This window comes from Podarcis erhardii (genome assembly GCF_964252035.2).
Source record: "Podarcis erhardii genome assembly, chromosome: Z".
NCBI classification, from domain to species: Eukaryota; Metazoa; Chordata; class Lepidosauria; order Squamata; family Lacertidae; genus Podarcis; species Podarcis erhardii.
The window spans coordinates 30,292,275-30,580,632 of record NC_138504.1 but is presented as its reverse complement, the minus strand read 5'-3'; the positions used below and the strand labels follow the sequence as shown (position 1 = coordinate 30,580,632).

Below are 288,358 nucleotides of genomic sequence, written 5' to 3'. Positions count from 1 at the left end.
GTAACTTTTCTGGTTACATAAATTGGTTACGTAAACTTTGGGATGCGCGTGCGACATACCTCAAAGTATTTTGCCAGGTTTCGCCGCGCTTGCATGTGCAGAAGCGGTCCTCAGGTTGCGGAAACCTCGGGATCTGACTGGACCTCCAGAATGGATTCTGTCTGCAACCAGAGGTACCACTGTATTTGCCCCAAACTTGGATCTTGGCATCCAGGAATTCTCCGTTTATAACTATTTTTCATTGCACTAACACTTTTTCCTTCTCACTGCAAGCAAGCACTTAGAGGGAAAAGTATACCTTTGGGTGCTTTGTATTCCACCCCCTCTTCCCCTTCCTCTGTTTGGCTGCGGTCAGGGAACATCAACAGAGTAGAGTACAGTAATCACAGCCGATTATCCTCTGTTTGTTGACTCTCATTCAGTTCCAGCACCCTTCTGTTTGTTCTAGATTATGGCATAATCAAGAATGAATGATAATGTGGTAAAAGGACAATGCCCTGCCCTGCAGCACTCAGAAAAGCAATAAGAAACCCAGACATCTGCCAAGATTCCCAAAGGAGCCTGTTTGAGCTGCGTATAGCAGTGTGACACTTTTTCATTTCATACCTTCGTACAAAGTATTTTGCCAGCTTCATCAGGTTCACTAACTATGGCTGTTCCTTTTCTAAGTGCTTAAAGATTTATAGACAGAAGCTCTGAGATTTACAACAGCAAGCTCCTTTAATACCCTTTGGTACAGCTCATCAGGCCCTGGAGAGTGGAAGTCATTTAAAGTTGCTAGGTGTTTCCTTACCATCTCTTTTCCTATCTTGGGCTGCAGCTCCCTCCTGGCATTGTTATGACCAGGTTGCACAGTGCTTTCCTTTTGGGTGAAGACAGGGGTGAAGTATTCTGCTCATCTACAACAGTAATAAAGTGTTGTTGTTGGGGTAAAATAGGTGTGCAGTAGTTCTGCCTTCTTTCTGTCATGCAGTGCTATTTTTCTAGAAAAAGAGGTGCCGGAACTCACCATGAACACCTCAGTTGCCAGAACTGAATTCCAGCAAGTTCCAGCTGAAAAAAAGCCCTGTTGCCACCCAATAGCATTTCTCCATCTTCTCCACACATAGGATATACTACTTGCTTGTTCTTCCTCTTGCTTTGAATGTAGCTAAAGAAACCTTTATTGTTATTTTTAACTGCCTCTGTAAGCCTGAGCTCCTTATGAGCTTTGGCCCTGCAACTGTTGGCAACTCGCATATATTCTGCCTTATTGATTTCCCCTTTCTTCCATTTCTTATACATGCCCTTCTTAAATCTCAGCTCATCTGTAAGCTTCTTATGACTTATGCAGCCACACTAGTTTCTTTAGATGCCTCCCATCTAAAGCGGGCAGACTTGGGTAAATTGCCTGTAAAATGGGAACAAATACATTGGGAACAGGGCGCTTGACTGGCTTGAAACATACTCCAGGCTTACACCTATAGGACTGCTCTGCTTTACCACTTCTTCCCTTCACCCTGCACTCTTGGGTCTACAGTGGTACCTCGGGTTACCGATGCTTCAGGTTACAGACTCTGCTAACCCAGAAATAGCACCTCAGGTTAAGAACTTTGCTTCAGGATGAGAACAGAAATCACACAGTGGCGGTGCGGCAGCAGCAGGAAGCCCCATTAGCTAAAGTGGTGCTTCAGGTTAAGAACAGTTTCAGGTTAAGTACAGACCTCCAGAATGAATTAAGTACTTAACCCGAGGTACCACTGTATTTTGAAGAGGAATGAAATAAAGATGACAAAAGCACTCTGCACCATTGAAGGTTTATTAGAAATGATAGATCATAATAAAAGGCGAAACTTGCTACCCCTCCCTTTAGTTCACCCTGGATTATTTCCAATCCTCTTTCTTGACTAAAGCAAATTAGTGCTAGCAGTAATCCATTTACCAAAAATTTCATAATGGAAATGATTGAAATCTGCCAGTTAGTTCCATTATGCAATTGGAACTGATTGGTGCTGAGCCACTGGCAAGATGGCATCTTAATCAGTAACTTTAGCTTGGCTGAATGAACATGGAAATAACTGTTGAGATTTGCAGATGCTTGAGGTTTGGACTTCATTAAAAAAAAAAAAAGTTCTCCAAAAGTCTTTCTGCCTATGGCTGAAAGTAGCTGGCTACTCCCAAGTTATTTTTAACTGTTCTAAAAATAGAAGCTGAAGTCTCCGTTGAAATGAACAAATTTTCGGATTGTAAGAAGCAGGAAATGATGATGTGTGTCTGTAGGTAACAGTTAGTGACAGCAATATCAAGTCACTGCAAATCTAACCACTTTGGGACAAAGTCTACTTTTATTTTTATTTTATTGTCTTTGGACCTTAAAATCCAGAGTGGTTCAATAGCTGTGCTGAATCTCAGTGCAATCTTCTACCACATTTGTGCTACAGCTAGCCTGTTCTTATTGTTAGAAAGGTTTCCCTAAAGATTGACCTAAACCTGGAAACAGAAAATAAACATACTTAAAAATAACATAAAGGACTTAGGTAGTATCAATAGAGTGTTTGAAATGCATAGAGAAGATCCAAATCCCTGCCAAGACACAAAGCTCACTGGGTGATCTTGGGACAGACATTATCTTATTCTGCCCAACCTACACCACAGGGGTTGGTGTGAGGATAATTTGGCAGGGCAGAGAACCATTGCATGCCTTCCTGAATTATTTGGAGTGAAGGCGGGGTAGGAATGGAATGAAGGGTCCATGTGAACATTGGTTGTAACATTGCCTTAGGGTTGTTCTCACGTTCCAGTGCCATAGCTAGTTGGGGAGGGGGCTAGCTGGTTTTTTGCCCCAGGTAAAACTTCCAGAGGTGCCATTGAGGTTCCCAAGCCTGTGTGTGTGTGTGTGTGTGTGTGTGTGTGTGTGTGTATGCAAATGCATTGGGGGTGGGGGTGGTGCCAAACTGGGTCTTTGACCCAGGTGTAATAAAGCTCAGTTTCACCCCTGTCCCTTTCTTTTCCAACCCAGCTACTGTGCCTTTTAGTAGTTGAATGCCAGCCAGAAGACATCAGGTGATGCTTCTTTCCCCAACAGGAGAAAATTAATTCCTGCCAGTTCAAGGAGCAGGAGCCAAGGGAGGTTCTACTCTCCCCACTCCTGTTCTCAAGTGTTTGTTTGTTTGTTTGTTTGTTTGTTTGTTTGTTTGTTAAGCTTCAGCTGCAACATGAGAAAGCATTTCCAAAGCTTACAAGTTCTAGAATTAAGCTATCAAACTTTTTATAGTTAAAGGTGAATTGGTGTCCTCCAGTCATCTCTGGAGGGGCCCCAATGAAATATAAATTAATCTATTTTCAAAGACCTATGCCTTTAAAGGCCAATTGTTTGGGTTCCCAGGCAGCGTTATTTAATCTGTATTGCTTGCTTCAGAGATGTCACTCAAAGGGGGCCTCAGCAGGCCAACAGCATTCCCGGTAAAAAGAAGCTCAGTTTTTTATTTTGCAGTTTGTAGGTAACTTGGTAGGACCTAGCCGACTGGCTCCTTTGGAACCCACCCAAATAAATGCTTGATATCACAGGGGGCTGTGCAGAAAGAGGAGCTCCCCACCCAGCAGAGCTGGCCTCATGGGAGTTCCTTCTTTGTTCATCAAGAGCTGAAGAGGGTGGAGCAGAACTGGGAAGTTTTGCTGCTAGAAATGCCTATGTTTTCAGTTGTGACCCAAAGGGCACAAGCAGAGAATAGGATGTAAGAGACTGGTTCAAACACAAAGTTATTATGATATAAATTTTAATCTGGTGCATGATGCATTATCCCCAGTTAGTGAATGGGTGCAGAGGCAGGGGGGAATGTGGAGGGCAGAGGGAAGTGGATTACAACAAACAGAGGCCATGGCAATTTTGTTTAAGCTGTATATGAGGTTGAACATACATAAATGGGAATAAATATAAATACATTCAGGAATGTCAAGAAGATTTCCTGGGACCAATACACTGTAAGTGAATTGGGTCTCCTGTATTCCCGGCTCATGCAATCTATTGGCACAAGCTGCTGCTTATCTCTATACTATATTTGCACTAGTCTGTCATCATACTGTTTTCCTTGGCTATTTCCCAAGGTTCTAAAGGCAGAGGTGGGGGAAGAATGAGGACTGGTGAGTTAGAAAAAGAAGGGAACTAATGCCTATGGTAAATGACTTGAGGGGGTTAATGGGAATGTTGGGGAGACAACTGGGTGCCTGAGGTAAGCAGTTAGACAAACACACAAGTTTTGTAGGCTTGGCAACAGAGTGAGCACATCTGGGCTGTCAAACTCCTCTCCCCATCTTATCATAACCCAAATTTCCAAGCTAAACAAGGCAAACAAACCAACGGAGATAGAAAGTCAATAGGGTGGTGGTAACTTGTTACCTCAAGAGACAGTGGAGTGCACCTCCAGAGGTGAAATCAAACCACTGGAGAATCACAGCACTTGCTGTGGCTGCAGATAACTTATAACTGCAGCCGCCCACATTGTTATTGCTGAGTTAGCAGCACCAAAGTGACCTCTCTGGGGTGTAAGCCTGGGCAGTGTGTTTGTAGGTCCTGGGCATGGATGTAGCCAGGGGGTGGGGCAAAGGGGGCAGCTGTCGTCATACCCAATCAAGTAAAACAATAGAAATACTTAACTGATCAATCACGTTGGTTCTACCCCCCTAACAAAAGTCCTGCCCCCCCAAAAAAAACCTGGCTACACCCGTGGTCCTGGGCTGTCCAGATGACAAGACCCCCCTCTCAGCCTCACTGATGTGGTCCAAAGGAAATGAAAGTAACACACTTGGCACCAGCTTGGCTGCAGGAGTTGTCAGAAAGAGATGTACAAGACTCCATCCAACAGTCTTAGGGACTCCACTCTGGATTTGTTTAGGGCTTACTCCTTAGCTTTTTTCCTCCTGAAGATATCCCGCAAGGCAGTAGGTATGGATATTTCCTAAAGGTTTATTCCTAAAGTCATTATCATGCATGAGTGTAGCCACAAGGTAGTGGAGGTTTAGGATCAGAGATTTCCTTCTCCCAGATGGGCTACCTTGCCATGCTGACGAGCCCAATGTGCTCTTCAGTTCCCTCTACAGCATGTGCAGCAACCACCATCTTGATCATTGGACCCACTCTTGGTCTTGTCTGCTCAATCTGTCAGAGTCTGTCTTCGCATACAAAGGAAGAAAGATTGCAGCATTTTGGACTAAAGGCGAGTAAGAGGCGACATGATAGGAGTTTATAGAATGATGTGTCTCATGGAGAAAAGTTTTTCTACCCGTCTCATAACACCAGAACTTGTGAACATTGCTTGAAGCTGAATGTTGGGAGATTCAGGACAGATAAATGAAAGGACTTCTTCACACAGCACATAGTTAAACTATGGAACTCGCTCCCACAGGAGGCAGCAATGGCCAGCAATCCAGATGGTTTTAAAAGAGGATTAGATAAATTCACAGAGGATGGTGCTATCCATGGCTACTAGCCATGATGGCTATGCTCTAGCCTCAATAGTTGGAGGCACCAATGCTTCTGGATGCCACTTGCTGGAAACCACAGGAAGAGAGAGAGGGCTCTTTTGCTCAGGTGCTGCTTGCAGATCTCCCCAAGTGGGCACCTGGCTGGCCGCTGTGAGAACAGGATGCTGGAATAGATGGGCCCCTTTGGCCTGAGCCAACAGGCTCCTTTTATGTTTTCAAAATGTAAGGAGTGCAGCAAGTGCATGCTAGGACATTAGGAGTGGGGCTTGCACATTACCTGAATAGGACTCGATTCTCTGTGTGGCCAGACTTCCTATACAGTATGTTTTTGTAACACACATACACAAAATAAACTCGTTAACAGAATGTCACTTCGAAACCGAAGAAGACTTTGGTGCATTGGGATTATGAAATAAAAACTCAAGTATATAAAGTCATGCCAAGAATGCAGCTACCTTGGTGATTGATGCTGGGCAAACTCTGCCTCAGGAATTCTAGCACTCTCAATAGAGAGCTGGCCTGGTCGGGGAGTTGCTGAGTTAATGAGGCAATCCTAAACATAATGTTGCAGTTTGGGGGCAGGTCAGTTTGCAGGATGTGTTCTGAGTTACTTCTGATTCTTGGGGTCCTATACCCAGCAAGGGTTAAAATCTGACAGAAGATTCTTTTGCTGAACTAGGCAATTGTAAGATAATGGCCTCAGTTTGCCTCTTAAGTACTTTCATTCCTATAACCAAAGAAGTTGCTCTGGACAAATTCATGGAGGAGGAGAGGGCTATTGATGGCTGTTAGCCAGGATGACTGTGCTCTGCCCCCACAGTTGGAGGCAGCAATGCTTCTGAATGCCAGTTGCTAGAAACCACAGAGTGGGAGACTGCTCTTGAAAGGTCCTGCTTTTGGGCTGTTCTCACAGTGGCTGAGCAGTTGCCCCTTTTGGGAAACCTGCAAGCAGGACCCCAATAATAAGCACACTTCCCCCTCCTTTGGCTTTCAGCAACAGGTATTCAGAAACATGACTGCCTCCAACCATGTATTGCACATTGCGTAATATGCAATGCCATTATCTGCAATGCAATCATGGTGGCGGGGGGGGGGGGACAGGCTGTTAGATTGGCTATTGCACACAAGTAGTTCAGCCAGTAATCAGCCTGGATGGGGCTGATGAGAAGCTGCATGCTTCCAGGTTCCTTGCAGCGACTTAGAAGCCTCAAAAGAGAGTCATGGAAAACAGGAAGCAGAGGCAGGTATAAGACTGTTTCCTCTGCTTAAAGGAGGATAAGGAAACTGAAAGGGTTGCCTCACCTCCTGCCCGCATCTGATAGGAAGACAGGGAAGGGAACAGTTAGAATAATAGAATCATAGAACTGCAGAGTTGGAAGGGACAACGCCCCCCCCCCCACATCATCTAGTCCAGTTCCCTGCAATTCAGGAACCACAAGTTGCCCTAAACCTCTGTGACACAGGGTATTGTTGCATTAGATACAGTGTAGAACATAGTCCCCTGGTTTTAGCAAAGAGGATACAGTTAGGAGTTTGGGCAGGAAAACTGGGAGAGCGTTCCCACAGCTTTGTCCAGGAAGGCTACTTTGAATGAACCTTGCATATTGCATACAGGAACGAATAAACCTGCTCCATTGATTGTCTCCAAGAGACAGCTCACTTGGTAGAGTATGAGACTCTTAATATCAGGGTTGTGCCCCACAAAGAGCAAAAGATTCCTGCATTGCATTTCAATGATTCTATAAAAGTGGTTCTTGTCTAAAGTGAGCTTAAGGGAAGTGACCCCCAAGGGCCAATATGGGTTGGGAAGCATTTGTTTTCTTTCCTGCCCTGTGTGTGAGTTTGCTTTCCAGAAGGTCAAGGTGACTCAGTGGCGTAGCGTGGGGGGTGCAGGGGGGGCCGGCCGCACCGGGCGCAACATCTGGGGGTTAGGGTTAGGGGGCGCAAATCCACGGGTTAGGGGGTGCAAATTACTTGCCTTGCCCCGGGTGCTGACAACCCACGCTACGCCACTAAGGTGACTCGCTTGAAAATGTAGAATTTCTGAAGGGGTTCAAGCCATGGGAAAAACATTGGGAGCTTGTCATTTCCCCCCCAAAAAATAAACAAATGGAAATATTGGGGGGGGGGAGAGAAATACATGCAATAACTTGATTTTCTTATCAATTTTAAATTTCACTACTTTAAGAACATGAAATGCATAATAATAATAATAATAATAATAATAATAATAATAATTTATTATTTATACCCCACCCATCTGGCTGAGTTTCCCCAGCCACTCTGGGAGGCTCCCAATCAAATGTTAAAAACAGTACAGCATTAAATATTAAAAACTTCCCTGAACAGGGCTGCCTTCAGATGTCTTTTAAAGATAGGATAGCTGCTTATTTCCTTCACATCTGAAGGGAGGGTGTTCCACAGGGTGGGTGCCACTACCGAGAAGGCCCTCTAGCTGGTTCCCTGTAACCTCACTTCTTGCAATGAGGGAACCGTCAGAAGGCCCTCGGTGCTGGATCTCAGTGTCCGGGCTGAACGAGCTATATCTTAGCATGTAACATTGTACTGTTTGCAATATTTATTAAATTTGAAATTAGGAATCATTGTCAGCACAGTCCTATAACAGCCAGTTTGGTACAGTGGTTAGAGTGTCAAACTAGAACCTGGGAGAGTCTAGGATTTGAACCCCAACTCAGCCATGAAGCTCACTGAGTGACCTTGGGCCAGTTGCTACCTCCCAGCTTGACATACCTCACAGGGTTGTTGTGGGAACTAAACGAGGGTGGCAGAACTGTGTATGCTACTTTGAGTGTAAAAGGTGACACTTGGGGGGGGGGGAGTGGAAAACAAATGTAATAAATAAATAACATGTCTGCTCAGCAGTTAATTCCCATCAAGTTCAATGAGAAATACCTATAAGACTGCAGCCTTGGTTTCAGGCAAACAATAACTTTAAATATTCATTTGCAGCACCATAAGGTACCAAATATACCTTGGTTTTTGCCACTTGGGAAAATGGGGGTGGCAGTGGAACTGAGTTTTTAATTACTGCTTCTACTATTGCTATTATTATTTGAGAAAGGACACACATTTCAATAACATACAAGAAGAAAGACAATACAATACAAATGAATAAATATCGATCATAAAAACATTTGGGGGGATTGTTATGTTCACAACCCCAAAAAAGAATTACTGTTATTGGTATTGGGGGGGGTAGTAAACCCTCTCTCCAATTTAATTATTTTGTTACATATAACAATACAAATGTTTGAGAGATTTCAGCAAGCAAGCAAGAAGAAAAGAATTATGCTGAGTAGAGAGAGATACAAATAATACTAAGAATAATAAGATAATGATTCCATGAAATAGCAATGGAGCAGTCAATAATAAGTCCTGGTGTACAGTCATATCCAAATAAAAGGATACTTTGCAGGAACGTTCCAGCCACAAGTGAGCTCCCCCCACCGCCCCTTTTTAATAGGTCTTCTCCATCAGCCTAGTCAGTATGCACACTGCTTTTCCATAGGAAACCATGTTCTCCAAAGAGATAAATATCTAGGAAGAAGAGAGGAAGCAACCCACACACATGCACGCGCACACAAAAAACCCTTCCCAGCAACTCCATAAAGCAACAGTGATATATGATAAATGGGAGGCATAACATTTAGTTGTTTGGGGTGGAAATAATATATTTGTTAGTGTTTAGTTTTCGTATTTTCTAGTTGTTTGTTTCTCTCTCCATCCCATGACCTCCACCCAGGGTGCACATGGGGAACACACTGACTGTCCCACCAATACCATGGGAGTCTCCCTCCCTCCCTCCCTCCCTGCCCTGGATAATGTGCATGTGCTCTGTGCTTCCCAATGGCATCTGGCTGCCTGCTGGGGGTAAAGAATAACTGGGGGGAAATGGGCCCTTGATCTGATCCAACAGCCTGGCAATTATATATATAATTATATAATAAAACACTTTTCCATTTAAGCGTCATTGTGTGCATATTATATATAACTGAACAACTAAAAAGAAAACCCACGAGAAATGTCATAGTGAAAAGTATACTAATTGTATAGATATATCATCCCCAGTACATCACTGCGCATGTGAAACCCACGCCTCAGGAAAAGAAGAAGAATGAAATAGTGCTATAAACGATCCATTTGTGTGTGGTTGATTGTGCCAGTAGATTACAGTGGTCCCCAAACTTTTTTCAGGCACCTTGATTTCATAAACGCAGCCCTCCCCACCCTGTGCTCCTACAATAAAAATTAAAAACAGTAGCAATTCATTAAACATTTATTCACAATCCAATCAAAAGTATTTAATTAATTCAGCAAAACTGGTTAGCTTAATCCAGTGATACTTGCTCTTCTAAGTCTGATGGTCATTTTCACCTCCAGGATCCTCCCCCTGAGTAATCCCACTGCCCCCCAGGGGGTGGTACCACTCATTTTGGGAACAATAGCTCTAAAGTGTCAGGGGGAGACTGTAGGAAGACAAGGGGAGCCCCCATTTCAAATCCCCACTCAGCCACGAAGCACACTGCGCCACCCTAACTTACCCCTCAGTGGTGTTGGGAAGGCAAATGGGATCTTTGTCACTTTGAGCTTCTGGGAGGAAAGGGGGGGGGGTATAAACTTAATACACGCTGTTCCCTTCTTTGCAAGAGAAAGAGCAAGGCATTTTCTTCCGCTTGAAAAAAAAAGATGGAAGAAATATAAGGTGGATTTCATAGAATGCTGTAAAAGTGAGAAACACAGAATCGTAAATTGTAGAGTTTGAGGAACCCCAAGGGTCATCTAGTCCAACCCCCTGTAATGCAGGAATAGTGAAAGAATTTGTGTGTATTGATGTATGATATAGCAACAGGGAACTGTCTGATCCCCTTTCGACGCCATCTAGGCCGGTGGCTATTAGCTCATCTTGTGGCAGGGAGTTCCAGAAGGGAATGAGTTCTTTCCCGAAAGCGCTTAAGCGCTCGAGTGATAGCAAAATGGGACAGAAAAATCCCCTCTCCGCCTTCCCGCTCCCCACCGCCCTTCCTGCTCCCGGGGGTGGGGTGGGGGTTGTTCTGCGGAAGGGGTGGGCGAGGAAGCCCCTGATGGGACCCAATCCTCGCCTGCCAGCTTGCGGCCGGAGTCAGGACGCCAGGCTCGGGAGGGGCGGGGGCTCGGGAGCGACTGCCCCAAAGAAAGGCGGCGCACGCTCCGCGGGCCCACAGAGGTTGGCGGGCGGGGAGAACTGCCCAGTCAGTCGAGCCCGTTAGCAGAAGGAGGCGCCCAGCAGCAGCAGCAGCAGCAGCAGCAGCGACAGCCGCCCTGCCCAGAGACTGAAGCCCGCCGAGCCAGCCCGAAGGCACCATGCCCAAAACGGTACGGAGAGCCTGCCGGGAGAGGCTTGCGCCCTCCACGGAGTGAATGGGAGGCCCCGCGCATTGCACTTCTCCCTCAGCCCCGCTCTCGAACTGAGAGTCGACCCCGTTTGCTTCCCGCCTGGGGAGGAGGAGGGCTTCCCTTGCGCGCGTAAAGCCCCCTCTGCGCCTCACTCAGAAACTCTTTGCTTGACCCTACGCGCCACGGAGGCTTCTCTGCTTCACGTTCTCCGGGCGGGCTCCGGGCCGCGGGGTGGAGGGGGGGGTGTGGGGAGGCGGGCGACAGTTCGAGCCCGGCTGACGGCGACGGGGCGGGGGATGACGGCGGCTCCCGGTCCTGCCACTTCCCTAGTCTCCCGGTTGTCTCTCCCGTCTCCTCCTTTCTCCGGGGCCCGCTGACCCGCCTGAGGCATTTGGGTCCTTCCCTCTCTCCTTCCCTCACTCTCTCGCCTCTTCCTCGTGAATGGGACACATTCATGGCAGGAAGGAGGAGGAGGAGGAGGGAGGTCTTTGTGAAGCGGGAGGGCAAGCGCCCGCTGTCGGGTGCTTGGCTGACTGAGGGGGCGCGCGGGCGGCTCTCCAAAGCCAGTGGGCCTTCTCCAAGGGGCGTCAGTCGGGGGGCGCCTCTAGCCGCACGAGAAAGTTGTGTCCTCCCCCCTCCCTGCCAGCCCAGCCCAGCCCACTCTTCTCGCACCCCCCTCCTTGATGCGCCCCGGCCCACGCCCCGCTTCGGGCCTTGAGTTGGCATTTGTTCCTCAGCGCTTCTCAAGAGCCACTCAAAGTGCGGCGGTTGGATGGGGGCCTGTTTGTCGCTGCCATCTCCCTCCCCCATGTGGCCGGAGATGTGTGACCGTTTTTCCTCGGAGAACTCCTCTTAGCTGAAACTGAGGCAAAAATCCCGGGAAAACCTCTTTGAGTAGAGAAGCTGGATGTGAATTCAGCTTTTGAGCAGGTTTCCACTCCTGTTTATTACTGAAACCAATCTAAATTTATTTGCTATCTCCTATATATCGCAGTCTGATTGATTCAGAATGCTAGATGCCCCAGTTATGTTTTCTGTGAAACCCAAGGACTCTGACTGTACATTGCAACACACTGATGATGCCTTTGGGGTTGTTTCGAACATTTTTTCAACCACTCTGAGTGTTGTTTCAGCAATGGGAGGGTGGGGGGTATAAATATTCTCTGTAGTTATATATGTAGCGTTGCTCATTTCATTTGGCGGGTTGGACAGGGCAGCATCCGTTGGCGAAAGGGCAGGTTTGGTCACCCTGCAAAAGTGCAGTGCTACCATTTGCTCTGTAGGGATAGCTGGTGGGGCCTGGGGAGGTAAGGATAGCTTGGCGTTTTGTGTTGTGATTAACGCCCCCCCCCCAAATTTTTTTGCAAAAGTCCAAGTGACCAGTCTCTGAGAGGACTAACTTGACCAGGAACTTGAGTTAGGACTGCAAACTTTTAAGCAGCAGAAAGGTGTTTTTTTTTAGCAAAGGTACATAATATTACCGGGGGCATGCATCCTTATGAATACATGTTTTTCTGAGGGCTGGATGCAAAAGAAGATGGGCACTCCTTACCTTTGTGTAAAGGGGGACAGGCATTCATTACAAGATGCTCCTTCCCAGTGTTCCCTCATCTTTACAACCATCAAGGTTACTAGAAACTCCTGTTCTCTTTTGATTCAGGTATCCAATGCATAATTCCTGCTTTTATTTTTCTCCTCACCTTACCTAAGGCTGCAATCTTATGTATGTTTGCAGGGAAATATGCCCCACTGAACTCAGAGGGTCTTACTTGTGGGTATATGTACATAAGACACCACTCTGCAATTTTCTGTGAAAATTACCCATGCTTAAGTCTCAACTAAATCAATGGAGCTGATGTTGCAACAGGTCTCACTCATTTTGGGGTAACTTAAGCATGCCTCACTTTCAAGGGCTTGCGCTACCCACTGATAATTTTGTGTGAGGCTAATTTGCAAGGAGTTTCTATCTTAGGGGCTATGGAGGGGTGTTGGTATGCACAGCATTGCTGCAAGCTGTGGGTAACTGACCTGGAAAGACCCTCCTCTGCCTCAGACCCTGAAGAACCACTGCAAACAATATGAGCTAAATGGACCAATGGCTTGACTCAGTTTGAGGCAGCTTCCTGTGTTCCGTTTTGCACTTACAAAAGTGTGTATGTGTGTGTTCAGAAATAATGAAGCTCCTGCTGCTTGCACTCAGTGGAGGCGGCTGGATAAATTAATGCAGTTGTGCAACTTTCCATTGGCAACCACCAGCAAGCAGTCATGCCCTCTGGTTGCTTTGCATCTTAGAAAGACTTGCATGAGAGTTTTATTCTCTTCCACAAAACGCAAAAAACCCCACAGGAAGATGCTAAGCCCAGGACGTCTTCTCCCTATATCCTGGCCCTTCAATGGCACCAGCTCTCCAGGCAGAGGGTTGATCACATCTCGTTGCAGGAAGCATAAAGCAATTTCTTTCTGCTTGGGTTTTCCCTGCTATGGTGAAACCCATCTATGGGTAGGACAACCATTTTACTCTTAGAGGGGATTTTGAGCATTGATAAGCATATACTCCTGAATGTGTTTCTTAATGAAGTATCAGAAATTCTGTGACTATGAAAACTACACCAGCTGTCGTGGATGCATAACGGTATAACCAGTTTAACACACTTTGTGGCTAAAGTTAGGAACCACAAGAAACTGCCTCATACTGAGTCGGGCCATTGGTCCATCTTGCTCAGTACTGTCTACACTGACTGGCAGCAAGGGCTCCCAAGGGTTTCAGGAAGCAGATGCCAAGAGGGATTGAACCTGAGACCTTCTGCATGCAGATTCTCCACCACTGATCTCTGTTCTCTATGGGTCTTCCAGCTTTCTTGTAATTCATAATTCGTTTCTCTCTTTGAGTTGCTACAGAGCCTTGTCTCAGCTTGACTCAAAAGTATTTCTTGGCTAAGGGAGGGTCTGTTGCCTTAAATGCTGAGCTTCTCAAGCCCATACTTGACTTCCTTTTGAAAAAAGGAGGTTGTCTGCGGGGAAGGCCCTCTTTATGTAAAAAAGGAGAGAGACTTTTGCAAGAAACACTTTTGCTTCTTGCTATTTAGTTTCCAATTAGAAAACTTCTGGAGCTAACAAAAAGTTAGAAATCCTAAAACAGTTTTTTGTGTTTTTTTGAGAGAGAGAGAGAGAGAGAGAAGCATGCAGCATAGGAGAGTAAGATTTTTTTATTTTTTTTAGAAGGAAAATGTTCCATGCATATCTCTTTAAAGTAATGAATGAATTGTGATTCCGGCGCACCTGACTGTTGGGAAAGACCTGTTCGATTCTTTGATCTGCTGTTCCCTTGATTATACAATAGGTTCTTTAAAGGGACTGATATTTGATACTTTCCATTTCTTTGATGGCATATAACCTTTGAAATGAGATTGGTTATACAGATATTCCTTCCCCTTCCTTAAGTTAGAACATTTTAGCATGTGAAAACCCACCCCAAAAAGAGAAAGAAAGCGACTTCATTCTTCCAACCCTTTTTCTACATGTTTTCTGAGCAATGAGTAATTTTTAGAACTTGCATCAGTTAATAACTAGGAACACACACTGTAGGAATCATTGCTAAGACATCCAGTGGTTCAGATGAATGTTGTAAGGAGGTGTCACTTCCTGCCCCTCCACACCCTGTTGCAACTCTTCTTCTTCCTTAGCCTTGGTGCTCCAGCTTAGGGGCAGCTTTGCAGATCAGTTTTGTGTACAGTGGTACCTTGGGTTACAAACACTACGGGTTACAGACTCCGCTAACCTGGAAGTAGTACCTCGGGTTAAGAACTTTATCTCAGGATGAGAACAGAAATCGCACAGCAGCAGGAGGCCCCCATTAGCTAAAGTGGTACTTCAGGTTAAGAATGGTTTCAGGTTAAGAACGGACCTCCAGAATGAATTAAGTTCATAACCAGAGGTACCACTGTATTTGCAGATAATGAGTGTTAAGTAGCTGCATATGGAAGTCCGAGGTGGATTCAGAAGCTAAATGCTCATGAATGTGGACATGCAGATTTGATTAAATATTTAGCCTTCTGGAATGAGTTAAAGACCTGCTAGCCAGATTCCTCCTTTGGTGGGGATGTCTTAAGACTATCTTTGAGATCATGTTTAGATAACAAATATGTGAGGTTACCTACTATGTATCTGGTAAACATCTGTATGCTATAATTGTTAAAGTGGGCTGCTGGATATGTTCTGGAAAAAGTCCTGGAAGCCTAGAATTAAGAATTGATGCTGGAACCTGGGACACAGAGATGCTTTTCTAGGCTTGCCGTTACATGTAATGACTAAGTGGTTATTGCATGGACCTTGGCTGGGGTGTTTGCAGCCTGCTGTTTCACTAGAATAACTATTATCTAGATCTATTACAGTCGTTATGGGACGCGGGTGGCGCTGTGGGTTAAACCACAGAGCCCAGGGTTTGCCTATCAGAAGGTTGGCAGTTTGAATCCCCGCGACGGGGTGAGCTCCCGTTGCTCAGTCCCTGCTCCTGCCAACCTAGCAATTCGAAAGCATGTCAAAGTGCAAGTAGATAAATAGGTACCGCTCCAGCGGGAAGGTAAATGGCGTCTCTGTGCACTGCTCTGGTTTGCCAGAAGCAGTTTAGTCATGCTGGCCACATGACCCGGAAGCTGTACGCTGGCTCCCTTGGCCAATAAAGCGAGATGAGTGCTGCAACCCCAGAGTCAGCCACGACTGGACCTGATGGTCAGGGGTCCCTTTACCTTTATTACAGTCATACCTTGGATCCCGAATGCCTTGGTACTTGGACGTTCTGGCTCCTGAACACTGCAAACCCAGAAGTGAGGGTTCTGGTTTGCGAACGTTCTTTGGAACCTGAACGTCCGATGGGGCTTCCATGGCTTTCGATAGGCTGCAGGAGCTTCCTGCAGGCAATCAGAAGCTGTGCTTTGGTTTCTGAATGTTTTGGAAGTCAAACGGTCTTCCGGAATGGATTCCGTTCGGCTTCCAAGGTACGACTGTACGTGTAAGGTAGTGCTTAGGGTGCAATTTTGCTTAAGAATGCAATAACACATTGCAAATTCACCTACTCTAACATTATTTACAAATATCCTAGCAACTAACAGGCACTTTGGCTATCAGAGGCTATCAGTATGATGGCTGTAATCTGCCTCTACAGTCAGAGGCAGTGATGCTTCTGAATACAAATTGCCACAAACTCCAGGAGGGGATAGTTCTTGGGTCCTGTTTGCCAGTTTCCCCTCTGGGTTAGCCACTGAGAGAACAGGATACTGAACTAGATGGGCCATTGGTTTGATCCAGCAGGCTCTCCTGGTGGGTTATACCGGTAAATTAAATTATTCAGTGGAAAAACATTCTTATTTGATAGAATGGCTAGTTTTAGTAATTACTTTAACTATGTCATGTATTATTTTGTTTTTATGTATCTTCTTTTGTAATGGCTTCAGCTAAACAAAAAAGCAATAAATGTGTTTTTTTGGTTTTTTTGTTTTTGCTTGGTAAAGGTGGCTGGAAGACAAGACAAGTGGGCGGAAAGGAAGGATTAGAGCAGTGCTTAATGAACCAAAGGGGGATAAAAGGTTGATTTTTAGAATAATGGAATGGGAGATAAAGAAACTAAAAGCTATTATAGGAGGAAGAAGTAGAACCTGCAGCAAAGAAGAATGAAAAGGAATGTGGATATATGTTTTAATCTGTTTATTGTTGGTTTTGTGTTTTAAATTGTTTAGAGAGGTGTTTTATGGTTGTCTTTAACTGATACAGTACTTTTATTGTTTTATTCTCTTTGTAAACACTTTGAGCAGTGTATAAACTATGAAATAGAATAGATGCTTAGTGGGGGAGTGGGGTAAAATATAAATGTGAAAGGAGGGGGGAAATGAGGGTACTGTCAGTGGCGCGCATGTGTGTGTGAAAAAATATAAATTAAAGTGTTTTTTCTGCTCTCTCTTAAAAAGCCTACAAGTACAGGAATTGGGCCAAGGGTCGCTTTACTGCTCCTTCCATCCAGTGGTAGCAAGTCAGGAGCTTCTGGGAAGCTGGCAAGCAGGGGTACGTGGCAGTGGCTCATGGTGGGGAGACAGGAACAGTGGTGTCCTCCCAGGGATGAAGGCTGGGGGAGCTCCATGTTGGTGGCATTGGCCCTGAAGGTACATGTGCAGCCCCAGCACCAGACTTCACCACCACTTCCTTCATGAGCCACCACTGAAGGTGGGGAAGGAATATCCTTCCATGAATGAGAAGTCTCAGGCCTGCTTTCCCCTGTCTGTATGTAGTATGCATGATGTGGACTGAAAGAAAGATTAAAGCTATGGTGTGACTCAGGTGTACTGAAGCCCACTGAAATAAAAGTATTAAGGCATGTCCATCTGTGCTGGATTGTGGCCTTCCTCAACTTGGTCCTCTTCAGAGGTTTTGGACTACATCTTCCATCAATCCCAGCCAGCATGGCTTCAAGAAAGCCTGGTGCACAATGGGCTTTTAGGGTCTCATTACTTTCCTCTGTAAAATTGCCATGTACTTAAATTTGCGCATAACTTTTTACGAAATCTCACAATGCTGAGCAACGCTTTCCAGAAAGAAACTGCACCTTTAATGGTGACTTTCTAGTAATATGATTATGGATAATGTTGTTCTACTGCTGTAAAACACCCAGAAGTGTCTGTTTTTTTAAAATAATCAAGCAGCATTTAAATTTTATTAAATTAATAAGTGACTGATTAATAAGTGACTTGGTAACTGTCCTCTATGGAGACGCTGATCATATGTCTGATACAAGAGATCAAGGCTTGTCTGCAGCTGTGGGGGGCTGCTTCCTGTACTTGGGATTTTCATCTTCCTGAGCTCAGACACAAGACAAGTTAAACTAATGTATTGGCCTGAATATAAGCTGCACCTTAAAATTTTTTTTGGGGGGGGGGAGAAAAAAAAAGACAATACCCAAATATAAGCTTTTCCCTTAAAATTCCATAGGCACTCACACCCATTCTGTTTTACTGTATGTCTGTTTCAGCAGTGATATCATAAAAGCCAGTTTTAGTAAGGTCGCGAATATAAGCCGCACTTTAACTTTTCACGGTTGGAATTTGGAAAAAATGTGAGGCTTATATTCAGGCCAATACGGTATATATCATGTTAGCAACATCTATGAACTTGTGGTTGGGATTCTTCCTTTTTAAAAAGTAGCACTCGTGGGGTGGGGTGGGTAGGGGCTGATTAAGATTAAGACGGCAGAATGGGGGAGGTGAGTTTTTCAGCAGGAAAAATGTGCATGTAAGGCTTTTCTTTAGGAACATCACCACCACTATCACTACTGACTGCATTCCATGGTCTGAATCCTTGCTTCTCTGCCTCCCTCTACCAAAAAAACATACCTGCTGGTTCTGGTTTTTGTTTTAAAGAGGGAGAAAGAAGGAAGAAAGGAAGGGAAAAAGAAAGGAGGATGTTCTCAAACATAGGATTCAGAGAAATGTGAGATCTACTGGTAGCTGGACCTTTCTACTGGGGTGGTGGCATTGTAGTGTTATGGAATTAATGCAGTTCCAGCTAGCACACCCACAAGCTTTCAAACCACCTGAGGGAGGCTTTCTTCATGAACCAGGTGAAGCAGCCAAGACCTGCTAAGGTCAGTGGGACTAACTGTGAGTTCTTCATAGTTCCATCTCCTGCCAAAATGACACCTCAAAGCATAAGATTTCATCAAGCATCTCTCTCCAAAACAAATGGAACGACTTTGTTACCCACGGTAGTGAGATCCCATCACTGATGGCATTGTTTTCACAGGGACATGGCAAATGGTTCCTTTCATACGCAAGCACAGCTAGCGTCACCCGCACGTCTTCAGGAAGGTAAAAGGGAGAAATTGTTCTTCCAGGGGCAGGTTCTGGTGTTGTTGATTTGGATGTGGCTAAATCCGAAAGGGAAACCTAGTTTTCCCTTCCATAGTTATGGCTGGTCCAAATACATATATTTTATTGAATTTATGTCCCACCTTTTTCTCCAAGTATCTCAAGTGGTGTACATGGTTCTCATCTCCCTCCTCAATTAATCCCCACAACAACTCTGTGAGGTTGGTTAGGCTGAGAGGCAGTGACTAGTCTAAGGTCACACTTGCTGAGCTTCATGGCTGAGTGGGGATTCGAACCGTGGACTCACTCACGTCCTACTCCAGCACACTAACCACTGCAGCATACTCTGTGCTGTGTGCTGTGACTTCATGTTGCTTACACACACACACCCCATGTACATGTGGATAAAGTTACATACAGTGGTACCTCAGGTGACAGATGCTTCAGGTTACAGACTCCACTAACCCAGAAATAGTACCTCGGGTTAAGAACTTTGCTTCAGGATGAGAACAAAAATCGTGCAGTGGAAGCACAGCAGCAGCAGCGGGAGGCCCCATTAGCTAAAGTGGTACCTCAGGTTAAGAACAGTTGCAGGTTAAGAACAGACCTCCAGAATGAATTAAATTCTTAACCCAAGGTACCACTGTAGTTATGAGTTTGAGGCTGTGTGAGTTTGAGGCTGTGTGAGAGAGTGCAGACTTCATATGCCTGCATCTCAGCAGCTGCAGTGTGTACATCCGGTGGCAGGAAATGCATGCTTTTCTGTCTCGAGTGAAATCTAAACCCTGAGATTAAATCTTAGTCAATAGGTTTAACTGGGCACATATGTGAACACAATAGTGCTAAAGTGAGCAGCCTCTTGCCTTTGTCCTTAGGCCATGCATACTTGTAGGAAGTGGCATTGCCTCCTACGTGTGCAAGGGAGGCAAAGTCAAAATCCTTTAAAGGGATGCTTGCCACCTGCTCTTTCTTTCGTAAGTTCTTGCAATAAAAAGTTAATTTTAAAAAGTGACATATTTATCCGATTGCTCTGTTAAACACTGTGACTCCAGTAGCTCCTCAGATATGTTTGTGCAACCCTCCGTCTGCTTGTTGGAAAGGGTCCCTTGCCACCATCCCTAAGGAGCACCATCCCTTGCTGGCTGTCCCTTCCCTGTAGCTATCCAGGGACTTTGCTTCTGCACAGTGGCATGCATGCATTTTGGGGAGCCTTGAAGCTTGAACTGTTACTGGGGAGCCCTTTGCAACCAGCAGCAAGGTCTGGGTAACCCCTATTATCTTCTTGTGGGTTGTTCCATGACATATCACCACATATTTTTTTAACTACTACATCTCAGATTTTGATTAAAAATGCCAGTCACTGTGTGAATATTTTATTTTCCATGCCTTACAGTTTTTGAGTTATGGGGTGTGGTGAAAATTAGAGAAATGTTATATAGGTGCATGATGCATTATAGAATGATGAAATAAAACAAAGAAAAGAAAAGACCACAGTCAATAAAACTGTTTATTTTAGACACCTATGAGAATACATAGCACATGAAGCACATTTTACAAAATACATTTTTTCCCTGGTTTTTCTAGGAACATACTCATGTACAGTTTTGTCATATGAGAGCTTCCCTGCAATGTCAATTTCTAGAGACAATATACATAAAGAATTCAAGTGTTCTTCCATCATGGTAGACTGAAATGTGTTCTCCATAAAATACAGTGTTGCAAAATTCCTTTCTGCTTCACAGCTTGTGGTAGGCATTGTCAAGTACAGCTTAGGCACAGTAGTAAAACTGGGGAACATTTCAATTAGGTGTGGCTCACAAAAAAGGCTGAAGAACCTCTGCACATTGCATTTTTGATGGCCTGCTCTGGGATTTCCTGTGGTGCAAATATTCTTTGAACTGATAACTCTTGTTTACTAATTTGTGGGCAATATAACCTTTGCAATATGATACCATAAGTTTAATACTGTCCTCATCAATTTCAGAATTGTTCACCAATCTGCTCATCAGGTTAATCCTTTTGAGTAACTGGTTTATCAAGCCGTCATAGAATTGATATAGAACTTCTATCCTAAAATTGTCAGCTCCTCTGAAATAAGCAATACAACTTGTTCTATTTAAAAATTTCCTTGTAACAATGTGTTTGGGAAGCATCAGAACTTGAAGTGATAGCTTCACACAAACCTTTTGCTTCTGATTCATAATGTGCAATCCTATCGACTGAATTTTCTCTGAGTTCTTTAACAAATGAAAGTAAATAGGATAGCAGACAATAATCTTCAAATGCACCAAAACCAGGGTTTTGTAATTTCTTACTTGTTTGGTGAAATGCTCCAGCACTTCTTCTCAAATGACTGTTAAAATAGCATTTTCCAGCTTTGTCAACTTATGGTATAAATTCTTTGCATCTTGTTTACATTATCTGAGTCCTCAAAAATATGTTTGAGAGTTTGTAAAATGCCTGTATATCCATTTTTAATTGCCTGGACTGCTTCATAGTATGCAGACCATCTAGTTACAATTAAGCTCTTTACAGAAAAATGTAGATTGCTTCATGTGTTTAAAATCCTCCATCTTCATATAGATCCAGAAAAGAAAACAAACAGCTCCTGCAAAATGCCAAAATAGTCTGTACTTCAGGTACAGTAGACACTGCCTTCTCTCCAACAAGGTTAAGTGAATGGGCCATTGAACCAAGATATGAACAAGCCTTTTGCCCTGTGGGTGCAGACCCTTTGCTCTTCTTTTTTCATGAGCCAGTCAACAAGACAGCATGTTCCTATTAACTCTGGTTTTCCTGTGTTGTCCAAACTGAGAAACTGTGGTTAATAGCTTGAGAAGGAAGGGTGGGTTGTGAGAACAACCCAAAAAACAAGTAAGTAAGTAAGTAAGTAAGTAAGTAAGTAAGTAAGTAAAGCTATAGTTCCATGGTTTGGCTGAAATGGGGACGTATAATAAATAGAAGACTTCTTGGTTTGTTGGCTGGCTAACAAAAGGGCTGGGCAATAGGCTAGTTCTCTTGCCATTGCCTACTTTGCCACTGGCAGTCTTACACTTTGATGGGAGGACCATCTGAGTGGGCTAGACAGCTCCCTCCCAGCTTGCTTCCTGCCATCTCCACTGTAGGATGCTGGTGCTATGTGTGGTGAGACATGTGGGTGGGAATCACTGTGTTTTTTTAAAAAAGGAAATACTGTATCTACCCCTTTTTGTTTAGTTCCCACCTTGGCTTAGCCAAGAGATGCTCACCCAAGTGCTCCACTTCTGCCTCCCAATGCTGACCATCTAACTACATGCCCATTTACTGGTGTGTTTGCTTTATGAGGATTGCAAGTGTCTAGTCTAGTGGTAGGAGGCTGAGCTGTGAGCAAGAGATTTCTCAGTTCAAATTTATCTCTTGTCTTCTCAGCCATTAGTGGTGCTGGCTGGAAAATAGTTCAGTTTCTAGAAGTGATTTTTTTTTTGGGTAGTAAAATGTGTATTTGTAGCAATAGTGAATGCTGTTGAGCATGGGTAGGCCAACTAAGGCCTGGGGGCCAGATCCAGCCCAATCGCCTTCTATATCCGGCCCGCGGACGGTCTGGGAATCGGCATGTTTTTACATGAGTAGACTGTGTCCTTTTATTTAAAACGCATCTCTGGGTTATTTGTGCGGTGTAGGAATTCATTCATTTCCCCCCAAAAATATAGTCCGGCCCCCCGCAAGGTCTGAGGGACAGTGGATTGGCCCCCTGCTGAAAAAGTTTGCTGACCCCTGCTGTTGAGTTCTCATGTTTCAAAATACTTAAATAGCTCAGTAAAAGTTGGTTTGTTTTTCAAAGCAAACAATAAATAACAGAAATAAATGTGACACAGCAGTACAGATCAAGACATCCTTATTTCCCAAACTGGCATGGGTGGTGGGTGTTGAGCATCTAAGTCTGAAGCATAGGAAATAAAATCACACCACATGACAGAAAAATGTTTTGGCTCCTCCACCCCCCCCCCCGGAATAACGCTGTTTATGTGCATTTTTTCCACAGAAGCCAAAATCCGTAAGTTTTTATACCACACACTCAAATGCAGATTTTTAAGGTTTTCCATTTCTGGGCTACTGAAATACTGGCTACAGGCAACATCCATGTTAAAAGTTCTTTAGCGAGACAAGCTTTCAAGTTGTTCATCCACATATTCAGTAATAACAATTGGGGGGGGGAGCCTGAACAGGTGATTTAATTACTTTAGATTAGGGTTGTATTTAGCCCTCATAAACAGCATCCAGGTGGAAATCGCAGAAATGTCAGAGAAAAACCTTATGGATGGCAGCCCAGTGCGGTGGTGTAGATTTTGGCAAATTTTGTTTTAATTTTTTTGAGATTTCGCTCAACAACTTTTCTGTCCGGATATTCACTTTTTTGAAATATGGCAACCCTACTTGAAGTGTACATGCTTTCATCTTTACCTCTCCCATCCTTTTATAAATTCATCTCCATTTCATCTCCCTTTTGTGTTTGTGTCGGGGGCAGGGGGGTGTTCTTCCGGAGTTTTTTTGTGGAAATATAGGGCATTGGAAGCTTTTGATTCAGAAATTTATGGAAAAACCACATTCCGGCCCTAAAGTGAACTCCCTCTTAAAGGCAAGTTGTATATCTCTGCCCCCTTAGCCTCCTGTCTGGTATTTGGAGGGTAATGCTGGTCAACCTTACAGGGTAATGTTGGGTGTGGGAAACAAGACACCCTCTGCAAGTAGCTTTTCGATACTGCTAGCATGGGAGACTGTCTGGGGCTGGTGATGCATCTTCTTCCCATGCGCAGAGTCATCTACAAAGAGAAAAGGGCTGATTTCATGTGCTAAGTTGAGCATGTGTGGGTGAACATGTAGCTTCTATTTCCAAAATGTTTATTTATTAATCTTTAACCCACTCTCCAGCTGGAAAGGCTCCTATAACAGCTTAGATACAATCAAATTAATAACAAGAGAGTCCCTGCTTGCGGGTTTGCAAGTCGTGCCACCACATGAAAGGAAAAAGGAACTGGGTGGGAAAAGGGGGGGGGGAAACGTAACTCAGACACAAAATCTTAAAAGTTAAATGGTATTTCTTAGGCATCAGTTATTGAAACACTTTCGGGAGTAAGTGGGGCTCACTGGAGCAGAACCGGTGGAATGGGTCTGCTTCTCATCTCTGTTATTCTAGCAAGGCCAATTCTCTCTCAAAGGCAATACTTATTATACTCATCTATTTGTTGCATTTATATCCCACTTTTACTCCGTGGAGGTCAATGTGGCATGCATAGCTCTCCCTCTCCCCATTTACTCCCCACAACACCCCTGTGAGGTAGGTTGGGCTGAGAGGCAGTGATGGGCCCAAGGTCACCCAGAGAGCTTCATGGTCAGGTGGGGATTTGAAAACTGATCTCTCCCAGATCCCAGTCTGACACTCTAACCACTACACCACACTGACTCCCTGTTAACAGCTTTAAACTCATCATCTTCTCCAAGTTGAGCACTCCCACATATTTAGTGAGGGAACCTGCCCCACCCCAGTATAAACACAGCTGTAAACCTGGTTGCTCTCCCTATTGGTTAACGTGGGACTAGGATACTGCACAAGTCATAGTAATAGACTAGAGCTAGTGTGACTCTTTGGGCTGTGACAATACAGTATATTGTTGCTTAAGAATCCATGACTGGATGGCAGAGCACAGCCATGAGAGCCCTCTCCTCCATGAATTTGTCTAATCCTCTTTTAAAGCTATCTAGGTTGGTGGCCGTCCCTGCTTCCTGTGGGAGTGAGTTCCATAGTTTAACTATGCACTGCTGCCTCAGCAGCCTTATCTTTATCCCGCTTCTTATGGCAGTTTTGGAAGCCTAGGTAGGTAGTCCCTCTCCTGCCCAGTCATGCTTGATTGCTGCTCCCTTTTATTTGAATCTTGTCAGTCCCATCTGGAAACGTAACTCTCTCACACAGAGCAATGCAGTTAGGCCTGGTAAGGAGGGAGCTGTGCAGGAGCCCCCGCCATAGCTGGCCCGGCCCCACCCTCTTGGCAGGAAATGAGGCAGCAGCTTTGAGGGGAAGTCCTGAGCTTGAGACGTGTCCCGTGAAACTGCACTGCTGTTTAGCTTGCAGTGGGCCGTTCTCTCCTCGTCTGCCTGGCAGGAAGGAGCAGCTCTTCAGCCAAATTGTGTGTGCACTTCCAAGTGCTCTGTCAGTTGGTTTGGACCTCAAGGTTTTTCTTCTCCTTTATTCTTTATTTTTTTGAACCCAACCCATTTGTGGCCTAAGCATCCCTTCTCCATGCTGCAAATACATGGGCAGCTAGGAGACTCCCTCTGGCCAGTCTCCAGAACTCAGAGGAAACTGGTGACTAAATGCTTCCTCTGAATGACGTCGTCTCCTGGACCTTTCCCTGACTTTGTGCAAAAAAGGCCTTATTTGGCTGATTTGCTCTTTGCACAAGCCCTCCCTGCATATGCACAATAAAGTTCCTGTTATCGGGCATTGAATCATCACCCTTAAGGTCAGGGCACCAAGGCCTGCTTAGGAGAAGAAACTCTTTGAGATTCTCAAGACTTTGCTGCCCACTGCCAAGAACAGCAGGACTTATAAATGCATAAAAGAGCCCTGCTGTATCAGACTGAAGGCCCATCTAGCTGAGCATCCTGCTTCAATCAGTGGTTAGCCAGGTATATGCAGAAAAGCAGAGAGTCCCCCATAGTATCCTTACAGAGATGCTGGTGTTAATGTGGGCTGGATGAGAGGTAACTGTTAGGTAGATTTGTAGCTGGTTGACTGACCGAACCCAAAGGATTCTCACTAGTGGTTCCTCATTATACTGGAAAAAAAGGACAAGTGGAATGCTGCAGCATTATGTCCTGGGCCCGTTGTTCAATGTCTTTATAAATGACTTGGAATAAGAAATTGAGGGGATGCCCATCCAATTTGCAGGTGACACCAAACCAGGAGGGGTATCTGCAGAAGACAGAATCACGATTCAATATGACCTCGACAGATTTGAGAATTGGGCCCAAACTAACAAAATTAATTTCAATAGGGACAAATGTAAAGTTCTGCACTTAGGTTGGAAGAACCAGCAGCACAAATATAAGATGGGGGACACATGGCTTGCCAGCAGCACATGTGAAAAGCATCTAGGGTCTTAGTAGCTCATAGGCCAATGCGAGTCAGCCATGTGATGCAGTAGCAAAAAAGGCTAATGCTGTTATAGACTGCATCAACACAAGTCTAGTGTCCTGATCAAAGAAAGTCGTAGTTCTGCTGTATTCTGCCTTGGTCAGACCACACCTGGAGTCTTGTGCCCAGTTCTGAGCACTTCAGTTTAAGAAGGATATTGACAAGCTGGAACGTGTGTAGAGGAGAGTGACCAAGATGATCAAGGGTCTGGAAACCAAGCCTTATGAAGAATGGTTGAGGCAGTTGGGTATGTTTAACCTGCAAAAGAGGAAACAGAAAGGAAAGGTTCCTGTATTGCAGTGGAATTGGCTGGATGACCCTTAGGGTCTCTTTCAACTCCACAATTCTATGAGTCTGTGGTTTTATACTATTCTGAGCCATTATTGTCCTTGGAGAGGACATGTCTTAGATGAGTCATTTATCCTTATACCTATATATTCTACTGTTCTTTTGTTTCTGTCCTGTTAAGGTATTGTCTGTTGAATTATTCTGTTTACCTTACATAGTTGGTAGTTGAAAGAATATAATCATAGTGAGAAATGACTAATCTGGGTATCTTTGCTTGTTTCCTGAGCTTGGCAGAATCTTTTGTGTGTATGAAACCCCTTCTTTTTACAGGAGTTGTAAATCAAATTTTGCCAGTGGCCAGATTACTTGTGCTGATCTTTGCATAAGGTATTAACATTGGGAAGCCTTCCAAGGGCACTGGAAATAAGGACTTGTACCAGGGTCAAAAAAAGTTCTCAGTGGGGAATCTCAAATTATGCCAACTTTTACTCATGCCATAATCTATAGAAATAAACCACGTGAAGAGTTCACATTGGCACACACACCTTTGCAGTTAGATAAGGAAGGCATGCTTTCTTAATTTGAGTTTCAAGCAAAATGTTCTAACCTGAAATCTAAACTCTCTTAAGATAGCAGTATTTCTGTTTTCATGAAGCAAAAGATTTTGAAAATAACCCTCCTGAAGATAACAGATGCATAATGTCAGGGAGCTAGCAAGTTCTCTGACCTGTGAACTGCTTTTAGTTTCCCCAAGGCTGCAGTCTGTCCTGTTATTCCCCCAATAAAGAGCCAGGCATTACAGCAAAGGTGGAAAAACTTGCTTTAGTCAGGTGGTAGAAGACCTCTTCTGTAAATATAATGCACCAGTCTCTGCAAATGGTTTAATATAGGCCTAGGACTTGCCAATCAGAAGGTTGGCGGTTCGAATCCCCGCGACGGGGTGAGCTCCCATTGTTCGGTCCCTGCTCCTGCCAACCTAGCAGTTCGAAAGCACGTCAAAGTTCAAGTAGACTCCGGCGGGAAGGTAAACAGTGTTTCCGTGCAGTGCTCTGGTTTGCCAGTAGCGGCTTAGTCATGCTGGCCACATGACCTGGAAGCTGTACGCTGGCTCCCTTGGCCAGTAAAGCGAGATGAGCACCGCAACCCCAGAGTCAGTCATGACGACCTAATGGTCAGGGGGCCCTTTACCTTTACCTTTACCTTTACCTGACTTTACAAGTCTTTACAAGACTTTACAAGCATCCCTGATGACTGCAGTCTCTGTATTGAATGAGGTTTAGCATTACTGCTATCCTTTACAGGACCTGTAGCTCCTGTTGTGTGTGTGTGTTTCAAATTCCACAAACTGCTTTATTGTGCAATAGATGCAGGTACTTAAAACCCTGTGGAAAAGCCTTCGCTGTTGGAGCACCCAGATCCATAATTCTCCCAGACTGGCCAGTGGCTCTCCAGGATTTCGGGCAGGCACCTCTCCCTGCTGTACCTGGAGATGCCATTGGGGATTGAACCTGGGACTTTCTGCATGCAAGGCAGGTGATCTACCAATGAGCCACAGCCTTTCTGCAATACCATGGCTCCATGGGAAGCTGAAATGGAAGCACAGCATAGAAGAGATGTTTTCTAGCACGAGGGGTTGGCTGGCTGTAGTCTTATGTGCTGATGCTCTGCGCCAGCTGCTGCTTGCCACAATCAAAATGTGACTTGCAAGTGTACCATGTTCAGCATCAATCACTTGGGCAAATCATTGCAAAGGAAACCACTGCAGTTCTTTACTGGAGGAAAGAGTGGAGATTGATGTGTCCACGTGGTAGTTGCAGTAGCAGAAGATATTTTGGGGGAGGGGGCAGGTACTGCAAACTCTCTTTTAATGGTGGGTGGGAATTGTAGTTTATGTGAAGACTCCAGTCTTCTTAGGTGGAAAGCCAGAGCGACATGACTCAGAAGACAGACTTCTCTTCTGGAGGTGCTGTACCCTGAACTTGTTGGGCAGTTAACTGCAACTGCTGTGGATTTTCTATTCTCTACCTCCAAGGAATGCTAATTCCTCCTGCGTTACATAGGAAGGTATACAGACTCCTTTGGAGAAGCCTGTCCTCTACTGTAGTTATACTCTCACTGAGGAGCACCATATAAACTTCCAGAGTTCCCCAGAGCATTGTTCAGAGAGACAGACAGACTACTGAACTCTTTAACACATGAGCTAGAGGAATAGAACACTTGTTGGTCAGACACACTCTCACTCAAGGCATTAAGGCATTTGTCACAACCCATAGTCTGAAAGTGGGTACAGTATCATCAGATGTAGCGAAATGCATATAACAATGTAAGCAAAAACACCACAAATGTAACACTGGCAACACCCAAGCAGGGAAATGCCACTCCCCAAAAGTTGGGTTGAATAAATTAATGGCGAGACAAATTCCTGGAGGCGATGGCTATTGAGGTCTGCTAGCCAGGCTGGCTATGCTCTGCCTCCATAGTCAGAGGCAGCAATGCTTCTGAATACCAGTTGCAGGGGATCACAGGAGGGGAGAGGGTTCTTGTGCCCAGGTCCTACTTTGCAGGTTTCCCACTGTGGCCTCTGATTCGTCACTGTGATCAAGAGAATGCCGGACTAGATGGGCTATTGGCTTGATCCAGCAAGGCTCTTCTTACGTTCTTACAAATAAACCAGTGGTTAAGATACAGCAGGAGATGGCTGAAATACGAGGGGCTGACATGAAAACTGTCTGTAGCACTTGGGAACCACCTGGGGATGGTACAGGAAGGCCTGTGCTGCTGTTTTCTCCCGTGCTCCATAGACCAGGGGCAGAAGCAGCAACCTTCCCTCCTCCCACCAGTGCTTTGGATTACAAGCATTCCTGACCTTTGCTCACACTCACTTGGGTGCCAGGGATTCTTTAGCTGTGATCCCTGCATTGCAGGGGGTTGGACTAGATGACCCTTCGGGGGGTTCCAACTCTACAATTCTATGATAGGAGCTGGGGACAAATACACATCTGGAGGGCAGCACACTGGCTACTCCCAGAGTGAAGCAACACATCATCAAAATGAGGTATTTCTCCAATGGTGCTGTAGATCTTTTGTGTCCATCCTTTGGTTTCTGGCTCCTATTCAGCTGTTGACCCAGTTCTAATACTGACTGTAATTACCCTTGGGGATGCGCTCCCTGAAGGGAAAAGTCACTGAGCCTCATGCACAAGTTAACGCAGAACGCTGATGGTCAGATAAAATAATGTGTGCATGGGAGCAGCGTCTGGTGCATGGTACTTAATGCTCCCCACCCCCAAAACCAGCTCCTTAAGTGGTGTGCTGCAGGTACTTCCCCAACCCAGTCCCCTCCAGTCATTTCTTTATTTTGACTACAATTCCCATCAGCCTCGTTGGGCTGGACTAGGAGGAGTTTCTCAGTTGGGGAGGAGCAAAGCACCCACAATCAGCATCTGAACCATAGTTTTGTTTAACTATGGTTTAAAGTTATGTGCAAACCTTAAAAGTTCCTATCATTTTAGTGGGATAGTGAACTGTGTGCTTTCCTCAGTGAGAAACTCTGCCTTAAAAGTGCTTTCACTTAACTCTATAGCTTGCTCATTTTGTATACAGTCTAGATATGCTGCAGAGATGCATCACCATCCAGTCTCAGCTCCACTTACTCAAACTGCAGCCCATTTACCTTTCTTGGTGTAACAGTGGGGCATGAAGACTCAGCTGCTCCCTACCTGCATCTTTCCTCTATCTACCCTGGGATTCCAGTTCTTGCTGCAGAGAACCCCTGGGAGCTGACTATTATACCCAACGAGGATGCAGAATCTATAGGCACTTGAGCCTCTGCTCCAGGTATGTCTCCAGCCCAGCAAGCTTATTTCAGTGCAGGCCAAGAAACATCATGGCAAGGGATTGGACTAGATGGCCCTTGGGGTGCCTTCTAATTCTACGATCCTATGATTCTGTGATCAGGCTTTTTGCTGCTATTCTTTTCTCACACAGAAGCAGCACCACTTCTGCTTCCGCTTTTGCCGTTCACTCCTTCCCTCTCTTTCTGCTGTTTGCAGAGAGGATGCCATCTGCTGGCAGCTGACTTTTATGGGCAGGTGGATCGGATGAAAGAGAATCTGGGGCCACCCATTGCCCACAGGGAAGGGGGAGTGGAGTTGCTTGGCAAGTGGACCTATTGAACCCCAAAGCTGGCCCTGTTTCAACGCAGAATAAAAAAAAAGAAGCACAGAGAAGGTACAACTCTCAGACATTTATGGTGTAGGGGGCAGGGCTGTGAAGGTGTTAATATTATTTATTAATTAATAAAAATGGACATACCATTTGATTGTGTAAAGAAAAGAAAACCCCCCACAATAATCTCAGAGTGGTTTACTGAAAGAATAAAACAATGCAATTATCAGTAAAAGCAGCTAAAAACAACAGTATAAAACAGAAAACAACAACAACAAAAACCCCTAAGATCAACGATAAGCTAGAAGCCAGATGTCAACATTCTGTATATTTTGACTGGCTTGCCTAAACATAAATAATTTTAGCAGGTATTGAAAAGAGTACAGTGAAGGCACTTGTCTGATATCAATAGGCAGGGAGTTCCGAAGTTTGGGTGCTGCCACACTGAAAGATCTATTTCGTAAGAAGGTGAAAGATCAGGCATGAAACTTCAGGAGTTTCTGCCTGCAAGGTAGCAGAGAACTGCAGAGACCCAGCAAAAAAGATGAATCCAGATGTTCTCTTAATAAAATAAAAACACACCGTTGCAGGCTACAGAACAGATTTAAGAGCCAGATTAAGTGGGTGACATCCAGCATAAGCCTTGCAAGTGCTCATGAAAACTGGTGTGCGACACCCTCTGCATTATTTTTTTTACCAAGTGTGTGTGTGGTCTCAGTGGAAGTGGTTTCTAACAAAGCTGAACTTTGCTGGAAATCTAAACAGTAATCTGCCCCTTCAAGCAGTCCTGATCTCTACAGCTTCTGTTGGTGCAAGTGACATTCTCTCCCTCCTCTTGTGAGCACTTAGAAAACCAGGTTTAAGTTTCGTAGTCTTCCTTTTCACCTGTGACCAGATGACGGGATGAAGCAGAGCCCTGTAAATCATGTGTAAGCTTTTGTTTGCTGTGGACTTTACAAAAATACTGAGCTAATAAATCTCTCAAAGCCTCTGCTCTGCAGGATTAAGTTTCTAGAATTGGGTAAGGCTGCAACTGTACAGTTATGTGACTTTTTATTTCTGTAAATGCAGCTGAGAGGGGAAAGTGCCTCTCCTCCAAACTTCCTATTTCTAAAAAGAACACTGAATAATATTATCCATTTCAGGTTGATGAATTAATCCAACCCCAACCCCCTTACCCTGCACCTGATGGAAATATTTATTTGCACTTTCCCCTGCAATCCAGTTTGGTGTCTTCATGTCCCACGAGTGGCTGCTTTTCTGGATCTATACCATGGGTGATCACAAACAGCTTGGGCTTTGCTGCTCAGTCCACAGGAACTGGGTGGTGTTTTTTAACACTTGTTTATTTCACAAAATGTGATACACTACTTGATTGTAAAAAACAACAACAACCACACACCCTCTCAAAGCAGTTTACAAAAAAGATAAAACAATAATATTATCAAAAAGCAGAATCAGAAATAATAATTTAAGGCTTCCAAAAAGTTAAGGTAGTAATAAACTAAAAACAGACTAAAACTTTCATCAGCTTTCTAAATGTCTGGGTAAGGTAAAGGCAAAGGGACCCCTGACCGTTAGGTCCAGTCGCAGACGACTCTGGGGTTGCGGTGCTCATATCACTTTACTGGCCAAGGGAGCCGGCATACAGCTTCCGCGTCATGTGGCAAGCATGACTATGCTGCTTCTGGTGACCCAGAGCAGCGCATGGAAACGCCATTTACTTTCCCGCCAGAGCGGTACCTATTTATTTACTTGCACTTTGACGTGCTTTCGAACTGCTAGGTTGGCAGGAGCAGGGACTGAGCAATGGGAGCTCACCTCGTTGCGGGGATTTGAACTGCCAACCTTCTGATCGGCAAGCCCTAGGCTCTGTGGTTTAACCCACAGCGCCACCCGCATCCCTAAATATTTGGGTAGACTTATCTAAACAAAAATGTTTTTAGCAGGTGCCGAAAAGTGTGCAGTGAATGTCCCCGCCCATCTTCAATAGGCAGGGAGTTCCCAAGTGTAGTTGCTGTCTTTTGTTGTGAAACAGTAAATTGCCGCTTGACTCAAGTCTGTTAGGGTTTTGGGTTTTTGTTGTTGTTGTTGTTGTTGTTGTTGTTGTTGTTGAAAGCACTTTTAAACATTCTTCAGCTGAAACAAGGCTGTCAGAGCAGTTCAAAGATAACTTAGAAAGCATAGCAATCTGTGCCCTCAGGCTTTCAGTCTAAAAGCTAGGATGCAAAAGGGAAATGGGATTGGTGGGGAGAAGGTGAAAAAAGCAAACAGGCACCAGTTCTCTGACCACCACTTTTTGTGCTTCTTTTGGAGGTGGGGCACATAGAAGGGCCTCCCCCACATCCATTGCCTTTCATAGCTTCTAATTAAAATCCAGGGTGAAAAGTGCTCAATCTACTGGTGCCCAAACTTTTCTCAAAGAAAAAGTTTTTTCATCATCACTTTTTGATGAAGTGAACATGCGTGAGGGCCAACCAAAGTTGTTGAGCTCTTTTTAGGATTTGACCCCAATAAATAAACTGCCACAGAGGCTAGATTAGGCCCCCAAAGTGGACTTTGGACATGCCTGCCTTAGTAGGACCAATCAATATGTCACAAAATAGTGAGCCACCTTCTGAGTCCCCAGAAGACTTTGTGAGATTGACTCTTAAGCAAATCAGCAGAAAGGGGGTAAAATCACAGGGAGATCATTGGCTTGATCTTCAAGATTAAGATCAGCATTTGGACTTGCCCTGAAAATGGAGATTTTTATTGGATTTGCCTCTGCTAGGTGCTGCAAGCCCAATGATTCTTGGGGAGCAGTTGGCCCTCATACTGGAAACAAAGACCAGCAGTTACCCAGAGACAGATATACAGTGGTACCTCGGGTTACAGACGCTTGAGGTTACAGACACTTCAGGTTACAGACTCTGCTAACCTAGAAATACTACCTTAGGTTAAGAACTTTGCTTCAGGATGAGAACAGAAATCGCTCGGCAGCGGCAGCGGGAGGCCCCATTAGCTAAAGTGGTGCTTCAGGTTAAGAACAGTTTCAGGGTAAGAACGGACCTCCAGAACGAATTAAGTTCTTAACCCGAGGTACCACTGTATCCATATTGTGTGCATGGGGGCGGGGCATGGAGCCAAAATCTACAGTCTCCCAAAACATTTGCTTTTTAAGTTCCTCCATTGGCCACCCACCTAGGTTGGTAGAAAACAAATCCATTTGACACAACCACCATATTTTACCACATTCTCCCTCCCACCAGCTGAATCCCTTCCAGGCTAATGTTGATACCATATTTGTATGGAAATTCTCAAATAGCAAGCAGGCAACAGAGCTGACTTTGACTTGATAAGCACTTGACTTTATTTTTAACTTTCCCTTTTTGGTCGGACTTCTGTGATGCAAGTCTGGAAAACAGGCATGTAGAATTTGGCACAAGGACCCCTTTTTTAAAGGAACCTTTGGCCACTGCCAGGAGGAGAACAGCCCACTCTTCCAGCTTCCAGCTGGATTCATTGTCTTTTTGTTTTCATAGTGATTACTTAGGCAGCCTGCTTAGTATTTGGCTGGAGTTTTCCAACATATAACGTGGCTCTAGTCTTCCTCAAGAAAGCTCTGCAATTGGGCGTAGAACACTAGGTCGATAGAGTGGAACGGACTCTCTCAGAAGGTGAAGGACTCTTTTTTGCTGGAGGTTTTTAAGCAGATTATATGTTATCTAGCTCTCATTTCTATGATTCTATGTTATGTTTCACTTTGTCTTTATGTCTCTACACTCAATATGTTGAGGGAGAAATATACTCATCTCTCAGATATGAACTGCACCATTTATAATTTCTCCTCACTCGTGTTAGAAATGGCATCAGAGTTGGGGTTTGTTGGGGGGGGGGATAATCACTCTTTTGCTTAATTTTTATCCTGTCCTCAAGAAGGCCTTCTGGTGGGCACCAGTTTAAGAATAACACAAATAAAGCAAGATCCAGTTGCATCACCTGAAGGTTCTGGCAGTCAGTAAGGGCAACCCTTCATAGTTGGCTTTCATAGAATCCTAAAATGGTAGAGTTGCAAGGTACCCCAGAATAATCTAGTCCAGCCCCCTGTAATGGAGGAATCAAAACTTTGGTTGTGCAAAGTTGCTTTACACTAGGGCGTACAGGCTAAAAGTCGGTTATGCAAAACACACTTGAGCTGTGGAATTCTCAACAACACAGTGGCATTGGTTGTGTGGTTAAATAGACTTCAAAAAGTACTGGCCAAATTCTCCTGCCAGGTATTAGAATCATAGAATAGAATCATAGAATCATAGAATCATAGAATCATAGAGTTGGAAGAGACCACAAGGACCATCGAGTCCAACCCCCTGCCAAGCAGGAAACACCATCAGAGCACTCCTGACATATGGTTGTCAAGCCTCTGCTTAAAGACCTCCAAAGAAGGAGACTCCACCACACTCCTTGGCAGCAAATTCCACTGTCGAACAGCTCTCACTGTCAGGAAGTTCCTCCTAATGTTTAGGTGGAATCTTTTTTCTTGTAGCTTGGAACCATTGCTCCGTGTCCGCTTCTCTGGAGCAGCAGAAAACAACCTTTCTCCCTCCTCTATGTGACATCCTTTTATATATTTGAACATGGCTATCATATCACCCCTTAACCTCCTCTTCTCCAGGCTAAACATGCCCAGCTCCCTTAGCCGTTCCTCATAAGGCATCGTTTCCAGGCCTTTGACCATTTTGGTTGCCCTCCTCTGGACACTTTCCAATTTGTCAGTGTCCTTCTTGAACTGTGGTGCCCAGAACTGGACACAGTACTCCAGGTGAGGTCTGACCAGAGCAGAATACAGTGGCACTATTACTTCCCTTGATCTAGATGCTATACTCCTATTGATGCAGCCCAGAATTGCATTGGCTTTTTTAGCTGCCGCGTCACACTGTTGGCTCATGTCAAGTTTGTGGTCAACCAAGACTCCTAGATCCTTTTCACATGTACTGCTCTCAAGCCAGGTGTCACCCATCTTGTATTTGTGCCTCTCTCTTTTTTTGCCCAAGTTGCAATACTTTACATTTCTCCCTATTAAAATTCATCTTGTTTGTTTTGGCCCAGTTCTCTAATCTGTCAAGGTCGTTTTGAAGTGTGATCCTGTCCTCTGGGGTGTTAGCCACCCCTCCCAGTTTGGTGTCATCTGCAAATTTGATCAGGATGCCCTTGAGTCCATCATCCAAGTCGTTGATAAAGATGTTGAATAAGACCGGGCCCAAGACAGAACCCTGTGGCACCCCACTAGTCACTCTTCTCCAGGATGAAGAGGAACCATTGATGAGCACCCTTTGGGTTCGGTCAGTCAGCCAGTTACAAATCCACTGAGTGGTAGCATAGTCAAGTCCGCATTTTACCAGCTTCTTTACAAGAATATCATGGGGCACCTTGTCAAATGCCTTGCTGAAATCAAGGTAGACTACATCCACTGCGTTCCCTTCATCTACCAGGCTTGTAATTCTGTCAAAAAACGAGATCAGGTTAGTCTGACATGACTTATTTTTCAGAAATCCATGCTGACTATTGGTGATCACAGTATTCCTTTCTAGGTGCTCACAGACTGTTTGCTTAATGATCTGCTCCAGAATCTTCCCTGGTATTGATGTCAGACTGACTGGGCGGTAATTATTTGGGTCCTCTCTTTTCCCCTTTTTGAAAATAGGGACAACATTTGCCCTCCTCCAGTCTGTCAGGACTTCGCCTGTTCTCCAGGAATTCTCAAAGATGACTACCAGTGGTTCTGAGATCACATCTGCCAGTTCTTTTAATACTCTTGGATGCAGTTCATCTGGCCCTGGAGACTTGAATACATCTAAACTAGCCAAGTATTCTTGTACTATCTCCTTAGTTATTCTGGGCCGTGTTACCTCTGCTGAATCATTTGCTCCAAATTCTTCAGGTCGGGCATTGTTTTCTTTATCGGAGAAGACTGAGGAAAGAAGGCATTGAGGAGTTCAGCCCTTTCTGTATCCCCTGTTTGCATTTCACCATCTTCTCCTCTGAGTGACCCCACTGTTTCTTTGTTCTTCCTTTTGCTACGAACATACCCATAAAAGCCTTTTTTGTTGCTTTTAACCTCTCTAGCAAGCCTGAGTTCATTCTGTGCTTTAGCTTTTCTGACTTTGTGTCTACACGTGCTGGCTATTTGTTTGAATTCCTCTTTGGTGGTTTTCCCCCCTTTTCCATTTTTTGTACACATCCTTTTTTAATCTTAACTCAGTTAAAAGTTCTTTAGATAGCCACCCTGGCTTCTTTAGGCACCTTCCATGTTTCCGTCTCATTGGTATTGCCTGAAGTTGTGCTTTTACTATCTCCCTCTTAACAAACTCCCAGCCATCATGAACTCCCTTTCCTTTTAGTATTACTGTCCATGGGATCTCACCCAGCACTTCCCTAAGTTTTATGAAGTCGGCTTTCTTAAAGTCAAGAAATTGAGTCCTAGTATGCTTGGCTGTTCCTTTCCGCTGTATAGTAAACTTCAGAAGAACATGATCACTCGCGCCTAATGATCCTTCCACTTCTACTCCACTAACCAGGTCATCAACATTGGTTAGGACCAGATCTAAAATGGCTTTTCCTCTTGTTGCTTCTCCCACTTTCTGGACAATGAAGTTGTCTGCAAGGCCAGTGAGGAATTTGTTTGACCTTATGCTCTTGGCTGAGTTTGACATCCAGCAAATATCTGGGTAATTGAAGTCCCCCATTACTACTATTTCCCTTCCTTTTGCATGCTTGGCCATCTGTTCCAGGAAGGCATCATCTATGTCCTCCGTTTGGCTTGGGGATCTATAGTAAACTCCCACAATGAGGTCCCTGTTATTCTTCTCTCCCTTAATTTTGACCCAAATGCTCTCACTTTGGCTTTGAGGTTCTAAATCTTGGATCTCTTCACAGGTATACACATCCCTGACATATAACGCCACTCCTCCTCCTTTCTTGTCTGGTCTGTTTCTCTGAAATAGATTGTATCCCTCCATTATTACATTCCAGTCGTGGGACTTATCCCACCAGGTTTCAGTGATGCCTATTATGTCATATTTAGTTTGCTGTACCAAGAGCTCAAGCTCATCTTGTTTATTACCCATGCTTTGCGCATTAGTGTACAGACATTGAAGTCCATTAATCATTCCCCCGTGTCTCTTATTTAAGGATTTTTTCCTCCCATCACTAGGTCTGCGTGCTGTTTGCTCCATTCGGTCTATGACATTTGGATGATCATATTCATCAATTGATAGACTCCTACCTTCAGGAGCACTGTCTTCCTCCCCCACATTAGTCAGTTTAAAGCCCTCCTGATGAGGTTTCTGAGATTTTTGGCAAAAACATTCCTCCCAACCGTTGTGAGGTGCAGCCCATCTCTTGCCAGAAGTCCATCTTCAAGAAACTGCAGTCCGTGATCTAAGAATCCAAACCGTTCCTGTTTACACCATTTGCGAAGCCAGCTGTTCACTTCCACTATTTTTCTCTCTCTCCCTGGGCCACGTCGTTCAACTGGGAGGACAGATGAGATGACAATTTGTGCATTTAATTGCTTCAATTTCCTGCCTCATAGTCTCTTTTGATCTTCTGGAGGCCATTGCTTGCAGTGTCATTGGTTCCCACATGAACCAAGAGGAAGGGGTATTTGTCAGTGGGTTTTATGATTCCTTGCAGTCGTTCAGTTACATCTTGGATCTTAGCCCCGGGGAGACAGCACACTTCCCGAGACATTTTGTCAGGCCCACAGATCACTGCTTCTGTTCCCCTCAGTAGGGAATCCCCTATCACCACTACACGCCTCCTCTTAGGTTTGGTCGGGGTTCTTCCATGAGCTGTCCGTTCCAAGGTCGCCTGCACGTTCCCTGAGGACTGACTTTGCTGTTCGTCTTCATATACCTGATCAACTGTAATGAGGGAGAGATCCTCAAATGGAGTCTGCTCTTCGTCTTCCATGCTAGGGGAGAGGACCTCAAAGCGATTGTGTATTTCTAAACAATCAGAGCGAACCCTGGGCTTCCTACTTCTTTGAGTCACGTTTCTCCATATATCTGGCTCCTGTGTCGGTGAACTAGCCTCCTTCTCAGGGGAGTCCCCTGTCTCCTCCTTGGTGGAGACGGTGTGCTCTGTTGCTTCCAAGAAGAGCTCCAGCTCTCTAATTCTTTGGAGCGTAGCTACACGTTCCTCCAGTTGCTGGACTTTTTCTTTTAAGAGGGCAATCAACATGCAATTGCTGCAGGTAAAGCTGCCTGCAACCTTTGGCAAGTTGGCAAACATTGTGCAGGAACTGCAGGCGACTGCAGCTGTTCCCTCACTCTCCATCTTGAGAATGTGTCGTTGGGGGTGGCTACAGTGGTCCTCCATCATAAGAAGCGTGCAGACAGGACAAATAACTCCCCCCCAAAAAACCCCTAGGTCTCCCCCAACAAACGTTTGAGACTAGCTCCCCTAAATCTAAAAGATGGATCAAACCACAATCAGCCACAAAGAAACACACACAGGAGGAAACCCTTTTTGCTCCTTCTTCAGCTGCTGCCCTGCAAGCTCTGAGTTGGAAGAGACCACAAGGGCCATCGAGTCCAACCCCCTGCCAAGCAGGAAACGCCATCAGAGCACTCCTGACATATGGTTGTCAAGCCTCTGCTTAAAGACCTCCAAAGAAGGAGACTCCACCACACTCCTTGGCAGCAAATTCCACTGTCGAACAGCTCTTACTGTCAGGAAGTTCTTCCTAATGTTTAGGTGGAATCTTCTTTCTTGTAGAAGATTTCTTAACCAAGAGCGGCTCAGCAAAACCTTTTGTAGTCAGGGGCAGCATATATCTTAAGTGCCAGATGTAAGGCTAAATGAAAGGGTTATGGTCTTAATTCATGGACTTAAGTTTTCAAGCGCATCCAGCTTTATGTTGCTAGTAATTATCTGATCCAGAAAGCTGATGTTTAACAGTTATTGTATAACATATAGCTGGTCTTGTTCAGAGAAAAAGCAACATAGGTGTGTCTTTTAACACCTAAGCATTTTAAAGTAGTTCTTGGCCCTCCGCCTGAGGCTTTCAAATAGCTTTCTGTGACCTGAAACCCTCAGACTTCTGAGAATCTCTGAACTGTGAATGTGTGGAGCTTTGCTGCCAGCTCAGTTTCCTCTCTTTGCTCTGAAATTGGATTCACAGCAGGTACACCACTAGGTGATTTGCACATGAAGGGTGTGAACTGACATGAGGCCAATCTTTTTTCTCATGGTGTTACCATCACTTGATTGCTGCACATGTGAACCTGGACTACAGTAGCTTGCAACGTAACCTCACTGGTTCTGGGGGGTGGATGCATATGGTGGCAGATCAACTTATGAGAGCCAGTGGTTCTAGAGTGTCAGACTGTGACTTGGGAGACCAGGGTTCATATCCCCACATGGCCATGATGAAGGTTACTGGGAGACCTTGGGCCAAAACTACCTCACACTTATCTTGGGTTGCCAGCCTAAACTACCTCACAGGGTTGTTATGAGGATTACAGTAGGAAGGAGAAGAAGGTAGGATATACAAATAATATTTATATAAGGTTGCATACGTGGTTTGAGTGTCAGGATTAGGACTTGGGAGATCAGGGTTCAAATTCCCATCTGGCCATAAAGCTAACTGGGTGCCCTTGGCCCAATCACTGCCTCTCAGACTATCCTACCTCACTGGGAAGTTGTGGGGAGTAAATGAGGAGGGGGAAGAGAACTGTGCAAGCCAACTTGAGCTCCTTGGAGGAAAACATGGGATATTAATGCCAAAAAAGGGGGGGGGGGAGAGAGAGAGAGAGAGAGAGAGAGAACCACAGCTTGAAATCCTGCTTTGAGTGGGGCTAAAATGAAGAAGTAATAAGCATGTCTTGCTCTGAAATTGGCCCCACCCCTAAACTTGCCTTTTATTTTTCCAAGTCAGAGTAACATAGCTTACTCTGTCCCTTTTCCAGCGTTGCGCATAGGAAACATTTAGGGCGTGTTCAGTAATGGAAGTGGAATCGCAGCAGGCAAAAGATGAGTTCACTAAACTCCTGAAAGGCTAGATTTCTTAGACATCCAGAATAGGCTGATTTGCGGACATCTGCATGAGACCATTATAGGACAGGAAGGCTGTATTATAAAACCAACTGTACACTCAGCAGAGAGCTCTGCTTCTCTTGAATGCCCCAAGGAGCTGTGAGCCACAGGTTTGCACATGGCAATCACCTCTGACTGCCTCTGCATGGCTAGTGCAAGAAGTGCTGGGTGGTGCACATCTGAAGTAGCCAAGGCTGTGGGGTGCAGTTAATTCTAGCGCAGGATTGAACCCTGTGCCGCAGCATACCACTCTTTTCTAGGATGTACTTCCCATGCATTAACTGTCCCAAAATACAACATGGGGAATGTAGGAAGTACAGTGGTACCTCGGGTTCCATACGCTTCAGGTTACAGACGCTTCAGGTTACAGACTCCACTAACCCAGAAATATTACCTCGGGTTAAGAATTTTGCTTCAGGATGAGAACAGAAATTGTGCTCCAGTGGCGCAGCAGCAGCGGGAGGCCCCACTAGCTAAAGTGGTGCTTCAGGTTAAGAACAGTTTCAGGTTAAGAACGGACCTCCGAAATGAATTAAGTTCTTAACCTGAAGCAAAGTTCTTAACCTGAGGTACTATTTCTGGGTTAGCAGAGTCTGTAACCTGAAGCGTCTATAATCCGAGGTACCACTGTATGTGATTTCAGGAGTAGTGGGGCAGAGCACTTTCTCTTTCCAGAAAAGACAGCATCCCTCCCAGAGGAAAAGGGCAGCAGTTCCTTGTCTGCAGAGCTGTGGAGCTATGCGCTCGCACACGAGTCCCTCTTGCTGCTTTTTTAATTTTTTTAAACATGAGGATTTGGAGCTTAAACATTAGAATGCTCTTGGAAACAGATTTGCCTGATCTAACCATTTCTGGCTAAAGATATATTTGGAATAGATAGACCTCATAGTCTGGGCAGGCCTAGTGAGTAACGGTTCGTTGTTTCCGAGCAGTTTGCCTGCTGGGCAGTTACTCAACAAGAAGCAATGAGCAAGTCCAAGTTTTTGGCATGCCCCACCCAGGTCTCTGCCTTTAAAAAAAAAATGTGGTATTTTAAGCCTTACCCTATGAGCGATTTCATTTTTTTTTATAAGATATTTATTGAAGTTTTCAAAAATAATACATTGTAAAACAAAAAGAAAAGAAACAACAAAAATACAAAAATAAAAACAACTAAAAACACATATAGTTTCCCCTTACTTATTTTCTTTTAACTTATTTTCCCGACCTCATACCTCCCTTTCTTATATTCCAATTCAGATTGTTTGTTCAGCAAATCCTCACCATTAGTTTTTATTACTTATTTCAAAACCTTATTTTCCGTATCTCTTAAGCATTACAGCTGGAAACCACTTAATTTCTGTCCAACATCATTCTAACATTCATTAATTTTACAATATTTCTGCAAATAGTCTTTAAACTTCTTCCAATCTTCTTCCGCCGACTCTTTTCCCTGGTCTCGGATTCTGCCGGTCATTTCTGCCAGTCCCATATAGTCGATCATCTTCATCTGCCATTCTTCCAGAGTGGGTAGATCTTGTGTCTTCCAATATTTTGCGATAAGTATTCTTGCTGCTGTTGTCGCATACATAAAAAAAGTTCTGTCCCTCTTTGGCACCAATTGGCCAACCATGCCTAGGAGAAAGGCCTCTGGTTTCTTCAAGAAGGTATATTTAAATACCTTTTTCATTTCATTATAAATCATTTCCCAGAAAGCCTTAATCCTTGGGCACGTCCACCAAAGATGAAAGAATGTACCTTCAGTCTCTTTACATTTCCAACATTTATTATTGGGCAAATAATAAATTTTTGCAAGCTTGACTGGGGTCATGTACCACCTGTAAATCATTTTCATAATATTCTTTCTTAAGGCATTACATGCCGTAAATTTCAGACCGGTGGTCCATAACTGTTCCCAGTCAGCAAACATAATATTATGTCCAACATCCTGTGCCCATTTAATCATCCTATGAGCGATTTCACGACTGCATCTGCCCATCTAAAAACCCTTCTGTTAGGACAGATGACTTAAAGTCAGCTTCTTTTTTTATTTCCAGTTCATTTGCTTATTACATTTATATTCCACCTTTCTTCAAGGAATTCAAGGCGGTGTACATAGTTCTCCCTCCTCCCTGCATTTTATCTATGCAACAACCCTGTGAGGTAGGCCTTCAGGCAGTGACTGGTGCAAGCTCACCCAGCAAGCTTTATGGCTGATTGGGGATTTGAACCCTGGTCTGTCAGGTCCCAGTCCAACATTTTAACCACAACACTACAGTGAAAGTGACCTGTTCGGTTGTTTATTCATTTTTCAAAAAAGAAAACTACAGTTACATGCTTCAACCTTCATCCCAGGGCAGTTTGGGAACATAAGCACATAGGAAGGTCCCTTAAAGTGAATCAGACCCCACTGGTCCAGCTACCTCAGCATTGTCCAGCAGTGGCTGTCTGCAGTTTCGGACAAGGTCGCTCTCCCAGCCCAATCTGTTGGGAATTGAACCTGGGACATTCTGCATGCAAGGCAGATGCTCTACCTCTGAGATATGGTCCTTCCTTTATGGCAAAGTTCAGTTCCCTGTAAGATAGGGACTTAACAGTTCTGTAGATTACTTGTAGCAGCTTTTCCCAACCAGGTGTTCTTGAACTACAGTTACAGCTGTGTTCTGTTATATTACGTTGGAAGTCACAATCAAACACAACACAGTGGTACCTTGGGTTACAGATGCTTCAGGTTACAGACTCCACTAACCCAGAAATAGTACCTCAGGTTAAGAACTTTGCTTCAGGATGAGAACAAAAATCGTGCAGTGGCAGCACGGCAGCAGCAGCGGGAGGCCCCATTAGCTAAAGTGGTACCTCAGGTTAAGAACAGTTTCAGGTTAAGAACCGACCTCCAGAACGAATTAAGTTATTAACCCGAGGTACCACTGTACAATTAAAACATGCCCTTTGTTTTGCTTTCAGTCTTTTAATGACCACCTCTTCTTCAGCCAGAAGTTAGCTCACACTCCAGATGTAAATTTTAACCGGCAGACATATAACCCCATCAGTTGTTATTTTTAGCAATCTTGAAGGTAATTGGAGAAAGGGAAGCTCTGCCGACCTTTGCCCTAAGGGCTAGCCTAGATGGCTGTTATGTGGTTTGAGGGCAATATGAAAATTCCTCCTCTCCAAGTCACTCACCCCTGTCAGGCTTCCACAAAACCTCTTGTCTCCCAGCATGAAAAACAGCTTGTTCAGAGCAACAGAGGTTAATTCCTTGTTCACTCTATTTATCAAGAGTGAATTCAATAACCCAAGATTTACTGCTTGGCTATCATTAATCCTCACGTAATTATCTCGGTCAATGAGCTGTTGACAGAAGATGTTCAGTCCATCTTCTCCCCCAGAAGTCCCTCAAGCGGCCTCCACCAATTGGACACCTTCCAGATTGATTGTACTACAATCAGCTCCAACCAGTATGGTTTCCCAGTGTGGCTGGGGCAACCCAGCCAGGTGGGCAGCATATATGTAATAAAATCACTATTATTATTATTATTATTATTATTATTATTATTATTTGGAGGGTGGGCAAGAGTGCTGCTCGTGTGCTCAGGTCCTGCTTGCTCATTTTGCACAGGCATCTGGTTGGCCACTGTGATAACAGGATGATGAACTACATGGGCCATTGGCCTGGTCCTGTAGGCTCATGTTACGTTCTTATGTTCAACCATTTCTGTTTATTCTTGCACTTTATTTAAAACAAAAACAATGGGACAGTGAAAGCTTCTCTTTTATACAAAGGCAAAGAGTAGTAATTCTAAAAATTTGTAAGACTTGTGCTGGTGGCCGAGGAAATGGAGATGATATTGGTTGTATTGAGTTCCTTACTATTACATCTTCTATAGATACAATTTTCACAGTTCGGATTCAGCTGTGCTAGGGAACCACACATATAAACTGAATGTAGTGAAGGCGGTTTGCAACCAAAACCAGCCATGTCCTGTCTTTACTCTTTAAATTCGGAATTTGTGCCAGTTCGGGGCCAAGAACAGAGTATCCCAAGGGGGAGTTGCTTGTCAGTCTAAACTGCTGTTTTGCTTTGTTTTTCTCTGAGCTAACCAAAATGTCACCATGACCAAATTGGCTTTTTGCAAACCATTCTTCTAAATGCCTGCCTTAAAAAAAAATTAAATAAATAAATCCAAGCCCAAAGCATCTGTTATCTCTTGAAACAGCGACAGGAAAGCGAGGGGAGGGTGCTTGAAGATTCTATTTGCGAGAAAGGAAATGGCAAAAATAGAGGAATTGGATCCTTGCACAAGTTCATGAATAAGTGTTTCAAAAAGCAGTGCCATAAATATATGAACTTGAGTGTCACAAGAGCACGCCCTTCGCTGGAACAGCTTTGCTGTGACTTCCTAGCCCTCATCACCAGAGCCTGCTTCCTAACACAAAGCAAAAACAATTATGATGGATGTTTCCATGATCCACACAAGTAAACTTGACCCCGGTACTCAAATGTGCATCTTGAGATGCTTAGTGAACCTGGCTTGAGGTTTTCGCAAGGCGTGTGCATGTGTGCGTGTGTAAAGAGAGTATTTAGCTTTGGCTGGTGGGGGCCAATCTTACTTTGCAAGAGGGCCACTATGGGGCATCTTCCTGTACACATGGTTGTCTCTTGTGAGTCACAGAGAATAATAGCCTTCCAGCCGACTGAAACAGGAAACAGAGGAAACACAGCATAGGCAGCAAGTCAGGCCTGCACCACAGGAGGGAGACCCTCTTCTGTTGCTTCATATTGCTTGCTCATATCAAGCGTTACTTGGGAAGCTTCTAGCCACAGTAGAAGCAGAGGACTGTGAGATGCTAAATTCTGGTGCCAGGTGCAAACCTAATACCTGTGTGGTACCAGTGGTGGAGTTGTCTGAGGTTACAAGAGGGCAAAGAACAATTAACTATTTCTGCATCTGGGTCCCCTGTCTCCAGTGTCCTAGAGCCACCCAATCAGTAGGGATGGAGAGCTTTTTAGCCACTCAGAAGCCTTCTCACGCTTTGTGCTGACCAGAGCCAATCAACAGGAAAGGAGGTGAGTCAAACACAGAGGATGGGCTTCTAGGATACCTATGGAGAAGGTGTGTGGAAGGACACAGAGGAGGGGATGTTCTGTATGTTCCAAAGCTAAGCACTGAGGAACACTGAAAATGCAAGGCACTTCCATTTCAAGAGAATGGTGTGTGTTCTGTTGCATACAGTGGAACTTCAAGAAAAACACAGCCCTGAAAGAAGGAACTGGAGAACTCTGACAAATCATTTTCCATGTACATGTGCAGAAAAGAGTACACGTGCTGAAAAGCTACACGTGGATATCTGCAATGAGCATTGCAGTGCATCCCAAATTATTATCAATATCTAATCATAAGATCTCCAGTAGTTTTTGGACCACAATTCCTATCATCCCTGACTACTGGTCCTGCTAGCTAGGAATACAGGGAGTTGTAGTCCAAAAATAGCTGGAGACCCAAGTTTAGGAAGAGGAAGGTTTTCAGTTGGTTCCAGAAAATGGACAATGTTGGAAAGCCACACAGAAAGGGTGCTTTGTCTCTGTTAGTGGATCAGACAACCAAGAGAGTTTTCAAGGAGCTCTTTACAGCTTCTAAGGAAAAGTCTGAAAGCATCTCTGGCATGAACACCCTTGAAAGCTCTCTACATCCTGAAGTGGCCTCTTATGTCCTTACCCTTGCATGTTCTGTTCTACTGTAAAATCCTGTTGCAGTATTGGAATTATTTCCTTTTTTCAGGGCAAAGAGTCAGTTCTGTGGAGGAATTCTGGGACCGCCAAATAGAGTGGTCAGCTTCCGCACTTTAGAATAATGGAACCATAGGGAAGAGGCCAAAGAGGGTCATCTAGTCCAACTCTTTTATTTCAAAGCTGCCTTATTCAGTGTCTTAATGGAAAGACCAGACACTTTGCTTGTGGAGCATTTAAAATACGCTCATAAGTTCAGTCTTACACATGTCTACTTGGAAGTAAAACCCTACTTGGTTCAGTAGGATTCACTGCCAGGTAAATATATATAGGCTTGCAAATGAAATGTGGTTTGCAGCTGTTCAGGGTAGTCAAGTAAAATTATTGGCAGGAATGACTGAAAGAGGCTTGTGGGAAGTAAGTTTTAGGTAGTCCTGTAGACAGCTGTGAAGCGCACCATTTAACATTTCTCTTCTTCTTCCACCACCATTTCATGCTTTGCAACTGCTTCTATGTTCCTGATGTTGGAGTGTAAAAACAAGCAAACAAGTTCACCAATCTTGGCCTTTTTCTGAGTGAGGAGAGCCTGCTGGATAAGACCAGGAGGGGCCCACCTAGTCCAGCATCCTGTTCTCACAGGGGCCAACCAGATGCCTCAGAGGGAAACCCACAATCAGGAGCTGAGCTCGACTTCTTGGGATCCTTCCCAAGGCAGCCAAGCAGAGGGTTAAGCTTGTTCTCTTCTGGTTGCAACAGGGTTCTGCTCCGAACCTTGGGAGCACCTTCTAGCTGGTGTTCTGTTTCCTGATTAGCTTAGGGATCTGAAAAGCCCCCCTTTACAGGAGGTTTGATTTAATTAAACTGTAATCCCTTCAGCAATTGCAAGCACTTTCATATGACCCAGGGTGCCCCCGCCCTCTCTCTGTTGGCGCATAAAATACCAAAGGAGAGTTGCGGAGAAGGGCTGGCGATTGGAAAAGTGGGCAAATGTCTGTAAGTATTCCTGGAGCTCCCGTTCTGGATGGGGAGGGCATACCTCTCCTGATCCTTGGAAGCCTCTGGGAGATCAGGCTGAAAGGTCTTGGGGAGCTGGGGGTGAAATCATGTTGTTGTTGCATATATCAGAAGGTGTGCAAGAAAATAATCCTGAGGCTGCACCAGGTCACTGAGGGACTCTCTAAGTTCTGCTGGCTTGATGGATAAATGAGACTTTTTCCCATGGAGAGGAGGCTCCTACCTAGCTAAATTTTGGTGTCCCTATAGATTGTTCTCTATAGCAGGTGATCACACACTTGTAGTTATTTGAAATTGCTCTCTGGGTGTTGGATGTTAAGTTTTCCTATAGTAGATAGCACTAGAATCATAGAATCATAGAGTTGGAAGAGACCACAAGGGCCATCGAGTCCAACCCCCTGCCAAGCAGGAAACACCATCAGAGCACTCCTGACATATGGTTGTCAAGCCTCTGCTTAAAGACCTCCAAAGAAAGAGACTCCACCACACTCCTTGGCAGCAAATTCCACTGTCGAACAGCTCTTACATATACTTTACATATATACATGCATGCATGTATACATATACTTTACATATATACATGCATGCATGTATATATATGCATACATTACATATGTGTATATATGCATACATATACTTTACATATATACATGCATGCATACATACATACATACATACATACATAGTGGATATACCCATACAATGGCCTGAATCAGTGGTGGGGTAGTGCTGATACAACCATTGGGCCTAGTTTTTTGTTTCAGTGAAAGCCAGTTAAAAGTTCTCTTCTGAGAAGCCAGTGAGCAAAGCAACAGCAAAGACTCCTTCTCCTAGGTATCTACAGCTAGAAGCATACTTTCTCTGAGGTCCTATCATGGCTTAATAGTTATTTGCAGACTGAGGAGTCATCCAGAATTCCTTTTGTACTGGTGGCTTCCCGGGCATAGGTACATGATTTAAAGTGTCAGAGTGGGTTTTTTTTTTTGTCCTGGTGCTTTCCTTGAGAAAACCAGTGTTTTACCACTGAAGTGGAGCAACAACAATCCATGGAAAATACAATTGCCATTTACTCTCATTCAGCGGTAAAATGTGGGGGGTTTTCCCAGAGAAAGTGCTGGGACCAAAAAAAAGAAAAAGCACACTCTGGAATGGAGGTTTTTAAAGCTTGGACCTGTGCCTAGAAATGTGGCACAAAAGGAAGTCTGGATTACCCCTCAGTCTTTGTTGCTTACCCAGGAGGGAAGAGGGCTCTTGTGCTCAAATCTTGTTTGCTGGCTTCCTACAGGCATTTGTTTGGTCCCTGTGAGAAGAGAAGGCTAGAGTCATGGGCCCTTGGCCTGATCCAGCAGGGCTTTTCTTACATTCACATGGTTATTTATTAATCTAAGCCAGAGACCATAACCAGCTTGTGTGGCAGAAAACTCCACAAGCTGCATGCTGCATTGAGCTCCTTGGAGGAAAAGGTGGGACATAAATCCAATAAACAAGACCCAGTTTTCACCATGGTGTTGCCCTTGGCCATACACAGATCTGAACATTGCAGATGTTCATTGCAGAAGCATTTCTAGAACTATACCCCTCACCCTCTCCCACCCCCACCGTGCCCCACAGGAGGCATGAATGGTGGGGCAGCTGCTCACCAGTGGGCAACAAGAAGAATCTAGACTCCTTGCTCTTTTTTGTAACTGATGTCATAAGCCAGCTAGACAGTGTTCTTTGTTCCCACTCCTCAGGGTGTGTGTTCAGAGTTGTTTTGGCAGGCAAATAGTTGTTTGTTCCTCTCCCTGCCTTCAGAGTTGACAGCACTTTGAAAGAGGGATCGTTCCCCCCACCCCCCGCCCGCTTCTGGTCAACAGATTTCTGCACACTTTGCATTGTTAGAAAAACCTGCTGGCTCCAACAACAGTAGGGCCAACGAGGTGCTGTTTACACCATGAGAGCAAAGAAATGCCTCTTGAAAATATTTTGTCACCAACCTTGGAGAACCAGTGCCGCTACCTTCCAATTTTCATTGCTGGAACATCTTAAAAGATATACTCAATCCTCTGCAGAATGACTCTGCACAGCAGTTTCAGTGCTTAGCTGTGCATTGTTGGTGTAGTGGTTAGAATGTCAGAATAGGGCCTGGGAGAGACCAGGGTTCAAATCCCAATTTGGTCATGAAGCTCATTGGGTGACTTGGGGCCAGTCACTCTTGGCCTAACCTACTTCACAGGGTTGCTGTGGGGATTAAATGAGGATGGGGAGAACCATTTGTGCCACCTTGAGTTCCTTGGAGAAAATGGGTGGGATGAAAATAAATGGCACACGTAACAATACGCCTCCATAGCCATCTTTCTGTGGAAGGAAACTACAAAAGTGTTAAAACTACCAAAATGAAATGCCTGTTCCTTCCCTGTGAATATCTGTTGGTTCAGGCTCTTTTAGGCTTCCTTGTAACTTTTTTTTTATTTTTTAAAGTTGCTTCTATTTTGAGGATATTTCATAAAATGGGAGACAAATGTTTGCCTTTAAAAATTCAGATGTTAAAACTTCTAGCCAGAGGCTTCATTTCCTATGCGAGACCATATGAAATAGTGAATGAACAATCAAACACTTATACCAGGGGTGCCCAAACTTTTTTCATTTGATGAAGTGAACATGCATGAGGGCCAACCAAAGTTGTTGAGCTTTTTTTTAGGATTTTACCTCAAAGCTGTTGAGCTCTTTTGCTGTTCCCCAGGACATGCCACGACGGACTTTGGACATGCCTGACTTATGCTGTGGGTATCTATGCAGAAATCTCTGGCTTTCCACTTTATGAAGCCTTGACTGAATGTCATGGTCAATTGTGATGCTTCTTGCCTGCACTGTGGATGGCCCAGCTGAACTCCTTAAACGGGGGATTATGGAGAGGTAGCACAGATGTTTGTGGGAAGTTTGACAGTCCCACTCATTTGCAATCTCTAAACCGGGTATGGCTAAGATGTGCCCCCCATCCAGTGTCGGCCACTAGCTCCCATCAGTCCCAGCCAGCATAGCCAGTGGTCAGGGATGATGGGATGGGGAGTTGTGGTCCAGCAACAAACTGGAAGGCCAAAGGTTACTATCCCTGCACTAAAATTATTGTTTGCATTTGATGGGGCTTGTTGTTTTCAAAGTGTGTTCTGGAATTTGCAGCAGGCATTAAAATACTTTGAAGGCTGTCATGATAACTTGCTGAGGTAGGTCCAAATTGTGAAGGTCTAGATTGCTCAAAGCAACTTGATGAATTTCTAGGAAAGTCTGTGGTGCTCCTTAAGACATGTTGCAAATTCCTGAGGCAGGCTTGCAAAGTATCCTTTGCCAAAACAGTTGTGTCTTGCAATACTTTGAGCTGATTCTTAAATACTCTAAACCCCGGAATGCTTCTGCAGTGACACTGTTTTTTTATCTTAATATCTGCAAACACACATCAAGTATAAGCACATGAAACAATGGTTTGTTTTAACCATGTTTTGTTCAGTAACCATGAGCCACCTAGCAGATGAGCATACAATCCATGTCTTGTTTCTTAAAAGCTTACCTGTTTTATCTCTTTTCAGTCTCCTCTTTTCCAGGCTAAACATACCAGATCTACATGTCCATGTAATCACTGGCAAATAGGCTCCTACCTAATTCAGAAAGGAAGCATCTCCAATTGAGTTTTTTTGGCACATCTCCTAACTTTTGCTATGTAGTGATTGATCGCTGGCATAGCAGCCCATAACTGCTCCATCATTAATCTAACAAGATTCTTGCTGCTTCTGGTGGGGCTATAAGGTCTCTTTTACTGCCAAAGTCTTGCAATGAGTGGAGAGTGAGCTCAACTGCAGAGGGACAACTGCCTGTTTCTGCAAAGATGGTGGTGTGTCAAAGGCACCCAGGTAGTAAAGGAGTCTGGCTTTTGTTAAAAGTGCATGGATGTCTGTGCAGAGGAGCCTGGGCAGGTGCCAAAGGCAGCTGAAGCTCCTTTTCTCAGGCTATGTCGAGACTCAGCCAAGAACTGAATGCCAACACAATCTTTTGTGTTGCTTGCCAGTGTGGGTGAAGAGTGGATAACCAATCAATCTCCTCCTGCTGAAAGCTCTTTGCTTCAACTCCTTCCAAGTATGTTGTGAGCTCATGTAACAGAGTTTGCTCAACTTGAATGACACAGGGCACTCTGCAAATAGAGTTCTCTCGGTGTTGATCTAAGGGAGGCATTTGTATATTTCATGTGTTACTGTGGGTGTCCCAAAAGAGTCAGTGTTGAGAACCTCTTGGCTTTGACATTCTCATGGGTTCTTCAAGTAGCCTAGTTTAAGACAATGTTGCAGGAAGGAGGATAACACTGACCTTGCCAGTTGGTCGATAAAAATGATAAAAACATAAAATCTATCAGTAAGAGCTGGTTTGCAGAGAACCTCAGGTTTGAAAGCCCTGTCTAAGTTACCGTATTTTTCGCTCTATAACACGCACCCGACCATAACACGCACGCAGTTTTTAGAGGAGGAAAATCCGTAGGCATGCCACCCGTAGGCATTCCCTCCATAACACGCACAGACATTTCCCCTTACTTTCTAGGAGGAAAAAAGTGAGTGTTATGGTGCAAAAAATACGGTATATAGTTTATAGAAGACTTCTAAAAATGAGTGGGCATGTCTCCTGTCAAACTTGTATTGGCAAGGCGTCCCACAGGGTGAGAACTGTCTATGTTAATGTAGTCCACTGGTCTACAATTGGTGGGTTGGGACCCTCTAGTGGGTCATGGCCTGGTCCAAGATGGGTCACAACAGGAGAACTACCACCATGCACCTCTATGGGAGAAGCATGTTTGGTGTAAAAGTGCACCCTGATTCTGAAAAGGTTAGGGACTGCTGGTGTTAGTGTACACTAGATCACTGAAAAACAACTTTGATTTCATTCCCTTTAGAAAGAATAACATTTCTGTCTTTGGGCACAAAGCACATTGTGTGTGGAGGCTCCACAAATGTAGGTTGCAAATATTAACTTTGGTATTAACTTTGGTGTAGCCCTCTGTATTAATGTAACACTCCTACTGCTGACCTCTTTACAAATCCAACCATAGCTGCCAAGCCAACTTATTAATTGAGTGCCAGTGAAGAAACCGGCTAGTATAAAACAAACTTGCATGGGCAGGTGAAACTGAAAAGTCATTCCAGTATCTCACTGGACAGTAAGGTAAAAGGTAAAAAAACCAAAAACAACCCTGGACGGTTAAAGGTGACTATGGGGTGCAGCACTCATCTCGCTTTCAGGCCGAGGGAGCTGGTGTTTGTCCACAGACAGGTTTCCTGGTCATGTGGCCAGCATGACTAAACCACTTCTGGCAAAATGGGACGCTGTGAAGAGTGCCAGAGCACATGGAGTCAGTTTACCTTCCCACCAGAGTTGTACTTATTTATCTACGTGCACTGGTATGCTTTTGAACTGCTAGGTTGGCAGAAGCTAGGACAGACCAACGGGAGCTCACCCCGTCACATGGATTTGAACTGCCGACCTTCTGATCAGCAAGCCCAAGAGGCTCAGTGGTTTAGACCACAGCACCACCCGCGTCCCTCTTTATCTCCCCCTGCAAGAACATCCTGTAGAGAAGAATGCTCCCAGAGGGGGTATTTGAAGGGAAATGGGTATGGCCACCATGGAACTTTAGAAAGCCACCTTCTAGTTTCATCTCTGCCTCTTTGTTCCAGAATGAAAGGCCAGTTGCGCCTCCTTTGGCAGCTGCTTAGGGTGACCCATTTTGCAAGAGCCACAAGCCCATGCCACCTGGATCCCCTGGATCCACCAATGGCTTTACAGAATCTTGCTTGATTGCATATTATTGAGCTTGGAAAGAGATTTCAATATATTCTTAATATTTGATAGGAATGTATTGCTTTTCATAGCACAAAACTGTTTCTTACTCTGATATGCAGGTTTGCTTTCTCATTCTCCAAAGTGTGTCCATTTAATTCCCTCCAACCTCTTTGCCCTCCAGCTGTTTTGGATTGCAGTTCACATCAGCCATTGTTCATGGTGGCTGGAGCTGATGACAGTTGCCCAAAACATCTGGAGGGCAGCAGGTTGGGGAAAGCTGATCTAGTACATTTTTGAGATAATGGTGATGGGTTTCAGTCATTCAATAAAGGCTGTTTCAACTTTTAAACTGCTGCTGAAAACTTTTCTTTTCTGCCAAGGCCTATGCAGGTAATTGAGACTACATCTTTTCACAATGGTTAATCAATGTCTGCTTTTAATCTTTTTTTTTACTGTATGGCTTCAGTGTTAGAAACTGAGATATGAAAGCTAGGAGCTAAATGGCACCTTAATCCTAGGTTATGAACGTAACAACAGAATGTCTAGGCACGCTTTTTTAAAATAACAAGAATACAAAGCTGAAAATGAATGAACTGCAGCTAAAATAATATGTTCATTTTTCACATGATCTAGTCCTTCCCCTGCCCCCCCCCCTAATATTCTTAAGAGGGTCGCTTTCCAGTCTTCAGAGAGTAGCTGGAAGTGGGGAAGCAGAAAAGATCCTTATTTCCTTCCACACTGCAGTTTTAATCTGAAATCTTAGCCGTAGCACTGTGCCCTGAGCTCAGAAACGGCATGCGCTGATGAAATTCCCTGTCGCAAAATGCGCCTAGAACAATAGGCATTTCGAACATGTACTTTCATTGTAAGCCACTTTGATATGTTTTATGAAACAGCAGCATACAGTGGTGCCCCGCAAGATGAATGCCTCGCAAGACGGAAAACTCGCTAGACGAAAGAGTTTTCCGTTTTGGAGGTGCTTTGCAAAACAAATTTCCTATGGGCTTGCTTTGCAAGACGAAAATGTCTTGCGAGTTCCTGCGGGTTTTTTTTTCCTCCCCCCCCTTTTTCTAAGCCGCTTATCCGCTAAGCCAATAAGCTGCTAAAAGCCGCTTATCCGCTAAGCCAATAAGCTGCTAAAAGCCGCTGAAAACCGCTAAACCGCTAATAGCGCTAATCCGCTAAGCCGTCAATGGGCTTGCTTCGCAAGACGAAAAAACCGCTAGACGAAGAGACTCGCGGAACGGATTCTTTTCATTTTGCGAGGCACCACTGTATAAATATTTTATAGTAAGAAAGAAATTTTGGCTCATGCTGCTGGATGGGTGAACGGATTTTCATGAGGCATCTGGATTCTAATTCTACCCTCCTATTTTATATTCCAGATTACTGTCCGAGTTACCACCATGGATGCTGAGCTGGAGTTTGCCATCCAGCCCAACACCACAGGGAAGCAGCTGTTTGACCAGGTAAGTAGACCAGCCATGTACGGACTGTATCATCTGAAGCATTTTTGTCTGTGTGGAATTGGATATTGAATGATGAGGAATGAGCAATAAATAACAATGTGCAGAGCAGCCTTTGTTGTTAAGACTAGTAGGTGCAGCTAGCCACAGCAACCAAATACATGGGTGAGATGTGAGATGCAAGGTAAATAAAAGATAGTAAAGGATAAAAGAAAGGACTCATTCACACAGCACATAGTCTACCTATGGAACTTGCTCCCCCAGGAGGCAGTGACAGCCGCAAACTTGGATAGTTTTCAAAGAGGATTGGACAGGTTCATGGAGGAGGAAAGGACTATGCCATGTTCCCTGTAGATGTTGCTGCGCTATAACTCCTATAATCGCAGGAAATGACTCTCCTGTCTGAGGCTGATGGGAGTTATTGTCCTAAACATCTGGAGGGCACCAGTTGGCAAAAGGTTGAGTTAGAGCCAATGAAGCTTTCTACCTTCTTGACAAACTCTCCTATCTGTTCTTAGATGTCTGGCCTGATGGTTTCCTATAGACTGCATTAGAATGGGGTGTGACTCGCAATAAAGCCTTAAGTCTCCTCAGGGTTTATATTTCCCTCCATTAGACATTCTGGCATTGTGAGGAAATAGATTCATTGTGGTTAACCTACTCATAAAGCACTTTTATTATTTGGGGCTTGTAGTGGTTTTAATTCTTGTACCCCATGCCACACTCTGAAATGCTTATCCATTACAGCACATTAATGCTCTATGTATGGTGTAATATTATTCCACCATGACTGGGTCTGGTTTCTTCATATACTGACTCATGAAGCTGAATGTGCTGCCAAATAAAAAGCAGAACAGTGTGTTGTTAGAGTGCATGCCAACCTAGATGTGACTGGGGGTGGGGGGTATGTATATTATTTATTTTACGTGCTGCTGCCTGTCATTGCACCCTAGCTTCCATGGGTCATGTAGTGCAAAGGAGTTGCAGCAAAGTCCAATGACTCTCTTTTGGTCTACCTTTTCCCTTGGATGCTTTGGCTGTTACCAGGTGAAAGTGTTTTCTTCTACTCTGGCTGTCTTTCACCGACCGAAAAACAGTGGATCTCAGGCTTTTAGGGGCCACTCCCTCTTGGTTCTGTAAACTCACCCCCAGTGCCCCCTACCCTATAAAAAGGATTATTCAGAATGGCTGTTTGCATGACCCACTACAAATGATAATAACACAACAAAATTCAAAACAGTAACAATTAATTGCACATTTGTTCAGAATCCAATTAAAAATTAGTTTATTTAATTCAACGAAGTTGATGAACTTGATCCAGTGATAATCAGCTCTTCAAAACCTGATAGTCTGGCTTGGGCCACCCAGTCAGATGGGCAGTGTATAAATAATAAATTATTTATTTTACATCACCCACTGCCCCCTTCTGGCTGCCCCCTTGCCTCTTAGTGTCCCTCTAGGTTAGGCTTCCTCCACCTCTGCCCTCCAGATGTTTTGAGACTACAATTCCCATCATCCCTGACCACTGGTCCTGCTAGCTAGGGGTCATGGGAGTTGTAGGCCAAAAACATCTGGAGGGCCGAGGTTGAGGAAGCCTGCTGTAGGTAATCCCACTGCCCATGAGAGCGCACCACTGATATAAAGCAACTCTTCCACTTCTCTCTTATCAAAAGGGAGCCTGTATTGAAGGAGGCCTATCCCCTGCTTCCTCACATGCTCGACTTCCTTCCATAAACACACTCTCCCTCACCCCCCAATCACATGTATGGGTCATCAAGTGACCAACAATCATGACCACCGCTTTCCCAAGTATATGGTTTGACTTTCCAAGAGTCGGAATATAAATATTCTAAGGTGTCCCAACTGAACAGAATTCACAAGTTCAAAAGAAGTCCACAAAACAATTAACGAAAATTTAAAACAATGCAGAAGTGTTAAACAACACCAAAATTAGCAACAAAACATCAGATGGAACTCAAAACATGTCAAATGGCCCCTGGCGAAGAGGATTGTTTTGACTCTTGTGCTATGCAGGTTGGGGCTGACAAAGTAGCCATAACTTCCTGGTCATGGGAGGTGAAGGGGAGGGCAAGCCAGTCATCCCGATTTGGGGGCCTCCAGAGGTTTTGGTCTAGCCTGCAGAGCTGGTGGAGGCATAGCTGTTCTGGGGGGGACTGATGGGAGTTGTATCCCAAAACCTCTAGGTTGGGGAAGGTGGTCCAAAAAGGAAGGATAGCACAGAACTATTGCTTTCCACAACCTTGCGTGTCTGTTCTGGCTCCATCACCTGAACAACATCTTCATGGGAAAGTAAGTATGGGGTCTTCCTGAATAAAAATGTTTGTCCTTGGTTTCTTTTTTCCCCATTCTTTTATGTCCTGTTTACAGACAGCTGTGGCAGTATGGCCTCCTCCCTAATATTTCCTCCTTGCATCTGTCAAAACAGAGTGTTGCTTTCACATAGAGGATTTCTACAATATAACCTCACTGTTCTGTTAGTATCCATTATAACCTGCTGCAGCAAAAACACCCAAAATCCTTATCGCTTTCCTCCCAAAGCAGGCACAAAACCCTTTCATGCAAAATGCATGCATTTGTATTATGCTCTAGCCCAGCAGCAAGCAAACCCTTTCGGGCCACCGCTCCCATGGTTCAATGCACTCACCGCTAGGGTTCCCTGCCCTACTCTACCCTATAAAAAGCATCTTTCAGAATTGTTGTTTGCACAACCCACTAAGGGAGATAGTAACACCATGAAAATTGAAACAGTAAGAATTAAAAATCCAGTTAAAACTAGTTGAATTAATCCAACAGAACTGACAAATTTGATCCACTGATACCAGCTTTTCAAAGTCTGATAGTCATTTACACCACCAGTGACCACCTACTGGCCTCTTGCCTCTTAATGCACCCCCCAAAGTAATCCCACTACCCTCTAGGGGTCAGGGCCACCCACTTTCAGAACCGCTGTGCTAGATAGCACGCAGTGAAAGTTAAGTTGCAAACATGTTTTAATTGTTGTATCAACAAATTTAGTATGGCCACTTGTTGAGGAAATAATGGAATGATTTTAACTCAGTTGCTTAAATGGCCCTTTTTATCTTTGGTGATCTAAATTATGATTTAAATTGCATTGGTTTTATAATCATACACCTTGTCTACTGGGGATGAGATACACTAGTGTTTTGTAAGAAATAAGTTGGTTAACATCTTAAGGCTGACATGAGCACAAAGAAAGGGCCACGGCATGATCCACCCGTGCTGTGACTGTGTGCGTATAAGGATGTAGGTGTGGGTGTTTGTAATCTCTTGTCCCATCTTTGCTTCAGATTTCATTGCATCATTCATTAAGAAATGAATTGAAAATAAAATTGCCAGTAGCCCATCTAGTCTATCATCTTGCTCTCACAGTGGCCAACCATCTAGAGCAGGCTTCCTCAACCTCGGCCCTCCAGATGTTTTGAGACTACACTTCCCATCATCCCTGACCACTGGTCCTGCTAGCTAGGGATCATGGGAGTTGTAGGCCAAAAACATCTGGAGGGCCGAGGTTGAGGAAGCTAGCTAGGGATCATGGGAGTTGTAGGCCAAAAACATCTGGAGGGCCGAGGTTGAGGAAGCCTGATCTAGAGCGCTTCCCTCTCCTGTTGTTTCCAGTAACTGGCATTGCTGCCTCCAACTGCGGAGGCAGAGCATAGCCATTCTGGCTAGTAGCCATCAATAGCCCTCTTCTCCATGAATTTGTCCCATTCTCTGTTAATGGCATCTAAGTTGGTGGTCATCACTGCCTCCTGTGGAAGTGAGTTCCACAGTTGAACTATGTACTGCGTGAGGAAGTCTTTTCTTTTATCAGTCCTGAATCATCCAACCTTCAGCTTCACTGGATGTCCATGATTTCTAGTGTCACAGGGCCACATGATTTAGCTGGAAAAGGAAATGACGAGAGAGCTCTACTGGGCCTCTACTGTCCTAGAAATATCAGAGCCCAGGGATGCTCAAAAGTCAGTCTCACTGCTTTCCAGCAACATTCAGCACTATGTCAGAGATAAACTTCAAGCAGTTACCAGAGTCTTGAGGATGTGAAGCACACATGTCTCTTGATGATAATAACAGATTGTATAATGTGTCCTGACTGTTCATAGTGCTCCATGCACACTGTCAGCTGCTCCTAGCTACTATCATGTATAAGTCAACCCCAATTGTGGACACTGCAGGGACAGAACTCAGCTTGGCCAAGTTAAGCTTAAGTCCATATTACCAGTGATTTGAGCAGGGCATTCCTTTAGCAGTGTGTCATGCATAGGGTTACTAGGCATCCGGGGCTGACCTGAAGTCTCTCGTTTTGCCTTGGCCCCTCCTACAGGGGCAGGGAGAGCTTGGATCTCCACATGAGCAGGATCATAGAATCGTAGAACTGTAGAATTTGAAGATAACCCAAGGGTCATCTAGTCCAACCCCCTGCAACGCAGGAATCTATTGCCCAATGTGGGGCTCGAACCCAAGACCCTGACCCTAGAGTCTCATGCTCTACTGGCTGAGCTACCCCCCATCTCCCTAATTTAAGGAGTGCCTTAAATTATTACTAATCTTATTGTATTAAGAAGACTATGTGTGCATCTTGCAAGCTTCAGCTCAGGAGCAGCTGGCTTCAAATTTTTGCATAGACCCTCGGGGGGGGGGGTCATGTCCTCCTCTGCTCTGTCCTCCCCTCTCCCAGTTCTCCATCTTCAGGGCTCAGTCGCAGGAGGAAGCTCAGAGGAAGAATCAATAGGGCCCAATAATAAAAAATAAAGAAAAAATGGGGGGGGGGAATAAATAAATTTGACTTCCGATTAGACTCACTGTATTGTTGTTCCTATTATTGTTTTACACACAGTTTCAAATTACCATTAACTTTCTTTGTTCTTATCAAAAAAAGGAGTTGTCATCTATACTTTTATTTTACAAGAATCATTTGAGTTCTGCCAGGAGATTGTTGGTGTTACAATAATTTTTCAAATGCTCTTTAAATTTTTCCATTCATTCTGTACTTTCTGTATTGGATACCCTCTAACTCTCCCTGTCATCATAGCCAACTGCAAATACTCTATCATTTGGACCGGCCACACTCATTTATTGTAGGTGTTTTCTCACTTTTCCAGTTTCTTGTGATTAAGATCCTGGCTGCTACCGTCAAGTACATAAAAAGTGGTCTAGCACCAGTTTAACTGTCTATCGTGTAATGCAATAAAATTCAAAATTATAACAATTAATTGTACATTTGTTCAAAAACCAAGTGAAAATATTTAGTTCAATTAATTCAACAAGATTGATGAGTGTGATCCAGTGATACTAACTTTCCAAAGTCTGATAATCATTTACACCTCCAGCACCCCCTGGCTCCAACCTTCCTCTTAGTTCCAGAGGTACCGCTCATTTTGAGAACCACTGGTCTAGGCCTTCGGAGTACTAGAAGTACCCAGGAAAGGTTTTTACCTGGCTTTTAGCGAGCGCCGCAACCCCAGAGTCGGTCACGACTGGACCTAATGGTCAGGGGTCCCTTTACCTTTACTGCAGGTCTTGGGCAAAAGGGAGTTCAGAATAGATTCTCCAGGGCAAAGGCCCCAGGAGTCTTGGAGGCATTAGAGTTGGTGGGCTGGCGATGTCTTATTTTTGGCTTCTGAAGTTGCCTTTCTGTAGGAAGACTCATGAATCCAGGAAGTTGCTGCTACGCCAATGCCTTGATAAAAAATCTAATCTGCCTTTTTTAAAAAAAAAATCATTGCCCTGGAACTCGGCAACTGTCTCTGGACAATTGCAACGGGAGGAAGTTGATTTGCAAAGGAAATAACCCATTCAGCTCTGGCCACAATGGGAAATAAAACCGATTGTTCCATACTTTATTTTTGCTGCCTGACTGAATGTTCTGGCTTGCCCAGCCTGCCCTGTGGTAGAAGAAAAATAAAAACAGCTTGGCTAAGAGACTCTTCTCTCTCTCTCTCTCTCTCTCTCTCTCTCTCTCTCTCTCTCTCTCTCCCCCTCCCTCCCTCCCTCTCCGACAGAGCATTGTTGGAGCCCTGTTTTCAGTTCTGCAACTTTGCAAATGACGCAATTGCATTGGGCTGTTAGCATAATGGAGGGCTGAAGTAAGATTACGTGGCTAATAGCCACAAACTCCCAAAACAAAGGCATGGTGGCTGCCAGGCAATATAAGAGACTCTGCCCCCCCCCCCCAGTTTTGTATCAGGCTATTTAAGCCACCACCATGCCAGCCACTTCGTACCCTAAATAATGGGGATGGTGAAAGATGATGATCATCATTAAATTTATTGCCCACCCTTCATTAGCAGGGTTTATAACAATTATTTTTTTTAAAAAAAAGTTAAAACAGATTGCAATCACAGGAATAGGTAGGGTGGGCCTTGAAAACAACCACATCCCAGAGTAAAGAGGTGTGTCTTAAGCATTTGCCAGAAGCTATATAGCGAAAGTGTCAGGGGCATCTTTGTGAAGAGGAAGTTCCACAACTTAGGGGCTGCCACAGATAAGGCCCTTCCTGGACTGCTACCATCCCAAAAGGTTGTTAGAACTGCCAACAGGGTTCCCTTCTGCCTTAACACTCGAAGGGTCTGTAGGAAAGGCAGCAGTGTTTCAGATATTTGGGACCTGATTTGGTTAAGGCTTTTGTACTGGGATAAGGGGTTGCTTGTGCGTAAGCGCTAAAACGCTCCCAGTTTTGTAGTCAGTTTTTAAACTCTCCCTAACCGCACAGCCATAAGTGCGTGGCTGCCTTAATCACTGGCAGAATCCGTCAGTGGGCGTTTCCTGAATTTTTTCCAACATAAAAGTTCCTTGACAGAAAGTCTCCTCCTTGATTCCCTGCGTGACAGCTTTCTGCGCAGAGTGGGCGTTCCAAGGGGAGGTCCTGAGCTCTCACCACTGGCCTCGCTTGAAGCGTCTCTGAGCCTAACCTCCGACGCTGTCTCCTCCTCCCCTCCCTCTCCCCCTGCTGGTTCCTTCCTCAGCATCTGAGGGTCTCCCAGCATCCGAGAGCCTCTCCACCCCCCTGAGCTCTGATGGCAGTTCCCTGACAGCTTTGGACCCAGAATTGGACTGGCAGCCAATGCACCTGCTTTAAAGACCAACTCTAGCTGCCAGTAATCTGGCTGCTGCTTTTGGGGCCAGCTGATGGCCATTCTGCAAATCAGTAACTCTGCTTAAAATTCATTGGCCCTGATTCTCCTGTAAGCTTTTAAAATGCTTTTAAAGGCTTTTAAAATGCCGAATTAGTACCATAGTTGTAGTTGGCTTCTGATTTTGAAATGCTGATGCATGTGGTGGGTTTGTTTCTGTTTCAGACTGATAAGGCCTTAGGGAAGTGGTAAGTTAACAAGAGTGTTTCAAAGCAAACAATTTATTTTGCGGAGTAAAATACACTGGAACCTTGGGTTACGTACCGTCCTCCTTACAAACACTTCGGGTAATGAGCTCCGCTAACCTGGACGTAGGTCTCCTGGTAGCGAACTTTGCCCTGGGATGCAAGCAGAAGTTGTATGCCGGCGGCGTGGTGGCAGCAGGAGGCCCGATTAGCGAAAGCGCGTCTCAGATTAAGAATGGTTTTGGGTTAAGAACGGACCTCTGGAACGAATTAAGTTCTTAACCTGATGTACCACTGTATATACAGTGGTACCTCCGGTTATGAACTTCTTAACCTGAAACTGTTCTTAACCTGAGGTACCACTTTAGCTAATGGGGCCTCCCGCTGCTGCCATGCCACCGCCACGCGATTTCTGTTCTTATCCTGAAGCAAAGTTCTTAACCGGAGGTACTATTTCTGGGTTAGCGGAGTCTGTAACCTGAAGCATCTGTAACCTGAAGCATCTGTAACCCAAGGTACCACTGTACTCAGTTTATACATCTATGCGAACTGTGTGTGTATGTGAATGAAACCCTAGAATTGCATTAAAAATAAAATAGGCCACGTTATTCTAATGGAGAGAATTTAAGGCAATGTGTTTCACATGGCTTTCGAATTGCAGCTGGTTACAGTGGTACCTCGGGTTTAAGAACAGTCCTGTTTACAAATGATTTGGTTTACGAACTCCGCAAAACCAGAAGTAATGTTCTGGTTATTGAACTTTACCTTGGTCTAAGAACGGAATCAGAACAGTGGAAGGGCACCAGCGGCAGGAGGCCTCATTAGGGAAAGCACACCTCGGTTTAAGAACGGATTCAGTTTAAGAACGGACTTCCAGAATATATTAAGTTCGTAAACTGAGGTACCACTGTATATGTCTTCTCTCCTCAAACATAACTCCAGGACAACCAACTTCTGTATTCTTGAAGAGCTGCAATATTTTCCCAGTGCAGGGACCAGAATCATGTGTTTTAAATGGCTATTTTTATAGAGAAAAGGTAGGCCTCCGATTGTGGGCAGAGCTCCGATTGAGAGCCCTCTCCTCCATGAATTTGTCTAATCCTCTTTTAAAGCTATCTAGGTTGGTGGCCGTCCCTGCTTCCTGTGGGAGTGAGTTCCATAGTTTAACTATGCACTGCTGCCTCAGCAGCCTTATCTTTATCCCGCTTCTTATGGCAGTTTTGGAAGCCTAGGTAGGTAGTCCCTCTCCTGCCCAGTCATGCTTGATTGCTGCTCCCTTTTATTTGAATCTTGTCAGTCCCATCTGGAAACGTAACTCTCTCACACAGAGCAATGCAGTTAGGCCTGGTAAGGAGGGAGCTGTGCAGGAGCCCCCGCCATAGCTGGCCCGGCCCCACCCTCTTGGCAGGAAATGAGGCAGCAGCTTTGAGGGGAAGTCCTGAGCTTGAGACGTGTCCCGTGAAACTGCACTGCTGTTTAGCTTGCAGTGGGCCGTTCTCTCCTCGTCTGCCTGGCAGGAAGGAGCAGCTCTTCAGCCAAATTGTGTGTGCACTTCCAAGTGCTCTGTCAGTTGGTTTGGACCTCAAGGTTTTTCTTCTCCTTTATTCTTTATTTTTTTGAACCCAACCCATTTGTGGCCTAAGCATCCCTTCTCCATGCTGCAAATACATGGGCAGCTAGGAGACTCCCTCTGGCCAGTCTCCAGAACTCAGAGGAAACTGGTGACTAAATGCTTCCTCTGAACGTCGTCGTCTCCTGGACCTTTCCAGCTTCCAGCCCCTTCCATAATTTTATCCTATAATATTTCCTTCTGTGGCTCTTACAGGAGCTTCAGTGAAGTGGATGAATGTTGGTTGTATCTGGTTTGTAGTGTAAAATTGTGGAGATTAGATGTTAATTAGCCAGCTTTGCCCCTCAGATAGTGGTAGGTTTCACCTTAAGGTTTTACCTATCCTTTGGAGGTATGAGAGGAGCAGACTAACAATGCAAGTGTTTGTAATTTCCTAAAAGTTTTTGCTAGCACAAGCTGAGCAGTTTTCTGAATATCTGTGGGAATACGTTCCTGAGAAACAGCAGCAGATGGAAACTGAAATTATGACACAAGGTTTTCCTTGCTTTGAAACAGCTTATGTTTTCTCTTGAGTTTTGCAACCTTGCATGGCTGCAGATTGCCTCAAATTCAAGATGGTAGCCCTAGGGTGGATATAAAGGACAGGCCTGTACCTGTGTGTGTTGATATAGGCAAGTGTGCGTGCGCGCACACACACGTTACAAGTTATTTCTTCATCTTTGCTAAGACTAGGCAATTTTATAGAGAAGTTCTGTCCCAGACTGTGCCTGTTACAACTCCTTCTCACCCCTTCCAAGCTCAGGTTAATTTATGGTGACATAACTTTAAAAAACAAAACAAAGCAGTGTAGTTAGGTAAGTGAGTACACTGAGTTCATTCTTACTTATTTCATGAAATTTATATACTACTTGACCAAAAAACCCCTCAAAACTCAGTGTGGTTTACCAAAAGAATAAAGCAAGAGTTAAAAAAAAAGCTAAAAATAAAATAAAATTCAAACCTTCAGAACATAATCTATGATAAGCTAAAAACCAGGTTAAAAGTACATGTCAACATTCTGTGTATCTGGATAGGCATGCCTGAACAGAAATGTTTTCGGCAGGTGCCAAAAAGAATATGGTGAAGAAACACCTAATGTCAACAGGCAGGGAGTTCCAAAGTGTGGATGTTGCTGCTCTAAAAATATATGCTTTGTTACTGCATGGTGAGATAAATGGGCCATTGGCCTGTTCCAGCAGGCTCTTAGGTTCTCATGGTTCGTCTTCATACAAGGCAATTTCCAGAATTCCTGATGTCTGAGGTAGTAATTCGAAATACGTTGCTTCCACCGGCGACTAGCTTGGGGGTCATTTCCTTGTGCTATGAAGATCCTAATTATAATTGATGGGATTTCAATGGTGCTCATGCAAAATGCCAACATTTAAAGCCCTAAATGGCCCAGCCCTCTATACCCGAAGAAGCGCTTCTACCCCCGTCATTCAGCCCAGACACTGAGGTCTAGCTCCAATAGTTTTCTGGTGGTTCCCTGATCGCAAGAACTGAGGTTACAGGGAACCAGGCAGAGGGCCGTCTCAGTAGTCGAAGCTGCCCTGTGGACTGCTCTCCCATCAGATGTCAAGGAGATACAACCTTTAGAAGACATCTGAAGGCATCCTTGTATAGTGAAGTTTTAAAGGTTTTATTACATTTCTGTATATGCTGGAAGCCGACCAGAGGGGCTGAGGCAACTCAGTCAGATAGGCGGAATACAAATAATAAAATTCTTCTTCTTCTTACTTCTCCATGGGCCAGCTCTGTTGATCTCTCTCCTTCTGCTTCTCTTATTGGCACCCACAATCTTCCCGCTGGAGATGGCCTCAGTCACCTTCCTCTCCTCCTCTAATGTGAGGCTGCTTCTGGCTTCTAGAAATGTTGAATTTGTATGGCTATATGGAATAAAACTGCCCTACTGTGCTGGGGTGGGGGCTCTTATGGCTTCTCCTGAAGCAACACAGCCTCCTGAACCGCTGTTAGCCTTTCAGCAGGGAAACTGAAACAGAGGCCTGTAGGTGTGAATGTGGCTGCCCCCATCTAGATGGAAAGACTGCCTTGAGAACAGCATGTCATTTTAGCCCTTTGGATCAGGCCATTTTCCTCCCACCTACATAAAAGTCACCCTCCAACCATTATGCTGACGCAGTGATGGGCATTTTCTTTCATCCCGAATGCCAAAAGAAGCCTTTTTTCCTTCTGTGTCTGTTTCGAATGACCTCCCCCACAAGTCAGAAATGTAGAACGAACCACAGAATGATGCACTGCAGACTTGTGAGGAGTTTCATTAAAGGTCCCAAGTGTGAATTGAGAGAGGAAGGTCATAGAATTATAGCGTTGGGAGGGACACCACAGCTCATCTAGCCCAATCCCTTACAATGCAGGAATCACAGCTAAATAATATCGGACTAAAGATATCCAGATTTAGTTGGGACACTTGCTTAGGGTGAAGTCATCTTCAGCCCCACCAGATGATCTTCTAAGGAAGCCTGCAAGAGGATTGAGCCTCTACCTGGGGCAGCAGCCTCATAGTGCCAAGCAGGTTAAATCTGAAACAAGGACTGCAGCTGTCATTGAGCCTAAGCTGATGCAGCATACTTGCAGAGCCCAACCCCCCACCTGCCGCCTTACCTGGTCTTTGCCGGCAGTGCTGCTGTTGCCACCAGTGGAACTTTGTTCAACAGGGCAGGGCTGGCAGGTGGCACCAGGTGCCCTATGATGGTTGCTGCTCTGAATTCTACTTTGGTCCAAGAGTAATACCCTAGTCCAGTTATGCATTATTCCTAGTAAGTACGTCATGGAAATAATTCCATTTCCATCACCACACCAACTTGATTCCTGATTGCCTTCCTGTGCTCTTGAGAAAATGTGCCTTATCATTAGTACTGTGATTGGTTCAATAAAGTACAGTAAAGCTCAAATTGCAGAAATCGTTCTGTTCCTCACCCTGTGACAGCTGCAATCATTTTAACTGTTCTGTTGGTTCCAAGGGCCAATCTACACAGGAGATTAAAAAGCCATGGTTTGGCATGTTCAGCTATAAGTAGTAGGCTCTAGATCAGCGGTTCCTAAAGTGGGTGGTAAAGGAGCGGTAGGATTAAGCTAATCAGTTTTGTTGAATTAAATAAACTCAATACTTTCAACTGGATTGTGAATGAATGTGCAATTTATTGTTACTTGATTTTGATTTTATTGTGTTGTTATTTTCCTTAGTGGGTGGTGCAAAGCGCCATTCTGAATAACAGCGTCTGAATGCCACTCATTACTAACAACCAACGGATTAGTAAATTTAGATCACATTGTCTGATACCAGGGGCAGTGCAAAAGAAAATGCTGTCTCTCAAACAGCATGCTACAACCATACTTGACAGGACTATGAGGACAAACCGAAGCAACCCTATGTTACCCTTTTAGAGGAAGGGTGAGATAAAAATGGAGCAGTTTTTGTTATTGCATTTGTGTGAACCTGAAGATAATGGAAATTCCCCAACTGAGGCAGGAGCCCAACATTTGGATATTGTATGACTAATGTCTATTTTGAGACTTGGCTTACTTAATTAGCACCTCAGAGATAGGCCAAGTTCTAGTCAGTCTCTGCTTTGGAATTCCATTCTTCACTATGAATGAAACAATTACATGGCATTTGAATTTTACTGAAGGCAATGGACAGGGATGTAAAATGACCTGGAGGGCAAAAGTCCAAGCTAGGTTTTCAGGGATTTTTTTTTCTTTTTAGGAGAGTGATTTGCTTTCACCTTGGGCAGCTAGGTGCAATGTTTTCTTTAGAGTGATTGCTATTTGTTTTCTTGAGGGTTGTTTTTGTTTTTTGCAGGCGGGGGGGGGGTAACTATCCCTCTCAAGTGAGAAGGTAGCCTTGACGCTGCCAACTTGGTATCACAGAATTCCTGATTTCTCAAGATGGTCCCTATGCTCCTTTCAGTCAGGCCTAGCAAAAATTAAGGGAACACACTGATATGGTGGGATGGGAGGGTTTTTTATATTGATGTGTCTTGTGCTAAAATGGGGAGTATGTGAAAACAATGCTGTAGCAAATAGCTCACACAAATGCACATTTATTCATTTATTTTTATTACCCGCTTTCTTTTATCTGTCATGGAATTCAGAGTGGCACACATGAAGATGGTCGCCCATCCAGGCAATGACCAGACCCAAAACCTGCTTAGCTTTAGCAAAGTGGTGGCCCCATGTTCCTTGAACATGTGCTGCCAAGAACTTGTGGTTGGTTGTGGTTTTTTTGTTTTTTGCTGAAAGGGAGCATATCCTATGTTCTTTATTAACTGTGGGTGTGTCTGAGTGATTGTATCACCAGCTCCAAGACCAATTAATCTATAACTAAAACTCTGTCTGTGTAAAATGCCTTTTGGTGTGGAAACGGTCGTTCTTCTGTAAATACTATTTTTGAAATCTCCCCTACCAATAGGATCTGAAGGTCATACTTGACAGTATAAGGATAATTTAAGAAATGCAGGTCACCCCTGGTCCTCTTGAAAATTGTGGTATGTAGAACATTCTGGACTACTCAAGGCAATAACCAGTGATATTAATGAGAGGTGATGCTAGATTTTCCATTTTCACTTTGCCAGGTGATCCTGGAAAAAATGGGCCGGCATGCCAAGACGACACTCCTTAACTTTTCTCCAGCCATAATTTATTTTAATTATTTCTTAGCTGTTGTTCAAAATAAAATCTTCCCACAGCGACTTGCAACACTTAAAAAGCGATTTTAAAACTATATAAAATATAATGCTGTGCCCTCACCACAGCAGTGGTTCACTACGAAGCTTCTGTGTAATCATAGCTGGGTGTTCCAAAACAGAACAAGCAAACGGACGCTACTTCACATCACCCAAATAAATGTTTTTAAAGCCTGCCTTGCACTGCCACAGCAAGGGGAGTGGTGAGGGCGCTGCGTGGGTGATGCACCTCAGAAGAGAGAGGGGAGCCTGTACAGTGTAATGGCTAAGAATGATTGGCTAGGACATGGGAGACCAGGGTTTGAATCCCCACTTCACCATGAAGCTCACTGGGTAACCTTGGGCCAGTCATTTGCTCTCAGATTAACTCACCTCACAAGGTTTTTGTGAGGATAAAATGGAGGGGGAGAAGTGTGCGTGCACCCCCTTGTGCTCCTTGGAGGAAAGGTGGGATATAAATGCAATAGATAATAATAACTAAATAAACTCAAGCATAGCCTATGAGAGTTACAATGGCTACCAGATCTTTGCTGCTACTATGTGTTGCTTTGGGCCGTCCCTTTTCCCTTATAATGGTTTGCCCCTGTGAAGACCCCTTTGCTGACAAATTCATATTGTGAGAAGGATGGTGTCTGGGTGCCCACATCTGGGAAGGAAGAATATTATTATTACTTAATTACATATTATTACATTTATTTGTTGGGGTTTTTTTTTACTAAGGTAACTCAAGTGGACGTGCACTATAAATAATTGCAAATAAATGTTGACGAGCTGCCCTACTAGCATAGGACAGGGTGAACTGCAAGAACCTGGTTTGCAGCTGAAAATTGTGTTCATAGCAATCTGTCAGCGGGTAGGGACTGGCTTTCATTTTTAAATTCCCTTACCCATTTCCTAATTGTTCCAAATTTTAATCCAAATGTAAAAAGTACTCACGGTACAGTCCTTATGTGATTTTAGCGTTGGAAGAATTGACCGCTAATGCCTCACAGTCTCGCAGCTTTGTACCATCAAAGGAAGCATTCTATCCGATGTGTTGCAGCTCCGACCCCCTCACTCTCAGAGCTTGCCAGGGAGGGGGGAGCCCACTTTTGACGCCCACCACTTTTGACGCTACCCCTTATTTCACAGCAGGGAAGACGACTGTCATATCCTGCAGCGCTGTTTGCCAGTCTTTATTTGTAGTATATTCATATCCCGCCTTTCCTCCAGAGAGCTAAAGGTGGCATGCATACTTCTCCTCCTTCCCATTTTATCTTCACAGCAACCTTGTGAGGTAGACTAGACTGAGAGAGGCAGCAACTGGCTCAAAGTCACAACCAGGAAGCTTCATGACCAAGTGGGGATTTGAACCCTGGTTCCTCCCAGGTCCTAGTCCTCATTTTATCCCTACAACAACCCTGTGAGGTAGGTTAGGCTGAGAGGCAGTGACTTGTGACCACGGGTCACTTCATGGCTAAGTGGGAATTTGAACCCTAATCATCCACAGGTCATAGCCCAGCAGTCTTAAAGACTGCACCACAGTGGCTTAAATAAGCAAGCTTTTTATCAGAGAGGAACCCACAAAATTATCTTAAGCAGAAGGAAATGTCCGGTTATATGAGCCTGCACAGCTGAGGGAAAGATTCCAGTGTCTCTTTAGCCAAAATGTGACCCAAAATCAACCAGCAAGCTTTTGAGTCCACCAGAACTCTTCCATCAGGTGGGATGCTAATCAAGGGTGTGAGAAAAGAAAACTGCCTTGGTTCTGCAGCTGTAATGCATACGTTGGTAAAAAATGCATTTCTCTTTAGTTGTGATTCCTGCACTGCAAGGGGGTTGGACTAGATGACCCATGGGGTCCCTTTAAATTCTGTGGGGGTTGTCATGAAGAACAATTACACTTCAGAATTCACTACACCATTGTAGCGATCACTATCCATGTGAAAGGTGGTTTTGAGGAACTAGTTTGACAGGTCCATACGAGTTCTGCCTGCTCCTCTCCCACACCTATAAATCAGGCCTGCCAATCCCTCAAACATATGAGAGGGCTGAATTCCCTATTTTGATTCTGTCCCACCTCTTCCTTCAAGAAGCTCAAGGTGGCATAGATGGTTCCCCCCCCCCACTTACTCCCCACAACAAGGCTGTGAGGTAGGCCCAGAGTCATCCAAAAGGCTGTGTAATCTGTGGGCTGTTGAGAGGGGGTGCAGTTAGGGAGGCTTATTTTGTTGCTCTGAGCCAGTGTGTGATACCTGCCCCCCATACACATGGGGCAGCGGGGCTACCTCACAGGGTTGTTTGTGAGGATAAAATGGGGAGAAAGACAACCACGTACACCACCTTGAGTTCCTTGGAGGAAATAAGTAGGGCTAGAAATGTAATTAGTAAGTAAAAGTCTTGGTATAAGAACAGCTAAAAAAAACTAGACCATATTGGATAGTGTAAAATATAACAGAAGGTATCCCCCCCCCCCGAGGTTTGCTACTTACAAGAGGATTTTAGGGCCTCTTAACATCATCAGTTGAAAAACAGGCACTAGACATTCAAGCTGATGAGGGAGTTACATTTTTCTTGGTTTTCTTGGAGTCCTATGAATTCTTGGCCTCAATGCTGTTAGAGCTAATGTGCCTTACCCCTAAGAAGAAAACAGGCTGTTAGCATCTATAAACACACCATAACTTGAATGATTATGTGTGCCTTTCTTAATGCAGTTAGAGTTTTGTGCTTTAAGACAGCAACATTTTATAAGGCTTTCTTGTCTTTTCCCTCGTCCCCCCCCCCCCCGATATTTGTCTGTCAGACTTTGAAGAGCTGGCATCACTGGATCAAGTTCTTAAGTTTTGTTGACTCAGTTAAACTAAACAGTTTAAATTGGATTTTAAATAAATGTGCAATTCATTGTTACTATTTTGAATTTTATCGTGTTGTTAATGGTTCGTGCAAGCCGCTATTCTGAATAATGTTTCTTACAGGGTATGGGCGCTGGGGATGAGCTTATGGAACGGGACGGGGAGAATGGGCAATAGTGTTTCTGGAGTGAGGGGGGAAGCAAAAGTTCAAATGTTTGTTTTTGCTTTTAAAATCTTCACCACTGGATCTTAATGTGGGGTTTCACTGGTAAGCACTTTCTTTCTTTCCTTTGTTGAACTTTCCCCTGTTTTTATGCCACTGGGTGTTCCTGGAGATATGTAACACCTTTCCTAGGCCACATTTGAGCTCAAATACAACCACCTGTAACTTTTGCTTAAAAAGTACCTTTCTCTTTGGTTTTCCCAAACAGGTTGTGAAAACAATAGGTCTGAGAGAGGTTTGGTTTTTTGGACTCCAGTACCAGGATACCAAGGGCTTCTCTACATGGCTGAAACTCAACAAAAAGGTAATTACTGATGTGGGCATATGTCATCCTTTGTTTTATTGTCTGCATTTTAATAGATTTCTTTTTTATATTATTTTAATTATATTAGAGCTTAATGACTTTTTAAACTGTCGTTATCTATCTATCATCTATGTAGCTAAGCTTTCTGTATTTTATCTGAGTCATTTTAATTCGTGTTAGTTGCCTTGAATCCCAGTCAGAGGAAAGGGAAGATATAAATAAATATAATTATAGACATACCTGTTTGCTTGCTGCCTCACCCACAAAAGACAGGGTCCCACTTTTTTGAGAAGCAGCAGTTTCTTTATTTTTCTTTTTTTAGTGTTTCTCCAGAGCAGTAGGAGAAACCCCAGGAAAAAAAAAAAAAATCAGGTTGCACCAAGAAACTGCTGCCTTAACTTAACAGGAGTTGCAGTCTCAGGATAAATACCCCTGAACCCTGACTTTATTAGGAAGAAAAGGTCTGGGTATGTTCTGTTTGTAAAAAACATGTTTTTGATTATTTTCAGTTACAAGTGAATTAGATATAAAAAAGGAGAAAAGAAAAAGTACCGTATTTTTCGCCCCATAGGATGCACCTAGTTTTTTTGGGGGGAAATAAAGAAAAAAAATTTATTTTCCCCCCAGGTGCGGGGCTGGGGCGGGGGAAGCCCGAGCTTCCCCCGACCCCAGCCGCCAGAACAAGCTGCTATCCACAAGCCGTGGGAGAGCTTCGCGCGGCTTTCCCACGGCTAGTGGAGTGCTGCGCGAAGCCCGAAGCTTGGGACGTGCTGAGCTCAGCGCGCCCCAAGCTTCTGGGTGCAGGCAAGCTCTCCACTAGCCGTGGGAGAGCTGCGTCTCCCATGGCTAGTGGATAGCTTCCTGAAGCCTGGAGAGCGAGAGGGGTCGGTTCGCACCGACCCCCCTTGCTCTCCAGGCTTCAGCAAAAGCCTGCATTCGCCCCATAGGATGCACACAACATTTCCCCTTCATTTTTGGAGGGGGGAAAGTGCATCCTATAGGGCGAAAAATACAGTAATATCTACAATAACAACAGCTGTACAGAGCCATCACAAAAGTGGTCGTTCATTGAATGTACAACAGTTGGATGAAAGTGTCATTCTACAAATGTTCTCATAGGGAACGGTATCGCCCCAGGGGGAGGTGGGATTATCTAGGGGGCACTGGAGTTGATGATCTAAGACTCCTGCTACGTAACTTTAATTCAGACATTTGGGAAACTGTTATCACCCAATGCATTAAGAATTTGCTGAACAGTTAAGTAGTTACTAAATCTGGTGTCTAAGACTATTGCTAAATTACTACCAGACTCTGAAAACTAGTGTTGCCAGATCAAGTTAATCAATTTTGTTGAATTAAAACTAAACAGTTTTGATGGATTCTGATTAATATGCAGTGAATCATTACTGTTTTGAAATGCGCTACTGTCTTACTTAAACCACTATTCTGAATAACACTTTTTTATGGGGTGGGCACTGGACTTGAGTCTATGGCCCGTGTGTATGTGTGTGGCCTGAAAAGGTTTGGGAACCACTGATCTAGACCTTGTTACCAATTCGCTGCAGGTAACAGCGCAGGATGTCCGCAAAGAGAGCCCGCTGCTTTTCAAATTCCGTGCCAAATTCTACCCAGAGGATGTGGCAGAGGAGCTGATCCAGGACATAACCCAGCGCCTGTTCTTCCTCCAAGTGAAGGAGGGCATCCTGAACGATGACATCTACTGTCCCCCAGAAACTGCCGTCCTGCTGGCTTCCTATGCTGTCCAGTCCAAATATGGCGACTTCAACAAGGAGGTGCACAACCCTGGTTACCTTACTGGCGACAAACTGCTTCCTCTAAGGTAGGTCAGATTTGACACATGCTTTTAGCCTTATGGGAAGTGTACTACTTCCTTGTGACTTTCACCATTCATATTCTTCCAGTGGATCTAAATGGCAGTAAAAAAAGGTGCAGTTTGTTAACTTCCATAAGAGTGACTGGTGCTCTCAGTGTAAAGACAATCAGCTGCTAGCCTAAGAGTGACTCAGTCCTGTCTGCTCCCCACAGACAGTTGCTCCAGCTGGGGATAGACCTATCTGTCTATCTCCGGTCTATGCCTCATTCATGTTGTTACACATAATTGCCTTCTGTAGTCACATTTCTATTTGTGTGGAAACAGATAACACACATTTAAATGAAGGAGAGGGCTACAGATGGCTGTTAGCCACATATTTTATGCTCTTCCTCCAGTTCTAGGCAGCAATGCTTCTGAATACCAGGTGCTGGAAACCACAGGAGGGGAGGGTGTGGTACTTGTGCTTAGGTCCTGCTTTCCCTTGGAGGCATCTGGTTGGCCACTGGACTATAGGTGGGTCTTTGGCCTGATCCAGCAGGCTTCTCTTAAGTTCTTAAATCCAGGGGGGCATAAGAAGAATCCTGCTGGATCAGTCCAAAGGCCCATTTCAGCCAGTGTATTGTTTACCACAGTCACCAGATGTTGCTAGGAAGCACACAAGCAAGACACAACAGCAACTTCTTCTGCTCATGTTCCTTAACAACATATTCAGAGGCACACCACCTCCTACAGTGGAGGCAAGGCACAGGCAAACACTAGTGTACTAGCTGAGCCTTTCTCGGTCATTGCTAATAGTTCCCCACTCTCACCTCTCTGCCCTAGAGTCTGGGTTTCTCTAATTTGTGCTGCAGTGTGGCAGAGTTAAGGAAAACCAGGGGTCTTGTATTTCCTGCTTGGGTAGAATTCTCTTCCCAAGCCTTGCTGGCAAAAAACAAGAGAGATTGGGAAATATAGAAGCAGCAGAAAAAGATAGCTTAGCACCTTCTCATTCAGACTCCAAAGCTTCCTACAAGGTTGAACAAGCACTCCCTCTCCATCCAGTCTTTGAGCAGGCATGGGAGGTTCAAGAGAAGGACTCGCCTTGCTTGCTCACAAAACTGCCTGTCAGCACTGACTTCGGACTCCCATGGAATAGCAGCACCGTGGGGTTGCCACATTCAAGCACAACAGCCACACTCTCCTCTCCTGTGGTTTCCAGCAGCCGGGATTCAGAAGCATCATTGCTTCCAACTATGAAGGCAGAGCATAGCTATCATGGCTAGTAGTCCTCAATAACCTTATTCCTATCCATTAATTTGCCCAGTCCTCTTTTAAAGCCATCTAGATTGGTGGCCATTACTGCCTCCTGTGGGAGTGTGTTCCATAGTTTCTCTGTACTACTTGAAGAGAAGCCCTTTCTTTTACTTGTACTGCATCTTCCAACATTCATCTTCATTGGATGTCTGTGAGTTTCCTCTCTCCACTTTCTCCATGTCATGCATACTTTTATAAACATGTGTCATGTCGCCTCTTACTTGCCTTTTCTCTGAACTGTCTCAGACATTGCAACATTTCTTCGAAGGGGAGTCACTCCATCCCCTTGATCATTTTAGTTGCCCTATTCTAATCCTTTCCTACTCTGCATTATCCTTTTTGAGATGAGGAGACCAAAAGTGTACATGTACACAATATTCCAAATGTGGGGCTCTCAGATGATTGACAGATGACCAGGCCCCACCAACATGTGCAATTTGGCCCTTATCTCCTAAGGGAGATAAGGATCTGGCTGACTGCCTGCATCCGGTTCCCCACCTTTGTATTAGGTAGAAGCACCAGAGAACAACTCTCAGACCACTGATTGAGCTTAGGGGACTACATTTTCCTCTGTACAGACAGAGGAAGTTTGAAAAATAAATTCCCCACAAGCTTCCTTTGCCACAGTTTTACATGTATGGAAGCTGCTTATCTCTTGATGTGCTTTGCTGTTCTTTGCTTCCTAGGGTTTTGGAGCAGCACAAACTTAACAAGGATCAGTGGGAGGAAAGGATCCAGGTGTGGCATGAAGAACATCGAGGAATGCTCAGGTAAGGCTGAAATTATAGCAATAATTGGATCGTGTTGTATAAGAGCATCTTTTGTTCATAATATAGCTTCATCTTTAAATATTCAAAGTGTGTCACAGAAGTCAATGCAGTAATGAATGAATTTTATTATTTCGGTCACAGACCAGTTCCAGCCCACATACAATATCAAGGAAGTCATAAAACACAATAGGGATACATTTGAATTTGCAATTAGGGACAATACAGGGACAATGCAGGGATATTAACAGGGACAATACAGATATAACAGGGACAATACAGATATAGCAACAGTTAAAAAAATAAAATTAAAACTTAGTCACTAACATATAACCTAAAATTATCATTTAAGGCCTTAATCATTATGATAGCACAGCTTGTTCCCTAAGTTTTATGGCAATCACACAGAATTTGGCTACCCTTAACGTGATCTCAAAGACAGGAGTGCCTGGCGTGCTCTGGTCCATGGGGTCACAAAGAATCGGACACGACTAAACAACAACAATGTGATCTCAGGATCCTTGTCATCTACCAGTGATTTTAGACATGGAAGTTCGGATTCATTTTAAGATTTTTGCATAGCAGGGGTAATAAATACCGAGTGTATATCCCTGTAGAAACTGCAGCGTAACAAGGCATGAGAGACAGTTTCTACCTCCATCAAGCCGCAGGGGCAGACTCATTCCGCGTATGGTTTACCCTCAAATCTGCCCTGCAATAAGGCAGATGGCAGCACATTGAATCTAGCAAGGGTAAATGGCTGTCGGTATTTAGGTATTTGTAATTTTGACAAATAATTGGCTGGGGTAAATCCTCTCCCATTATCTTTTATTGCTGGGTGTTTATTCATCCTGCTTCCGTGGCATTGCAGTTCCACATCCCAAATTCGTTGGCGGATTATTGCTCTAGCTTTCTCATTACTTACAACTATCAGGGTCTGTGGGGAAAACCCCAAGCCTCTTAGCTTTTCATGCAGTGTAGCTTTCCATTTGGATTGGTAGGAATCCAGTAGGGTTAAGGGTGCCAACCCAACAGGGAGAAAGATAAGTTTTAACTAATAATGGATCTCAGAATCCATATCCGAGCGCTAACAGGGATTTGCCAGACCTCCAGGCAGACAGCTATGTTTAGACACACAAGAAGGGATCCCTAACAGGCAGTGATAGAACTTACCGTAGTTTGGAATGATTCTAAGGGAGCAAGGTTTAAGAAGCTGCAGATCTGAGAGCCATATGTCAGTTGTGTTAATATTTTTGCAGCAAAGACCTGGGAGGCTGCCAGAATATATTGGCCCCCTTTTCCATAGAAAAACCTTATAATAGCTTTGGTAGATCTTTGGGCATTGCAATAGTATTAATGCAGTAATGATTTGACAAAGAATTGCTAACCTATAGCTCTCCCTTCGCCTCCTGATGATGATTACAAAATCCATCACTTGTAACCCTTGAGACTGTGTTGAGTGAGTGGGACTGGGTGGGGCGTGACAACCTCTGGAAGGGATGCTGTCGATATAGGCAACATGCTACCTCTTCGTAGTTTAAAAATATGCTTGGAGTTGGTTGGAAAAACCCATCATTGTATTTACAGGAGGTCAGAAGTGTTGTGTTTTGAACTACTTTTAAACTCTGCCGAGCTTTGCAAAGATTGTATTAAAAAACCATTCTCTTGTGTACTTTTAGAGAAGATGCCATCTTGGAATATCTGAAAATTGCACAAGATCTGGAGATGTATGGTGTGAACTACTTCAGTATTAAGAACAAGAAGGGCTCAGAACTTTGGTTGGGAGTCGATGCCCTTGGACTCAACATTTATGAGCACAATGACAGGTAACAAGACTGCCCTTCAAACTTGCATGGGGACTGGGAGGGGAGAGGGCCATCTGTTGCATCAGGCAAAGGTGCATCTAAGTCCAGCAACCTTCTAGCATTTGCTAGCTGGCTACCAATATGTTTTCAGGAGGCTCACAGAAAACCATCACAGCAGCAGTTCTTTCATGTCAGTCCCCACCTTGTGCAGTTCATATCCTCTTTAACTATGACAGCTAAAAGCTTTTGCTAGATCCATCATAGGGGACTAAATGCAAAGCCTTAGTCTCCTAGGGAGAGTCTTTACTTAGTGGGAGAGATAATGCGGTGTAATATTCATATCCCAATCTGATGGGTAGGTGTTTATTTCCCAGAAATTTTATTTGGGATTGGAACCTGAGATTGGGTATGGGAAGGCTTGAATCCCAAGCACCATCCATTCTAGATAGCGTGACATGGGGCCAGATTGTGTTTATTTAGAGCATTTGTACCCCACTCGTCAGCCAAAATGGCTCTGAGAATGGCTTACATGCCATTGATTAAAACAAGGCAGTCATCTCCCACAGACTTACAAACTTTTTTTTTTAATGGCACACAAGGAAAAGGGGATAGGGAGGAAAGAGAGCAGGGTGGAAATCTCCTGTACCAGTTCTCAAGCAAGTTCCTATAATAACCAGCCTACATAGTTCAGTGGTAGGAGGAGGTGCTTGTTGGAACTGGGCTTATCTCCCACTGAAGCAGCCAGAGGGAATGGCTGCGCCATTGAGGGGAGAGGAGGCCTGATGGGGCTCATCTGCGACAACAGAGTTGGTGATGAGAGTTGTAGTCCAGCAACATCTGGACTTTCTTGAGCCTGAGAGATGCTCCGTGATTATGTCTTGCTTTCATACTCCCAATTTAATTGATCCTTTGAATTTAAGGAAGTGTTTTTATCAGGTTACATAGGGCAAGTGATCCCAGAAAGAAGTGGGAGTTTATTTTCTGTAGTAGTTTACATGCTTGAGTCTTCCTGTGGTGCTCAGTGTGATCCGCATCTGGGCTGGTGCTTCTTTGGGAATTACTGATCTATATACTCCTGACCTCATGTGCCCTATATATTTCCTCTGGGCACTGATTTTAATTAACAAAGTATTAACAAAGCAGGTAACTGCAGGGACCTCCAAACCTTGTGGACCAAACTGGTGCAAGCTTCTGTTGGGGTCCCCTTTCTGCAATGTAATGCGAAATGCACTGTGTAAAGAGGCTAGTAGCACATCTACCAAAGCATCCAGTCATTGGATTAATAATATTGTGTGTACAGTGGTACCTCAGGTTAAGAACTTAATTCGTTCTGGAGGTCTGTTCTTAACCTGAAACTGCTCTTAACCCGAGGTAATATTTCTGGGTTAGCGGAGTCTGTAACCTGAAGCGTATGTAACCTGAGGTACCACTGTATAGGCACCAGTTCCTCAGTAAGTGTCTTCATATAAGATGGAAATCACATGGAATGGGTCTGCACTCACCTAATAGCCTGAGTTGCATTTAAGATTGTGTATATTTTCTCCAGGCTCCAAATCCTGTATGTTTTTGAGGCCTGAGATTTAGTATGTTGCTTTGGGCAATTTGGACAAGCCACTGTCCAAGCCACTTACATTGCATTCTGTGCAAATCTTACATAAATTCAGTGTATCTGGTTTTGTAAATTCTGAGCAACATTACCTCTTTTGTCTCAGTGATGGAAAACCATTCGTGCCACATCAGTGTAGTCAGGTTGTTTAACTGCCAAAGTATTCCAATGAGCTCAGCTTTTGAAACATTAAATCCTTTCTTTCATCTTTTTCAGGTTAACACCAAAAATCGGATTCCCTTGGAGTGAGATTAGAAACATTTCATTCAATGATAAGAAGTTTGTTATCAAGCCCATTGACAAGAAAGCCCCAGTAAGATTTCATTTGTAGTTTAAAATATTTTAGTTAATAATCTATTCAAATATTTAATTGAAAATCAGAACTTTGGGGTTGTTCTATTTTGCTCTATCTACATAACCAAAAAAGCCAGTTGGTTGTAATGGGAAATCCCCTGGTGACAGAATGAACATTTAGATTTTCATAAACAAGTGAGTCCCTGTTTGTTTGTTTGTTTGTTTGTTTGTTTGTTTGTTTGTTTGTTTTACTGTGCTCAAACTGGCTGGGACTGGTAGTAGTTGCAGTCTAAAACGTGTGGAGCTCAGCAGATTGCAGAGGGCTGCAATAAACCTCACACAACTGGGTATACAGCTGGTTTGATGGGCACTCTAAGGAACGAAGGGCACTCCAAGGAACGAAGAGCTTTTCAAACAGTCATTTGTGTGAAGAGTTTTCCACTTGGTAGTTTAGTGATAGAACATAAAAGCCCATTGTGGTTAGTCAAGTGTCTTCTTCCAAAGATGAGGTAAATTCATCGGGTGTTTGAAACAAAAGATAGAGAGAAGTTGTACATTTGTTTTCATCTGCGGGGCTGAGTGAGCAGCGAACCCTCAAACTCTGTTCAATTCAATACCATTGAGATCTCTGGATTGCTCTTACCTTTCTGGCAGCAGAAGTGCTTCAGGACTCTTTAGATTAACTGGTTCCTGGACATCTGCTTTGTTTTTCTGGGTCAGCAATTGTGCCAAAAAAGGTCTTCCCTTCATTTTCATGAGAACAGTTTTCCTGCGGTGAGACAGCTCACTCTGGAAGAGGTGAACCTTGCTGTGTGTAAGTAACAGCAATATCGCTGCAAAGATGAATGGTTCCTGGCACTTGAATGCCTTGTCCTGGCACTTGAATGCCTTGTCTGGCACTTCCAAAGCCTTTTTTCTTTATGGGGGTGTATGATTTGATTTGATTTAATGGGATCCCTTGGTTATAGCTCCAGCATATCCAGGGTTTGCATACAGAGCTACCTCCCCCTTTTCTTCAACAAGTAGCTGATTGGTAGAATTTGTTTGTTTTAAATAATTATTTATTACCATTACTAAGAACTCAAAAGTGCAGTTGCAGGATATTACCTCATACCATATGCAAAGCAAGCAAACAGTAGATAATAAGAGAAAGAAATAGTGAGAGGCACCATTAAAACAAAGACATCTGTATTTCCTAAGCTGGTGTGACTGGTGAGTGTTGCACATACAAGTCCAAAGTATAGGAAATAAAGTCCTACCAGATGACATAAAAGCATTCTGAATTCCCTCCTGCCCTGGGAGCACACATTTGTGTGTGTGTGTGTGTGTGTGTGTGTGTGTGTGTGTGTTTTGGAGTAGCCAATGCCAAAATATTGAGGCTTTGGGACTGAAGTTCTGGGGTCCTCTGCAGAGTTGAACATGTACTCTCTATCAGATGGGGTGTCTGTTGCTCTTCGGGATTTTGTCTTAGTAAAAAAGAAAAATGAGTTGTTCAACACCTCTGGGTTGGGTTGGGGCATGTCTTTTGAAGACAGCTCAGAAGCGGGAGAAGCAGGTTTGTGGCCTGCCTCTTTGACAAGGCGAGTTGCAGCTCAGCTTTCCCATTCTAATTCTGCTGCACTGGCTGTTTGCTCCCAAAGCCAGGTTAAAGTGCTTACTGGTGACGTTCAGATTCTAAGGCTATGTGTGTACAGTCACCGTTCTTTCTACCTGTGGTAGAAGCCCTGCTCTGCATCCCCTCTTTTTCAGAGGCAAGGGTTGTGCCTGGGATTTTCTGCCTGGGGCACCAATAGTGCAGAGGTGGTGGTGGGGGCTTGATGGTGGTTCCTGTTGATTAGCGAAAAGTTCACTTACTTCTGCTACTTCAATCTGATAATGTATTAATTGGTTGTGCTTTTCTTTTTCCAGTAATGGGATATTTTATTGTGTTAATGTTTGGTTTTTGGACAACACTCAAAGCTGGTTGTGTGCAACATTTCAACAGAAACACAATGTAGACATGCTCCACTAATATTCAAGTGAGGTTTATTTAAAGGCCATCTTTCAGATTTAAATTCCTATCCAGATTTCCAGCTTCCTGACTCATTGAAGCTAAAGGTTGCTGAACAACCATTTAGCTCTTTTTTGCTCCTTTTGTCTTTTTGCACGGGGGAAATTGTCTAATTAATTGGATGCTATTTTGCATGTACTTGAGGCATTAGCTACTACTGGAGAAGAAAGGGAAGTGACGCAGGTGCATCCATGATTCATTCTTTATTCTTCATCTTTCTTTCAAAGGACTTTGTATTCTATGCCCCACGGCTAAGGATTAACAAGCGTATTCTGGCTCTTTGCATGGGGAACCATGAGCTCTACATGCGTCGGCGTAAGCCAGACACAATTGAGGTGCAGCAGATGAAGGCTCAAGCCCGAGAGGAGAAGCATCAAAAACAGATGGAGAGGTGCGTTCAACTGAATGCAAACGCCTCTGAACAGAGTGCCAAATGCTGACATAACTGGTTCCCGAACGCTGGTGCACAGTGTCTTAGTCATGGCCATCTTCTGTAGGAAAAGTTGTGGCAAGATTGGAGTTTAGTGATTGGGGTGTGGCATGTGTTCTTTCCATAGGCAAATCCTGCAGCTGGAATATAGTAGAAGAGGCCTACGCCCCCCTGGAAACCACAAGGGAGGGTGGAAGCGCTCAGATCCTGCTTGTGGGTTTCCTATTGGGGCTTCTGTGAGAACAGGATGCTGGACTAGATGGGTCCCCTTTGGTCTGATCCAGAAGTCTTTTCTTAGTTTCATATTGGTATGGAGAAACTGTGGCTCTCTGGATTCTGTTGGACTCTGACTCCCACTGCATGCAAAGTGTATGGTTTTTCTGTGTAATGGGTCTATCCTGTAACATATGTGAACAGCATTTCCCTGTAGCTGCAGGGAGAAGGATGTAGCAGTGGGAGAAAGCTCCAGCTGATAGGTCAAATAGGCTCAGCATGGGTCACAATTCAGCTTAGAAGTCTGTTTTCCTCACACCACACTCGTTTGCCTTATAGGTGTGGGGCAAGTAGAGAGGAAGCTGCAAAGGAACATTTGGAAGCCTTAAAATGATGTGGATTGTTCCTTAGCAAGCAGGCCTTGCTGTCTGTGTTCATCAGCTGATTGGCAGTCACAGCAGGCCCTGGTGGGATTGGCTGTGCTTTGGAGCTCCAAGTTGGGGATTCCATTATGCAGTCCAACGGTGGTGCTTAACTCCTAGGCCTAAATATCTGTTTGCAAAGGATGCTGCTCTGTGGGTGCAGCTCAAGCTACGTCTGCAAAGAAAGAATGTGGTGTTGTTGTGATATCGGGTGATTGACAGCTGGGTGGCCCTGCCCACTTGTAAAATAACCTGCAGGGGTGGGGGAAAGCTTAGGAACCAGCCCAATGGCTGGACCCTGCCCCACTCCTGTTCGGATGGAGGCTTATTTGTTTGTTTATTTTTAAAAATGTGCATATTGTAATATCACATACTGTATTTTTCGCCCCATAGGACGCACCGGCCCATAGGACGCACCAAGTTTTTTTGGGGGGAAATAAAGAAAAAAAAATTATTCCCCCCCCAGGCGCTTGTGGGGCCGGCAGCGGGGAGAAGCGTTCTTCTCCCCGCCGCCCGCCTGCAGACCAGGTCCGGGGACAGCGGGAGGATGCGCTGCGCCTCCCAGCTGTCCCCGGAGCTTGCGGGGCAGGCAGCGGGGAGAAGCGCTCTTCTCCCCGCCGCCCGCCTGCAGATCAGGTCTGGGGACAGCGGGAGGATGCGCTGCGCCTCCCAGCTGTCCCCGGAGCTTGCGGGGCTGGCGGCGGGGAGAAGCGCTCTTCTCCCCGCCGCCCGCCTGCAGATCAGGTCTGGGGACAGCGGGAGGATGCGCTGCGCCTCCCAGCTGTCCCCGGAGCTTGCGGGGCTGGCGGCGGGGAGAAGCACACGTCTCCCCGCCATCAGCCTCCAAACCACATCGGGAGACAGCGGGATGGCGGCGTTCCGCCTCCTTGCTGTCCCCCGACCTTGTGGGACTGGCGCTGCGGCTCTCCTGAAGCCTGGGGAGCGAGAGGGGTCGGTGCGCATTTCCCCTTCATTTTTGGAGGGGGAAAAGTGCGTCCTATAGGGCGAAAAATACGGTATATCAAAGTGGTTAGCAGCAATAAAAATATAAAATTATACAACTAAAACCATTAAAAAGATTTTTTTAAAAAAACCAAGACACCAATTAACCATTGTGGAAGGATGTACTGTGGTGCCCCGCAAGACGAATGCCTCGCAAGACGGAAAACCCGCTAGACGAAAGGGTTTTTCCGTTTTGGAGGCGCTTCGCAAAACGAATTTCCCTATGGGCTTGCTTCGCAAGACGAAAATGTCTTGCGAGTTCCTGCGGGGTTTTTCCCCTCCCCCCCATTTCCTAAGCCCTAAGCCGCTTATCAGCTGATCCGCTGATAAGCCGCTTATCAGCAGATCCGCTAAAAGCCGCTAAACCACTAATAGCGCTAATCCGCTAAGCTGTCAATGGGCTTGCTTCGCAAGACGAAAAAACCGCTATACGAAGAGCCTCACGGAATGGATTAATTTCGTCTTGCGAGGCACCACTGTATTCTTAATTTGCCGCATAGGCCTGGCAGTACAGAAAAGTTTTCGGCTAGTGTTTAAAAGTTGGCACAGAAGGCGCCCGCTTGAACAAATGAGTGCAGCATCAGCATTAAAAGTTTAGAAAATTACTTTTCTTTTAATTTACGCTAAAAACAAAATATTGATTGCCGATGACTGAAAAACTTCTGATGCAAGACAAGAATGCCCCAACTAAGAGTTTTGTTGCACAAGGGAGAACTGGAAATCTGTCAGCCAGGTGGGGGTTGAACTTTGTGTTATCCTTCACATTTCCTCCCTGCCTAGAGCCCTGCTGGAGAATGAGAAGAAGAAGAGGGAGCTGGCAGAGAAGGAGAAGGAAAAGATTGAACGCGAGAAGGAGGAGCTGATGGAACGGCTCAGGCAGATTGAAGAGCAGACAAAGAAAGCTCAGCTAGGTAGGGGAAGCTTCTGGTGCTCACCTTGCAGGTGGTGGGAAGGGGAGCTTGGTGCTGATTTACAGAGTTGGTGGGCAAGCTCTAGACCTCTCTCTCTCTCTCGCTCACTTTCTTTCTCTCTTTAGAACTGGAAGAGCAGACCCGCAAGGCACTAGAGTTGGAGCAAGAAAGGAAGCGAGCTCAGGAAGAAGCGGAGAAGCTGGCGAAGGAGCGTCAGGAAGCTGAGGAGGCAAAAGAAGCCTTGCTGAAGGCCTCCAATGACCAGAAGAAGACCCAGGAGCAGCTGGTAGGCTGGCTCTCCAAAAGCGTCTCCTGCGTTGGCCACAGCGAGAACAGGATGCTGGATGGGAGGCCCTAGTGGTCTGATCTAGCAGCCAGACCCTTCTGGGGTTCTTAGGAAGCCATTGTATTTATGGAATCATATAGAATTGTAGAGTTGGAAAGGGACCCAAAGGGGTAATCTAGTTCAACCCCCAGCAATAGCAGCTAAGTTATTTTATTTCATAAAGTTTATATACCACATTGACTAAAAAAAAAAAAGCAAACCCAAAGTGGTTTACAAAAAGAAAATGATAAAGTTATCAGTGAAACCAATTACTTAAAACATTTAAAAAAAATTAAAATCAGTGATAAACTGAAAACAGATAAAAATATGTCTGTGTTTTACCTTTCTGGGTAGGTTTGGCCAATCAAAAATGGTTTTAGAGGCACTGAAAAGAGTGCAGTGAATGTCCCTTGTGTCAGTAGGCAGGGTATGCTGCTCTTCCACTTAAATGACCCCAAAGTGGCTCACAACACACTAGAGAAACATGCATATTGATACAACTGCCCATTATCAGTTCATTTCAGTACATAATATAGTAGTCCAAATAAATAAACAATGTTGATAACGCTGACACATTTTAAATTCCAATGTAGAATAGGCGCTGTTGTTCATCACATCAACAGGAATTATTTATGCTAGAATATAAAAATTAGATCTGCTAAGCCTTTCCAGGGTGGTCAAGTATTAATAAATAATTTAACCAGAAGCTGGGTCCTCATAAAGGCAGGAAATGGCCGCCATTTGTACTGAGCTAGAGTTGCCATTAGTCCAAAAGCTGTTGACTCTAACTGTGGAGGGGGGGGGGGATTTAGAAGCAAAGGGGGAAGTATACTGGAGGTGTGAATTACTATTAAACTTTGGAAAGTTGGCACCACTGGATAAGTCCATCAGTTTTGTTGAATCAGTTTAACTAAATAGTTTTAACTGGATTCTATGTGTAATTTTATTACTGCTTTGAATTTTGCTGTGTTATGATCTTCCTTAGTGGGTCATGCAAACCACTAATCTCAATAATGCTTTTTATAGGGAGAGCAGGGGAACTGGGTGGTGGGCCGAGGTCTAGGAACCACTGAGCTAGAGCAGGGGTCTCCAAGTTTTCCTTGCCTCGGGCCGGGTGTCTCCAGCAATGATTGCACGGAGGGCGGGGGAGCATGCGTAAACGGTGTACATCCGGGTTGGAGGAGGCCTGTGTGCATGCGCACAAGCTGGTAAGACCGGCCGGCAGTGGCAGGGGTCGCTGCAGGCAGGATAAACGAGTCCCTCAGGCCTTATCCGGCCCCCGGGCCGTAGGTTGGTGATCCCTTATCTAGAGGAAACCAGGCTCCACTGCAGGCTTAAACTGGTTAAATAGTTATTCCCTGCCCAAAGGAGACCTGGGAACTGTAATTCTCTTAGGGTGGTATGTGTGTATACCAGGGTTCTTCTCTTGAAGAATCGTGCACACTCACGAATCTGATTTTTGTATCAGTTTTCTTAGCTGTTTCCCAAGATCACAGCAGCGGTGTGGAAAGTACACTTTATACCTTGCAGCTGAGCAAGGGCCAGATTGGGGAGTAGTGGGGCAATGTAGCATTTTAGGAGCCTGGTTGCCTACTTCACTTGTGATCTTCTGTTAATTCCTGCAGTCGTCTGAAATGATGGAGCTCACCAATAGGATCTTGCAGCTGGAACTAGCTCGGCAGAAGAAGGAGAGCGAGGCTGTGCAGTGGCAGCAGAAAGTGAGTGGGGTGACTTGGTCCTGTCTTGAAACAAGCCTTTTCCTTCCTCTCCTGTGCCTAGGAGTGACCATCCCATTTCCCCTTGTCCCAGTGATGGGGAAAAGTAAAGACACCCCATTTGCACAGAGAGGCAGGGGATCCTGCTTACAAGGCGTATTGTCCACCTTCCACAATGTCAGTGTTGCAGCAAATGTGCATTTAACTTGTGTAAAATAGACATGGCCCTCTCCAGTATACGCATGCATGATCATCTGTGATGCATGACTTTGACTCTTGCTCTAGAACAACAATGAGGGAACCTTTGGCCCACTGGTCTGACCTGATTTTATTTATATATTTATTGCATTTATATACCGTTGTTTCTGCCAAAGAACAAAAGGTGGTGTATGTGGTTCTCCCCTCCTGATTTTATCCTCACAACAACCCTGTGAGGTAGGTTAGACTTGAGGGGCAGTGAATAGCCCAAGGTCACCCAGTAGGTTTCTTGACTGACTGGGGATTCAAACCCTGGTCTCCCAGTTCATAGCCCAGCACTCTAACCACTACACCACACTGGCTTTCTCAGATGCACCAGGGTGACACCGAATTAATGCAGAATCTCTTAAGTGGTGCTAGAATTATGATTTGTCAGAATTCGACAAAAATGAGATCAACCTTCTTAAGAGAATGCTATATTAAACCTTGGACATAGTGTGCAGTGCTAAGCTTACGTATATGGTGAGAACTGGAGAGGGCAGACCACAATATAATGTATTCATTGAGAAATTGAGTCTTTATATATAAGGACGTGGGTGGCGCTGTGGTCTAAACCACTGAGCGTCTTGGGCTTGCCGATCAGAAGGTCGGCGGTTCAAATCTGCACAACGGGGTGAGTTCCCGTTGCTCTGTCCCAGCTCCTGCCAACCTAGCAGTTCAAAAGCACACCAGTGCAAGTAGATAAATAGGTACTGCTGTGGCTGGAAGGCAAATGGCATTTCCATGTGCTCTGGCTTCCATCATGGTGCTCCGTTGTGCCAGAAGCAGCTTAGTTGTGCTGGTCACATGACCTGGAAAGCTGTCTGTGGACAAACGCCAGCTCCACTAACCCATTGGTGGGTTGATATCCTCCCTCAGGCCCAGATGGTCCAGGAAGACCTAGAAAAGACTAAAGAGGAGTTGAAGTCAGCCATGGTCACCCAGCATGTTCCAGAACCAATGCAGTCTGAGAACGAACATGATGATGAGCAGGATGAAAATGCTGCTGAGGCCAGCGCAGAGCTGAGGGCACATGCCTCCGCCAAGGACCGGAGCGAGGAGCAGCGGACTACGGAGGCAGAGAAGAACGAGCGGGTCCAGAAGCACTTGAAGGTAATGTGGGGCCAACGCTACTTTGAGGGGGAGTGCGGCTAGTGGGCAGGGTGTGGGCCTGAGACCCGCTTCCCTCAAATGTCTAGCACCACCTATTTATTATTATTCACGTCATAAATTTTATGCATTGCTTGATTGTACGGGGGATGGGGGCGAGGCTCAAAGCCATTTACCAAAAAGACAAAACAATAAGGGGAGGGGCTGTAGAAACAATTATTTGAAACATTCGAAACATGAAGGACAACAATAAACATAAAAACAAGCTAGCTTTCTAGATACCTGAGTATTTTAGCAGGTGCCAGAAAAAGTACAGCAAAGGTGCCTGGCTGTCATCAATAGGCAGAGGGTTCCAAAGTGCAGGTGCTGCAGCACTAAAATACTGATTTCTTACAAATTCAGAATGGGTATTATGTGGCACTTGTAATAGTGCCAGTTACACAGAATGAAGCAAGTGGTTGAGTGGCCATAAAGAGGGCAATGCCATCTCCCAGGTAACCTGGTCCCAGGTTGTTAAGGGCTTGATCCACCTATAGGTGGTACAAGAGTAGCATAGCTAATACCATGATGCCTTTCCCATAAACCTTGGTGGTAAAAGATGCTTCATCAGCACACTTGGTTCCCCCCTCCTGTCAGCCCGGTGGATTGGGGCAGGAAGTTTGAACAACCATAATATCTCATCATAACATGGATTTTTATTTGTTGGCACATTGTGGGAAACAGGATGAGAAATGTCCCAGGCTTCTGTTTTTGGCAGGAGGCTATGTGTCTCTTGTAACATCCAGTGCTTGCACTTAAGTTCCCACTTTGTTCCCAGCAGTAAATATTTTCAGATGGCTTTCACAATAAAGTTAATAAAAGAGCCAGGTGGAAATGCATCTGTCTCTTTGGCCAGCTGGACTCTACACCCACTTCTGGCAAAATGCTATTTTGGGCCCTGTCACAACAGAGCTGAAGGATCCAGTCCCCATTGTACAGACACATCTGCAATTTATCTTGGCTTCTTTTTAGCAAAATATTTTCACCCTGCACTTCAGTAAAACATTGAGGGTGGCTTCCAGTTAAATAATAATAATAATAATAATAATAATAATAATAATAATAATAGAGTAAAATGAATTGAGATGAGAGTTTTAGTGTGAGAATGTAAACATTGGAGCTGTGGGTGAGAGTTTTAGACGTTTGGAGTATCAGAACTCTCTGAGTGCTATTATTGGCTCTTTACCTGCCTAAGAACATCCAGGGCAGAGCCCACCTGATCCAGCATCCTTTCCTGTTGGGATTTACTTACCCCATATAGACGCTTCTGAATACAAGTTGCTGGGAGCCAGAGGAGAAGAGAGCTATGTATTTTTTATTGGATTTCTATTTCCTACAAGGAGCTCAAGGTGCCATACATGGTCCCTTCCCCCATTTTATTCTCACAACAACCCTGTGAGGTGAGTTAGGCTGGGAGACAATTACTGTCCCAAAAATTCAGCCTTGGAAAAAGAAGCTCAGTGTTCTTCTGCTTGGGTCATCCCTGCAAATTTTCCACAGGCATCTGGTTGGCCACGATGAGAGCACGATTCTGGACCAGATCAACCATTGCCCCCATCCAGCAGACTCTTGTTATGTTCTTGGATTGGCTCGGGCATTGTCACTTGATTCTTCCACTGTTGGATTTGTGAATGGCCTTCACTGAGAAGCATTCCCCTCTGGGGCTCTCTGCCCTCAGGCAACTGGGATTCCACTTGCACCAAACAGTGCAACACATTTGACTAAAACATATGGATGTTTTGATCTATTTTTTCTTTTATTGCTGATTTTATCTTTCGTATGTTGCTTTTTATGGCTTTTACTATAATTTTATTGTGTACTGCTTGAGGGTTTTTACAATTAAGTAGTGTATAAATTCTATGAAATAAAACAAGCAAATAACATTTTAAAACTGGTCTTTCCTCCCTTCACGTTTTGCACCTACAGGCTCTCACGTCCGAGCTGGCCAATGCCCGCGACGAAACAAAGAAGACTGCCAATGATATGATCCATGCCGAGAACATGAGGTTGGGCCGTGACAAATACAAGACCCTCCGCCAGATCCGGCAGGGCAACACCAAGCAACGCATTGATGAGTTTGAGTCCATGTAATCATTCGTGAGCCTTCTGCTGCCTCCCCTGCACTCTTCCTCCCTCCCCCGCCACCTTTTTTCTGTGTTTAACTGCATTGTGCTGGAACCACTACAGAAGAGTCACCACAGTCTGTCTGAGAGTTGGGTGCCATCCAACATAGGGTGAAACAGGATTAGTCAGCTGTGCCTTAAAAATAATGATATATATTTTTTTATGGTGTTGCCCCATTTTCTTTTCTCAACCTGGGTTGAAGAGAGAAATCTGTTCCATGCAGCTTTATGAAACATTTGTGCTGGTCCTGTGACCCCTCCCAAGGACCCATCCCTGCCACTAGTCTCTCTAGCCAATGTTTGAAGAGACTTGTGTGTTGGGGTATCTTAACTTTTTAAGCCTGTCTAGTTTTGATAATTAAAAAAGAAGAAGTTTGGAAGGAAAAGTTACTGAAGCAGAATTTAATGTTCTTGTGCCACCCACCCACACATACATACACACGAAAGACCAAAGCTTTTTATGATTCCCAGAGGTTTAGCAGACCAAACAGATCACCCTGATCTTTTTATCACTTTGCACATGCCACTGCCTAAGCAGTTGAAAGAGGCAGGATTCCATAAATGTTGTGATCTGAGTATATTTTGTTTTCCCCTCTTGAAATGTTGCCATATCCAGTTATGTGTGTTGCTGGCCTCCAAACTTTACTGACCACCGATTCCCACCAGAGATTGCAGATTTCAACAGTATCTGGAGGGCTCCAGGTTCCCCAACCTTGTCCAATAAGGAGATGATGTTTGGGATTGGTAGCAGCAACATACTTGGTCCCATTCATATTGACCAGCACAGTCCAACTTAAGTGTTCAGAAGAGGATGTGCATCAGCCATAAACCCCAGAGAGCAAGACAGATGTGGGGAAATATTGCAACTAACCCTTTCAAGGGAGGTCTGTAGCACACACAGCCCACATTATCGGTGCCTTATGACATCCTTTTCCATGGGTGTAAAGTTTTTATAGAGTCCTCATGTTTACTTGTGACCAAATGCAAAAAAGTACCCTGTCTTCTTCACATCACCAGCCACTTGCACAGTCACAAAACCTGCCTTTGATTTTAAGAAAAAGCTTCTGTCTCTGCTGCCTTGGTTGTTGGAATGCAGCAGATCTTGTCCCCAAATCTCTTTGGAGAGCCAGTGTGGTGTAGTGTTTAAGAGCAGTGGACTCGTAATCTGGTGAACCGGGTTCGATTCCTTCTCCTCCACATGCAGCTGCTGGGTGACCTTGGGCTAGTCACACTTCTCTGAAGTCTCTCAGCTTCACTCACCTCACAGAGTATTTGTTGTGGGGGAAGAAGGTAAAGGAGATTGTTAGCCGCTTTGAGACTCCTTAGGGTAGTGATAAAGTAGGATATCAAATCCAAACTCTTCCTCCTCCTCCTTCTTTGCATTGGAGTGCCTTTTGCTTTTCAGAATTTTTAAATAAGTTTTATGCGGCTTTTCTTTTAGGAGGTTGTTCCTATTTGCCTCCTAAGTCCAGACAGAACCTTCTAGTGCTACTTTGGCCACCAGTTTTTTTGGCAGGGCTTCCCTTTTTTCAAGAGAGTTTGTTACCTCACTTTTACCTGTGCCATGACCGCATCAGGTACAGCTGGGGACTGCCTGTCTCCCCACCCCAACCCCCAGTCTAAGAAGCTTCTTTTTCAAAGGAGTTTTTTTTGCAGAGAAGCTGTCCTGCTCTTCTGCACCTCTAAATTCCTGAACTGCATAATCTCTTCTGATCTTCTCTGTCCGCCCCTTTCCTCCCAAAGTGTGTTAATACCAACAGTGCCACTAGAAACAGGAAAGTTGTGTGGAGAGAGTGGAACAAAGACAGGAGCTGCAGTTCAGGGACAATGGGAGTTGTCATCCAGCAACATCTGGAGGGGCACAGGCTCCCCATCCCTGCCCTGATTCGCTCTGGTGAGGGCAGCGAAAAACCTCCCATAGCTGCCCCAAAGCCATGTCAGCCTGCTTTGGGCTGCTTGGTGTTGGCAGCCCTAGTTGCATGGAGGCAAGACTCCCTCAGCTTGCAAAATAGCACAGTCTAAATGTATTCTGTGACAGATAGGTAGCCGTGTTGGTCTGCCATGGTCAAAACAAAATAAAAAAATTCCTTCCAGTAGCACCTTAAAGACCAACTGAGTTAGTTCTAGGTATGAGCTTTCGTGTGCATGCACACTTCTTCAGATGCCACTTCTGGCATCTGAAGAACACTTATCTTCAGACACTTATCTGAAGAAGTGTGCATGCACACGAAAGCTCATACCTAGAACTAACTCAGTTGGTCTTTAAGGTGCTACTGGAAGGAATTTTTTTATTTTGTATTCTGTGAGTTTGTTATGCACCCCTTTTCTCCTCTCTCTCTTTTTTTTAATACACACACACACACACACACACACACACACACACACACAGAGTGCCTTTAAGAAGTGAGAGTAGGAACTGTCAGCTCCTCCTCCTGAAAATATGCAACCTCATTACTTAGAACACTTTAACACACACACACACACACACACACACACACACACACACACACACACTGCAGTTGAACTTGTCACAACTCATTTACCCTTAAACTGAAGAATATGTGATTCCTTATCACTTTTAATCACCTTTGAAAACGTTTTGTGCTCCAGACTTGTAATTTGGCAGTTTTCCTCCACATTACTGGCACACTTTGGTTCAGAGAACTACATCCTCACAAGAGAAATCAGCACAGAGCCTCCCAGGTCTGTGCTGAACTAATGAAGTAGTTAAAGCATCTCTGCATCGCTCCTGGTTGGGTCACGGAGCTCTGTTGACACCTTCCACTGGCACAGTTGCTTTTCCTCCTGCCCTTTCACTTCTAGAAAAGGAGCAAGCCAACCTATGCCAAGAAGCCTTAACTCCTCGTGTAGTTGGTTCAGCTGTCCCCTGATCCTACCAGTATTATGTTATTCCAGTGGTATCTAATGGTATTGATTTCATTCTCTTTTTCTCTAGCTGTGCACGATTAGAAAATATTAATCTTGGAAATGTGGAGGGGGAGGGGGAAATGCCCCCCTTCTCCATGGACAAATGTATACTGTATTGTAAAGAGATTGATATTTTGCAGGAAATTAATGTAAGAAGCATTCAGTATTACCATGAGATTTTTAGACACTTTTTTAATTATTTGTTGGGATTCATGGAGGTTTCCCCTCCTCCACTCCCCCCCCAACTTGTTTACTTGCTATTACTTTGGATATATCCTGTCCTGGGGGAGAGGGGGTTACCCTATTAAGCATTTTGTGTGTGTGTGGCTTTATATTTGTGTTTTGGATTTTTTTTTTTTTTTTGGCTGTAAATTATGTCTACCTTTTTACATGTTTTGTTAAAACACCAGTTTTCCCAGGTGGGGTTGTAAGGTTGATCTGTGTCTCTGTGGGGCAGGCCAGCCATGTTGATCCTTGCCACTCAGATGCCTTGCCTGCAAAGGGGTTTTGTTAAAGTCCACAGCCTGTTCTCTTCATTCAGTGCCAATAAAGTTTAGGTCAATTGAACCCTTGGTGTGTTTGTGTGTGTGCATTATTCTGGTGGTGGTTGAATCTGCAGGTCCAGTTAGTGACCTGTACACACCCATGCTTCTGAGAGTTTGATCTTTCAGTGTAGAATCATAGAACTGCAGAGTTGGAAGTGGGTCCAAAGTGTCATCTAGTCCAACCCCCTGCAACTCAGGAATCCTAGCTAAAGAACCCCTGACAGATGGCCATCCAATCTCTGCTTAGAAACCTCCAAGGAAGGAGGGGCCACCACCTTCCGAGGGAGTCCATTCCACTGTCAAACAGCTCTTACTGCCAGAAAGTTCTTCCTAAGGTTTTAGTCGAAATTTCCCTTCTTGTAACTTGAATCCATTGTAGATGGAAGCTGCCTGTGTACTGGGGTCAGCAGAGGGTTAGGGGCAAGATGAGCCTAGAATTGGGATGGGAATACAGCCTGTTGATTAACCAGAGTGCTATTATAGCTTAGGAAAATTTACTAGAACGATGATCTGTGCTACAGCAAAAGGACTACTTACTCTATAGGCCAGCAAGGATTGGGTGTTGTTAGATGAAAGCTGTCACTGGCATGAATCAGGGTTGGAAGAAAGGTTGGACTTTTCTAGTCTTGCCACGTGCTCAGTACAAGGTCTTCATCTCCAGCATCCCCAACTGGTGTCCCAAACTCTACTCAAATATTTCCCAGAGACAGTCTGTTCCACTGTTGAACATCTCATGCTATTAATAGGCATAGGCAAACTCCAGCCCTCCAGATGTTTGGGACTACAATTCCCATCATCCCTGACCACTGGTCCTGTTAGCTAGGGATGATGGGAATTGTAGTCCCAAACATCTGGAGGGCTGCAGTTTGCCTGTGCCTGCTATTAGGAAGCTTCTCTGAATTTCTGCTGAAATCTCTCCCATTTCCACCATTGGTTAAGGCCACCTGCAGTAATAGACAACTGATTAACTCTGCTCCATCCTATGCAGAAGTCCTGAAGATGGTTGTCACGCCATCTTAATTCTTCTTCTCCGGGCTAATCATATTCAGCTCTTTTCACTTCCTTGTTTTCAGGCCCTTCGACATTTTGAAACACTCAAGGTTGTTGTTTTTTAAAAAAATAAAATAAAATTGAATGCATTTTAATTTATTAAGCCACTGCAAAACTCAACCCTCCTAAATTGCCTTGAAATAAGAAGTCATACACATACATTTGTTCCCCTTGAATCTGATGAAATTGAAAACTCTGCCATATGCTCTATTGAACCATTAGGGGGCATTGTAGAACAATATAGATAAGAGAATTTCTGTATAGTGCTGCAGGTTTGGGTTACATCTTATGCAGAAGGACCATACCTCACTGGAAGAACAGGTGCCTCAATGCATGAAAGGCCTCCAGTTCGATCCCTGGTATCTCCAGGTAGGCTTGAGAAAGACTATTTAAGTGAGTAATTATTGTGTGCAGTACAACCATTTTCTGCAACATGCCAAGTAATTAAAGGAGTAGAATCGTAGAACTGCAGAGTTGGAAGGTAACCCAAGAGTCCTCTAGTCCAACCCGCAACCCCCTGCAATGCAGGATTCTCAATCATACCTTGCAGATGACCATCCAACCTCTGCTTAAAAACCTCCCAAGGAAGGAGAGTCTACCATCTCTCGTGGAAGTCTGTTCCACTGTCAAAGAGCTCTTACCGTCCAAAAGTTCTCCCTGATGTTTAGTAGGAATATCTCTTTTTGTAACTTGGTTCAGGTTCTGTTCCTAGCCTCCAGAGCAGGAGAAAGCATTATTTTTTAATTTATAATTTTATAAACTTCTGTCATGTTGCCTTTCACCTTCTATTTATGTAATTACTCCCAAGTTTCTGTCCCTTCTGCTTCCTTAATGGGAAAACTCATCTCCACATAATCACTTGCAAAACAATACTGGATTCCTGAAACTGGTCACCTTGTACAGATACAGTGTTGGCCTCTCTCATTTCTGCCTTGGGATGTGATTATAGTAGAGTCAAGGAAAGAGTTTCCAAGGGGCACAGGCAAGCCTTAATGATTTATGGCTACAAATACTTCTTAGGCAACTCAAGGATTCCACAGGAATGAGGAAAAACATCAGCTGCAGCAACCTTCACTCAGACCTTCTGGCCCCAGTTCAATGCCCTTCCAGCTCCTCTCTCGGTCATCTTCTGTCTTCCTAGAAGTGCAACCCTGGCTTGTTGGCCTCAGCACTTCTGGATCTGAAGAGCAGGGAGAGTGGTGGAGAGCTGTAGTTTTCCATGCACCAGTGAACAGGCCTGGAAAGGCTTTAAAAATAATTGTTGAAATAAATACAAAACATGCACAATATTGGTACAGACCACCCCAACCCCCAAGATATGAGGCACTCTGGGGGTTCCTGTGTTTACTCGGGGTTTTGTTTCCTTGGAAAGAAGGTCAGCAGAGGCTAGGATGACTTTAGGATATACAGCTTTGTTTACACATACAGCCGGAGCCTAAGATGGAGGGGCTCTCAGTGTTAACATTCAACAGATCTTGAAGCTTTGGATCCAGCATGGAGCAAGCAGTTCTCTGTGTCTCCAGCTTCCACCTGGCTTCCAGGTCAGCTCGCCCCACCACCCTGGCACTTGTTCTCCAACTTAACAGCTATGTGAGCCAGGAAGGCCCACCCATTTGTTCTATGACACAGAGCAACTTGTTGGGTTATGCTAATCAAGGTACCAAAACCATTGCCTGGCCAAGGGGGCTGGTTTGGAAGCTTGCGCTTCCACATTCTACCTCCACAGACAAAGGACACCAAGTATTGGAAGATACTCAGGGCATCATCCAGATGAACACCCCCTAAATCAATAACAATATCTTATAAAGAGCACTTGATATAATCTATAATGTACAATACTTTAATCCAATAAAATATATAATTTAAATTACTACATCCATCATTCTGCGTCCTAAAGTTATTTTTTTAATAATTCCCCCCCCTCCAAACCAGCTATCAACTCTCATTTGATCTTGATTTCTCCAGTTCTGAGAAAATCTAATTGTTACAGTCCATGTTTCACGCCTATGCCTTCTCTGATGTGCATAAGATTAGTGGGTTTCAAATATTTTGGCAGAGACCACCCCTTAACCTCCCATGATATTATAGTTGGTGTTTCTGCCTTTTCCCAATGGAACCCAAATCTTAGCTGCAATAAATACATTAATCCATTAGCTACAACACAGGGTCCTTTTAGGGAAGGGTTGAATAGCTCTGTGGGACAGCCCTTGCTTTGCATGCAGAAGGTCCCAGGAGCAATCCCAGGGATCTCCTCTGCTAGACATTGTTAGACTATGCATCATCCTTGCCATTTGGCCCGGCCCAGGGGCGTCACAGAGTCCAACAACATCAGAGGAGCAACTGGTTCTCCACACCTCATATAGCCAACACTAAACTAAGAAGAGCCTGCTGGATTAGGCCAATGGCCTAACTAGTCTAGCATCCTGCTCTCACAGGGGCCAACCAAATGCACCAACACAAAACCCTCAAGCAGGAACGGAGCACAAGAGCACTTTCCCCTGCTGTGTGGTTTCTAGCAACTGATAATCAGAAGTATTACTGCCTTAGACCATGGAGGCAGAGCATAGCCATCTTGGCTAGCAGCCAAGGCTGATAGCCTTCTCCAAGTATTTGTCTAGACTGGTGGCCATGACTGCCTCCTGTGGGAGTGAGTTCCACAGTATAACTCTGTGCTGCATAAACAAGGACATCCCTTTATCTGTCCTGAATCTCCCAACATTATTCATTATATATTCCAATATACCTTATTTTTCTGCCTATAAGACGCTCCCATGTATAAGATGCCCCCTATTTTGGGGGACTCCAATTTAAGAAAATGGGGGCAGATGGCCCCTGTGTACATTTTGGACATGATTTTTTAGGGGGGAAACCTAGTCTTATACACGGAAAAATATGGTATATCCCAACAATCTTCATTAGATAGCCATGAGTTCTGGTGTTATGAGAGAGGGAATAATAACTTTCCTGCTGCCCACTTTCGCCATGCACGATGGATGAATGATCTGAGTTGGCACTTTCTTGTTTTGCAGAGTATTAAGGACATAAGAGCTTGCTGGCTCAGAACAAAGGAGGCCCATTTTGCCCAGTATCCTGGTGACAGACCAGATGCCCCCATGGGGAAACCCGCAAGCAGGACATGAGCAAGAGCCCTCTCCCCTCCTGTGGGTTCCAGAAACTGGTATTCAGAAGCACTGCTGCCTCCTCTGACCACAGAGTAAGCGCACAGCTGCCATGGCCAGTTGCCATTGACAACCTCCTCCTCCTCCTAGTCCAGTCCTCTTTTAAATCCCTCTAGCTTGGTGCATGTACACCAAACATAATAAATAAAAACGGACTCCCCCATTCCCCTTCCAAGGGCCTCTGTCTTGTCCTGCCTTCTGAGCAACTATCTCTCAGATGACAGAGGAGAGGTCACTGCCAGTCCTATGGGCGTCCTTGGCAAAAGGGACACTGATGGACATTCATCTCCCACATCCTTCAGTTCAAGGTTTGCCTGTGAGATAAGCCACTTTGGATGGTTGAGGCACAGCATGCAGGTTGCTGCTTCTGATTGGGGAGCAGAAGGAGGCCAGGGACGCCTTTTAAAACTTGGCCAGTGAAAGATGTGCAGGCCTTGTGGCTTTCACCATCTGGAATCCAGGAGAAGGGCTGGCTCCCCCCGCCCTATTTCTAAGGCAGCAGCAAGGGAGAGATTGATACCCTGCATGCACATGTACCCAAATTTCATTCACAGCTACAACCAGTGATCCAAAATGGGATCAGGGATTTCCCTGGCCTCAAGGCAGACATCCCTCACAGTAACCCCACGTCCCTGAGATTGTAGCAAATAAACAGGTCACCATTTGTCTTGGGGACACAGCAGTTAGGTGAAGGTTTGCAGTGGTGCCCCAAGGAGACCAGGACAACAGGCAGCTCCTGCCCCTCCTTACATCCTCTGCTTACATCAAACTGCTGTGACCAATGCATATGATGGATCAGCCTTACTATGTAAGAGGGGGAGGGGAACCCCTGGCTCAAAATTAAGCAAAGTGAGCTTTCCTCAACAGGCAGCATTCGTGCTGATGTAGTTTCCAATAAGTCAGAACAAATGAGGGATGCAAGTCTCATCACGGCTGACACAAGCCTACGCATGTGACCCCATTTGCAACCCACGTCTTGTGCAACCACAGTTCCCCACTCCCCCCCCCCCGTGGGATGGGCTGGGAGAACGGTGCCCCCTCCCTCCCTCCCTCCCTCCCTCCCTCCCTCCCTCCCTCCCTCCCAGGGAGGCTGTCCCAACCCCTTCCCATCTGCACTTATATCAGCACTGCAGTCCTTGAAACACTAGGAGACATCAAGATTTGTCAGCATGATGTCTCGGAGCATCTCTGGGCTCCTCCGCCTTGGGCTGTCTCAAGCACACAGGGCCAGAGCCCAGGTTATCTTTGTGACAACTGTTTGTAGTCCGGCACTGGCTGGCCTTCACCTGGGGAGATGCTTCAGTACCAGCCACAGGCTTCAATATGTCCCCACGGGGGGCACAGGGTAAGTCAGGATCTTAACTAAATTCTTTGCTTCCATTGGTCCCATTGGAGGTAGAGGGTGTGGATGCTAATCTCACTGAATTCAACAGGACTTGCTTCTGAGCAGACACATATAGGATTGCACCATTAAGCCACCTTTCTAGGTCTTTATGACGGAGTGCCTTTGCTCCAGCTGTGAGGAGGTTGTAGCAAGATGCATGAATGACAATTTATTTGAATACAGCTATGTATGGAGCCTGGGAAAGAACAGATCCTTCCACTGGAACAACCTCACCTCTCTATTGCTCATCTTTTCTTTTCTTTTCTTTTCTTTTCTTTTCTAAAAAACAAATCAACAAAACTCTCCTGCCTTTCTCCCATATTGGATTCATGGTACCCACACATTCAAACTGAAAAACAGTATTAGATAGATGATAGATAGATAGATGATAGATGATAGATATAGATAGATGATAGATGGATAGATTCCATACGTTCCACTAAAGAATGATTGACTGTTCTATCACTCTAAAAATCATACCTCTGGAACGGGAATAAGGGTCTCCTAACAACTCTCAGCATCCTTAACAAACTGCAACCCCTAGAAGCCTTTGGGGGAGTCATGACTGCTTAAAATGGTATGGTGCAAATGGCATGTTGAATGCCTCTAATCTTTCTGCACAGATTGCCAGTCTTTAACCCTTCACACTTCTCTACCGTTATCTCAGGCTTTCACACTTGTGATGCAATAGGCCATGTGCAGCCTGTGCGGCAGCCCACCCATGGTTTGATAAATCTCCCTGCTTGGGACATGCTGAACTGAGAGAGGGAGATGGTCAAGGACCCAGCAGGACAAAACACTCGGCAGCTGCATTTGGCCTGGCAGGTTAAAACTTGCCTGGGCCTGCATCCTCTGTTGCTGCCCCTTAGGCCACAGTCATACCACATTTAAAGCATGATGATACCACTTTAAACACCCATGGCTTCCCTCAAAGAATCCTAGTTTGTTAAGGGTGCTGAGAGTTGTGAGGAGGTCCCTATTCCTCGCCCGGAGCTACAATTCTCAGAGCTCCCTTGGAAGAGGTCTCCAACAAGCCATTTATAGGTGGGGATATTATTATTATTATTATTATTATTATTATTATTATTATTATTATCATTGGCTGCATCAGTATTGGATGTGAATTTTTTTTCATATAGGTTATTTCTTTGCATGTGCTTTTATTGTACTGTGAAATCCCTTTGAGATGCTTCATAGGAAGCAAATGAAAAGAAGACTTAATTATCACCGCCACCGTCACCGTTGGGAGCATTTACTGCAACAATGATAATATTGATCTTCTCATGTCTGGAAGCATCCTAACTTTATTGAATGTGCGCTTCCCCCTCCCACAGATCTACTGAGAAAGTGAAGTTAAATTTTATTAACCGGGATGGAGATAAATTCTCAGTCACCGCTAAAGAAGGAGAAAGCTTGCTGGAGGTGGTGATGAATCAAAACATCGACATCGATGGCTTTGGTAAGTGATGTGACCCTTTCTCTTTCTTTAGCCTTAAGTCGTTTTCCGCACCTCATGCGCACTCCCATCACCGATTTGCTAAGTGGTAACACATGGCGCTAGTAATGAGCCAGACCCATCCTGACATTTCTTATGAAATGCTATATTCTGACGCATTTCTCCCAAAACCAGCTTAGATCCAAATTGAGAAAAAGAACAGCCTAACTGTGTTTTAAGGCAGTAACATGTATACAGCTTCAGTTACTGTTTTTATTAATTTATTTCATAAAATGTGTATAGCACTTGGTTGTAAAAAAAACACACACCACCTTCAAGTCGTTTAGAAAATGGAGAAAGCCATAAAACATAAGTAAAACAGGTAAAAGCAACAATTTAAATCATTAAAAAAAAACATCAGCAATAAACAAAAATCAGTTTAGAATACACATCAATGCTCTAGATATATAAGTAGTCTTGTCCAAACAAAAGTGTCACACCAAAAAGAGCACAGCAAATGTGCTTGCCTGATATCAAGTTGCAGGGAGTTCCAAAGTGTATTTTGCAGGAGCTAGATACTAGTTAGGAGAAGCAATCTAGTTGTTGTTGTTATCATCATCAATTTTATTTCTTTATACCCTGCCTTTCCCCCTGAACCAGGATTCAAAGCAGCTCACAAAGATTAAAGCAAAGTAATTAACCTATAATATAATCATAAATGATGTAAAAACAAATATATTACAGCGTAGATAGGTAACAACAGCACAGCACGATTTAAAGGCCATTTCCTTAAAAGCAGTCAGTTGCTAACAGCATGCTGGAATCAAACACTATTTACTCTTCACAACAGTCTTCTATAAATAAACTCAGTCCCCACTTTTCAGGCAAGCAGTCCATGCGTCAGGCTTTCAAAATGAGCCCCACAAATGGACGCCTCTCTTCTTACACTTTTCTCTCTTACCTTCCTGCTCTACCCCCACATGGTTTGGGTGGGTGGGAGACTTGTATTGTATGGCTCTAGCCAGATGGAACTCTGTTCTGGCCCCTCTCAAGTGTGTACCATTGCCATTCTAAGAGAACAAGGGAGGCGTTCGTGGTGAACGCAGGCACCTCTCTTTCTGGAAGGAAACAGCACTGGCTCAGAGGGTCCAAGTGCCATGCAACGACCAACTTTCTTTTACTTCCTTTTGACTCAGACCTGAAACCCCTAATTGGACACATCTGTAGCCATCACACATGCACACACACACCCCAATACCCACACACCATACCAGTGTGTCCAACTTATTTATTCAGATAAATGAATGAAAATAATTGCACAAGCAAAACCCACAAAGCTACCCCACTAGGTCAAAGATTCCCACTTTCTCTCAAACACTATATGTGCCAATGCAAGTCTGTGTTATGTGGTCTTCCTTAGAGGCAGCAGGAGCCAGTGGTGGCACAGGGTTCAGGGTGTTGGACCAGGGCCTAGGAAAAGCCAAAGTTCAAGTCCCCACTCAGCCACAAAGCTCACTTGGATAGCTCAGTTGGTTAGAATGTGGTACTGATAATGCCAAGGTTGCAGGTTTGATCCATGCATGGAACAAGTGCATACTCCTGCATTGCAGGGGGTTGGACTGGATGATTCCAGCTCTACAATTCTTTGATTCTATGACTTTGGGCCAGTCACTGCCTCTCTGCCTGACCTACCACACAGGGTTGTTGTGCGGATTAAGTGAGGAAGGGAAAGAACCATGTATGCCACTTTGAGCTCCTGGAGAGAAGGGTGATATATAAATGCAATAACAAATAAATGAAATACAAATCTGTTGCTTTCTCTGCCGGGGTGTAACGAAGAAGAAAATGATGTGTTGTAATAAGGCAGAGCCAGCAGGTGGCAGCAAAAGCAGGTGCAAGTGATGTACAGCCTACAAACGCTTCTTTTTCAGCAACCTCAGGGAGGGAGAGAGGGAGGGGGGCTATCCATTCATGATTTTAGCCAACAAACCTTATGGGATGTAGTAGCAACCCTCAGCAATTGCTCTTCAACTACAGTAATTTAGGTTTGGGGACACTGTTTGTGCACATTGTAATCTCCGACTGGTGACAGATTTCAGGGGTTCCAGCATTTACTCAGGGTTTTGTTTCCTTGGAATCAGGGTCAGCAGAGACTGTGGTATCCTTAGAATATCGGACCCACCAAGTGTCCCTATTTTCCAGGGACCTCCCTGATTTACAGAAGGCATCCTGGTTAATGATTTGATCCTGGAATGTCCCGCTTTTCCTTAGGACGTCCTTATTTTCACAGGAGAAATGTTGGAGGGTATGGAGTTATCCAACCCATGAGCCATCTGAAGGCAGTCTTGTATAGGGAAGTTTTAAAATGTTTTATTATGCTTTTATATATGTTGGAAGCTGCCCAGAGTGGCTGGGGCAACCCAGAAAGATGTGTGGGGTATAAATAGTAAAATTATCGTTATGGATTGGAATGTCCCTATTTTCATCAGAGAAATGTTGAAGAGTATGTGATATATGTGTGCAACACTGTAGGTTCTTGCAGCAGATGACTAAGACAAGTATGTAACATTGATGCTGATTCCTTTCCCCCCCGAAGGGGCATGTGAGGGGGCCTTGGCTTGCTCCACTTGCCACCTCATCTTTGAGGGCAGCACATTTCAACAACTGGACCCCATCAGTGACGAAGAGATAGATATGCTGGACCTGGCATATGGACTTACCGAGACGTAAGTATCCATACCCTGTTTCTAGACACTGCATATTTGCATGGTGAATTGAACTGCGCAGGATCGAAACTCGAGATGGGGGCAGAATTCTGCATCCTCAGAATCTTAGTTCTAGCCTTTTAAAAAGCAACAAGGAAATCCCCTTTGATTTCCTTTTAGTGCCAGCTGAAATTTTAGAAGTGGTTCCTCTCCGGGGAATATGGCAGTAAGAATACCTTTATAGCTTGTGGAACCACTGGAAGCAAAATTACTTATGAAAAATGAGGAAGGAGAGGCAGAGAAACAGGGGGATGACCTTGGTGTTTCTTCCAACTCTACAGTTCTGTGATTCTATGAAGGTGGTAGTGAGGTTTACTGCCATGTAGGTGCACCAGTGGCATCATTCTGGCGCTCCTGCCAGTGTGTTTGCACAGTGCTGCCCCCTCCCCCATCTCAATCCTCCTACTTAGCAACAGTGATCCAGCTCCCAGGATGCTATTCTGGCAGCTCTGTTCCATCTGGTGACCTGGTTCTGGCACAAGCAACAATCACAGAATTGCTGGAAGGTATCCTGAGGACGCGGGTGGTGCTGTGGGTAAAACCTCAGTGCCTAGGACTTGCCGATCGTATGGTCAGCGGTTCGAATCCCCGCGGCGGGGTGAACTCCCGTCGTTCAGCTCGCCAGAGCAGCTTCGTCACGCTGGCCACGTGACCCGGAAGTGTCCTCGGATGGCGCCGGCTCACGGCCTCTAGAGCAAGATGAGCACACAACCCTACAGTCGGACACGACTGGCCCGTACGGGCAGGGGTACCTTTACCTTTATCCTGAGGATAATCTAATCTAGGGTTGCCATACGTCTAGAATTTCCCGGACATAGCTGAGATTTGGCCATTGCAGTTGGCGTCTGGGATTTTAAATTGTTGAAATGTCCGGAAAAATCCAGACGTATGGCAACCCATGTCAGAAGTGAAGGTTTCTGGCAAATTTACTTTAAAATAGCTCAAAATGTCTTCTTTGGCAGAAAGAAAGAAAGAAAGAAAGAAAGAAAGAAAGAAAGAAAGAAAGAAAGAAAGAAGCAGCTCAACAACTTTGCCCCCCCCCCCAAAAGCGCAACAATTCTTGATTCTAGATTTTCAATTTTTGAAATATGGCAACCCTAATCTAATCCAGCTCCTTGCATTGCAGGAATATGCAGCTGTCCCACACAGGGATTGAACCTGCAACTTTGGCATTATCATTTCCATGCTCTAACCAAGTGAGCTAGAGATTAAGTGGTGAGATTAATGATCAGTTGAAGCTTGAAGGTTTGACTGGAACAGCTGAAGAGATTTTTTCTTACCAGTACTTGTTTCCAACTGGAGGAAAAAGCATAGGACTATCAATAACTGTAACTGTAATTTGGTTACGTTGTTCAGCAACAATTGAGACAATTTCCACAGCTAAAAGGTAAAAGTAAAGGGACCCCTGACCATTAGGTCCAGTTGTGACCAACTCTGGGGTTGCAGTGCTCCTCGCTTTATTGGCCGAGGGAGCCGGCGTACAGCTTCCGGGTCATGTGGCCAGCATGACTAAGCTGCTTCTGGCGAACCAGAGCAGCACACAGAAATGCTGTTTACCTTCCCACCAGAGTGGTACTTATTTATCTACGTGCACTGGTATGCTTTTGAACCGCTAGGTTGGCAGGAGCAGGGACCAAGCAACGGGAGCTCACCCCGTCGCGGGGATTCGAACTGCCAACCTTCTGATCGGCAAGTCCTAGGCTCTGTGGTTTAGACCACAGCACCACCCACATCCCATTTCCAAAGCTACACATACACAAAAGCTTGCTTTCATTTGCCAAGTGTATTTTTTGTCATTTTCATACTGCAAACTACCCCATGATCCTCGGATGAAGGGCAGCATATAAATTCAATAAATAAAGAATAAATAAAAGCAGCACAGCATTGTTAAAAGCCCTTTCCCTTAAAATAAGTCAGTTCCCTAAGGCCTTTTGGAATAAAGCAGCCTTCAGCTGTCAGGCAGAAGCACAGTGGGGAGGAGCTGCTTCCTTAGGAAGTGAGTTCTGAAGCCAGGGAGCCAAGAAAGCACACACAACAAAACCAAGAGATGTCTGGGTCTGTTTTTGTCCTTTATAAGGTCTCGTCTAGGCTGCCAGGTGCGCGTGAAGAATTGGATGGATGGCCTCACGGTCCAGGTCCCCACAGATGTGTCAGACATCAGGAGAGAACTGGAAGTGGAGAAGCAAACCAAGCAATAATAGCTGATACAGTGTTCTCCTGAATGCTCTTCCTGCAATGCAATCATTTCAGGCTTCATGTTTCTTGAACATTTTGCTGTTGCTTGCTTTTCCTTGTGACTTCTTGAGATTTAAAACCTGCCATGTGTACTGAAGTTTGATATTTGGCATGGCATATGTGGGAACTGCATTGCATGCCCCTGATACTTAAATGATAGTCCTGGGGTCCTTATGTCTCTGAACCTCATTTTGCTGGTCTGTAATACATATGACGGTGAAATGGTTGCAACTTTTTGTTAACAATGCTGGTGATTCTTACTGTGAGCAATGCGGGGAACTGCCAAACTTTATCAGCTAAGGTGATGTGCATCCCAGTGTTGTGGTGTACTATGATACGCTTTTGAGCCAGTTCACAGCAGCCTTGGCTCTTTGACTAATCACAGAAACCCTGCGTCTGTTGCAGGAGGGACCAATAAATTGTTTCACTGAAAACCAACGTATATAAATATAATTTTAAAAGCTGGTGAGCTTTAGAAACCTTTCTGCTGCTTATATCTATGACTAGTCTTCCTCTTTAATAACTGTTTGTTTCTTCATTGTGTGATTTTCACAGTACAGTTAATATGTTTTAGTTTGTTGTTCAATGCATTTTCCATTTATGGTTAGCCACCTTGAGCAGCTTTCTTTTGGGAAGGTGGGATATAAATATTCTTAATAAGTAAACATCAAAATGTGGGTTTGAACGTGAAAATTATTATTTCACTACAAAGACCAACAGCTTTATATTATTTGCTTGTTTGCTGAGATATTAATATATTATTGATATGCTTTTCTAATAGGATTCTGTATCAACAAAATATAATCAAAAATGACACAATAAAGAAAAATCTCTGAAATACAAAAAAGTCTTTTAAAAAATATTTTAGATATCAAAGAATCAACCAAACAACAACAACATAAAACAATTCTATCCTCTCCTTCCAAGGTTCCTTTTATCCTTTCTTTTCCCTGCATTTTCTAAGTTTACCTCATCTATCACAACAACTTTTATATACTTTATTTATTTCTTACTCTGCTGGAAGTCTTGCCATCCTGCTCGGTAAATTGTTTGCTTATAACACATTTCCATATATTCCATAAAAAAATATCCAGTCCTCTTTATATATTTAGTCATTTGGTTTCTAATTCTAGTAGTCATCCCTGCTAGCTCTGCATATTCTAACAGTTTAATGTGTCATTCTTCTATCATTAATACTTTATCTGTTTTCCATTTTTGCATTAATAGTACACGGGCAGCCGTTGTTGCACATAGAAACAGATTTCCCTCTTTTTTGGAGACTTCTGTTGTTATTAACCCTAAGAGCAATGCTTTGGATTTTTAGGAAAGGATTTTTAAAATGCTTTTTTTAGTTCAGTATAAATCATTTCCCAATAATTTTTAATTATGCTACACAACCACTACCCAGCATTCTACTCCATTCTACTCCATATTTGCAGAGCTTTTGTTATTTCTTTCCAAACCCGTACATAGTTATCACTAAAGATATTATGATTATTCACCATTAACCATATTTTCCAGGTATTTTACTTTCCCCCCACTCTTTATATAATTTCGTTGGCCCACTCTTATACCCCTTATTTTTTTTTATTCCTTATATTTTGTGTCAATACCTCCAAAATCAAAATAAACAATAACGGGGACAATGGGCACCTTGTCTAGTTCCTTTTATGACTCCACCCCTCAGAAATAATGTTATTTACAATAATATTTGCTCGTTGTTCAGTACATATTGCTTCTATAGCCTTTCAAAATGTTTTCCCCAAATCCATTTCCCTCAGAACTCTTTTCATAAATAGCCAAGACACGTTCTCAAATGCTTTCTCCACGTCCAGAAATATCAATGCTGCTTGTTTTTCATTATGCACTTCTAGGTATTCTATTATGCTTATTATATTTTTAACATTAACTTTTATCTGTCTGCTGGGGGGAAAGCCTGCTTGGTCCATATGTCACTCATAGTTCTTTTAAGTTTATTTGCTGACCCTGCTGCGAATAATTTATAATCACAGTTTAGTAGTAAGATCGGACGAAATTTTTTGGGGATTTGTCATGTCGTCATCTTGTTTTGGTAGCAAAGTAATATAAGCCTCATTCCAAGTCTCTGGAGCTTGTCCTGTTTCTAGCACTTTGGACAGCTATGGACAGCTAACTTGTTCTGGAATTTTTTGTAGTAGTCCACCAAGAGCTTTACCCAATTGGGGCTTTACCCAATTTTCCCTGACTTATCACCTGATGTACTGTATTTTTCACTCCATAGGGCGCACCGGACCATAGGGTGCACCTAGCTTTTAGGGGGGGGGGAATAAAGGGGGGGGAATTATTGTCTTGGCTTCCTCTTTAGCCACACACAACCTCTCCAGCTGGGAGAGGCTGCATGCGGCTTTGGCAGAAGCCAAGAAGCACTCCGAAGGTTTGCAGATAGCTGCCTGAAGCCCGGGGAGTGCAGCGGGAGTTGGCACTGCACTCCCTGGGCTTCGGGTTGCAGGCAGCTATCCGCAAGCTTTTGGAGCCTGGCAGGAACTCCCGCAACGCTCTGAAGGCTTGCGGATAGCTTCCTGAAGCCTGGAGAGCGAGAGGGGTCAGTGCGCACCAACACCTCTCGCTCTCCAGGCTTCAGCGAAAGCCTGCATTCGCTCCATCGGACGCACACACATTTCCCCTTCATTTTGGGAGGGGGAAAACTGCGTCCTATAGAGCGAAAAATACGGTAATTCCAATTTCAAATAATTGAAACTGGCCTATTTAGTTGCTCTATACTTTCTCTTGAAGTGTTGCCCAGCTTCCTTTCCTCTATATACCATAGTTCTCCATTTGTTTGAGATCTTATTTTTCTTTTTCATACAAATCTGTGTAAAACCTTACAAATCCCTGTCTTATTTCTTTTGGGTCATTGATTACACTTGGTCTACTCTTTTTGTTAAATTGCCAGGCCAGCAACTTTCCCGGTTTATATGCAAATTCAAAGTTATTTTGTTTTATAATCTTAAGACCACCAGCCTTTTATTATCTGTTTGCTTGCTTAATTATACATTTTACTACATTTACATTTTATCTGTCCTAAATCTTCCCACATTCAGCTTTATTGGATGTCCCGAAGTTCCGGTGTTATGAGAGATGGAGAAGAACAACTCTCTCTCTCTCCACTTTCTCCAAGCCATGTACTGTTTTATAAACATATGGCCATCTGTCATGGATGCATTAGTTGAGATTCCTCCATTGCAGGGGGTTGGACTAGCTGATCCTTTGGGGTCCCTTCCAACTCTTTGATTCTGTCATGTCGCCTCTCACTCACCTTTTCTCTAAACTAAAAACCTTTATTCACCTTTTCTCTAAACTAAACTAAAACGTCCCAAAATTGATTTGTGTAATGGCGTTATGATATTGGTAGCTTTATTTTCAATTCCTTTCCGAATGGAATTTGCCTTTTTCACGACCACAATGCACTGCATCAACATCTTCATCAAGCTCTCTGCAATGACCCCAAATTCTTACTCCGTCACCTTCAGTTTAGTCCCCATGAACATGTATATGAAATTAAGATTTTTCTTCTTTGCATTTAATTCTATTTGCTATTTTACTGTGTATTCATTCAGTTCCTTTTTTAACTAGGGCTTTGGATTTCGACTGTGGCCTTTCGGCATGGGTGGGATATTTTAATGCAGTTTATGCACATTTGCATATGTATGTGCTTGTTTTCTGTTTATTGTTACTTGTCTCAAGTTGCTGTGGCAAAAAAAGAAACTAATACATTCAATAAGTAATAATGCTATCAATTTGGGAGGACCTCCCCAAACCCTAGAAATTATTGAATAGTAGGATTTTAATTGGGATATGGATAAAAGTACAAGCTGCAGAGCTGTGCCAGACATGGGATACCTGGGCTGGTTTATGCAAACTAGCCTGGCTGGCCCAGAGAAGAACAAATCTCTAAACATGACAAAAGGTGTTGATGGGCCACCTGAGAGTAATCCTTTGGCCTGGGGAGACAGATGTTGCCAAGGTGTGTGTTTGAAGGGACAGGAAAAGACAGTTTTTGAGGAAGAAAACACTTCGGGAAGAAGGAGGAAGAGAAAAGACTGGGATCCATGTTGGGCAAGTTGGCTGAAGGCTGGCTGAGAGAGATGCCTTGGACTCCAGGGCTGCAATGCTGTGGAAGACAAGGGAACAAGCCCCTCTTGAGATGACAAAGCAGTAAGATCTAGACTCCCTCCATGCAGCCTGAAGGTGTAAATAGGTGACTAAACCATATTTTTTAAAGCTATGACAGTCTCCATCGTGTCTCAAGTCTCCTCAAGAACCACAGACCCTGGCTGAGTGCCCAGAACCCCATGGGCTCTTTCTACCGCTCAGCAGAGAGGGGGGGGGTGACACCCAACTTTTGTAATCTTGATTTTTAAACCCCTTTTTTTGGTGGGGGAGGGCACAGGGCACCACTGACCTCAGCATCTAAACAATACGGGAATGGAACAATGCGACAAGCACAGGATTCTTGCAAAGCCCCATGAGGACTTTGAAAACCCCGAATATGAGTGGTGTATTAAGCATCTGGAGCAAATCTAGTTTCCGCCTCCTGGACATGATCCCTCCACTTTTAGTAAACATGTGAGGATATGGCTCCCTAAATTATTTGTTGTTCTTTAATAATATGACAACAGTTTGATGGTTCATGTGCAGCTGGGAGGGGCAGGGGACATTCAGACCCTGCCAAAACTCCTTGTTTGGGCTGAAGTCAGGATGACTTTTGAGCCAGTTTGATATCTTTCTAGATTCTTGGAATACATATTTAAAAATTTCCTTCCAAAGAAAACTTAACTTTTCATTCTGTTTACTCCTATCTTGAAAACGGGGATTTGGAACATTTAGATAAGGAGATTCTTTCCCACTGTCAAGAATCTTCACTGCCCACTTCGATACTGTGAATTGCTTCTGAAACATTTTAATGGTCCAAGAGCCTGTTAAATATTAAGAACAACCCAGGAAAAATATATATGATATCCCACATGTAATCAGGAAACCAAAGGTGGGGGTGGGGGGTGCACTTGTTTGAACAGTGCAAAACACCCTAGGAACAGCTATATGTGGAATCATATAATTGTAGAGGTGGAAGGGACCCCAAAGGGGCCAAGTTTGTAGGTGAATGTTAGCAATCAAGCATACAAAAGAGGTTTTGCATGGGGGGTATTGCAGTGGTGATTGGTGAACTATAAAAGGGAGTCAGGCAATGTTCCAGCCAAAGAGAGCCACTCTAAAGTCTTGATTTCAATGGGAAAGAGTTAAGCATGATCTGATCTGTCCATGAAATCAGCAAGTGTTAATATGGTCTGGATTGTTGGGTTGCCTGCACCCAGACCACCCTGCCCACACACTTGAGATCTGCATCGAAGGTCCTCTTGGTGTGCCCACCCCCTAGGACAGTGCGGTGAGTGGCCTTTTCGCCATAGCTTTGGAATGCCATCCCTGTAGACCAGTGGTTCCAAAGTGGGGGGTGCCACCCCGTGCAGGACGGTGGGATTCGCTATGGGGGACACTAAAAGGCAAGGGGGTAGCATAGGTCGTTGCTAGCCCTGCACCTCTTTAGACCTCCAGTCCTCCTAACTGCAAAACCATGAACTGAGTAGGATTCTTTCTACCGCAACAATTCCTCTGTGGTCTCTAACAAATAAAATGTGTGTTAAAAGCCAGCAACCTTTTACTAAGCAGTGGACAAAAACGAGTAGGCAGTTTTGACAAATAAAGCTGTGCTTCTTTTATTAAATATTTTACAACCATAGCTTAGAAATCTAGAAGGAAACAATCCCTTTATCAGCTTTTATGTGCAAGAGAAAACAAAGAGCTTAAACTTGTACTCACAGAACAAACAAGCACAATGGGACACGACACGAACAACAGCAACATTATTTTTTTTTAATGATCGTGTATCAGCAGGAAAAATCTATTTCTTCCAGTTTAAACATAAGGACAGTGATTTCCACTGACTAAGGGAAGAGAGATCTTCTGCTTACTTTTAGCTTCAATGAAAAATGCTCAAGAGCAGACCACAGACACAATTAAAGCTTCTTAAACCGGCAGTTAAAGCGAATAAACACTTTGTTTAAAATAGTGGCCCAGCTTTCTTTTCTATATGTCCCATTCGGGAAACCACCTATGATGTTTGAACGAAACCTTGCTTCAAAACCTCTCTATCACACAACTCCTTCTGTCCCCTTAGCAAGGATGGCTCTTTTCTTTCACCGAAAGATGTGGTTCAGCTAGCAGGTGATGTATTCCTTGGAGGCCAGATCTGCTGTCCCTGTGGATGAGCCAGCACTGGCAGCCAGCATCCTTAAGCCTACAGCATTTTCCAGTGCACACAGGATCACATGATTTCACTTGGGGGTAGCCATCCATGCACTTCCCTTGGCAATGCTTGGGCTCAGACTATTCTTTTGTTTTTCCCTCCTGAAATCAGTGCAGGCTGTTCTTTGCACCAGGGTCAGCGCTACCCACAGCACAGTATGCCTAGTTTTTAAAAAACGCCCTAAGGTATTGCCAGACCTATTTGCCACCTGTTAAAATTTCATTTCAGATTGCCCTACCTCTGCTGCTTCTGCCCATTTTACTCTACATACAAATTTCCTTCTTTGCTGGACTATGGGTTCTGGGCTATGTGTAAACACCACCAAATCAGTTTTGATCTATATAGCCTTCTATGGCTCAGAAGGACCCCAATACTTTAAAGAACACCTTCCTCCCACACATGCCTGCCAAGATCCTGAGGTCAGCATAAGAGCCCCTCCTCTGTGTACCCCATCAGCAGCTGTCCAGAGAGCAGCTGTCCAGAAAACAGGCCTTTTCAGTAGGCCTATCAATGGAAATCTCTCCCTAGGGAGACACACATGGCACTGACATCAGGGGTGTAGCAAAGGGGGTGCGGTCCGCCCCGGGTGCCCCCACTGAGGAGGGTGACAAAATGGTGGGCGGCACTCACTGCAGGGCCTGCAGAGTGCCCAAGCCACACGTCTCTCCTGGGAGTGACGCCGTGGCTTGAGCACCTGCAGCCTCCGTGCTGCCCCAAACAGTCTGCCTGCTACTTCCTCCTCAGCTGTAGGGTGGCTGAGTGGGAGGAGGCAGACTCCTTGGAGGCCCTGTGGTGTCCCTGTGGCCAGCTGGCTCCTGCCCTGTGGATGACTGGCTCCGCCCCCGGGCGCAGCGCACACATGTCACCCCAGGAGCCTGATCGGCTTGCTCCACCGCTGACTGACATTGATATTTTTTGCCTCCAGGCAAAGATGTTCATTTCCCCCCAGTTATCTGGGAGGCACCCCCTTTTTGGGGGGCTTTTTTCTTGTGGTCATACCTATGTTGGAGGGAGAGGGAGAGGAATTGTTTTCATGGTCTGATTACCTTGTGTTGTGTATCTGTTTTAAACTATTAGTACTGCATATCATTTTTGTTGCTGTTAGTTGTAAGACATTCTAAGACCTTTGTGCAAAATGACTAGTAAGTTCAAATAAATAATCATAACAACGACCAGTAACTTTGATGCATCAAAACACAGCTGGGGAGGGAGGGACCTTGAGACAGGACCTCATGAAGTAGCCAGAGTTGTAGAAAGTTGTAAATGACCCCAGCCTCCCTTATAAAGAAATCCGCAGAAGAAATTTTCAAGTTGGCAGTGCTGACAAGGGGAGATTTGGAGGTTACCGTATTTTTCTGTGTATAAGACTAGGTTTTCCCCCTTAAAAATAATGTCAAAAATTAGGGGGCGTCTTATACACAGATACATCTCCCCCCGATTTTCTTAAATCTAAGCCCTCCAAAATAGGGGGCATCTTATACATGGGGGTGTCTTACAGACAGAAAAATACGGTAAGTGAAAACCCTGTGGACGAAAGGAGGGCCATTCTGAGTCATTTGTCCATTCTTTCAAAAGAACATTGCAAGAAAGAAATAATGTTCACATGAAGCACATGAGTCAAGGCAAGATGAAATGGGGATGGCATAAGTATGATCAACAAGCCACACGAATCCTGCCAAGCCTGGGATACCTTGAGAGCTTCAGTAGGTCTTCCCTAAGAAGAAAGCAGCCAACAGACCAAACCAAACTTAGCAGACCAGTAGCTTTCTTGCTTTGTCCCATACTTGGCCACATCACATAACTATTTCCACACGTCCTTGGGCGTCATGCCCAAGTTAAACACACAAACAATGAGAATTCAGAAATGGGGGGGGGGGCCCTGAAATGAAATGTTTTTCTTTCGAGTTTCACCTAACAAAGTGATGAAAAGCAAAACAAAAAACAGCCCGGATTTCTTTTTGTTGTAATTTTTCCCCAATGTGATTGAAAGGGTCTCCTCAGCGTCCTTGTAGGCTTGCCATGACGTTTGCATGGAGCTGAAACAACAACAACAAAAATCCTTTTGAGTGGCTCTGCTCCTGCCTGCTCACCTCTCTGTGCAAACTGGCATCTTCAGCAGAAAGCAGCAGGATGAAGCTTTGTATGTGTGGAGTACGGCTTCATGTTAGCAGACATCTGTTCCAGTCTTTTCTTCTGGGCAGGGACAACACACACACACAGAGGCCAAGGGAAAAGCTACAAATGACCACACTAACAGCCACTTGACACCAGCCCATGAAAACGAATATCTTCACATCTCAGCTAAGCATTTTAGAGGCACTTTCACAGGACTATCCTCCCTATGCGGAAAGAAAGCACAAAAATGCGCAAGGTGCAGGTGCTCTGCTCCTAGACAATGGTTTCTTCTGGAAACATTCGACCACTGTGCTTCTTGGGCGGGGCGCTGGGGTGGGGCTGGCTTCTAAGCCACTCTGCCCTGTTCCGCAGAAGCTCACTCTCCACCGATTCTGCTCTCATCATGCAGTATTCCTTAGAGCTTTCCTGGTTGAAGTACTCCCGGACGGTGTTGCGGATGGAGGTCGGGAGAAAGACGCGGAGGTTGTGGCCGAATGTGCTCCGCTGGACCCTGGTGTGCCACCCTTCCTGCTCAGCTGGGTCTCCTGGGACTTCCACAAGGGGAACACTTTCAGAGATCTCCACCTGGGGTGACTGGCTCACTGATTCATGGTGGTATCTCCTTGAGGCAGACTGGAGGACCAAAGGAGTGTTTTGCCCGTAGAACACTGTCTGCGGGATATGAATTTTCATGCTCTGCAGATTCTTGGCTGTCTCCTCCTTGTTTTGCCCTACAGGAGATGCTGTTGGATAGCTCGTTTTAGGTGCCATGAATACGGTTATCTTGGTGCGCTTCAGGCTTTCTTGGCCATGATGTGAAGCTTTGGGACGACTGATCTCAATGTGCTTCACAGATTTCTCCCTTTGCACTTGCGGTGCTGGCAGAGAAGGGCTCTCGGTGTTAGGGAAATGACCTCTGAAGTCTGGCTTCACAGGAGTGTGTCTGAACATCTCAGCAGCTCCTGCCTCTTTCCTCTCTTCGTCCCAGTTGTCCTCATGAAACGGGCTACCTATGGGTATGAAGATCCTCGATGACACTCTGCTGCTGCAGCTTGGCTCTTGGTCATCCACCTGTCTCCCGCAGCAAGCGCCCACATTGCAAGGGCCCAGAGGCAATGGGGAGGTCAAGGGCTTGTGCCACTCCTTCAAGGATCTCTCTGCCATCTTAGGGGACAAGCTGTGGTGCTCGGTAGACGTCTCAAATATGAATGACGGGGTGGAGGATTCAGTGGGGCTGAAGGTAGATGACTCAGAGCAGTACGAGAAAGCGCTCTCCAAGGAGCTCAGCGAGGAGGCAGATGTGGTGGTTGATGAAAGGCTGGAGAAGCTAGACGTGTTAGACAGGCACGACTTCAGAGGGTCAAGCTTCTTGGGCATGCTGGTGCTTGGGTAGGCCCCCCAGAAACTCTGCTTCCCTTTGCTCGGACCAGGATTCAGCCCTTCATCTATTAGCTTCTGGCTCTCCATCTGCAGTTGCTGGAGCCTGCGGACGTAATCACTGTGGCTGTGCATGATGGTGGCATCACAACTGGATTGCCGGGCCACTGGCTCGTGGTCCTCAACAGAAAGCTGAGAGCTCAGGCAAACGCTGGGCTCCGAAGAGCACCGATTCCTTGAAGGCCCCAGTGAGCAGACTGGGCAGTGTGAGCAAAAGGATCCCTGCTCTCTCAGGAAGTTGCAGCTGTTGGAACTGGCGTGCCCAGCTTTGCTCTGATAGCAGGCAGTGATCTCGCTAAACAAATCCCAGTCCTCTTGATCCTCATTGAGCATCAGTCCATCAAATGGGCTGAAGAGGCCCTCACCGCCTGCTTCCTGCACATAATGCTGATTTGCCCTTCCTTGGTAGGAGGGAGCACTTTCCATCTCATCTGAGGAATCATTGAGCTGGCCTGTGGGGATAAGAGGAAGCCACATCAAGATAAATGTGCGTCTGCTGTGCTCCTCAGGAATGCAAAGTGTGTGAGTGTGTGGTTTTTATTTCCAGCGCCAACACACAAGTGTCAAAATGCCAGCCCTATTTTAACCCCATTTAATTTGGATTTTAACCCCATTTTAATTTGGATTTGAGGAAAATTCAGTAAAGAAAACCTGTTGCCAACAACCCATTTATAATATCTCAGCTGTTCACAGTATTAAGAGCCCATCTGGGAGCACCTAATAACACAAAAAACAGCCCTGTTGGATCAGGCCAAATGACCCATCCAGTCCAGCATCCTGTTCTTACAGCGGCCAGCAGATGGGAAACCCACAAGCAGAAGAGCCCTCTCCCCACACCTTGTGGTTTCCAGCAACTGGTATTCAGAAGCATTTACTGCCTCCGGCTGTGTCAGCAGAGCATAGCCATCATGGCAGGTTGCCATCGATAACCTTGTCCTCCATGAATCCCCCCTTCCTTAGGTCCACTGAAATCAATAGGACAAATTAGGTTTTTTGGGGAGGTGGGGATTAATGGGAAAATCAGCTCTGCCACAGCTTGGTGCCCTTCTCCTTCTCTCTCTTTTCTCCACCAATCTAGATGGTTTTTAAAAAGGATTTGACAAAGTCGTGGAGGAGAGAGCCATCAATGGCTACTAGCCACAATAGCTATATTCTGCCTCTACAGTGCCTCAGGTCCTGCTTGCTGGTTTCCCACAGGCACCTGGCTGGCCACTGTGAGAACAGGTTGCTTGAGTGACTGGAGGAATCCTGTGGGCATAGCCAGTCAGGTGATTCTTTCTACTTTGAAATCCCCGGCCCCTTTCTGGTCTCTATTCCATTCTGGGATGTAATCCATCATTAGCATCCAAAGAGGCGGGGATATTAAATGGACAGATATGTATGTCAGCCATGGTCTTACCTAGGAAGGCACCCGCACTCTTGGACTTCTCTTTCTCTGACTGCTGGAACAGTGTAGCAATGTCCCCTCCAAAAATTTCAGCTGAATTTTCAATCAGGAACTGCACCAGCCTGGCCACCTGTATGAAAGGGAGCAGTTGCCAAGGTAATATCTATTACTCTATGATTCTATTAAGTGGAGGATACCAGCTCTGGATGCTGTTCATGTGGCTAATTCCAACAACATGGTACTTGTCTGTTAGTTATTATGTATAATTATTCCAGTCTCTATTCTACTGTGCGATTAAGAGCTGAAGCACACAATCAGCAAACAAACCCATTTTGTCTCTGTGCAGGGGAAATTTGCATTAGATGTGAACAGAGGAGCAGCAGGGCTGGCCTGAGACATTTTGGTGTCTAAGGGCTTGTCCACATTTTCGCTTGTCCTATAAAACATAGCCCCCAGCGGTTTTTCGTTTGTCCTGCCACTTCCCCTTGGAAAACCCACTGCTTACTGCCAAGTCAGAACAATCATCAATCTGCAGAAGTGCTTTTTGACGTTTGTTCTGATTCAGCGGTAAGGAGCAGGTTTTCCTGGGGGAAAGTGGCAGGACAAGTGGAAGTGTGGATGAGCCAGGAGACAAAGGACAAGACTGCTTTGCTTGGTGGAACTGGCACTGTTACAGGTGCCACGTAATACCCATTCTGCATTGGTAAGAACTCAAATCTTTTAGTGTGGCAGCACCCGCACTTTGGAACTCCCTGCCTATTGGCATCAGGCAGGTGCCTTCATTGTTCTGTTTTCAGCACCTGCTAAAATCTTTCTTGTTTAGACAAGCTTAGACATTTAGAAAGCGGGTGTGAGTTTTAATTTGCTTTTGGTCTATTGTAATTTTAACTTCCTGAAAGTTTTAAATTGTTGATGCCACTTTTTCTTATTGATAATTTTATTGATTTATCTTTTCTTTGTAACCCGTTCTGAGGTTTTTGTTTTTTTAAATAATGAAGTGCTGTATAAATTATATGAATAAGATATACGAATGAGACCAGCAGTGAATCTTATACATCAACACTGGGACCGGGACATTGTGCCCGAGGGCATGAGCCTTGCTTAGGGCATGCAGCAGGACAAGATCTGTGCTATATCCAGCTCTGCCCTTTGACACTCACCCAAACCCACTTAGTTTTATTTATTTCATAAAATTTATATACTGCTTGATCGTCAAAAACCTCACAGCGGTTTACTGAAAGAATAAACAGTAAGATTATTAGTAAAACAATTAAAAGATTCAGAAAATCCAGACCAGCAATCAACTAAAAACACATCAGCATTCTAAATATTTGGGTAAAGGTAAAGGTACCCCTGACCATTAGGTCTAGTCACAGGCAACTGTGGGGTTGTGTGCTCATCTCGCTCTATAGGCCAAGGGAGCCGGCGTTTGTCCGCAGACAGCTTCCAGGTCATGTGGCCAGCATGACTAAGCCGCTTCTGGCGAACCAGAACAGCACACAGAAAAGCCGTTTACCTTCCTGCTGGAACCTTACCTTCCGATTGGCAAGCCCTAGGCTCTGTGGTTTAGACCACAGCGCCACCCGCATCCCAAATATCTGGGTAGGCTTGCCTAAATGAAAATGTTTTTAGCAGGCACCAAAAAGAGTGCAGTGAAGGCGCCTTACTGATGTCAATAGGCAGGGAGTTCTGAAGTGCAGGTGCTGCCACATTAAAAGATTGAGTTCTTACAAATGTGGAGCAAGTATTATGTAGCACCTGTAACAGAGCCGGTTCCGCAGATTGAAGTGGTCAAAGTGGGCATGTATGGGGTGATCTCACAGGTAAACTGATCCTAAGCACCTTTATATACAGTAACACCTTGAACCTGGCCCTGCAGCAAATCGACAATCAGTGTGCATCTCTGAGCAGAGATGTTATATGCTGACAAGATATCACTCCTGTCAGCAATTGTGCTACAGCATTCTGCAAAGGGAAGTCCCACATAGAGTGCATTGCAGTAATCCAGTTTTGAAGTAACCAGTGCATGAGCTACTGTGGTCAGTACTGTCATACCATATCACAAATATCCTCTGGACATGATGACCAAAGCAATTTGGGCCAGGGTTAGCATCATGCAACTGCTAGCTCTGTGTTCCAGCTCTGAGAAAAGGGACTACAAACTTAACAAGTTTTTGGGAAGTCTAATCAGAGTTCAGAGTGTCTGAGCCAAAGGGAAAAGCCAACGAAAGGGATGTGGGTAAAAACCCAGAAGCAGAGAAGGCTGTTACCTTCTTTGTGGATTTGCTTTCCTCCTCAGGACCTGTTGGGCTGGGAAGCCACAGCATGTTGGGGGCGATGCAGAGGGCCAAGTTGTAGGCGTTCATTTGATTCTCTGTCGAATTTTGCGCAATGTGATGTAAAACTCCAAATAGGTGTCTGAGCAAAATGAGGTTTGCTTCTGGGAGCTGATTCACTAAGCTGCAAAAAAGGGAAGAGAAACGAGAATGAAGAACATCAGCTCAGACCACAGGCAAAAAGGGCGAATCAGCTCCCTGGAGGAGGGTCCACATCTGATGGGATTTTCGTGGCACAGTAACTACTACTCTGCACAGCCAAAGCATACCCTAAATGTACTTGTGCCTCAAGTTTTCACATCAACTGAGAAAGGAAAAGCAAGCATTCAACATGTGCAGGAAATTCTGCTACTTTAATTTTGAATGCAACATTAGAATTCTTAACAAGGATTATTATTTTTTTAATCCTTTGGACATGCTGCTTGGGTCTGATTTTGGCAACTGCATGTCGGACTAAAGTTTTATCATTTCCCTCGAGAAAGTATAAGTATCCAGTCCTGGGCAGCTGGCAGCACAACTGAGAAGCAGGGTTCCTGCAAATGATACCTTATCTCAGCTGAATCCATAGCAGGACTTGAGCCTTGAATGCTTCTGCATTTCTAATTCTACCCCAAATTATGAGCCTGTTATTATGCTCATGTATAAAGCCCATGGAAAGCCATCAACTGCTGAATGAAGAGCAGCTGGCATAAATCGGAAGAGTGGCTTCCAACCTGTGTTCCAGGAAATATTGGAAGCTTGCTTGTTGATAGATCACATTTCCAAATCTGCCTTTCCTCGACTGCACTCAAGAGTGGTAGGCAAGGCTCTTCCCTTGCAATTCTATCCTCACAACCGCTCTGTGAGTTTAGGAACACAGGAAGGCGCCATGTGGCTCAGTATTGCCTACACTGGCTGGCAGTGGCCCTCCAGGGATTCAGACAGAGGTTTTTCCCATTGTCTCCTTCTCTCCCTCCCCGATCCTTTTAAGTGGAGAAACCACGGATTGAATCTTGGATCTTCTGCTGGCAAACCTTGTGGTCTCTTGCTGAGCCCTTCCCTTAAAGTCAGGCTAAGAGAAATTAGCCAGGGTCCACATATGTTTTTCCCACATACACACCCACTACATGGATCAAGTAATTTTCCATCCCCTTGCCATTTTGAGGAGGGGGCATGCTTGAAATTCTCCTTAAAATAAGAGCATCTTACTAGAATGTAGCGTATGGCACTATTTTTTCTAAAGGATCCCACATGGCAGTTGGAATGGGAGACTGAGTAGTAGTAGATATTCACTACCCAGGGTTATCAAAGCAGACAGACTGCCCCAATAGCAAACCTTTTGAGTGCTTCAATCTTATGTGCTCGGCTTTCCTTATCCATGGCTTCCATCCACAGCCCGTGCATGTCTGAGGATAGAACACTGTCAGGTATATTGCGTAGGAAATCCTATATTAAATACAGACATGCAGAGTGATTTGGTTAGTCATGCAGAGAGCAACTGAGTCAATTTTGAGATTTATTCTACAATGAAGCACAAAAGCCCTGATTTTGTGAGTGTGTGTCAAAAACCACACAGTTAAAGGTAGGGGTGGGAAAAGTCTATTTATCCCTCACTGTATGGCCCAAATCTGATAGGCTAGGGCTTCCCAAACTTGGGTCTCCAGATGTTTTTTAACCACAACTCCCATCATTATTAGCTAGGACAGGCATGGCCAAACTTGGCCCTCCAGATGTTTTGAGACTACAATTCCCATCATCCCTGACCACTGGTCCTGTTAGCTAGGGATGACGGGAGTTGTAGTCCCAAAACAGCTGGAGGGCCAAGTTTGGCCATGCCACAGCTAGGAGGACCAGTGGTCTGGGACGATGGGAATTGTAGTCCAAAACAGCTGGAGACTCAAGTTTGGGAAACCCTGTGATAGGCAGATGTGGACACCCACCAGTCAACCACCTAGCATCACAATGACACCAGGTGACCTGCTGGAATGTTTTGCAATGGGCTTCAAAGCCCTGACAAGTATTTGCTCATTCAATCCCCGCAGGTGCTGCCAACCAGCTGACTGGCAGTGTCTGGAATCCCCTTTTGGCATGAGCACAAAATGGACCCTGTGCACTTCAGTCTGATGGCATTGTGTGCAGTGCTGTGCAGATAGAAGCATATTGCCCAAGGCTGCTCTACCACACTCGTTTCATTTTCCAGGGCTTCTCAGAATCCACCTGTAAGAAGGCCAGAACACCACAATACTAGAAACCTCACTGTTTGCAAGAAAACCTATTGGGCAAAATTAACATCATCAGTATCTTCATCAAGCATAGTTTGCACTATCATGGGAGCAAGGAGGGTCAAATTTTTTACTAATCGCCATGAAGAATGGCATGTTGAATGCCTCTAATCTTTCTGCACAGATTGCCAGTCTTTAACCCTTCACACTTCTCTACTGTTATCTAAATTAGTTGACATGCCTGGATGTTAGTATGGGATGACTCAAAACTGCTGTTGCCCATAGGCTGAGAGGGTTATATGACACCACTTGCCATCAATTCTGAATTAAAGGCCCTCCCTTTAGTTGAAATTCCTGAATTGCAGGGGGTTGGACTTGATGGCCATTGGGGTCCTTTCCAACTATTGATTCTATGATACCCCCACAATACACCTTAAGCCACTGCAGCAGTTCCTTGTTAGTCAGCACAGCAAAACTTAAGGTCTTTAAAGTACTACCAATATGGTCCAACTTACTGTAATAACTCCAGCTGCCACAAAGACAGATTCACCATCCACCTGGACATCATCTCCAGAGTTGAGTTTTTCTTTCAGTTCCTTGCAAGTCTTGGCATTAGCCGAGCGCCTGAAGATGCCCCTTGTGGTGGGGCCCTCATGGTACAGGAGTTGCAGGATATCCTGGGGTTGTGTGGAAGTGAACAATGTCAGTTATATGATCACTAAGGGCGATTATTATAATTTGCATTTTAGACAATCAGGTTAAGCTCTCATTCATGACAAGAGGGAATATTTGTGTTGTTGCTGTTAATTACCCATCCTTCACCAGCAGGTCCCAGGGCAGGTTGCAATTTAAAATTCAGTACAGTGGAACCTCGGTTTTCGAATGTAATCCATTCCGGAAGACCGTCCAACCTCTGAAACGTTCGAAAACCGAGGTGCAAAAGGCAGTCTGCAATTTCAGCAGAAGCCGTTCGACTTCCAAGGTGTGTTCAAAAACAGAAGCAATTACTTCCTGGTTTTCGGTGTTCAAAAACCAAAACGTTCAGCTTCTGAGATGCTCAAAAAAATCGACGTTCCACTGTACAGTGGTATCTCGATTTTTGAACGTAATAAGACTGTTCGGATTCTGAAATGTTCAAAAACCAAAAACTCAGTAGCCGACAACTAAGCCTCAGGATCTTGCACTCAGCGGAAGCTGCATGGCATGTTCGACTTCCGAGGCATGTTTGGAAACCTAAGCATTTACTTCTGGGTTTACAGCATTTGAAAACCGAACTGTTTGTCAACAGAGATGTTCGAAAACTGAGGTACCACTGTATTATAAACAGTTATAGAGTCATAGATATGAAAGGGGTCCTAAGGGTCCTCTAGTCTAACTCCCTTTGTATTTGATTTTCTTCAGTAATGTTTATCCTGGGTTATTTTATTTGATCTTTTAATGTGTTGTAAACTGCTTTGAGATTTTTTTCTTAGAAATATAAAGCAGTATAGAAATGAAATTATTGTTAATAATAATAATAATAATAATAATAATAATACTAACAACCATAATAAACCACTCTGGGAATTGTCACTATGTGAGGGGAACAGGGGTCTCTTAATAACCAGGATCTGGTTCAAATCCCCACATGGCTATGAAACCCACTCACAGTGTGACCTTGAGCCAGTTGCTGCCTCTGTCAGCCTAACCATCCTCACAGTTGATGTGGGGATTAAATGAGGATGGGGAGAGCCATGTATGCCACCTTGAGCTCTTTGCAGAAAAAGGTGGGGCATAAATGCAAACAACAACAACAACAAACTCTAAGCGCCAACCACCACCACCTCTAAGCGCCCTTAACAAACTACAGGTACGAGGATTTGGGGTAAAGCCATGACTGTTTGAAGTGGTATGATACTGCTTTAAATGTATAGTGCAGATAGGGCCCAAGCCACCTTCACAGCCTTCTTCCCATACATCTAAATATGCACTGACACAGTGAACAAAAGAGTAAAGAAGCTATTCTGCAGAGGCACCCAAACAACATCCCTGGGTCCCCATCTTACCATAATTGGCTTGGGGAGGTTTCCATCAGGACACAATGATTCCAGGGACAGGCCAAAAAGCTTCCTCGAGGTGGTCGGAGACTGTGATACTGGGCTGCCAGTTGGGGTGCTGGTGCTTCGGCGGAGTGCCCAATCAATCAAAGATTTCTTCCTCTTGGTGTGCTTCTGTACCTTTTCTGAAAGAACAAATGCACCTCAGGTTTCAGGGCGTTCCCTTTCCAAGGCAAGGTTCATGAGGTACAAACTGGGTACCAGGCAGGCAATTCGGAGCAATTAAGAAGTGGGACTGCTGATCTTCCATGAACTTCCAAACGTCCTCTCCTTCCCCTGCTGTCCATCCTGGCTGAGCAAGCCTTTTCTCCTTGTCTTCCTTCTGTCTCTTCTGCCCTCAACATACACTGCTAACCCCAACAAATGTAGATCGTAATATATCCATCAAAGCACTAGGCCTTATGCCCATAATATCTGAGAGGTATTGCTTTCTAATAAAGCAGAATGATGGGCAGCTATTAGAAATGAGGCAGGGAGGTCTCTAAGATATTTATGCAGAGAGATGGAACTGTTTTGTGAACTACTGGAATGCATTATATATAAATGAGGGACTAGAAAGATATTCGCTTGCGGGAGGGGTGTTCAGTCCTCCCACCCCAAAAACAGCAGCAACTCATTTTGCTGATTGAATCTTCTAGTTCCTGAAGCAGTTATTAGCCTCCACTAGGGAAGGAGGACAAATTGCCAACCTCTGCCTTCCCCCTTTATCCTTTTCCTGCTCCTCAACTATCTCCATTAACAATATTTGGTGATTTGATAAACCAATAAGGTGTTTAATAACATTTGACAATTTTATTGCCTTAATAAAATAATATTGGGGTGGGGCGCCAAATTTTACTCTCAAAGTAAAATTTCAGAAACAAAAATTAGCCCAGAGTTCAAACAGTTGCATCTGAATTTACTGGATTCCTAATTAGTGAGAAAATTCATGTTGTTACTAAATTTCTACCCACAATTAAAACAGTAGGCCACAAGCTAGCAATTCGGGACTATATTCTTACCTCTTTGGAGCTGCTCTGGAGCTTGGTGTCTGAGTTTCAGGATGAACTGGCATTGCCTATCCCTGGGGAGCTGGTCCAGGATGGAATTTCCATAATAATCAGTGAGCAGCATTCTGTTGTCAGTATCTTGTGGCTGGTGCATGAAGTCTTCGAGGCAGCTGAGAATAATGCTGAAGGGTTGCTCATGGCCTGTTGCAACGACAAGAGGTGTTAGCTTCTGAAAACAGTCAAGGCGCTAGCCCTGACCATGCTTAAACCAGCTGGACTTACGAAATTAAATGCATTGAAAGAACTTGCCTGTCAAGACGAGGGATGGAAAGACCTTTCTACAGTGGTACCTCAGGTTACATACACTTCAGGTTACATATGCTTCAGGTTACAGACTCCGTTAACCCAGAATTAGTACCTTGGGTTAAGAACTTTGCTTCAGGATGAAGAACAGAAATTGTGCAGTGGCGGCGCAGTGGCAGCAGGAGGCCCCATTAGCTAAAGTGGTGCTTCAGGTTAAGAACAGTTTCAGGTTAAGAATGGACCTCCGGAACTAATTAAGTACTTAACCCGAGGTACCACTATATTTCAGATCTCTCAGTTTCTCATTTTTATAACCTTAAACTCAATTCTCTGAATATCTGCAGCAATTTGCAATTAAAAAAAAGTCCTTACAAAAATTATTTAGCATTTTAATGCAGATTTCCCTAATACATGCATTTTTGTATGCAGTTTTAGGTACACATTTCTTGCAAGCAACTTCTAGCATGTTGTATGATATTTTCACCATATATTCCATTTTTATGCATGCTCTCTCCTAATACAGTGGTTCTGGTTTGTGAACATTTTTCAGAAGCTGAACATCTGACACAGCTTACGTGGCTTCTGACTGAGTGCAGGAAGCTCCTGCAGCCAATCGGAAGCCACACCTTGGTTTTTGAACAGTTCTGGGAGCCAAATAGACTCCCAGAATGGATTAAGTTCAACAACCAAGGTACCAACGTATATACATTTTTGTAAACACAGTTTGGTTGGAAAACCGCACCTCAAAATTTGGACATGTACAGATTTCTAAGGAAGGTCCCATGCTTTCATTCCCATATTGTTTAGGAAAGTAAGAATTTGACAATTTCCCTTCAAATGAGAACAAAGGGCTTATTATGGTATGTGTTATAAGAATTTTAAGGTCTTAGATATATAATAAATGTTCATAAATGTACCAAGCAAAGACATGCATAAATATATAAACCACATGTCTGCAGCAGCACAGAAATACAGCCCTGAAACCATTTTGACTCCCAAACTGACCAAATGTTTCTCTGCAAGGAGGGTGACGGTGAGGGAATTAAGTGATTACCATCTCAAAAGAATGGCCAGACTACCAGGAAAGGCAATCAGATAAGGCATTATCAGATAACCTGGCAGACAGGAGATAAACAAAGCACTCAGAATTCTGTTGTAGACCGCCTTTTCTATGAAGTAGGTATGATGTATCTGGGGGGTGGTCTTGGTCTACAGCCCTTCTATGATGTTTCTGGTTGTGGTCTAGAGCTCCAGGGCAGGGAATTTCAAAATGTCTATATAAGGGGAGGCACACCTTTGTTCTGGGTCCACTTCCACTCTCCTGTGTGTGAAGGGAGCACCCTGTTGCAACAGCGTTAATAAAGATCAGGCTTACTAGATGCTTTTCTTCTCAATATTCTCTGGTTGGCCTCTGTTATTTTCTCCTACCGATGGAGAACCTACAAAGGACTCTATAAGGGCTCTTGTGTACCCCATAAGGGATCAAGACCAGATTTTGTTTATAACATATGCACACTTTCTTTTGTCCTCCGCTTTCCAGGTACAGGTCTGTGCTTAAAAGCTCCATGTCCAAACATGGGGGGGGGGGTTTGCCCTGGAGTTTCCCCCCATCCCATACTCTTTAGTGCTCATTCAGAGGAGTCAGGTTTTCTGCAGATTGCCATTTGCTCCAATTCATATTTAAAGAGCAGATTTTCACTGGATACGCTCCAGGGCAAAAAGAAGGGCACTCAGACACAGAGCCTAGAAAGAGTAGATGAAAGATAAGTGTGGATAAGTCCTGAATTTAATTTATCCTCCAGTCCCTAGTCAAGACTCAGATCCACAGTGGGTCACTGACTGGCCTGGGGGTGTTAGTTGGAGAAGAATCCTGTGCCCACCAACCACATCTAGCCAAAGGAAGAAATTGTGGAAATATCCTTCACACCAGACATGGGATCATCCCTTACCTGTAAAGGAAGTAATACAGCATGGCAGGTCTATTCCTCACACTAGACTTTGATCTAATTTTCATTGGTGAAATTTTGTGAGGTGGGGGGATCCCCTGCGGGCTACACAGTAGGATATAAATAAACAAACCTTAAGCCCATCACAGATGTGACATGGTTAGCCATCCAAAGGAAAGGGAATCTGAAGGAGGAGGAGGGTGGAAGGGGGCTCTGACCCCAAATCTGCTGAGCCTGCTTTAAAAAGCTTTGACATCTCCCACAGCATGAGAGAAGCAACAGTGAAAGAGTTTTGGCTCCTCTGAAAGAAGTTAACTGAAAAGTCTCAAGGAAAAGGCTGCTCTTGTCAACATTCCCAAACAGCCTTCATCAAAGGTTCTGCTCTCTTTTTTTTTTTTTAAATAATTTTTATTAATTTTCATAAACAAAAAACACACAAATAAAAACATTCATAAACAACACATGACTTCCCCATGCCTCCCCTTCACTGCACCCTTGTTTCAAAATTTTTGTTCTGCTCTCATTTTAGTCCCATTTTGACCAGAAAGCCCAACCCTAAATACGATACTGTCATTATGTCACATGTAATAATAGAAATTGTTATGAAACACTATGGGAAAAAGTTGAAAAGACATGCCCTATACTCTCAGCCAAAGTAAATACTCTGTGTAATGTTATTTGTACATCTAAACTTGCATCATTTTCTGATATGTGCCAATGGCAAAAAAAATCCAAAACACTTTTTGCCTTCACAGGGCATTATTATTATTATTATTATTATTATTATTATTATTATTATTATTATTAAATAATTTAAAGAAAGATATTGTGTTGATCTTAATTTCCTGCTGCCTATTTCTGAAATCACTCCCTGTTACCAGTCATTTAGCCTCAGTTCAAACCCAAGCATTTATTTAGGCTCCTTAAAGGCAGCGCAAAGCTGTTTAGGAGCTAAATGGATTCATTTATTCTTTTACCAAGAAAAGCAGCAACATCTGAATAGACAGCGCACTATGTATAGAATGTTCCATTGTATCTATTTCAGAAATCCATTGAACTAGGATACAATGTTTAACACAATGAAGCAGAAGCTGCCAGCCATGTGTGAAGTAGCCGTGACAAATTCTAGGCTAGGGATCATTAGGAAACAAATTGAAAATAAAACTGCCTGCATCACAACGCCGTTATACAAACTGATAGCGTGACCACATTTGGATTACAGTGTCTTTAGTTCTGGTTGCCTCCCCTCAAAAAGGGTATCACAGAGTTGGAAAAGGTTCAGAATAAGGCAACCAAAATGATCGAAGGGATGTAGCAACTATCCTAGGAAAAAGGTTGCAGCATTCAGGACTTTTTAATTTAGAGAAAAGGCAAGGAAGAAGCGACATGATAGAAGTTTATAAAATGATGCATGGAATGGAGAAAGGGGATAGAGAAAAGGCCCCCTTCTCTCATAACATTAGAACTTGTGGATGTCCGTTGAAGCATAAAGTTGGAAGATAAAGTTGACAGATAAAGAGGACATTTTCACGCAGTGCAGAGTTAAACTATGGAACTCACTCCCACTGGAGGCAGTGATGGCCGACAACTTAGGTGGTTTTAAAAGAAGATCAGCCAAATTCATAGGAGGAGATGGCTATCAATGACTACCGGTCATCATGGCTATGCTCTCTCTGTGTGGTTGGAAGCAGCAAATGCTTTTGGGTACGACATGCTGGAAACTGAAAGAGGGGAGGGATCTGTTGTGCTTGGTGCTTGCTGCCTGCTGCCCAGGAGGACTCCCCTGACTGAGTGCCTGAGGGTCCTGCTCTTGCCACTTACCATCTGGCCTGGGGCGGGGCCTGAGGCCTCACAAGGACTGCTTGGTGCTTGCTGCCTGCTGCCCAGGAGGACTCCCCTGAGTGAGTGCCTGAGGGTCCTGCTCTTGCCACTTACCATCTGGCCTGGGGCGGGGCCTGAGGCCTCACAAGGACTGCTTGGTGCTTGCTGCCTGCTGCCCAGGAGGACTCCCCTGAGTGAGTGCCTGAGGGCCCTGCTCCTTCCTGCCACTTACTACCTGGCCTGGGGCGGGGCCTGACAGGCCTCAGTAGGACAGTTGTTACTGCCGGAGGGGCAGAGTGTTTTTAAAATGTTTTTAAAAAAATTTTGTATGTGGGGGGTGGGGGTGGGATGGATGTTTGGTTGGGCTTGGGGATTTTTTTTATTTATTATTATTATTATTATTATTATTATTTAATTATTATTTTGATGTTTTGTAATTTTTACATTTTTTGTTTGTATTGTTTTATTGGTTTTGTTTGTTTGTATAAGTTGTTATTTTGTTCTTAGGGGGAGGGTTCAGGGCTGCCGGGGAGTGGGCCCCAGCCCACAAAATGGCTGGGGCTTGTTCCACAGGGGGGAATGCACTGGGACAACCAATCTCAGTGATCGCGGGTAGGAGGAGGAGTTACGCTAAGACTAGACCATGTCATTACAGAGGGGGCAGGTTTAGTCGTTGTCTGAGGACTATTCCTGCCTCCGGGTCTGGTCCTGACCGGATGGATACTAGAATCAGCAAGGGATACCCACATGACCTGAAGGTGCTGCTGTGCAATGCCAGGTCAATGATTCATAAGACCACTGCCATCCATGACTTGATCATGGATGGAGGACTTGACCTGGCATGTGTAACAGAGACTTGGTTGGATGAAGCAGATGGGCCTGTCCTTGCCGCTGCTTGTCCACCAGGTTTCTCTTACGCACAGCAACCCAGGTCATGTGGGCGGGGAGGGGGGGTTGCAGTGATTTTTAGGAAGTCATTAGTTTGCACCAGGCGTCGTATTGGGAAGACCCAGTTTTCCGAGTGCATGTTCTGGAAGTTGGGCAATAGGGGCAGTACAGGATTCCTTTTGGTGTACCGACCTCCCCGCTGCACCAAGGATTCCCTGCCCGAGCTGCTTCAGGTTGTGGCGGATGTTCTCCTGGAGACACCTAGCTTGGTCGTCCTAGGGGATTTTAACATCCATGCCGACACGACCTTACAAGGGGCCGCTCGGGACTTCGTGGAAAGCATGGCCTCCATGGGGCTGTCCCTGAATAAGTCTGGCCCAACCCATAGCCGCGGACATGCCTTGGACCTGGTGTTTACCTCTATGGATGTTGGTGATCTGACACTAAGTAAAAGCGAAACGAAAGAAGTGCCATGGTCAGATCACTTCCTGGTGCAACTGGACTTCTCTGCGACCCATCCCCTCTGCAGGGAGGTGGGACCGATTCGGATGGTCTGCCCCCGCCACTTAATAGATCCAAATGGTTTCCAGAGAGTGGTAGGGGATGCTTTATCCCATGTTGATGGCCTTTCAGCCGATTCCCTGGTGGCCCGCTGGAATGTGGAGTTAACCAGGGCTATTGACTGTTTGGCTCCGAAGCGCCCTCTGCGATTGCATAGAGCCCGGACAGCCCCGTGGTTTTCCATGGATCTGAGGGCAATGAAACAATCGTTGAGACGGCTAGAGCGCCGGTGGCGGATAACTCATTCCGAATCTGACCGGACACAGGTTAGAGCTCAACGTCAAGCCTACCAAGTGGCGATAGCGACGGCGAAGAAGAATTTCTTCACCGCCTCTATTGCATCTGCAGAAAACAGCAGCAGGAGACTTTTTTCAGGTGGTTCACAATTTAGTGGAACCACCTGCAACATCGGGGCCCAGTACGGGCCACATGTTCTCCTGCAATGATTTGGCAAAGTTTTTTGCAGATAAAATCGCTCAGATTCGGGAAGAAGTAGACTCCACCGTGGGAGCAGGGCCGGGGTGGGAGAGTGCTAGAGTTCTGTCTAGTCAAGTTGAGTGTGATCAATTCCAATCTGTTACCTCCGAGGATGTGGACAGGCTGCTTGGACGAGTGAAGCCAACCACCTGTCTCCTGGATCCTTGCCCATCCTGGCTTATAAAAGCTAGCCGGGAAGGACTGGGCGATGGGCTTCGTGGGGTGGTGAATGCTTCCCTCCGTGAGGGAGCCTTCCCAGACCCGCTGAAAGAGGCGGTTATTAAACTGCTTCTTAAAAAACCATCTTTAGATGCGGCCACGATGGCCAACTATCGCCCAGTCTCAAATCTTCCATTCTTGGGCAAGGTGATTGAGCGAGCGGTGGCCGAACAACTCCAGGCACGCCTGGAAGAAGCGGACCATTTGGATCCCTTCCAGTCGGGATTCAGGCCTCATCATGGGACTGAAACTGCCTTGGTCACACTGGTTGATGATCTTCGGCGGGCTAGGGACAAAGGTGAGAGCTGTTTCCTAGTTCTGCTGGATCTCTCAGCGGCGTTTGATACCATCGACCATTACATCCTTCTGGACTGTCTTGAGGGGCTGGGAGCTGGGGGCACTGTCATACAGTGGTTCCGCTCCTTCCTCCTGGGCCGTGTTCAGAAAGTGGTGGTGGGGGGATGAGTGTTCAGACCCCTGGGCTCTCACTTGTGGGGTGCCTCAGGGTTCTGTCCTCTCCCCCATGCTTTTCAACATTTACATGCAGCCGCTGGGAGAGATCATCAGGAGGTTTGGGCTGGGTGTTCATCAGTATGCGGATGATACCCAGCTCTACCTCTCTTTTAAATCAGAACCAGTGAAGGCGGTGAAGGTCCTGTGTGAGTGTCTGGAGGCGGTTGGAGGATGGATGGCGGCTAACAGATTGAGGTTGAATCCTGACAAGACAGAAGTACTGTTTTTGGGGGGCAGGAGGCGGGCAGGTGTGGAGGATTCCCTGGTCCTGAATGGGGTAACTGTGCCCCTGAAGGACCAGGTGCGCAGCCTGGGAGTCATTTTGGACTCACAGCTGTCCATGGAGGCACAGGTCAAATCTGTGTCCAGGGCAGCTGTTTACCAGCTCCATCTGGTACATAGGCTGAGACCCTATCTGCCTGCGGACTGTCTCGCCAGAGTGGTGCATGCTCTGGTTATCTCCCGCTTGGACTACTGCAATGCACTCTACGTGGGGCTACCTTTGAAGGTGACTCGGAAACTACAACTAATCCAGAATGCAGCAGCTAGACTGGTGACTGGGGGCGGCCGCCGAGACCATATAACACCGGTCTTGAAAGACCTACATTGGCTCCCAGTACGTTTCCGAGCACAATTCAAAGTGTTGGTGCTGACCTTTAAAGCCCTAAACGGCCTCGGTCCAGTATATCTGAAGGAGCGTCTCCACCCCCATCATTCTGCCCGGACGCTGAGGTCCAGCGCCGAGGGCCTTCTGGCGGTTCCCTCATTGCGAGAAGCAAAGCTACAGGGAACCAGGCAGAGGGCCTTCTCAGTGGTGGCACCCGTCCTGTGGAACGCCCTTCCAGCAGATGTCAAAGCGATAAATAACTACCTGACATTCAGAAGACATCTTAAGGCAGCCCTGTTCAGGGAAGTTTTTAACGTGTGATATTTTACTGTATTTTTGCTTTCTATGGAAGCCGCCCAGAGTGGCTGGGGAGGCCCAGTCAGATGGGCGGGGTATAAATAATAAATTATTATTATTATTATTATTATTATTATTATTATTAGGTCCTGCCAATGTGAGATTAGGATGCTGGACAAGATGGGCCATTGGTCTGATCCAGCAGGCTCTTATGTCCTTACAAACTCCACCTGAATTAACTACCAGCCTATCATACTTGAAATAATATCTTGAAATATCAGCTGGAATTCTTTAACAGGAGAAATAAACAAGCTGAAGATTCCACGCTCATAAAGGGAAGATGGATGTTTGCTTATTTAAACAGGAGTAGTTGATTAAGGAAAACAACATTTTTCCTCCCACAGCATCTCTGAAGGCATTGTTTTCCTTGCAAGTTTGAATTTCATAGCTCTTGTCTAAGTTGGTGTGGGAAGCATGGTGTTAAAGATTTGGGTTGGGTGGGCTAAACCCTAGAAATTAATAAATGGTAGGATTTTGATTATTTGGGATGTGAAGGGAGAAATACAAGCTGCAAAGGAATTCCTGAGCTAGCCAATGCAAAACAACCTGGCCAAGCTAGGGCTATTAAAAACAATACAACGCTGTTGAGGGCCATTAGCAGTACAAGAAAACTGACCTTCCCCTTGCTCTGACGTGTGAACAGAGTCTGGGATTTGGAAGGTTGTCAACGTAACTGGGTGTGAGGTGACAGGAAAAGAGGGTTGTTTAGCAAGGTTTGCTGGGAAGAAGAAGGGGAGAGAAGAAAGACTGGGATCCATCTTGGGCAGGTTGGCTGAAGGCTGGCTGGGAGAGATGCCTTGTACTTCAGGGCTGCACTGCTGTGGGAGACAAGTTCTGCTTCAGATGACCATGCCATAAGTTCTGGACTCCCTCCATGCAGACTGAAGGTGTAAATAGGTGAATAAACCATTTTTCTCAAAGCTATGACAGTCTCTGCCATGTCTCAATTTTCCAAAGGACCACAGACCCTGGGTGAGAGCCTGGAACCCCTTGGAGTCTTGTAGAAAGTGGGGGGTGGCACCTAAGTTTTATAACCATATGTTTGGGTTGCTTTAGGCAGAAGGTTTGGATCTGATTCTTCTTTCACTCAGGGCTTGTCCACACTTCTGTTTGTCCTGGATTCCTTTCTACTTGTCCCATGGTTTCTGGGCATGGGTCCAAGAGGTTCTTCGTTCACCCTGCCATTTCCCTGGAAAACCTGATGCTCACCACTGAATCCGAACTCATGTCAATCTGCAGAAAACCCTGATGGACTTTTACTCTGACTCAGTGGTAAACAGCAGGTTTCCCAGGGAAAGCAGCAGGGCAAATGCACAGAAAGCCTGGGACAAATGGAAGTGTGGGAGAGCCTTCATTCAGAAAGGGCCTGGTTCTCCCTGATGTGGCAAACCTGTATTTGGCTGTAGTCCTTTAGACTGCAAGTGGGAGATCACATGGTGTAATGATGATACAGAACAATTCCTGCCACTTCCCAGAGGAAGGGCTGGTGGTGGTGGTGACTCCTTACTGGGGGCAGGACAGAGGCAGTAGTGTATGGAGGTAACAGGAGGGTAGGTCCCGAACCAGTGGTTCAAGTTATAATAAAGGACATTCCAAACAGTTACAATACAGGACATTCTGACTTTTCTGCCAGTAAGAGTTGTTTGGAAGTGTAACAGACTCTCCTTTGAAAGTGGTGGGCTCTCCTTCCTTGACCGTTTCTAAGAAGAGGTTGGATGGCCATCTGTCATGTATGATTTTGCACGTTCTTAGACAGGAAGGCAAACATGGTCCAGGTGTTGCAGTTCACTGTTCATTTCTCTTAGTCATACATATGCTGTGAGATGGAGTTCAGGCTTCCCCCTCAAACTCCTCCACTAAATGCCCTCACAAACACCCCTGTTTATACAAGTCCTGGCCACAAGAGCTTCACCTGCTGTATTTTGGTTTGGGTTCAACCCTCTGGAGCTGCAGAAAACAAGCTTGCTCCATCTTCCATGTGACAGCTCTTCAGATATTTGAAAAGGGGTATCATATCACCTCTCCATCTTCTCTTCTCTAGGCTGAACATACCCAGCTCCCTCAACTGTTCCTCATAAGGCTTAGATTCCAGAACCTTGATCATCTTGGTTGCCCTTCTCTGCACATGTTCCAGCTTATAAACATCCTTCTTAAATTGTGGTGCCCAGAATTAGACACGGTATTCCAAGTGTGGTCTGACCAAGGCAAAACAGAGCGGGACTATTACTTCCCTTGATCTGGACACTCAACTTCTGCTGATGTAACCTAGAATTGAATTAGGGTTGTTGTGTTTTGTTTTTTTGCTGCTGCATTACACTGCCTCACAGAGTGCAATGTCCTGGATGATAAAAGGAACAACAATTTCACTCCACAGAAATGAAAGGGTAAGATGCCACTCACATCAGAAGGACTTACAAATATTCATTTTGACATTAATTAATACTGAATTATCCATGTTCACTCAAGAAAGCAAGAGCTCTTACCGATAAGTGGGTAAGCATTATTGTCCCTTCCTGGTATTACCCAAAGGAGATAGTCTCTTGGCCGGCCCTGTGGATTGAAAAACAGAAAGAAATGAGGTGGCAGAATGAAGGACTGGAGAAGCTGGGAAAAGGGGATGCAAAACAACAGAAGGGGATACCAGGCAATGAAGCCCAGGCAGCAGGTGGTGAAGGGAGGATCAGGAAATGCAGGGCTGCAAACCTGATGGAATACAACAGAGTGACCAGCATGTCTGACATTCAGAGGAAGCAGAACAGTACAGCTGAGGAAAGGGGAAGGCAGTCAGACAGAAAGAAGTTAAAGCTGAAACTTTACAGGAGCCTCCCCCAATCTGGTACCCTCCAGATGTTTTGGACTACAACTCCCATCAGCCCCAACCAGCACAGCCATGCATCTGGACAGCAGCGGCTTACATAAGAACATAACAAGAGCCTGCTGGAGCAGGCAAATGGCCCATCTAGTACCATCTTCTTCTCACAGTGGACAACCAGATGCATCAGTGGGAGGCCTGCAAGAGGAACCCAAGAGCAAGAGGACTCTCCCCTCCTGTAGTTTCAAGCAACTGGTACTCAGAAGCGTTATGGCCTCTGACAGTGGAGGCAGAGCACAGCCATCATGGCTAGCAGGCGGCGGTAGCCTCCTCCTCCTTCTCCACCACGAATTTGTCTAATGCTCTTTTAAAGCCATCTAGGTTGGAAATGGATGCAATATCCACACAAAAGACTTGAAAAGCATGCGAGTCAGGCCAATGAACATGTCTTGAGTCATTATATACATGGCACATTTTAGCACACCACAGTCTAATTATAAACTAGTATATTTTGCCTAGGTGGCAAGGGAAGAGGCCAGTGGCTTTCAAACTCTTCTTTTCTCAAGGAACCCCTGTACATTATAGAGGGATTCTGGGACATGCTCCAGAGCAAAGGGTTTGACCACGAGTAACAGCCACATGCTCTGTATGAACTGAGAATTCACCCTTGTGCCTCCCAGACCGCCTTCCTTAGCAGTGGCAAAGTTTAGGTGTGATTTGGAAAGCAGGGGGAGAGAGTTTTAGGGAATCTTGACTGACATTACCAATTTTCTCATGGAGGAATGCTTGCAAAGCCAAAGAAATCAATGGCTTTGTCTACAACTTGCAACACTCATGTCTTATACTAAGGGGTGAAACCCAAGCATTCATGTGAATATGTTGGTCATAAAAGAACCAATCTGTATTTTACAACCCTACAGTTGACATAATTACCGTATTTTTCGCTCTATAACAAGCACCCAACCATAACACGCACGTAGTTTTTAGAGGAGGAAAATCCGTAGGCATGCCACCCATAGGCATTCCCTCCATAACACGCACAGACATTTCCCCTTACTTTCTAGGAGGAAAAAAGTGAGTGTTATGGTGCAAAAAATACGGTATGTATCTATCAAAATCATGCATATTCACTTTTAGTGCTTATTTTCCACTCCTTCTCAGAACCCAGTATACCCCCAAAAATAAAATGCATACACAGTAAGTCTAGATAAATAATATCCTGTTCATTAATACCTCCTTAATTTTTTTTAAATGTAGAATGCAAAAGCATGTGGCCCAGATCCCTTCTCCAGTCTATTTGCTTCTTGGGCATGAGTGGATCCCTTGTCTCAGTTACACTTAGGAAAGCTCAAGTGACTTCATCTTCCCACCCCCCGCCCCACAGCTAGTAAAAATAATAATGCAGTACTGCTGAGCCATTTCTAAAAGGAAATAAATTTTGCACTTACAGGAAGTCCCAGCTTCTCAGTGGTCCTCTTGATGACATGCTCTGCTGTTTCTACATTGGAGACGATTATTGCAGTGCTCTTGATACAAAGAATAAAAAACACATTTAGGTTCTGCTCAGGTAACATAGAGCCTTAAAACTACTGTAGATTGAAAATCAAGACTAAGCACTGTCACATACGGCGGTACTGAAGAACAGGACCAACCTAATAGGCCAGGCTATTTTTCCCACTGTTACTCACAGAGGAGCTGTGGTCACCGTCCATCAACACAATCTGCATGGGTATGCTTTTGGGATACTCAGTCTGCTTCACTTCATTGATGTGCCTATAATTCATAAATTTACCATTAAGAAAATAAACCACAAGGTGAATAGTTACTGGGGCATGCAGAGAAAGGCACTAAAAACACTGCTACAGACCATTTTGGGGAGACTAACTTTTTTTGGGTGGGGTTGATTTCACTCAAGCATCTCCATGTCATTTAAGTCCTGTGCACACTCAGCAGCTCCCTTCAGAGGTTCTAACACAGGGGTGGAGAACCTCAAGCCCCAAGGACCCTGCTCAGCCCACGACACCTCTCCTCAGGTTGTACTCCTCAGAGCAGTCCTGCATCAAGAACATTTATCTGGCTGGAATGTGGTCCTGGGGCTGTGATAATGCTTTACACATGTGTGGGTATGTGGGTATGTACAAAATCTCTGATTTCTGTGTGCCAGGAATGTAACCTACTGCACAAAGGTAAAGCCCTGCCCACTTTCATCTCTGGCCACGCCCAGCCCTGGCATGCAGCTACCCACACAGCAGGAGTGTAGCTTTCAGGTTGAAAATGGTTCCTGATTCCTGTTTTAATGGATGCATGTTAGTCTAGGGTGCTGCCTGTCACTGCAATGCCACCCTTCCCATGTGTTTCCTATGTAGCTAAAAAGTAGCTAAAAAGATGTCCTCCTAATATTGTGGAACTACAACTCCCATCTTCCCTGGGGGCTGATGGACGTTGGCTATCCTTGTGAATGAACACCTGAAAAGTGGCTAAATGGGATCAAAGTAGAACACTGATAAAGTATAAGGCAGTACTCTCTGAGGCACACTATAGAACCAACACATTCCCTCCTCCCTCTTCCAGTTGGCTTATCTATCTATCTATCTATCTATCTATCTATCTATCTATAACTTTTGTACCCAATTCTTCAGTCAAAAAGGTTCCCACAGCAGCTTACATTCAAAACAGCCTGCAGGCTTACAACCTAAAAACCAAAAAGCATGACATACAAGGAAAAAGGGATGGGGAGGGAAGAAGAAAATTAAATTTCAAACTCAGTATTGATTTCTAAACAGTTGGAACAGTTCAGGGGCAGGAGGTGCCTGATGGATCTGGGCTTTTGGCAAAGGTGATGGAATGAGCCTTCTGCTTCCCACTTCTCCCACTGAGTCAGCCTGAGGGAATGGCAGTTGCCCTCAGGTGCCAAGCTGAGGGGAGATGAGGCCTGATGGGGCTGGCCTGCCACAACGGAACTGATGGAGGTAGCCCTGCTTCTAGCCTACTTTCGTGGGGAGCAAGCAGCAACCATGGCAAGGGCCACTAGATGCCACAGGCAGGCCACCATGGCACAATGCCACTCCTACCTTTACGCCACGTGGCATCCTTGCTGCAGACAAAAAGAATGCAACTCTTACCACAGCAGTGTTGACATCCACCTGTCCTTCACTTCAGGCGATCTGAAAATGAGTAGTAAACACAATGGTAAGAAAGCATCAAAAGTCCTCTGGCTGCAACAGGGGTGGGGAACAACTGTGGCCTCAGGGGCTATGCTATTCCCCCTCCAGAGGCCCCACCCCTTGCCAGGCCCTGCTCCTCAAGTGCTTTTGCGTTGGTGAACTGTGATAATGTCTCAGAGGATGAGATGTGTGTGCCTAAGAACATGAGAAAAGTCTGCTAGATTAGGCCAATGGCCCATCTAGTCCATCGTTCTCTTCTCACAGTGGCCCTCCAGTTCCCTGTGGGGGACAAGCAGACAGGATTTGAGAACAATAGCACTCTCCCCCTCCCGTGGTTTCCATGACAGCATAAGAAGAGCCTGCTGGATCAGGCCAAAGGGGGCCCATCTAGGCCTGCATCCTACTCTCACAGTGACCAACCAGGTGCTCATTGTGGGAAACCCTTGAGCAAAACCCAAGCAGAGGAGCACTTGAGTTCTTCCTGAGGTTTCCAGCAACTGGTATTCAGAAGCATTACTTCCTCCAACCATGGAAGTAGAGCTTGGCCATCATGGCTAGCAGTCACTGATAGACTTATTCTCCATGAATAGAAACCTCCTCCATAGAAATCTCCATCTTGTCTGGCTGGATTGTAGCCTTCCATATGAAGGGTAAAAGTCACATTCATTGCTCCATCCACTTTTGCCTCTAGCCCTGCCTGCCAGTGGCATGCGGCCCCCAGAAGATGATCCAGAGAATAATGTGGCCCTCAGGTTGGGGAAGTTCCCCCCCTTTCTTTGTCCACACTGCCATAGATGATATACAGAACTATAAATCACTGTCCCTTCTGACAAAGGCCCAGTACAAAAGCACAGCCCCTTCCTGTTCTATTTTAGTAAAATAATTTTCTTGTGCTGCTGAGCTCAATTTCCTGGCGAAGCGAAGCGAGGCTCTGATAAGTGGGCGGAGGGCAAGTGCCTTATTCTGACGTTTGAAGCAAGCATCTTTTTCACGTTGGGCAACGGCCTCTAATTAATATCTTGCTTTGTCTGCTTTCCTTGCCTTGCAATTCTTAGAAACTATTTCCCTCTAATGACGTGAGAGATACAGAACCTGTACCAAGGTTTGCCCAAACATATATTGGCTGTAAAAAGCAAATGTTAAGAGTCGTCATTCTTCTAGTCAGGTATCCTGCAATGCGTGGCAGAACAAAGTCAATTGAAGACTCCCCAATAGCCTGAATGGCTAATAGAAAATCACCGTATTTTTCGCTCTATAAGATGCACCAGACCACAAGACGCACCTAGTTTTTGGAGGAAGAAAACAAGAAAAAAATTTATTCTGAATCTCAGAAGCCAGAACAGCAAGAGAGATCGCTGCGCAGTGAAAGCAGTAATCCCTCTTGCTGTTCTGGCTTCTGGTATAGCCGCGCAGCCTGCATTCGATCCATAAGACGCACACACATTTCCCCTTACTTTTTAGGAGAGAAAAAGTGAGTCTTATAGAGCAAAAAATACGGTATTTCCTGGATGAGATGAGGAAAGAAATTTTACATTTTTAGCTTCAATCAGGAAGATATTGAGGGGGGCATAGGGCAAATGTTAGCCAACCTTTTTTGCTGAAGCAGAAATAAAGGGCTGATCCACACCATATATTTAATGCATATATTTAAACATGACCCTCACCAACTACCATGGGAACGGTAGTTCTTAACTGTGTGTAGCTATGAGTGGGAAAACTACAGCTCCCGTGAATCTTTGGGGGGGGGAGCCATTGGCTTTAAATATATGGTGTGGATGTGATGGAATAGTGACAGTGAATTAAAGGTATTTATTTTCTGCATTAAGAACATTAGAGCTATGAAGCTGGATCAGGCCAATGGCCCATTTATAGTCCAGCATCCTGTTCTCTTAGCAGCCAGCCAGATGCCTGTGGGAAACCAGCAAGCAGGACCTGAGCACAAGAGCAACTCTCCACTCCTGTGTTTCCAGCAACTGGTATTCAGAGTTATACTGCCTCTGACCCTGGAGGAACAGCACAGCCATTGTACTAGTGCCTTTGTTTGTCAAATCCTCTATGGAGGTGTCCAAACCCCTTTTAAAGCCATCAAAGTTGGTGGCAATCACTCCATCTTGTGGTAACAAATCCCATAGAATAGCTATGTGAAGAATTAGTATGTGAAGGAGGGAATGTTGTCTATTTTCAGATAACACTCTCAGCTGGGTGCAGCTTCCCCCCATCAACACCCAACAGAAGGTGTAGTCCAACCATATCTGGAGGGATACAGGCTGGGGAAGAAAAATTACAGAGCATGTATACTTTGTGCATTTCTGTTATGAAATTAGCTACGAAATGGACAAATAGGCACAATCATTTCAAAGGTGAAATGGCTACAGGAATCGCATCGCAAAAGGGAAAAGAGAAAGATAGAGCAAGCATGACCCCCAAATATTTGACAAATGAGAAATCATAAATTGACACATAAAGTTGTCTAGAGGGACTAAAAAGAATGATATGTTGGTTTGATTGTTTGGGTCAGATTGGTCTGATTTTGTAACGTGTGAGAATAAGAAAACTAAGGATGCAATGCAGCTATCTCAGGATGCTACTCTGAGGTACTCAGCATTGTTTATTTATGCTGTAGCAGTAAGAATCATAGTAAGAATGGTTATCTTTATACTGTTCTTTGAAGACAGTAATCCTTGTGTGATTTTTGATGTGTCCAGAACTGAATTTTATTTGTATTTTAAGTCATGTTCATGGTATGTTTCAAAGGATGTAAATGAATGAATGAATGAATGGTTGAATTTTGAGATTTATCCTCATGCAGGAAATCTCAAACATTTCAAAGGAAGCTAAACTACCATTCAATCCTTAGTGAATCTCCATGTTAATAATACTGGTTCAAACTGATGTTGTTAACTCTTTATTCCTGTTGTTGTTGCCATCGTAGTTTTGCCATTGACAGCTTTTGACCTGTCTCAAATTACTGTTTATATATTCTGTTGTTTAAAATTATCATAAGCTACTTTGAGCCCAGATCTTTGTGGGAGATAAATTTTTGTGGGAGATAAATTTTGTAAATAAATTAGACAAACAAAGTACCGTATTTTTCGTCCCATAGGACGCACCAGCCCATAGGACGCACCAAGTTTTTTTGGGGGGAAATAAAGAAAAAAAAATAAAGAAAAAAAATGTCCCCGGAGCTTGCGGGGCAGGCAGCGGGGAGAAGCGCTCTTCTCCCCACCGCCCGCCTGCAGACCAGGTCCAGGGACAGCGGGAAGACGCGCTGCGCCTCCCAGCTGTCCCCGGAGCTTGCGGGGCTGGCGGCCGGGAGAAGCACGCGTCTCCCCACCGTCAGCCTCCAAACTACATCGGGAGACAGCGGGATGGCGGCGTTCCGCCTCCCCGCTGTCCCCCGAAGTTGTGGGGCTGGCTCTGCGGCTTTCCTGAAGCCTCCAGGCTTCAGCGAAAGCCTGCATTCGCCCCATAGGACGCACACACATTTCCCCTTCATTTTTGGAGGGGGAAAAGTGCGTCCTATAGGGCGAAAAATACGGTAAGTAAGACTGGGAAACATTCTTAGTGAGTGAGGGGTGGTGGAGGTCAGCTTCTACATCTCTGTGTTGTCATCGGATGTTGTTTAAGGAAAATGTGAGGTGATTTGGGGCGGGGGGGATAGATGATGAATTCTGAGAGAAGGTGTTACCTATAAGTGACAACGAAGTTGGTGGTGGGCCAGCCAATCACAAAGGAGGTCTCATGGGTGAATCTTTTCTCCGACACTTCACTGAGGCAGCTGCCTGTCCACACCTTAGTCAGGTGCACCTGCTTCTTCACTTTCAAGTTGGAGGATGACCTAGATCCAAAGCCAGAGACAGGTTATGTTAAGAATGCTGGCAAGAGGAAGACGGCATGTGGTGCCCATGTCTTCTTCTGCATCCTCACCATAGACCTCTCCAACATTTATCTTCACTTCTCCTGAATTATGACCACTGTTGAACCACCCTTAAGGGGAGAGAGAAAAATTTGATTGAATTTGCCTTAAAGGTAAACTTTCCTGATTCACTCTTCCCAAAACAATATGTGACAAAAACACACACCCATCCTACAAAATTCTTGACACAACTTCCCCATGGAAAAATCTGGAGAGTCTTATTTGATTAGAGATTTTAAAATGCATCACAGACTTTTTCTAATTGCTGGATCCAACTGCTGACACACTTTCCCCCCAAGAAATGACAGACTTGCTGCTATTGTTGTTGCTTACTGTTGTTGTTTTTTAAATTACATGTGAAAAAGCAATATAATATATATTCTTTTAAAAACAGAATGCAGTTAAAAAAGAAGAATTACACTTCTCTGAATTTTGTGCTGCAAGTTCTCCAATCAAATAAGGTACACAAAAACTCACATTTTAATGGAAAATGTGAACAAATGCATATGTTAGTGAAAACAACATTTAAAAGTGCATTACAATAGGGGGGTTGTTAATAAAAATATGCATTACTAGGGCAAAAATGCATACAAGTTGTGTATACTGTATTAGGAAAATTATACATTAAAATACAGACAAAGTTTTATGAGGACTTTTAAAAGCAGCAACTTGGAAAGAGATGTGCAAATGCAGAGAGACCTGAACTTGAAGACTGGATAAATGAGAGATGAAGAGAAACTGAAACTGGCAGGTTCATTCATCCCTACACACATTCACCAATGAAGTCACACTCCTTGTTAGCAGGATGGACCCACAAATTTATGAATGGGAATGGTTGTTGTTGGGGTCAGGAATCAGAGGCCAGAAATTTCCTCCTTATGAGAGAAAAGACTCCAATGGAGCAGTCAATTCCCAAATCTACAAAGCAGGCAGTGAAAGCTGTTTTCTTCCAGCATAATTTTAAAGAATGTATTATGTTTTAAATTGTTGCTTTTTAATAGTGTACGATCTGTTCATTCTTGTAAATTTTCTGTTTTATTTTACCATATCATGACATTCTTTGAGCACAATTTTTTTGTAGAATGGTGAGATATAAATTACTGTAACAAATAAAACAAATGATAAAATAGTCACAATTATTTGTTCTGTTGCACACCAGTAAAACGGGACGCGTGTGGCACTGTGGGTAAAACCTCAGCGCCTAGGACTTGCCGATCGCATGGTCGGCGGTTCGAATCCCCGCGGCAGGGTGAGCTCCTGTCTTTTGGTCCCAGCTCCTGCCCACCTAGCAGTTCGAAAGCACCCCCAAGTGCAAGTAGATAAATAGGTACTGCTTTATAGCGGGAAGGTAAACGGCGTTTCCGTGTGCTGCGCTGGTGCTGGCTCACCAGAGCAGCTTCGTCACGCTGGCCACATGACCTGGAAGTGTCTCCCGACAGCGCTGGCCCCCGGCCTCTTAAGTGAGATGGGCGCACAACCCTAGAGTCCGACATGACTGGCCCGTACGGGCAGGGGTACCTTTACCTTTACCTTTACCTTTTTACACCAGTAAAACCTTGGATAGGGAGAGACTGATGTTTTCCAAGTCTCCCCATTTCTGTTGGGGTCTGGCATTTCATAAAAGAGTCATTAGCCTTGTTGTGATTTTACTTAGCAGTAGCAAAACTAATCTGGCAAAATATTGCACAATTTCTTTAATTCTGCTTGTCCCTCCCGCTCAACCCTATGCCCCTCATGTTCTACTTTCATAATAATATTTGCTGCATTTTAACTTGTTTTATGAAGAAATCAGAAAGTCAGGACTTGACTATTTATTTATTCATTCTGATTTATAGCACATTTCTATCCTGCTGGTCCATTTCAGAAAATGGCCAGTTTTTAACAACAACAACAACAACACAACAACAACAACAACAACAACAACAATACCCTAAAATATGAAGAAAAATAACTTTAGAAACTTGGGGTGTTCCATATGAGGACTTCATTAATTCTGCAAACAGGTCGTTCAGATATCATAAGCAGATTGCTGGCATTAAAAAAAATACTTGTCAGATTTTCCATGTGTAGGGTAAATCCTGATTCAATAGAGGGAAAATACAGGCAGGTATTCTGGTGCCAATAAAGTTATGTGGATGTAGCAAAAAAAATTTTTTTGCATGGGTGAAATGTGCCCATCCTACAATCAACAACAAACAGCTGGAAACACCCATTTTCCAAATATGATTTGCTCAAGCTCACCACTGCCCTCCTCCCCTGATGATAAGCTAAGCAAGCTCTTACACCAGACGCCCCCAGCCTGGTGCCCTCCAGATGCTGTTTGACTCCAACTCCCAGCAGTCCCAGCAGCCAGCATGGCAAACAGTGAGAGGAGCTGTAGTCCACTAACATCTGGAGGGTGCAACAATGGCTAGCTTAATTCTGAGAATGGAGAGAGAGGCCACAAATGAACCACACTCAAGAAGGTTCCAGTTCCAAGTTCCAGTTCCAGTTCCAAGTACAGACACCTGGGCAAGTAACCTTTGCAAGGTACTCCTAAGAAATACCCACTTCATTAACAGCCTTGTAGATCAAATCTGCACTTACTTGAACTTGGCAACAACCAACATATTGCTGAAGAGGAACAAACATCTCTCTTGCGTCTGTAAGCCTGCAGTTAGCTGTACTTGCTCCTCCAAAATGAAAACGGAATTTGGATTACCGAAAGCCCCGGCTGGTAATCCATTGTCTGAATGGACGGGTTGACAAATTACTTCCCTGCTGAAAAAGAGAAATTATCTAATGAGTTGTGATGGGGGAGTGGAGCCAATGCTGATGTAGGTGGCCCCTTAAATCCTTAGCTCAGGAAAACACCAGAAACAACCCCTCTCACCCAACGGATCCTGCACATATGTTTTGGATATAAATCTCTTCTTTGTGCTTTGTGTATGCCAGTGAATCTGAATCCACAAAAATAATAAAATCAGACAATCTTCCTGGTTTCTTCAAACCACATGACTGATATAAGCAAAAAGCAGCCAGCTGCAAAAACACAATCAACTTGGCAGAAGATACAATTAGTGTGGGAGACCAGGGATGCAATGGCAGCCCCAATCTCTGGGACATGGGTGTAGTTAGGGGGGCAGCTGTCCCACCCCCCCAAATCAAGTACAGTGGTACCTCGGGATGCGAACGGGATCCGTTCCGGAGCCCCGTTCACATCCCAAACGGAACGTTAAGACGCGATGGCGGGTGATGTCATTTTGAGTGTAACGCACTCCGTTACTTCCGGGTTGCCGCGGAGCGCAACTCGAACGCACTCAACCCAAAGCACATTCAACTCGAGGTATGACTGTGAATAAATAAAAATACTTAACTAACTGACCTAACGAGAACCTGCGCAAGCAACGCTGACACAAAACTCCACATATATTAAGTAAAATAGAAATATCGCCCCCTGACCCCACCCCCACTCATCTCCCCCCCTTTTCTTCCTAATGTCTCAACAAATGAAACTGATCTGTTAAAAAATGTTACCGGGGGGGGGGGGGGAGAGAGAGAGAGAGAGAGAGAGAGAGAGAGAGAGAGAGAGAGACTGCACATACTTTTGTAAACCAAGAAAATCTTTAATAAAAATAGTTTTTAAAAAAGAACTCATTGAATCTGCTTTTCATGTCAGAGACCAATTTCCTTGACCAAATCTGCATTCTCCAATAAAGTATTCACCATAGCTGTCAACTTTTCCCTTTTCTTGCGAGGAATCCTATTTGGAAGAAGGGAATTTCTCTTTAAAAAAGGGAAACGTTGACAGCTATGGTATTCACCCTCACACTGATGTCTGCTAGCTGCTCATCCATGGGGGTCATTAGTTCTTTCAAAGTTTCTCAGACAATGATCTTTGTGGATGACAGCTGAGAGGTGAATTCATCCCAGAGGTTGGGTGTAGTCAGGATTTATTATTTTTGGGGGCAGGCTTTTGTTGAGGGCAGAACCAAGTTATCCACAATGCAATGGGTCAGTTAGTTAGGTCAGTTAGTTTTTTCCAAAAAAATGTATCTTTATTAAAGATTTTCTTGGGGTGGGGGGAAGGTGAGTGGGGGTGGGGTGGGGTAGCAATTCGTTACAGGCTTCAGGGAGCTGAAAACAGAGTGAGATGCATAAATCTTCGCTTGCATCCTAATTATGGTCCATAGCTTTATGCATTCACTTTAAGTCGTCAGCCTCCAATATAAGGTCTAATATAAAAGCTCTAAACTGCTCAATAATAAAAGAGGTCAAATCATCAAGTTCCACATGATCACTTCAAATAGATATTAGTTTGTAAAACAGGAAAATGTTACTGAGACTGCCTAATTATTTTATACCAAATTGGTTGATTAAGAAAGACTCATCATCACCCATACAGGGCTGATACACAAAATTAGTGCTTTCTGGCAGTGGCGTAGCGTGGGGGGTGCAGGGGGGGCCGGCCGCACCGGGCGCAACATCTGGGGGGGGTAGGGTTAGGGATAGGGTTAGGGGGCGCGAATCCAGGGTTAGGGGGCGCAAATTACTTGCCTTGCCCCGGGTGCTGACAACCCACGCTACGCCACTGCTTTCTGGAGTCTGAGCATCCACTTCAGACCCAACCTGACCAGATCCACCCAGGGTCCTACTGGAGCTTGGTTCATTTACTCTTAGCACTCCTTTATCTGAAAACCTCCTGCTCCTTTAAATGAACCTGTCCCTCCTTCCTACACCTGGAACTCCCTCCCAGAATACTGTATCTGCATGACACCTTCCTCTTTTCTTTCTCAGGGCTGCTCCCCAGCATATAATGAAAGCAAATCCTTTGTTCAAGTGTTACTTTGTTCAAGAGTGAGAGAGAAGCTTTTCTCTATCCACTTTCTCTATGCCATGCATAATTTTACAAACTTCTATCATTTTGCCTCTTACTCGCTTCCTCCCCCCAAACTAATTATTTCTAAATCAGCATCCAACACCAACATCTATTGACACTTTGAACCAGCAATTGTGCAAGTTTTGGATATGTGGCCAAAATCTATCTAATCTTGTTCTTTAAAAAAATGCAATGCAAGGGAACTAATAATACGCGAACCTACAAATCACCAGTGACGTTGTGACAAATTCCCAGGGTCAGGCCAACCCAGGAGATGTTAAGTGCCCCCTCTTTGCCCTCTGCCTAGTCTGCAAAAAGACATTCTTCCCTGCATCCAAATAAAGCCAAGAATGTGTTTCTCCCATTCAAGTCGCTTGCAGAAAATGGAGAAAGCTAGAAGAAGGAAAGGCCTTCTCAGTGGCAGCCAGTGCAAGAATTCCTCTCAGATAAAAACCATGCTGGAAGCTGCACAAATCATTTCCCCAAAAGCAGAGGGGTTATAGTATGGTGCTAAATGAAAAATAGTGTTCCCATAAAAGCTTGCTTGGTTTGAAGTGTAAATCATTAAAGTTTTTTTATCTTGGCTTTAAAGAAAATATTTATTTCAATTAAATAAACTGGCAGGAAATGTTATTTGTGAGGGCATCTTTGGAACAGGAATGACAGAGAGCATGGCCTTCTAGAATCCATCATCTCATTGCTGGTGGGAGCGAGGGAGTCTCCAAACTCTGTGATAACTTATTCGCTATTAAAGAGACAGCTGCTTGGGCTTGCTGTTCTTTTGAAAAGTCCAGAAGGCTCAGGCACAAATTCCCCTCATGCAATGAGGGGCAGGTCAGGACCTTAGCTATGCCCCCCCTCCGAAAGAAGGCATGCAAGGCGCCATCCAACTGTCTTATGGACACCATTCCGGGTTTGTGTAGGGATTAGTCCTTAGCCTTTTCTTCTCCTGACCCTCAAGGCAGGGGAGGCTTAGGATCAGAGTTTTCTTCTCCTAGATGGGCTCTCTTTCCAGGTTGACAAGTCCCATCAGCCCCTCACTTCCCTCTACAGCACATGCAGAAACTGCCTTCTTGGCCACTGGACCCACTATTAGTCTCGTCCACTCAGTCCACCCGGAACCAGTCTTCACATGCATGAGAAGTCCCTAACTTGCAGATGGTTCGATTTACATAAGTATAAGTCCTTCAAATTGGGTCTGGAAAACAAGTGGCAACCAGTGAAGTTTTTTTTTACAATGGATATGCTCGGTCTGCCACTCCTATAAGCACTATGGGCTGCTGAATTTTGCAGTAGCTGCAATTTCTGGACCATAGCTGTCAACTTACAGATTTGAAAATAAGGGACCAGCAGCCTTGAAAATAAGGGACCAGCAGCCAAAATAAGGGACCTGCAGCCTCACCTGTTCCAGGCACTCCAGTGTTCCTGTCCTCCTGCAGTCTGGTCAAACTCATGCTGGTAGCTTCGAGAACACTGTCCAACCAACTTTGTAACCAGAGGTTCAACTGAATAGAATCTGAATCACATGCACCACAAGGCCTATGCAGCCTCAACTTAAGATGGCTCCCCGGCCTGGCTCCCCGGCACTCCAGTGTTCCTGTCCTCCTGCAGTCTGGTCAAACTCATGCTGGTAGCTTCGAGAACACTGTCCAACCAACTTTGTAACCAGAGGTTCAACTGAATAGAATCTGAATCACATGCACCACAAGGCCTATGCAGCCTCAACTTAAGATGGCTCCCCGGCCTATGCAGCCTCAACTTAAGATGGCTCCCCAAGGCCTATGCAGCCTCAACTTAAGATGGCTCCCCAGCCTGGCTTAAGACGTGCTCCCCTGCAGCAGCACGTGCAACAAAATGGCATCCAGCATTCAAAAAACCCCTCAGCTTGCATTAACTAGCCACACACAAGGCATTCAAGCTCTACCCCCCAGTCGTTCTTAGACTTCTTACTGGGTGAGCAACACAGCCAAGCAACACAGTTGGAGCCTCCCTCCTCCCTGGCCGGCAGGGAGGGAGGGAGGGAGAGGAGCTGCTTCCTTTGAAACCTGGGAAATTTAAGGGACATCATCAATAAGGGACAGCAGCGGGACATGGCGCTGGAATAAGGGACTGTCCCTTCAAATAAGGGACACTTGACAGCTATGTTCTGGACTGTCTTCTAAGGCAGGCCCAAGTAGATTGGATTTCAGTAGACTAACTTGAAGGTTTTCTACCCAGGAAAGCCAACAAGGTCATCTAGGCCTCAAGTAACAATGATAGTTGTTCCTTCCAAATTATTTTCTCATCCATTCTGTTACATATGGGGGAGGGGTGGGGTGTTTAGTGTTCCATTTTGTGCAAAGCAAAGCTTGGAATAAATTTACAAATTTGCCATCCACTAGAAATCTGTGCTTCTTACTTCTGAATTTTTGGAAATAACATTAATGACTAAATGGACCTATAAAACTAGATCACAAAGCGGTACAGTGCAACTTCAGCTTAAGAACTGTTTACAAACTATTCAGTATAAGAACTCCGCAAAACCAGAAGTAGTGTTCCGGTTAACAAACTTTACCTTGGTCTAAGAACGGAAGCTGAACGGTGAAAGGGTACCGGGGGCGGGAGGCCTCATTAGGGAAAGTGTGTCTCGGTTTAAGAATGGCTTTGGTTTAAGAACGGACTTCGGGAACGGATTAAGTTCATAACCGAGGTACCACTGCATTTGGCAGGACAGATTTATCAAGAGATGGGCAGCGTTCATTCAGTTTTGCAATGGGAAAGTTATGGATAATATTTCTCCATATACTTAGAACAGCCTTGCAATAAACTGTGGTGACCACTCTAGATTTTTCAACGGAAGCAGCGAAAGAGAGGAAGTGATTCATATTTCTAGGAATCATCTGAAGGGAACAGAAGCACATCCTGACCCACATCAAGATAACTTTGCACCCTTGGAGGAAATGCCCACCTCCGCTTTTCCAGGGAGACCTAGAAGTTGCCTTCAGGAGAGGAAGAGCCTCGCACTTTTGTTTCCTCTCTCACTGCTTCTTCTGTGGAATGTCCAGCATCTCCAATAAGTCTCATCTAGAAAACAGCCTTTGCTAAGCCAAACTGAATGTAATTTGGTGCAGGAAAGAGGAAACCTGGTAGGATGGGGGGAGGTCAGGGTAACCTCTGCAGTGGCCCTATGGGAACTAGGGTTCTTTTGTTTTCGCTCCTGTGGATTAATGGGGTGGGGGCAGAGAAAAAACTAATCAGCAGTTAAATGTGCAGTGGCCTTAAGATTGCTCGTGGTCAAATGACTGTAACATATTTTTTAAACAAAAATTAAAAAATGAGCTGCAGTATACGTGGCAAGCCACAGGGTCTGCAACCCTGGCACAGAGCCTCTGTGAATAAATTTGGGTGAAACTGCAGAGATTTGGAGGTGAGGCCAGTAGGCACAATCCAGACCTCACTTTCCCATGTGATCAGTTGCCTTGGATCTGCCTAAAATTTGCCAGTTTACTTATGTGATTGCACTACCTATTTATGCCCTCTTGTTCGCTTTGACCTGAGAAACTGGTACTGAATTACTGCTGTGTGGAGCTTCCCCTGCACTTGATCTGGAAGCTGAAGTTAGTGCAGCATGCTGCAGCACAGTTGCTGACAAGAGGAAGATGGTCTGTGCTGGTTGCCAATCTGCTGCTGGGCCAAGTTCAAGCTGTTGCCCTTAACAGCTTGAACTTGTAGTATACAGTACAATGCCCTTTACAACTGGAGGTGAGTTTATCTGCCAGATTGCCTTACCCCATTAACACACACTTGATCTGCAGCACTGGATCCTGTTACAGGTGCCACATCACACCGTTTGTAAGAACTCAAGCATTTCGTATGGCAGTACCTATCCTATGGAACTCCCTGCCAGTTTATATCACCTTCGCTGTACTCTTTTTTAAGCACCTGTTAAAAACATTTTTGTTCAGGCAAACCTATCAATGTGCTTTGATCTGTTTATAGCTTATCCGTAAGTTTAATTATTCTTTGAAAAGTTTTGAATAGCTGTTTTTAACAGATTTTCTTAATATGTTTATTGTTTTGTTCTCTTTGTAAACCACTTTGAAGCTTGTTTCTTTTTTAAATGTCAGGGGGTATATAAATCTTTCAAGTGGCACCCCCTGCTAAAAAAAGATAATAGAATGCTGGACATTTGGACTGGGAGAATATTGGTAATTTCAGTCCCCATCACCCCAGCCACTGCCAATCTAGTGCCCTCAATATGCTTTGGACAACTCCCTTCAGCTCTACCCAGTATGGTCATATGAAGCTAAGGCTTGGCAAAGGCTGCTCTAGGCAATAAAACCCAAGCATGTGCGCATACTAAGGAGGGATTGCAAATGAAAGTTGCTGACCCGGAGTGATGCTTAGACATGCTGAGTGCCTTGCTGAGTGCAGCAGGCGTTGAGCGCTTCCGCTGTCCAAGAGGCTTCATTTTCTGTAAGGAAAAAAAGAAAAGGCAGATTAGGTAAGTATGCCACCAATTCACTAGTTTCCACATGCTTAAAGCTGAATTATGCTGGCAGCAAAAAGGATGTTAAACTATGGAACTCACTGCCACAGGAGGAAGTGGTTGCTACCAACTTGAAGGTCTTTAAAAAGATTGGGCATAGTCGTGGAAGATAAAGACTGCCAATGGCTGCTAGCCACGATGTCATGCTCTGCCTCCAGGGTTGGAGGCAGTAATGCTTCTGAATAAGTTGCAGGGAACCATGGGGTGGGGGTGGGGGAGTGCTCTTGTGTTCAGGTCCTGCTTGTAGTTTGGGGCACCTGGATGAACAGGATGCTGAATTAGATGAGCCATTGGCCTGATCCAGCAGGGCTCTTCTTATGTTCAAATTTCCCATATGGAGAGGCCTGATCCATCTCTAGTCATGTGCAACAGCTTTGCCCTGCCCCAAGTCAACTTGATGCAGACAGTTTGTGGAGCTTAAATAAGGATTTCCATATAGACGTGTGGTGACACTTATCTAGAGATGCCTTGGTGTCTGAAGCATCCTATTTCTGCAAATGTATGTGTATGCGCAGAAAAGCATCCACAGCCACATAGAACGTTCTCTTCTTCTGCTTGCTTCTCAAAGGCTCAAGGGCTCATCCATACCTTTGCTCGACCCATATTTTGACCCTATCATGCACTGATTAATTCCCCTATTACAAGACCTTTTCTTGATGTTCTGTGGCTGTGCTTTGCAAATAATCAAATTTTAGCCACTGAATTGGGTCTTATTAGAAGCGCAGACAACCTGAGGGATTTTGCCTAGCTTAAATTCGGTGGCTAAGATTGGATTTTTGCAAGGCGCAGCTGCGGAACAAGAAGAAAAAGCTTACAGTCCCAGGGGAATTAATCAATATGCAAAAAAATCAAAATACAATTCAAGCAACAGTTGTGGCTGTGCCATAGATAGGGTGTTTATATCATGTCATTTATACCTTTGGGGAAAATAAATAGCACAGCTTTTCTCCTGTTGCAAAGAGCAAGTGTGGCAGAACTAATTCCAATTTTGAACATTATGGGGTAAATGGTTAAAGCCTTCCCTCTGCAAACGGTGGTCTAAATCTCCCTCCCTCTTTAATTTTCAAAAACAAACAAACAATAATTATCATGTAACAGTTAACAGTGTGAATAATGCCATGTGCAATTTGGTCTTTAGAAAAGTTTTCCCCCAAAGCCACTTCCGGCCTGCCCAGGAGGTGGGGTTGCGGGCTTCACGCCCACCCCCACGTGAGCGGGGGCTGGTTTCAGCCCCCGCGAGAACAGGGGAATCCCGGCCGGGTCTGCCCTATTTAGGGCCGGCGCAGAGGGGGCTCACCCTCTTTTCGCCGGCTAGCCCTCACGTTTTCCCACCCTCTCTCCCTTTAGGTATGCTTTAGGTAGGTCTTTGACTTTGCTATGGACTTCAGTCTGTTGCCGCAAGGGGCATGGTAGGAATTTTTCCCAATTGGCAATTTGTAGCCTTTTGGTTTTTTGCCTACCTCGTAGCAACTCGTCACAACTTTTCGGCATTGGCGGTAGGCATTGGTAAGAAGGGGTTAAGAGGATGTGTGTGGGGGGGAGGAACGCCATCACCTCCCCCCAGTGAGCGAAGGGTGGTCCGTTAAAGGACTCCGGGGGGCGTGGCCCTGTCCGAAGCCTATGGAGGTGTGGGGGCCAAAGGCATGCCCCCGAGCGGTGACCCGGGGTTGCTCCTAGTTGACGTGCCTCGGCAGGAGACTCCCCCGATAAAATGTTAACCCTTCCCCGTGTCTCCAGCAAATGGGCTGGAGCCGGATAGTCGATAGGACCAATGCCTAAGCCAATGCCTCTCATTCCTGAATTCGATAAAGTTGTGGCCTAATTCGCCCAATTAACCTTAATTATGGAGTCTCGTGTCTTTATTTATCCTGGTGGGGGGCGGGAACTCGCCACGCAATGAGTCTGGAAATGAACTGGAATGGTGGTTGGTCCAGAGACTTTCAGAACCTTGGGTCCAGCCACCCCTACCCTTGTGCCACCACCCCACCACCTGACATTTCAGAATAGAACTCTTTTCAGCACACATGTAAGTTACAGGGAAGATGTTCCTGCCCCACAATCATTATGGGTGAGAGTTTCCGTGACCTATGCACATTATTTCAAGTCTGGTTGAATCACAGATGCACATAAGGACATCGTGACATGGGCAGTTAATTTCAGATGCTTTCCTAATAATCCAAGACATAAAAAACCTACCTTTTCCAGAGTCAAGTTTATCTGGCAGAAGGATCAACTGCTGGGTATAGGGAATTCACTCATGCTCCCTAGGGCTGATGGGAGCTGTGGTCCAAAATATTAGGAGCTGGGGGGTGTCAGTGTTACGCAAATTCTAAGGTGAACACAAAGCAGACGCACATTCCACTGAAAAGCAATCTTTCACGCTTCAGAAATTAGGAAATATTCTTTAAAAACGAGGGGGGGGGGAGCAGGGGCATAGGAAGGGGGGGGCGGGCCACCCTAGGTGCCATCATAGAGGGGGGTAACAAATTATCAAGGAACAATTACTGCCCTACTAGGGTGGTTCATAAAAAACTTTTTTTTGAAAATGCCTGCTCCAAAGGTCTTATCTTACTACACTAGGGATTATATAGCTATATATGAAATTTCATGCATATCAGTTAATATCTTAACCCTCCTCCACGAAAATAGCTGTTTACTTGGCTGTTTTCCTATGTCCTGAAGGCTGAAATTTCAATTCAGTGGAGCAGGGTCAAGATATTAACTCATATGCATGAAATTTCAGATATAGCTATATAACCCCTAGTTTAGTAAGATAAGACCTTTGGAGCAGGCATTTTCAAAAAAGTTTTTTATGAACTGCCCTACTGCCCTATCCTCCGCTAGGCTTTCCGGGTCCTGGAAAACCGGCCTATGTGAAGAAAATGAGACTAGGCCAAATAGATTAGGCCTTGCCTTGCCTTGCCTTTGCCTTGCCTTCACCCCACCCCCTACCTGCAGCTGATTGGCCAGCTGGGTTGGAGGCGGGGCAAAGGCAAGGCAAGGCCAATTCTACTTGGCCTAGTCTCATTTTCTTCACATAGGCTGACTTTCTGGGCTGCTGGGGAAGCCTGACAAGGCCGCCGCCTGCCCTGCACACCCCCTTTGGGCCCCAATCCCCATCTGAAAAGCCTCTGCTGCCCCCAAAAGTGGAGCGCACGGGACAATGGCAGCACTGCCGCCTCGTTTTGCCTGCACGTGGTGCTGGGAGGAGCAGCTCAGCGCCGCCCTGGGCACTCGGCAGGCTAGCCTCCCCTTTTCCTCAGCCTCCCCTGGATGAAGGTAGGATCCCCACCCTCTCAGCCACATACCCCAGTCTTACCTACATGAAGCTAACACCCCCCAAAAGCAGTTGTGTAATTAAAAGAAGATGGGGGGAATCAGCAAAAGCAATTCTGTGGCTAATTGAACAGTTCCTTTAAATAGGGTCTATTAATGAAGTTCACACTTTGGACAACTTGTCTGATGCTTTTGCAGAAAAATATTCCTAGACACAAGATTTTTATTTTTTATTTTTAAAGCCCTTTCAGTCTGCCATCTCGAGGCTAAGTACAGCAAACTGTACATTACCACCCCTCTCCCCAAGGCTGGATCATTTATTTCTGTGTGCTTGTGTATCTGTGTCTTCCTTGTATTTATTAGGGACTATTCTCTTGCCTTTCCTTTGATATCTATGCTACTGATTACTTATGCCGTTTTAATTTTAGAGAAAGTGTTTAATTTTAAAAGGATCTGTACTATAGAATAATAGTGGTAATAATACATTGAAGACAAGCAAATATTTTGAGGAGGGTGGTCCCAGAGCCCTAGTGCCACCATCCCAAAGAGGATAAAATGGGCAGACTTTGGTACTCTTTTGTCCTCCCGTCCCCCAATGTCTTTCTCTTTATCTGAGCTGGCTCCCAGCCTGTTACGTTACTTGCAGGGAAACCCGTGTGGGGTTCCTCTCTGTATAAAGTCTTCAAGCTGTTCCTGCGCATGCCTGACAAATCTGCCCCATTGTCAAAATTTATCTTTTTCCCCACCTCCAGTCTCCGTTGTTGTGTGTCTTGGCTGAGGGGAAAAACATGGCCATTTGTCAGGGATGGCCTAGTTGAGATTCCTGCATTGTCCCAGGGGTTTCACTAGATGACCCTCAGGGGTCCCTTCCAACTTTACAATTCTCTGGTGCAGGCTTGTGCAGAGTTTTAGGTACAAGTTGGATGCAAGGGGTGCTTAGGATTGCAGCCCATCTTATGCACCGTCAGCTCGGGAATAAGTCCCACTGATCATGATAATACTAGATTGCTGCTGTGCAGTCCTGTTTTTTAAATAAATGTTTTCCTTTTCAGATAATACAGAGCATGGTGAAATCACAATAAATAAAAGCTCCCCTTAAGTAGTTTCAAGCACTACTACAGGTTCCACATAAATACCTGTACTGCATTGTTTACTGTGACAGCACCTGCACTTTGGAACTCCCCGCCTATTGCAACAAAGCACATGCCTCTGCTCAACTCTTTTTGGGCACCCGCTAAAAGCATTCTTCTTCAGGCAAGCATACTAGATGCTTAGGAAATTGAAGTAATTTTAATCTTAATATTTTAGCTCTTGTATGTTTTAAAGTAGGATTGTTAATTTTTCTTGATTTTACTGCTGTGGTGGTTTTTTGTTTTGGTAAACCACTTTGCAGGTTTTTTAAAATAAATTTTATTAAATAAATAAACAATAAATATAAATAAAATAACACAAGCTAAAACACAATCCATCCTGTAGATTTAAGTATCTGTCCATAGTCGCCTACTTGCTATCAGAGGCCCAGAATCCACATTCCTTTGTAAGAAAATAAGAAATAATGTTAAACCATTTTTGCAGGCCAAATATATATATATATATTCAATTGGGGGGGGGTGACAAGAAATTTTCCACACCGAGTACCACCTGACCTTCCTACGCCTCTGGGGGAGGACACTTCATTTGAGTTCACAGAGCGATTTTCTCTGAAGCAGAAAAGGAGTATCTTGGAAAAACCTTTCACAATATCCTTCAAAAACCTGCAAATCCTGTAAATAGATAGATTTCTCACATTAATGGGCTACCCACTCTGCAAAAACCTGGCTGGCAAGTATCTGCTAAAAGCAGAGCAGGCCTGTCAAAAGAGCATCTTCTGTGTATGAATAAAGGCAGGTTCGTGGCAACGGATTCAAGAACCAAGGTATTTGCCATTTCAAAATAATGGGCCAGACTGGCCAGGAAAAGGCAATCATCAAGCATTATCGGGTATCTTGACAGTCAGGAGACAAGTCATACTCTCAAATTTATGTTGTAGATTACCTCTTTCTGTGATGCTTGTTTGATGCTTACAAGTGGTGGGGTTGGGCAATTTCTAAAGTCTTTAAAAGTTAAACATTTTTGTTCTGGTTCCTCACCTCCTTGGAAGGGGGAGGGGGAACTCTGCTGCAACAGAAAATGAAGATCTGCCTTACTTTCTTCAACTTGTTCCTGCCCTCACTCATTCTTCTCTGATTGATAGCGAACTTAGGAGATACAGGGTCCCTTAAAGGGAGAGTTGGTCTGTAAAAGCCAAACCCCAAATTTTCTTATACCATCAGCTTGGCAAAAGCTGTTCTAGTCTATTCAGGTAATGTATAACAGAGGTCCTAATTCAAAGGTCTTATTCCACCTCTGGCCTCGTGCTTTTGGGTCCTGTTTTCAGCTTACCAAAGAAAAAGAAAAGAAAACTAAATGGTTAACTGTCAGGAATTCAGAACAATGTTCTTCTGCCTTCAGTAGCATGAAAACCCACAGAATAAACTTTAAATGCGGGGGGGGGGGGGCAGGGGAGAACAATCCAAGGGCTGGAAGAAAAACAAACAAATGGGATGCTGGAGCCTTGCCAAAAGGTAGATCAAGCCAGACAAATCTGACTTCTTTATTTAATGAAAAAAGGATCAGTGTGAACTTTAGCAAGCAGTTTATTTATTAACGGGTCATTTATCCCATCATCCTTTTGAGAACCAGACTGTGGCATATGATAGTGATTCCCACTGCAATCTTATGATTACTTTAGAGCAAAAGCATGCCCTTCGTCCGAGGATCACAGGGCAGTTTACAATATAAAAACACAAAAATACATACCACAATAACAAAAAATACCGCCCATCCCACCACACACAGATAGCTTAAAAGGACATTGATTGTTTAATTAGCCAAAGGCCTAGTTATAGAGGAAAGCTTTTGCCTGGCACCTAAATATATGTAATGAAGTGACCAGGCAAGCGGCCTTGGGGAGAGCACTCCACAAATGGGGAGCCACCACAGAAAAGGTCCATTCTTGTGTTGCTACTCCTCAGACCTCTGGTGGAGGAGACACATGAAGAAGGGCCTCAGATGATTATCACAGGGTCTGAGTTGGTTCATATGGGGACAGGTGATCCGCTCAATGGTGGATCATAGAAAGGAGTTTCTCAGCATATGCATTTGATAACAACCAAACTGCACATGGATCCTGTTTTAAAAGCACTACAGGCTATGTGAGGAAAACTCTTCTGACTCCTTTCATGCCCTTCCCATGAAATACAGCTCTCTCCAAAATAATAATAATAATAAATCCTCTTGTTTTGCATGATGACATTCCACCAGGAGCAGGAGGATTATAGCACAGGCGAAACAAGCCAACTCTGTTCTAGCTCAGGCCATTCAGTGAGGCAAGAACTACAAAAGATTAAGACCAGGTCAGGGCCACAGGACTACTTTTTTAAAAGAGTTCCCAGGAAATAGGATTGGATGCAACTAGACCATAAGCATGTAAATCGCATATTCTCACTCCAGCAGTCTTCCCAGAGAAAATATGTATAGCATTCTACCATCTGCCACTCTACAGACTTGTTACACAACACCTAAAGACTGGTGTGATTTATTTATACACATATAGGTATAGGTAAAGGACCCCTGGATGGTTAAGTCCAGACAAAGGCGACTATGGGGTTGCGGTGCTTTCATCTCGCTTTCAGGCCGAGGGAGCTGGTGTTTGGCCACAGACAGCTTTCTGGGTCATGTGGCCAGCATGATTAAATCGCTTCTAGTGTAACAGAACACTGACAGAAACCAGAGCGCACAGAAATGCTGTTTACCTTCCCGCCACAGCGGTACCTATTTATCTACTTGCACTGGCATGCTTTCGAACAGCTAGGTTGGCAGGAGCTGGGACAGAGCAATGGGAGCTCACTCCGTTATGCAGATTTGAACCGCGACCTTCTGATCAGCAAGCCCAAGAGGCTCAGTGGTTTGGCCACACCTGCACCTACATGCTTTTACACACATATACAACCTGAGCCTAACATGGAGGGGCTCAGAGCATTAACATCCCAACAGATCTTGCTTCTCCATTGGTTGCAGCTTTGGATTCAGCACAGAGTAAGCAGGTCTGTGTGTCTCTGGCTCCCAGCTCATCTCTCACACACCACACTGGCTCTTGTTAACAGCTAGGTGAAGGAGTGGAGGAAAGGCCCATCCATTAGCATGGAGGGCCTCATCACCAGGTTGCAGCTCTTGCAATCCAGCTCATTTTTGGGGTTGTTGATTAGGACACTTAAGTGGCCAGCTAAGGTCATGGTCTTAAAAAGAAAACAGTCTGACTTACTGCAGCAACCTCATCTGTTAAATTATAACCCATACTAGGTATAGGACCTAGAGAATTGGAAGGGACTGACCCCCTCACCCACAAACTCATAACATCACAGATGTTTTCCCATTTCATAATAATTTCTGATGAAAAGTGGTATATAAATACTGAAATTAATAACATAACACAATGGACTCATGAAGTGCATTTCCAAATTTAGTTTTGTTGTTGTTTAAAAATCCAATCAATATTAAGTCACAACAAACAGTAAAAACTATTAAGTGCCAAAATATGTAGCAGGAAAAAAACTAAAAGTGGGTTAATCTTTAATGAAATCTGGAGGAGGCGGCCACCATTCAAAGAGCAGAGAGACTCCCATGCAGTCAATGGGAGTTCAGGACACAGCAAAGGCTTGTTTTGATTTCAGTGGGAAACCAGGCATTTCTTCTGTGACAAACTCCCTCAGTGAGTTTAGCTGTGACTCCTACATTGTAGGGGGTTGGACTAGATGACCCTTGGGGTCCCTTCCAATTCTACAATTCTATTATTCTAAGATGGAAGCTGGGCAACATGACCCAATCTGATGGTTTTTAACCTTGGTTACTCCCTCCCTCTGATACCTGAGAATTCAAGGATTATCTATATGACATACGCAGATCAACAACAAGGACTCCTGATATCTTATTCCCTGAACTAGGTACAAATTAAAGCTGAAGGAGAATGGAAAAAAAAGTTTTTTTAATAAACAAACACGCAACGAGGGATAAAGCTTGAAGGTTTCACTATTAAAGGAACAGTATTACCGTATTTTTCGCTCTGTAAGACGCACCAGACCACAAGACGCACCTAGTTTTTGGAGGAGGAAAACAAGAAAAAAAATATTCTGAATCTCAGAAGCCAGAACAGCAAGAGGGATCGCTGCGCAGTGAAAGCAGCAATCCCTCTTGCTGTTCTGGCTTCTGGGATAGCTGTGCAGCCTGCATTCGCTCCATAAGACGCACACACATTTCCCCTTGGTTTTTAGGAGGGAAAAAGTGAGTCTTATAGAGCAAAAAATACGGTAATTTTCTGCCAGGTAGTGTTTCAGGTTTAAACAAGAACTGCCTATTTCTTCCTTTTTCCATCCTCACTACCTTTCTCCTCCCTCCCTAATTGGCTAAGGGTCTCCAGTAGGATGTCCCAATGGTCTGCAATCTCCTCCATATGATTCTGACCCTCACTGGGTACTGCACCCAAGAACTGGAAGGAACTCCGGACATCATGCAGACTAACGCTCCCAACCCATAATGTTTTCTGCCTTCTGGCAGGTTGGGAGTTTTCATGCAAAGTATGCACTTAGGTTCTAGTTATGCATGCATTTCATTTTCTGCCCAGGCTTTGGATTCCTGCTCTAGTGCTTAACTATAAATGATGCCCCAGTGATTGCTGCAGAACAGCACTGGGCTCCCATCCTGTCCTCGCCTATTTGGGCTATATTTGCAGAGCATCCATTCTGGCTCTTTACTGGCACCGTGGGGAGGTCCTGCCTTATGCCATAAATCATCACCATAATAAATGAGGTCTGAAATACTGCTGCTAGTGTGGAACATGACCTAGAAAGTCTGCTGTCCACCTGGAAAGCATTTGTCTTTGTCTCCTAAAAATGTTCTGTCCCTCTGGCAGGTGACCGGGTCAAGCAAACCTTACAGGTTCTGCAGTGTGCATCAATTCCCCCTCATTTCATCACAACTCCCACCCCTGAACAGGGGCAGGAGTGATTGCTCTGCTCTCCCAGTGCACATTCCTGGGGCTTCTCGCAGAGACCCAGCTCACTCTCCCGCTCGATTTGCTCTGTGGCCATGGCGACAGATCCACATTTACTCAAACACACTTTGAAAGTGCTTGAAAACTTGCAACACACCACACCGTGTTTGTGCATTACTCATCCTAAAGCTGCCAATTCCTGCCTTGTGTTTCTTGGCAAGGGGGAAACTTGAGAGTCTAATAGTCTCATTCCAAACCCATGTATGGCCTGCTGCTATCAATGTGGCCTGCTGAAATGGGCCAGGATTCCTTCCGAGCTGTGATCTTGGCATGGTTCTCCTGTGTTATTATCCAGACAATTAACTTAAGACAGAGCACAAGAACACCCCAACACACCTGCCCTGCTCAGTACAGCGAACGCTTTCCTTCTGACATTAAAAGGGACAGAACAGACGTCAAGCAAGAAAACTTGTGCAGAAAGCCTGGACTTCATTAGCACATTCTTGGTTAGTACAGGAACTCTTAGAGAAGTGACCAATGCTTGATGGCAGAGCAGATCCTGCATATAAAAGGTTCCTGGCCTAGTCAATGGCAACTACAATTTAAAATAGCTTGCAGGAGCATAAACTGGATTGAATCAAAGGTCCATCTTATCTAGAATTTAGTTTTCACAGTTGCCAACCAGATGCCTCTGGGAAGCCCACAAGCAAGTCATGAGTGCAATGGTACTCTCTCATTCAGGGTCACCAGTAACTGGTATGCCGATGCATATTGGAGGCAATATAGCCATCATGGCTATTGGCCACTGATAGCGTTATCCTGCAAAATCTTGTTTAATCATCATTTAAAGCCATCTGAGTTGGTAGTCATCACTAGGAAGTTCCATATTATATAAGAGAGAGAGAGAGAACCTTTCCCTATCCATTTTCTCCATGCATATCTCTATCATGTCTCCCCATCCTCAGGATTTTTCTAAACTGAATATTTCCAAATATTATAACCTTTCCTTGAAAAGCATTTGCCCATTGGGGCAGGTGAAAGTGCAAACCAGTAACAAACCAAGAGATGTGTACGTGTGAAAATTGGCCACAACTATATTGACTAAGAAGAATTAAGTGGAACCGGCACAGGATCTGTTGACCACAAGAGTTGTGGCCTAAAGTCTGTCTGACGTTTAGCCCCACATGCCTCCTGCAGCATCCAGCGGGAATTATAAATCAATGGTATGAATGCATTTGAGATACTGTGAAGAGTTCTGGTTGTCTCACCTCAAAAAGGATATTGTAGAGCTGGAAAAGATCAATCAAAATGATCAAGGGGAGGGGTAGGCAACCTAAGGCCCAGGGGCCGGATGCAGCCCAATTGCCTTCTCAATCTGGCCTGTGGACGGTCTGGGAATCAGCGTGTTTTTACATGAGTTTTTACGTGTCCTTTTATTTAAAATGCATCTCTGGGTTATTTCTGGAGCATAGGAATTTGTTCATATATTTTTTTCAAAATATAGTCCAATCCACCACATGGTCTGAGGGACGGTGGACCGGCCCACGGCTGAAAAAGATTGCTGACCCCTGATCAAAGGCAACTCACCTATGAAGAAAAGTTGCAGACTTTGGGACCCTTTAACTTAGAGAGAAGGCAAATAAGAGGTGACATGATATTTCTGTTTATTAAATTTGTATACCGCCCTTCGTCCATAGATTCAAAATAAAAACACAAAATTAAAAAATTATGCAAGGTAATTTTATGGAAAAAGTGGAGAAAGAAAAGTTTTTCTCCCAGTCCATGGCACTTGAAATTGCATACAGCCAATGAAGATGAACGTTGGATGATTTGGGATGAAGAAAGCACTTCTCCACACAGCACACAGCGCATTATTAAAGTATGGAACTTACTCCCATATGAGGCAGTGATAGCCACTGACCTAGAAGGCTTTAAAAGAGGATTAAGCAATTTCATGGAGAAGGCTTTTAATGGCTCCCGGCCATGATGGCTATGCTGCAAAGTTTCTGAATAACAGTTGCTGGAAATCCCAGGGTGTAGCGGGCTCTTGTGCTCAGATTCTGCTTTTGGGCTTTCCACATGTATCTGGTTATCCACTGTGAGAACCAGATGCTGTCTTGGTAGGCCATTGGCCTGATCCAGCAAACTCTTCTTATGTTCTTATGTGGACCCAGGTGAGACCCCTGGTAATCTGAAATAGCTGCTGCCAATGCAGTAAAGCCAAGCAGGATGGCAGCCAGCTCTCTTAGAGGGGCTCTCCACTCCTCCCATCCCCAGACCCAATACCATTGCACAGGCTCATCCCTGCTCCTACTAGCTATGGTGGCGGATGTGCCGCCACACAAATCAGCTTTGGGTGACTTTTTCTCCACTTTCTCCAGCTTTTTGTAGTGAAGTAAACAGAACTGTGCGCCGCATTCCACATATGGTTGCATCACAGATGCGCATAAGGGCATTGTGACATGGGCAGTTAAAGTTTCAGACTCTTTCCTAATGATCCAGAGCATTTTTTAAAAAATCACCTTTTCCACAGTCAAAATTATCTGGCAGCAGCAGTGGTCATGTTTATAGAAAGAGCAACAGGGACTGCAGTGTTTTGTTTTTTTAAAAAATGAGAAAAATATGCTCAGAAGCATACAGAAGGAGAGGGACACTCAGGCCGCATTCACACCATTATTATTATTATTATTATTATTATTTGCCCTTTACTCTAAGGTCCCAGGGTGGCTTACAGCATTAAAAGCAACTACAGTAGTACCTCAGATTAAGTACTTAATTCGTTCCGGAGGTCCATTCTTAACCTGAAACTGTTCTTAACCTGAAGCACCACTTTAGCTAATGGGGCCTCCTGCTGCCACCGCACCGCTGGAGCACGATTTCTGTTCTCATCCTGAAGCAAAGATCTTAACCTGAAGCACTATTTCTGGGTTAGCGGAGTCTGTAACCTGAAGCGTATGTAACCTGAAGCGTCTGTAACCCGAGGTACCACTGTATTTAAATATGGTTTAGGAAAGAAATACGGCTCCTAAATTACGTGTTAGTTTAATATACTTATGTAGAACTCTATTTACCATTATTGTGTAGGCATCTCTCTCATGACCTTCTGTGCTCTTGTTTTGGGGAAATAATAAAAAAACCATAATACAATTTAAGGCACTATGATACCACTTTAGTCCGTCATGGCTTCCCCCAAAGCATTCTGGGAGCTGCAGTTTGCAAAGGGTGCTGAGAGTTGCTAGGAGGAACCCCACCCCCATCTCCTTTCAGATCTACAATTAGAGTGCAATTCAATCCTTCCCAACAGGGGACACTGGGAATTATAACTCTGTGAGAGGAATAAAGGGTCTCCTAACACCTCTCAGCACCTTTAACAAGCTGCAACTCCCAGGATTCTCAGGGGGAAGCCATGATGACTATTTGAAGTGGCATCAAAGTGCTTTAAAAGTATGGTGTGAATGTGGCGTCAGTGCAGGGAAAAGCACAGCTTTCTCCTGATTCCAGCTGCCCTCTGCCAAAGTGACTTCCCCTGTTATAAAAGAGTTCCCAGATTCTCGTTTCATGCGTTTCCATGTGAAATTTCCAGAAGTGCAGCTGTGTAGGTTGGTTGTGTGCAGGTAGGGGGCACAGGTAGGGGATGAGACCCAAATCTCCTGACGCCTTTAAAGACCAACTAATTTATTAAGGCAGAAGCTTTCATGGAATCTGTGTTATTTTTAAAGTGTCATCAAGTTATTGGGTGTCGTCCCACCCGCCAATGTAATTTATAGCTAAGCTATCAGATAATCTCCATTCTCAAAAACATGCCCACAGCATTGCATTGTGGGGTTGTGTTCTTGTTTTCTACCAGTGCGCAGCAGGTCACTGCAACCCCATGCAAGGAAATGATTATTTTTTTTAAGGAGAACAGATAAAACCTTGGGAGGCCAATTGGGAGACAGGGAAGCTGTCCACAAAATGAGGTTCATATAACCTATTTCCAAACACCAACATCTGCTTCCTGCTCCTGCTCCCTCACTTCCACATCATACCCTTCCAGGGTCAGACGCTTAGTGTAAATATGGATCCGGGACTCCAAGTTGCCCAAAGTCACAGAAATACTAGAGGTCTCAATTGCTACTGTGGATTCTGGTGGCTTTTGAAAATTGTGCTTTCCCCTTTCAAAAAACTATAATTTCCAGCACCTTAACAAACTATATTATCCATCATTCTCATGTGCTTTAAATTTATGGGGTGGATCTGCCCTCTGATATAGCTATATTATAGCCATTGAATTTCTATTCTATTCTATTCTATTCTATTCTATTCTATTCTATTCTATTCTATTCTATTCTATTCTATTCTATTCTATTCCAGAAGATGAATCTCAAGGGGTGTCCAGTGTACTGTACCGTCTATTCCTGTTGTGTTGGCTGAGCTTCAGTTAGTAAGATTTGAGGATATGGACAAGGTGCTTGGATCAGTCAGGATGACAAGGTGCTCTGTACATTTGCCCCTCTTGGCTGATAAAAACTAGGAGGGAGGGGACAGCTGGCTGGGCCAGAGGGGTGATTAATGCCTCTTTGCGAGAGGGGGTGGCAGACTGACAGTGGTAAAATAAAATGAGAATCACCTTCAAATACAATGGTTCCCAAATGGCTTAGTTGTCGAACAAATCGGCTCCTAAACGCTGCAAACCTGGAAGTGTTACGGTTCACAAACGCTTTTCAGAAGCCAAATGTCTGACGCGGCTTCCGCTTGAGTGCAGGAAACTCCTGCAGCCAATCGGAAGCCGCGCCTTGGTTTTCGAATGGTTTCAGGTGTCAAACAGACTTCCGGAATGGATTAAGTTCAAGAACCAAGGTACCACTGTATCTGATGGGTTGAACAATGGAAAATGGAGGAAGCTTGTTTTCTGCTGCTCCTGAAGGGAAGACCCAAACCAGTGGATCCAAATGACAAGAAAGGAGCTTCAAACCAAACATCAGGAAGAACCTTCTGATAGTAAAAGCTGTTTGGCAATGGAAAAGACTCCCTGGGAAGCTGGTGGAAGCCTTCATTGCAGGCTTTTAGGTAGAGTTTGGATGGCCATCTGTCATGGATTATTTAGTTGTGATTTCTGCACTGCGGGGAGTTGTACTAGATGACCCTACAATTCTACAATTCTGTGATTCTATGAATGCACACTAAGGTAAAAGGAGACTGCTGACTTTTACTTAGAAAATTCTGGCATTACACAAAACATTCTGGCAAGAAGCCAAGAAGCCAAATGTAAAAGGTAATTCTTGGGTGCCAAGATCCAAGTTTGGGGCAAGAACTCTTTGGTGAGAGAGCCCCAGCAGAAATTTAAAATCACAAAATATGCAGCAAAGTAAAGCATGCAAATACATATAGACTAAAATATACCTTTGTGAGTACCAAAATTTCCCTTTTCCCCTGGCATAGAAAAAGGCCAGACGTTTGGTAAATTAAAAATGGCTAGCTTGCAAACTATTAAAGTTCAGATTCATATGCTCCAGAAAGTTGCACAGGCAGGAAAATTCGGCTTAGTTTCAAAGTGGTGAAAGTTCCTAAGTTACTGGTATAAGAGTTACTTGTGAGAGCCATGCGACTAAGTTGGAGCAAGCAACTTGGCTTCTGCACACACTGAGTTCATTACCGTTAGATAGCCTTAGGGGACCAAATAATTGATTCTAGTCCCTCCCAAGCTAGATAATCTAGCTAAGCCTGGATGTACAGTTTGCTCTATGGTTTTAACCCCTTTATGCTTTAATTATGCTTCTTGGTTACACGAGGCTGGTTATCCCACACTTTAAAGGGCATCAGTAAGGAAAGTACAGCAGGAGGAGGTTGCACCGCCTGGGAAAGGCAGGAGCCCTGGCTTAATGTGAACTTAAAGTTAAGGAGATTGATTGTAAATATTTGGACTAATGCGCCTTCACTTGATATTTTTACTATTTCCCCACCCCCTCATCCTGAGAGAGCATCTTAATCTGAGCTCAAAAGTTTTTGCAAAGATTTTGGGCCTGAAGGTACTAAATCACATCTGAGGGACGCTTTTTGAAAGGAACAAGCTGCCTCTTTCCTTCCAAGAAATGGAAGATGATTCATTTATTTTAAAATGTCCTCAAAACGAGGACATGCGGGAGGGGCGGAACACACATCTGCCAAAAGCAGTTTGTTGTTTTACTACACACACACACACACACACACACACACACATTTTTCTGGGAGATGGCACCAAGGGATGAGTTTGGCTCTCTTGCTGTCCTGCAAATTATTTATGCCAGCAAGGTTATTCATAAGATTTCTGGAAGGGGAATACACACACACATACACATCTTAAAACATGACCTCAAAGGGGCAAAGTCCTCAGATTAAAGCCACAGGAAACTGTCTGTGTTTGCTCAGCAAAACTGAGGAGAGGATCTCCCAGGGACCACCTCCTAACAGGAGGATCATAATGCTAAGGGATGACAGACCATTTAGATAACATTCCCTCCAACATTCCTCAGATGAAATTAAGGACATTTCTCACACCCCTCCCAACTGACCCTTCTCAACCCCATATTTAGTCCATCCCCACCAAGCATTTCCTATCAGAAGAAGGGCAAGTGCTGCTGCAACCACTGTTCCAACAGGACACAGCACACACAGAGGCGGAGGTAGCTGCTCTGGCACCCAGCACATGCTGTGCACCTGGGGGTGGGACCATGGGGGTGGGGCAAGCGTCCCAGGGTACGAGCCGCCCAGGGTGTGTGTGGAGTGAGCCGCCTTTGGCGGGCTGCTTCCTGGACGGTGGCGGGGAGGGAGCCGTGCCGCTTTGCCAGCAGCCTTCCTCCCCTCTTCCTTTTGACAGTTCGAGGGAGGTTCCTCCCCCCCAGGAAGTAGCCCGGGAGCAGGGGGCAACGGCACGCCACCCGCCTGCAATTCCCAAGCTTCCCACAAGCTGTCAAAATGAAGGGGGAAGGCTGCCTACAAGGCGGTGCAGCTCCGCCCCTTCCTCCGACAGCTCGGGGTAGGCTTGGGAGTCGCGGGCGGTGTGCCAAATGTCACTCCCCTCAGTGATGACACCTGGGGCGAACTCCAGAGCGTGCTCTCCATGCAGTTAGTGGTTAAAAACAAACAAACACCAACAAAAAGTCCTTTAAAGACGGGGGTGGGTTTTAAGGTCCCATTAGATTCAGCAGGGCGTACTCTCAGGTAAGTGCAGTTAAGGCTGCAGCCTTTGTGACCCAAGTTTTGGGTCCTTTTTAGGTTCAGGATGTCACTGCTTTACACCCACCCCACAATTTGAAAACGTCAGCTTTGTACTTAAACACAAATTGGACGGGAACTGCATTCTCTGTGTCTTTATCAATTTATTTAAAGAACAGCAAACTGGTGATTGCTTTAACTTTTTGATATGTGGTGATTTGAATCATGAGGATGCATTAGAAGAACTGCTGAGTCTTGAATGAGTCTTGCTTTGGAATTGAGGACTTCATTAGATTTTCTTCTGCCTTTTCATTTTATTTTGTCCTAAGGGCTTGTTAGAGATAATGTGTAAGTGTGGTGTCAGCTCCCTAAAAAAAAGGTCGACAACTCTGGGAAACGGGTGGGTGGGGGAGTGGCGCTTTGCACCACAGCGCCGGATATCTTAAAACGGCCGTGATGGCTCCTATCAGCCTCGAGAGCCAGCATGGCCAAACATCAGAAATTATGGGAGCTGGAGTCCAACCACATCTCGAACGCCACATGTTTCTCATCCTTGCCTTCATGAGACTGCTCACAAAGAATGCTTCGCCCTGGCATCTGCTACCTGAGGCTGCTGCCTCACTCTGCCATTGGTAGTGCTGGCCGTGCTGCTGCTGCTGAGGTATTAACCCTGCCACAGTTCCTGTTAAACGGTAATAAAGTTGTGGTCCTTGTTATCCTGGAGGCCTGCCCAGATGTTTAGATAGTTGATTTGAATTTTAATCTGTTTTTAACCTCTTGCTACTTTAATTTTTTGAAAGTTGTTGATTTTCTTATATAACAAGAGGAAGAAATCAATAAAAATGTCTTTAAATTGTTTTTAGCTTTTCTACTTGATAATTTTAGCATTTTAGAAAACTGCTTTAGGTTTTTTTTTACAATCAAGCCAAGTATAAATTTATTATTATTATTATTATTATTATTATTATTATTATTATTATTATTATTATTATTTGCACTGGCTGCTGCACAGCTCTGTGTAGAGCACTTTCAGAGACAGCTACAATTAGTCATGATGATACTGTGGTTTGATAATTTCCTTATTCATTTTATTGCTTTTTATTATTTGTTTTATTGCTTGCTTTTGTCAACCCTTCTACTACTGTTTTTATTATCATCACACAGTATCTTCATTTTTCTATTGTGCAGATATGATTTTGTTGCATACCTTTGAGCCTGGCCATAGAAATCCAAATGCCTTAGCCCCTAAGCAATAAAGGTTTCAAGTGATGTGGGGTTTCCTGATTTTTAAAGGACAGAATTCAGGCTTGGTACTTCAGGAGCAGCACCACTAGCCACCTCAGCAGTTTAAACCTATCAGAGGAACAAAGCCAATCCTATGTCCTCAAGGGATAAACAGGCAGCTGGCATAAAACAATGAGTCTAGAATATTTAATATGCTCTAAGCCACTCTAGATTTACAAAAGAGGGAGTAAAGGAGAGGTGTCAGCAAGTAACCTGTCCAAAATGAAATGCAGAAAATGACTATATTTTTAAAGTTCCCTAATGAATGGCTGGCAGAAGACGCATGCCTGGATCATTTATTGAAGGGCTGATGGGATGTTATTTAATTAATTAGATTTGTTTTCTATGCTGCCTTTCAACCCAGAAGGATCTCCAATACCACTTATATTTAAAATAAATCAAGTACCATTACATGGCAGTGGGTGGTGGGGAGGAATACTTCGCTTTCTAACTCATTCAATCTACAGCATTTGCTCTGGGGTGGTGCATTTTCACAAAATCAGTTGCTATGGCTGTTTTCCTGAGCTTCCACTCCACTGCATCTCAGAGTGCTTACAGCTCCATTCTCCAGGACAGCAGATTGCTTCACTACCCAAGGGCAGGCATGGAAGAGTCCTGTGCAACTGCCCTTGCTTCAGGTGATTTTGCTGGCAACAGAAGACAGGGTCTGTGAGTTGTTGGCTGGAAGCTAAGAGCATCTGAACAGCTCTGAGTGGGGCAAAAACCCATAGCCAGCAACCCCAGGGGTTTCAGACAAAAATCAGGTGCTTAATAGGTATGGGGGGCCTTTTGAGAGATCCACATGCTCTGTTCTATAAGATTTTCTTTTAGCTGATTTGTTTAGTCTCTTTTTTGATTGGGTTGAATTCGAATAATGAGGGAGAGTTTTATTTCTGAGAGGCAGTGTCCCATAGTGGTTAGAGTGGTGGACTAGGACCTGGGAGAGACCAGGGTTAAAATTCCCACTTGGCCATGAAGCTCACTGGGTGTGGCCAGTCCCTGCCTCTCAGTCTAACCTATCTCAAAAGACTGTTGTGTGGATTAAATGACAAGGAAGGGCATGTATGCCACCTTGAGCTCCTTGGAGAAAAAGGTGAGATATAAATGCAATAAATAAATAAATTATTGCACATACCCTCTTCATGATAATTTTAAACTGGGTTAGCTTTTTAATGTTGCAGTACAATGCTTAAGGGAAGTTGAGAGGAAATGCTGTGTCAAGGTTGTTCCGTCTATTAAAATAGAAGGTCTTCCCATCTTAATTTTTTAGGATATGGACTTCTAGCACAAAGGAATCACAAACCCAAAGGAATCTTACTTTTACTGTACACACTTTGCTTACACTCCAGACCAGTCCTGCCACACAGTCCATCATTCAATCATTCATACCCTTTCACTAACATTGGCTGTTGCAAAGACACTCAGCCAGTTCCTCCAATAGAAATCTACAACTGTGAGATGCACAGGAATGTATAATACAATACAGCTCTGTGGTCCCTTTATCACCACAAAGGCAAACTTTTACTGATGGTAGAGCACAAGAACAGCCTTCTGGATCAGGCCAGTAGGCATCTCGTTCAGCATCCTGTTTTCGGTGGCCAAACAAACACCTGTGGGAAACCAGCAAGCAGAAATCTCCCCTGCTGTGTTTTCCAGAAACTGGTATTTGTAAGCACTGCTGCCTCCCAATGTCAAGGCACAGCATAACCTCCATCATGACTAGAGGGATTTATCAAATCCTCTCCCCCACCCCCCTTTTGGACATCAGTCCTACAAGAAATCTTCAAAATAACAAAGCAGGTTGTTGTTATGTACTGAGCTGAATCCTAGAAAAATCGGATCCAGAATGCAGCAGTCTGATTGGTCCGCAGGAGCTACCCAATCCAGCTCCAGGTGGAAGTGATTCAGCGCCTTGCTTGGCCTGCAGGAGCAGCCAATCAGGCTCCTGGATGAAGTGAATCAGCAACCTGATTGGCCTACAGGAGCAGCCCGGAATTAGCCAATCATGCGGGGCCCATTGTGTAAATAATGTATACAGTGGTACCTCTGGTTGCGAACGGGATCCATTCTGGAGACCCTTTCTCAACATGAAAAGCCCACAACCTGAAGTGCCGTATCCGCGAAGCGGGATTTAGCACACGTGCGAGCGGTGAAACCTGGAAGTAACCCTTTTTGGTACTTCCAGGATGCTGCGGGACGCAACCTGAAAAAACATGAAGCAAACGTAACATGAGGTATGACTGTATATAGCTAGACATTTTGGGGAAAGTTTATTCATTGCTACTATGACCTGAATAAAGAGCATGAAATTCACACTCGACTCCAAGTATATTTCACAGGTATAAGAAGCCATTCCAGAACTGGCCCTATTAAATATTTTCCAAGACAACAAACGCTCACTCACATTACAAAGAACTCATAAGCCACTTACTCTCCCTTGCACCATTCATGCCTTCATTTCCAGTTTTGGAGGCACTCTGGCCTATATCAAATTAATATCTACTTAGAATAGACCCACTGAATTTAATGATCCTTAGCTAATTATGCTTATTAATTTCAACGAGTCTGCTCTAAATATGACTAACACTGAATATACCCCTCTGTGTATGCCCAGGGGCTTCCTGTCCTTGTATCATGCCGGCAACTTCATGGCCACCTCTTTTCTTTTTGCAAGGCATTCTGAGCATGCTCAGAGGCTGCCTGTTTTGGCAACGTACATGGCTAATTACTGCAGTGTCTGTTTTACTGAAAGGCACTCGTTACGGTATGCACAGAGTCTCCGTGCCGTGGCACCAAGTAGGCAAGAAACAGGTTTATTTATTGAACGAAGTGTGCAAAGTAAATCACTTCTGGCTACAGATATACCAGCTCCCTGTTTTACCAAGTAACTCTGCTGAATCATTACAGTTTCTTAAAGGGCAACACACAGAATGGGCACAACTCAAACCTGTCGAACTACCACCATAAGCAGCCATATGCTATGCTTCTTGGTTGGAAAAATTTATTGTGAATGCTACATTAAACTGATGAAAGCTTCAGGATTTTGATAAACTGGAGGAATTACATAAAGATGTCTTTTTCCTAGATAACCACAGGATATCACACATGAATGACTCGGACAATATTTAAGAAACATTCAAGCATCCTGCAAATTTCTGTAAAATATCATCATCAAAATTCCCATTTTAAGCTGATTATGTCACTTTCCAATAAATGAGTAGCTGCCAGTTGTTGTTGTTGTTGTCTATTGTATTTAAAATTATGTTTACTGTATGCATAGCTGTCAACTTTTCCCTTTACTTGCGAGGAATCCTATTCGGAATAAGGGAATTTCCCTTTAAAAAAGGGAAACGTTGACAGCTATGGCTGTATGTGAAAAAGCAATAAAATATTTTTTTTTTAAAGTTCACAGAGGAAAGTTATTTGGATATATTTTGGAGTCTATTTGTTTCAGCTCCATAAACTGGCTGTGAACATAAATGAGCTTCTTTCATTTTATGATTTGCAATTATAATATGGCCAAAGAAGACCTAATAGTTCAACAAGTGATGCAATCCCACTCACCTGGAAGTCAGCCCTGCTGAATGCAGTGGGGCCTGCTTCTGAATGAACGTGCACAGGGTTATTGGGCTAACCTTTAAATAGGCAGCAAAGCCTCCATTTGATAATTTTTTAAAGTGGAAGAGAAGCAACTACTGTTAGTGTCAGGAGAATGTTTGTGACTGTGTGTGTGTGTGTGTGTGTGTGTGTGTGTGTGTGTGTGCAAGCACAAGGGGGGGGGTTAGTATAAAAAGCTTAAGGTAAAATGGGTTTCTGTCTATAAAGATTCGTCTCCAGGCCAAGGTAAATTGTGAAGTGAGGCATTTTTTTAAAAGAAAGCAAACAAGCATTTCATTGGACTGATATTTGGCAAAAGGAGCATTTTTGTGCAGGCGCCAACCTTGAGGGCTGGAAGAATGTAGCACATTCCTTGGGGTCTTTTAAGATTGAGAGCAGGGCTGTTTTCTTACTCTTAGCACAACCCTTCTCAAAGGCGACCATTTTAAAGGCCAGAAAAGAGTTGGGTGCACCCACAGGAGTATTTGATGCGACGGTGCAGAGGAGCCACACCACTAAGGGGCTCCCTTCCACCTTAAGGTGACTGCAGGGAAAACACTGCCAGAACCCACGTATATTGAGGCGGGAGGAGTGTGGCACCATGCCAGAAGAGGTGGAGCCTTGTGGGTCTTTCCCTGGGCCCACATCAACTCTCCCCTAAAAGGATGCTCCGGGGTCAGACTAATGGTCTCTCTAGTCCTGCATCCTATTTTCTGCCCACAGCCCAAGCTAGAAATGAAGGTGGCAAGCTTCCTTTCCTGTGGCTCTCTCGCAGCTGAGGGTGATGCAGCGGGATGCATATCCATAAACCTTTTGTGAATCTTTGTACTTTTGTCCATTTATTGTATTTATTTTTCCTGATTTGAACTATAAAATGGTGATTTTCTTGGCTCAAGATTGGCTGCAGGACACTCCGGCAGCCAATTGGAAGCCACGGAAGCTGTGCCGGACGTTTGGCTTCTGAAAATCATTCAAAAACCAGAACAATCACTAACAGGTTTTCGATCGTTCGGGAGCCAAAACGTTTTAGTTTACAGGTGTCCGGCTTCCGAGGTTCCACTGTACCCTTAAACATTTTTTAAGAAAAAAGCACTGGATATAGTACCTTAAAAGAATATGGGTCACATCTACACTGTATATTTAACGTGCTAGAATACCCCCTTAAACAATCAGGGCTCACATCCCCACAGAATTCTGGGAGCTGTAGTTTGTTCAGGGTACTGAGAGCTGTTGGGAGGCCTCTGTTCCTCTCCCAGGGCTACAATTGTCAGGGATCTCAGGAAAGGAGAGATTTGTCAAACTATGCTAAAAACTGTAGGGGCCTGCTAACATCTCTTAGCACCCTGAACAAATTACAGCTCTCAGAATTATTTGGAGGAAACCATGACTGTGGAACCATAACACTTTAAATGCATAGTGTGAACTCGGCCATGAAGTTTCGTTCTATGTCTGTATTTATAAGCCACCTTTCTGCAAAGGCATCCAAGGTGGTTCTCAAATTTTAAAATAAAGATGGCAACCGTTTTGCACGAGGGCTTCTGTTCCTGACCCCAATGCATGGCTGTTGAGCGTGTATAAGCCCACCTTGCCCATTCCACCCCCAACCCCCATTCTGCCCTCTTCGAGGTCCAAAAGGACCCACACATTGGAGGTTGCACATCAGTTGGACTCATGCAAAATGGTCGCCATCTGTACTGAAAGGAACACACATCAATTGTCTATTTCCTTACATTTATACCCTACCTTTCTTCCACTATGTAAACACCCAGCCACTGAACAGCAAGGTGGTACCCACCTGGACATTCAGAACAACACCCTGAGAGTCACCTGTTGGGCCTATTTTTCAGGGAACATCCCTGATTTAGAGAAGCCATCCCGGTTTCTGATTTGATTCTGAAATGTCCCACTTTTCCTTAGGACGTCCTTAGGATGTTGGCGAGAATGGAGCTGTCCAACCCCCCCAAGCTGTCTGAAGGCATTCCTGTATAGGGAAGGGGGTTTTATGTTTAATGTTTTATCATGTTTTTATATATGTTGGAAGCTGCTCAGAGTGGCTGGGGCAACCCAGGAAGATGTGTGTGGTATAAATAGTAAAATTATCATCATGGAATGGATGTCCCTATTTTCATCGGAAAAATGTTGGAGGGTATGTACTAAGCGCCCCTTCTGACGCTGATGCCATGAGTCGCTGACTCCCTTACTTAAGCCTAGAGCTTTATTTTCAGCCAGAACTCAGTTTTGGCCCCTTCTAAGAGAATGAGGCAAATGTTCATGGTGAGTTCCAGCACCTCTTTTTCTAGAAAAATAGCACTGCTTATTTTATTTATTTATTTACTGAATTTATATACCTTATGCCGTATTATAACTATCATTTGCAGACATTTCCTATATCACAAATGTGTCATTTCTCTCTCCATAGCCATCCATAAAATGATTTATGTTCTATAGGGGGGGGAAATATTTACTTTTGTGTGTCCTCCTGGATCAATGGGCAGCCAAGCCTGTTTGATAACTGGCAGCATAAAGTGTACACACACACACACACACACACACACACACACACACACACACCTTAGGGGTGTGCAAGAGTCCCAAAATTTGCCTTGTATCTGCTTCCAAGTTGCTTTCTTGCTCTCTCCACTCACCCCATATTGTTGTTGTTTTATTTGTTTGTTTGTTTATATCCAACCTTTTCCCCTAACTGGGACTCAAAGTGCTTTGTACACATTAAAATAACACAGATAAGATACAGAAAGCTGAAAACATACAAAAAGTATTTAAAAAGTAATGAAAACAATACCAAAAAATCGTATTGAAATACAGATAATAAAGCCCTATTTAAAACCCTTTCCTTAAAAACCAGCCAGTTCCTAAAGGCCTGCTGAAACAAAACAGTATTCACCTGCTGGCAAACCCCCAAGGTGAACCCTGAGCTATTCTGCATCCTGCATGAAGCAAAACTAGAACTTTTCTCTTTCTTGTATAAACTGGGTGAAATTTATAGGCACAGCAGCCATTCCAGGGCGGACCAAGCCTGCCATATTGCAGGTAAATAGGTCCCCACAAACAGGGTTTTGTTTTGGGGGAAGAAAGAAAGAAAAGATTGACTTTCCTCCACAATCCTCCATCTCTTGCTCTTTGCTACCTTAAAATGATGAAGAGCTGTCCAGTTGGTCTGCATTATTGTTTGCTTGCACTTTTTGCTTAGAACTTCTCAGCTTTTCCATTGGCCTTTTACCTTTCCAGGGCTTGTGACCTCAGTCTTGCAGGCCTCCAAGAGTCCCCAAAACACAAAGCTTTGCAAAACGTAGGGCTCTGAAGAGCATTACAGGGTTTATCATTTTAATCTTTTTAAAAAAATTATCTGCTGCTAGGCTTTAGCAAAACAGAGCTCCTGCTGGCATGTTTGCATCATGTTGCCCCTCTACACTGCCGCCCCCCTGCAGAAATTGACTTCTTTGGCTCACACAACAGATCTTTGGACCAATGCGTCCAAAATGTTTTGAAAAGAGGTAGACATTTAAACCAATCCTTTCAGACAGCAGAGGCAGTTACTCCAGCAATACAGCAATTCCTGGCCTCCTACCACCAACAAGCTAACAATATCACAATATAGGAAGTTCATTCTTCATAACTGATTGATTTTCTAGCCATGGCCAATAAACAGTATATCTGCGAAATAATAGGCACTTTAGTACTCATGCATCCAAGTACATACATTGTCCTCATCGAAATGCTCTCCCATAAGTCTCTCTGTCCCATTTATTCTAAATTTACCATTTCTCGAAAAGGGTTTTTCCATCAGATATTCTGTAGAGGTAAGTATGATTTTGCAAGGATACTGCAAACAAACAAACAAACAAACAAACAAACAAACAAACAACCTTACATGCTTCAGTGCAACTGTGGGCTTATCCACAGTTACTTTTTGCCCCACACTTTCCAGGCACGGTCCATGCTTTAAAGCTCTATGTCCAAGTGTTCTCTTTTTTTACCTGTGGAATCCCACTCTTTAAAGCTCCATTGGAGCAAGCAGCAATCCACAGAAAACCCCAATTGATGTTTGTTGCACTTTAGCTTTAAAGAGTGAGTTTTCAGACTACTTGACCTTGAAGATCCCTTTCGACTCTACAATTCTGATTCTTCAGCTGTAGATTCCTGCAATTCTTTTAAAATTTGTCTCCTTATTAAACTCAGCCTGCTCTCCTCCTCAGTTTGATTACACCCATATCATACATTTAAAGCATTATTACACTGCTTTTAACAGTCATGGAGAACCAGAGAGGTACAGTTCCCAGCACCCTTAACAAACTACAACTTCCAGCATTTTTCTTGACTGTTACAGTGACATAATAGTACTTTATATCTATGGTGTGGATGGGATGCATGTGAGTCTTTCTCACTACGAGGATGTTTTCTGCTCTTTCTTTGCATTCAGATGACTTCCTAAGTTAGGGATAGAAGTCCAGCTCAGCTTGCATTTTAGTGTGAACCTTTCTAACTCACACACATACATGCACTACATATCTCCTTCAGAATTTAGCACTTCTATACATTTTGTGTTGCAGTTTTCCAATCCCCCGCTCCTAAATATGTACAAAACGCACATATCGGGGGACAGTGTGCTTACAAATGCATAGATGTGTTGCAATAGCATATCAAGAACTTGTGCTACATTAGGTAGAACTGCTTGCAAAAATGTGTATATTAGGATAAAGTGCTCCCTAAATGCTGATAATTTCTTGTGAGGACTTTTAAAAATCTGACAAACTGAATTTAAGATTTGGAAAACGAGTAAGTAAAATTGCCTATCTGTATTTAAGACTGAGGACGCGCGTGGCGCTGTGGGTAAAACCTCAGTGCCTAGGACTTGCTGATCGTAAGGTCGGCGGTTCGAATCCCCGCGGCGGGGTGAGCTCCCGTCGTTCGGTCCCAGCTTCTGCCCACCTAGCAGTTCAAAAGCACCCTTAAGTGCAAGTAGATAAATAGGTACCGCTTTATAGCGGGAAGGTAACAGCATTCTGTGTGCGGCGCTGGTGCTGGCTCGCCAGCTGCAGCTTCGTCATGCTGGCCACATGACCCGGAAGTGTCTTCGGACGGCGCCGGCTCACGGCCTCTTAAGCGAGATGAGCACGCAACCCTAGAGTCGGACACGACTGGCCCGTACGGGCAGGGGTACCTTTACCTTTACCTTTATTTAAGGCTCATATTTTTCTTTAGCTTCTTTTTTGGGGGGTGGAGGAAGGGGACTCTTGTAAGAGAACTCTTAAGCACTCATCCCCCTTCTAATGCCAAATGTTTCACAACTTGAGAACCAAACACCAAGGGTTTTTATCCATACTGTACTTACCATTTGCCCTGCACTTCCCAGGCACAGTTCACACTTTCATGTTCTGGGTATGCGTGGGCCTTTCTTTGTCCTGCTGTTTAGGACTGAATCACAGCAAACATAAATTTGAATTTTCTGCAGACTTCTGCTTGCTCTGATTGAGCTTTAAAGAGCAGGTTTTCATAAAGAGAAAAAATTATTTACGTAGTGCTAGCAGTGCAGACACTACATGCAAAACATCAGTAATTCATTCTTTAAAGAGGTGTTCATTATACTATGGGAATCTGATGCTTTAAGTAGAACCATAGAATCTTATAATCAATTGTAGAGTTAGTTGGAAGGGGCCATAAGGATCATCTAGTCCAACACCCTGCAGGCAGAAATATGCAACTGTCCCATATAGGGATCAAACCTGGGCATTATCAGCACCATGCTTTAACCAGCTGAGCTAACTTGATTTTTTTTTTTTTTTACAAGACAAGGAAAGCAATGAATCAATGAGTTTGAACAAGAATGGGAACTAGTTAAGAATTATTCTTAAAGCAAGGGATCTGTTGTACAACCAATCTTCTATACATACAATATGACTAATTTAATAAGGCCTAACTACTATTATGATTGGACACGGGTGGCGCTGTGGGTTAAACCACAGAGCCTAGGGCTTGCCGAACAGAAGGTTGGCGGTTTGAATCCCTGTGATGGGGTGAGCTCCCGTTGCTCAGTCCCAGCTCCTGCCAACCTAGCAGTTCAAAAGCACGTCAAAGTGCAGGTAGATAAATAGGTACCGCTCTGGCGGGAAGGTAAACAGCATTTCCGTGTGTTGCTCTGGTTCGCCAGAAGTGGCTTAGTCATGCTGACCACATGACCCAGAAGCTGTATGCCGGCTTCCTTGGCCAATAAAGTCTGCGACTGGACCTAATGGTCAGGGGTCCCTTTACCTTTACCTTTACCTTTACTATTATGATTATACTGAGCATGAATACAGTGGTGCCTCGCAAGACGAAAAGAATCCGTTCCGCGAGTCTCTTCGTCTTGCGGTTTTTTCGTCTTGCGAAGCAAGCCCATTAGCGGATTAGCGCTATTAGCGGCTTAGCGGATCAGCTGATAAGCGGTTTAGCGGCTTAGCGGATCAGCTGATAAGTGGCTTAGTGGATCAGCTGATAAGCGGCTTAGCGGATCAGCTGATAAGCGGCTTAGTGCCTTAGCGGATCAGCTGATAAGCGGCTTAGCGGATCAGCTGATAAGCGGCTTAGCGGCTTAGAAAAAGGGGGGGAAGGAAAAAAAACCCCGCAGGAACTCGCAATACATTTTCGTCTTGCGAAGCAAGCCCATAGGAAATTCGTTTTGCGAAACACCTCCAAGACGGAAAACCCTTTCGTCTAGCGGGTTTTCCGTCTTGCGAGGCATTCGTCTTGGGGGGCACCACTGTAGTCCCAATATTTGTGCGTTATTGATGGTCGGTCTGTGCATACATTCATGCTTATTGAACTTTTCCAGGATTCAGTACACATGAGAGTTTTGCATTTTTTCCCCTTTTTGTGTAATAAAAATTAAAATAAAATTTAAAAACCTGAGCTGGAGTTGCGCTTTAAATATCACCTCTACTGGACGACCTGCTTGCAGATCCCAGATGCTTGTAGTGCTGGTGCATCTCAGCTTGGGAGATACGGTCAAAGTTGTAGATTTGGCAACAATTTTCATGCTGATTAAATCGTTTCATTTGCAGCTTGGCAGTGGAAAATAGCTTTCAGCCAGGCAACTTTCTACATCTGGTTTTCATTAGAGTGGAACATTAATCCCTTTATGCTTTAAAAGCATCACACAACGGGCACAGCCTCTGATTTGCTAAATAGCATTTGAAGAGGTGGCTGGTGGAAAAAGTGGACTAATGGGGCACTTACAGCAAACATGCCTTGAAAAGCAGCCTCTGATGACTCACCTCCCTGCCGAAACAGGGACTGGAGAGCAATCTGCCACCAGAGCCTTTGCAGGGCAGAAGGGAAGGAAGAAGTTCCATTCATATTGGGACCCGTGTCTGAAGTCCCAGAGTTTTTGGGTGCAGGGCACCCATAATTTATGAAATTAGTAAAAGTTAGAATTAATCAAGGTTTGATTTACTGTATCAAACACTGCTGGGTTAAGTTTTCCCGACAACGAGCCAGCCCAGCTTGACATAGCTTGCCAGGGATAAGCCATTAAGAAACAAAGGCTGAAATGGCCAGTCATTAACCCATCAATAGAAGAAATCAACAAGACAGAAGAACTCTGCCTTGCACAGAGAGGGAGGTTGCCAAGGTTACAGAGAGCAATGATGTCAGCGGAAGGGGAAGCCGCATTTGGCAAGGGTTTCTGGGAAGAAGGGGGTTGCAGGAGCCATGTGGACTGACTGGAGCAGGCTGTTACAAAGAGACACAGAGGTCTAATGATGTGCACCTGCAGGAAGTATGCCCCTCTTGAGATGTGCATGCTCTGGAATTCTCCACAGTAGGCTTGAATGCATATATGTGCAGTGGCGTAGCGTGGGGGGTGCAGGGGGGGCCGGCCGCACCGGGCGCAACATCTGGGGTTAGGGCAAATCCACGGGTTAGGGGGCGCAAATTACTTGCCTTGCCCCGGGTGCTGACAACCCACGCTACGCCACTGTATATGTGTCAATAAAAACACATATCTTAAAGACAATACAGTCTCTGGAACGCCCTGAAATCTTGTCACCGTGAGGCAGAGATTGTGGGTGGCACATGACAATATTAACTAGTATACTTTATTTATGCCCCCTCCTAAGAACACAAAGAAATACTATGTAAAAGAGACTGCTTTCCTTCCTTCCTTCCTTCCTTCCGATCATGTCCCAATATGGAAAAGTTTCAATTTTAGGGTTTTTTGAGTTCTTAAATGTGATACTTTGCAAGCATTGTAATGATACTATGCATTTATCATAGTGTATGGTTTCTTTTATATTGCAGCCTACTTTGAGAGACAAATGTTGATGCTGCCGCCTGGAAACAAATAACATGGAACCCAGAGCAACTGGGGGAGGCTGTTTTTAATGAGACACTGGGCAATGGTGAGTCAAGGTAAGCTTTGGGGCGGGGCGCGCTGGGGGCATGGAAAAGAGATTCCTCCCTATTTACAGTACAGTGGAAAGCTTTGAGGAACATTCTGCTTTACTATTAACTCGGCTGCAGGCTCACATATCTCCTCCCCCCCCCCCTTAGGGCTGGCCCATGCATGAGACAAAGGGAGGCGACCACCTCAGGCGGCAGGATCTACAGGGGCACCTGGTCCTGCCTCTAAGGAATGCAATGTCCCCTGCTGCCGCTGCACTGCCAGCAATGGCTGTGGTGCACTCCTTGGAGGCTGGATCTGCCAGTGTGATTCAGCGTGGGACCCCTTCCCCCACCACGCCATGCTTTGATTCACAAAGCCAAAAAGTAAGGTTGATTTGATTACCTGCCTTGTTCCCAATGTTTATCTTTATTCCTCCATTATTCCCGATGTAGATCTTCACTCCCCGCTTGTTCCCTGGTGGGAGGGCACCATTTTGTGGTTCACTTCAGGTGCCCACATGTATTGCGCTGGCTCTGCCTGCCTTGAATGCAGAAGGCATTCAGTTCCCTTTTGGTAGGTCTGGGAGAGACTCCTGCTTGAAACTCTGGAGAGCCGCTGCCCATCAGTATCGACAATACTGGTAGATAGATCAGTGTAAGGCAGATTCCTGTGTAGCTATGGACCACCAACTGGCACCAGGTGCAAAACAGTGGCCCTGCTGTGTGGGTATACACACCAGAAACCTAAGGAGCACATGCACAGCCCAGGAAATTTGTGACCAGTGCCAGAACTAAGTTCTCAAGTCATTTCACACAGACACCCACTTCTCTCCCTTTCTGAGTCCATGTTCACACCATACATTTGAAGCATTATTATGCCACTTTAAACTGTCATGGTTGCCACCAAAGAATCCTAGGAAGTGAAGTTCGTTAAGGGTGCCTAGAGACTCCTCCCCTATTCCTCTCACAGAGCTACAATTCCCAGAGTCCCCTGAGAAGAGGGATTATTAAAGCACTCTGGGAACTGCAGTTCTAGGAGGGGAATGGGGGAGACCCTTATCATACTGCAGTGCCCTGAATTCACTGGGGGGAAGCCATAGCTGTTTAAAGTTGCAGCTTAGTTCTTTATCCTGTGCCTGTGGTGTTGACTCATTAATTGTGCACTTGAAGTGGATTTATGCTGAACCCTCCACACACCTACCCACTTTGTTTATTCATTTAGACCATTTCTAGATGGTGGATGGAGCATCCTCAAACTGCCCGTAGCTAAATGAGACTTTGCTTCTATTGATGCAGCCTAGAATTGCATGCGGGTGGCACTGTGGATGCATGTGGCGCTGTGGGTTAAACCACAGAGCCTAGGGCTTGCAGATCAGAAGGTCGGCGGTTCGAATCCCTGCGATGGAGTGAGCTCCCGTTGCTTGGTCCCTGCTCCTGCCAACCTACCAGTTTGAAAGCACGCCACAGTGCAAGTAGATAAATAGCGGGAAGGTAAACGGCGTTTCTGTGTGCTGCTCTGGTTCGCCAGAAGCGGCTTAGTCATGCTGGCCACATGACCCGGAAGCTGTACGCCAGGTTCCCTTGGCCAATAAAGCAAGATGAGCGCCGCAACCCCAGAGTTGGCCACGACTGGACCTAATGTTCAGGGGTCCCTTTACCTTTACCTAGAATTGCATTAGCTTTTTTTGGCTGGTGCACCACACTGCTGGCCCATGTGAAGCTTGAGGACTGCTAAGACTCCTAGATCCTTTTCACATGGACCACTACAAAAGCCTGCCATCCCACATCCTATATTTGTGCATCTGGTTATTCCTGCCTCAGTGCGGAACCTGACATTTGTCTCTGTTGAGATTCATTTTGTTCATTGTGGCTCAGTTTCCAGTCTGCTAAGGTCAGCCCCCAGGAAATTACCTAAGATTTTAAAACAAGCAACCTTTCTCTAGTCTAAAGGAAAAGAAAACATGCTAATTGCCTCCCACTCTCTTTAATGCTTTTGCCCATCTTGCCTCTCTTTTCTTCCTTTGATAACACAAGCAACAGCTCTAAAAACAGGACAGCTCCCTCTCTCCTCTTCCAAACACACTCACTTCAATGGAAAACACACACACAATAAGTTATATGGGGGGGGTGAGGAATCCTGGTGTTCTTTTGTTTTGTGTTTTGTTTTGCATTTTGTGTCTTGGTAGTGCTGCAAGCTTAAACCCACCCTGCCTGATTTTTGGAGGGAGTAATTATTTTGGGCATTCAGTTTTGGAAAAATTTCCACCTATTTTTGTCAACACTATTGGTCTGTTTATTTCCTATCGGTCTGTTTATTTCCTACAAAGGTTTTAAAGAGGAAGGTTGTTGCAGGATTGAAAATGTACATGAAGTAGACTATCTGTGGAAGGACCATAGTTCAGTGGTAAAGCAACTGCTTTGCAAGCAGAAGGTCACAGGTTCCGTTCCCAATGGCCTCCCCAGGTAGGGCTGGGAGAGAACCCTGCTTGAAACCCTGCAAAGAGCTGCTGCTGGTCAGTGTAGACAATACTGAGCTAGAGGAACCCAGTGATCTGACTCAATATAAGGCAGCACCCTATGTTCCTATACTTCCTATCTTCTAACTCCTTCCCCACCACCCAGCACTGCTTTCAGAGACATCCCATGCACCATCTCCTTGTTCTGCTTCTCACCTCCACAACAGCCCATGGAATTCTGCCCCACTTCCTCCCAGCAAACCTTTAGATTTCAAAAAGGACATTTTTTCTTGTGACATCAGGCCCCCCATCATCTAGGCAACCTGCTAATTATCCTGTTTCTTTCCACTCCTCAGAGCAGGGGTGGGGGCAGAGGAACAGTTCTCTTGCATTCATATCCCAATATCCCATATCTCTTGCATCCATATCTAAACACAAGCTCTGGCTTGGGAAGCAGTGTACACATAACATTAGCCACAACCTTTATCTAACCTGTTATTTCTTCTGAAATCCTGTATTTTGATTTGTTTTCTCCCAAACCAGCTTCAATCAGAATTAAGAAATATAATGACCTAGCTGCATTTTAAGCTGGTGATGTTTGCACAACCTAGCTCTTTGTGTGTGTGTTTGTGTGTGTGTGTGTGTGTGAGAGAGAGAGAGAGAGAGGGAGGGAGGGAGATTCATGAAGTGCAATTGATTGACAATAAATTCATGGGAATGTGTATGTGTGTACTGCTTCACTCAGTGCATTATTAACTCCTGCGGAAGGTGATAGACTCTCCTTCCTTGGAGGTTTTTAAGCAGAGGCTGGATGGCCATTTATCATGGATGCTTCAGCTGAGATTCCTTGAGGTCCCTTCCAACTCTACAGTTCTGTGATTCTATGTGGTAATGCACATGGGCCTAGTTAGGCGTGTGTGTGTGTGTGTGTGTTTAAGGGTTAGGTGATGTCAACTGATGACTCATAAAGGCAAGAGTTAAACAGAATACCTATGCTCATAGACCCTAGAAAAAATATTGAGCTCAGAATTTCATGCTACACAAGCGGTGGGAATACGCCTAAAAACAGCATCCCATGCTAAGTTCTCTCCCCTTGTCCCATAACTTGCAGGACCTAACAAGACTGCACCATTCCACCACCAGGATGCCTCCGGGGTGTATGATAGTGAAAGCATTTGCACTGAGATCAGTGCTTCTCTCTAGGTGTAAAGACATCTGAAGCCCTTTAACCCATGAACTAGAAATTTAACTTTTAGCATTGCCAGCTGTTTCTAATAACAACACCCAGTTTGTTTATAAATAAATAGCACCCCAGGCAGCTCCACAGAACTACTGGCAGCTGACTGTAACGTTCCCCTTAAGGGAAACGTTAAGTGGAAAAGGTCTTGTTTGTTGGCATACAATTTACAGGAAAGAGCCCTTATTTAAAACATGCTGCATTCATTCTTTTAAAGCAGGAGACAGACAATAGTATTTTAAGTTGGCTAAAAGTCAGGCTAGGAGAGGCATCATTTTCTATGTTGTACAGATATACTTCCTTCCCATTACTGACTGGCACACGTGCTCAAAGAGGTTTGGCAGGTTTTTGAATCCATGCAAAACCTTTTTAGAGCAGAGGTGAAAGAAGGATGGATATCCACATATCAGAAGCAGACACCGCTCTTTAAAACCACCTTCCACCTCTAGGGTGGCGGAAGCTGTTGTCTCGCTTCAAACTTAGAGCAGACTCTTCCAAAAGGTTGTGTGTCACTACACAGGGTTTTTGCAGAAAGGGGATGTAAATGGATATTGCAAAAGGGTCATCGGCAACCGACTTGAAAAATAACTAACCAACACACTGGATTTTCTCCAGAAAGGGTACATCCAGATTAAATGAAAAAGTACAGGCCAGTATTTTGGTGCTAATAACATCATGTGTGGATTCTGCAAAAAGGCATGTCAGTTGTTGTTGTTGCTGCTGCTGCTGCTGAATCCAGTTTATTAAAATTGCAAAGCTTTGGTCAACTTAATGTCACAGTCCCTATAAACTTTTTTCAACCGAGAAGCATGGCATCTGACTGCTTATGGTGGCAGCTGGACAGGTTTGAGGCATGTCTATTTTGTGTGTTGCCCTTTGAGAAACCACAATGACCCCAATGGAATTAATAGGTATAACAGGAGCAGATATATTGGAAGCCAGAAGTGCCTCCCAGCCACCCCCTTTTTTTTTGCACTCCTCGTTAAATAAATCAGACTGGGTCCCAGCCTGTCTAGTGCCAGGGCATGGAGATTCAGAGCATAGCAAAACTCAAGTACCATATTTTTTGGCCTAGCTTCCCCCGACCCCAGCCCCCAGAACGGGAGCCAGAGATGCGCGCAGCTTCGGCATCGCTCTGGGAGCTTGCAGGGCTGGGGGCAGGGGAAGCCCGAGCTTCCCCAGCCCCCAGAACGGGAGCCAGAGCAATGCCGAAGCCGCGCCGGGCTCCCGAGGGTTGCGCGGAGCTGCACCAAGCCTGGGAGTGCAGGCAGCTCCGCGCAACCCTCGGGAGCCAGGCGTGGCTTCGTGCCGGGCTCCCGAGGGTTGTGCGGAGCTTCCTGAAGCCTGGAGAGTGAGAGGGGTCGGTGCGCACCGACCCCTCTCGCTCTCCAGGCTTCAGCGAAAGCCTGTATTTGCCCCATAGGACGCACACACATTTCCCCTTCATTTTTGGAGGGGGAAAAGTGCGTCCTATAGGGCTAAAAATACAGTACCTTGAAATAAAACACTGTAATTTGCCATGCATTGTTCCAGAGCAGATAGCCTTTGAGCATACTTAGAGTGCCCTGCCAAAAGAAAGGAGGTATGTAGTTGTAAAGTTTCCTGCTTGCTGCAAGGGAAGGAAACCACTGGACATACAGAGTGCTAACATAAACACAGTGATATTAGTCTTCCGGTTTATCAATAAACTTATGGGGGTCAAGAGATTCAAAAAAGGTGTTGAGCGTTGAAAGGAGAGGGTGCAAAGGAACAAATGTACAATTTAGGCAAAGAGGATACACCTTCTGTAGGTACAAATGGCAGTAATTTTAAAAATTCCCTGGTGGTCTAGTGGTTAGGATTCGGCGCTCTTACCGCCACGGTCCGGGTTCAATTCCTGGTCAGGAAACATGTTTTGCAAGACCCTGCCTTAAAAATGAACTGGGTGCAGGTTTTGCCGAAATATATAAATGGCAATGATTTAACAATTGCTCGTGCTGCCTGCATAGGCTGCAGGTAAGGACACTTGCAAAGCAATGGTTACAAAAACGCCTTTAGAAAACGCCAAACTGGGTGTGTATACACCACCTTGTGTGTGTATACTGGTGTGTGTATACACCACCTAAGGGAGAAAAGGGAGCAAGATGGAAGGCACCTTTGAGATGTGTGTCAGTACACAAGAGTTATGTGCTCACTGGTAAACCTTAAAAACCACCAAAATATACTATCACCACAAAATGGGGAGAGAGGAGAGAGATGCGAAGGAACTGAAAGCAGTGCTCTGTACAGAATTTGGAAATGGGAAGTGGGGCAGGAAGGAAAGATAAAAACTTTCTAAGGCACAGCTCCACTTCAGAAGCAAAATCTTCAGGTAAAGTTGGAACTCCAAAATCTGGGAACAAATTCATGCACTGAAGGGAGTGGACTAGATAACCATTTGGTCTCTTCCAACTCTACTCATCTATGAAATTCAGATGCAGAATTTTGGAAGCACCCCCCCCCCCCGCCCTTCGGTAAGACAATCACCCTTGACTTCCCATTTGCAACTTGGCACTAATAATACTGGTGTACTTTACAGGATTGTTGTAAGATGACGGGATAATGTTAAGTGCTTTGGACATCTGAAAGCTACAGGCAAGTGCCAAGTAATGGCATTATTAAGAAGGAATTTGGGCAGGTACAGACAAGAGAAAAGCCACACCCTGCTCTCTTCCTTTCCCTCTGGCTAGTTTGCATATGCACCTTGACAAAGGATTGCCAACTGACTGGGAAAAACTGGATTGGCCAGGTCTTGATAATCACTTGCCACCTGCTAATTTCTGTACAATGAATTGCTGTTGAAAAGCACTGGAGCAGAATGAAGAACTTAAGAAGTGCCTGTTGGATCAGGCCAACGGGCCATCTAGTCTTCCATATATCCAACAAATACAGACACCCAGGGCCCTTCTCCATGGTAGTGTGAAATTTGGCTTTCGGAATGGTTTTAAGTACTCTGCTTACCTGGTTTAAGGAGAGTATACTACACTGTTTGTTTTGCTTTGTATTTTTATCTCTATTATTGTGTTGATTTTTTTTTTTTTTTTGCTTTGATAACACTAATACTACTAATAAGGACTAATTTTTATCTATTCCTACATTCAGTTTCCTTGGATGTCCACAAGTTTTAGAGTTATGAGACAGGTAGGAAAACTTTTCTCTAACCAATTTTCACTATGCCTTGCATGATTTTGTAAACTTCTAGCCTGTCACCTCTTAAGTTCCCTCTGCTGTTCGGCTGCACACTTGGCCCAACCATTAGACCTGTGAATTTAGCAAACAAGTGGCAAATTGCAGGTATGTCTGGGCCTGAGACCAATCTGTAAAGAGATTCCCTATCCTTGCCCTAAAACTTCCAAGACCTCTTGGAGATCAGGCCTGCTTTATCTGCTACAACTGATTCAATGATCTAGCTGTAAAAGATGCAGGACCTAGCAGTTCCAGGTGAAGGGGAGGCACAGATAAGACAACTGCAAGCTCACAAACTGCAAAAAATGCTAAAGATCTCTTTCAACAAAAAACCAGAGGCCTACCTCCTGGGAATAATAGATTTGGATATTCCACAAAAGAGGAAGGGTATCTTTTTATATGCGACGGCTGCAGCAAGAGTTTTGATTGCAGCAAAATGGAAGAGTAATGAAATCCCCTCTATACAAGATTGGATCCAAAAGCTGACAGAATATGCCGAATTAGATGGTTTATCAGAAAAAATAAAGAACAAATCAAAACAGGAATTTGTTTCAAAATGTTTTCAAAGGTTTTCAAAGATTATCTGAAAAATAAATATAGTAGTTTAAATTCTGTTGCAGCATTCGAGGAACTTCAGTAATAATTGCAAGGTAGATATAAGAAATTAGATTTATTGAGAATAAGTTAAATTATGTTAAAAGTGTGTATTGGCAAAAAGTAATATGAATTTGAAATATGGAATAGACGGGAGGTTGGGTCTTTAGTGTTAAGACCAATAGATGTTTTATTGTTTGCTAAGAAAATTATGTGTCTATGGTTATTTTTTTGTAATTTGTGTGTAATTTGGTATTTGTGTTTTTTCTTCTTTTTTTCTTGTTGTATAAATAAAAAAGTTAAAAGTTAAAAAAAAAAAAGACAACTGCAAGCTCAGCCTGAAGCAGCCTGGACATAAAAATTATGGGAAATTGCAGTCAAACATAACTACGCATGAGTGCTAGTTAGTGTGTGAAGGGGTTAAGACAATAGAGCTGGATTCCATCAATCAGCTAAGTGATGCCCCCTCTTCTCAAATGAGAGAGGAAGTGAAGCCTTTTCTTCCTGTTCCCTTTCTATCCACATGATGTTAATGGCCAAAGAAGACGTGTCTAAGCAGGCCTAAGCAGGCTCCAAGCTTAGAGCATGTGTTTGAAGCAACCTTTCTGTATATTCTATCCAAGAGTATTCTGCCTGAGTTTTCCTTGCTGCTGTCTGGATACATGAATGAATCTGACCTTTAGAACGTTTTGTAAGTAACACATTTGAAACTTACTTCAGTGTTATGACCAGTTCAGTGCTAAGAGGGGTAGGAAAGAGGGAAGCTCTGGATACAGCTAAGTGGTATAAAAGGGTACAGTAACCTATATCCCCACATTATAATGCTGCTTTTGTGAGTTCAAAATCTGCTATTGGGGAATTTCTTCTGCTGGAGTGTGAGTTTAGCCTCACATTTTGAATCCAAACACCCAGCTGATTCTCTTGCTATTCACCCTACACACATGGATCACAGGGATTCATGTTTCCTTCCCACAGAAGCTGTGTAGGATTGATGTGCTTTTACCTTTACTGTTATTCCTTTCAGGAGGAGGAGGGAATTTATTTCATCCAAGCTGGTGTTCTTCAGCTTTTCTGTCCCCAGGTGTTGTTGGCCTAATACTCCTATCATTCCCAGCCTCCTCAGCCAGGGATGGTGGGAGTTGCAGTCCAACTAGGGACCCAAGGCTGAAAGGACTGTTCTAAAGTGTTAGGCATTTGCTGCATCCTAAATGTCCTAAATGAGGGATGAGGGTGGCGCTGTGGGGTTAAACCACAGAGCCTAGGACTTGCCGATCAGAAGGTTGGTGGTTCAAATCCCCACAACGGGATGAGCTCCCCTTGCTTGGTCCCTGCTCCTGCCAACTTAGCAGTTCGAAAGCACGAAGTGCAATAAATAGGTACTGCTCCAGCAGGAAGGTAAACGGCGTTTCCGTGCGCTGCTCCGGTTCACCAGAAGTGGCTTAGTCATGCTGGCCACATGCCGGCTCCCTTGGCCTATAGAGCGAGATGAGCGCCGCAACCCCAGAGTTGGCCACGACTGGACCTAATGGTCAGGGGTCCCTTTACCTTTACCTTAAATGTCTGAGAGGAAACCACCCACATGCCCACCATGGCTAAGTTCTCCTGAAGGTGGTTGGCCCTGTGTCTGGGCAGAGCAACTCGAGACATTAGTCCACTTTCACACCATCAAATTCCCTTGCACTAAGAAAAAGCAGGGTAAAGCAGATCAATCTGGCTTTCCATGCACTGGGAATGTTTTGTATGCAGGGGCATCCAATGGTTTGAATCCCCTTCCCCAGATGTGCCACAGCTCAAATAAAAACTGACCCAGTGGACACATGCCGTATACTCCCATTGTTTGTTTGGGAAGTGTTGTAAACATAGCCACAGTCCACACCTATCCTGTATCTGTCACGCTGTTTCTTACGAAATACTGCATTTTGTTTGATGTGTGTTGTCCACCCCCGCCCAGCTTCTGAATTAATAAAAAGAACAGCCTAGCTGCGTCTGAAGCTGGTTCTACATTCCTGCCATGTTAGAGCCAAAATAATTCTTTTTTTAAAAAAGTTTACCAGCACTGATTTTAAAAAAAGAAATAAAGTTAGGACTCTGAGCACGTGCAGTTTTGCATTTTGAAGTCACTGAGATCACAGCACCATCATGACTAAAGGTACAAAATGGGACATGCTTCCTTATGCTTTCAGTACATTTCTTTGGGACTAATAATCAGCATTTTGTTGTAGAAAAGAAGACCGGTGTGGTTTCCAATTAGAAATGATAAAATGAGCACCGATAACCATGCACATGGCCACGTATCTGCCCCGTGGCTATAAAACGTTTTAAAGAAAAGATAAGTGGAAAGGAAGGATGCTACAGTGGTAAGTATCAGTCTGGTGTCTTCAACTCCCAGGCATGCCCACACCAGTAGGGCTGCCGTATGTCTGGATTTTCTTGGCCATTACCATGATTTCAGAGGCGGAATGAATGTCCGGGAGGAATTTCCTAAAGGTGGTGCTTTGTTTTGGATCTTAGGCAAGTAAAGAACAACAACTGAACAACAAAAACCTCAACAATTTTGGGGTTTCTCTAAAAAAAAAAGCTCAGCAACCATGTGTGCTGCATCACCTGCCACGCTCATTTTGGGGGCCCAGGGCTGCAGAGCCCTGGACTTCTGTCCTTTGATCCAGTCCTACATACACCATAGCCATAGGGCACAGGCCCATTCTTCTTGACGCTGCGTTTTTCTGTATTTTTACTCCAGCTGTTTGACAACAGAGGTGGTGCCACTAGCCTTCTTTGCTTGCTGCCCTCCACCCCTCCACCCCCTGCAAATGCAACTGCAACTTGTCTCCTTGAAATGATGTTACATTTCCTGACACCAGGGGTGCATTCAGATGCAGGAAATACTGTGGTAGTTTTCTAACATTCCTTTCACGCTGCAGTACTCTAACTGTTGTGTTATGGAAGTGCTGCTTTTTTACTGATCTGCTGGCACAGTGGTGATAAATTTCATTCACACCAGGGGTGTGGTGTGGCACAACACTGCACTACATCACTGGGCAACGCCCCCACCCCTATTTCTGCACATACTTGCTTCTGTTTTCCCATGATTCCTCCCCATGAAAGCAGCAGGAAAGGACTGCATGCCAGATTAGAGCCTGACATTTTATCACATTACCCTTCACCATTTTCTCGGTCAATGAGGTTGCAAATATCACCCCCCCCCCAAGCAATTAATACAAAAATCAGTCCTAAACTTCCACTATATTCTGCTAGGTTTCCAGAATCATCAGGGATGGTGGGAGTTGGGAGTCAAACAACATTTGGCTCTAAAGTTTTACATACACTGTTTATTAAATTTCAGGTCTTTGTTGATCAGTCTGTTAATGACCCACCTTGCAATGTAGTTTGGTCTTGTAAAATACCAAGCTCCTCCTTTTTCTTAAGCCATTAAGAAGTCATTCTGAAAGTCCATGAGCAGAGCCACACACACTCAGGACCTTCTCCCTATCAAACTACTTACCAAAGTAACATGATAGGGAGAAGGCAAGATGCAGCCAGCAATCATAGGCTTGCATTGAAACTGACCAGTTGCAGCCTAGATGCAACAGGTAGTAGGAGAGAATGAATCATTTTGTGCTTTTTATATTGTAATCTTAGGTTATGAACCAGTCTGAGATCTATAGATAAAGGGTAGTATACAAATTTAAATAATTTGGAAATAAACATAAGTGAAATGGCATAGACTGCTGTGTGAATGCAGCCCATGTCACTCCATGGATATTCCGGGGGTTGGCAGGGAAACGGCAGCTGCAAGGCAGGGGAAAGTGGCCCAGGAGATATGGTGCTATTTAGTCAGGCATTCACATGGCATAGCTTCCGTAGTGTGCCACAGATGCGCCTCTTTACTCTTGGATACATGAGATATCTTTCATGGGGGCCCACCCTATTCTTCTGATTGCAAATAAAATAAATATTTGTCACCACCCACCAGCAACCATTTACCAAGAGGAAAGGAGTGCAGGGTGTTATTGTTACACAGCTTAGGCCCAAGCTATTTGAAATAAGTTATTCCCTTATAGGAACCTGCCTGGGTTCCCTTCCCTCAGTCCCACCACCCTCACAGGCACACTTCATGGGGGCCCAGGACCTGAGAGACTTCTCGGTGATGGCTGCTCCCAGACAACTTTGGAACTCCCTCCCTAGAGAAGTTAGACTGGCTCGCTCCTTGCTGGCCTTCTGCTGGCAGGTGAAGACCTTCTTTTGAGAACTGGCTGCTTTTAATGAAAGGGCTGTCGCCATGCTGGTTTTATGGTAATTATCTGTATGTTTCTAATAAGATTGTGTATGTGTATATAGTTTTAATTCTGTCAATGTTTACTTGTTTTTTTATTACAGTGGTACCTCAGGTTAAGTACTTAATTCATTCCGGAGGTCCGTACTTAACCTGAAACTGTTCTTAACCTGAAGCACCACTTTAGCTAATGGGGCCTCCTGCTGCTGCCGCGCCTCTGGAGCATGATTCCTGTTCTTATCCTGAAGCAAAGTTCTTAACCTGAAGCACTATTTCTGGGTTAGCGGAGTGTGTAACCTGAAGCGTATGTAACCTGAAGCGTATGTAACCCGAGGTACCACTGTATTATTTCCCCCCTATTTTTAGTGGTTCTTGTTTTTATCTGTTAGTCACCCTGAACCTTATCAGGGCAAAAGGTGGGGTCTAAATAAATGACTATGATAATGATAGTTATAACATTCGCCCCACCATGCTTAATTCTACACCTTTCTGAAAAATCACCAAAATGACCCCCCACCTGAGACTGGGCTGCAAAAATGAAGGAACAGAGATGGGGATTTTGTAACTACCCTAGTGTAAATCCTACTGGGTGGGGGGACGGGACGGGACGGGACGGACCTTTCATATCCGCACTGGTATGCAGGAATGGACTCGTAGGGAGCAATAATATTCAGAGTAAGGATCATAGAATTGTAGAGTTGGAAGGGACCCAGAGGATCATCTAGTCCAACCCTCTGCAATGCAGGAATATGCAGCTGTCCCATACAGAGATCGAACCTGCAACCTTGGTGTTATCAGCATCGTGCTCTAACCAACTGAGCTATCCAAGCTAACACCAAGCTATTTAGAAGTAGCTCCCCTTTCACACAAGGCTTAAACATTTCTGAATCTTCTCACTTTGGCACAACAAGAAAAGAAGGGAGGGCAGCCAACCTTGTGCTGTGGACAGATTGGGGGCACCTGCGGAAAGGAGAAAACCCCAAGTGGGCAGCACTGTGTATCCACTGACCAGTGTGGTTCCCAAACTTTTTCGGACCACTGTCCTGTGGTTCCCTGAAATCATCACCAGAGCCCCCTACCCTGTCAAAGCATTATTTAGAATAGGGCTTTGCATGACCCACTAAGGAGGATGCTAACACAGTAAAATTCAGAAGAGTAACAATTAATTGCTCCCTTATTCAAAAAATAAACCTATGTAAAAATAAGCATGTGCTCTGTAGCTTAGAAAAAAATATAAATGGCAAAGAATATTGCATAAAAGTCTTTTTTACATATTCTTACTAACAAAAACATAAGGGTGAACCAAATTTGCAGCACAAAATATTAATATATAACGACTTACCAAATATGCAAAAACCTTCACCTGAATGGGGATGGAGTGTCCTAGTCTGACACTCTGACCACTGCACCACTCTGGCTAGTAAGACTAAAGAAATAAATGCCTGCAGCTGGAAGAGCTGGAGAGTGACAAGGACAGTCACTGGGAAGGGAAATGTCTTTGCATGGTAGTGTATGGCAGTGGTCCCCAAAGTGGGTGGTACCGCCCCCTGGAGGACAGTGGGAGGACCTACGGGAGAGCTAAGAGTCAAGGGGGCAGCGGGGGGGGGGGGGAGTTGGAGATGAGCCCCTCTGAGAACATTTATTGCTTATTTACAATATACCAAGTTGGATTCTGGCACAAAACACCTTCCTCACTTTGTATTAAGGTTTTGCTGCTCATATAAATTTCAAATCTATTTCCTTTGGTCACATTTGTTTGTAGACGATTTGTTTGTTACAAGGTAGCCAATAATTGGTGAGCTATTGATTTTCTTATAAATTAGTTACCATACATCTGTGGTAGGTGACACTCCATCCCCATTCAGCTACAATGCTCACTGGGTGACCAGGGTTGTTGACATACAGTGGCTATGGACAGTCATGTATGCCACTTATTATTATTATTATTATTATTATTATTATTAAAAAACACACACGTTTATTCAAAAGTTACACTTTTGAATAATTCTGTCCACTGCCATAATCCTACAGAAAAATTACTCCAATCCTCAATCCCTCATCACTGTCATGTTGGCTCACCAAATACCCTCAATAGGGACCCAATTACTGATCTGGTATACTAGACATTTTTCAATCAATATAGCACTTCCACAGACACCTCTGTAATGATTATGGCATTAAAATATCCCATTCCCAATAAAAGAGAAAAAGGGAGATTGAATTGTGTCAAAGGTATCTTTTTGGAGATGCCCTTGATTATTCACCAGTGATATGTGAGGCATTCTGATAGAGCAATGTTCCAGGTGTTATTAACCCCAACCACTAGTGGTATATTAGAGGTTTCCTTCCATATTGGGCAATAACTAGCCTAGCTTCAGGAAGGAAATTAATTCTTTAGATTTAAGAGTAGAATTTGGGGTCAGATCCAGTGATACGCCAGGCAAGTGCCCAAATTAGAGGAGACATAGATTGTTTAGTGATTTTGGAGGTCAGATAAAAGGCTTTTCCCAAAAAGGCATGAACCACAGTATACTCCCACACAAAAATAGGAACCTTGTTCTCCACAACCTTGGGGGCTGGTCATGGCCTCTCAGTCTAACCCACCTCACAATGTTGTGGGGATTTAAATGATGAGGAAGACTATGTATGCCACCTTGAGCTCCTCAGAGGAAAGGTGAGGGATTTTATAGCATCTAAAGTAGCATCAGGTAATGGGATAATTTCTCCTGCAAGTATACCTGTTGTTCCTCACCACCACCACCTGTACAGCATTCAGTTCTATAACATTAGCAGACAAAACAGCATCACAACAGTATAACAACAGTATAAAAAACAGCAGCCTTGGTTGACAGAAATTCAGCTCACCATGAAATTCGGCCACCTCTACAAGTGGAGGGCAGCAGCTGGCGTAGGTCTACCTAAACTTCGGAGGGCTCATGCTTCAAGCATCAAGTAAGCTGGTCTGGAGCAACTGAGCACCTTCTTTGCCAGGCATTTCCTACCCAGTGGGTATAAGCTGTCCACTTACTCATCACTCCAGGAGAGGAAATGCATCACCCTGTGCTAATTTATATTTATACTGCAAATGATTACTATAATTTAAACAGAAATGCATATATCCATCTCTGCTTAGTCTGCTGCCAAGGTCCTAACTGTTGGTGTACAACTTGCTCTCACTTCTTAGGGTTTTCTGCTGTTAAACCGGACAGCTCATCAAATACAGTACTCTCTTCTGGGAATGTAGGACACACGGCCACCCTAAGTAGACGTCCCCTTGAAACATTTGAATGAAGAATTCAAGTAGAATAAAGTCATGGTCTTAACCATCCAGGTTAGCAAAAAACTCCCAACAGCTTTACACGAAATGCCTCTTTATGCTTTGCAATTTTCAGGTGTCTGCTTAAACAGAAGAAAGGAAGAAGAGCTCTTCTGGATCAGACAAGTGGCCCATCTAGTGTAACATCCAGTGGCCAACCAGATGCCTGTGGGAAACCAGCAAGCAGCACCTGAACACAAGAGCCCACTCCCCTCCTGTAGTCTCCAGCAACTGGTATTCAGAAGAATTACTGCTTCTGACCAGAGCATAGCCACCATGTAGCTACTGATAGTCTTAGGCAGTCTTCAGAATGTGAACTGTCAGTGTGTCTGACAGGTGCTTTAAAATATGCATATTGGACAGTTACACTCTTCCAGGAGTAGAGAACTGGCTGTGGGTTGGATATAAATCTGGGTTTATATTGCCCAGGGAATGTGTGAAATGGCCCTGAAATGTCAAGCCATGAATCAGTCTGTGATTATATTATTCGGTCTTGGTAAACCACAAACATATTTATGGAATTCTGCCTAATGGGTGTGCTGAGCAAATATTGTCTAATGGATAAGAGCCTGCTGGATTGGACCAATGGCCCATCTAGTCCAGCGTTCTGTTCTCACAGGGGCCTTACCAGATGCCCCAGTGGGATGCTCAAGGGCAACTTTTGCCCCTGTAGTTTCCAGCAACTGGTATTCAGAAGCACTGCAAAGTGGTAGACCTGTCTGTTTTAGCATGTGCATGATATATGGCATGAACAAGAACAGCACACACAGAACCGTTGTATAAGCATGTACTCTGCGCACAGAGATGTGTTGGCTGCCGAGAGGAAAGTGTGTTGGACAGGTCTAGTGGTTACACACTGTCTAGCTAAGCACGGAAAGTTTATCCCGGCGCGGGGAAATACGTATGGTCGGAGGAAGCAGCTGCGGGTTCAGCAGATTCTGCGGTACGATCAAGTAAAAGAAAATAAGCCAGGATTCAAGAGCGGCTCATCAGGAGAAGCTGGCGGAGAAATGAGCACACGAGCAATAAATAGAAGGGAAGGGGAAGAAAAACAAATTGGAAAAAGTGAAACGTCCAGGAAGGAATGTGGGGATGAGCCGTTCCAGCCCGGACAGAGAGGTAACTTCTCTAAACACATGGAACAGCCAGCCCAGCTGTACCTCTTGACACAGACTCTCTGCACCTTCAGCCTCCTTTCACACCATTCAAGTACTTGCCTTGCTCCACTCCTGGGTGGGAGGACAGGCTCCCAAATTCTGCTCACTCTGCCCCTGTGGTGACAAGCTGGCTTTCTGCTGGGGAGTCATCCTGAGAAGGACCAGTGGTCAGCCAGGGCTGCTGCTGCTGCTGCTGCTGTTGCTGCAGGCACATTCACCCACCATCAGCAGAAGGCTGGAGAAGCCCTGCCGTTGTCCAGATGGACTCTGTATATCCTTGGGCAAAGCTGCTGACGCGCTTGGACATCCAGGCCCAGAGCTAGGGGCTGAGCGACTGGAGCAAGTTAGCATTGCCTGCCTGCTTTTCCTCATCAGCCAAGAGAGGAAAAGGAGGGGGGGGGGAGTTTGCACAAACCAAGTAGCTCCTCCTCGTGCTGCCTAAATATGGACATTTGCTCATATGCTGTGCTCTATCCTGGAAGCAGTAACTGCTAAGCAGCTGCCTTCACGGGATGAAGTGAGCATTAAGAGAGAGCTGGAAGGAGGCAGAAACAGTCACCCTAGCAGGACCATCCTTGTGATGAAGGCTTCCAGGTGCTGAAATGAACAATGTCAGGGAGATCCAGACTCGGGAGCAATGCCATATTTTTAGGAGGGCCAAGGAAGACCCAGGAGGTGCCAAGAAAGATTACGAAGGGTACTGGAGTCCCTGCACCATTTTGTGATGATTTGGCTTTTTTTTTTTTAAATAAAAAAAAACCTTTTAAAATTACCCTGCTAGGCCCTGTCCTGCTTAAAAGCAGTATTGCTGGAACACCCTGCCTATTGATACCCAGCAGGCACCTTGACTGTATTCTTTTTGGCACCTGTTGAAAACACTTTTTGTTTAGACAAGCCTACCCAGATGGGGTCCCTTTACCTTCACCTTTTTACCCAGATGTTTAGAAAGCTGATGTGAGTTTCAACCTGTTTTCAGTCTATCGTTATTTTAATTTTTGAATCATAGAATGGTAGAGTAGGAAGAGACCTTGAGGGTCATCTAGTCCAAATTTTCTTAACGTTTTTTGAGCTGTGGCCCCCTTCTGAACTTTTTTCCTTCCTGTGCCCCCCCCTTCCTACCTGTACAAAGGTAGTTATTAAGAAAGGTAGTTTTGTTTGTAAATGGAACATGCTTAACTTACATTTTTTTATAATTTATAGAAAAGACAATTACATAAAAACTTATACTTTTAAGTATTTCTCTACCTTGTTCTTGAGGACCAGAAACAAGCTTTTTATATCCGGTTCTATCTCTGTTAGGGATAACCGAAGATCATCTCTGTCCATTGAGGCGATTCCGCATTAGGCTAAGCAAATAATTCATACTACTGAAACCTGATTCTACCAAATACGAAGTTGGAAATGCCATGAAAAACAATTTTGCTTTATCCCAAAGTGGGAGGAAGAAGGAAATGGAAGCAATGTTGCTGTAGGGGTGTGTGTGGTGATCCATCCACTGGAAACTATGGTCACTTCTCGGTTCACTCCACTTCTCTGTTTTCTATAGTGGTACCTCGGGTTAAGAACTTATTTCGTTCCGGAGGTCCGTTCTTAACCTGAAACTGTTCTTAACCTGAAGCACCACTTTAGCTAATGGGTCCTCCCGCTGCTGTTACTGAGCTGCTGTTCTCATCCTGAAGCAAAGTTCTTAACCCAAGGTACTATTTCTGGGTTAGCGGAGTCTGTAACCTGAAGTGTATGTAACCTGAAGCGTATGTAACCTGAGGTACCACTGTATTTGCTTTACTTCTCTGTTTGTTTTTTCTTTTTTCTTTTCTTGGCCACGTCTCTATTTTCTTCACTTCTCACTTCCCTCTGTGACCCCCTGGTCTCGTGCTGTGGCTCCCCAGTTACGCAATTTTCACCTGTGCCCCCCTTGGAATATCCGGGGGGCTCCCAGGTGACGCCTCCCCACACCCCAGTTGAGAAACACTGATTTAGCCAACCCCCTGCAACGCACACCAGACCCTGCTTAGCTTTGCAAATGTGCTAGCAATTTTATTGCTGCACCACCAGGAGGAGGAAAGTATTAAAACTATTGTTGCTAATTCTCCTTATCGATTATTTTAGACAGCAGTCTTTAGACAGCTGTGAGGGCTTTCATTTTTAAAAACAACAACAACCAAGCAGTGTATAAATTTTACAACATAAATAAATAAAAAACCTTATCAGTTTGAAATTAAATTGGATCATGAGCATTGGATCAGGAGTCAAACTGCACCTCTTCCATGTGGCTTGAGGCTTGCCTTTTTCAGCCTCGGTTTCCCATCTGCAACATAATGATACTGACCTGCCTTACACGGTTGTTGTTACATGACATGTTTTGTTTATTCTAAATGACTATGTAAAACCTGAACAAGAAGGGGGGAAAACAGGCTATGCCCACAGAGCTGCTCTCTCACCTCTACTAGCAAGCATTATAATTATTAGTTAGGTGTTTGTGCCACCGTTCCTTAATGAGTCCAGGGCAGAGTCCAAGGCCTTCGCTTCCTCATGAACTGCTGCCCTCATGTGGTGAGCCACATAAATGCAGCAGCTCAGTAAGGAATGGTCCAGATCTGGGCTTGACTGCCCACCCAGGTTAGCCATTGGCTTTCCCTGGGCCCTAAGGGCTTGCAGGTGATTTTTGCTTGAGTAATGAGGTCCAGCTGGGTTCCAAGGTGGCATGGGCTCCCTTGCTTGCTGAGCCTGACTCCTGGTTGTCCTTACTTATGTCATAAAATTGATACATTCTTTGATTAAGGGAATTGGGTATATTTAGCCTGGATATGAGGGACACAGGGTGGCGCTGTGGTCTAAACCACAGAGCCTAGGGCTTGCCAATCAGAAGGTCGGCGGTTCGAATCCCCACAACGGGATGAGCTCCTGTTGCTCAGTCCCAGCGCCTGCCAACCTACCAGTTTGAAAGCACACCACAGTGCAAGTAGATAAATAGGTACCGCTCCAGCGGCAGGGTAAACAGTGTTTCCGTGCGCTGCTCTGGTTTGCCAGAAGCGGCTTAGTCATGCTGGCCACATGACCTGGAAGCTGTACACCGGCTCCCTCGGCCAATAAAGCGAGATGAGCGCTGCAACCCCAGAGTCGGCCACAACTGGACCTAATGGTCAGGGGTCCCTTTACCCTTTACCTAGCCTGGATATGAGGACACTGAGAGGAGATATGATAGCCATCTTCAAATATCTGAAGGCCTGTCACATGGAAGATGGAGCAAGCCTGTTTTCTCCTGCTCGGGAGGGTAGGACTCGAACCAATGGCTTCGAGTTACAAGAAAGGAGATTCTGACTAAACAGGAAGAACTTTTTGACAGTAAGAGCTGTTTGACAGTGGAACAGACTTTCTTGGAGGGTGATGAACTCTCCTTCGTTGGAGGTTTTTTAGCTGAGGTTGGAATGGCCACCTGTCATGGGTGCTGTAGTTAAGATTTCTGCACTGAAGGGGGTTAGACTAGACGACCCTCTGCAGAGTTGGAAGGGACACCCTAGGGTCATCTAGTCCAACCCCCTGCAATGCAGGAATCACAGCTTAAGAATTCCTGTCAGGTGGCCATCCAACCTTGGTTTAAAAACCTCCAACGAAGGAGAGTTCACCATCTTCTAAACTCACCTCCATTCTATTGTCAAACAGCTCTTGTCAGAAAGTTCTTCCTAATGTTTCCTGTAATTTGAATTGGTTTGGTTCTTTCTCTCACTGTGGGAGCTTATAAGGGCACAGAACTATGGGCGTAGCCAGGATTTTTGTTCTGGGGTGGTGGAGTGCAGGACACCCACTTGCCACCAACTCCTCTCTGGCTCTCTAGCAGATTCGGAATGAAATGCCTCAACAACAGTTGTTTTAAATTATTCTTTTGCCCCCAAGTGCTCAGAAAAATCCTGTCAAAATTTTCAGTCATTTGAAAACTAGGAAGTTAAATAAAACAATTAGCACCAGGGAGTACCTTTCATGCAGTTAACGAGTATATTTTGCGAAATTACAAGGAACATGTATCTTGTATGTTACTTTTAAAAAACAACAAAACTAAAACAAGTTTTCTTGGATTTGCTGAAAACCTTTTCAGCACTTCTTTCTCAAATTCCTCCTTTTTTTCCAATGCACTTTTTTCTGTGCATACTCAGTAACCAAAGCCCATTGAGACGCTCCCCTGTCATCGTTGTCACTAGCCATGTCTTTACTTTCTGCAAGGCACTGAATGACAGCTCTATGGTACAAGTGGTGTGCATGGCTGAGCACATGGGCATAGCCAACATTTATGTTTGGGGTGTGGGGGGGGCAGAACCTCAGTTAAGATTTTGTATTGCTTTACTTGATGAGGGGGGGGAAGCTGCCCCTCCCTGACTCCTTAGACATACCCATGGCTGAGCAAGAGAGATGAGCAGAGGCTTTTTGTGGTAGGGCAAAAGATTTCCACTTACTTTACTAGGTCTGCTATGTTCAGCCTTCTTAAATGCTCTTTGCTGAGTCTCTTCTCCTTCCACATGGTCTATCATAGTCCAGCTTTGGAGTTGAAGTTGGGGCAGCATTGAAAGCACTCACTTAGCTGAGGTTCTGCCCCCTACTCCCCCCCAGCAGAAGCCTGCCCCACGTAATGAAATCACGTATTTCTCCCCATGATTTCTCCCCAAAACTCCTCTAACAAAAATCCTATGCCTGTGGGCAGCTGCCCTGCCCTCCTGGCTACACCCACAGGTGGATCCTCAGAGTTTACAAGACTTATGGGCTCACCCTCCTCTCACCTGACTCCAAGCTGTTTGATATCCAGGAATCACTACCTGGCAAAGAAGGATTCCCATTTCCCACTGAAGCTGCTGGGATTTGGATAAAGCCTTGAAGATTGTCAAAAATCCCCCCAGGTTCAAGAGGTTTGCAAAGCCACAAGTGCTCGCTTTCCCCCATCCTTCCTGCCAACACCCCCCCCCCGTCGACCCCCCTCCCCGCGATTGCTTTCACCGCTGCACATTTCAGGCATTAGGAAAGCAACCTGGTCTTCATTAAAGGAACGAAGTCTCCTCCAGCAACTTCAGCCAAGTCGTTCCCTGACAGTATACTTTCCAGATAAACTCAAGATGTGAAAGCAGAATTGGATGGGGGCAGAGGAAAATAATAAATCTTACCACTGATAAAGAATAAGCACGGGGGGGGGGGGGAGGCAGCAGGAAGACCAGAAAAACTAGCACAAGTGTTATATGGAAGCAAAAAAGTTGGTTGTCCCAACTCCCTGCTTCTCTCCCTCCTGAAAAGAGTCTCCACATGTTCTCAGACTGGTTTAACCACCAGTCCCTCTTCCCGGAGAACTTTGGGGACTGAAGCTCTGGGAACTGAGAGGAATAGCAGTCTAACAACTCTCAGAAGCATTTATATACCACCCATCCTATTTAGGATTTCAGAGGCATGAACAGCTAATTATATCCCAGTACAAGCACAAGAATAAAACTAATAAAAACCCTTAATACAAATAAAATTACAATATGCTAAATTTCCCTAAATGGGGGTTGCCTTTGCCGACTGACCATTCTTTAAAAAGTTCATTGTTTGCAAACAGTGGTGGGTTCAAACCCCCACAGGGGAAGCAGATAATTAGGAGTGCAGTTCCTGAGTGGGAAATTCACAGCAATATTTCCTGATTTAAATCCCCTTTTCATACAGTGAGAAGAAGCAAGGTTTTAAGGTGGACATACCTTGAGGCGCAGCATTCTGGAGAGTGGGTTCCTATAGGAGTTGCTCTGTGAAGAATCTGCTTCCAGTTCTTTGGATCTGTCTGGCTCCCTCAGGGGGCTCTTTGGTGTATATCTGTAAGCAAAGAAAGCACACCTCTCAGTAATTTGGATATTAATCTTAATAATCTGGATTGCTGGTGTTCAAGGGTTTTTGCAAAATGCTGCCCTTGAAAAGATTTCTCACAAACTAAAAGCACCTAAAGGGTAGAGCTTGAATGACACTCCCCCCCCCCCCAATATAGGGTATGGTTTTATTTTTTACACAAATACTGAGGCAAATGGTCACTCAGGGCTCATCCATACTTCTGCTTGTTCCATGCCTAGAAAGCACAGTTCTGACAGATTCTCCCTTGCCCTGTTCCTTTCCTAGGGAAAACCTGCTCTTTAACTTTAATCTTGAGTGCTAAAGGTTGGGTTTCCCCAGGGGAAAGTGACAGTATTTGTGCCACCAGTATATGCTAATGCCTTTCTCAAATTTAAGACTATATACAACCTTTATTCTCAATAACAATGGCACTTACAAGTGGATAATACTTTAATAAATATTTATTATTCCTAAAAGGGAATTGCTTTGAAGCTGCTCTAGATCCTTGTATTTTTGTCCTTCCAGGCTGAGAAGCTATACAGATTGAATTTTTAAATCTTTGTTTTCTTACATTTTGTTATGTTTGCACTTTTAAACAATTCAATATTTTTTAAAAAGAAAGAAAGAAAACACATACTGCAACTGGAGCTGCTTCCTAAAGCTTAGGCTTCAAATCTCAAACCGGGGTGATGAAAGTGTTGCAGGGGAACTTAATGGGCACCTTGGAACCTTAAGACATCACATCGGCAAAGACAGATGTGGGGACTGCTGAGCTAGGAATCCCAATGTTCTGGTGGGGTGTTAAGCAGCATCCCCCAGCCATATCTGGCACAGGTTTAATCCCTAGCACGACACTGGCAGCTGCAAGTATCTCATGTAAGTATCTCATGCAAGTATCTCATCTTATGTAAATATGTGGGGCAGGGAGGAAGGAGGGAGACCGAGGATAAAGCATTCTCTTTAGTTGAGTGCAGAAGTGACATTCAAACCCAGGTCTTTGTGGCTCATTATGGCTCACAGTCTGATCCCCCCGATTCCACAAAGTATCTTTTTGTAGATCCTTTTTCTTTTCCCTGACCCATAAGATTGGACTCTGTTTTAAATTGTTTGAATTAACCCAAAAGTATGCTTTTATTGGTTTCAACATGCTTTCATACTTACTGTTTTGCTGATCTTCTGCTGTATTTCTGCTTTAATGATATTGTTTATTGCTTTTACCTTGTACACTGAAAAATCTAAGCAGCTTATAAAATCATTTAAAATAAAATACATGGATGAAAGTTCACATTGAAGGATCAACACCTTACTAGACCCAGCAGGCATATTTCAACTAAAGCATAACTTTTCAAAACCTAGAGATCCTAATAAATTTATCAGGGATGGGTAGGGGTGGGAATTCTCAGTGATAGCATTAGTTTTTATTTTTTTTTACAGCTATGTAGGTGAGACAGGCACAAGACAGGCACAAAAAAATTGGCAACTCAAGTAGACAAGAAGGAGCCAAATGTTTTCCCCCACTTACTGTGTCTCCAGCTGGTCCTGCCTTGATTTCTCCTCTGACTCCTTCTCCTGATGGGTCTCTACCCTCCCTGCCTGCTTCCCCATAAGAACTACCTCTTTCCCCTCAGCCACTATTTACTTTTGTGACATCTGCCTGCCAACTTCTATGGGTTTCATCTATTCATTAATATCCTTTCACACATCACATTTGTGCACACCCATTAGCCTCAACCACAGTCAAAACCTCACACACACACAAGCATATACCAAGCAATATCTGTGAAGAACTTCAACAGACTTATTCCCTCATCTTTCTCTATCCATTCACAAATGTGCCCTGTCTCCAACCCACAAATACTCACCAGCTCCTAAAGACAAAACACCAGCCTCCTTCAGCCTTACAGAATGGGAATTCCACCGGCTTCCACCCATCAACACCTGCCAACTTTCACAAGGTCCGCAGCTAGACACCAACCTGCTTCTGACACTGGGTATCAGCCCCCTTCAAGCTGCGGTCCCTCTCAGCAAGTGAACTTGCCTTATTATGGCTCCACAGCATCCCACTGCCAGATAATCATCTCTGTCCATCTGGAAATTCACCTCCTGCAGGTGGAATAAAGCTGGGCAATGCTGCATGTCACAGCTGCTGCCCTCTGTGTTCTGTTGAGGGAACAAGAATAGGCCCACCTTTATGGCCACTTATATATCCGCCATGTACTTTTGTGATGTCACAGGTACTCTGTAGCCAATGGCAACAGCTGGAGATGCATCACCATAGTCTCCTCAGACCCCACAATTGTGGGTGCCCCTCAGCCGGGATTTGTTTGTGTCCTTGTTCATTATTTAAAAAATATAGACTCCCCTTCATCAGTACTGATAACCAGGGATGGCCATGCCATAAAACTGCTGCAGGGGACCTTTTCCACCTGTAGAGGACCCCCTCGCCCTTCTAAGGGCTGCATGGAGGGGCGAGAGTTAGAAGCAGAAGGGAGAAACTGGACGTCTCTCCAATTATTGAGAACAGTGAGCATGCAAAGACACGAAAAGAAGCTAAACAGAGGAGATGGCTAAAATACTAGTTGCACATCGAAACAAAGCAAACAACCTTAAAAGAACACGTCTCCCGAGCACTCTTTCATCCAAAGGAGGTAAACAGGATCGTATTGCCCCTAGAACAACCAGCAGTCTGAGGGAACGGAGTAAAGGCTCCTTGCAGCTGTGGGCTGGAGAGCTAATAATGCCTGCCTCCTGCCTCCCTGCTCGTCTTTTTGTCTTGTGAGGGAGCAAATGTACAATGAGGGTATCCTTCCTTTTTGATTTGGATTTTTGAATTTATATTTCTTTTATAATGCATACAGAAGGAAACAAAAGTCCAGTGACGTACATGTTATGTACATAATTTCAACACAGAGAAAATCTGAAGAGAGAAAAAGAAAAAAAGTCAGGGAACCAAATAGAAATCCAATTATTTATTATTCAGAGGAAAGAGGTTGTAATGGAAGGCCGATGAGGGAAAGAAAGAAACTTATAAGACTGTTGAGATAATGAATACTCTATTGGATCAACCAGAGTATATACATGGTATAATTCAGAGCTGCAATCTCACACCACTTGTAGAGTTGGGGTGGCAGGTAACTACCGTATTTTTCACTCTATAAGACGCATCAGACCATAAGATGCACCTAGTTTTTGGAGGAGGAAATCAAGAAAAAAAAATTCTGAAGCCAGAACAGCAAGAGGGATTGCTGCGCAGTGAAAACAGCAATCCCTCTTGCTGTTTTGGCTTCTGGGATAGCTGCGCAGCCTGCATTCGCTCCATAAGACGCACACACATTTCCCCTTACTTTTTAGGAGGGAAAAAGTGAATCTTATAGAGCAAAAACATATTTAGGTACTTGCCCCCCCCCCAATTCCTCTATAACCAGGCTTTGGCCTTTAACTGTTTGTGGATTTTTTAAAGAAGTGGGCAGGATGTTTTAAATGTATTCCCCCCCCCGCCCCGTTGGGGCTCACAAACTCTTCCACTTGTTACACATCTAGAAAGCATAGGTCTGAGTGGTTTCCCCCTGCCCCACTCCTTTCCAATGGAAAATTCATTCTTTAGTAATAGATTTTAAAAAAAAGGCAATCCAGGGAAAGAAAACCTAAATTGCCATTTGCTCTAATTGAGCACTAAAGAGCGGTTTTTCCAGTCGTGAAGCAGTTGAACAAGAGGAAGTGTGGGTAAGTCCTTGGTTTTAATGTACACATGGGCTTATCCACAGTTGTTGTTTTTTTCAATCAAGCAGTGCATAAATTTGATGAAATAAATCCTGCAGTAAGGAAATTAGGGGCATCTGGGAAATGCCTTTAGGCCCATCTTCCCAGAGCATCCATAGATTCCCCATAACTGATTTTGAAATTTGGGCATCTCTTCAACAGTCACACCCTCTTAGTCCTTTTAATGATGAGCAGGTCAGAGGAGCGGAACTCGAAACAGCTTTATTAATGAACTGAGTACAACAAGCCTTCCCTTTATTTTCTGCCTCACTTTGTCCTGCCTCCTGTTTCTTTGACCGCCTGTGCCCAGAGCCGTAGCTAGGTGATCTTGCGCCCCTGCCAGAACCGTCCAGATTGCGCCCCCTAGCCACAGACAAATTAGCGATTCTTTCTGCCTCTCCTCCAACCCCCCCCCCGCCACCCGTTCAATTTACCCTCTATTTAAAACCTTTTTCTTATGAGGCAATAATCAATATTTTTCTTTATAGACATATTTATGGACATATTTTAAGCCGATTTTGTACCCCCCTTGCCTGCGCCCCTGGCGGTGGCCCACCTCACCACCCCCTAGCTATGGCCCAGCCTATGCCTACTGTTGTATGCTCAGCTATGGGCAAAAATACATGCTATCGTTTGAGGGTCTTCTTTTTCATCCATTCTTGTACCTTGCATGGTGAAGTCCTGCTTAAACCTTTCCATGGTTATGCTGCCTTGCCACCGAGGGCTTGTCCACACTTTCACTAGGAAGGGCCTAGGAAGTACAACTCTGAGCTGTTCCCTGCTTGTCCCATGCTTTCTAAGTATTGCCTTTACCCCACCAATTTCCCCCAGGAAACCTTGGCTTTGGGGCTAAACTGGTGATTTCCATTTGATCCAATTTAGCACCAAAGAGAGGGTTTCCTGGGGGAAAGCAGCATGGCAAATAGGAATGTAAATGAGCCCTGAGTTTCAACTCCCCCAGGGCCATGGGCCATTCCATCTTTCATAGTCTTCTCACCTTGCTTCCCTTGTTGACTCCATTTCTGGTGCATTGTTTGATGAGCAGGTCAGAGGAATTGAATCAGACATAACTTTAATTTCTGTCTCTCTGTCTCGCAACGCGGCACAGCTCTTTTCTATGCTTCTCCTCCTCTTCTTCACTGCCTCAGCGCCTCGCTCGCCCCCCCCCCCCACTCGGGCACACAGAGCCCTCAGCAGAAGAGCACCGTGGGCTCTTCTGCTGTGGGCAGCTCTGCGCGAGTTCAGGGCGAGCATTGATCAAGGAAGCGAGCCAGAAGAAGCTCTCTGGCTCGCGCCTTGGTTTAAATAGCCCCCTCCCCTCACCAGCAGATTGGCTGGCTGGAACTTTGACGTGTCCAGGACCTCCAGTGCTGCTCGCTGCCATGGCGTCCACCATGTTGCCTCGCCAGAAGTCCCCAGGCATAAATCTGGGGACATTAATTAAAAACCGGGGACATTCCGGGGACAGATTGGTGAATCCAGGGACTGTCCCTGGGAATCGGGGATGTCTGGTAGCCCTATGTTAAGAACATCTGAAGAGTCTGATGAAACAGGCCAACGATGGCACATCTAGTCCTGCCTCCTGTTCTCACTGTGGCCAACAAGATGCATCTGGGAAACAGGCAAGCAGAGGCTGAGTACAAGAGCAACTCTGTCCTCCTGTGGCAACTGTCATAATGGACGGCCTGATGAGGCTGTCGGCCCAGTGCACGGCAGCTGTGCAAAAGGGCATATTCTGCTCATCCAAATTAAACCATCAAAGCTGTCACCAACAGAAGTGGAATTTTTGTTGATCCTGTCATCCATGAGGCTTGTGCCATGTATGCAAGACCTCAGCTTGACTACACAAGTGGTAAGAACCATTTAAGAAGGAACCCAACGGCTGGCTATTTGAGTCAAAAACTCCAGATAGGGTACAAGGAAGGATCTGAATATGCAGGATGGGGGAATTGGGTTGCATAAGCATTTAATAAGCATTTATTAATAAGTGCTCTGGTCCATGGAGTCACGAAGAGTCGGACACGACTAAATAACAACAAGCATTTTCAAAGACTGGTCCATGGAGTCACGAAGAGTTGGACACGACTAAATAACAACAAGCATTTTCAAAGACTGTGGTTGGGTGAAGAGATGCTGGGACAAATGGGTAGCAGGTGGTGGTTAGGGAGAGGATGAAACAGTCAAGATGACATATATTTGTGTGTGTGTGTTCTGGGGGAAAGCTCTCAAAGACTCCTTGTCCTGCAATGTATTACACATATTGTTGAACAGATCTAAAAGAGGGGAGGGTAAAAGAGAGGAGAGGCAATGGAAGGGGGACTAGTTACCATTCTAACCCCCCCCCCCTTTTTATGGCTGCATCACATTAATGATTGTGAGCATGGAATCTGAGGATGATAGTTATTCTGGTGATAAACCATGGAGAGTAAGTTTGAGGTTGTGTACTATTGAAGAATATATCATGCTAGGGGGGGAGGAAAACATGGCAAAGACCCACGGATATTTTAGATGATAGAAAACCCTGGTAATGTCATCCAGATGTTACATTCATCTCATTGTGGGTGTAGACAGGATGTGCTTCCTTGGGCTTATAGCCTGAAGCTGCTAAGTAATTGTGGGTGTGGGCATCATAAAATTCTCAAGAACTTAGCCGAGATACACAATATATGAACTTCTCAGCATCTGACAGCACCAGTGGAACTAAAGTGATGTAATGCGGCTGTTTGCCCTTGGCACATTTTGGAACAGGGTGCAAAACAAGCATCCAAGATAATGTGTTGTGTAGGCAGTAAAAATATTGTTAGATTTTCTAACATTTTCCTTTCCAGTATAAAATAATTAAGCATATTTCCCAGATACTTTTGAAGCATTAAGACTACAAAACCCATGTTGCTGTGTGCAGCCTGCAGCAAAATATGAATGTGCGAGTATTTATGCAACCTTGAGGACACAGTATTATTAATATTACCCATCCTGGGGCAACCCAGTCAGATAGGCGAAGTACTACTACTACTACTACTAGAATCGTAGAATTGTAGAGTTGGAAGGGACGGGGATCATGTAGTTCAACCTCCTGCAGTGCTGCAGTGTCAGCTAGAGTATCCATAATAGATGGCCATCCAACCTTTGCTTATAAACCTCCAATGAAGGAGACCCCAACCACCTTCCAAGGGAGTCTGTCAAACAGCTCTTACCGTCAGAAAGTTCTTCCTGGTGCTTAGAATCTTCTTGTAACTTGAAGCCATTTGTTCAGGTCCTTCCTTCTGGAGCCAGAGAAAACAAGCTTGCTCCATCTTCTATGAGATAGTCCAGATATTTGAAGATGGCTATCAATTCTCCTCTCAGTTTCTTCTTATCCATACTAAACATACCCAACTCCCTCAACAACAACTCCTCATAAGGCTTGCTTTCCAGACCCTTGATAATCTTGACTGCCCTCCTATGCACACATTCCAGCTTGTCAATATCCTCCTTAAATGAGGGAGCCCAGACAAAGGCAAAAGAGAGCAGCAATATGACTTCCGTTGATTGGGACATTATACTTCTATTGATGAAGCCTAGAATAGCATTAGCTTTCTTTGCTGCTGCATCAGGTCCTAGGGCAGGTTACAACAATTAAAAAATTCAAACAGTTAATGCATTGCATGTTTCACTACAAACAGAGAGGCTTACCTGATGTAAGCAAGTGTTATTATTGGAAGAATGAGAGCACAGGTGATATAAAATATCTCTCAGATCAGCCATAGCCAGCCTCTGTAAATCCTTTGATCCACTCTCTTCCCTGGCAACCACGCTGCAACCAGTCTGAACCAGGACTCAACACTGTGCTCTGTAAACAAGTTTGGACTAGAGGTGGTTTTCGTAGTGTTGCAGGGTTTGTTTTGTTTCTAAAGTACTGGCTGCACAAATTGAACTAGAAAATATATTACGTTCTGATGGACCTAGAAATAAACTGTTTCCAGCAACATTTTGATGTGGAATGAGAGGACAATGTTTTAATATGCCTTTGCTGCAGGATTGCATTAATATTGCTGCATGCCCTCCCACCCCCTTTTGAGTGCTAAGAGACTCCAGGGGTGCTGTGCTATGACCTATGGTTCCATTTCCTTGGAATGAAAGTGAATGGAGATCGTGAGGTCATTAGTATTTGTGGTTTTATTTACATACATATAAAACCTGAGCATAGAAGGAAGGGCTCACATCATTAACACTCAAACAGATCTTTCTTCCCCATTTGGTTTCCATGGAAGCCCCAAGCCACAGCTTTGGGTCCAGCCCAGAGCAAGAGGAGCCTCTGTATTTCCAGTTTCCAGCAGTAGCCCCAAATTCTCTCACACACTCCTTAGCTTATTGTTCTCCATCCTAGGTTGATGTAGTTCCAACCAGGTGATGTAGGTAAAGGCCCACCCATTTGTTTCTCTTTGGACAGGTAGACATTGGCAGTACTTAATTGGCCAGCCCAGGCCAGTACCTTAACGAACGCAGTGATCTGGCTGGTTCAACAGGTTTCCTGTTATACTGTCTACCCTCATAGGTACAGAATCACAGGGTTGGAAGGGGCCCCATGGGCATTGTCTAGACTGACCCTCTTCCCAAACCTACAACAATATTACTGCTTTTTTATCATAATTTTTATTGAGTTTTTCATATTTCATTTCAGTTCAATACACATATTCACAACTTATATTATTTGCTCAAAAGGAGCACTGACTTCCTCTTTCTGACATCCCTATGACATTAACATATCTATCGCATTTCCATAATCACTGTTATATCATATATTAACATTAAGAAATCACACTCTCAACAATATTATTGCTTTTTAATAAATTTCTATTGAAATTTCTCAAATAAAAAATACATAATAACAAACACAACATACAAAACAAAACTTTACTGTGAACTTAGTATCAAAACTACTTGTTGATGCACCAAACTAATAAACAAACCAGAGGACACAATGATATGGAGACACAGCAACCTGGAACATTAAATTCCAAATCTAATTTGTAGATTTTTACATTAAAGGTCAGAAGTGTTTAAGTATTATACTAGTCCTTAACAGACGAGGAACATCTGGAAGGACGATTCTTCGCTGTTGACGCAAATCAAATTCAATAGACGGAGGCCAATATTCTTTAAAGAATTTGTTTGGCTCTTGCTATGATTAATACAACAATGCTTCTTAATGCTATATTTTCTACATGTATAGAAGGAGCAAGGCAGGGTAAGATGCCCTTGGAAGGTAATAGAGCAAATAATACAAGAGTTCTTGGGATCCAGGCTCAATTCTGCGTACATCCCTGAGTCATAGCCATTCTCTTGTTTGCAAATGAGAACTTGCAATGTGATCAAATATTTCATGGTTTGCTGCTAAACATCTTCTGCTGCCATTGTATGGCCTCTAGGCAGCAAAGCCAGGCCGCGGTGACCTTCCATCCTTAAGACACTTATATCTTATTGATTTCAGTCTCCTATTTAAGCCATCACCGCAAGGCACCCTTCAATGTACGGAACATGGTTTCCAAAGCAATAGGGAGCGCGGGGGGGGGGCCCTCCCCGCTCCCATGTAAGATTGTTTTCTTCAAATGAACATTTCCCTCCCTGCAAGCGGTGCATACCAGCCCCATCTCCCGCTCTCTTAGCTTCTTTTCTTTTCTATTTTTGACTCAAGTAATAGAGATGTGGCTGCCCTGACATTTTGACAACAGCGAGACTTTATAAATGAAAGATTCCACCGTCTTTTTGATTAGTTTTGATTTAGCTTCTTTATGCTTCGTTCCCCATCTGGGGAACTCAGTGAAGTGCCCTTCTGAGGACGGACTATTATTTTATCTGTTCTGAATCTCCCAACATTCAGCTTCATTGGATGTCCAAAAGTTCCAGTGTTATGAAATGGGGGGGGGGGGGAGACCAGCACCATTTCTCTATCCACTTTCTCCATGCCCTGCATAATTGTAAAAACTTCCATAATGTTGCCTCTTACTTGCCTTTTCTCTAAACTAAAAAGTCCCAAAGGCTGCAACTTTTCATCACAGGGCAAGAGCTCCACTCCTTGATAATTTTGGTAGCTCTTTTCTAAACCTCTTCCATCTCTACGACAGCCTTTTTGACGCAAGGCAACTAGGACCATACACAGTTTTCAAATGCCTTCACAGCATTGATTTGTATAATAGCATTATGATATTAGTAGTTCAATTTGCAGTTCCTTTTCCAATGACCCCTGGCATGGAATCTTTTTTTAAAAAAATAACCATCTACCGGTAATTTGGTGGCCATCATTGTCTCCTGTGGAACCAAGTTCCACAGTCTTAACTCGCCTTTTCAGTCTGCCTCTTGATACTTGAGGTGTATATTCTTAGGATCCACCTTACTTTTGTGGTGGGGAGTTGTTATAAAACTGTTCTTAATATTGTGTTTTAATGTTGTAACCTATCCTGAAACCTTAGGGTGAAGGGTGGATAAATAAAAACAACAACCACAACTAGAGTAACTCCATGCTGCATGAAGAGGGGTGTTGTTGTTGTTTTTTTGTATCTGTCCTGAATCTGCCAACTTTAAACCTTAATGGAGGCCCACAAGTTCTAATGTTATGAGAAAGGGAGGCAAATTTTCCTCTGTTGACTTTCTCCATGCCGTGCATAATTTTGTAAACTTCTATCCTTTCACCTCTGAAATTCCCTCTGCTGTTTGGCCAGCCACTAGTCCTGTGAGTTGAACAAACAAATGGCCAATGTCTGGACCTGAGACCAAGATGTGGATAACCGGACAAAGATGACCCCACTTAGAAAGCCCAGCCTATGGTCCGGTCCCCAGAAAATGTGGTTTACCTTCCTCTCTCAAAGCAGAGTTATGTGGAACGGAAAGAGCTGAAAATAGTATGCCTGCCATTCACCTTTTGTGCTAAATTGACTCTCCCCTGGGGATGCTACCAGATTTGATGTCCGCTTGGAAGAAGTCAGTTTTTCCTAAAAGAGGAGGCAGGAACAGTTTTGCAGTGACTGATCCAGGCAAAGCATAGCACGCAAACTGAGTTGGTGGCCAAGGTTTCCTGGCAGGCTAATTTGTGACTGAAGGGCCCTTCCTTTTGGATCAGTGACTGTCCTCTGAAGTATTTACAAACAGTACAGAAGGCAAAGGAACTGTTAATATGCTCTTAGTATCCCTGATACATTGTGGCTCCTGTGCTGGGATTGGGTGTAATAGCCACCTTTGTGGATCCTGGTAGTGTCACACAGTCATGCGTTTCCTATTTGTTTCCTTCTTTTGACAGCAGTCAGAGATTTATTTATTTTTTTAAATTATGGGTGGTATCAACAATATCTGGACATTTTCTGGGGTCAAAATTTGGGAGGGTGTCACCCACCCTTTCAAAAATGGCAAAAGGTCTACATGAAAGAAGTGTTGTTTGTTTGTTTGTTTGTTTGTTTGTTTGTTTGTTTGTTTGTTTGTTGAGTTTGTACCCGGTTCTTCAGCCAAAAAAGCTCCCAGAGTGGTTCACAAACAATCAAAACAAGACAAATATGTTCCCGGAAGCTTACCATATTTTTTAAAAATGACACACAAGGGCAAAGACACAGAGAGGGAAGAGGAAAAACAAAAACCCAGGTAGATTTCTAAACAGTTGTTCTTAGAATGACCAGCAGGAGGAGGTGCCTGGTGGAGCAGGGCCTTTGGCAAAGGTGATGGAGGTAGCTTCCTGCTTCCCACCTCTCCCGCTGAGGTCTCATCCACAGTTCCTCTTGTTCTGCTGCTTTCTGCCAGGGAAAACCACTCTTTAGCACTCAGTTAGAGCAAACAGCAATTGGCTTTTCCAGAGACTGAGGTTTGCTCCGATTTAGAGCTAAAAAGTGGGTTTTCCCTGGGAAAGAAGAGAGACAAGGGGAAGTGTGGATAAGCCCCCAGGCAGCCTGAGGGAATGGCTTTCCCCCAAGTGCCATTTGAGGGGAGAGGAAGCCTGGTGGGGTTGGCCTGCCACAGTAGAGCTGATGGAGGGAGCCCTGCTTCGCAGTTCTCCCGCTGCTGGAATGTAAATGTTAAATGAAAATGAAAATGTATTTTTACCTCTTGGCAACCTTAGGCTTGGCCAGGCAGTATGGTGTAGTGGGAGTAGGTCCAGGAAGATGTAGGTTCCCTCAGCCATGAATCTCTTTGAGGTAACGTTGTGTCAGCTGTTCTCAGCCAGCCTACCTCACAGGGTTGTTGTGAGGAAAAAAATGAAGTGTGGGGGTGGGGGGGAACCATGTTTGCTGCCTGAACCTCCTTGGAATAAGGGCCGGATATAACTGTAGTAAAACAAAAACGAGTCAAAATCAGCCTAGCAAATTGTGAAAGCGTGGAGCTGCGCCAAGAGAGGGAAGGGGGGGTAGTGGAATCAAACCAGCACAAACTGGCCCCTCCTCCTTGCTCACTTCACTGCAGCTGCCTGCCACCAAGTGGATATCTTTATTTTTCTCCAGGTGCTTCCACTAAACAGCCTTTCAGCTTTCTGAAATTTAATTGGATTCAAGTGATAGGAAAGGAGATTCTGACTAAAAATCAGGAGGATCTTCAGGAATCAGGAAGACTGTTTGACAGTGGAACGGACAACAAACCAACAAAGAAAAGGATTAACAAACCGTTGAAAAGCCATTGAAAACTCATCTTTCTGGTACGTAAGTGCAACCACACAGCATGCACTTTCTACACACATAAAGCCGGGAGAATTCTCACCCACCCACAACATCTTGTTTTGAGTTGCTGCCTTTCCTTTCACAAACACCATCATTCCTTTTGCTCTCAAATTATTATTTTCTCTTCGCTACATGGGCTGAAATCCACGCAGGCATCCCCACCCCCTCCTCTCACCACCCCCTCCTCCCTCGCTTCTCTCTCTCTGCTGAACACGCCGGGCCATTTCCAGTTATTGTCCATGCAGCCACCAGAACCATCCGAAACACCCTCTTATTTGCCGCAACAATCTATACCAAAATGCTCAGCTTTCATTTCATCCGTTTGTTTATTTTGAAGCTCTGTTTCATTTAAAATGCATAAAACCATACAGTAAAACCATATTTAAAAGGTTAAAACCAGACATCAGTTATGGAAAGACACATTCATAATTGCCTGCACAGGCCAGACAAAATAGAAAAATCTTCAGCAGCCGTTTAAAAGTTGGCACAGAAGGCACCTGTTGAAGCCTTTGCATGGTAGCTGCAGGAGCTGCATCGAGGAACAGAGCCTGAGGCAGAGGAATGCCTGAAGCGCTTGGTTCCCTTTGACTCTCAGCCAGTTCCAACAATCTCCTGTTGAATAATGCCTTGCTCTGCTGACAACACCCCTCCTCTCCCCATGTCTTGAACAGCACGTGGCCAATAGGGATAGCAGAAAAATTCAGTTTGGGTCATACTTTTATGAAACCTTACCTAACTTTGGTTTTATATTTATATCCTGACAGTTTCCCAGTTCTGTGGCTTACACAGATAAAACAGAACAAGCCAGAAACATTGAGACAACTGTCATTAAATGCTATTAAACGCCAATAGAATTAAAATAGTATTTTTAAAAATCCATTAAAAACACAGACAATAACTTAAAAAAAACAAAAACAAACTGAAAACGAGCCCTTTCATTAGAATCAGTCAGTTTCCAAAGGCTTGTTTGGAAAGTCTTCACCTGCTGGTGGAAGGACAGCAAGGAGGGAACCAGTCTGGCTTCTTTAGGGAGGGAGCTCCAGAGTCTGGGAGCAGCCACCACCAAGAAGGCCCCGTCCTGCATCCCCAGCATGCGTGAGGGTGGCGGGACCGAAAGAATAGCCTCCTCAGCGTCTGGGCAGGTTCGTTTGAGGGAATGCGATATTTCAGAGAGCCTGGGCTTAAGCAATATAGGATTTTACATCTGTGACTATCTTTAAGAGTGGTGGCTCTGGCGCCCTTGTTACATTTGAGCCTGTGTGCAAATGAGCACATCTCCTGGTACACATCATCAGTGCTGGTTGGTGTGTTGAATTATGGCTAGAGAGATCCCCGGTGTTTGTTCACAGTACAGTGCAATGAATTTGTGGTATTCTTTTTTGCAGTTTCACAGCTCCCCCCCCCCCGCCCCCACTCCCAGCTGCTCACATCAGCATGGCTTCAATTTTATTCTGTTTGTATACTCACTGGGCAGGAGGCATTGATGTGGGATGTCTTTACCCATGCAAAGGTGTTTCACATCTTAGCTTAGGAATGGCTTTGTGTGCTGCTGCTTTGAGAAACAATGCGTCAGACAGTAGTATCTTACAACGAAGTACTGGATAGGATTTGGATAGTGCTATGTGAACACAGGTTAAAATCCTAGCGCTGGAGAACGAATGAGTGCACAGTAGGTGATATTGTGAATAATGCCCCAGGTTCAAATCCTCAGGGTTGCTATGAGGATAAAAAGGGCAAGAGGGTGAACCATCTATGCTGCCTTCAACTTCTTGAAGGAAGTTAGTATATATGTGTAATTAAAAAACAGCAACAGTACATTTGGCTTTAGACATAGGGCTGATCCATACTTTTGTTGTGCTGCCAATTCTAGACACAGGTCTGTGATGTGGAGGCATGGATCTGAGTAGTTATTTAATTGACATTTGTTCCAATTCTGGAGTAAACAGTGGGTTTTCCCGGGGAAAGCAGTGGGACAAAAGAAAAACCTCTTGGACCTGTGTAGATGAGCCCATTCTTGCAGGACAAGGCATCAGACTTCCCATACCCCAACACATATGCAGTATTACAGTTACACTGCCTGCAGCAGACTTTTCTCTGCCTACATCAAGCTGTCAGATAGGTTTTTTTAAAGGGCAGCATCCTCTTTCTTTCTGCCCATGTGTTGCTGGTTAACATTTGACATGCCAAAGAACATCTTCTGAGCACATGCTTTTTCCCCACTGCAGAAAGGAAGAGTTGGTTTCAATTAGAGGAGTGAAAGGGAAATGTTGTTATGATGGCATCAGCCTCCACTTGTCAGCATGATAGTCAATGGGACAAAAACGCATGGTTTCTGTTTTGTTTTGTCCCATGAAATACATTTATCGTCTGAAGGCACTGAGGGCACTGAGCCTTTAAAGGCACTGAAGGCACTGAGCCTTTAAAAGACCAACCCTGTCTTTAAAAGACCAACCCTGTAATAAGCACGCATTGGAGAGGATGCTTGCAGAAATGATATTGAGGTCGTGGAAGCCACAGTTTCTTGCACACCCAGAGGAGGAGGAGGGGCTAAGATACACATCTGAAGAAAGGGCAGGTGGGTTCAGTAAGGAGGAAGCAATCCATGTATTGTTTAAACCAGACCACAATTCCCATCAGCATACAGCTGTGCTGGTTGGAGCTAACGGGACATGCATACAGTTCAACTTTTTCAGATCAAAGCTGGGACATGCGTCTTCCAGATCATGCTCCCAGGCAAGTCACGTGATCCACATTGCAATATTGTCCCGGGGGGGGGGGAGCATTTTTCAGGGTAAGATCATGGTACGTGAGATCACAGCACCCAAAATGGCCACAGTGACCTCTTGTAAAAAAAAAAAAAGGACGTCCCGTTTCCCCCCGGGGCACTTGGCAGGTACGGACTCGTAGCGCAAAACAACCGGAGGGCACCAGGTCAGTGGAGCCTGGTTTAAATATATACTGGGGGGAAGAGAGCCAATTGTGGTGTAGCAGTTAAAGTGTCAGACTAACCTGGGAGAGACCAGGATGCAAATCCACACTCAGCCATGAAGTTCATTGAGTGACCCTGGTCCACTCAATGCTTCTCAGTCTCCTCCTACCTTACATGGGCGTTGTAGGAATTAATTGAGGAGGGGAAGAACCATGTATGCCACCTTGAGCAACTTGGTGGAAAAGCTGGCATAGCAATGCAATGAATGAATGAATTACCGTAGTAAGTAAGTAAACTATCTATAGTGTTGTTAAACAAAATTACTCTGAAGAAGAAAGTTGCACATCTTTCCCCAGCTTTGGTCCAAACAGAGCTTTGGCAAGAACCTCCCATATCCCTTGACTCAGAGGGGGTGGCATTTGAAAACCCCTGTAAATTCTCGTTCCTGAGTCACGATCTCAGCGCATTCAGCGACTTCAAAGTATGTGACAAATCCATGTGCTGAGCCAGGGACAGCAAGAGCGGCTTTGCTCACACTTGGAGAAAAAAACCCAATTCAGCACTGGGAAGGCAGAAGCTCTCGTTCTCTGATGTAGGTCAAAGGGTGCACATGTGGCCTTAACAGAGCAGCAGCAGCAGCAGTAGTGACAGGGATTCCACGACCCTCTTTCCTTCCCCCTTTCCTAAGCCTTTTCCTTTATGCGTCGCATGACGGAAACAGTGATAGTGTACACAATATCATGGGGAGAAGGGCTCAGGAAATGTCCTTACTGTAAAGGTATGCAGCATGGTGACAAACCCGCTTTCTTCACTCCCAGGAATCATCGGGCTGGGTTTCCTGAGTCTCTGGAATTCAACATCCTGCTTGCTATGCCTATGTTGGAATCCCCCCCCCTCCTCCGCCAGCCAGGAAAACAATTGGGAGAATATGTCCCAAAGGCCTAAGAATCTTACCACTGGGTGAATTGGTGTATTTGTGTGTGTCTAAACAATGCTTTAAAGGTGTTTCAAATGGTTACTGGAAGTGCCAAGAACATGAAGGGACATTTTATCATGCTTGGTGGACATGAAAAAAGGCTTTAAAATATTGGTTACAAATACATATGTTGATACAGCAGATTCTAAAGGCTAATATGCAGTTGAAGACAGAACTTTGTTTGTTTTTAAGGGTTAATGGATATATAACCGGAAAACAAAACTATGGAAGATTGTGCCAATATATTATTTCAGTGGCAAGATTGAATGCATCTTTTCCATGTAAGATGGAAAAATACAGCCCTGTCTGCTATGGAGGAATCACAAATAAAATCATTGGACTTGGCTGAGATGGCAAAGTTAATGCCTTTAATTAGAGAAAAATCATTATTGACATTTATTAAAGATTGGAAACTTCTTATGGACTTTTTGTGTGACAGAGAAAATGAACTTGAAATATATAGATTTGAAGATTGAAAAAATATTGGCTTATAGAAAATAGATGGTTGTTAATTAGTGGCACAGGAGCAAACTCCTGGGGCTGTAGGGGCTTCGTCCCCACACCAATAAAATATTTGAGGATACCCCCCCCCTGCAATTTGATGGGCATTGCCATTCAAATTGTGTGCGTGCACCACGTCATGCGATCAATTATGTGGGCTGGGGCTTACCTCCCCCCCCCCCATATTTTATTCAAGTTGGCCCCCCTGATGAGTGGATACTATGTTTAGCTAAAAGATAGATAACTTTTTTCTTTCTCTTCCTTCTTTTCTATTTCCTTCTTTTTTGCTCCTGTTCTTTTTTATATTAGATATTTTAAGTATTTCTTCTGGTGTATTATAAAGAGATACTTTGTATTGGGTAATGACTTTTGTATATCTTTGGATAAGTATAAATAAAATATTTTTAAAGAGAAAGGAAATAGGGTTGGGAAGATAGGAGGGACGTGTTCTCAGGGCCCCTCGAGTGCAGACTGGCCTCGTGGTCAGCTGATGATGGCAGATGAGCATCTCAGTGTCTCTCTCTCTCTCTCTCTCTCTCTCTCTCTCTCTCTCTCTCTGGGCTACCTTATACCAACCAAGTCAAAATACCAGCCCCGCTACCTCAGCATTGCCTACACACTGACTGACAGCATCTCTTCGGGGTTTCAGACGACTGCTTGTGTGATTCCCCATGTGTGAAATGCCCTTTTCTAGTAACATGTGTCTGTGCCCACCATTGCAGACCCTCCAAGTGTCCCTATTTTCCAGAGACATCCCTGATTTAGAGAAGCCGTCCCAGTTTCTGATTTGATCCTGAAATGTCCCGCTTTTCCTTAGGACGTCCCTATTTTCACTGGAGAAATGTTGGAGGGTATGGAGTTATTCGACTCCCGAGCTATCTGAAGGCAATTCTGTATAGGGTAGTTTTTTAAAAAAGATGTTTAATGTTTTATTATGTTTTTATATATGTTGGAAGCTGCCCAGAGTGGCAGTAAAATTATCATTAAGGAATGTGAGGTCCTTATTTTCATCGGAGAAATGTTGGAGGGTATGTTGTTAATTTTCAGGAGGAATTTGGTGGCTGAGAAATGCTGTTTCTCGGCAACCACAAGATCCTTGTGTGGAAGAATAATAATAATGATTAAAAAATTTAAAGAGCCTTTTCAAATGTAATTGCTTTTAGATATTTTCAGCTGCACTTGTCTTTAGCTAAATTGTGTATCTGTTTGCAGCCCTGCACTCCTTCAGGAGGAAGGGCAGGATAGGAATAAAAAACAGGCAGACAGATTCTCAGCCCTACCTGCAGATGCTGGGGATTGAACCTGGGACCTTCTGCATGTAACCCACTTAGTACCACTTGAACAAAAATGGACATGAGCTAAAATGGTGCCTCCATCCCAATCAGTGGCACCAGCCATAGTGAGTCTAAGTAAGGGCAGAATTTGGCCGGAATGTTGATATTTCCTGGATCAGAAGCTATAGTAAGCAGCATTCCTCAAATGCAGAATCAAAATCCTTTCCAAAGCTTGTTTTTCTTGGCCCAAGTGATTTAAACCTTCCAAACCACATAGAAACTCCTCCCTTGGCCTGCTTGTAAAAAATAATTATCAACAATATATGAGCATAATGTAACTGCTGTTAAAAATAAACCCAAACAGTAGAATGTCAGCAGAGAAAACTTCTCTGTGACAAGAGTTTTCCTCTTCCCACTGCAATATAGGTTAGGAGATGGTTGAAGAAGCTTGATTCCTGCTGGAGGGGGCAGATTAGGGGTGGGTGGGTGTGGATGGGTGAGGGGGAGAGGAATTACTGTTGTTCGGATTTCCATATGTGTAGAACAACAACTTTCATTGTGTTGATGCAGCCTAGAATAGCATTTGCTTTTTTTGCTGCTGCATTACACTGTTCTCATGTCTGGTCTACTAAGACCCCTAGATCATTTTCACATATACTCTGGAAAGCCAGGTGTCCCCCATCTTACATTGGTGCAGCTGGTTATTCCTGCCAAAGTGTAGAAACCTGCATTTGTCCCTATTGATTATATAACATTTCCCCTTCGTTTTCAAGATAATATTCATGGTCTTCAAAACCATAACCAAGAAAGCCAAATGTTTGCAGCAGAAAAGCACCCTTTTAGCAGAAAGTTCCATGACAGGATGAGTCTCTTTTCCTCGACTCCTGCCTGCCATGCAACATCCTAAGAAAGGAATCAGTGGAAGGAATAAATAACAACAAGGAGGGAGGCAGCCAGAACATCTGTCAGCCAAATGGCATCTTGAGGGTGACGCCCAGACTTCCAGACGGCACTCTTGGCCTCCAACCAGAGAATGAGTGAATGTGGACCAGCGTCTAGCAGCCAGCCAAAATGGAGCTTCAAAAAAGGCAGCTATGGAGAAAGTGGGTTTTCTGTGGAAGGTTCCATCCAATCCTGCCTGCTTTCTTGCTTGTCTCAAATGGGTGTCACTGGATGCGAAAGCAGAGTGGCTATTCTGGGATGGTCGAAATGGAATAGAAAATATTCTGAGTCCTCCACCGCCACAAAACCTGTCTGAACTATACTTGCATAAGAGCTTCCCAGGGCTCCTTTGAGAGGGTGGGTGGAAAAGAAAGACGATGGTGATGGTGATTATTATGATTAGAATCTGGCATGACTTCCAGTAGCAACAGTGTGGTGTAGTGGTTAGCGTATTGGACAAGTGCCTGGGAGAACAATCTCTCTCTCTCTCTCTCTCTCTCTCTCTCTCCCTCTCCCTCTCCCTCTCCCTCTCCCTCTCTCCCACTCTCTCTCTCTCTCTCTCTCTCTCTCTCTCTCATTTCTTTCTACATATTAAATTTGATTGAAGCCTCCTTCTGAGCCATGATTGAAAATTAGAAAATGCTGTATACGAATCTATTCTTAGAGCAATAGTTCATGTTCTGATGAGCTTCCACTGGGCTTCAGAATGGGAAGAATTTAATTTGTCCACTGCCTCCAATCTCTGTGAACAATTGTGTAGGTTACATAAGGAGAGAACTCTCTTCTTCTTCTTCTTCTTCTTCTTCTTCTTCTTCTTGAATTGATTTTAGAATGTATTTCAATTAATTGATTGTGATTTTATGTAAACTGTTATTTTCACTGTTGTTAGCTGCTCTGAGCCCAGCTTCGGCTGGGGAGGGCGGGATATAACTAAAATTTTATTAATATTATTATTTCTTCTTCTTTTAAAAAACCCTCTGAAGTGAAGTGCTCCTTGCCTTAATAAACTGAGGCTCTGCCTGAAAGTGGGCAAGAAAACGGTGTTTTTAAAATTGGTTTCTCCTCTATAATTGACCCAACAAGACTCATACTTTGAGTGATCTGAAAATCCAAGTTATTAGAGCCCAGGATCTACCTTAATGAACGGTTACAAAAACACAGATAAAAGAGATAAAATCAGTTGATAAATCTTTCCCAAAGAACCTATGCTCTCTTTAATAGCCTAGTCAAGCAGAGAAGAGCCAGAGTGTAGAAATTCACTGAAGCAAATACAGTGGTACCTTGGGTTACATACGCTTCAGGTTACATACGCTTCAGGTTACAGACTCCGCTAACCCAGAAATAGTGCTTCAGATTAAGAACTTTGCTTCAGGATGAGAACAGAAATTGTGCTCTGGCGGCGCAGCAGCAGCGGGAGCCCCCATTAGCTAAAGTGGTGCTTCAGGTTAAGAACAGTTTCAGGTTAAGTACAGACCTCCGGAACGAATTAAGTACTTAACCCGAGGTACCACTGTATCAAATCTTTAGAACATCTTCTTGAGTCCACTGGTATTGAAATATACTCAGAGTCGCAAAGTGATTTCATGCTCTTTATTCAGCTCATAGTGGTGAGGAGGAAGGAATGAATGTCCCCTCAAAGTATCTGCTTTATATACATTATTTACACAATGGGCTGCACATGATTGGCTAATTCCAGGATTCTACTGTAGGCCAATCAGGTTGTGGATTCACTTCTATCTGGAGCATGATTGGGTGGTTCCTGCTAACCAATCATACTGCTGCATTGTTCTAGGACCAATCAGACTGCTGCATTCTGAATCCTATTGTTCTAGGACCAATCAGACTGCTGCCTTTTGGAGCCTATTGTTCTAGGACCAATCAGACTGCTGCAGTTTGGATCCTATTCAACTCAGTACATAACACCCCTCCCCTCTAAGTTCCAGTCCTGCCCGGAAGGTCGCATTCATAGTCCTCAAGGTACGCCGGTGGCCTACGTGTGCGTTGCGGCCTGGGGTGTTCCCTGGTCCGGGGTTCAGGTTCTGGCTCGTGTTCCAAGGATGGGGCTGTTTGGTCTGGCGCAACCGGCTCGCTCAGTCGTGGTTCTGGTTCCGGTGTCCTTTCGGCCTCGCGGGTCCTCTCTGTATTTACTGATTCTGCCTCTCCTGCTTGCCCCTGCTGCTCTATGGGCCTCACTGCCCCACTGTTCCCTTGGGACTCCTCTGACCTGTCCTCCTCCTCCTGGTTTTCTCCCGGGAATCGTCGCCGTATCTGGTCGCAGTGGCGGCGCCAGCATTGCCCCCCATCTGTTAGCACCTCGTACGACACGGGGCCCGTGACCCTGGTGACTGTGGCAGGTACCCATGCAGGGCCTGCCCCAAAATTCTTTGCGTACACTGGGTCCTGGGCCTCGAAGGTCCGGGGGTTCCTGCCTTCCCCCACCACTACCTCATCCTGAGCTCTATCGGGGTGAAGGCGGTCCAATCTGATTGCAAGGCGCCGACCCATTAGTAGTTCAGCGGGGCTCCGGCCAGTCGTTGAGCTGGGGGTGCTGTGCTGTGCTAGAAGGAATGTGGCAAGGCGGTACTCCCAATCCCCTTGCGTCATGCGGCGAAGGGTGTCCTTGGTGGTCCGCACCATGCGTTCTGCTTGGCCATTGGTGGCAGGGTGGAATGGCGCCGAACGGATGTGGCGGATGGCGTTCTGCACTGTGAAGGTTTGAAATTCTCCTGATGTAAATGCAGTCCCGTTGTCTGAGACGAGAGTGTCAGGGAGCCCGTGGGTTGCAAACAGCCTGCGTAGTACCCGGATGGCTGCGGACGTAGAAGTGGACGGTACCAGTGCGACTTCCAGCCATTTGGTGTAGGAGTCCACCACTATGAAGAATGTTTTCCCCTGAAAGGGGCCAGCGAAGTCCACATGCAGGCGTGACCATGGTGCTCGGGCGGACTCCCAGGACTGGACTGGGGCCCTTGGGGGATCTGGGCGGGATTCCTGGCAGGCCTGGCAGTGTTTGACCCAGGCCTCTATCTCTCCGTCGATCCCCGGCCACCACACATAACTCCTGGCAAGGGCCTTCATTCTTACTACCCCTGGGTGTGTCTCGTGTAGGGCTGTGAGGACCCTTTTGCGGAGGGGCTGGGGAACAACGACCCTGCTTCCCCATAACAGGCACCCCTTGTGGGCTGACAGTTCATGTTTGCGGGTTGTGTAGCCGGCGAATTCTGGCCCGGGGCTGTGGCTGGGCCATCCCCTCCACACCCAGTCCAGGACCCGGGAGATGACCCTATCTTTCTTGGAATGGTGTGCAACTTCTTGTGCCTGAATGGGGCGGTCAGGAAGCAGCTCCAGGCTCATAACCTCTTGTGCAGGTGCTGGGTCGGGGCCTGTTTCCGGTAGTGGTAGCCTGCTGAGGGCGTCTGCATGGCCCATCGCCTTTCCAGGGCGGTGAATCAGTGCATACTGGTAGCTGGCAAGGAAAATTGACCACCTGAGGACGCGAGGAGACAGCACTTGGGGGGTCTGCTTTTCGGGGGCAAACAAGCCAAGCAACGGCTTGTGGTCAGTCACCACGGTGAAGGGCCGCCCGTACAAGAAATCATGGAATTTTTTTACTCCCTTCACGATTGCCAGACCCTCCTTGTCGATTTGCGAGTAGTTCCGCTCGGTTTCGTTGAGTGTCTGGGAAAAGTATGCTACCGGTACCTCTCTTCCATCCGGGAGTTGGTGTCCCAGGACAGCGCCGATGCCATAGGGCGAGGCGTCGCATGCTAGCACCACCGGCAGCCTCTCGTCGAAGTGTGCCAAGACCGAGTTTGAGACAAGCAAGTCCTTGACTGCCTGGAATGCGGCCTCCTGGCGCTGGCCCCACACCCAAGGGGCCCGCTTGTCCAGGAGTCTGTGTAGGGGCTCTGCTACCGCCGCCTTGTGGGGAAGGAAGGAATGGTAAAAGTTCAATAATCCCAAGAAGGCCTGAAGTTCAGTCTTGTTCTTGGGCGCTGGGGCATCACAAATGGCCCGTACCTTGTCCCCAGTCGGGTGAACCCCTTCTGCATCCACCATAAATCCCAGAAAGTCCACTTGAGGCACTCCTAGTAGACATTTTTCCCGCTTCACCTTGAGACCCGCCATCTGGAAACGGTGCAGAACAGTGCGGAGGCGGTCCTCAAACTCCTCTGGTGTGGGCCCGGCAATCAACACATCATCAAAGAAGGGGGTGACACCAGGAATCCCTTTAAGGAGAGAGTCCATTAGATTCTGGAATATGCCTGGTGCCACGCTGACCCCGAATTGCAGCCGCTTTACCCTGAACGCTCCTCTGTGCGTCACAATCGTCTGTGCCTCTGCTGTGGCCTCATCTACTGGCAGCTGTTGATATGCTTGGGCCAAGTCCAGCTTGCCAAAAATTTTCGACCCAGCCAGGGTGGCAAGGACATGGCTGACCACTGGCACTGGGTATGCATGGGCCATGAGGGCCTTGTTTATGGTACATTTGTAGTCTGCGCAGATGCGGACCGAACCATTAGGCTTGACGGGTGTGACGATTGGGGTTTCCCAGGGGGCATTAGGCACCGGCTCCAGCACTCCTTGCTCCACGAGTCGGTCCAATTCCTCGTCTATACGGGGTTTCAGGGCGAATGGGACCCGGCGGGCCTTGAGCCTGACTGGTCGTACTGCGGGGTCAAGCTGTAGAGCAATGGGGGGGCCCGTATACTGTCCCAATTTCCCATCGAAAACCCCCGGAAACTCCTTGCATATGGCGTCCACGTCCACTTGTAAGCTCATGTGGTTCACCCCGGTGATGGCTAGTCCCAGTGGTCCAAACCATGCCAACCCCAGTAAGCTAATGTAGGGGCCCTTGACCACAAGCAAGTCCAGTTGCCGCGTCCGCCCTCGGTATTGCACCCTGAAGGTCCCCACCCCCATTGTGGGGACCTTACGTTTCTGGAAGTCCCGGAGGGTGAATGGGGCCGGCCTGAGTTTGGGACCCCCAGTAGGACACAGTTTCCTTAAGGTCCTTGCCGAGATTATGGATAGAGTTGAACCCGTGTCAAGCTCCATGCGGCATGGGGCCCCCTCTATCTGTACCTCTACATAAATTTTCTCTACGTTGGGGTGGGGCAACTGGTATACCTGGAAGTCTGTGAGCTCCGTCGAGTTGCCTTGGTGCGTTGGGCCCCGGGACCTGGGGCTCTTGGATTGGTCATCTGATGCCTGGCTTCGGGTGGGCCGAGCCCGACACACCCGGGCGATGTGTCCCAATTTTCTGCACTGCCTGCACTCTGCGTTGCGGAAACGGCAGGTCCTCCTCTCGTGACTTTCTCCACAGCTTGCGCAGTTCCCTCCTTCTCGTCGAGGCAGCTGTGGTATGTGGGCTGCTTGAGTGCGCTGCTGTACTCGGTGCACCTCCTCCCTGTCGGATCCCGAGTCGTTGGTGAGGTCTTCGTGGTGGACCCTCGGTTGGGACGGCTGGCTCAGCCGTGCCTCTTGTGTCGACCTCTCAGCAGCTTCCGTTGCCAGGGCCTCCTCCAGAGCGACCTGGAACGTTAGGTTCTTCTTAGCGTAGAGGCGTCGTTGCAGCTTCTCATCCTTCAGGCCACCGACGAGGCGGTCACGAAGCATGTTCTCCAGCTCTGAGAAGTTGCAGAACCGGGCAGCTTGGCGGAGAGAGGTCACAAACCCAGTTATGGTTTCCCCAGGGGCTTGCCGCTTTGCGTAGAAGGCATTTCGACGAGCCACCACTGAGGGCTGTGGCGAAAAGTGCCCCTTCAGCTGTTCCATTATTGTTTTGTATGGAACAGTAGCGACGTCTTCAGGCGCAAGGAGAGCCCGGGCGATTTCAAATGTCTCCTCTCCGCAGACGCTGAAGAATATTGCCCTCTTCTTGGCGTCTTCTTCATCGGTGACCCCTTTGGCTTCTAGGAGGAAGGTGAAACGGGAGGCGTACGCTTCCCAGTCTCCAGATGCTGGGTTGAATGGCGAGAAGCTGCTGTCAGTTGCCATTCTGAGTTCCTTGTGTCCCGGAGCTGAAGCCTGGATACACGGTGCGAGGCAGCGGTGTGGCAGGTGGCGGTGCTGCGGTGCTGTGTGTGGCAGTCAGCTCAGCGGGATCCCACCTTCGGCGCCAGTGAAATATACTCAGAGTCGCAAAGTGATTTCATGCTCTTTATTCAGCTCATAGTGGTGAGGAGGAAGGAATGAATGTCCCCTCAAAGTATCTGCTTTATATACATTATTTACACAATGGGCTGCACATGATTGGCTAATTCCAGGATTCTACTGTAGGCCAATCAGGTTGTGGATTCACTTCTATCTGGAGCATGATTGGGTGGTTCCTGCTAACCAATCATACTGCTGCATTGTTCTAGGACCAATCAGACTGCTGCATTCTGAATCCTATTGTTCTAGGACCAATCAGACTGCTGCCTTTTGGAGCCTATTGTTCTAGGACCAATCAGACTGCTGCAGTTTGGATCCTATTCAACTCAGTACATAACAGGTATTTTACTATGTTTTGCTGGAACGTCCCAAATATGTGTAGCTACACATATCTGGAGTTTGCTGGAACAACTCACTTCATGATCCATTGCCATCCAGTGTGGTGGTAGTGCATTGGAGTTAATAGAGGCTCAATAAGCTCACACCAAGAAGCTCATGAACAGCTGCACATTTTGTCCACGGCGTGGAGCTGCACACTTAATGTTTTATGGCAATATCATGAGCAATAGCAAGCAAAACCACTAGGGTCATGTTATGACAAATAAAAGTCCACAGGAGGTAATCATAGTCAAGACTCCTAAGATAACAAATGTCCCCTTACAAAATTATCTTCTAAATATACCCCAGTGAAGCCTCTTCTGTCCAGCAATGCCGCCACACCAAGAGAGGTGAGCAGACTTTTGGCATATTCCAGAGTATGTAACTTACCAACCATATTGTGTTTTGGTCAAAACGCAATATGTTTGGTCACAGTTTTCAGGATAGATGAGGATGAATCTGTCGTTGCCAAGTCCTTCATCACTGACAGTTAACTTTCTTTTGCATTCCCTATAAGAAGCAAGCACCCCTCTTCTAACTGCCTCAACAGACCCCTCTCAATGGCTAACTATACAAACAACACTAAGGTCATTTGTCAAAATGGTTGCAATCCCCACCCCGCAGGCATCTGCACTCAAAGCACTGAGGCTGGGGAGTGAATTGAGCTGAGGGATATGATGTTATTTATTATTATTTATTAGCTGCATTTATATCCAATCTTTTTTCTCCAAGGAGTTCATGGTTTGTTTCCCTGTATATCATGATATATTACTTGATTAATTTTTAGGGAATGCACAACTGACAAAGTGGTCAGCTTCACCTGTAGACTGGCAGTTTTAAGGGAAAAGGTTTGTGGGAATGATCAGTTAAATTCTGCCTGGTTTAAATAATTATTAAATAATTATTTTAACTGTGTAATGTATTTTATTTTGTCTTATGCATCTTGGTTTTTTGTAACTACACAAATAAATAATATTTGTATACCTAATCTATGGCCGTTGAAGTTATAGAGAGGCAACCCAACAGTATTAATGAAGGCAGGCTATAATATATTTTGCTTTTTCTATAAGGACAAATAAAAGTTCAGCTGGATCAAACCAAAGGCCTCTCTTGCTCAGCATTGCATTTCAAAGTTGATCAGGGGGCCTAAATTTGGACTTTTTGTAGGGGTGTCATGTGTCTGGAATTTCCTGGACATATACAGAAATTAGAAAAAATGTCCGGGAAAATGCAGACATATGGCAACCCATGTCGGCAGTGTTGTTTTTGGCAATTTTCCTCAAAAACTTTTATTCCAATTTATTTTATTTTCTGCGAATTTGGCCAAAAAACTCATCAACTTTGGCCAATAAAAGCTCAACAACTTTCCTGTCCAGATTTTCACTGTTTGGCAACCTTTTTGCAATAAGGAAAGTGTTGGGGAAATGTGCTGGGAAGCATGGGATGGCACTTGCTTGACACGAGGGATGGGGAAGAAATTCAGTTCCATTCACACTTAAAGGTGGGCTTACCTAATTTGCACTTTCTGAATCAACATGCAAAGCAAAACAAAAACGTCCTTCCAGTGATTTCCGGCTTAAAAAAAAAAAGCCTTGTTATGCCCTGTGTGAAGAAGTATTTTCTTTTATCTGTCCTGAATCTTCCAACATTCTGCTTCATTTACTGCCCATGAATTGTAGTGTTTATGAGACAGGGAGGAAAACTCTTCCCCAACCACTTTTTTATGTTATGCATAATTCTATAAACTGCCAGAAAGGGCCCACTCCATGCATGCAGGGATCTGCAGATGAAATGAAATCATTACTGTGCAGAACTCCATATCATGATGGAAGCTCCTGCAGGTGCACCACTTTCCACGATTAGGGTCCCCTTTCATACATTCCACTGAATGCTGAGGTGAGAAGCATGGCTAACTTATTGCCATTATGGGGTTGTGGGCTGCTGACATTGGGCTCATCCATACCTCCATTTGTTCTGTGCCTAGAAAGCATGGGTTTGAGTGGTTTTCCACTGGTCCTCATGCCTTTCCCCTTGGCCTTTATGGCCTGCACAGTCCTCGATGCCACTAGCCAAAGACCAAACCTAAATAGGTGGTGGTGGTGGTGGTGGGGTTTCAGGGTTTTTGTTTTGTTTTGTTTTGTGCATGAGTTTTTTTGGGCACTGTTGTAAATAAAACCAAAAAGCCCTTCTATTTTATTTTCAGACTTTCTCCTGGGAACTGTTCAATTACAAAGAATGTTCCCAGGCAACTGAGCTGGTGCTACCGATTATGGAAAAGGAGAAAAGCGCCTTAGATATCTCGTCACTGGACACAAATGCCTGAAGCACAGCAAAGGGAGAGCGAGTGGCTTCCCAGGAAGACAAGTTTTCCTGACTATCTTCTCTGTGGCTTCTTTCTTTCTTTCTTTCTTTCTTTCTTTCTTTCTTTCTTTCTTTCTTTCTTTCTTTCTTTCTTTCATATTCACAGTGAGAAAAAGAGGGGAAATGCCACACCCACTTTTGCTTCTATGCCTAAAGGTGCAGCGCCCCCTAGTGTTTGGAAGATTTAGCTTTCCTTGCCACATTTCTGTACGAGGGTTTTCTAAAAAGCTATTGGAGCAAAATCAACCTTTAAAAAAGAGTAGCTCAAATGTAATAGTTTCTGGTGCTTAAAAATGCTGACCTGTATAAACTGCAGAAAAACCAGGTTTGACACAAGATTATCAACTGATAAGTCAGCTACTATAGAAGAATTTAACTTGCATTATTAAGTCATACATGATTGATGACAAGGACGAACCCGTGCCTTGTGGGTCCATTAAATCTCCTGTGTCTGGGTGTTCTTCCCTGCCCTGAGATCTTTTGATTAAGGGCAGTATATAAACTGAATAAACAACAATAATAATATACAGCTGTGATCCAACAATTTTTTTCTTGGTAAATTCAGAGTTACCCACTGCTCAGAAAATCCAGAAAGAAATCTGTTTCTCTTCTAAAACTTTTTTCATACCATTCCTGAACACATTTCTCTGGATTTTCAGGTGTGGACAGTCCCCATTAGCCTGTTTCATCTTTCTTGCTCCATGAGAAACTCCTACTTTCTCATTTCTGTTCCTTTTTTCCCCTTCCTTTTTTGTTGTTGTTAAAAATCTCCCATGTGTTTGGAGCTTTCGCGGAAAAACCCTATTAAAGAACTTCCGGGAGGTGAATTTAATTTGCACACCAGAGGTTTCTTATTGTAGTGCTTACAGTATTTCTGGTGGATTAGTGGGCACTCAAGCAAAGCCTAGGGAAACAGGACACTGGATTCCTAGAGATGCATTAAAATGCAGAAGACTATGTCCTAGAGCAGGGGTAGGCAACCTAAGGCCTGGGGGCCGGATGCAGCCCAATCGCCTTCTCAATCCGGCCCGTGGATGGTCCGGAAATCAGCATGTTTTTACATCAGTAGAATGTGTCCTTTTATTTAAAATGCATCCCTGGGTTATTTGTGGGGCATAGGAATTTGTTCACCCCCCCAAAAAAAATACAGTCCGGCCCTCCACAAGGTCTGAGGGACGGTGGACTGGCCCACGGCTGAAAAAGGTTGCTGACCCCTGGCCAGCCACAGTGGTGTGTGTGGCAGCAATGGTCTGATTCCTAAATAAGGTGCATCTTCCACTTGTCCTTCTTTCCTTGAGGCAAGCATCAGCTGGAAAAAAGCTTTAATAGAATCTTATTAAAAAGAAGAAGACAATGGGGGAAAGGATGATGGGCTAGATGGGCCATAGGCCTGATCCAGAAGGTTCTGTATGTTCTTCTGTTCTTACCGCTAGGAGGGAACAACTGGCTTTAGGGTCCAGAAGTTGTGAATTCTGATATCAAATATTCAGAGACTGCACAAATATTAATCATCACACATTTGATGCTTCTATTTGTTAGCTGATTATATTTAATGCTAATATTTGATAGTTGGTGATATTTGATAGTTGGTGCTAAGGCAGTATTTGGTGGCTGGCACACACAAATATCCTGCATCAGATAATTGTATGCAATAGCATTTGGTATTTGACAGGTTGACTATTTGAGAGCTTCCTCATTTTAAACAATCAGTAGATGCCAACAAGTCTAAGTAATGCATTAAAATTTCCAGGTAAAAACTCACATTCAAAAATTAGCATTTGGATTTCCTGTTTAAAATTTTAACCAAGAAGGAAACTTCAGAACATACTCTGCTAGTGAGGTGAAGGGCAATTAGAAGAAGAAGAAGAAGAAGAAGAAGAAGAAGAAGAAGAAGAAGAAGAAGAAGTAGAAGTAGTAGTAGTTGTTAAACACATTAGCTTCTGTTATTTTTGTATTTTGGGAAATTTTCTGTTATTTTTGTATTTTGGAAATTATGCTGTTATTCTTGTATTTTGCTGCTTATTTTTGTATTTTGGAAATTTAAAAATGCAGACTATCTGCAAATCTCAAATATTTCTGAATATTTGTTTCTGCTTGAGTAACCTATGTAATCCTGTGTCCTGCTCATGCGGACATGGAGTATCCATAATTCTGGCCAAGTCAGATGGCACATTTGAATAAGTAGATAGCTCTATTGGCCATATGAATCAAGGGAAGTCATGTAAGTCTTTAAACAGTTGTTGGGGGCATGACGTGGTGCTTCCAGTTAGTTGAGGTGTTGTTTTTCTTTCTTTTTTCTTTTCTTGTATAGATAAGTAATAAAACACCCCGCCCTAACCCAACAGATGGTGTTTAGTCAATGTATGCAAAATAACGTCCAAGAAACTTACCGGTAAGTTCTTATCCCAGTTTACCATTTGTATAGAAGGCAATAAACAATTTGTGTTAACAGAAAGGTTTTATAATGTGAGAGGAGTCCTCTGTTTTCATTTTTAGCTCTGTACATTATAAAGCTGTACCACTCGGTTGCAAAGGTGTCATTGTGCTTCAAGCTTTGTGCCAATTTTATTTTATTGGTCAATTTTCCACATGTGCTATTTGCTGCACTTTATCGTACCCATCAGTCAGACAAGCACCCTTCAAGTTCTTCCTCTACTTTGTTGTAATGAGCTGTAAGATAGTATTATCTCCCATGAAATTACTGAGCATAGCCAGAGCTGGATATTTTGAGATGTTTTGTCTAGTAATGGCAATTATTTGAACAAATGCTTCCTTCCAGACCTGAGCCACACTTCCACATGTCCGCCCCCTGTGTTAATTACAGCTTCACATTTTGCAACCTCTTCAACTGTTTGGTGCCCAAGTGGAGTGACGATGGGCTTCCGGTCAATTTTGTTGCTGCTTATGGAGGGTGGGGGCATAGAGGGGGAGGCAGTAGTGAGGCCAGTGTGGTGCAGACATACTGGGAAAGCAAATCCGGTGTTCCTGTTGGTACATTTGCATCATCCAACCTTCCCACTGGCTCACCCCTCCCAGTAAACAACATTACAAACTTGAGGTCTGGTGAGGGACACTTGCCTTACCATGCTGTCTGTAACTTTTTAAAACTGATGGCTAGATGCTGAGGAGGGCCAATAAATGTGCTGAATTTTGGCAAGATGGAGGCCCTGTGTGTGAATGGTTCTCGGGTGCAAGAGATAGGTCAATTACCTGTTCTGGACAGGGCTGAAGGATTTGGTATATAGCCTAGCTATGCTCCTTGATCCATCTTTGTCACCAGTGGCCCAAGTAGCCTCAGTGGCTTGGAGTGCTTTCTAACAGCTTCCGTTGATATACCAGTTTTTGGCAAGGATAGCTTGGCCACTGTGATTCATGTACTGGTAATCCTGGGGTTAGATAATGACAGCACATTCTCTGTGGGGCTGCCCTTGGAAGCTGAAACTAAGGCAGAATGCCATAACTAGGCTGCTGTTAGGAGTAACCTGCTGCCAGCATGTAACATCACTGTTGAGTGATCTTTGCTAGCTGCTAATTAGCAACCAGGCCAAACTTAAGTTTTTAATGTGAACGTATGAAGTCTATAATCACCCTAGCAATGTTCACCTGAGATACCACCTTTTCTCATAACACCCTGCTTAAACCTTTAGGTCATCAAGTGATACCCTCTTGTGAGTATCACATGCCACTGAAGTTCATTCAACGAGCACCTGGAGCAGAGTTTTGAGTACAGTAGCCCCAGTGCTTGGAGGTTCATGTTTTTTTTAAAAAAGAAACTAGTTCTATAAGTTCAAGTTCCACCTGTCCAAAAAGGAACTGCTTCTAGTTGAAGTTTGTGCTTTTGCAAAACAAAACTGTTCAGTTTACGTTCATCCAAATGAACATTTTTAGTTCACAATAAGTTGCTACAAACTTATTTACTGAAATATACGATTCAAAAGTGTAAGGGGGTCATACAGAGGTAGTAAGAAGCCTGACAGACAGAATGTCAACAGGTGAAGCTTTCTCCACTATTGCATCTCCATAGCAGCAAAGGCTCACTCTTTTTAATTTCTGCCTGTCACACAGCTGTTAAAGACACAAAGCATCATTCACTTTGTTCTTAGACCCTATCCTTCTCACTGCAAGTGGCTCTGTTGGAAGGGAACTCTCTCCCTCTGATGTCATAGCAACAGTGATCAAGTGACTAAGTGTCGTTAACAACAACAGCACCACCATATCTGCCTAACAAGCCTTAGAAAATTGCCTCAACATTTTGCTTTCTAACTTTCTTTATAAATAAGAGTCCATGGCTGCTGCTGGAGGATGAACTAGAAATTATTCAGTTTTTTACCTCAAAATGAACTTAAGACACCTTTAGTTCACCCAGTAATTATGGGAATTACTTTCAGGTGTAGTTCAGATATTTTTTAAATACTTCACTGAACTTTATTCAACCAAAGAAGTTTGTTCCACGCAATGGGTAGCATTCATTCTTTGAATATACTCCCTCTGGAAATTTAGATGGTGCCAAAAAATTGTCATTTTAGGCACCTCAATACTTTTTTATTCAGGCAGGCATTGTTGAATATTGTCCCTGTTGGCTGTACAGGTGGATTTATATTTGTATTTTGTATTTATTTCTTTTTTGCACACTGCCATGGTGTTTATCAACTTGTGGGGTCGATTCACGAAGCCTACAGAAATAAATAATTAACTAGAAGATGTGTTTCCTTAAGAGGGCATAAAAATGTGTCCCCATAGCCTGAACTAGGCACAGCCCTCGCCCCTTCCTGGCCCCCTCCCTCTCTGATTCTGCAGCAGCTGAAAAGCATAGTGAGCTATTGAGGAAGAACCTCCATTGCCACAGCGGATAGAAGCTGATGCAAAGCCCCAACTGTCAAGTCTTGAGCAAGACGGTCCACCCAGGAGGAGCTGAAAGCCCAGCGGTCAGTCACTTCCCCCTGGCAATGACTCTGCAAGCAGAGGGAACAGTGTTGAAATGTTGTCTTGGTTGGGGAAGACAAGTGGTGGCAGATAAATGACACATCCGCTGCCTCTTCACAGGCAAGAGGGATAAACACACAAATCTATAGGGTTGGCCTGTGACAGATACTTTAGGAGCTTCAGGAGGGGCTGATAAGCTGGCCTTTGCTTGTCACCAGCCCCCTAAAAACTTTCTGTAGCTACAGGTCTGCTTCATGTTGCGCGCACACTCTATAACAGGGGTGGGAAAACTCAGGCCTAGGGGACCAAATGCAGCCCTCCAGGCCTCTCAATCTGGCCCCAGGATTACCTCTGGGGCCATGCCCTTCCCTAGGATTCATGTGTTACCACTCCCGCTCCATGCTGTTCTCAAGTGCTTTTGCCTGGCTAGACTATGTGCTTGAACAAATGATAGATTACTTGTTTACTGCGCTCTGTGCTCTGGTAGCTTTCAGGTTGGATAATTGTAATGGACTAGATAACTCAGAAACTCCCAGCTGGTCCAGAATGCAACAGCTTGATTAATGGCTGAGGTTGTATTTAGAACTCATAAGACCCCCCTGTTCTAAAAGAGCTGCATTGGCTAACTGTTCATTTCCATGAGCAAGTCAAGATTTCTTGCGTTAATGTTCAAAGCCCTAAAAGACTCAGGCCCCAGTTATCTGAAAGGACTCCTCATCCCCTACAGGCCCTCCTGAGTGTTAAGATCGGCATAGGGGCCCTTCCACTAATTCTACCTTCCTCGGGTGTTTTCTTTTTGTGGGGGTGGGGGGTTGTCCTGGGAGAGGGCCTTCTCTGTGGCAGCCCCTTTATCGTGGAATTCCCTCCCCACAGAGATGCATCTGACTTCAGAAATGCCAGACGCCAGATATGTGTGTTTTAGGGCCCAACCTATCCCTGTGATTGAAATACCTATAACTCTTTTTAAATTTTAATTGTTGTGACTTGCCCTGGGATCTGCTGGTGAAAGGCAGTGGTAATTCTAGTAGTAATTCTAATACAAATGCCTTTTGTTTGCTTGGATGAAGCCTCTGACTTTTGTGTGGCCAGAATACACGTGAGAGTGAAATCCATCGACCTGCTCCCTCACTTTCACCCCTGGCCCTGCCGACCACTGGCATGTGGACTCCAGAAGGTTGCCCACAAGGGAATGTGGCCCTCAGGCTGAAAAGGTTCCCCACTCTTGGCTTACATGGAAACCACTTTCATATAGGAAGCAGCGTGAAGCAATGGTTAGATTTATAGACAGTGTGGTGTGGTGGTTAGCGTGTCAGTTTAGGACCTGTGATAGACCAGGGTTCAAATCCCCACTCAGCCATGAAACTGACAGGGTTGTGACCTTAGGCCAGCCACTGTTTCTCAGCCTAACCCACCTCACAGGGTTGTTGTGGGAATTCAATGGGTGGGGGGAGTAATGTATGTCACCTTGAGCTCCTTGGAGAAAAAGATAGGATATAAGTGTGATAAATAAAAAACAAAACAAAACATACCTTGGTCAAGATATATGAGGGCTACCGCCAACAACTTGGCCCTGTCACTACTCATAAGCCAACATAAGAGTGATCTACCTGTTTGGGACACGTGAATAACAACAATCTGAGCAGGACAGTTCTGGAGAGAATAAATGTATGTGGTGTTTGGTTTGCTTTGGTTTGCTTTGGTTCCAATTGCCCCTGGTGGTTTCCACTCAGGAGGGGAATTAAAATCCCCTATACCCCACGACTTACCACCATGGTTAAAGTGTCTCTATGTATATGAGACCTCTCAGATCAAATCCTCTCATTGATATCAATAGTGGAATAAGCAAAGTGCCTTCAGACATGAGGAATATTGCGTTAGTTTGCCTGATTATCATGCTAGCACTTCTGTCTTGTTTGCTTTCACACTGGTGTCCCTGTTGCTTTATGGAACTGTGGCATTTTGACCAATATGCCGCCATGTCATGCTAAATTTCATCCACACCAGTGGGCATGGTGTGGCACAACAACAAAGGCCATGTCATAACTTCCCCACTCTATCCGGACCTGCCTGCTTCTGTTCCCCCATTATTCTCCCCTGAAAATATCAGGGAAGAACTACATGCTGGTGTATTGCCCCAAATGGGCTGCAAATGTATTTTTTTCTGGACCAACACGGAAATGAGTGCTAAAGCTGTCCTTAGTTTTCTAGAAATGCATTCTACATCATGTGACTGTTCAAATATAATGTGGAAATCAGCAGTTATGGAAATGAAATGAAATGCTGCATGAATACAGCCTATGTGCAAGGAGCTGTTTGTTTGTTTGTTTGTTTGTTTGTTTGTTTGTTTTTCTTCAGAATTTGTGGGTGAGTAGACTAAGCTATGTGGTGACCACAGAGAAGCAATCTTTTTTTTTAAAAAAAATTCAAAATTATAACAAGACATATTATCCAAAAACATATCATCCTTGTTCCTCCCCATTCCCCCCCCCCACAAAACCCACGCCCCACCCCACCCCCCGACTTCCCTCAGTTCCAGTCTTTGGTTTCTCTAAGAATGCTGTTTTCTGCATGTTACAAAGTTGTATAGATCCTCAAACTATTTAGCTGATTATTATCAATAAAAGGTTTGTGAATGTTTGTTCAAAACCAGCCAAGGAGTCCAGTTCGCTTTGTTGCGTCTTCAGATACTTTGTAAAGGGTTCCCATTCATCCTTAAAGTCACAGTTATCCTTATCCCGTAGCTTATATGTCAGTTTTGCCAGTTCTGCATAGTCCATCAATTTTTCTTGCCATGATTCTTTAGTTGGGGTTTCTTCAGTCTTCCATCCTTGTGCTACCAGAACTCTCACAGCCGTTGTCGCATACATGAAGATGTTTTTCAACTTTTTTGGCAGGTCTTTCCCTACAATCCCCAACAAAAATGCCTTGGGTTTTTTAACAAATGTTAAATGGAACATTTTCTTCAATTTGTTGTATATCATTTCGCAAAAATTTTTAATTACCTTACAATCCCACCACATATGATAAAATGTCCTCTCCTTTTCCTTACACTTCCAACATATATTTGAACTAGTTTTGTACATTTTCCCTAACTGCACTGGTGTTGTGTACCATCTGTACATCATCTTCATGTAAGACCACAGAGAAGCAAAAGAACAAGGTTGGACAAGGCAAAGAAGGGCACAGTTTATCCTTCCCTTTTGGAAGTGCATTAAATTTAGAGTGGGAAATTGCAGTCAAACATAACTATGCATAAGTGCGAATTATTACATGAAGGGGTTAAGACCAGAGAGCTCTGTTCCTAGGCTCAGCTAGGTCATGTACCTTTACCTCCATGAGGTAGGAAGTAAAGCATTTTCTATTCCTGTCTCTCACTCTTCTTGCCATGTTACTCACCAGGACAGATGTGTCTGAACTTGCTAAAAAAAACCCAACATACCTCCCAACCAAACAGCCATTTCCCCCAAAACTCATCTAAAAATAAAATAAAATAAAATTGGGTGAGGCCTTGGTGGGCCCCGAGTGGGTGTCTACTGGTGTTACTGGTGCCATGTTGGGGTGCCACTTACAGTTTGTGTGAGGATTTGGGGGAGGTTATTATAGGATGGGTGCTCCCATAAATGAGTACAAGGGTCTGTTTTTTTACAGCATGCAGATTACCGTATTTTTCACTGCTTAAGATGCACCTGACCATAAGACACACCTATTTTGTAGAGGGGGAATGCAAGAAAAAACAATATTCTTTAAAGGGAGCGCTGAGCAGAGCCTGTATGCACCCCAGGCTTTGCTCAGCTCTCCCTTTCATGAGCCGCGTGGAGCGTGTGTGCGGCGCTTGCAGGCTTTTCCCTGAGGAGGGAGAAGCCCCCAAGAGCTGCGCAGCGATCCCTCTTGCTGTTCTGGCTTCTGGGATAGCTGTGCAGCCTGCATTCACTCCATAAGACGCATGCACAGTTCCACTTACTTTTTAGGAGGGAAAAAGTGTGTCTTATAGAGCGAAAACTACAGTATGTTGTTGCCATCTCCACCTTCAATCCATATGTACTGTGGGGCAGGGGATTCACATGGTTGGATTTAAAAAAAAAAAATGTTGCCAACTACCTCTTTGTGATGTTTAAATGACCCGTTTACAAAATTAAACCCCTGGGCACTCTAAGTGGAAGGAACTATGTACAATTGTGATGTTGTGTTTAGTGGAGGATGCTTTGAAGGCCGTCCAGAGGCTGGAACTCTTCATAACCAAGGTCTGTAACAGTTAGTTGGGGTTTTCTTATCACACCCGTCTCATATGAGAAGCAGCTAAGACTTCACAGTTCCTTTTTTTCAGGGGGGAAAAGAAGACGCTTAGAACTTTAAATAAAGATGACAAACACATAATCATCAAGCAGCAGCAATATCCTCCACTCATTACATTTTTAAAGAAGAAAAATGAATCTTCAGTGTCGGCTGAAGTCTGAAAACAAAACGGGAGGAGATAGGAGGCCCCAAGACACTTGCAGGTTTATTATATCTGCACATTCACAGGAGACAAAGCTATTAATGGCTACTGGTCATGATGGAGCGTATGCTCTACCTTCATGGTTGGAGGCAGAAATGCTTATGGAGATCAGCTTCTGGGAAGCACAGGAGGGCAAAATGTTCTTGTGCTTGAGTCCTGCTTGCAGGTTCCCCACAGGAATCTTTTTGGCCACTGTGAAAACAATATGCTGGATTAGATGAGCCATTGGCCTGATTTAGCAGGACTCTTCTTAAGTTATTTTTTTATTTTAAAAAATTTAAATTCATTTTTAAGATATATAAACAATTACAAATGCAACATCCAGAAAATGTAAGTCTTCCCCACTTTCCCACTGTGGAACTAGTTTTATACACAAAAACAGTATCCATTATGTTCCAATTTCTGACGTAGATGTACAAAATCATTAAACAAATGCGCCGTTCCAGTGCATTTCTGGAGGGCAGAAGCTGTGTTCAATTGATTGTACAAGGTGAATAAAGTCAGAGGATGTTGCATAAAAGCAATGCTCTTGTTCCCTTTCAGTGTTCTTGTTGCAAAGTGGCAAGTTTGTCCATAGGTATTATGTCCCAAATCTGTGCAGTCTGGGTTTCAAGGAGGTCCACATCAAGGCACTTCCAATGATTTAGTGATTACTACATTTGCAGCAGTTAACAAGTGTTAAATTAAATCCTTATTTATTAAATTGCAAAATTCTAAAGTTTGTTAATTAATCAGTACCAATTTCAGGTCCCGGTAAGATTTTGTTTCAAAATCAGATTGATCAAATGTTGTACAGTACTCCATTACATCACAACACAGCTGCTGTTGGAGATGGAGTAAGTGCAGAATGTTGGAGGAACACAGGAACTCACTTTGTAATATTTAGTTCTCTGTCTTTCTTTCCCTCCACACTGAACACCCTAAGGAATTGCTAGAAGATGCCCAGAGTATTGGTGGTGTTATGAAGCCCAACAAATTGCCATGTCTGTTTCTAATTTGGCAGAAACTTAAATCCTGGTCCTTTTTCAGTCATCACCCTTCCTTCACATCAGGGGTTCTTATCTTTGTCCACCATCTACAATTGTGCAAGTGTGCAAGCATGCAAATTCACTACTTATTGTAAGGAGGAAGAACATTTGTTTGTTTGTTAAATTTCTATACTGCCCTACATCTGAGGATCCCAAAGTAATTTATAAAAACACAGAAATACATACCATAGTAACAAAACAAAACAAAACAATAAACCCCCCACAGAAAGTTTAAAAGGCCATAGATTGTTTAATTAGCCAAAGGCCTGGAGCCTCCCTAGGGAGAGCATTCCACAAACGGGGAGCCACTGCTGAGAAGGCCCTGTTCTCGTGTTGCCACCCTCCGGACATCTTGTGGAAGAGGCACACAAAGAAGGGCCTCAGAGGATGATCACAGGGTCCAGATAGGTTCATATGGAGAAAGATGGTCCTTGGGGTATTGTGGTCCTGAGCACAATCCCTGACCACTGGCCACACTAACTAGGCTTGATAAGAGTTGGAATCCAGTGACATCTGCAAAATTTCAGATATTTAGTAAAATGCACTAAAAAATGTGCATGTGCATGCTGACTTCTTTTTAAATTGCAAAGTGATTGGAGGGCTTTCATTGGGAATAGGGGGGTGTATCCTAACAACTCTCAGTGCCCTTAACAAACTGCAGTTCCCACGATTCTTTGATGGGGAAATCATGACTGTTAAAGTGGCATAAAAATGCTTTAGATCAGTGGTTCCCAGCCTTTTTGGTATGGCAACCTACTAGTCCAAATTCACTTCATATAGGGACACATTCATTTATTGTCACTTGAATTTTGGACCTAAGGCCTTTTCTGCTGCCAGCAACCAATTGCTGCCAGCAATTCACAAGTGTTAACATCCTTCCATGGAGGCTTTTAAGCAGAGGTTGGATGGCCATCTGTCATGTAGGATCTAGTTGAGATTTCTGGATTGCAGGGGGTTGGACTAGATGATCCTTGGGACCCCTTCCAGCTCTACAATTCTATGATCCTGTGATTCTATATACAGTGGTACCTCGGGTTACATACGCTTCAGGTTACATACGCTTCAGGTTACATACTCTGCTAACCCAGAAATAGTACCTCAGGTTAAGAACTTTGCTTCAGGATGAGAACAGAAATCATGTTCTGGGGTGGCACGGCGGCAGCAGGAGGCCCCATTAGCTAAAGTGGTGCTTCAGGTTAAGAACAGTTTCAGGTTAAGAATGGACCTCCAGAACGAATTAAGTACTTAACCTGAGGTACCACTGTAAGACTCGAAACTTTCCACCATTTCCACCACAAGTGTCAACACAGCATTATAACCCACCAACCAAACATAAGTTTCTAAGAGACATTCATCACAGCCGTTGGATTGCAGGTAATCAAAGAGGGAGGACATCTTCAGTGTTTTTCAAAAAATTAAATGATGCATACTTTGGGGGTAGTATCTTCCTTCTGTGCAGTCTATTTTTAAATAAACATTATTTTTCTCCATTCCTCTTTCATTAAACACTTGAAATGAAAGAGGAAGACTACAGCAACCACATTCTCAGTGAATCTACTGCTTGTTAGCAATGGATGGGAATAGTTTGTAGGTGATGAGGCAAACCTTCATTGTGTGTGCGAGAGCACAAGGAGGGCCAATGTAATTATGCACCCACGCTAATTAAGTTCTGGTATAACCCATTGGAAGTTTGCTTTGGGCAGTGGGGAGAGCAGGACAACCTGTGCCTGGCTTTCAGCTGAATCATCAATTAACAACTAAGGAGAGAATGAAAACTTCAGTTTTTTGGCATCTTCCTTTCCTCCATTAAAAATGAGTATGAGGGAGCCAGCTGAACATGCTTATTGAGTGCCACCATGATCCCTTAATGTTCAGGGAAGTTTTGAATGGCTGATGTTATATTGTGCTTTTAATATTTTGTTGGGAGCCGCCCAAAGTGGCTGGGGCAACCCAGTCTGATGGGTGGCATATAAATAATAACATGATTATGATGACAACGACGTTTTACTGTGTGATTTAGAACCTTCCCACCTCTAGTCCCCCACCAGATGAGGAAGTCTATTGGAATTCAAACTTTAATCAGAGAAGCTAAGCCTACATTCCATTTTCCACTGTTGTGTCTCACTGCTCTAGAGAGACAACACACTGAAGGATCCCTACCACCACACAGTTACAAGAGCTGTGGCACTTGAGCGAGTGTTTGAACTCAAAACATGCAATTGTCTTCTCAACCTTTCTCCTGAATTTCAATACGAATATTGCATTTTACATTATGATTTTCGCCTTCTCTCTGAGAACATTTAAGAAGGAAGTTGAGTCAAGCTGATATTCAAACTTCAAACGTTGAACTGAGTCCTGAATACGCATGCCAATTTTAATTCTAATACCCTGATATTCAGCTGTGATAGGGGTTTAACAAGCAAATTATAAGTAATGCCAAATAAGCTAAGCCAAAGTCTAACTCGGCTGGTTAATGAACGAACGCTTAAAAGGATTTTTTGTTTAACTCTCACCTTTTCTCACCAAAAGTGGATTTTGATGTGTATCAGCCACACCAGATAGGTTCACTGTCTCTTGGGCTTGTTGCTCTACAACATACACTGGCTCACATGTCTTTGCTGTCATTACATGGTGCTGGACACAGACCATGTGTCGCTTGTCATGTTGACTTCTGTCTGCTAGATTCCTGAGTTTTGGCCCTTCCCCCAAGTCCTCACTGTTCCTTTGACCACGTTCAATGCAAGTCCCATGGTGATGTTTCCATTGAGGTGATTAGCATGAGCATTACCAGCCATCAAGTTTTCTGGTCCTAGCCACTCATGCACACCAAACAGAGCATTGGTCATTCTGTCTTGACCAAATGCTTCTAGAAACCTAACTAAAGCAAGCCAGAAATTCAAAGGGCAATTTTTTTTGGAAGCGGGGTGGGGGCAGGGGCAATGGATTCACTGCCTAGGACCCACTCAACTGAACAAGCCACTTGAATGGCACTCAGTGGGATGATAATGGTTTCAGGGACATCACTGAAGCAACATGGCCTCCAACAAGGATCTCTTGGTATGCTGGGTGGGGGGTGCCCTGTGCAGATGGTACAGTGTGCTGCCAGCCACTGGCCATGGCAAACTCTCTTGGGCCAGCTCCACAGTCTCCCCTAGCTCTAACACCACCACCCTTTCATTTCTTAAGCCTTGCTTTAAATGGATTGCATCTCACAACATTTTAGTTCGTACTCAAAGGGCTTATCCACAGTGACGTTTTGTTCTGCTCTTTCCAGGCACAGGTTTGCATTTTAAAGTTCTGCGTCCGAGTGCTCTTTCAGAACTTTCCCTTCAAAACCCGCTCAGTTGGAGCAAACACCAATTCGGGTTTTCTGCAGATTGATGTTTGCTCTGACTGAGTGCTAAGGAGCGGGTTTTCGTAGGGAAAGCTCAAGAGCAAAAAAGAAAAGAAAAGGGTTTGTGTGCTCGAACACAGAGCTTTAAAGTGTGGACCGTGCCTGCAAAGGGCAAAGAAAAGGTAAATGTGGATAAACCCCTAGCTGCAGGATGGAGAGGACATTACTTAGAAATGCAGTCCTAATTTGGTGTCAAATGGGAGCAGCTGGTGGTGTTTGCCACACAGCTCAAGACAAGAAGCTGCTTGCTTTTGCAGCAATATTTCTCAATGCTGACATGTTGTCACTTCACATCCAGATATTTCCTGTCATCTAACCTCAGCTTTATCTTCCCCATTTTCAGCTTCCTCTTGAAAAGAGGAGAGGCCCCTTCAAAACAAGCCTCTGTCCTGCTCGGAGCTGCATTTGCTCCTCTTCTGCTCTGCTGAAAGGGTGCTCCTCAGCAGGTGGAGTGGGCTTGTCTTACCCACTTCGCATGATCACAGGGAAAGGTAGAGTATGTCTGCATAGCTCTGCTCGTTAGGGTGCTTCCAGAATGGGTGGGGCGGGGGGGGTTTACTGCAAAAACCTTTATATTGCAAACAGGTTTTTGAGGGAGATTGCAACAGATATTTTTTTAAAAAAATCATATTCTCCCTAGAAAGTGTAGATCAAGATTAAAAGGGGTGGCGGAATACAAACTGGCATTTGGGTGCCAATGACAGTGTGGGCACTGCAAACAAACAAGCAAACTTGCACACATGGGGACCTATGTTCTACCCCGCCTTTCCAAGGCAGTAATGCTTCTGAATGCCAGGTTGCTGGAAAACACAGGAGGGGAGAGTGTTTTTGTGCTTGGGGAGTCCAGGCTTCCCATTGGGGCATCTGGTTGGCCACTGTGAGAGCAGGATGATAGACATTGCGGATGTTCTTTGAATGTACCAGGCACTGTAGAACATATCCTTTTCTACTGTCCATTGTACAACCAGCTATGTCCATTGTACAATGCGTACTATCCCTTTTTTGGGTAGTCTAACATCATGGCACAATGAAAATATCAGATTCTATCTGTCTGATATTAACCCGGAAGTAACTGTGCAAGGGTGACTGAGTTTTTGTCAATAGTATTTCCTAGAGTGGTGAATGGCACTATTTAGCAGGAAGAAATCCCAATAAAAATCCTCGTCATTATATACGGTATTTTACCTGGCTGTTTATTTGTATATATTTTAAAATTTTAGCCAAGATCTGTAAAGCTAAATCTCAAGTTGCCTGATTTATTCAGTGGTGGCTATCTAGTCTTTTATATATTGAATGTGTTTGGATTATCAATGTATTTGGATGATTTTATGATTTCATTGTTTAAACTTATGCCAATAAAGGCTAATAATAATAGTAGTAGTAGTAATAATAATAATAATTTTTATATATGGATGTTTTATGATGGCCTGGAAGCTGTACGCCAGCTCCCTCGGCCAATAAAGCAAGATGAGCGCTTCAACCCCAGAGTCGGTCACGACTGGACCTAATGGTCAGGGGTCCCTTTACCTTTTTTTTAAACTAATAAAGGTTTGGCGAAGTAAGTAAGCCTTAAACAGTATTGTTCTCTGAAAATTTCAGCTGCTACTTTTTGCACTATAAAGGTACAGCTGCTGAGCTGATTGAAAAGTTGGCAGCCCTCTTCAGAGAGATTAGTGCCTCCCAGACTACTAGCTGCTGGTGATCTTCACTAATTGTGTTAATAATTACCCAGTATTTAGCACTGTTGTGTGCTTATTTTAAGGGGAGGTAATAAATGTACTGAGGGTAGATCACAGAGATAGTATGAGAAACTTTGAACTGTCAAACACCCTATCAAAATGGTATTGCTTTTAACAGTCTCCCTCCCCTGCTTGAACTTGAGGGTTCTTGTCGAATGTATCTTTGTTCCCCTTTTCATTTATTTTGGAATTAAGATGGAAGCATGCTTGAATCAGGATTATTATTAATTTGTTGCATTTATATCCCACCTTTTCGTCCAAGGAGCAAGGAGTGACTGCCCAAGGTCACCCAGGGAGCCTTATGACCAAGTGGGGATTTAGAACCCTGGTCTCCCAGGTTGTTGTCTCACACTCACCACTCTGCCACACTGGCTGTAAGGATTAGTAATCCTAAACACATTTACTAATTCAGAGTAACTCATGGGATTTGTATCCAAATAGGTTAGGCCAATTTTGAGTCACACAAACGACTCTTGCATTTTAAAACAAATTGGTCTAAACTGAGGCATTTTCTCACTTACTTTGTGTGGTTTTTTTTTTTAATTTCGGAGACTATAATGCATAAGTCCTGAATTCAAAATGCCAGGAAAACTAGTGATTGTTTGATAGTTCCCCGGAAAGCGCCTCAGGCCAATCCTGGAATGAATTTTTTTTAAACAAACAAACAAACAAACAAACAAACAAACCCATAGAACCATAGAGTTGGAAGGGACCACAAGGATCATCCCTTGCAGTGCAGGAATCTTTTACCTAACATCCTGCGAAATTACAAGTCTCATAGAATAATAGTATTGCAGCATTGGAAGGGACCCTGAGTGTCATCTAGTCTAACTCTCCTGCAATGCAAGAATATGCAGCTGACCCATACAGGGATCGAACTTGCAGCCTTAGCATTATCAGCATCACACTCTAACCAACTGAGCCATCCAGGCTCTACCAACTGAGCTACCCCAGCTCCAGTCTTAAAGGGGGATATTTCTTTCAGAAACAACCCCCAGCTTGTTCTAAGCATAGTATTGGATTGGTAATCATTTTTTTTTGCCTTAAAAAAAATAAAATACAAAATACAGATAGAAGTAGGAGAGATGTGTGTCTCTCTTCAGTTGCACAGCTGAGATACAGTGGGCACAATCCAATCAAAATCTGTTAGAATGATTAAACCCAGTGGCTGCAGCTAACAAGTCAGTTGATTCCAATGGGTAAGACTAGGTTGGTTGCAACCTCAAGGCTTATAATCGCATGGGCTTATTTGTGTGTTGGACTTCAGCCTGGTAGAACAGGATCCAAATCCTCACTCATCCACATGAAGATGACTGAGCGACCATGGGCCAGTCACTGTCTCTCAGCGTACCCTACTTTGCAGGGTTGTAGTGAGAATTAGATGCAAAGGTAGAACCATGTATACTGGCTGGAGCTCCTTAGGAATGGGGAAGGCCTGATAGAGTGGATATATTTCAACAGGAGTTACCAGCAAACGTTTGTTGCTGGATCATGTATAGTATCTTTCAATAGAAATGCATCAAGTTTTCAAGCTTCATAATATTCTTTATAAAGGGGGAGGGGAATCATGCACCACAGATCTGAAAAAAGAAGAATAAATATTGCTGACCTAATCATATAGATCATGTTTTAAAGTAGCCCAAAAGTATCTAGACCAATCAGAAAGGCACAAAACCATGGCATTCTGCATCTGAAAACTTAAATAGTCTCTGAAATAGGCCCCTGGTAGCTATGACATGATCCTCCCCAAACAATTCTAGAAAAAGAGGTGCTGGAATTCACCACGAACTTCTCCCTTGTTCTCTTAGAATGGCAATGTCGCCCACCTGAGAGGTGCCAGAACTGAGCCCCTGGGAGCTCCGGCTGGAAAAAAAATCCCTTTGTAAATCCATTTAGTGCTTTACACTGTTGCTCTCAGAGGCTACAGTTGTCAAACCACTTTATTTCACAGTACTTGTTAAAACCAGCAGTGTTCCTTCAGTGACAAAATAATGCTTTCAAGATTCAAGTGGACATTATCCAGCATGCAGGTTCAATCCCCAGGAAGGGCAGGGAAAGGTCCCTGGTCTAAAACTCTGGAAAGAGCTACTGCCTTTGTGGACAATACTGGGCTACAGGACCAATGTCCTGACTCTGTATATGGCAGTTCCTAATGCTGCTAATTACACATCCATGTAAAGTGAAGTGCGGTATGATCCACTGCATGCATACTCAGAAGTAACTTCAGTAAGGCTTACTCACTAGCCAGCAGCCTAAATTGTCCTGGAAATGTCTGGCACTATTTCATGGTTATTAATAAAAAGCTAGAAGAAGATAGAACTGACTGCTGAATGCTTCTTGCTCTGCAGGGCGTCTTACCCATAGAGGCTAGTGGCATGGGGCGCCGGGGCGCAAGTTCTGGAGGGTGCCAGGGAAGAGGCGGAGGCTGGATGCTTGCCGCCCTCACCCGCCTCCTCCAGCCCTGCCAGCAGCGCTGTCATCCCTAAAAAACTCTGGGAAACGGGGGTCAGGGGGGCAGAGGGAGCTTTGCACCACAGCTCCGGATATTCTTAAGACGGTCCTGTCGCTCTGTCAGTCTCTCACACCAAATGCGCCACATATAGGTGTCTCTGTGTGTATGTGTTTAACATTCTGATGACATGCAACTGTTGCACCCTCACAGAATGGTGAGCTTTGGTTCTTTGCTTGTGAAACAGTGTGCATGTGTTGACATCAACAGAGGACAGGATTCCTGTTCCTTTTGTGCAAAAGAGGGAAGTGTGACCAGGGGCATGACTTTTCTGTCCCTCTGCTGCTCTGTCTCAGACCAGGCTCATCCGAGCTCCCACTTCCACAAGCCGACAGACTCCTCATAATGAGCTTGCTGCAGCACAGCACACTTGAGTTTTTGGGCAAACATGACTGAGTGGCTTCCAATAAATATTAGAATGTGATAATGCTCTGCATTGTTAAGAGTGTCAGTCTAGGACCTGGGAGAGACTAGGGTTCACATCCCCACTTGGCCATGAATATCACTGGGTGACCTTGGACCTGTCACTGCCCCTCAGCCCATCCTACCTCACTGGGTTGTTGTGGTGTTGAAGAAAGGGATATCTATATATGCCACCTAGAGAAAAAAGACGAGCTATAAATGCAACTGATGATTTTTTTTTAAAAAAAAAAGTTTTGTAAAAGGCTGCACACTCTGTTCTCTCTTTAGGGCAGGCTTCCTCAACCTCGGCCCTCCAGCTGTTTTGAGACTACAATTCCCATCATCCCTGACCACTGGTCCTGCTAGCTAGGGATCATGGGAGTTGTAGGCCAAAAACATCTGGAGGGTCGAGGTTGAGGAAGCCTGCTTTAGGGGTTGTTGTAACACATGAACAAGATGAGTGAATAAGATCAATTTGTTTTCATTGTTCCTGTTCACAAAGAAAGAGTTCACTTTTATTGTATCAACAGTCAGGTCAGCTTTAACAGAAAAAGAGAGAGAGAAACTCTCACTCTGTGTGTGTGTGTGTGTGTGTGTGTGAGAGAGAGAGAGAGAGAGAGAGAGAGAGAGAGAGAGAGAGGGAGGGAGGGAGGGAGAGGGAGATGGGAGAGCAGGTGCATTTATCTTCCAATTTCAATTTTTTAAGTCAGATGACCAGGCACTCTTATACAACATCTGAGAGCAAGAGAAATGGGGCGGGGGGAGAGCACCCATTTTATAGACAATTATCTGCAGGGCTTTTTTCAGCTGGAACTCGCCGGAGCTCAGCTATGGCACCTCTCAGGTGGGTACCTTTGCCATTATAAGATTATAAGAGAACAAGGGAGGTGGTTGTGGGGAGTTCCGGCACCTCTTTTTCTAGAAAAACAGCACTGATAAAAGCTCAGTGCTTAACAACCAGATCCACACAGTAAGATAATTAAAAGTTCAGGGTCACTAGGAGGGCTGAAGAGATTAGGCTTCCATTATGGAACACAAACTATGCTGCTTCAAAACATTATCATGAAGCAGTTCCTAAAAATAAAATAAAAAAGAATATTTAACCCTGTCTGGGAGACTAAAGGATGTTTGGTAGAGGCTGTACAACTCTCTGTGAGTTATGGAGAATATTCTGAGACAAAAAAGACTTCTTTCTGGATGCCTAAGGTGTTTAGTAGAAGGAAAATTGGAGCATTAGGACACCCTACAAACTCAGACACCTGGGAAGAAGTCTTTTTGTCTTAGCTCTGCCAGCCTAGTTCATGCACTGGTTACTTCAAGACTGGGTTACTAATACTGAGTGCTATGGGCTTTTAATAAATAAAAAATAAATTTAAAAGACTGGATTACTACAATGCATTCTATATGGGGCTTCACTTGTGCTTGATCCAAAAGCTACAATTAGTGCAGAATCTTGCAGCATGGCTGCTGATGAGAACGAAGCCTTGTCACCTGCGCTCAGAGTTTGTTTGCTACTGGACCAAGTTCAAAGTGTAACTAATAGTATTCAAAGCCCTTAACAACTTGGCCAGTTTACCTGTGATGTAACCTTATCCCATACATGCCCACTCGCCCACTTCAATCGGCTAAATTGGCACTGCTACAGGTGCCACATAATATCTGCTCCATATTTGTAAAAAACAAAACAAAACAAAAGTTTGTTAAAAAAACTCAAGTCTACTTTGGTTCTCCTTTCCTTTTCTCTGGTTTCCATCAAAACAAGCCTTTTCTGCTCTTGTCTTTTCTTCCCTCACTTTAGGGTGCTGCCTGGCTGGATATTACTGAGTGCTTCTCTCAATGTTCCCTGAGGATCTGCAGTGCTTCTCTCCGTGTATTTGACAAGCTGAGTTCGGCACTCAATGTGGCAGAGTGTCAGTTTGTCAAATATGCAAAGTGCGGCATTTGCCCAGCAACGTTGAGCATCCAGCAAGTCATCACAGGACCTCTCCGAGGAGCAGGAGTCATTGCTGGCAGAGAGGGATGCGGGGAGCTCTATGAATGGCAGAGTTTGGTATTGTTATGAGTTTGTGGGGTGTGAGATACCTAAGCTATTAGATCAAATAAAAGTTAGAATTAATCAAGGTTTGGGGAGTTAAACTGTGCCAAATGTTGAAGCTCTGGATGCAGAATATGATGTTAGGTGGTTTGTTCAAATGTTTCCAGATGTTTCTAGCTGACTTGGGGGGGGGCATTGCTAAGGTTTTCTGGATGTTTTTATAAATGGACCATGGCCATGTTTAAATGTTGCTTCTTTTACATTGCACTAGTTGTGCGGAGTAGAATTGGATCACAATATTCTACTTCATGCATTTATGCTTTGAAGAAAATGTGAAGGTCCACACCATGTTTGCAGGTACATCATGAATAGGAAACTCAGGCTTTACTGTGTGCGCCTGAGCACACAAACACACAGGCAGAGCCCTCTGTATTTTCTGTAGCCACAGCTGTGACAGCAAAGCATGGTCTCCATCAAGGCCAATGTCAGCATTCCAAGATCTGGTGCCCACCAGAAATTTTTGTGCTCTCAATCCCATCAGCTCCAGCAAGCATGACCAGTTGTCAGAGATGATGGGAGGAGCTGTAGACCAAAACATCTGAGGGGCACCAGGTTGGGAAAGGGTGGTCAAAGTGTAAAGGTCTGTTGTGTGAACTGCTCCATTTCCATTGGTTCAACAGACTGAAACAGCATCAGTACAGTGGTGATAGTTATTGCAGTAATGCTATTCTGAAATGTTTGCATGCACTTAAAAGATGCTTCAAAGTGTATTCCATGTGGCAATGGATTTATTGTGTGACGATGTTGCAGTCAATGTTGACACTACTGACTGAATACACAAAGGTGGGGGGAACTGGATTGTGTCCATTGCCCTCTCCTCCACATCTCTGTTTACCACAATATCCAAAAGAAATGGCTTGGGATCCAAATACTATTAAGAGCATTCTGCTCTTAAGACATTCTGCTACGGCCCAGTTCTGAGGGTCTCTCTTCTTGGGTGGAGATGGCTTTCTTGCTAAGGGGGGCCATGTGGAATTGCATCACTAAGGAGGTATGGTTGGTTCTTCCTTTACAATCTTTTTGGACCTAGTTAGTACGTTTCTATTTATTCAAGCATTTTAAATTTGTACAATTCCTCAGGCTGCCTAATAACTTTAATTTGCTGTCATTTATTATGGTTGAATAATGTTAGAGTTTTATTGTGTAGTATTAGGTTTTAACTAATTTATACTGTTAAAGATTTTGGGGGACCCCACTAAACACTAGAAATTAATAAATGGTGGCAGATTATTTAAAGGGAAGATTGCAGACCAGTGGAAAAAGCCAGGCCAGGCTTCCTTTCCAAGACAGAGCCTCACATGACAAAAAGTGTTGATGGCCCGTCAAAGAGGAAATTTGGACAGACAGAGGTTGCCATGGTGATGGGGTGTGTATTTGAAGTGACAGGAAAGGGGAGTCTTTAGGGCAAGGTGTGCTGGGAAGAAGAAGGGGAAGAACAATGAGGGAGATCCACCTTGGGCAGGTTGGCTAAAGGCTGGCTGGGAAAGATGTCTTTGACTCCAAGGCTGCACTGCTATGGGGAACAAGCTATGTTTGAGATGACTGTGCTGTAAGAGCTGGACCCTGCCCACTCAGACTGAAGCTGTAATAAACCATATTTCTTAAAGCTACAACAGTCTCTGATGTGTCTAAATTCTCCAAAGGAACACACACTCTAGGGGAGTGCCTGGAACCCCCTGGCTTGGGAGCCAACTCCTACAGGCAGAGGTCCCTTCACCTTCCCCAATAAAATATTTGAGAGTGCCCCCTCAATTTGATGGGTGTTGCCATTCAAATGGTGTGTATGCTGCATCTTTTGATAGATTATACAGGTCAGGGTTTACCTGTCGTCCCCCCAATATTTTATTTGAGTTGGCACCCCTGCCCCATGGAATCTTTCTACTGCTGGCAGAGAGTGGGGGTGGCACCCAACTTCTGTAACAATACTTTATATTGTTGTTGACTGCCCAAGAATGTGTGCTGATTGTTGGTCTGACAATGTTTTAAAACTGAATGAATGAATAAGAGAGCATCTGTGCACATAAAACAATATGTATCTAGAGTCTCAAACCCACACTTGGGCACCCTGCAAAAACACACACTCCTGTTTGTTTGTTTGTTTGTTTGTTTGTGTCTTTCTCTTTCTCTCTGGGTGGGCCAATGCAGGATTATTCCTAGACCAGCTATCCATTCTTCCATTCCTCAGTTCCTGGCCCAAGGGTTGTTGTTTTTTTTAATGGAAGCCAGAGTTTCACAAATCGTGCAATTAGGGTTTACCTTCTGTGTGTCCTAAATCCTTGACTTCCAAACCCAACTGTTACATTTTTACTACTGAACAGAAAACACACACATGCCAAGTGAAAAATTAAGCTAAAGGATAAGATATGCCTTGATATATGAAAGGGGTAGTCAGTCCAGAAGTTGCTGGACTCCTAAGGTGACGCAAGATCCTGCTGTTTGATCTACTCATAGGTAGTCAGTGTAGCGCCCTCCAGAAGTTGTTGGACTCCAAATCCCATCAGCCCCGGTCAGCATGGCCAAATATCCATGGATGATAGGTGCAGTTCAATCTCTTGCGGTTCAATCACCATGCTGCTTATTTGTGAAGTAGATGCTCAAGTTCTTTAAGGGGGAATATCATGTCACATTTAAAGCCCGTATTAGAAACAAAGCCTAGTGTTTATTTTGCTGGCATTCATCTCTGGGTGACAGACAGCACCTTCTCCCAAACATGACTCCCTGTCCCTTGAAACCTACAAATGGAGGGTGCTGCCTTTTTTTACCCAAATGGAGCAGGATTTTGCCTCCCTCAGAGAGCCAAATGGTCATTTCCTTGGCTAGTTTCGACCTGTCTCTGTGCAAGAGAATCTCTTCTCTGGGGACATTGGATATTTAGAGCTTCCACACCTGATGATGGGGTGTGTGTGTGTGCACATGGAAGAGACAGGGGTGGGGGTGGAATTTAACACTCCTCAACTAGAATAGTGAAGAAAACAGAAAGACTGAAAGCTATCCCTTCCCCTCACATCTCGTCTGGAACTGCAGCAGGTAACAAACACCTTCTTGCTGCTAATGTCAGGATAAGGAGGGAGACTGGTACTTAGTTCCCACACCCTTTTCCCTGCCCAAACTCCTCCCCTCTAGGTTCTTCCCATTGCAAGACTCCAAGAGACTCTCTCCCAGGGGTAGGCAACCTAAGGGGAATGGGATGCAGCCCAATTGCCTTCTCAATCAGGCCTGCGGATGGTCCGGGAATCAGCGTGTTTTTACATAGCCCACGGCTGAAAAAGGTTGCTGACCCCTGCTCTATCCTTTATCCTACTTCTCCTCAGATGCTGCTAGTGGTCACTGCTGCAGAGGAAATCTCAAGTGCCATAACGCAGTGGGAGAACACCTGCTCCGAATATAGAAGTGTCCTGGTTAAATCCTTGGTGTCTCCAGTTAGGTCTGGGGAAGATGCCCTACCTGAAACTCTGGAGAGCAACTGCCAGTCAGAGTAAATAGCACTGAGTGTGGTGGACCAGATTGGACTGACAGTTACCCATTTGCCTAATTCAGTTAGCTTCCTATGTTTAGGCAGGACAATACAGGCAAGGAAAGGACATAGGGGCAGGCAAAGGAAGGTTGTTAGTTGCTGCAGCAGAAGAGAGTCCCAGCCACCCTAAGTGTAGAATCAGAACCATCAAATTTGTGTAGCAACTTGGGGGGTTGTATCCACCTGATACAACCTTGGGGAGGGAGGAGCTGACCATAGCTGTCAATTTACAGATTTGAAAATAAGGGACCAGCAGCCAAAATAAGGGATTTTAGTCAACCAGCAGCCAAACGAAGCCTCAAGTGGTGGCTCCCACAGCGCAGCAAACCAGCAAAGGGGATGCAGCAAGGAAAACCACCGTCACCTCTCTGCTGGGAAGCGCTGAGCAAAGGTGAGTCCCCAGGCAACGCAGCCGATTTGATCGGCACAAGGCATGCAAGCTCCACCCCCCAGTCATTCTTAGACTCCTTATTGGGTGAGCAACACAGCCAAGCAACACAGTTGGAGCCTCTCTCCTCCCTGGCCGTCAGGGAGGGAGGGAGAGGAGCTGCTTCCTTTGAAACCCGGGAAATTTAAGGGACATCATCAATCTGGGACAGCAGCGGGAAACGGCGCTGGGATAAGGGAGTTTCCCACCAAATAAGGGACGGTTGACAGCTATGGAGCTAACAGATCACAAACTGCTTGGGTGGCAGCAAATCAAGGGGTGGGGAGGAAGGCAAAAAAAGGGGGGGGCAAGATGGGCAGAATCCAGAGTGCAGTCATGCCCAACCTGGGGGTTGTATCCCAAAAATATCAGAAGGGTACCAGGTTGGGGAAGGTAGCTATAGCACAATGAAGAGTATGTTTGGGCCCATTGCTGGATGACAGCAATACTGCAAAAGAATTCAGGGAGGGGAAACGAATAGAGGGCATTAAGGAAAACCCAAAACAAGGAAAATGAGATGGGTCTGTTTCCCCCCCCCCCTTGTGAGTTCAGGGTTGGGAGCCCTGTCAGGCTGAGCAAAGGCATCTATCTAAAGCTTTGTTGTTTAAGGGCATGTTGTTATTGTTATTGTTATTGTTATTGTTGTTGTTGTTGTTTAGTCGTTTAGTCGTTTAGTCGTGTCCGACTCTTTGTGACCCCATGGACCAGAGCACGCCAGGCACTCCTGTCTTCCACTGCCTCCCGCAGTTTGATCAAATTTAAGGGCACAGGGAACCACAATATAAATACGGCAAACAGTGAATTTAACAAATTTTATTTATTTTTAAAGTTTTTTTTCTGCATTCATGTTACATATATTTTCTCCGAGGAGATCAAGACGACGTACACACTTCACCCTCACGCCGTTTCATCCTCACAGTACTGTGAAGTAGGTTTGGCTGAGGGTCTTTGACTGGCCTGTGGCACCCATTTGAGCTTCAAGGCCCGGTAGGGATTTTAACCGTGGCCTCTCCAGTGTCCTAGTCCAACATTCTGTCACACAAATAGATAGATAGAAAAAATGTAATCCTCCCTCCTCCAAGTGGAACTCATGCATTGCCTCTTTATAATATAAGATCTATAAGTGACGGCAATGCAAGAGAAGAACAGCTCACCCACCAAGTGTAGCAAAGGGAGAATTATGAAATAGCTTGGACCAATGATTTTCAATGAGTGTGCCGTGGTACCCCGGGGTGCTTTGAATGATGGTCAGGGGTGCTGAGGGCAACCCTGGCCTCTGTCCCTCTTTCCTTCCCTCCCTCCTCTGATGCCCTCTCACGTCTCTGCCTCCCAAAGGCATGCGCAGCTGTTTGCTGCAGCAGCCCTGGCTACAAACTCCGCAGATGAATGGTGCCTCTGGGGCTGGCCAGGGGGTGCTGGCTGCCAGGAGCGGTGTAAGCAAGCAAGTGGGCGAGGGAGCCCAGCCAGGCAGTTCAGGCAGGTGCTGCACTGGACTTTCTTGTACTTGCTGTGTGCGAAGCCTGCCTGGAAGCTGAGTGCCCAGTGCTGAAGGGAAGCCTTTCTGTCATGCAGGTCAAGCAGCGCCCATTGCTGCCATTGCTGCCCCTGGTGCTGGCCTCATGTTCACCTTTGGCCAATCTCCATTGGGCCACTAAGGCTGGGGGCATCCTCTTCTCCCTCCCTTGTGGGGCGGTGTGAGGTGGCACCTCTCTTTGGGGTGGGGGCAGCTCAGAGACTAGAGGCGGTAGGAGCGGCTGCCTGGAGGACACCCAAGGAGAGGGGAAAGGAGAGGAGGTTGAGGGAACCCTCCACAACGGAGGGGTGAGAGGCTGCTGTCTCTGCAGGAAAGGTGTGAAATAAGTGGGCTCCTGAGGACACCCAAGGAGAGGGGAAAGGAGAGGAGGTTGAGGGAACCCTCCACAAGGGAGGGGTGAGAGGCTGCTGTCTCTGCAGGAAAGGTGTGAAATAAGTGGGCTCCTGAGCCCCACAGGGGAGCCGCAGAAAGAATGGAGTTGGTCAAGGGAGCCATGGACTCACAAAGGTTGAGGACCATTGATGTAAATGACACAAACCTTTAAAAAAGCAACACAGGCACCAGTCTGATTGTCTTCCAGACCAGCAATACTGAATGAAATGAACATGAGCTGCTTTGGCAAAGAAAATATCACTAATAAATTTAATAATAATAACAACAACTACAAGCACAACCACAACAAGAACAACAACAAGAACAACAACAAGAACAACAACACAACACCCACTACCACCATCACCACCACTGCTGCTGCTGCCACCACTAGCATATAAAAAATCCGATTATCCTCCACCTTATACAGGGCAGTTCTGAGGCAGAGAACTGACAATGCATTCCTGAGGCACACTTGAACATAAGCCATTGCTTTTGTGATCCACACTCCACCCTACTTAACTAGGGTTGCCATCTTTCAAAAATTGAATCAATTTTGAGCTTTGGCCAATTTTTGTGCAATGTTGTTGAGCTTTTTTTAATTGCTAATTCTCAATTCGCGTCCGTTTTCTTATTGCATCCCGGCTGTGTCAGCAAAAGTCAAGATGTATGGCCTCTTTGCCCAATTGGTGGCACAATTTTACCTCTAGAAACAATATGGAAAATAGCCTGACGATGGCTGGGTTGAGGAGAAGAAGAAGAAGAGTTTGGATTTGATATCCCGCTTTATCACTACCCGAAGGAGTCTCAAAGCAGCTAACATTCTCCTTTCCCCCACAACAAACTCTCTGTGAGGTGAATGAGGCTGAGAGACTTCAGAGAAGTGTGACTAGCCTAAGGTTACCCAGCAGCTGCATGTGGAGGAGCGGAGACATGAATCCGGTTCACTAGATTACAAGTCTACCGCTCTTAACCACTACACCACTCTGGCTCTCATCAATGCAAAAAAGAAAAAGGAAGGCGCCTCACAGGGGGGCATCTAGCACTTCAATGTCAGAATCTGACTCATTGACCAGGGCCTCATACATATTGACTGTCTTGAGTTCTATCGCCTCTTCCTCAAGGCCTAGTATAGGTGCCAGGATGCGGCTGTTGTCAGCACTGCCGTTCAGTAACTCGTACTCATACGAACATGCACACCTGTTGTTTCTTCCTAGGTCATGTGGGTTGTCCCCATCACTTCCACCTGTGTTGTCATCATCGTTGTCTTCATCTGTGCCTCTGGTAATACAGAAGCTGAAACAGAAAGTAAAAGGTGAGAATCAGGTCAATAGACCCAGGGCTTGCAATAGGCGTAAGGGAAGAAAACGAAGTACTTTGGAGGGCTGGAACTTCAAAGCCTGATTGGCATTTCTGCAGTTAGATGGTCTCTTTGCACAGCTTCCTATGTCCTGTTTCAGCCTTTCCAATGTGCACAGTCTGCTTCTGAAATCCATGCTTCAACTTTTAAACAAGTGCAAAGATTAACATTTGGCCACTTTCCACTCACAACATACCACTATTCTATCCATGTTTTCTAAGGAGATAGGAGGCTCACTTGCTGTATGGAGTTGTGTGGTTCTTGCTGTCATTTTGCACACTTTTATTTTTCTAGTGGTAGCGGAACTTATGCCACTGCCAAAAAAACACGAATCAGGGAGCTTGTCAAGGCACTGAGCAAGGCCTGATTTGCTGGAAGTGTCTACTCTTGTTTTAAAGAGTTCCTAGATTTTAGCCCAAATATCTGATCCAATAGTTTATGTCCTTTGCAAAAGCAGGGGATCTGCTGAGCCCACTGGTGACATCTGGCTGAGGCTGGATTAGGACTGCCAGAGGCCCTGAGCACTGAAAAGATTATGGTGCTCTCTCCAATATGTAGTTCAAAATAAGTTCAAAATAAAAAAGAGAAAAGAAAAATCAAGAAGAGTACGAGTAGAGTGTAAGGAAGACTAGCAAAGTTCTGATTTTTCCCATGACCACCTCAATACTTTTTCTTTAAAATATCAAAGGTCATTCCCCTCCCAGAACCACACACACAAACAAAATGGTCACTTTTTGGGTACCCCTGCTTTGCTAGTGCCTAACCACATCTTTTTGGATAATCCAGCCCTGAATCTGGCCATTCCGGATGAGACCTACTTCTCATTCACTCTCCTCCTACCACAACACATATGCACTGTAGCATTTATATTTCAGGTCCTTTTCACTTATTCATATTCATCTTTCCAATATGCTGCCAGCCCAAACATGTCAGTTCTACAACCCCTAGATAATCAGATAATCACTTACTATGAAATTGGAAAGCCGTCACCTGAAATACAAAAAACAAACAGCAGAACTTTATGAGCAAATGTCCCTCCAGAAAAGTAGAATCATTTCAAAACTGCAAACAGCTTTTGTTAAAAATGTAACAAGCAATATCAGATGAACAATAGAAGTGCAGTTTATACCCTAATCCCAACAAGGGGAAAACACATACAGCTGCTGTGTTGTTCTGTATGTGGCAGGGGGGCACTGGTGCAGCTCTTAGGCAAAACGGCCTATAAACACTCCTTCTGTCTGGCATGGTCATCCTTTTCCACCAAGCACATAGCTTCGGGAGGGACGTACAAAGTTATGCTCAGAACTACCTGCAGTTCACTAGTCCCATAGATAGGGTTCCTAAATCCTTCACCCTGGTCCACCCACCCTGATCCTGAGGACTAATGCAGCAGAATCCCTCCCTCCAGTTCTTCATATATCATTTCACTCTGTCAAATCAGTGAAGCCATTGTTTTCTGAGTGAAATCTAACTCACTCACCAGTTCCATGTATTCTGTAGCAGACAATACACATAAGAATACCAGTGAGAAGAAAGGAGAGCAGAACAAGCATGATGATGGCAAAAGTTGACATCTTGGACCCTAGGACAACACAGCAAAGGATGAGATTTACATATTTGTATGTCTATTCATACTGATATGTTCATTTTAATGCACATGTTCCCCAAATATATACATTTTTGTAAACACTGCTTGGAAAACTACACTGCAAAATTCAGAAAAGGGTGAATTTTGTAGGGTGACACTGTTTAGGTTCTCACACTGTTTTGAAAAGTGTGGATTTGATACAACTGCCTTTAAATGTGAACTAAATTTACAGTGGTGCCCCGCAAGACGAATGCCTTGCAAGACGAAAAACCCGCTAGACGAAAGGGTTTTCCGTTTTTCGAGGTGCTTCGCAAGACGAATTTCTCTATGGGCTTGCTTCGCAAGACGAAAACGTCTTGCGAGTCTTGCGATTTTTTTCACTCCCCCCCCTTTTCTAAGCCGCTAAGCCGCTAATAGCCGCTTAGCTGCTTTGCCACTAAGCCGCTAATAGCCGCTTAGCTGCTTTGCCGCTAAGCCGCTAATAGCCGCTAATAGCGCTAATCCGCTAATAGGGTTGCTTCGCAAGACGAAAAAACCGCAAGACGAAGAGACTCACGGAACGGATTCTTTTCGTCTTGCGAGGCACCACTGTAAATTCTTCCCAATCCCTAGTTCTGAGAATAGGTCACAGGACTTCAGCTTGAAGGGGAATCAAAACATTTTAAATCCTTTCCCATGTTAAAAGTATCCTGAAAAGTGGCAGGCAAAGGGTTGGAGCCTAATTTTCCTGTACTCCCTAGTATGTAAGGGGTTTGGTTAAAAAAACCAAAATACTTTTAGCAAGTCTGTTCCCCCCCTCCCCACTAATGGGGGATGCATTCAAAAATGGCACTTCCAACTTGCAGCCTGAATTCTGCCACCTTCAAGCCTGTCACACAGGCAACTTCACTTCCTCCTTTTCCTTAACTTTGCTATCAAGTGCTGTCTTTACCAGTAGGCTTTGGTAAAGGCTTCCCAGTAGTAGTCGCTGTCGTAGTTGCTGGTGTTGTAGCTGGACCTGCAAATCAAGGCAAAGATGCTGCGTCAGCAGAAAGGAGACCGGCTTTCACCCAAAGAGCAACTGAAGCAAGGCTGGAGGAGAATCTATGCAGCAGCTGTTAGAATTCCCCACCCCACCCCAGTGTATTCGCAGGGCGAATTTCATCTCCGGAGCCACACAAAAGACTTTAGGGTTGAGATGTCGGGTACTTCTGCTGGGTTGTCAACTGGGGTGACCTTTAGAAACAGGCTCATGTCGGACAGGGTCTTCTTCTTTTTGCCTCTAGCACTTTCTCCATGAAAACCAGCTCTTTACCACCGAATTGGAGCAAGCAGTAACCTGCAGGAAATCTGAATAGCTGTTTGCTCCAATTCAGCAGTAAATATTGGGTTTTCCTGTGGAAAGCGGTGGGGCACCAAAAACAACCCCCCCACACACACGTTCAAACACAAACCAGGAAACCATGGACCTGTGCCTAGAAAGTGCAGGGCGAAAGTTAAGTCTGGATGAGTCCTAAATGAAATAAAAATCTAAATTCTCCCTCTCCCTCTCCCTCTCCCTCTCCCTCTCCCTCTCCCTCTCCCTCTCCCTCTCCCTCTCCCTCTCCCTCTGGAAATGACAGTGCACAAATGTTCCTCAAAACTGGGAACTCCCAGCAACAGTCAAGGTATATGTAGGCCACTTAGGAAGCTGATCTTTTTTGGAACACATCTTTGAGCCAGGATACACCAGTTACTAGTACATTTGTATTCCATGTTAGCCCTATTCAGAGAAGACTCACTGAAAGGCATGAACGGGACTAATTCAGGTCGACCCATGTCAGTGTGTCTGCTCTGGAGGAAATGACGCTTGTGCTTCTGTGGGTGCAGAAATACATTCCTGGCTGCTAGTGAGAGTATCCTCTTCCTCAAGTCGAGTCCTAAAGAGGCAATGAAAGCCCCACAGTACTGTATAGCTTGGCCAGTTTTTGGAGCTGAAAATGCTAGCCCCTGTAATGAGGTAAACTTTACCTGTCACTTGCTACTTTATCAGTACATCTGTGCTCAAGGGCTAACCCAGGGGGAGTAGCGAAGGCCCCACTGCCAACACGGTCTCCTAGTTTGCGAAGGAGCCTTAGGGACAGAAGTAGACTTCTGGGTGCTTGGCACTCAGAGAGAAGGAAAGGGTGACAAGAGCCATTGAGAAGGATTCTGACATTGCCTGGAAAGGCCCCTGAGCAGAGAATTTTTTGCAGTGAACCCCAGAGCTTTCCAGGGAGTTGCCGCATTGCACATTCCCCTCCCCTCCCTGGGAATTCAGGTTGTCCTCCTCCAGCAGTCTAAAATAACAGGAAGGCCACACTAATGTTCCTCACGTTTTGCCACGGTGAGCTCTCTTGAGTTGAAGCTGCCAGATGTAGTTCTTCCTCCGAACACCATCCAAGCCATGCTGGTGGCATCTGTGAGAATATTAGAGATACGTCCCCATACTGTGCCTTCCCCACATGCACCCTTGTCCCCCAGGGCCACTGTTCTCTTGGCAGGACTCAGCTGGGAGAAAACCATGCCCTGGGAAGTGCTGTGGTGTGGCATTGCAAGGCACTGGGAAGGTTTTGGCACCCCTCATCCCCGCACCCCTTTGCTGTCTAGATTGGGCCTCCGCCTCCTCACACTTGATACACAACTAGAGATGAGTTGAGTTTACAGGGTCACCTTTTGAGGCTGCAGGGTGAAGGAGTCCTTCTATTTCTATTTCCCCTCCATCCACGACCACGTGGACAACTAGAGGATGCCTTCAACAAGGGGGGGGGGGAACAGCGGACAAAAGCAGGAGGAAAACTGGGGGCATTCCGCAAATGCTGCCTGCTGTAGCAGCTGAAGGCCAGGCAGAGAAGCAGGCGACCCCACCTCAATCACCCATGCATTTCCCACCCACAACTCAAAACTGAACAGCCTATCATTTGGCGACAGCTTACCTGCCACAGCTGTGGTGCTCATTGCGAACTCAGTGCTAGGCCCCAAAGTAGATGGCACTGCAGAACCTGCAAGCAAAAGCAGGAATGCATTTTTCTCTCTCCATCCCTCTCCTTTTCTGAAGAACAGATCAATTCTTTTTTGCATGTAAGATTCTGATAATCACTAGATGCACTGATAGTGCTTAATAACTGTTGGTATTCCACAGCTTTTATTCCTTCTAATATGTATATTGTGCCATCAATGTAACTGGTGTTTTACAGGGCAGCTAACATACTGCAAAGGGTTGTTTTTTGGGGGGTGGGGTGTGTGTGTCAGTCCGGATGATACCTGTGGGTCCCTTCCAAACCTGCAATCCTGTGTATGTGTAGAGTGCAAATCTAGGACAGGAAACCTGCTGAACCAATCAAATTAGTCTTTCTGTTAAGGTAATGGCCTTGGCTGGCCAGTTAAGTACTGCCATTTACATGTTGTAGGAGGCTGCCATAGAGACAAGTGGGTAGGCTTTTTTCCACATCACCTGGTGGGATGCCATATCAATCAAAGATGGGGAACTCTGTGTGAGAGAGAGTTTTGGCTGATCTTGGAAGCTGCAGAAGCAGGGATGTGTCTGCTGTACGCTAGACCCAAAGCTGTGACTTGGGGCTTCCCTAGGAACTTAATGGGCAGGTAAGAGTTAAAATGCTGTGGGCTCCCAATTCACACTTGTCCTTTGTTTTTTAGATACAGGATTGTAGCCTTCTGCCTTACTGATCTTTCTGAACTGAATTTTATATTAAGAAAGTAAGAACGTAAGAAGATCCTGCTGAATCAGGCCAATGGCCCATCTAGTTCAGCACCCTGTTTTCACAGTGGCCAAACAGATGCCTAAGGGAAACTAGGGAGCAGAACACATTGTTTTATTGTGTACTGTGGATTTGATTATTGTACACTGCTCTGATATGTTTTTAAAATGTAGTTTATAAAATTTGTCAAATAAAATAGAATAAAATCTATCTATTTCATGCAAAGAATTTCAGATACTGGAGCTCTTAACACAGAGGCCAAGCCTGGACAAAACTGATTGTTATAAATTGCGCGTGCGGGGGGGGGGGGGGTTAGCTGCTTTGGAGAGGCTATTGTTACACTATGTATTGCTTTGTGCTGTATTCTGGTTTTCTTGAATTTGTATGTAGCCATTTTACTGCATTTTTAATTAAATATTATTATTATTTGAATAAATGAATGAATTGGGTTTCCTAAAACTAAATCACTCTGGAGCTACATTGTGGATCTTTGCATAGCAGAGGCTGTTGGATGCTCTTACTTTGCACGTTTATCCGAATAGCTCTACTCTGCTGGATCTGCTTGCTGACCCTGTTTTCAACTTCACAGTAGTATCTGCCAGCATCCGATGCCTCCAGCCTGTCAAAGGCAAGTACGGCTTCCTTGCCCACAAGGGTTGCATTGCTTCCTTCCACTTGTTTGAACCAGCGGTAAGTGATGGGCGGAGAGCCGCTGGTCAAGCACGACAGGTTGAACCTCATCACGCCAGGCAAGCTGGTCTCATCATTGTTGGTGGCCTTAATGACAGGCTTGGCCACTGGAACTGGGAAGCAAAACGATACTTATCAAACACCTGCAGCAAATTTGGTACTTGCACAGCTCAAGCAGACATAGAATGCGAGGAAAGTAAAGGAAGATGACTGAAGATACTTTGGAATTGTAAGGTTCTAGGAGAATGTGATCCTCAAGGTTCTACCTCTTTTCACAATTGATAAAAAGCTTGGGGACCTGTCCCCTCCCTCCATTTAGAACATAAGAAGAGCCCTTCTGGATTAGGCCCATCTAGTCCAGCATCCTGTTCTCACAGTGGCCAAACAGATGCCTCTTCTGAGAAACCTGCAAGTAGGGTCCAAGCACAACAGTACTCACCCCTCCTGTGGTTCCCAGCAACTGGTTATCAGAAAGAAGCATTGCTGCCTCCAACTGAGAAGGCAGAGCTGAGCATTGTAGCTAGTAGCCATTGATAGCCCTCTCCCCCCTGAATTTGCCTAATCCTCTTTTAAAGCCAGTCCCATCTGTCACCAAGGCACCTTGCAAAGAAGCAGCTGAGCACCTGAATGGTGAAAGCAAAGCTATATTTTCTTCTTCCTTCACATTTTTAAAATCCTGCTTGAGAACCTTTAAAAAAAAGCAAACTACACATTCTCTGAATAAACAAAATAGAAAATGATACTATGCAACTTAAATATATATATACACATATATATTGCATTTTTAACCATGCAGCCTTCTCAGCATATTAATGCAGGTTACCTTTTTTAACCTTCAGTATGATGATCCTTGATATTGTTACCCTGGTATTGTTTTTGGTCAGGAAGGTAACTTCACAGGCATATCGCCCTCTATCTGCCATGTCGAGATCGTGGATCAGGAGGGAGACATCTCCCAGGGGTTGCTTAGGAACGGTGAGTCGGTCTCTGAAATGTGCCACAGGTGTTTGGTCCCCTGAGTCATTATCCCGGTGAAAGATGGCTCTATTGTGATGATCCCGCTGCCTCCAAACAACACTTTGTTCCAGGAAGTCAGGAGATGGGTCATACAAACATGGCAAAGTGACCGAAGCCCTCCAAGTGCCATGGGTCTCATGTGGGCCAGTCAAATCCAGAACAACTGGGGGAGCAGCAAGATAAATAGAAGGTTATTATATTATTTCACAGGACCGATTGATTGATATGCCAGAAATTTGTAAAAGTAAAGGGACCCTGACCATTAGGTCCAGTCGTGGCAGACTCTGGGGTTGCGGCACTCATCTCGCTTTATTGGCCGAGGGAGCCAGCGTACAGCTTCCGGGTCATGTAGCCAGCATGACTAGGTTGCTTCTGGAGAACCAGAACAGCACACGGAAACGCCGTTTACCTTCCCGCCAGAGCGGTACGTATTTATCTACTTGCACTTTGACGTGCTTTCGAACTGCTAGGTTGGCAGGAGCAGGGACCGAGCAATGGGAGCTCACCCCGTCACGGGGATTCGAACTGCTGACCTTCTGATTGGCAAGTCCTAGGCTCTGTGGTTTAACCCACAGCGCCACCCGTGTCCTGCCAGAAATTTAGGCCTGTGCAATTAAAGTGAATTGAAGAATCTGGTCCAGCAAATCAATTTTATTTATTTGTTTGTTTATTTATTTAAACACACACAGACAAATAAGTGGGCCTTTTCCTCTGCTGGATGTTCTTCCTAGGATGAAGAACAACATCCTATTGTGGGGCTGTGTGTGAGCCGTTGCTGATTTAGGAAGCCTCAGACATAGAGACATGTGTTGTTCTGTGTTGGATCCCAAACTGTGACTTGAGGCTTCTCTGGAAACCTAATACCAGATCTGCTGCAGTATTAACGCAGTAAGTGCTTTCATCTTTTGCTCATGCTGTACCTGTAATACACATGTAAATAAACCTATATATCCTAAAGACATCACAGTCTCCGCTGGCCTTCATTCCAAGGAAACTAAACCTGGGTAAGCACAGGAACCCCTGGAGGCTGTCGCTGCTCAGAGAATAGGGGGCCAGTAACAATATTGTCTACCAGATCAGAGCATTAGCCTGCATGGGCGTGGCCAAGGGGGCTGCCCCCCCCAATCAAGTAAATCAATAAAAATACTTAACTGAGGCTCGCCCTCCCAACATGAGCGTAGCCAAGGGGGCTGCCCCCCAAATAAAGTAAATAAAAAAAAAATACTTAACTGAGGCTCCCCCCCAAGATGAGCGTAGCCAAGGGGGCTGCCCCCCAAATCAAGTAAATCAATAAAAATACTTAACTGAGGCTCGCCCCCCCCAACATGAGCGTAGCCAAGGGGGCTGGCCCCCCCAAATCAAGTAAATCAATAATAATACTTAACTGAGGCTCCCCCCCAACATGAGTGTAGCCAAGGGGGCTGCCCCCCAAATCAAGTAAATCAATAAAAATACTTAACTGAGGCTCCCCCCCCCAAGATGAGCGTAGCCAAGGGGGCTGCCCCCCCAAATCAAGTAAATCAATAATAATACTTAACTGAGGCTCCCCCCCAACATGAGCGTAGCCAAGGGGGCTGGCCCCCCCAAATCAAGTAAATCAATAATAATACTTAACTGAGGCTCCCCCCCCAACATGAGCGTAGCCAAGGGGGCTGGCCCCCCCAAATCAAGTAAATCAATAAAAATACTTAACTGAGGCTCCCCCCCCAACATGAGCGTAGCCAAGGGGGCTGGCCCCCCCAAATCAAGTAAATCAATAATAATACTTAACTGAGGCTCCCCCCCCAACATGAGCGTAGCCAAGGGGGCTGCCCCCCCAAATCAAGTAAATCAATAAAAATACTTAACTGAGGCTCGCCCCCCCAACATGAGTGTAGCCAAGGGGGCTGCCCCCCAAATCAAGTAAATAAAAAAAAATACTTAACTGAGGCTCCCCCCCCAACATGAGCGTAGCCAAGGGGGCTGCCCCCCAAATCAAGTAAATCAATAATAATATTTAACTGCGGCTCCCCCCCCAACATGAGCGTAGCCAAGGGGGCTGCCCCCCAAAATCAAGTAAATCAATAATAATACTTAACTGAGGCTCCCCCCCCCAACATGAGCGTAGCCAAGGGGGCTGCCCCCCCAAATCAAGTAAATCAATAAAAATACTTAACTGAGGCTCGCCCCCCCAACATGAGCGTAGCCAAGGGGGCTGCCCCCCCAAATCAAGTAAATAAAAAAAAATACTTAACTGAGGCTCACCCCCCCAACATGAGCGTAGCCAAGGGGGCTGCCCCCCAAATCAAGTAAATCAATAAAAATACTTAACTGAGGCTCGCCCCCCCAACATGAGTGTAGCCAAGGGGGCTGCCCCCCAAATCAAGTAAATAAATAAATAAAATACTTAACTGAGGCTCCCCCCCCAACATGAGCGTAGCCAAGGGGGCTGCCCCCCAAAAATCAAGTAAATCAATAATAATACTTAACTGAGGCTCCACCCCCCCCAACATGAGTGTAGCCAAGGGGGCTGCCCCCCCAATCAAGTAAATCAATAAAAATACTTAACTGAGGCTCGCCCCCCCAGCATGAGCGTAGCCAAGGGGGCTGCCCCCCCCACTCAAGTAAATCAATAAAAATACTTAACTGAGGCTCGCCCCCCAACATGAGCGTAGCCAAGGGGGCTGCCCCCCAAATAAAGTAAATCAATAAAAATACTTAACTGAGGCTCGCCCCCCCGCAGCATGAGCATAGCCAAGGGGGCTGCCCCCACAAATCAAGTAAATCAATAAAAATACTTAACTGAGGCTCGCCCTCCCAACGTGAGCGTAGCCAAGGGGGCTGCCCCCCCCAAATCAAGTAAATCAATAAAAATACTTAACTGAGGCTCGCCCCCCCAACATGAGCGTAGCCAAGGGGGCTGCCCCCCCAAATCAAGTAAATAAAAAAAAATACTTAACTGAGGCTCGCCCTCCCAACATGAGCGTAGCCAAGGGGGCTGGCCCCCAAATCAAGTAAATCAATAAAAATACTTAACTGAGGCTCGCCCCCCCAACATGAGCGTAGCCAAGGGGGCTGCCCCCCAAATCAAGTAAATCAATAAAAATACTTAACTGAGGCTCGCCCCCCCAACATGAGCGTAGCCAAGGGGGCTGCCCCCCAAATCAAGTAAATAAATAAATAAAATACTTAACTGAGGCTCCCCCCCAAGATGAGCGTAGCCAAGGGGGCTGCCCCCCCAAAATCAAGTAAATCAATAATAATACTTAACTGAGGCTCCACCCCCCCAACATGAGTGTAGCCAAGGGGGCTGCCCCCCCAATCAAGTAAATCAATAAAAATACTTAACTGAGGCTCGCCCCCCCAGCATGAGCGTAGCCAAGGGGGCTGCCCCCCCAAATCAAGTAAATCAATAAAAATACTTAACTGAGGCTCGCCCCCCAACATGAGCGTAGCCAAGGGGGCTGCCCCCCAAATAAAGTAAATCAATAAAAATACTTAACTGAGGCTCGCCCCCCCGCAGCATGAGCATAGCCAAGGGGGCTGCCCCCACAAATCAAGTAAATCAATAAAAATACTTAACTGAGGCTCGTCCTCCCAACGTGAGCGTAGCCAAGGGGGCTGCCCCCCAAATCAAGTAAATCAATAAAAATACTTAACTGAGGCTCGCCCCCCCAACATGAGCGTAGCCAAGGGGGCTGCCCCCCAAATCAAGTAAATAAATAAATAAAATACTTAACTGAGGCTCCCCCCCAAGATGAGCGTAGCCAAGGGGGCTGCCCCCCCAAAATCAAGTAAATCAATAATAATACTTAACTGAGGCTCCACCCCCCCAACATGAGTGTAGCCAAGGGGGCTGCCCCCCCAATCAAGTAAATCAATAAAAATACTTAACTGAGGCTCGTCCTCCCAACGTGAGCGTAGCCAAGGGGGCTGCCCCCCAAATCAAGTAAATCAATAAAAATACTTAACTGAGGCTCGCCCCCCCAACATGAGCGTAGCCAAGGGGGCTGCCCCCCAAATCAAGTAAATAAATAAATAAAATACTTAACTGAGGCTCCCCCCCAAGATGAGCGTAGCCAAGGGGGCTGCCCCCCCAAAATCAAGTAAATCAATAATAATACTTAACTGAGGCTCCACCCCCCCAACATGAGTGTAGCCAAGGGGGCTGCCCCCCCAATCAAGTAAATCAATAAAAATACTTAACTGAGGCTCGCCCCCCCAGCATGAGCGTAGCCAAGGGGGCTGCCCCCCCAAATCAAGTAAATCAATAAAAATACTTAACTGAGGCTCGCCCCCCAACATGAGCGTAGCCAAGGGGGCTGCCCCCCAAATAAAGTAAATCAATAAAAATACTTAACTGAGGCTCGCCCCCCCGCAGCATGAGCATAGCCAAGGGGGCTGCCCCCACAAATCAAGTAAATCAATAAAAATACTTAACTGAGGCTCGTCCTCCCAACGTGAGCGTAGCCAAGGGGGCTGCCCCCCAAATCAAGTAAATCAATAAAAATACTTAACTGAGGCTCGCCCTCCCAACATGAGCGTAGTCAAGGGGGCTGCCCCCCCAATCAAGTAAATCAATAAAAATACTTAACTGAGGCTCGCCCCCACAACATGAGCGTAGCCAATGGGGCTGCCCCCCCAAATCAAGTAAATCAATAAAAATACTTAACTGAGGCTCCCCCCCATCAAGTAAATCAATAAAAATACTTAACTGAGGCTCCCCCCAACATAAATAATGAATACGCTCATGCTAGCCCTGTCAGAGAGAGAAAATAGCACCAAAGTGCCCTCTTCCCAGGCATTTTCTTAAGACAGCTTACCATAAACAGCAGTAAACCCCCCCCCCAAAACCTGGCTTGTATATCTCATGCAATTTTCTTGAAAGAAAATTGGGTGTTGGGGGGTGTTTTCATGCAGGTGCCTTCCTGAGCCCTATTAAGGGCTGAACCTGCCATCTTTTGCACACAAGGCTCACAAACAGGAGGCCCACAAGCAGAACCTGCCTCTGACAATGAAGTTAGCACATAGCCATTGTGGCTTGTAGACAGGCATAAAGAGCTAATAACGGACACCTCCTTGCATAAAGAGACACCAACTGACCTCTGAAGCCACCTGCCGGAGAAGGTAATAGGCAACTAACAACCAGAACACTTATGAAACCAAAGACGCAAGACAAGAGGTTCAGTTACCTTTTAAAATTAAATAAAAACAGAGGTCTTGCACAAGGCTTATTTACCATAAGTACACAACAAGAGCTGGATCAGGCCATGGGCCCATCTAGTCCAGCATCACATTATCATAATGCCCAGTTAAATGCCTCAATGGTAAGCCCACAAGAAGGACCTGGGGTGCAACAGCACTACTGCCTCTGATTCCGAGTAATTAATTTAATATTTAAACTCTGCTTTTCCAGCAATAAATGTTGAGCTCAAAGCAACTAAGAAATACATTTCTAAAAAAACAATGCCAGAAAACAACATCATAAGTAATTTGCCACGAAGCTAAGATTATGCAAGATTACGGCATCTGCTACATCTTGAAAACCACACCTGTTCCATCCACCTGTTCAAGCCCCTATGACATGCTAAACACTTCATGCTTCTTTCTTAAACATATCAAAGAATGACATTTGGCTTATGTAGTAAATGTGAATGAGAGGACAGAATGAAAAGGATGAAAAGCCTTGCAAAATTTTAAAGGTACAGCAAATGTAGAGTGGCATAAAACCATCAGATCAATTGCAGTCACTTAAGTGCCTAGGCAGATTTACAGAAAAAAAGCATACAAAATGTTCTACAACTTCTTTGGAAGTTTTCTTGTTTTGTGTAATTTAATCAAAGCCATAATATATAGCCAGGAGTGATTAAGCAAACAGTGAAATTTTCCGCCTCTTCCTCACAACAATGCAACAGAGCAACATCACACATTTCAGTTGCAACACATAATCTACGGCTTTACTGTCTTCCAACCCATGCCTAGTTCTGAACCCAAGCAACAACTTTGTAGATGAGACACCGGGTGCCGTAGCGAGAGGCATCAGTTAAGAAGAAACATTCCAAAGTGGAAGGAAAAATGTCTCAAGGCTGCTTTTATAATGAGTTGTTGCATTAATAGAGAAGCCAGAGAGATCGGATTCAGTCCTCAGTTAAAGGCAAACCTCCCCAACTTTCTGAAACAATATGTTAATCAAAATACAGCCATCCTTTTAAATCCACACTTCTCTGAACCCTGCAGTTCTCCATCCAAGTAATGCAAACAGAACTGCATATGCTGTGGTAAGATGTGCACAGAAATGTATATAAATGCACACAAACATGTATATATTAGGAGAAATTCTCACTGAAATGCTGATTAATTTTCATGTGGATTTGAAGGGGGGGAATTACAAATTGGCATGGAAATGCAAAAGTGGCAGCTTCACTCATCTCTGTGTATTAAAGATAATATTTTTTAAAAGTCTGCCACTGGTTAATTGTGTGGCAGATTATTTAGCTTATTGGTTTATTTATATTTTAAAAAGCCTGAGTATATTTCTACATCATAAAAAAATCAAAGCAGCCTACAGCAATAAAGCCATGAAACTATACATTAAAAGCATAAAAAGTTAAAAACCTTTAAAAGTTTTAATCTAAAAAATGAAACATTGCAGCCCTGATTGTTACTCTTATGAGTTCTGAAGAACGAAGTATTGTACATCTCATTTAAACAATATTAAAATTTCATCCTGAAAGGACTTACCTTTTCCATGGATAGTGGGTGAAAGCAGCAGAAACCACAGCCAAGCTACCTTGGCCATGATTGCCAGAGACTGATTACTCTGACTGCTCCTCACTCTGTGCTAACTAGTAAGGAACTGAATCCTTCAAGGGTGCAGTGAACAAAACTTCCCTCTCTCTGCTCCCTACGAACCGGACAACTGCATCAGTGTATCACAGATTTTTATACCATTGCCAGGGTACCTTCGTCCCCCCTTTTCTGTTCAAAAAGGAAAAGAAAGGAGGGGCATCTTCCAATTGGCTGAATACATCAAGGACATTATTGGAGTAAGCTGGTAGATTATAATAAAAAAAAAACAAGGGAAAGCAGTATCATCACCTTTGCAATGAATGAAAGAAAAAAATGTACTTGTTTGCAGGCGCAAGTGTTTATTTGGAAGAACCTTGTAATAGTTATGTCTCGATTTCTGCATGACCTTTAGAAAGAACTTTGTTTTAAAATCAGATTTTTTTTTCCAACACACACTTCTTCCCCCCGCCTCTCCATTTTTTGCATCCTCTCCTTCTGCTCACATTTTATGTATATTTGCTAAGTTTGCAAGTTTCAGGGTAACCCTAAATGGGCTGAGAGACTTCGACACCTGAACTGCACATTTAGAACTAAAAATTCAAGCACAAAAAGCCCTGTCAGTTCCATAGAAACTGAACACATTTAATTGATTTATTTTTAAGTGTTATGATTTATATCCACCCCATGGAGCCCAAGGCAGCAAACATTTAAGTGATAATTTTAGTGGGATTATAATGTTTTAAACACATAGGGTGGATGTGGCCTTAATTCAGGGGTAGGCAACCTAAGGCCCATGGGCCACAAGCAGCCCACAGGAGTCGTTTAACTGGCCCCCAAGCCACCCCCAAACCAAGTCGCCTGCTCGGCGAGTCCCTGTGCATTGTGCTAAACTGACGCAGCACGGTTCGGGGACTCACTTCCGTAGTGCCAGAAATCGCGTCTGCGCATGCTCAGATGCCGAAAATTGTGTCTATGCAGACGCAGGCACCGGAAATCATGTCTGCGCAGATGCTGGAAATCGCGGCTGTGAGTGCGCGATCTGGCCCACAGTGGGATCTCCATTGGAGTGAACCGGCTTAGGTGAGGTAAACCTTGCCGACCCCTGCAATTGAAGAAAAGTACCATATTTTTCGCTCCATAAGACACACTTTTTTCCTCCTAAAAAGTAAGGAGAGATGTGTGTGCGTCTTATGGAGCAAATGGCACTGCGCAGAGAGGGAGAGCTGCACAGCACCCCTTCAACGAAGTGGGAGGAGAAACGGAGCCCCTTCCATTTCTCCTCCCGCTTTGCTGAAGAGGCGCTCTGCAGAGAGGGAGAGATTTTTTTTTCTTGTTTTCCTCCTCTAAACACTAGGTGCTTCTTATGGTCGGGTGCGTCTTATAGAGCGAAAAATACGGTAGGTAGGTAGTTGGGGAGCAGGGAAGAAAAACAGAGGGTGCAGACTAGGGGCTGGGGAATGTGAGGACATGCCGTGTCTGCCTGCCTATATATGTCTGCCTGCCTATGTTTTCTGCTTTGTGAAATGGTTCTGTGACCTCTGAGGGCATCATAGTGCCACTGTCAGGTCTGAGGCCTTCTGCGGATACAATGGAGCAGGCCTCCATTGTTCAGAAAGGGAGTTGAAGGGGCGGGCGAGAATCATGGTGGGTATTTATAGGTGCAGCCTGGATCAGCTGATGTCTTTCAGAGGCCACATCTGCCCCACACATTTAAAGCTTTATGACACCACTTTTAAACACTCATGGCTTCCCCCCAATGATCCTGGGAAGTGTAGTTTGCTCAGGGCGCTGAGAGTTGTGAGAAGACTCCTACTCCCCCTGCAAGAACTATAGTTTCCAGATCTCCCTGAGAAGAGGGATTGACTGTTAAAGCACTCTGGGAACTATAGTTCTGGGAGGGAAATAGGGGCTTCATAACAACTCCCAGCACCCTTAACAAACTACAGCTCCCAGAATGCTTTCTGGGAAGCCATGTTCTCTTATACCACTGTTAAAATGGTCTAAAGTGTTTTAAATGTCTGGTGCAGATGTGGCCTTTGTTATTTAGAAACATTTATGTACTACCCTTTGTCCTATGTAGTATTTCAGAGGTGTGAACAGCCACCCAGGGAATCCTTCCATACTCTGTTCATAGTGGGTGAACAGAAAATATCAGCACAGTGTGCAGCGTTAAAGCAAAAAACACCATTAAAAACAAAGTGAGTAGCTAATAAAAAATTGAAATATTAAGCAGCTACAAAGTCCTGTTGTCAGGCATCCAAGAGATGCCTGAAAGTCAACATTGAGGATGTCTTCCAAATCTCTGGTGACACCAAATGCCCAACTTCTAGTTGGGGCCAGTTGGGCCTCAGTAACCCTGGTGTGGGGACAAGTAACAGTCCTCTTCCATATAAGCTCTGACTAACTGGGATATAAAGGCTCAGGTGGTCTTTAAGGTACACTGGGCCAAGGTTGTTCAGGGCTTTGTATATCAACACATCCAACCTGAGAGCCTTTCTTAATTTTGGGAACCCTTAAAATAGAATAGACCTATACTTTCTCTGACAGAAATGCTATGGAGGCGCAGGTTACAGCAACAGCCAAGGCGACATTTTTCCACCTTCGCCGCATCAAGCAGTTGGTCCCTTACCTTTCCCACCCCGACCCGGCCACAGTGATCCATGCGACGGTCACCTCCAGGCTTGACTACTGTAATTCGCTCTACGTGGGGCTGCCCTTGAAGCTGTTCCAGAAACTCCAGCGGGTACAGAATGCTGCAGCGAGGCTCAACACGGGGTCTCTGCCATGGGAGCATATTCACCCAGTGCTACACCAGCTGCACTTGCTCCCGGTGGAGTACAGGGTCAGATTTAAGGTGCTGCTTTTGACCTTTAAAGCCCTTTACTGCTTAGGACCCTTGTACCTACGGGACCGCCTCTCCTGGTATGCCCCACGGAGGACCTTAAGGTCCATAAATAGCAACACCCTAGAGGTTCCGGGCCCTAAGGAAGTTAGATTAGCCTCAACCAGAGCCAGGGACTTTTCAACACTGGCTCCGGCCTGGTGGAACGCTCTGCCTCATGACACCAGGGCCCTGCAGGATCCGATTTCTTTCCGCAGGGCCTGTAAAACAGCCTTTGGCTTGGAGTCAATTTGATTCCCCCCCCCTTTCTTTTTCCTTTCTCCTTCTGTGATGAGGCTGCATTTTAATTGTTTTAATGTTGTATTTTAATATTGTTTTTAAGTTGTATTCATTCAAGCCATTTTTATGATTGGTTGTTAGCCGCCCTGAGCCCGGCTTTGGCTGGGGAGGGCGGGGTATAAATAAAATTTATTATTATTATTATTATTATTATTATTATTATTATTATTGATGTATATAAAATGCTTATATTAACCAATCCGTTCACATGCCCTCTCAGAAAGGCAAAGTTGGTTAGACAAATTCATGGAGGAGGAGAGGGCTATGGACGGCTACTAGCCAGGATGGCTTTGCTCGGTCCTCCACAGCAGGAGGGCAACAATGCTTCTGAATGCCAGTTTCCATAAATTACGCTCAAGTCCTGCTTTTGGGTTTCCCATAGGGGCATCTGATTGGCAAATGTGAAGACAGGACATAGGACTAGATGGGCCATTGGCCTGATTCAGCAGGACTCTTCTGCAGTTCTTATGTGCTTGAAAGCTTCTGTCTTAACCTGGTAGCTTCTTCACTACAACCTTCCTCTCTGACTCTTGTGTTCTTGCATTAACTCTTGGCCCAGCTAAGCTGTCAGATTGGTTTGCAGGGCAGTGTGGTAGATGCCACAGCAAAAGAGGAGACTTCTCATGAGATCTTGGGGCCCAAGCATCTTTCACAGCTTGCAAATGGGCAGGGTGGCAGAACCTTTAAAAGGACCAGCCACTTCTTTCCTCTTGTGGAGGAATTGGGATGGTCAGACTTTGGGCTGGAAATCCTTTTGGTCAACAGAACCAAATTCAACATTATGCCAGCCCCCCAGCCCCCTGCCGGGTGGGGGTATGTCTGTCAGTAAAGTTGTAGCTAGTTTTCACTCATGCATCTGACTTGGCCAATTATTGGGTTGGCAGGACGGGGGGGACCAGAGTAATTGTCCTGTAACCTCCTAGGCTTATCCGGAACCTTACTTTAAAAAACCAAGGCCAGTTCTCAATAACAATCTGGCAGCTGACCTCCTGAAAGGGACATGATATGGCAAATGTTTTTTGCTGGCACAATCTTTCAAAACAACAATTGAAGCTGTTTCCATCTTGTTATTATATACATTCTTGCAGGGTCATATTTATAGAACAACCAAAGGTCACAGCCTGAAAGCATCTAGACGGTTAGAATTGTTAGAGACAAACCTAGTGCCATCTTGGATTAATAACCCTCCTTCTTCTTGTGGGGGTGGGTGGGTGAGACAATACACTAGTTCTGCACACTGTCCTTTGAACTAAGAATTGTGGGACTTTTTGGTTTTGCAGCACGAAAACCTGCAACTTTTGCAGCATGATAAACTTCTCCAGGCTATCAAGGTTCCCAAAGCAAAACTCACAAGTGAGAGAAGGGCTGCTCCATTCATGCCATAGATATTCTGGTTGGCTACTGTGAGAACTGGATACTATATAGGGTTGCCAGACCTCCATGGCTGACTTAGTCTCCAGGTTTGCCTGGTCCCCTCCAGGTGGCAAGAGGAGGGCTTGGATTCCCAGGTGGGCAAGAGTGCCAATAATAATAATAATAATAATAATAATAACAACAACAATGATAATAATACAGTCATACCTCGGGTTACAGACGCTTCAGGTTGCATTTTTTTGGATTACGGACCGCCGAAACCCGGAAGTACCGGAATGGGTTACTTCCAGGTTTCGGCGGTCGCACATGCACAGAAGCGCTAAATTGTGCTTTGCGCATACGCAGAAGTGCCGAATCGCAACCCGCACGTGCGCATGCGCAGACGCGGGTTGCGAACGTGCATCCCGCACGGATCACGTTCGCAACCAAAGCATCCACTGTAATAATAATAATAATAATAATAATAATAATAATAATAAAGACTCAGTATGCAATTTACAAGCTGCAGCCTGGCAGGAGCTGGCTGCAAATTATAGTGTAAGCACTCAGGATGGGGGCTAGTCCCCCTCTGCTCCCCTCTCCCAATTAATCTGTCTCCAGGCACTTCCCCCATGACATCACGAGGGACTGTCCCTAGGTCTCAGGTTTTGGCCCTGAAATCTCAGGTCTAGGATGCTGCTGGCTTGACAACCCTAATACTGAACTAGATTGCAATTTGGTCTCATACAGCAGCCAGGCTCTTCTGATGTTCTTAAACCACAACTTTGGACTTTTTTTTATTTGGTCCATACTGCTTAATGTTCATTCCTTTAACAGAAAACAGACCCAAAAGGATTGAAGGGTGTATGCAGAACTCAAGTCAAAATATGAGACCACATTGCAGTAATCAAGGAAATGAAGCTTTATGAGGATCAGTAGAGGGAATTGGGTATGTTTTGCCTGGAAAAGAAGACACTGAGAGAAGATATGATAGCTATCTTCAAATATCTAAATAGCTGTCAAAAGGAAGGTGGAGCAAGGTTTCTTCTTGTTCTGGAGGGTAGGACACAAACCAATAGATTCAAGTTACAAGAAAGGAGATTCTGACTAAACAAGAAGAACTTTCTTACCGTGAGAGCTGTTTGACTGTGGAACAGACACCCTCAGAAGGTGGTGGACACTCCTTCATTGGAGGTTTTTAAGCAGAGGGTTTAGTGACCATCTGACATGCATTCTTTAGTTGAGATTCCTGACTAGATGACTCTCAGGATCCCCTCAAACTCTACAATTCTAGAATTGTAAGTCATTGCAATCTGAGGAGCAAGGCTGGCTCTAACAGATGCCAGATTCAGGTGTTTTCAAGGCACCCAGGACCAAGAAAGTCTTTCACTGGGCACCACGCCACAGGACTACCCTTCTCACTTTGCAAGGCAAGGTGTCGGCATGAAATAGACACACTTTCCAGGTTAAAAGCGTGCAGTGGCGATGCTTTGCGCAAAGGCTATCAGAGCTCTGGAGCCAGCGCTGCTGATATAATGAAAAAATGATGCATGTGCTTTTGAACAGCTGAGTCACTCTCAGATCTTGTTCTCCGTATGCAATGCAACCCACCCACCCCGCACAGACTTTTCTTCAAGGGTAGCAACACAGCTGCTCAAGATGGGGAAGTTGAGGGTGTCCTTGCCCTGGAGGGCCGCCACTAAGGAAAGTGTTTTTCAAACTGCAGTGGCTGTCAAATTTAGCAGCCATTGGAACTACGTAATGCTGGAGCAGTCAGCATTTCTCTACCATCCCCCACCCCTTGAGAAAAGAAAGAAAACATCCCAATCACATGTATTTTCAATTAAATATTTTTCTGGAATGTTTTTTGGGGGGATGTCAGTCTGGATGATGCCATGAGTCCCTTCCAATTCTTGGGGTTCTGTACCCAAGTGAGGGTTACAATCATAAAGAAGAGGTTGTTGAACTAAACAGGAAGGTTTCTTTGTAAGACAGTGACCTTAACTAGCCACTCAAATGTCCTCATCAGCATCCCCAAAGAATGAGTTGGGCTGCAAGAACTACAACTAAGTGACGGGCCCTCCTAGCTAATTAGTGGAGTGGGAGAGCTGAAAATAATGCCAAAGTATTTCACATCTGGCAACCAATGTGCCACTTTGGTTCCAGATAGTACATGGGTAGACAAGTCTAAAAAGCCCGGGACACAAATTTCCATGGCCCTCTAGCGGCTATGGTGGCTCATTTAACAAAGACAATGTATTTTTCATTAACTCTGGAAGTTGATACTTGATTCTGACCAAACTAGGCCTCTTACAGAAAAATAAACACTAGTATTACCTCTCCCCCAAAATATCATAGAACCATAAGCCATGGCATTGTAGAGTTGGAAGGGACTACCGAAGGTCATCTAGTCCAACCCCCTTCAAATATGACCATAAAACCTTCATTCCCCCCCCCATTCGATTTAACAGCATCAAACATGAAAAAATAGAAAATACGCATGTTTCAGAGAGAGAAACACCCCTCCCACTGTATATAGCTCTCGTGATTCACACTGTCACTGAAGAAGAAGAAGAAGAAAAATCATACATAAACTGTCTCATCTGGGCCTGAGTGTTACATATAATCGGGGGGGGGGGATATAGAATATGCAATTTAGTAGAAAAGTTAAAAAACAAAAAAACCAGGGAAAAGGTGGAAGAGGGGAGTCACACCAAACATTTCTCAGACATTTAAGAGGTGGATTTTTGCCATCAGCTATCAGGATGGAAGCTAGCACCAGGGAGGAAGTGGAAGAGCAATGTTGTCCATGGAGCAGCTGGGCAATGGGAACACCTTGCAGAGTGTGGGAGCAACTCTAAAACAGGGATTAGAGCCCTTCCAGCTCAAGGACTTCTGGGCGACTTCCTGAGGGCCACATGCTGGTAGATCAGAAAGCAACAGTGGGTTTTACCTGGGTTTAGCTGTCTAGTTTTTACACCCACTCACACATATCGGCTTTCCTCTGTCTGGATAAACAAGAGGCATTATAAAAGTTCAAGGTGATATTTCAGCAACGATAAGACACCTGTAATGCGTCACAGGGCCAGTGAGGATTAAGACAAGCTTTGATGACTAGATTAGTGAGGCCTGGAGGGCTGCATTTGGCCCCCTTCCTTAAGGGCCCCCACCCCAACTCCTGCTCTAAAACATGATTCTGCTTAAAGTAGCCTAGCGGGGTCTCCTCGTCTAAGAACAAATGGCTTCCTGGGGATGAGTGTAGCTCAGTGGCAGAGCACCTGCTTTGCATGCAGAAGGTCCCGGGTTCAATATCCAGTAGTATCTCCAAATAAGGCCAGGAGAGACCCCTGCCTGAAACCCTGGAGAGCTGCTGCCAGTCAGTGTAGACAATACTAAACTAGATGGACTAGTGAACAGACTCAATAAAAGGCAACTGTTTATGCTGCTAAGTTAATAGACATCTGAATATTTATGAGCATCAATTAACGTTATGTTCCATCTAAAGCAAAACTACACTGTATTAGAATCATTTTTAGTGGAGCAGCAAAATAGATACAGTCTTCCCATGCGCCTTGGGTGGGTGGGGGGTAAAAATGAGTTGCATATACAGTGGTACCACGGTTTTCAAACGTTAATGAACATTTCAAACATTGACAAACATTTCGGTTTTTGAACGCCGTAAACCCAGAGGTAAATGCTTCAGTTTTCGAACATGCCTTGGAAGTTGAACATGCCACACACCTTCTATACTGAGTTTTCCATATTGAGGCTCCCGTATTGAGTTTTCAGTTTTCAAACATTTCGGAACTTGAAACAGTCTTCCAGAACGGATTAAATTCAAAAGTCGAGGTACCACTGTATTGATAAAAAGTGCTGTGGGAACCAGCACAAAATTGCTTCAGTAGGCAAAACAACCCCCCCTCCCCCAAACAACAACTTGATTTTGTGCTCCATTCTTCCTCTTCTCATCAGGTTTAGCCCTTACATACAATACACATCTAGTTGTGGATTTTATTGTTAAAATCACCGGCATGACTGGTGGTGAGGGTTTCTGTGAGTACGGAACTCCAGTATTGGGGAAAAGGATTGCATTTTTATTCTTTGTGACACATGGTAGTCCTATTCAGAATAGGCCAATTGAAGTTTATGGGCAATACTAACTTAGATTCACTAATTTCAGTAGATCTGCCTCTGAGTGGGACTTAGTTGAATACAACCCACATTCTTTAACATTGCCAGAAGAAGACAAAACATGATGAAGTCCCGCAGAACCAGCAGTCTGGGCATCCTCAACACTACTTCCATAACAAACTCTTTTAGCTCAGGGAAAGACACTGCTGTGCAGCGAGGTGATGAGATCTTGAGGGGCAGGACATGAGATCGCTTGGTGGTCTAAGCTGTTCCCCAAATGGGGGAACATCCTATGTGACTCTGAGCAAGCATACGGCATTCTGCCAAACCCCAGGATGTGGTTGTTTGTTTTACCTACCACCTTACTAAGGAAGATTTCTTACACAGAGTCTGCTTTAAAAAAAAAAAAAAATACTTACAAGGAATTTCCCTTTACAGTCCTACAGAATCTCTGCAGCGACACTTTTAAAAGTGGGAGATATTTAGTTCTGGCCATGGAGCACTTGTGGGAGGCCAAGACCCCCTATCGTTGAGGCTTCCCCTTTTGACTGTTGGTTACAATGGGTTGGATCATGCACTCTGCTGTCTCTTGCTCAGAAGTAACTCATACGTACCCTCATTCCGCTTGACCTCTCAGTCCTGTGGGGTGAGGATGAATTGAAATCTGAAGATCTTGAAAATCAGACAGCGGAGGTGTGGATTACGGAAAACAAGGACTGACGTCAAGTGCTCAAGGACATGGAAAAATCAGATTCAAATATCCTGAAATCTGCTCAAGCCAGGCCTTAATTACTTATCTAGCTTCAGTCAGTGTCAGGCTTTGCAAGGCTGTTTCCCCCCACCCCCACTTAGTGATGTTAATTGTTATTAGAGTTATAATCTCTTGATCTCATTAATCCAAGCAACAGTCCGCTTCCTGAAAGCCGGGTGGTATTTGATCCCCCTTCTGCCCCGGCTCATGGGCACAAATCAATGGGAGTTAGTCTCGCACACCTCCCATAAATGATGGGCAAGCGTCCTTGGCGGATGGGTTGTGTGTCTTGCCATTGTTTTTCTCCACGGTTGCGTGCCACCTGCTTATGCTTGTGATAACTCATTTCATTTCTCTGAGATGGCACACAACGTGTTCCTTGTAATCTCCTTTTTGTGCGGAGAGCTGGAGGTTTATTCATTGTGCTCCCCACCCCCACTATGGTACCCTCTCTTAATTAAAAATATATATGAGAACATTAAAAGCAACCCCTAATCATCACCACCATCACCATAACAGGATAAAACTCACAACCATACATCTGCAGCACACTAATAGATTAAATACTGAAACTCCATATGTGTCATATTTCTTATGATTTTACAGACATGCAAGTTATATTATAATGTTCATAAAGTGAAATGTTGTTATAGCTTTCTCTTCCTTTCTTTTATAGGTAAGGCATGTCTGTGCGAAAGGGAGATCAGTGGCATGATCATACTATTCCCTTCCAGCCTTTTTTCAGCCGGAACGCAGTTCTGGCCGCTTTCAGGTTGGCACCACTGCCATTTTAAGAGAACAAGGGTTTGTGCTGAGTTCCGGCACCTCTTTTTTTCTAGAAAAACAGCACCAGAAAACTTAATAAGCTATTTTTTGTAGGTAATTACACTCAGGTGTTAAAAGTCCATTTCTCATTATTTCAAGAGATAGCATTAATTTCGACTATGTTAGATAGGACAGCGGCAACAAAAATAGTAACTCTTCCAATAATTCAATTTTGCCAGAATCGACTGAAGGACATTCAGTGAATAGGATGACTCATCCTGCTGAAATGGCTAGGCAGAGCCTTTCAAGTCTTCTGTCTCCGCATCTGGGGGCAGGAGCCATCCCACCCTCCAGTTCTGCTTTGCCCTGATCATCTTGGCAGGTCCCCTTTTCCCCTGTAAGGAAATTTTTTCCTTACTTTGTACCACTAACTGTGGCTTTTCCCCCCTAAGTTTTTGATACAGTCTGGAAAGCTGAATGAGCTAATTATCATAAGACTATATTAGTTTCCAGGGTGGTATATATAGTATATATTATTATAGATGAGGGGTGGGGGCCTGAAGGAAGAAGATGGCTGCTTAAACAGAGCTGTGGCTGGTGGAGGTGGGGGTGGGGGCTAGCTGTTGTTGTTTTTTGCCCCGGGTGAAGCCTCCACCACCTTCTGTCCTTTTTGTGAAACAGGATCTTTTGTTATGATTAAATGGCAAGTCCACAAGCACTTTGGAGTATTGCTTGCTTCTAATACAGCTGTTCTAATTTCTCTCTGTGTGTTAGGATCTAGAGGACAACATACATGTTTACACCATGTGAATACATAAAGAGGGCATACAATCAGCTATAAAAACTGAGACTTGTTTATACTGCAGATAAAATACTTGCAATGAAAGAAATGTGATGCTTCTATTCTTTATTCTTTTATTTTATTCCTTAGATTCTTAAACTGCAACCCTTTACAGTGGTATCTTGGTTCTCAAATGCCTTGGTTCTCAAACACCGAAAACCTGGAAGTAAGTGTTCTGGTTTTCAAACAATTTTTGGAAGCCAAACATCCGATGTGGCTGTCGGCTTTGTTTCCAGGGCACCTGCACCAATCAGAAGCTGTGCCTTGGTTTTTGAACATTTCGGAAGTCAAATGGGCTTCTTGAACAGATTAGGTTTGGTGCTTTTGTTTTTGCTATTTATTTTGCATTTTTGTTTTTTGAGGCCTTTTTGTTTAATTTGTTTTTGTGACTGTGTAGAACCCAGTTCAGCTACTGATTGATTGATTGATTGTGTGACTGCGGAAATGGATAAAAGCCCCCATTCAAACAGTGACTATCATCAGTGCAGCTAAGAGAAAAAAAATTAATTTTTTTATAATCTACAATACTGTCTTATTTATTTTATAGTACAGTACAGTGGAACCTCAGGTTACGTACCGTCCTCCTTATAAACACTTTGGGTAACGAACTCTGCTAATCCGGAAGATGCTCCTGGTTGTGAACTTTGCCGCGGGATGTGAGCAGAAGTCGCGCGCCGGCAGGATGGCAGCAGCGGGAGGCGCCATTAGCGAAAGCGCGCCTCAGGTTATGAACGGTTTCAGGTTAAGAACAGATCTCCGGAACAAATTAAGTTTGTAACCGAAAGTACCACTGTACATTGATTATTGCTTTCATTTTATGGATCGATGGTCTCGTTAGATAGTAAAATTCATGTTAAATTGCTGTTTTAGGGGTTGTTTTTAAAAGTCAGGAATGGATTAATCCGTTTTGTATTACTTTCTATGGGAAAGCGCGCCTTGGTTTTGGAACACTTTGGTTTTGGAACGGAGTTCCAGAACAGATTAAATTTGAGAACCAAGGTACCACTGTACATGTCTACTCAAAGTAAGTCCCACTGAATTCAATGGAGGCAACTGTGTAAAGATTGTGCAGTCTTATACTGCAACCATAAGCATTTTTTAATCAGAAGTACGGTAAGTCCCACTGAGTTCAATAAGACTTATTCAGATAGACGATTGCTGCACATGGAAGCTCTACTTTTGACTAACAATTTACTTTTACTGGAAAGGATGCTCATTTGCCCTTTGGTCATACAGTCATAATAATTCTTAGGATTCCTCAAATGATCAACTACTCTCTGAGAAAATATACTTAAGGTTGCCTACTTTTTTATGCCCTTTAAAAACAAATGTGTTTGGGGGGGTGCGTGTATGCAAATGTGTGTGTGACAGACTGAGTCTTTGACTCTGGTGAAAGAAAGCCTAGTTTTGCCCAAAAGCCCAAACCTTGAAGAAAGTAGAGTGGAATGCAAAAGGATTCAGGAAAGCTGAAAATAAAAGACATCACTCAATTCTTCCTGCCACAAGATAGAAAGCTGGGAGAACTAATAGGAGGCGAGAAATAGACTCTTTAGAAATTAATAACACTAGTCAACCTCTTAAATATGAAAACGCTTTTAGAGGTAAAAACTCTAGACTTTTGGCAAACAGATGTAAAAAGCAATGGCACAAATCACATTCTGAGAAGATGTCTCTCCTTAAGACATCTGCTCAGAATTTGCTTTGCAATCTCCAAATAAAAAAAGATACCCTCAATTTCTTAGAAAATTTAGCCATACCATCAACAACTCATGATGAGAAAACCTCTTAAGATAGCCCCATCTCCCTAGAAGAAATTGACAATGTTCTTAAAACATTGAAACCACACAAATCTCTGCTCACTTCTGAGTTTTATAAACAATTTTGAAGAAATGTTATTAACATATACTGTCCACCTATTTATTGACTTAGCGAGAGGAGCCCCTCCTCCCCAAAACATGGTACAACTCCACAACTGTACCTATTCCAAAACTATTTAAAGACCAACAGAAGGTAGAATCTTTCTGGCCAATCTATCTGATTAATCAGGATTATAAAATCTTTATGTCCATGCTAGTCAACACTATTTTACCACCAAGATCCAAAAACAAATTTCACATAACTCATAGGCATTCGATTCTGTCACACAAAGCTTAGATTAATTATAACAATAAACCTTTATTGAAAACACCGTCCTGCTTGTATGGCGGACAATTCTTCAAAATTTGGAGGGGGTGGGTGGGAAATGGAGCAAAACTCATTTTACCCTCCCAGACAGATTAGCAACAGTAAAAATTATGATCCTACCCAGACTGGTGTTTCTATTCCAACCACCCCTCAAGTCAGATCCCACTCAATCAGATACAAAAGTCTTTTCCTTCAAAGGACCCAGAATAAATGCTCTTAAAAGTAGTTGTTATTGCCACTCCCCTTAAAGAATGAGTGGTAGATCCCCTAGAAGGATCCTTCCCCCGTGTCCCATATGCCTGAGTGATACAGAATTCAAGCCATCTAGAAAACAGAGGATGAAGACACCTTTTTCTCCTTAAATGGACCTAAGTAAGACATACAGGGACCCTACCTTGCAGAACTCTAGTGCTCTGCTTAAAAAAAAAAAGAAAAAAAGAGTAGGGCATGTCTTACATCTAGGGCAGGGGTCTGCAACCCGTGGCTCCGGAGCCGCATGTGGCTCTTTTACACCTTTGCCGCGGCTCCGGGGCAGATACTAGTGAGTGTCGGGGCGCATTGTGCGCCCTGACACTCCCCACTGTGACAGGTGCTGTACTGGCTGTGACGTCGCATGGGGGCGGTGCGTACATTAGTCACGCACCGTCCCGACATCACCTTCCCGCCCGCTACATTGTAAGGGGCATGTACGCTGGTCACTGCATTGAAAGGGGGCATGTACGCTGGTCACTGTTTTGAAGGGGAGTGAAGAACACACACACACACAAAAAGGTAACTTGTTAATTTAACGTTTATTTCTATGAGGAGGAGTAATTCTGAGGGGTCAAACAAAGAAATAATAAAAAAGTGACAAAAAAGTTATTTTTATAATGACAAGTTTTGCGGCTCCCAGTTTTTTTTTCTTCGGAAACGGGTCCAAGTGGCTCTTTTTGTCTTAAAGGTTGCAGACCCCTGATCTAGGGAATACCATCCCAAGATGTATCCTCGACTGCATGAGGGGCTACATCCTCGACTGCATGAGGGACTAGGAAAGAAAGAAAGAAAGAAAGAAAGAAAGAAAGAAAGAAAGAAAGGAAGGAAGGAAGGAAGGAAGGAAGGAAGGAAGGAAGGAAGGAAGGAAGGAAGGAAGGAAGGACCTGGTCTTGGGTTCTATGAAAAACTCAATTAATTTTGGGCATGAAAAAGAAGGGCTTGGGAAGAATACAACTTTATCCTGGTGGGAAAACAATGAGTTGAAAATCAGAGGACAAGGCCCTCGACTCTGAAAACCTATGAGCAGAAGTCATGGCTACTAAGAAAACAGTTTTCAAAGTTAAAAACTTGGAGTCAAGAAACAAGGAAGGAGATTCTGACAAAACATCAGGAAGAACTTTCTGACTGTTAGAGCTGTTGGCAATGAAACAGACTCCCAAAAGAAGTGGTGGACTCTCCTTCTTGGAGGTTTTAAGCAGAGGTTGGAGGGCCATCTGTCATGGAAGCTTTAGCTGAGATTCCTGCATTGCAGGGGGTTGGACTAGACGACCCCACGGGATCCCTTCCAGCTCTACAATTAAATGATTCTATGAACAGACAAAGCTAGCATTTGGGAATTACATAACAGTAGTTACATTTTTATTCAAACCAAGAGAACAAAAACATATTAAGCCACTCTGAGTCTAAGAGAAAGCAGAGGAAAAAAATGAGGTGGGTTAATGTTCTCCAGTCCACTCTTCAAACTGAAATTAATAGTAAGTACCAATTTTCCTCTTTTGCCAGAGTGGGTTGGAGTAGATGAAGTGAATAAGTGGCTGCAGAGCATTATTTCCTCAGGACAGGGTGGGATTCTTCTGCCTCAAAACCAAATATGAACAAACCTTTGTAGCACCTTTCTACGAAAAGCAACAAGGCCAGTCACATTCACACCATGCATTTAAATCCCTATGATACCACTTGAATTCTCAGAGCTTCCCTCAGAGAATTCTGGGAACTGGAGTGGTGGATGCTGAGAACTGTAGCCACTTCTCAGCATCCTTAGTAAACCATCAGCCAACATCCCAGCAAACCTATCAGGGTAAATGCTAATTGAATAGACAACATTGTCTGATCTCTGCGCAAATAAATCTGGATGAATGTTCAATCAACAGGATGTCTAAAAGTGGCTGTGGTGAAGCAGGGCAGGGGGGCATAGGGTAGCCCAGACCCTCACTGACAGATATTTTTGAAGGTATACAATACGCCTCTGTGCACGATGAGCTTGTTTCTCCTACCCCTGCATTAACCTGTCTCCTGGATACTCCCTGAGCCCTTTCAATCTACACATCCTATATATTCATTCACATACCCCATCATAATAAAAGCATGGCCTGTTAGGGAGCCCTCTGTGAAGGACAGGTCATGGGTCTGCTTCCTGGTGACCCAGCTACTAGTAAGAGTTGGTGAGACCATTAGCCAGGTGAGTGAGAGTGACAGTTTGATGCCGGCAGTTTAATAGTCAGATAGGGACTTTTGGCCTAGTTGGACAGAAGGGGTCTATGGCTAATCCTCCCAGGTCCAATACCTTTTCTCCTTGTTCCATAGATGTGCCATAGGTTTCTTCTGAAACTGGGTCTCAGTTAGAATTAGGGATTGTCTGTGGGTAGACAAGACTGAACAATTTGAGTGAGGTTAGCCTAGGCAGGACACACCAGTTTTGATTCCCTGACAGAAGGGTTAGGATTCTAGAAGGGTATGGGAGTGTTTATTTGGGTAGTACAAGTCAATAGTCATGCTAGAAACAATTTAACCATCCAGTGACAAGTTTAAAATGTGACGTTAA

General features: G+C 44.6%; 4 protein-coding genes and 5 long non-coding RNA genes across 24 annotated transcripts; 4 read left to right on the top strand and 5 right to left on the bottom strand.

The window, feature by feature from the left end:
• Positions 1-10,670: 10,670 nt before the first annotated feature.
• MSN (moesin) lies at positions 10,671-91,422 on the top strand. Its single transcript, XM_081847116.1, has 13 exons — positions 10,671-10,833; positions 54,316-54,399; positions 71,331-71,426; positions 72,992-73,266; positions 75,240-75,323; positions 77,000-77,146; positions 78,948-79,044; positions 81,303-81,466; positions 83,923-84,053; positions 84,179-84,339; positions 86,004-86,096; positions 87,210-87,443; positions 89,406-91,422. The coding sequence occupies exons 1-13, from the start codon at positions 10,822-10,824 to the stop codon at positions 89,568-89,570; spliced, it is 1,743 nt and encodes a 580-aa protein (XP_081703242.1). The 5' UTR covers positions 10,671-10,821; the 3' UTR covers positions 89,571-91,422.
• Positions 59,203-65,178, bottom strand: LOC309334304. The gene is made up of 3 exons (XR_014152997.1): positions 65,100-65,178; positions 64,021-64,145; positions 59,203-60,320 (listed from the first exon to the last, which is right to left on the bottom strand). It is a non-coding gene; the product is annotated as an uncharacterized lncRNA (long non-coding RNA).
• Positions 60,754-61,609, bottom strand: LOC309334305. The gene is made up of 2 exons (XR_014152998.1): positions 61,478-61,609; positions 60,754-61,064 (listed from the first exon to the last, which is right to left on the bottom strand). It is a non-coding gene; the product is annotated as an uncharacterized lncRNA (long non-coding RNA).
• A 7,004-nt stretch (positions 91,423-98,426) lies between the features above and the next one.
• Positions 98,427-107,424, top strand: LOC309333580 (adrenodoxin-like). 2 transcript variants are annotated; one of them, XM_081847302.1, is made up of 4 exons: positions 98,427-98,650; positions 100,060-100,147; positions 102,720-102,849; positions 104,966-107,424. In XM_081847302.1, the coding sequence occupies exons 1-4, from the start codon at positions 98,474-98,476 to the stop codon at positions 105,084-105,086; spliced, it is 516 nt and encodes a 171-aa protein (XP_081703428.1). In that variant the 5' UTR covers positions 98,427-98,473; the 3' UTR covers positions 105,087-107,424. The 2 variants fall into 2 exon arrangements, with proteins under 2 accessions (XP_081703428.1, XP_081703427.1); XM_081847301.1 differs by having other exon boundaries at positions 98,428-98,649; positions 100,023-100,147.
• Positions 107,425-110,847: 3,423 nt separating this feature from the next.
• Positions 110,848-204,996, bottom strand: LOC309333443 (rho GTPase-activating protein 20-like). 10 transcript variants are annotated; one of them, XM_081846940.1, is made up of 16 exons: positions 204,878-204,996; positions 202,716-202,827; positions 150,837-150,919; positions 144,195-144,368; positions 141,381-141,530; positions 137,651-137,692; positions 136,217-136,301; positions 135,977-136,054; positions 134,200-134,266; positions 124,037-124,225; positions 122,985-123,160; positions 121,455-121,616; positions 120,054-120,163; positions 118,673-118,862; positions 116,415-116,532; positions 110,848-115,467 (listed from the first exon to the last, which is right to left on the bottom strand). In XM_081846940.1, the coding sequence occupies exons 1-16, from the start codon at positions 204,973-204,975 to the stop codon at positions 113,852-113,854; spliced, it is 3,450 nt and encodes a 1,149-aa protein (XP_081703066.1). In that variant the 5' UTR covers positions 204,976-204,996; the 3' UTR covers positions 110,848-113,851. The 10 variants fall into 10 exon arrangements, with proteins under 10 accessions (XP_081703066.1, XP_081703068.1, XP_081703073.1 ...); XM_081846942.1 differs by having other exon boundaries at positions 144,195-144,365; XM_081846947.1 differs by lacking the exons at positions 202,716-202,827; positions 204,878-204,996 and adding an exon at positions 201,774-202,148.
• LOC309333619 lies at positions 179,296-197,742 on the top strand. Of its 3 annotated transcripts, none has more exons than XR_014152601.1 (6): positions 179,296-180,162; positions 180,684-180,794; positions 187,581-187,619; positions 188,801-188,949; positions 190,481-192,551; positions 195,924-197,742. It is a non-coding gene; the product is annotated as an uncharacterized lncRNA (long non-coding RNA). The 3 variants fall into 3 exon arrangements; XR_014152602.1 differs by having other exon boundaries at positions 190,481-192,835; XR_014152603.1 differs by lacking the exons at positions 190,481-192,551; positions 195,924-197,742 and having other exon boundaries at positions 188,804-189,577.
• A 131-nt stretch (positions 204,997-205,127) lies between the features above and the next one.
• On the top strand, positions 205,128-252,985 carry LOC309333627. Of its 3 annotated transcripts, XR_014152612.1 has the most exons (5): positions 205,128-205,487; positions 215,058-215,248; positions 244,971-245,118; positions 249,984-250,121; positions 251,076-252,985. It is a non-coding gene; the product is annotated as an uncharacterized lncRNA (long non-coding RNA). The 3 variants fall into 3 exon arrangements; XR_014152613.1 differs by having other exon boundaries at positions 249,984-252,985; XR_014152614.1 differs by lacking the exons at positions 244,971-245,118; positions 249,984-250,121; positions 251,076-252,985 and adding an exon at positions 219,368-219,499.
• A 4,501-nt stretch (positions 252,986-257,486) lies between these two features.
• VSIG4 (V-set and immunoglobulin domain containing 4) lies at positions 257,487-274,981 on the bottom strand. Of its 2 annotated transcripts, none has more exons than XM_081847138.1 (9): positions 272,668-274,981; positions 265,397-265,753; positions 264,405-264,686; positions 263,101-263,166; positions 262,501-262,584; positions 261,099-261,164; positions 260,060-260,161; positions 259,548-259,569; positions 257,487-258,515 (listed from the first exon to the last, which is right to left on the bottom strand). In XM_081847138.1, the coding sequence occupies exons 1-9, from the start codon at positions 272,759-272,761 to the stop codon at positions 258,245-258,247; spliced, it is 1,344 nt and encodes a 447-aa protein (XP_081703264.1). In that variant the 5' UTR covers positions 272,762-274,981; the 3' UTR covers positions 257,487-258,244. The 2 variants fall into 2 exon arrangements, with proteins under 2 accessions (XP_081703264.1, XP_081703265.1); XM_081847139.1 differs by lacking the exon at positions 272,668-274,981 and adding an exon at positions 272,311-272,638 and having other exon boundaries at positions 257,489-258,515.
• Positions 274,982-282,353: 7,372 nt separating this feature from the next.
• Positions 282,354-288,083, bottom strand: LOC309333678. Its single transcript, XR_014152668.1, has 2 exons — positions 287,885-288,083; positions 282,354-282,556 (listed from the first exon to the last, which is right to left on the bottom strand). It is a non-coding gene; the product is annotated as an uncharacterized lncRNA (long non-coding RNA).
• Positions 288,084-288,358: the final 275 nt, after the last annotated feature.

What these genes read in the sequence shown, in the direction of transcription:
- MSN (XM_081847116.1), top strand. An exon ending in GGCTGAAACTCAACAAAAAG is followed by an intron (nt 71,427 to 72,991) that starts GTAATTACTGAT and finishes AATTCGCTGCAG; the next exon opens with GTAACAGCGCAGGATGTCCG. An exon ending in GACAAACTGCTTCCTCTAAG is followed by an intron (nt 73,267 to 75,239) that starts GTAGGTCAGATT and finishes TTTGCTTCCTAG; the next exon opens with GGTTTTGGAGCAGCACAAAC.
- LOC309333580 (XM_081847301.1), top strand. Translation starts at nt 98,474, where the DNA reads ATGATGTCTCGGAGCATCTCTGGGCTCCTCCGCCTTGGGCTGTCTCAA. An exon ending in CATCGACATCGATGGCTTTG is followed by an intron (nt 100,148 to 102,719) that starts GTAAGTGATGTG and finishes TCCCCCCCGAAG; the next exon opens with GGGCATGTGAGGGGGCCTTG. An exon ending in GCATATGGACTTACCGAGAC is followed by an intron (nt 102,850 to 104,965) that starts GTAAGTATCCAT and finishes GTCCTTTATAAG; the next exon opens with GTCTCGTCTAGGCTGCCAGG.
- LOC309333443 (XM_081846940.1), bottom strand. Translation starts at nt 204,975, where the DNA reads ATGCAGCATTGCCCAGCTTTATTCCACCTGCAGGAGGTGAATTTCCAG. An exon ending in TGCTGTGGAGCCATAATAAG is followed by an intron (nt 202,828 to 204,877) that starts GCAAGTTCACTT and finishes CTTTGCTTACAG; the next exon opens with ATATACACCAAAGAGCCCCC. An exon ending in CCAGAATGCTGCGCCTCAAG is followed by an intron (nt 150,920 to 202,715) that starts GTATGTCCACCT and finishes TTTTCCTTACAG; the next exon opens with AAAATGAAGCCTCTTGGACA.
- VSIG4 (XM_081847138.1), bottom strand. Translation starts at nt 272,761, where the DNA reads ATGCAGAAATCGAGACATAACTATTACAAGGTTCTTCCAAATAAACAC. An exon ending in TTCTTTCATTCATTGCAAAG is followed by an intron (nt 265,754 to 272,667) that starts GTGATGATACTG and finishes CTGCTCCCCCAG; the next exon opens with TTGTTCTGGATTTGACTGGC. An exon ending in AGAGCTCACCGTGGCAAAAC is followed by an intron (nt 261,165 to 262,500) that starts GTGAGGAACATT and finishes CTTGATTTGCAG; the next exon opens with GTCCAGCTACAACACCAGCA.